Source organism: Aythya fuligula, chromosome 2 (genome assembly GCF_009819795.1).
Source record: "Aythya fuligula isolate bAytFul2 chromosome 2, bAytFul2.pri, whole genome shotgun sequence".
NCBI lineage: Eukaryota > Metazoa > Chordata > Aves > Anseriformes > Anatidae > Aythya > Aythya fuligula.
This window is the reverse complement of record NC_045560.1, coordinates 19509162-19797519: the sequence shown is the minus strand read 5'-3', so window position 1 is coordinate 19797519 and position 288358 is coordinate 19509162. Positions and strand designations below refer to the sequence as shown.

The following is a 288358-nucleotide window of genomic DNA, read 5'->3' as shown; positions in this document are numbered from 1 at the left end:
ATGCATTTCATATAAATATCTTGAAGAATTGCAGCTCTGCCTTGTTCTGTACCAACCAGAGTACTGCTTTCTTGGAGAGACTTCTGCTAAAATAATAGCAAACTAACATTTCTGTGCTTAGTGATAAATGGAGGAACCAAGGATGTGCTGCGTGTACTGAACAGATCCTTAGGGCATACAAAAGACTTAAAATCTGGCCAAGTCCTGAATATCCAAGAGTCACTCTAGACTTCCAGGACAGCATGAGCGAGGAAGACAGCAAGTAGGTGAGGCTTTAACCCCTTCCAGAGTAGTGTTTTCCCCAAGTTTCACAGAATCACAGAATCACAGAATTTCTAGGTTGGAAGAGACCTCAAGGTCATCGAGTCCAACCTCCAACCTAACGCTAACAGCCCTCCACTAAACCATATCCCTAAGCTCTACATCTAAGCGTCCTCGCTTTACAAACCGCTGAGGCTCGCTGCACACCTGCATCACCACGGGCTTGTGGTCCAAGAGGAAACTCAGAATCTGCGTTCCTGTACAAGCTCTGGCAAAATCCATGCCAGTAGTCATTCATCATTTACATTCATCACCTTAATTAAATACCTATTCGGATGCATGTGCTCTGATTAACATGGAACTGTGTTTTGCTGTGGAGCTGAGCCTTGATATGCAACAATCCTTTAGCAATGATTTTTCCTTGGTCTGGATGTGTTTCAGGATAGTGCTCAGCATGGAAGCTTGGAAATACAGCTATGGATATTCTGAAGCCCTAATATTTCATCCCACTTTCTCACAGTGTGCTCGTGTCTCTGAAGTGCTGTGGCGGCCATTGACACCACCCCACTATGGTCACTGCTTCAGGTAAAACAAAAATATCATTTCAAAAAAAAAAAAAACAAAACAAAACAAAACAAAACAAAACAAAACAAAACAAAGGAAAACAAAACAAAAAAAAGAAGAAGACTAAGCAGACAAAATTACTTAAAAACATACTCCTGGGTTTATGTTTCCAATAGTTTGTACTTTTCTATGACTCATTAGGCATATTGCTTTTTAATGTACAGAAATCCATTCCCCCTACAGAGAGTCTATTCCAAAGGTTTTTATTGTACGAATTCAACTTATAATAAAGGTAAATATATATCATTTCCGATGTAATCATTAAGTTTTCCCCATATGAGGCTTTTAAACACGCTGTACTTAACAAAATATATAGTTTTTGGATATTTACTCATTTCCACATTGGAAGGTTGCTTGACTGAAATGTAAAACCTTTTATTTTTTAAGAAAAACAATCAGTTTTACCTCTTAATACACCCTAACCTACATTGGATGCCATTTTGTAGCACAAAACATTGAATGGAGCTAAAAAGCAACGCATCCTTAACTACTCGCATCCTGAAGAAACAATAACAATGTTAAAATCAAAGGGGGGTTATTTTATACCTGTGCAAGGACCACATAGATGTCTAAGTGATTTTCAGTTATTGTTCATGGCAAAATAATAAATAATGAAGTGATAAGCTAATTTTCATGTCATTGGTACAAAACACCGAAACAACACTAGGTGCAAAGTGTAGACAAATTCTTTCTTTCTCTGGGTTTTACTTAATTCTTGGACCATATCTGCATTCAAACTCTTTTCATTAATTTTTCAGTTTTCTAAGTGATTTTATCAATGAGCAATTCAAGTTTGTTAAATTTCAATATTCATTTATACACAAGTAAAATAAAGGTCACAGAAGCTTCTAGTGTATTTTCCACAGTGTCCTGCAGAAACCCAATGTGAACCATGATAAGCAATGCAACTGATATTAATTCAGAGTTTCCCCTTTAAAAAAGGAAACAGGTCAAAGGATATACCCTCTAGGGTATGCACTGGGATTACACACCTGTGATTAATCTAACAAACTGCTGGAGATGTGATTGTTTCTTCATAGAACTGCAGCTGAAACAACAGTTCTTTGGCAGTAAAATAAATGTAACCCCTTGTGGTGCCCCTAGACATACAAGATAATTACAACAAAGTACCTTCATAGGAAGTTAGGACACTCCTGCTGCATCATTAAAATAAACGGACCTACGATAACTGATGCAGCCTTGGAAGTGCCACAGAGGAGCATGGTACTCAAGAGATGAAAGAGACCCGCACTCCTCCCAGAACGTGCATGTGCCTTCCATTAGCTCTAGTGCAAGCTGAGATCTCTAGCCCAGATCCAGCAAGAATAAGAGACAGCTTTTACCCCTGTGAAGTCATCTGCAGTTTTGCCGGGGAGTTCAGTGGGGCAAGACTTCTAACGTAAAACTTAATTATTCCGAGGATCTCCAAGGCCAGCCTGGTGCAGAGGCTGAAGCCAACCCCAGGCACGCTCTCTGCGAGTGCAGAAGCTCCCAAGCACTGCACCCAGCTCTGTGCTGAGCTCCCCAGTGCTCTACAGCCTTTCCCCAAGAGTTTTTCCAACATTAAATGCAGGCAAAGCATCTTGAAGGGGAAGCAGTGCTATCATGAGGCAATTCTGTCAGTTCAAGGATGGGAGCATGCGTTCATACCAAATAAACACGAAGTTGCACAGTTTTCAGTTTGGATGATGACTTGCACAACGACGTAAATGAAAGGTGGGAAGGTTTATCAATGATTTAGTGTGCCCAGCATCAATCCCCTTTTGATCTGTATGGAACATATCCACTATCGTTATAAACCTCTCAAACCACAGTCCTTCAGAAACTCTACATGTATTTTGGCAGTGCTTTCAAAGTCAAAAGACTTGTTTCTCTCCTATTAGGCCATGCTAAGTCGTCATGTACACTATTCTCCATCTACATCCAAAATGCTGTGAGTACCAGATGCCCACATGTGACAGTACAGACAGAGCCATTAGGAGAGGTAATTTATGTTATGTTTATCATAATTTAGTGGGAAATAAAGTATGTTGAAGTTGCTTTCCTTCATCTTTTTTTTTTCTTTTTTTTTTTTTTTTCTGAGCTGGTGAGCCTGGCAGTGTCCATTTGTTTGACTTCTGCCTTTTCATCCTTTCCAGCCAAATAGTTGCATATTTAATGCTGTAAACCTATAGCCTTTAGAGTAGACAATATTTTTTTTCTCTGGAAACCGGAAAAGGCAATGCAGTAGTATATATGTGAAAGTTGTCTTCACCACTTCAAGAATGAAAAATGTGATTTTTTTTTTAAGGCAAAAATGTACAGGCATAAATTCCACATGGGTAAATGTTTATGTAGGAAAGTTTACCATGTTACAGAATCCTGTTCTAAAACAACCAGGGCAGTATGATGCTTTAATGTAACTTCTGGCACAGTAAATTTGTCTGTATAAATGGGGCCCTGAACTGGGCAAACATACCAAGTTGTCTGTCTTGTGCCAGTGGAAAAAGAGTCTAATGACCAGGGTACAAGGAAACAAGTTCCAGGTTCAAACTTATTTAGAAACACAATGAGAGCAAGTGGGATTAATTTTTAGGGCAGAAGTAAAGGGACATTTCAGGAATATCACTGTACACACACACTAGGTTATCTCTGCTAAATGCATGTGTACCTCTCGGCTAGAAGCAGATTTGATTCACCATGACATGAATCTGATGTTGTGGATAAGAAGTAAAATGCAGATAAAATACAAGCTTTGTTCTTAGATATGTTCTTCCGCTCCCCACTGCTAACAAAATACACAGCATCTAAATACTCCCCTCCTCCTAAACTGGAAAAAAGCAGAATTTGAGACTGGTTTAGAGGTCCAATAAGATGAAGAAGATCTTAATTAGAGAAAGAAAATGAGATTTATTTTCTTTTGGATACATATCACACATCTAAACAAAAATAAACACTAAAAATCCTAAGGGAATAAAATAACCGAAAATAAAACAGAAAAAAATAATAATGTCATTAAGAATTTCTGCTTTATATGATATTTTAAATAATATAAGTGAAAATAATATTTTTTTACTTTGATGAAGTCCAGTGCTGGACTCAGATAGTTTCTGAATTTTACAGAAGAGATTGAAGAAAAATAATTTTGTATTTTTGTATGAGTAATTTATTTTTTATACATTTCATTTTTTCTTTAAATGATAGTCATTTTTGCCACAGTTCTTATAACGATATGCAATATAATCATTCCTAGCACAGGCAGTACAATCAACTGCATGATTATTATACCATCTCAGTCAACTCTTCGTTTGAAATAGATGCCAATTAACCTAAGGTAACATGATGCACAAATGAAATAACGGCATTTTAATAATCTTTATAAAATAATAATTCTCATACAACATGATTTTTAATGGCTACTTCAGCAAATTCCCTATTTACTGTAATTATATTAAAATAAGTTTTTTTACTTAATAATTTACAAGAATGCATCCATATGAAAGTTGGTGCTTTTTACTTTAATCACACTAACTAAAGCTTTCCTAACTATTTCTGTCTAAACAAAAACTTGTTACCCAGTTGATAGACTACATGACATGCCCTTTCGTACCCTTTCCTACCAGACTGTACAGATTAGCAGGACTCCACAAGCTCTATATTATAGCTACACTTTTGGTAAATACCTTGCAGATGTTTTCATCCAGAGACTATCTTCCTTCTTTCGACGTGTGCATCATTCCTTGGATCTCTGTCTGTCTGCTTCATTCAAAATTCACGTCAACCAAATCTTTATTAGCTTCTCCACAGCTCTCTGGGTCTTTAGCCCAGACCGAGTCACAGTCTGAGCTGCCCTCCTTGTTTTCACACAAGTTTATTTCTGCAATAATCAACAAAGGAAGATCTTTCCAGCCAGATCTTCCCTTCTGTTGGCTCATATCCATTTTCAGGACTGGATTCTCTGCTTTTAGCAGATGTCACACTGCTGTGGCTGGGGTAGTCATCCAGGCCAGACTCTCACCACCCCTGGCTGGAGAGCCTCAGGTAAAGTGTATTTATCTATAAAAACTTTAGAAAAAAGTATCTCCTTTGCATTTCTGTTCCTCAGCTGGGAGAAGCATTTTGGCAGGCATCACATCCCTTCCCAAGGCTATTTTAGGATTTTGCTTAGGAGTCTGGCTACCACACCACAGTAAGGAGCATTTGGTCCACCTGCACTGGACCCTGACCGAGGCTATGAATTTCAGCCAATTCACTTTTACTTATTCACATTTACAATTTCATTGCACATTAAAAAGCTGAACATAATATTTATTTTGAAGTCACGCATGAACTTTTAGTTATGGGATAGAAAATCTTAAGTAAACACTGCAGATTGCTTCATGGAGTGAGTCTCTCAACAGCTGCGGTCACCATCTAGTCCAAGCCTCCAGCCAGAACTGATACACCAAAATGCAAAGCTAAGCAGAAGACGGTAGGTACAGCCCCCAGTTCTGCCATGCCCAAGCAAATTCAGTTTGGCATTGAGGTCTTGCTACCAAAAAGTTGGTTTCACATGTAATATTTCACCCACCAAGATAAACGGCTGAGCACATATAAAGGAAAGGGAAAAGCAAATAATATACTTGTAATGTCAAATTTTAAATAATTTCTTCCTTCTTCTCTGTTTGTATGATTTTATTTGATACTGTCCATGAGTATCAAATGTCTCTTGTTGGTAAAAATATTTAAGTGATAGCTCCCAGCTTTCATGTGTAAATGGTTAAGGCTTATTTTTTTATTATTTTTTTTAGAGTCAAACAAGATAAGGTGAAGAAGGGGGTAAAAATGATACAAGATAGGAAACTGCAGTTCTACCTTCAATACTTACCATTCTGTTTATTGAAAACCTCAGACCTGTGCTGGCCATCCTGCAATCTGGCAAACCTGAGCTGCTCAGGCACGTGTTTTGTCTGACCACTCCAAGCACAGCAAGAGGAACAGAGGCAGATACATCTGGGACAGCAGCACCATATTCTTCATAAACAACAACACACACAGATACATGCACAAAATGTGGCTAATGGAGAGAGATGGGAGGCAACAGAAATTTTAGGCTTGTTTACTAGGAGAGGCTCACAGCAGAGCAGTGATGTCCTGTTTGTGCTCCCTGCCTGCTCTGGATGGAGAGCAGGAATAAGACCACTGAAGGGTGAAATGGGAAGCTCTCGAGCCTTGACACATTAAGGCACGGTGGCAGTCTTCAGGGTCATAATGCTGATACTGAGTGCAGTGAGATGATCGCTCTGAAGTGCTTGACACTGCCTGCCCAATGTCCTTCATGAAATGACAGCCTATCATGATAGGACTGTGCTTGTCCCACCAAGGTGTCCTGCTTGGGGATGGCACCACAATGCAAGACTGCCCCAGGCATATGTCCCTGAAGCAGGGGTTCATCCTTACTCCCCGCTGCTGTGAGAAACACAGTTTCTAATCACACACATGAGCTATCTGGGCTTGAGATGCCCTCCACACATGGGATTTCTCATTAGAAGTATAGAGAGTACAGTCTGTAATGTCTCCATGTGCAAACAGTGGCTTTGTTTCAGTTTCAGAATAAGAAAAAAAATCCTGATCTGAGACCCTTACTCCCCATCCCAATATTAGGAAGCCTGTTCCAAAGCAAGAAACTCATACACTATTAAAAAACACCACTAAGAAGTTGGTTCAGATGGTTAAAGATTTACATTTTCTCCTCAGCAGATGAGCCATTTTGGCTAGTTTTCCAAATAAATTCAGCACAACCCTAGTTCACAGACAGGGAAATCTCAGTCTAAGCAGGTAACAGATGGCAGCGTTTTAAACAATTGAGAACTGGATCTTTTAGCAGAAACTAATAGGAGACCTTAATAAGAGGTCGTGCTAACATGTCTGCTCATAAAACTTAACTTTTACATGGCATATTCTTATTTCAAAGCAGACATATGAATAGTTATCATACAATTGTGTACTTACTTAACTTTATAGTTTTCATCGCCTATTTCAATAGCTCTGAGACAGTCCATGTTACACATTCATACCATATGAACTTATGAAAATAATAATAGAATCTCATACTATAAATCATTTGGAAAGGAAAGAAAGGTGATGCTTTTTAGAAAGGAGTCTATGGACTGTACACTCATTTAGGTTATTTAAGCATATATAAATATTTACATTGGCCCTTGGTATTAAAATGTTTGAGCATTATTTAAGAAGTGAAAATACAAAGAGGGGGGAAGTTTGTGATCAGGAAAACATGTTTCAAGAGAGCACTGCCAAGGCCATGTTGGGGTTGGCTGGACAGGGTAATTGATCAGTGACGGCTATGGTTCCAAGCAGGTGAACACACAAAGCAACATGCAGGAGGCAAGCTCACCACTGCTTGTGAGCATGAGCTAAAGCTGCAGTTCCAACCATGGCCACTTGCCTTGAAAATACCCGAAAAGTCGCCTTTCATGTGCCTTTGATGTGATAGATCATTTTTGATCATATAACGCCTAGGACAGGTTGACAGGTCTCAGGAACCTCTTAACCTGGGGTGCCACAGCCAACCCAGATCAGGGGTGCACAGACCATTCCTTTGCTAGTAACACAACTGTACAACTGTACGAAATCCTACCATGGAAAAGAGCATAAGACTGAGAAGGTACAAGTTCCCAGTGCTCTGAAACATATTTAAAAAAAAAAAAAAAAAAAAGAAAGAAAAAAAAAGTCAGGATTCTGTTCAACATTTCTGAATTGTGGCTTATTGCCCACCAAACAAAATGTTAACAAGATAAACTTGTAATTTAAATTACTAGTACTTCCAGGATACTTAGAAATGTATATTCTTTTCATCTAGCCTGATGATTAAAAATGCCTTTGGGATTCTGCCTAGAATAATGTTTTACAGTATGGAGACCAATAAAGAGTCTTTTGCTAAAAACTTGGATCAGATACACTGTTACTGTTCCCACCTCTTAATCAATTAAAAATATATACCGTAACAGCATATGCCTTGTAAGAAGCAAAACACAGAAGTTATTCTCCTTTCCATGAACATGCGTAACTGCTACTCAATTTAATGGGACATATATATGTATAGTGAATGAAAAATATCTTCCAGAATATGAAGGATTCATAAGTATCTATAAATTATTACATGGTTAGGTGCAGATTGGCCTTTAGCCATGCAAGACTCAAAGCACCCAGTTTTGCCTTGTCTTGGAAGCTGAACAGTCACAGGCCTGGTGAACATTTCAATGCGGAGACCACATGGGAATTCAGTGTGCGTGGGCACAAGCCCAGCAGTCTCAGGGTGCTGAATATTAGACCACCGAAACTGAAAGAATGGAAGATTTCCCTCAGCTCCATCAGTACTGCCAAAGTGATGAGTGGGGAATCCCTGTTGCTCACCTGCATTTCCCTATCTTCCCAAATATTCAGATTCATTTTGAAGGGAAGTGTGCTGGAAGAATGGAAGGATACATACAAAGTGAAAGATGCAATGCAAAAAATTATCTATAAATGCAAAACAAAATTAGAAATGTAGTGAAGAAAATATCAATAATACAAGTGGTGTTTGAACACTTGAAGTCAAGTGAATGAAATCTCAGTTTGCAGAAATCTGCATGGTTTTTTAAGCACTCACCTGGGTCTGACGTGAGGCATTTTCTCTAACAAAGTAAACGAAAAGCCCTGTGGCTGCACACATCAAACCTGTGGTGCTTGCATGCACTGTGACTGGTACCAAACCAAATGGAAAAGTACTTCTGGTTTGCAAGTACATGTACACGTATGTTGGATTTCACTGGCGTATTATAAATGACAGGAATGCTTTTGACAGTCAAAACATTTAACACGATGCTATGCTTCTAACTGAGAGTTCTAACTAATGCCTGAGGCTATTTCACAAAGCATAGAAAAAATCTAAAAAACATTTAGAGCTTCAGCAGAAAGAAGGGATCAGGGAACTGCAATAACTCCATTTCTTTGCCTTAGGTTTGACCGTGACTTTGCCTTAAGTTTGACCAGACTTCTGTGAGGTATCACAGCTTTGACAATAGCCAGTCCATGGTCTTGGAAAATGAGATCTTTTAATTACTTGATTTTTTTCTGCTTTTCTATATCTTTATCCCACCAAGAAGTGCAGAACATTTAAACTGCAAACTGTTAATGAAATACAATTAGAGAATGGTTAATGACATTTACACACAAAGCATTTGATAGCTTAATTTTTCCTGGAATTTATTTTACTTATACTTGAACAAGCTTTCATATAGTCTTTATTTTTTAAGCAATATATATATACATATTTGTTAATTATTTTTTTTAATGTCATGGATTTAGGCACAATGAAAAAGGAAAATAAGAGGATTTATAACAAACAAGTTTTGTAAATAAAAGAAGCCATTGCTGGCAAATTACTAGTCATGATCATGTCAGTTATGCTTTCTTGGACTACCAGAATCTATAAAAACATTCCGGTACACATCTACCCAGAAATGGAAAATCTGTTGGGACTACTGACCTGGCGACACTGCTGGAATCAAAGGTCCAGTCCTCCTCCCAGCATTCTGCCATAACTATTTGGTTACAGCTACGCAAAATGAACACATGGATTACTAAACCAGAATAGCAGCATTTGACAACAATTTACAGGGGTGTAAAATTTCTGTGCTATGTTCTAGGCAACAAAGAACCACAGGAACTATAATCCGTTATCTGAAACTTCACTATCTGCACACACAGACAGATACAAGCCAATCCTTCACTGCAAACAGCAACGGGCTTGCTGTCATTAATCACTACAAGGAGGCTATTGAAGACAGACTCTGGGATGGATTTCAGCGGCAGGCTGCAACTTTATTAGCTTAACATATCCAAGCATTTAAGTGGATCCAGTGTAGGAGTTGCAGGACTCCCCCCATACGACTTATAATTCATGGCTGACTGTTCTCAGCCTACCTACAGAAACCAGCTTCTGCCATCTGACATCTTCTCACCTTAGCGAGAGAGAGAAGGGAGCACGGAGGGGGGCTCTCATGCTGCAGAGGCTCTGGGTCTCCTTTTTCATCAATCCACCAGCAAAACCCCGGCTCTTCATTTCTGGGAGATCGTCCTTCAGCCTCCTATCCATGCTGGATACCAGCTTCAAGTTTCAAAGTAATTACTACACTAAATATTACAAAGGTATAAAATGTACTTACTATTTATACCCATATCCTATACTAGATTTATTGCTATAATGATTCAGAAGTGGAAAAACAGACAAATGAGAAATAAAAGCACCTGTCCTTCCTCTGTTTTATCCCAACAGGAAAAGATGTTATTCTGACAACAAAACAGGCGGCCTATTAAATCTGAAAACTGCTGAAAATACAGTTCCTAGTTAATAACTACTGCTGAAAATACAGTTCCTAGTTAATAACTACAAGTCAGGAACAAAAACACAGTTTAAACCCACAATGGTAGTTCACAAAGGGAGTCCCCAGGTACTACACACACCATGCCACTTAACCTCAGGAAGCACCTTCAAGCCTCAAAAACTGTGCTTTTCTAGTAGCAGCAAACTTTCTCCTGATTTCCACCCTAAGTTTATTCTTTGGCAGCTTATAGCTCAATTGACCAAACACTGCCTGATGGTTTAAATAGCTTTTCTTCCTTCCTGGCATTTGCCTCATAACCTATTTGCAGATGTTAACCATGTTGATGAGAGAGGGAGTGCAAGGTCCTACCATCTTCCGTCCATCCAGTGGAAGAAGAAGCCCCCCTTGGAGAAGAAGAACCACTTTTTCTGTCCTCTCTGGTGCTCACTGCCCTCCCTGCTCCTTCTGCAAGCCGCTCACTACAAGCAGCTAACCAAGACTATGACCACATTTGTCATTGCTTCAGTGGAATAAAACATGGCCTAAGGTGTTTATTAGGCATGAAACAAAGAAACAATCTACCCCTAGAAGCTAAGATTTGACATTAAGCAAATCATGTTGAATGGACTTGAAGTGATAGTCAAGCCAAAGAATTTTGGAAAGCTGAAGAAAAATGGGAAAAGGAAAGAATGGTATTTTGGAAGACCTGATCTGTAAGGAAAGTATTAGAAAGCTTTTGTGATCTGGGTGAGGTCAAACCTACCCCCTCCCTGATATTGTTTAGTGGATTGGCTAGGTGCAGTTCAGCATAGTGATGTGATCTGTCGTAACATGGACTCTCAGCACATCCATCCGTCCTCCAGATACTCCACAGAAAGTTGGAAGTGAAGGGAATGACACAAAGTTCTCCACCGATTCACAGGCTGCATCTCCTCTCACCAAGAAAAGACAATAAGCAATGTTCTCTTTATTAGAAATCACACAAACTTGCGAAGAAATGGAATTTTAAAGTTATGTTATGTGGTTTGAAATAGTTGGCCAAAGACTCTGTCTGAGGGCACAAATGCCTCTGCCATGTCTATCTTCTCTTCAGAGATGGAAAAATGCAGATGAAAGAGATGCAGCCCTGGGTCTTGCTCCAGATTGTGGGTGGGGAATTGGAAGTGTAAAAATATAAAGGTGGTTTCTTTAGGAACTGCCAGAAGACTCCTTTGTCAGACCTTTACGCACTTGAAGAAATGGTGGGTAGTGGAGCAGTTACCCCATCAAAGAGGCTATGGGTCAGAAGCTCAGACCCACAGTTTTAAAAGAAATTTCCCCCCCCTGGTTCCCAAGCCAGGCATTGCCCACAGAACATGCTGGGCAGGCAAAGCCACTAAGTCCAGGGAGAAACCTTATGCAAGGGAATAAAAGTGCTGGCAGACAAGATCTACCACCAGCAACTCCATGCAGAAGTGCAGCATGAGATCCTTTGGGCCTGAAGACATCAGCAGCTGGCATACCACGGTAATGGCTCAGAAGTGAAATTACTCTAGTTCTTGGGGAAAAAAAAAAAAATATATATATATATATATATATATTTATATATACACGCTGGCAGGAAAGAAAGTGGGTACTACACAAATAGAAACAATGGCTGTCACCAAGCAGGTAACAGCAGAGGCCCAGCTCTTTCTGAAGTTGGTGAAATCAGTGTTCCTGTGCTACTGAAGCTTTAAGTAGGCAGGGTTGCCATTCAGCAGAAGCATCTTCCAGACTGAAGCAAGCACAAGAGCAGGAGGTGCAGATAGTGAAAAATCAGGCCCTGGAGACAGCACCTCAAAGCCTCTCACAGCACCAGAGGTGGAAAGTGCCAAGCAGCCTGGCCGGTGTGAGCTGGAGATTGACTTAACAGAAGCCTTGGTGGAAGGCAGTGAAAGGAAGCAATTAGCGCAGCTGCGGTAACACTGCCCCAGTGCATCCTCCCAGAATAAAAGGGAGCTTGTCAAGAGATGATCAAGTGCAACATCGAATTGCGCTTAAACTGGGGAGTACTCCTGGCAGGCAGTTCCCAGCTTGAATTCCCTGAATATCAGGTAACAGCGAAGCTAAGTGATATTCTGGAGGTTAGCCCAACTGGACAATGTGCCTGACCCTGGACATCCCCACCTGCAAACTCCCAAAAGCCCAGAAGAGATGTGAAAATGTTCACAGGCTGCATGAGGTGCAATGCACGGGCAGGTTGAGGTAATTCCCTGCTTATATATACAGGCAAACACATGGATAATATGTACTTCTGAGAGCTGAAGAAGCCTTTTGCGTATTTCATAAGACACATTGGGACTGCCAATGATTCTTAAACTTTTTAAAGGTTTAAACCTAAAGAAATAAATAGCAGCCTGAAAAGAGCTGCATCCTGAGCTGCTGGTGAGGACAGGCTAAGAGCTTCAGGCCCCCACCAGAAAGAACAGCAAGCATACAAGGTACTGGCAAAACCACAGGCACAGGAGACACTGACTCTATAAAACCATTGAACATGTTATCAGAATGAACAGCACCAGTTTGGCATTTAAGAAATAAATTATCCCGGCAAAGGAAGAACGCAGAGCTTAGGAATGAAACAAAGAAACGGTTTCTGAGCCACCCCTCAGCCTGTGGGAGCCTGCAGTGCCCCAGAATCTCCTGCTGACACTGGTAAAGTTGGTAGGAGATCTTTGATGAGTTTCTTACAGGTTAAACAAGGGTTGCTACAGAACTGGAGGGTTCAATTGTTGTGGAAGCCCTCAAATCCCCTCATTTACATTCCCTCAGTGAGGAATTCAGTGTACACAGACTCACAACAGCCTTTAACTCCTTATCAAGCACAGCCTAGCACGACATCCATGGAGATGGATTCACAAACTATCTGAATAAACATTCACAGCTGGACAGAAAACAAATGAAAAGTGTGACTGGTGTTTGCAGGGCACAGATGTGCACAGACTCACTCTGCTCTCTTGCTACATTGGATGAAACTGACCTAAGTATCCCAGTTATTTTTTTTTATTCTCACTAAAAGTCTATCAAAGGAGACCCTAGTACATTTCAGGAATATAGTACTGATAGGGCAATCGCCTGGAGTTCATACGGATTAATTTCAAGGACCGAAAAATACCATCTGGAAATCTCTGCTTTCTGGTTGTGTATGACACTTCTGAAAACACATACCAGCAGAGCCACTGAAGCACGAAAGGAAGCTTGAGACTGTTACAGACACATTGACGAAATGAGTAGTGCCGCAGTTCTGCCCATGGGGCTACATCTACGGTGAGACAGAGAGGGAACCTGGGGTAAGAGCACCAAAAGGTTAAGGTAATCATAAGATCACATCGTATATTGTATACTATATACAAACTGTGTTATAAGGTGGTTTAAGAAAGGAATGAAGAGTAATCACCTTACTGGTTTCTCACTCACAGTTCTCATCCAAGAACAGGACCTGATGAGGAAGAGACCTCCAAATAATTGCAGTTAATGAGCTCAGCTATCTGTCTGGCTCCCAGTGGGACTTTTTTTTTTAACCCCACAAACACCAGCTTGAATTTCAGAAAAGGTGTCTTGCCTCCCTACAGGTGTGGGAGATGAAAGGCACCAGTTTCAGTGACCCCAGGACAACACAGTGCCAAGAGTGGCAGAGAGCTCAAGGGTCTCAAGAGTGAGCACACCAGGAATGAGATGGCAGGGGAGAGAGGAGGTAGGTGCCCATCCTGCAGGGAGGGCAATGAATCTATACAACAGAAAAATTCTGGAGAAAAAAATCCAGACACACCTCTCCTTAAAAGGAATTTTACAAAGATATTGAGAGACTAAATAATCTATGTGTTTTGATAAAAACAGTCAGAGCATAATCCCATGTAATGTGTTAAGAAAAGTCTAGAACAGTATCTTCTATGGCATTCAGTTGATCTCTTGTTTTATAATAATTAATGAAACATTTATTACTAAGTTCCCAAAAGCCCACTGCTTTCTGTGAACTGTTTTGAAAAATTTTGTTTTTTAAATGCTAGAAGGCAAGTGTCAGGTCTGAGTTAGTATGAAAGTAGGAACTTCACTGCTGCTGGATCCTCCTTACTCAGACTTCTTTCCTTTTTGAAAAACAAATAAAAAATGTAACTTGGCAGTCTTGTATCTGACACAATTAGAGTCTATTTTGCCCAGATTTAATTTATATATTTGCAGGTAATAAAGGAGCACGAATACACACAATACCTACTTTTAATTTTAGACAAAACTTGCCAGGGATGTACAATAAGAAGATCTGGAAAGCAATTTGTCTCTGTAACCTGATTTGTGCAAGCTTCAGACAAGGACGTTTATCATTTTTCTTTCCACCTTATCCAGGAAACAGGCAGGGGAAGGCTCAGCAATAAGTAACGCCTTGCAGAGCACGCGGCGGTTAGGCAGGAAGAGGCATCCTTCCTTCCTCTTGGGGCAACACGAACTGTTCCACTTGAGCCAGCGTTTTTTGTTTTCCTGAATACCGACCTCCTTGCTACGATGTTAAGATAAGAACCCAGAATGGCCAAATTGACAAGACAGCAACAAACAAAAGACAAGAAAGAGAGACAACAGGTCTGACAGATACAATTCATTTGCAGACGTCTAGCTCCGTTAGGGTCATGGGACATTCACTTTCAACAGCATCAAAATTTGATTCAAAAAACACTTTTCTTGAGAAAAATAATACATTTTTACTCTGCAATATACGTGGCCATTGAGCTATTGCTGCTAAACAATTAAAATAAATTTCAACTACCACAGGAAAAGAAACACCTTTAAAGAGAAAACTGTAAAAATAGTTTTAGTTTGCATCATAACTGCTACACAAAAGGGGGACAGAGAAGGAAGATAGCACAGAAAACCTCTGTGTGGCATTTTCTAATCTCCAACCCCTGACTACACACCTTCTGCTCATTTTTGTATGCAGTTTCCTGATGGAAATTTCTTTCCTGGGATGGGTGGGAGCTTTGTCAGGTGAGACCCGGCCCAACTTGCAAGGAGGAGCACCCCACCACACAGCGCTGGTGCATCAGGCCTTGCCTTGGGCCCTGCCCCACACACCCATGCTCCCCAGCCCTGTGTCCCCTAACTGGCCACCCACACAGCTCTTTTCCTGTCCCTCGTCCCCTCCTAGTCACCCCAGCCCCACATCTGCCACTCCACGATTTCTCTTTTTCTCCCCTTGCCTGGGTGCTGCCCTGGCCTCACCAGAGAACTATGCTACAAGGCCAGGAGAAGCAAGAGCTCCAGCTGGGCCAAATCCTGGGGAGTCTTCTATGGAAAATAAATAAATAAATAAAATAAAAGATGTTCCAACTGTAACTTCCCCGAGGACCAAAACTCAACCAAACTCACACACATTTTTTTCAGGAGCAGATTAAAGTATCTTTCCAAACACTGTTGTTCGCTTAAATACTAGATCATGACACCATTTCAAAAAAACATTACACCTTTTCTGTAAGGCTTTGGGTTTTCTTGTTTGTTTTAGTTTTGTCAACATACGCCAAACAAAACAATTTTCTCACTCTTGTTTTTAGAGAAATCTGAACTCTTTTAGCTGAAACTTTCCATTGCAAGTTCTGCCTCAGGCTCAATATTTCTTTGGAAAGTTTCAATCTGAGCTGTTAAAGTTTGGCTAAGGTTATAAGCATGGCCACATAACAGAGTCAGAAAGCTTTAGTTATAGGCAATATTCCTAGCTCAACCACTACTATATGTGTAAATACAGGGACACTTGCTCAAATTACAGGAAGATACACACTCATTACACCTGGAAGTGTTCAAGGCCAGGCTGGATGGGGCTTTGGGCAACCTGGTCTGGTGGGAGGTGTCCCTGACCGTGGCAGGGGGTTGGAACTGGGTGATCTTTAAGGACTCTTCCAACCCAAACCATTCCATGATTCTGTGATTCTCTGTCTGTGTAGAGACAGTGTATCTAAGTAAAGAGAAAAGAATAAAAAAGTTTTTTTAAAAATTAAGCAAGGCTAACTGTTAGGAAAAAAAAAAAAAATGGATAAGTTATTCAGTATATGAGTATGCACAACACTGGTGGCACATTATAGCATGCCATCATTTCATTTTGAAAGGGGAAAGAATTTTTATCATTTTGCCACAATGAGGAAAAAAAATTGAAAGAAAAAAAAAAAAAAAAACTAACAAATGAAAACTAGCTTTTTTTCCTCTGAGGCATAAGTAGAGGATTTTTTGCTCTTTCCCTGTTCAACAGAAAAAGTCTATTGACACTTTTACCACATTCCTTCACATACCTTAATCCTCCCTCTTCGCTGGGATAATCCCCAGGCAATATGGCATACAAAGTCAGGGCAAGTGGGATGACAAATTATCACAATGAATTGCAGCTGATAACCTATGGGACACAACCACATGACTTTGCACGCAGCTCCGCATTTACTTAAACCAGCCTTTTCTGCCATCCTGACAGTGGAACAGTCCTACTGTGCAACAACCCCATTTCAGCTTTACGTGCTTATCATTCTTGTTGTTCTCAAATTGACCTAGACAGGTAAGTATTACAACTCAACTTGTAGATGGATTTTCATGCAGATCCTACTGTGATCAAGTATAGCCAGTTTGATTTTCAACAACCCTGACGGATAAAAACTTACAGCCCATCTTGAAACAAAGATGAATGGGATGATCTTTGATGTTACAAGCCCAGTAGGAGGGAAAGTAGATAAAAGGTGTTTATATGCCATCTTCTGCTGTTAAAATAGTGCACAATGCAAAGTAAAAGCAAGCATTTCAGTTTTAGTAAAATCAACAGTGGCCTGCAGAAATCTGACAGGGATAAGTAGACTTTTGCAAAGAGAGGAGAGAAACAGTCTTCTCTTTATGCTTCCCTAAAATAAATTGGCCTGGTGGTAAATTTTCATATGCAGACACAGACATCAGTAATAAAGCCAGTCCTTTGTAATGGCAGAAGCATTAATTTTAAAATGAGGTTAGAAACCACAAGCAATGAACACCTTGTCAATGGAGTACAGGAATTAACACAATTAAATTAAAATATTGGTAAACTGTGTAAGTGGTTACCTCAATACTTGTCATGCGAAACATTTCCCCTTATAAAACACTTTTGGAGCATATATGGGAATTTATAATACCTTCAACTTCCTTCCAAAATATTTTTTAAATTTAGCAAAAGGAAAGACCCAGAGCCAGAAAAGTGCCTTTCCTCCATCCCCCGACTCCATGTTATGATTTGGCCAAGATATAAAGCTACGAGCATTCCTCTCAGTCGCATTTTCAACAAAAGTGGTGGCGACACACCAAAAATAACTGAGCACGCACGTTTTATCCCAAAGCCAGGCCAAGCCACCACCGAGGGAGCAGCCAGAGGACCCACTGCAAGGGGGACTGGGGGTGGCTGGGGGGAGCAGAGGGGTGCACAGCCCACTCCAAGCATGACCCCGGGAACCCATTCTCCACACCCAAAATAACACCATTATCCTAGATGCAACTCGCGCACTTCGTCTTGTAACTCAAGCTGTGGTGCCCTGCTGAAGGTTCAGGTTTCAGACCCTGCTAACAAGGAATGCTGCAGCAGTTGCCGGGAATTCCACATTGAAGGAAAAAAAAAAAAAAAAAAGAAAGAGGGAGAGATTGTTTTCACCTTTAGAAAACCCACCCTACAAAGGAAGGTACTGAAAAGTTAGGACGCCAGAATGTAGGTTGCTTGTGTGGATTTAATTTAGTCCCTTTTGTGCACACATAAGACAGTCTTTAATTGCACAATCATGTGTTATTAGGATTTGGTGGTGTTTTGTTGTTTTTTTTTCCATGAGGCTTGATTCAGTAGTCAATAAACAGCTACAGACGTAAAGCATTAATCAGGTCTATGTAATGAATGAGGTTATTTTTAGGGAAATATTTATCTCATTGCGATTCAACGATGGATATATCTCACTGCCCTCAGCTCCAGATGAGGAATTTGTTCTGGACTGATAAATCCCAGTTTTGTATCATCCTCACTTTCCCAAAAGGGGGTTTGGAGCTCCTCGGGAACACTGGGATGGGATGGGATGGGATGGGATGGGATGGGATGGGATGGGATGGGATGGGATGGGATGGGAGGGGGTGGGGTGGAAGGGAAGGGAAGCCCCTGCTTACATGGTTTTGGGCTCAAACAGGCGTCCCGTGAGCCTTCCTGCAGCCACTTTTCCGCAGGAGCCGAGCGCAGGGCGCTGCGCGGCCGCGGGATGCGCAGCCCGACGCCGGGAGAGGAGAAGGGGCTGCGAGGGCAGGGGAAAGCCGGCCGTGCCCCTGTCCCCCAGCCCATCCCCGTGCTCCCCCTGCCCTCCCAGGAACCTCTTGCAGGGCCCTTCCCCTACCCGCTCCGACCCCCCCGCAGCAAGCAGCCCCCCTGCACCTCTCCCTCCCCGGCACAAGGACAGGCTCGGGGCTTAACTCTTCCCTGCCTCTCCACCCCGCCGGGAGGGTTATTAAAACCCCAATTAGAGGCCCGAAGCTGCCAAAGGAGGAGGGAGCAGGCGACGGTGCAGGGAATTAGGCACCAGGGGGGCTGCGCCCCATGGGGTCTCGGGGCTCTCTGGAGCTTGCCCGATGGAGCTGTGCTGCACGACCCCACCTTGATCCCCTTCCTAAGAGGCCACGTAGCATAACGGGGCTAATGCCTTGCTGTTATTTACAGCATCCTGAAAAAAAAAAAAAAAAAAAAAAAAAAAAAAAAAGGACATTTGGGAAGCCACATTTTCCCAGTTCCTCTTGGTTTCGCCCTGGGAACCAGGAGCAAAATGCAGTGACAGCCCCATTAGTTAAGCCCGTGGAATAAGCGGGTGAGTTTATAGCTCTCCCCCTCCGCAGATAATAGAGTTAGACGTTGGTGTAAACACTTGTGAATCTTTTCCCCCCAAAAAATAAAAAAAGGTTACCAGAAAGCGGCCAAAAAGCTGCCTAATGTAAACCAGAAGAGATGCACTTTTTTTTTTTTTCCACAGTGCTCATTCAAAGAGGAGAATGTATCATTTTGTTAAGATGGAGAAGACGTCTGCTGCTGTGTGCTGTGAGCCCACGATGTGAGCTCTGAGCTCTAGGGGAGCGTTTTAAAGCAGATGTCACTGAAATCTGTCTCTCTGCCTGGCACCGATAACTCACGTTTCGCAAGGTGATTTTCGCCTCAGCACAAAGTGTTATCAGCGGGTTTCCCTCCCTGTAAAATAACTGCTTTTTACCAGCTGGCAGAGGACTCCGGTTTTTGAAAGACTTGGTGGTGTTTAGACTGACCAAGCACTGCCTGCAGATGTTTTCATTAGCATTTTAGTTGGACCAGGCTGAAAAGGGGTTAAAAGTAACCGTAGCCTCACGGTCCAGAGAAAGCTATTGAAAAGTTTGATTATCCCTGCAGCAAAGGAAAGAGGATAGTAATACAACAGCAACCTCTCTTGGGGTGAAGTCAAGATTTAATAACCTAGGACCAAAGCAATTGTTCAAATCAAGCAAAAGGAAGTTCAAAATATTTTCACGTACAATCTATTTCCTGGTGTTTATTTTGATCAAGATGCCTTCAGATAAATAGCCCTCTTCCACGGGAGGCAATAGAAATGTCACCAGTGACTCCAGGGAGATCAGGATTGATGCCCGGACATCATGTGGGAACATTAATTTAATATTCCTCAAAAGAGTGTGGTTAAAGACTCAATATTGTCTCTCCGCTCTCTCCCTGTTTTGACAGATCTTTTTTTATTAATGCCATTTAATCAAATCACTGCCCTAGGACTCGGGGACGGAAGGGATCCAGCAGATCGAGTGATCTGTGCCTCCGGACACGAGGTTTCAGTGCTGCCTGGTGGGGTGAGTTTTTTTTTTTTTTCCATGTCCCAGGTGCTAAGGGCTCCTCAAAGAGCCTTGCTGCACGTTGTGATGGCTCTCGGACCCCGATCAAACCCTGCTGTTTCTTGCCAGGCAGGAAGGCTTCCCAAATTAGTCTAACACCACGGCCGAGCACTGTGACTAATAGGCATAACCGCGCCGCTCCTGCTATCTGCAGGGCAGGTTCAGCAGGGGAAGGAGCGGCACCAGGAATGTGCCTGCTCCTCCACAGCGAGGGGCAAAATCCCAGGGAAAAAGAGCAGGGAAATGATTTGGGAGGTTAAGCAGTCCCTAGCATGACTAATTATGCAACGCAGCTCTGCTCTGGAGGTACTTCTGCAGTTACAGCTCTAGATAAACTGAAGGAAAAATGAAAATCTGCTGGGAGCAGCCTCCAGGGAAGGTGCCTGGGCTGCAGGATCTTCTCGTGTTCCTTCAGCAGATCGCTGTGCTGGTCTAGAAGGGGTGACCGTGACCCTCGGCGCTAAATCTGTGAATCTACCAAAACATCACGGCCACGAGGAGCAGATACGGTTTTGTTTATCCTCGGTCATTAGATCTTATCCGCCTCTCCCACTGTTGTGTTCAATAATTTGTCTGACAAAAACATAATTTCCAGCAAGGCTTAGAAACAATAAATAACCCTGAATTAACCACTTCCCCGGGCAGCAGCTTACAAATGAGTGCTCTCCTTCACGTGTGAATTTGTCCAGTTTTATTTTGCAGGTATTTGTTCAGGCTGTGCCTTTCCCCTTTAGTTTCCACACCTCTCATTTACACCCCATAGGGTATCTCACCTTGCAATCCAGCCCCTTAAGCAGGGAGATGCTGCCAGAGGATCCTGTATGGCACTTTAGGGATTCAAAACACAAGGGGCGGAGGAGAGGGGTTCTTCTCCATGCTCTTCAAAATGTCAATATGAAAAAAAAAAAAAAAAAATTAAAAATGAAAGTGTGGCAAAGTATCATAGCCCTGCCTGGACCTGGAGATGAGGGAACGGCTTGTAAGGGAAAGGATGGGAGTAAAACTGTAAACAGGGCAGTTGTGGGAGGGAGATCCCAGAAGCCACATTTTGGTCTTGGCTGAAGATGAAATTTTATTTTGTTATGTGTTCCCACAGAATTTGCTATTACCTGTTTGAATAAGTATTTCTGGGAAGCCTTGCCTTTCTCTTCTTAATACTGGTTATTGGCCTTCAAGATAAAGAGAAAAATATATTAAAAAGAAGGAGAGAAAAAATCTGAGGCCCCTGTGCAAACAAGATAAGAATAATATTTATTTTTTATTTTTTTTTAAGGTCAGGATCACCCCTTTCTTCAATGAAACCCGGAGGAAACCTTCTGCAGTCCCTTCTCCATGGTGCCTCGTGGGGTGGGTGGGGAGCTGCACCCCGCAGCCCCGCCTGCCCGGGGGGGTCAGCGGAGTCCCAGGGGTTTGCGAGGTCCCCAGGGGCCTCCGTGAGGTCCTCGGGGGCCACCAGGTCGCGCAGCCAGGAGCTGGGGGCTTCTTGGTGCTCGAAGCCCCACGGATGGGTGCTCGGAGAGGGAGCAGCCTCCCTCCCAGTTTAAACCAGCCACTGGTGGGCAGCTCTCCTTCAGATTTCACCGCCGGGCAACCATCCATCTCTACAGTCTTGTCCATTTACTGTGACACTTGTTTTAGCCCGGGACAAAGAAGGTGTTTGATAAACCGAGGGCAATATCTTCTGCGTTTATAGAGGCAATTAGCTCCACACTCGGTGTTGTCAGAGCGCCACGGCATCAATCACGGGCAGGCACCGGCCTCTCTAAAAGTTACGTTCCCTGCTGCTGGCCCTGCCAGCGCTGGACTCGCCAGCACCGTGTTTATTTTGGGGGGGGAAAACGTGTTTCATTCGGGCAACGGGAACAGAATGCGCTGGATGAGGGCTCCTCTGTCAGAAGAAGACGGAATATTCCTCTGCTTGAGATAAAAAGGGGCGATAAGGCACCTGATTTGCTGCTGCTGCTTTAATCGCGGTTATTAGGGCTCATTGCGCCACGCTCCGCTGAAGTCTATCGGATTGTTGCTTTCTCAGGGCACAGCTCGCCCCCCCCCCAGGACCTCGCCGCCTTCCCCTCAGCGTTACACTCATCAATAAAGCCCCGTGCGCTGATTTTCATTCCCCCCCCCCCGCACCAGCTGCTGGAGCAGCATCGCCTCCCCTCCCCAGAACCGTGCCCTCGGGGGAATTTAACAGGGTGCACATCTCTCGCTCTGCTTTCCCTGCTTTTTGCTTTCCTCCCCCCCCCCCCCCCCGGCACGGCAGATCTGGAACAGCCAGGCTCGGACGGGACCCGGCGCTGGCTGCTCGGCACAAACTTCGGGGGAGCAATAAAGAAAGAAAGAATGGGATGGGGGAAAAAAAAAAAAATATATATATATATATATATATATAAATAAAAATAAGAAATATATAAATAAAATAAAATAAAATAAAATAAAATAAAATAAAATAAAATAAAATAAAATAAAATAAAATAAAATAAAATAAAATAAAATAAAATAAAATAAAATAAAATAAAATAAAATAAAATAAAATAAAATAAAATAAAACACCGAAGGGAACATCGCCCAGCCCTCACCCCTCGGGTGTGCTGCTCGGGAAGAGGGGTGGACACACCAAAGGGCCCCGGTTTTGGGATTATTTAACTGGAGTTATTTCGGCTCGGAGGGGCGCGGGGGCTGCCCCGCCAGGGGGCCGAAGCGCGGCGCTCGCAAATCGCCGATGAAAAAAAAAAACCTTGGAACCTTGGCGTGCCTAGCGGCCTGTGCGGGTTTAACTCCGTCATCTTCCAACAAAAAATATACAAAAATAAAATAAAATAAAATAAAATAAAAATCCCGGTGGCTGAACGTCAGAAATGTTGGCGCTGAATTTTCGGAGCAAGGACCGAGATCGGCTTTATTTTTGCGGGGAGAAGGGGTGGGAAGGCCGTGTGGTCACCGCCGCTGCTTTGCGCCCGGAAAATGCTGTAGAAGGGGGAAAAAAAAAAAATCTATTTTTTTTTTATTAATAATATTTATTTTTTTTAATTAACCTTATTTGCTGGGCTCCAGGGACGAGCAGCGGCACCCAACCGGGGGACCACCTCTCGAAGAAGGGCCGGTCCCCGGCCGGCTGGGGATGGCGGCGGTGTCGGGCAGGGTGGGCGCGGAGCCCCCGCGGAGCGCTGCGGAGGGGCGGGGGGGGGGGGGCGCGGAGGGGCCGCGCGTTCCACCTTAAGGGAGCGGCCCCTTTAAGGGGCGCGGCCGCCCGCGGGCGCTGCTCCGGCGCCGCCGCCGGCCTGCAGGGGGCGCTGCGGGACCGCGCTTGGCGGAGGCTGAGGCGGAGGAGGAGGAGGAGGAGGAGGAGGAGGGGGAGGAAGGCGGCGGAGGCCCCTCCGCGGCCTCGCCTCGCCTCGCCCGGCGCCCCCTTTGTTCCCCCGGGGGCGCTGCCCTCCCTCGGGGCAGCCTCACAGCCCCCCTGGGTGCCGGCCTCCGCCCTGCAGCACCCCAAAATTCACAGGGGGGTCTGGGGGGGCTCCGCTCCCTTCCACTGGATCCGGAGGGAAAATTTTTTGGGAAAAAATAGGGATCCCCTTCCCCTGCCCGGCATCCCCTATTGTAACGTGCCTTTGTTCCAACTCCCTAACGAGTTAAATTGCCTTGCCCGGGTAATTCCGACCGTAATTAGGGCTGATTTTTTTTATGTATTTATTTTTTAAGAGCCTAAATAAATTAAAATAATCTCAATTTCAACGCGACGCGACCTCTGCTTTTCTCGAGCGTAATAAGAAGAAAGCAAGCCATTAATTACAGCCAAGATGTCTCCACGTACAGACGATATCTGGGTGCGGGGAGCCTCAGTTTTAACCTGAAACACCGCATTTATTGGGCGAGATCGCCGAGGTCCTAATTATTTCTATTCCTGGTCGCCGAATAAATAATAATTATAATTTTTAAAAAGTCCCATTTTCCATTGTTCAAAGAGATGACTTCTGAGAAATGCTCGGAAGTGTTGGGAATATGCTCAGAAGCTTTGGGAAGCGACCCAAAAATCGCCAGCACGGCACCCTTCCCTTCCCTTCCCTCGCACCCCCTTGGTCGTGATGCTGGCTGGGGGCTTCACCAGCCCTGCCTGCATTTCTTTCCCTGAAGGTGACAGGGAAAAAGCACTCAAATATTGAGAACCTGCTGGCCCTGAGCGGTGTTTTCGGTTGCAGGACCCCGGGACATTTTTGGGGGAATGGGTAAATCCTGCCCGCCCCTGGCCCCGACCGGGCAGCTCCGCCGGGGACCTCTTGGCACCGGTTCTTCCCTGCCCTGCCGCACACCCTGCGATGTGGTTTGCTCCCAGTTTTGTGAAAAGCAGACTTTGTCCCTACCCGACGGGTCCTCCAGGCAGAATTCAACGTCCCCCCTCGCAATTCCCTCTCCTGTCTGTGTTTTTTACACTTTTCCTCACTTTTTTTTTGGATGTGTTTAACCTCTTTATTTCTTTCCCTCCCGTTTCTTTGCCCTTTTCCTGAAGGTTTTATATATGAAATGTTCATCATGGAAAAAAAAAGCAGTGATATCTAATCAGTAATTCGTATCAGCCTGCCAAATATCCCTCTTATTAAGTTATCCCCGCGCCATGCGCCTGTTCCCAGCCCAGCTCGCCGCACGCCCGCAGGTCCCAGAAATCCACATTTTGTCGTATTTAGCCTCCTGGTAGCGACAATATTTTTAGTTGGCAAAGTTCATTTTCTCCTCTTAAACGCTGCCTAAAATCTTAACGCCGTTTCTTCCTCTATTTTGGGGGCTTTGAGCAATTAAAGGAGCATAAAGGAGTAATTTCTTTCCTCTTTCTTTTATTTTTTTTTCTTAGAATTGGTATTTTCCCACTATAATTTAGACCGAAATAGGATTTTTAAAAGATCCAGAGTTCTAATCTCGGTTGATGTTTTGGTGTATTCACGGTAATGAGTCCTATTCCCTCGGGTCATGAAGCCCCCAAATGTCAATCAAACAAACTGATTCAGAAATGCCATTGTTCGGCTCCCACGTCACTCGCCTTCCTCTCATTTTACTTAACAATACCGGGGTTCTCTGATCACTCACTCGGAATATGGGCATTATCTGTGGAAAATGCACAAAGTGTCTTGATCTTTCGCTGGCAGATACTGTTATAGGGTTTCCGCAGAGCAGGCACTGCGTGTTTATACTTCTGCCCCCGGACTTTATTACAGCTCGCGAGAGCCAATGAATATCTTGAAAGCGAGCCGTGCCATAAATCCGTCAAAAATTAATTTGTCTGCGGAGATGTTACATTTCTATTTCCGCGGGCAGGGCTCCACGCAGCCCCCGCCGCAGCCGGCTCCGTGCCGGGGACACGCGTGGGAGCTGCCCCCGGGCAGGGGACACTGTGGGAAGCGACACCCTCTGCCAAAAAGGGGACAGGGGGTGCTCAGGGAGTGCCCCCCTCGGGGTGCCACCCCCGGGGGCAGTGCGTGGGGCACCCACGGGTGCCCCGTGGCGCGGCGGGCGGGTGCCGTGAGTGCCCCAGGCGGTCAGGGGGAGCTGGTCGAGGAGCGATCCCGGGGCTCGGCTCCAAAAAGCGCATCCCCGGGAGGGGAGGCAGCAGGACGGGGGCAGCCAGCCCTGCCCGCGGCCCCGCAGCGCCCGGCCGGGGGGATTTGCGCCGTCCCGCAGCCGGCCCCGCAGCGCTTGCGGGGCAGGAGAGGCGGCTGCACTTAAACTCCGCGGCGTGAGCTCCCCAGCAGCCCGTCCTCGGCGTTTAAAGCGCCTTTTGTCTCTTCATTTCACTTAAGCAAGGGTTTTGTTGCCGGTTGCCAAGTTCTATTACTGCAGAATTTAATCGGGAAATGCTTTTCCCCGGTCCGAGCAAGACGGGAACAGCAGAATCCGAGGCCTAAAACGGTACGGAACAGATCCCCGGGTGATTATTGCTAATACCCTACAATTTGGTGCCGTTTTTGGGAAAAAGCACTTCTGCGGCAGCAACTTTTTGCGCTCAAAGGAAAAATTAGCCTTTTATTTTTCCTCCCCAACATGCAGCAATCACGCCCGACGCTGGAATATGAAACCGAAAAAGGATTTCACTAAAGAGAAGGGCCTTAATTACTGGATTCCGTGTACAACTAATCCAAAGGCACACTTAAAAGGAAATTTAATAGCGCCAGTTTCTATTTCACCCCGGCTCGCATGTGTCTTGTGGCGTGATGCTCCCCGCCCGCCTCTCCCAGCGCCGCTGCAGGGCAGAGCCCGACAGCTTCCCTCCCTCTCCATTTTGGCCGGGATCAGCATCCCCTTCTCCCTGCAGCGGGAATAAATGGCAAACCCTCTTTGGGATTAAACCTTCAGATTTTCCCCTTTGCTAACCAGGAAAGAGAGAGCGAGGGGAGAGAGGAAATGAAATTGTTATGGAGATTACAGTGGATGTCACCGGGTCTTTGGCCAGTCCCTGGGTTTTGTCGCTGAACGGTTAAGTGCAAACTTGTATTTCCCTTCACAAGAATGGACAATTTTTCTCGCTTATTTGCAGTTTTCCAAAGTTCTACACACAAATCAGTGAACCTTAAGAGACCCTTTCACTCTTTTATTGTGAATATTTGTCAGTGCTCGGGGGCTGTGATTGCAGTGACAGGTGAATCCAGGGGCCCAGCGCTGGCATCCCAACCTCATAGGTTTGGGAATGCAGGGGACTACCGGCCCTTTCTCTCGGGACGTGGCACTCAACAGGTTCACGTTTCCAGGGCTGCAATTCCCCTGCCCTGCAGCCGAGCGGGAGCGGTGCAAACCCGGTGGGTGCCCGGCCACTGCCCGGCTGAGCCCCGGAGCCCCCCGTAGCGCCCACCCCGGCATCCCCGGAGGAGGAGGAAGAGGAGGAGGAAGAGGAGGAGGAGGAGCAGGGAGGTGGCTCGAAGGGCGCAGGGGGACCCCAGACCAGCTGCCCCGCACCTTTTCCCCCTACCCCCGGCACCCGGGCGGGCTCCCGCGGGGCTCGGAAACGCCTCGCCCCTCCTCTGCCCCCTCTTTAATTTCCATGCCGCCTTTTAATTATTAATTAAAGCCGAGAAGGGCCGTGGCTAAGGAGGGTCGGGGGGGTGCGGGGGGAGGGAAGAGAGGGCTGGGGGCAGAGCGGGAGCGGAGGGTGGCTGGGGGACAGCTTTGTGTGCCGTTTTAATTGGCCTGGCCACAAAGGGGCTGCCGGGGGGGCCGGGCCGGTGCCTCTCCCCCAAAGCTCCGTCCCGTCCCGTCCTGGGCTCTCGGCTGCGGGAAAACCCCGCTGCTACCCCAGGGCCCCCCCGGAGGGGCACCCCAGTGCGCGGCGCTGCGCGGAACCCAGCTGCGGGGTGCGGAACGGGCGCGCAGCCCCTCCGCGGGGCCGCGACCGGGGGGGCGACCCCTGCCCCAAGCAGGGCTCGGCACGACACGGCTCGGCACGGCTCGGCCGGGTGATGCCGAGTTTGGGCAAGCGACCAGAGCGCGGAAGATGCGCGGCCACAGGCGCACCCCCGGCTCCGGGAGCCCCCGCTCCGGGCACTGTTTAATCCTTAATTTTCAATCCGGACAAAGCCCCATCTTTATATCAGGGAGAAACGCCATTGAGTTGGGACTAACCTTTAGGGTTATAGCCCAAATCGGGAGCTGGGAGCTTAAAGATGCTTGCCCAGCCCTCTTCTAACCTGAACAAAAAGGATCCGCAGAAAAACGCGGTTTTTTCTTTTTTCTTTTTCCTTCCAACAAAGAATTCCTAATCATTTCATCTTGGGGGTGAATTTTTATTCCCGTGTCCACTCAGGGTATTGAAATCGATCGCTGCAATATTTAATATATTACTGTCTTAGAGTCCTCTCTCTGTATGGCAGAGTTTATTTCTTCTCAGACTACGTCCCTACCTCTAACAGCTCCTCTGCACCTCCTCTGCGGTGTGAAGTAATGACAGTCCTCGCCAAACACACAGTCATTAACTGCGGTCAGTTTTCTCATTATGTGAAAAATCAAACGCCGGGCAAATAAAGGTATATTAAGAGAATAAATTCCCAATAAACTCACGGGCACTCGATTAACAAACTCAACAAACGTCTGAGGGTATAACTACAGCATTGGAACTAACCATTTTTTAATTACGTGGGGTTTATATAATGTACCCTTCATTTTTTGTTTAACTTTCCTATAGTGACCTGTCCCATAACCTTGTAATCCACTGTGGGATATTTCTTTCTGGCCTCTTTCCTTTTGTTATGCCCCCACAGGTTTCCAGCTTAGATGCCTTTTTTTTCTCTCTCTCTTGGTAAATGCGTGTTTAAAAAATATTTGACCTGTTTGACTTAGAGACGTGCAAAGACATCTGTGGATCGGGGGAGCTGTAGTGTTTCTACGTGATTTCACGACCTTCCTAAAGCAGCACCTGAAAACTAAAAATGTTACTCCTAAAATGTTTGGGGGGCGATGAAAAACTGATGCATCGGCGGCGTTTGCACGCGTGGCTAACTCCCGCACCTCGGTTTTTAGGGTTAGAGCCGTGGTTTTCGGCTCTCCCTGGGAGCAGATCCTCGATGGTCGAAAAAGTCTCGGCACGACCGAGTTTTTGCCACCCCATCCTGGTACGACTGAGGGTGACTGAACATCCCTTAGGAAAGCCAGGGAGCACCCTAAGGTGCCTGCAGCACCCCGCTGCCGAGCGGGACCTGGCTCGTGGCACGATTTTCCTTCTACCCTCGGCTCGGGGCAGCCCCAAAAGCCGAGCAGGGGAGAGGCAGGACGCAGCCCTTTAGCACAGACCCGCTTCCCTTGCCGGGAAGAAGCCGGCTGTTTTTTCAAGCATGATCGTTGCAGGTATTCGGTAGGGAAAGCATTTGAAAAGAGCGCTGAAAGCAGAGCAAGGGCGCTGCTGCTGCTTTACACCGCTGAGCAGAGCCGGGGCGAGGGGTGCTGAGCTCGCCAGCAGCCCCCCAGCACCTATGCGGGCAGAGCCAGGCAACCTTCACTCGCAAATGCCTTTTCTTTCGGCAAAGCAGCATTTATCTTCGGGAACCTGAGGCTGGTGGGGATGCAGAAACGTTAATCGCTCTCATGTCTATGCAGAGCTATTAACGCTATTGATTCTTAACTTTCTTAGCGAAGACAAATTTACCATATGTCGATGTGTAAACACTTTGGGGATAAAATTAAAACCAGCTCCGCGCAATTGTCACCGCGCTTGATTCCCCTGCAAACTATCAGATGTTTATGGAGCTCGTCTCTCGAAATGATCAGACGCAATCAGCGTCGCTAAACCAAAGACAAGCAGTAAATTGCGTCTGAAAGGCGCCTCGCATCCGCAGGTTTGGTGAAGCCAAATTCCCTCGCAATCCGTGCTGGAGTCGAGCTGGGAGCCGCTGCGGCTCTCGGCTCCCCTCCGGAGCTTTCCTGAAGCCCGGTGTCATCGCTCTCCTGCGGAAAACGGGAGGAACAAATGCGGCCCCGCAGGCGCTGGCGGAGGAGCCGGGCTCCGCGCTGGAATTTTCACGGGCAGGCTCTGCGCATCTGTGCGCCCGTGTTTACAGAGGGAGGAGGAGGGAGGAAGGCCTCTGGAAAGGCAGCAGCCGCTTTTAAGTCTGCCGCCGCCGAAGGATTTGCTGTGCCGGGTATCCTGCTTGTGTGCCACGAGCAGTGCAAACACGTTGTAGAGAGGAGCTACCGAGATTCCCAACTTTCAGGTGTGTTCTCCAAAGTTGCCCCGCTTTCAAGCCCCCCCCCCTTTCCGGCACGGAACAAACACGGCCGAGTGCTCGGATGGAGCCCGAGAGGTAGCGGCGGTTATCTGGAGAGCCTCGCCGTTTATCGGCCTCCCCACGGCCAGATAGCGACGGACGTCCCCAGGCTTGATGAATGGCAGGGCTGGTGGAGAATTCATACCTTTTACAGGCCCCCCTTTTACGGGAGGAGGCTACAGAAATCATAATGGCACGAATGAGCTTTTACTAGCAAAATTTGTAAACCCCAGGTAACCGTTCATAAACTTCCCCTAAAATAAAAAGGAGGCTGCGAGATCACAGGCTCGGAGAGCTGACATTATTTTATAGCACGTATTAAAGGCCGCTCTCTCTTTCCTCCCACCACATCATTCAGCGCGAACATCTTTTTCCCTCCGGCGACCTCAGCCAGCTTTTGACGGGGGGCGATTATGTCATAGCAAGAAACAACCTGAAAATCCTTCTCCCGCTTATAATGCCCTGCTTCAAACACCCGCGGCAGGCACGGCAAAGTTTCCCAAATGGGCTGGAAAACCGGTCGCGGAATAGCACGTTATCGCTATTTACCCGTCCCCAAGCTGGCATGTCCGCCTCAATGGAAACGAGCATTTCCGAGGGCGAGCGGCCCTCTTTTTATTTTTTTTTTAATTTTTTCTTTTCCTTTCTTTTTTTTTTTTTTTTTTTTTTTTCCCTCCGCTTTTAATATTTCTCCTTTTGCTATTGTCTCGGCCGGTTTTACCCCGAAACCTTGGGGCATGCGAAAGCACCGTGGGTAAATCCAAACCACATGTTCGCACCCGTGCCGCGGCGCTTTTAGCGCTCGCAGCCCCTCTCTCCCTCCCGCACCAAAGCACAAAGAAGCCTGCGAAGGCCGGCCCGGGGGCTGCATCCCGCACAGCCCCGCACAGCCCCGCACCGAGGCGGCCAGGAGCCGGCAGCCGAGCCCCGGAGCCGCCCGGGAGGTGCCGCCCGCACCCGCATCGCCATCCAGCGCGTCTTTTGCAAGGCTCCGGTTGTTTGTTAGTTTATTTATTTTGCCCGGGAAGGCAGAGAAAGGGGAATGACAGGATGAAATATAATACAAAGATGTGAAGTGACCCGAGTGGCAGCTGAAGGCAAGGGTTTAGCCGGGACGTGTTTCCCAGCTAAACTCTCCGCTGCTCTTTGGGGAAAACCAAATGCAGGTTGATGGAAACATCCTGTTTGGAGGGAAATGGGCTGTACAGCCCTATCTGCCCGCTCCGACAGCACCGAGCAGCCTGGAGGAGAACTGCGGGAGCCAGCCCCGGGAAGGAGGGAGCCGAGCAGCCGACCCCTTCGCAATTCAAGCCCGGTCCCCGAAGGCACCGGGGGAAAATCGCCGGGCTCCGAGGGGCAGGGCTGGGGCTGGGGCTGCCCCGGGGAGGCTCGGCCTCGGCCCCGCAGGGAGAGCCGCGGAGGGGAAGCCAACAGATGTGGGCTGCACAACAACAGCAAAAAGGGGAAAAAAAAAAAAAAAAAAGTGAAACAAGTGCTCTAAACCCAGGGGGGATTTCTCCTAATAGCGAAATCAGAGGGAGGGAGATTTCGGGAAAGAGAATAGCCCGAGATAAGTTTCTGGGCTGGAATTTACATTTCATCGCGATTTGTATTTTATAAGGCGCCGCCACGTGCCGCCCCTACACGGCCCGGCGGCGGGGGGCTGCCCCCGCGCCCCGCTTTCCTCGGGGATCCCGGGGTTTAAGGGGGGGACGAAGTTTTGGGGAAGTCCCTTGCGGCTCCCCCTGCCCTCCCCCGGCGGCCGGCGGTGGGAGGCGGGGGCAGGGGCACCCCAGGCCGGGGAGCCGGGGGGATAACAAAGAGGAGCGGCCCCTGCACGGCCACCAAGGGGCCGGGGGGCTCGGCCCCGAGCTGGGGGAGCCCCCCGGGGCGGCGGGGTCCCGGGGTGAGGGTGGGCAGCGAGGGGAAGGGAGGTGCGGGGCTGGGCGCGGGGCGGCCGTGTGATGGCGGCCGCGGCGATGGGGCTCGGGCAGCCCGGCACAGCCCGGCCCCGGGGTCACCGCGGCCGGCCCCGGCTCCTCGCTCCGGGCCACATTAGCGGAGCGGCCATTTACTGCCCCTCGATTGCACCCGAGACCAGGTTAGCTCATAAAGCCATTCACACCCAACAATGGGGATTTTCTCAACAATTAACAAGAAACAACATAATAAAGCCATTTACAAAGCCCCGGCTATTTACTATAAATTAGCCACTCTTTAAGAGACCAGTGCGTAATTTCACACGCTTTACAGCCCCGGCTGCGTTTTTTAAACGCGACCAAGCCAGCCGCCCTGTTGCACTCCCCGCTCCGACCCCTCTCCCCCGTCCCCTCCCCGGCTCTGCCCGGGGGGCCGCGGCGGCGGCGAACCCCGCGGCCCCCCGCGCACAAAGCAGGCAGGGCGGAGGGGCTGGGGAAGATGGACGCCCTCCGGCCGCGGAGCCCCGGAGGGGGGCGCGGGGCGGGGGCCGAGAGGCCGCTTTGAAGTGCGGGGGCCCGCGGGGTGCCTCGCCGCGTCCCCCCGCACCCGCTCCCGGCCGCGGGGAGCAGCCCCGGGGGCGGCGGGGCCGCCGAGGGTGCCGGCGGGGCCGGGCCGTGTGGCGCCGGGCAAGATGGCGGCCCGAGGCGCGCTGTCCCCCGGGCCCGCCGCGCAGGGGCCGCCCCGAGAGCGGCTCAGCGCCGCCCGCGGCCTGCGGGAGCCCGGCCGCCGAGCGGGCAGGCCCGTGTCCGCCGCTCGAGGGCCCGCTTCTCCCGCTGGGCTCGTTGGGTTTCCTCCCTCTCCCTCCATGTTTGTTATATATATATATATATTTTTTTTTTTTTTTTAAAGGCGAGGAGGCAGCCTTTAAAAGGAGAGGGAGCGGCGGCTCCCGCCGAACTCTCCCCCCCTGTTTACAAACACAGCTGTTGCCGTGTATTTGCAATGCTAAGGGTAAAGCCACCAGCGGCGAGGAGCAAACGAGGGGATGGTGCGGGAGAGGGGTCCTCGGCATCTGGAAAGGACAGGGCGCCTTGTTTTTGAAACTGTCAATTCCCTCAACCCCTATTGTGAGCGCTTCATGCAAAACATCTAGGGCCTTTTAAAGCTGGGGCTTGTGAGGCCGCCTCGGAGTGAAAAGGAGAGAGGGAGAGAGAGGGGCCTAGGGCATGGCAAATAATTATATCAGAACGGTAAAAAAAATGCGACGTGGAAGGCCTAAAATCAGTTCACCCCACGTCCCCGTGTCCCTTCCCGAGAGCTCTGGGCAGCCCCCTGCATTGCTCGGAGCGCTCCTGGGCTGCCCCGCGCCCAGCCAAGGAGCTGTGACACCGAGCTGTCCTTAAACACGATGCTAGGGCTGAAATACCAGGGGAGGCTTGTGCATGGATAATGTCTGCGAGTGTGACTTTAGCGAGGTAGAGCCCAGCGCCTCGGCCCTGGTTTTTCTAGCTGTTAGTTTTCGCGTTCCTGTGACGGCCCTGCTTTTGTACCTAGGAGCTGGCCGAAGAGATCCGAGGATGAGCCATTACATATTCCTTCCAGCAATCATCTTAACCATAAAAACCACGATTAGCAACGTTATCTGTACGTCACGTTCTCTAACATGCTGCGTACAGGGGAAATTTTCCTCCGGCTCACCACCGTGTGTAGAAAATGCTGCTTTTTTTTTACACCTCCACGTCTTAACTACTCACACGTGTGAACAGTAACAAACAAAAACATGATAGCATTGTTCTCATTTCTGCAGAAACTTTAATTTATTGGCAACTAAATCTGTTATAGGAAAAAAGGATCAGAGACCATGTAAAAAATCACCGAGTGAATGATTGAACAGCAAACTTCATACAACAGCTACCACTATTTTGCATTATTGCTTGTAGTGGTGTTTTAAATAAACAACCAGTAAAGAGATTATCCCACTGTAGTCAAGTAAGTGTAGATTATAGAACAATCACTTCTTAAAAGTAAATTGTTGTAAACTGCAAGTTACATGTTTTAAGGCAATATACCTCGTTGCTGAAGGCATTACACGTGTTCCCTTTTTAATGCTCTAGAGAATTAAACATAGTCCAAAACTTTCTTTTGTCTTCAGTATGGTAACAGAAATCTTCCCAGAAAATATATCAATGAGCTCGACTCGTGGCAAATACCTATGGAGGCTGGCCCAGAAAGTACACGCACGTCCCTAGACTGCTTTTTCCTTTAGAAAATGCTGTTGGGTTTTGTGTACACCAGGAGCTGGAAAATGGTGGCAATTCATTACCAATACATTTTGCGTTTTCTCCCCTGTAAGCGTTACAACAACGTTGTGACCTGGCTCGCTGGAACACCGTTGTTTTTCCTCCTTCTGAGAACTTACCTTTCTAGGAGAAAAGGGGTTATTTATACATAACTCAGTGATACGACTTGATAGTATTAAGGCCGAAATGATAATGAATTCTGCTCGCAATAATAATCACAATGCCATCAGAAACAGCTACCAAACTACCAGAATTTTAAATAATACCATTTCTTTCTTTCCCTTTTTTTTTTTTTTTTTTTTTTTTTTTTTTTTTTTAAATCCCTGCTTGTTATTGTACCTGGCTAATTTCTCCAACGGCAGTAAAAAACGCGAAGGCTCCTGTTAGTGGCTTGCACTAAACTGAGGTGTACACGTGTGAAAATTATTTGGCTGTTTAACTTCTTGCCTTTTGATGTTGCCTGCGTGGAGGGGAGCCCAGCGGAGCAGCAGGGCCCTGGCCCCGGCCGGTGCCTGCCCCGGGTCCCCGGTCCCGGTCCCGGGGCTGGGTCTGGGCTCCGCTGAGGGCTCCGCAGCCCCTGGCAGGGCCGGGCGCCATATTTCACGTCCTCAACTCTGCAGAGCCTATTTGGTATAAATTTATGCTTATTCCTCCCCCTCCCCCCTCCAGGATTATTTAGGCAACCTGAAAAGGCACCTCTGTAATTTACAATTCCTGGCCAAATCAGCATATCTCTAATTGGAAGTAAACAGGGTCAGGGGACAGAGTTACTTTGAAAGTGATACGTTGTTTAACTGGCAAGGCGAAATTTTAGGTTTCGAGTTTGCATATTGCCCCTTTGTTGCTTTTGGGTTTGGTTGTTTTTTTTTTTTTTTCCTTTTTTTTTTTTCTTTCTTTCTTTCTTTTTTTTTTTTTTTTTTTTTTTCTTTTTGGTCAAGGGAAGACCTTTGTCAAGCAGACACGGCTTTCTACCAGAGCTGGGGGCTTTCCTGAGCAGTACGTTTGGTACGTCCTTACAGTTCTCTGGAAATAAGGCTGTAATCTGTGCGGCTCTAAACACACGAATGTAAACATTCATCTCAGAACAACTTCAGTAAGCAGATTTTTCACGACCATCGTAATTTCAGCAGAGCGGCTAAGTATGCAATGCACCTTTTGCAATTGGCAGTTTAAAGTGATGTGTGTGCGTGTGAGTGTGTGTGTGTGTGTGCGTGTGCATGCAGGGGGGAAGGGAAACTCCACTGAAAGGCAATTGTTTACTCTTTCTAAATATATTTGGCTGCAGGTATTCTTAGCCTGGGCCTTTTTACAAGGAGAGGAAAACTCCGGTGGATATAGTAAACAGAGCTGAAATCAGTCAGTGGCCGCTCGGAATATTTAGCGACACGAGGGGTTGGGAGAGGGCATCACAAAAGGCAGGAATTAAAAAACTGAAAACCAGGCAGCGGACTGCCATCAGAAATGTTGACTTTGAGTCACACAGTAAACATTACATTGTTGCTTTGTTTTCCTTTTTTTTTTTTTTTTTTTTTCTTTTTGATTTACGATAAATTATTCTCCCGGGATTGATCGATGAGTGGAATCCTTAAAATTTAATTTGGGGATGATCTAGTATAAATAAAATGCTAATCCAAAGAAAGAAACCAGCAATTATTCATCCTAAACTCTGCTGATTCAGCAACTCAATTAGAACTGCCTTTCTCAAGCTGCAAACTTTTCAGATTGTTTTCAGAGTTGCTGTGCCCGTCCTCCCCCCGAGACAGAGACCTTCCCCCGAGCAGCCCTGCCTCGACTCTCGGGCCTGCAGCCTTTTTTTTTTTTTTTTTTTTTTTTTTACCTTTGTTTGGGAGGGGCTGGGGGGGAGGGAGGGAAACAGTTAACCTCTTGAAGCGTATTTCCTCCAAATAAAACCAGTGAACTTACAAACGGAGAGGAAACCGTGGGTAACTCTGCAATAATTCAAAGTGTATGGAATCAGGAATTTTTAAACAGTGTTTTTAATTGAAAATAAAGCTAAAGCATGCTTTTCAACAGTGCAAATTTCCATAATTTTGATTTACTGCTTCCATCATCACAATATATTATACCAGCATGTCTCACCGAGGGCTAGACTCTAGAAGTCTGCCTGTTCGACTATTTCGATATTAAGTGCAAATATAGATAATTGCCTCTGATTGTCACGTGCAGTAGAAACGTTTCTGCTACATAGAGAGGATGGTATGGAAACAAAAAACAACAACAATCAAATCGCAAGAGATGAGGATAAAACCGGGCAGTGTGCTACGGTAGAAATGCCTGAGTTTTGGTGCCAGAGAGCTCTGAATAACATGGTATTCTCATTTTGGGTATTCTCGCCACTTATGGCCTCTCGTTTCACTTTCTGTGTTGTATTTACTGCTTTGCTATTTCCTCCAGCCAGCGTGAGGGGCTGGACCATAAATTGTACTGCTATCCGGGCAAATATTTTAGTTGCTTTGCAAGTTTGTAAGGGGCATGTTCAGACCACAACTTAAGTATGACATTAGTGGGTAACAGTAACCTTATTTAAGACCTCTGGGTGAAACAAAAAAGGCTTTCCAAATGCAAAGAGTGGCTGTACAAGTAAAAAGACACCCTTTACCAAAAATAGAATTCCACATTTATTTACTGGTTTCAGATGAGGCAGCTTTTCCCAGTCCTGGGGTCGCAGGCGGACCCCAGCCTTTGCAAACCGGAGAAAAACGAGTAAGTGCAACTGCTCTTAGAAAGAGACACCCCTACACCCGAAAACAAAGCTCCCGAAAAGTAGGCTGCTGCCACATTGAATTATAGTGAACCCTTACTGTGCAACCATGTAACTTAACAAACTTTAACTGAATTAACAGTTAGACTTCCATTTTCGAAATCTAGTGCATAAATTTAATGGCTCATTCTAATATTTATTATTCAACCTTTTGACATTTATTTGCAGCAGTTGAATTGAGGTACTGGTGCATTATTAGCATTTAAACAGTAAAGTGTTCCAGCTCTACCATAATAACTGAGTTTAACTTGAGTCTTTAGCCTGAAGTACTCTGTGGAATGTAACCCCAAAAAAAAAAAAAAAAGTAAAAAAAAAAAAAAGCACCAACCAACCAAAAACAAAAACAAATGAAACAGTAAAAAAAAAATAAAAAAATAAAAAAGACCCAAAACAAAACAAAAACCACGGTTGTAACGGTAAAGAAAATAGTAATCCGGTTTCTGTCTTCACAATGTGATAAAACAGGATTCCAAAAGCGTGTATAGCATTAATGGGCTGGTACAAACCATCCTGCAGAGTTTAAAAACGTAAGAAAGTTAAAGGTGGTTCAAGAAAATATTTTCCAAACTATTTTATTAATTAAATTTCCTGAATTTGTGGCTAGGTGGAAGAGGTATTGCAGAACCGCCCAGCTGCCATTTCCATACAGGATGGGCCTTGTGAGGTGGTTGGGAATCCTTAGTGGTGTTTAAGGAATAAGCTGGCAACAAATCCCCATCATTGCCAATAATTAGTGATGGTGGACAGGGAAAATTTGCCATGAAATTAAATGGCCTTTTCACTGCTGATGCTACATTGCTGGCTACCCTTTTGCGTCTATTGTTAACTGTAAAATCATCCAGTGTTCCTTCATGTGTCTCAATTTTACCTGTAGGACGTGGGCTTCGAGCTGATTTCAAATTTGGTTTGACTGGAGGAGTCTGCAGTACAGGTCGCTTTCCCAAAACCAGTGTCCTGTAATTTTTTCTCACCCTCGCTCCAAATTTATACTCCCCATCCTCAGGTTTTGGAGTACCTAAAGTGCATGAGAGGACCTGACTCTGAGTCAGCGGGTTTAAGGAAGTGGTTTCTTTCTCAGTGCATGCAGAATCTTCCTTGGCTGTTAATAAAGCGTCCTGGTTATTACTCTCAGTCACACCGTAAAACTCATCCTTAGTATCATTGCACTCACACTTTAGCTTATGTGTTGTAAGGTCAGGCTCATACTCGTCGTTCGCACTGCTGTCCTCTATTTTGATTTTAATGCTGTGCAGGAATGGCAATGCCTTATTGCCTGTATCAGTGCACTGGAGCTCAGCTGCTGCTGCCCCTGGAGAAGCAGCATCCTCCTCAGGATCAGTTTGTAAAGAGGGCAAATCCGTGGCAAATTCAATACAATGAGGGATTTTGGAATCTTTCTCTGAATTTGCAGCCGCTGATGAAGAATCATTATTTAAGAACCTAGCAGCTATTGTATTGTTATCTGCACAGTGTGTAGTAGTTGCTTGAAGGCATTTCCTTGCCTCTCTGAGTATTCTTTGTTGTGGAAATGCATTGTTTGTCTTTGGGCTAGGTGAAGAGGCCCCCTTTGCAACACAGTTAATTGTTAGGTCAGTACTCTTGGCATTATTGGAAAATTCAGAGTGTGGGAATGTGAGCTCAGATACCCTATCAGCTCTTATCTCCGCGAAGCAGCTCCCCAGGCCGCCGGAGCAGCACAGCAGCGCCGGGCCGGCGGGAGCCCAGCCGGGGCGGCCCCACTCCTCCGGCGGCTCGGGCTCGGCTCCGCCGGGAGCGGCGCGGAGGGCGGGCGGCCCGCCGGGCTCCGCCGGGGCCGGGGCCGGGGCCGGGGCCGGGACCGTGGCCGGGGCCGGGGGCCGGGGGGCGGCGGCGGCCAGATGGTACAAGAAGTTGGCGTGGACCACGCCGGGCGGGTTGCAGAAGCTGGTGCGCCTGAAGCGGATGCTCTGCACCGAGACCTGGCTGGAGACCGAGCTGGAGTCGGAGTCCGAGGTGCTGTCCTCCTCCTCCTCCTCCTCCTCTTCCTCCTCCTCCTCCTCCTCCTCTTCCTCCTCCTCCTCCTCCTCCTCCGAGCTGCCCTCGCTGGACTCCGAGCCGCCGCTGCCCTCCTCGTCCTCCTCCTCCTCCTCCTCGTCCTCCTCCTCCGAGCTGCCCTCGCTGGAGCTCGACAGGCTGGAGCCGCAGTCCGAGTCGTGGGCGGCGCGGCCGGAGCAGCAGCTGGACTCCGAGTCGCTGCTGCCGCTCTCGGCGAAGCCGGCGGCGCCCGGCGGCCCCGGCGGCCCCGGCGGCGGGGGCCCGAAGCCGGGCGGCAGCGGCAGCGGCAGCCGCGGGGCTCCGCGGGGCCGGCAGGGCCGCGGCGCTGCCAGGGGCCGCCGGGCGCCTCCGGGGGGGCCCAGCACGCCCGCGGCGGCGGCGGCGGCGGCGACGGCGGCGGCGACGGCGGCGGCCGCCCCGTGGTGGTGGTGGCGGCGGCGGCGGCGGCGGCAGCGGGCGGGCAGGGGCGGGGGCCCGGCGGCCGGGAGCCGCGGCCGAGCCGCGGAGGAGGCGGCGGCGGCGGCGGAGGGAGGGGGGCGGGCGCGGAGGGGCGCGCAGCCGCCCGCCGCCGGCGCCGTTTCATAGGGAGCGGGGGGTTTGCGAGGCGCCCGGGCGAGGTCTGGGTGGCTGTGGCCAGTGTATTTACTAAAAATGTGAGGTAGGTGAGAGGCCGGCAGCGAGGCGGCGGCCCCCGGCCGCAAGGCTTTCCTCCGGAGCGGCAGCAGGGGCCGGGGGGGGTCGCTGAGCCCCAGCCAAAGTTTGTTCTCCTTCCAGAAGCCGCAGAAGGGGTCGGCGGGAGCGGGCTCCGGCCGGAGGTCGCTGGAGGCCAGAGCCCGGCCGATTTTCCTCCGTTTCGTCTTGAGGACGCGCTCGGTTTTGCAGGATGTGTACAGGGCTTCCACGTCCTCTCTGGAGATCAGGGTGCATTTGGCGGCGTGGAAGGCGATGGAGTTGATGGCTTTGAGTTTCCTCAACTCCTCCAGGTCGCAGTGATGCTTTTTGACTTTTAAATGATCCATTCGCTTGTGCACGGTAGTTCTCGGGATGTTTTTGAGCAGGTCTGTAAAAACCTGGGAGAGTGCAAACATTTGCTTTCCTTTAATGATGAGGTAGCCGAGCCTCACGCCATCCACCTCTTCAAAACCCGACTTCAGGTCTCCCATTTCGTGAATTAAATTATTCCCAGCATTTGCAGAGAGAGAGAGAGAAGAAAAAAAAAAAATAAAAAGGAAAAAAAAAAAAAGAAAAAGCCACACACACACAATCCTCAGCCAGATGCTGTATTTGTCTCAAGGCATCCTGCTAATAAAATGTAACAAAGGCTGTTATTCCTGGTGAATGAAGTGCCAAACTTTAGACGAAATTAAAAAAGAAAAAAAAAATAAATTAAAAAAAAAAAAAGCCCGTGAGACTACAATCGGTGTATAATCTTAAAAATCAGGTTTGCCAAAGTGTTTCTCTAAGTTGCTGCTGAAGATCAGTACCTGTTCCCTTTCATTCCCTGCTTTTCCATTGGAAACTATGATAATGGAATGTGAAGGGAGGAAGAGAAAAGAAATGCAGCTGCTATTCCCGCCGCTGCTTTAGCTACAAATAAAATGACAGAGTGAAGTGAGCTCGTCCGGAGACACCTTCATCAATTAATTCCCCTAAAGCCAACGCTGATTGGACACTCCTGACAGGTGATGCAATAAAAATTGATATTCCACCCCTTCCCCCAAAAAATCTCCCACTAATTAGCATACCCTTATACTGCCACCTCCCCTCCCAAAGTAAATAATACAGTTAGTATATAAATCTTTCTATTAAACAATCTGAGCTCAAATACGCTCAGACCTCTCAGACTTCCTCCTCGCTAGCTCCAGACGAAGGATTTGCACGCTTTTTCCCGTGTCGTTTCGTGTATTTTCAGGCTCTTTTGGCCAAACGGTGCTCTTTTGTGCGCGCCGTGGTTTTAAAGGACATAAGTCTGATCGTGGCGATGGAAAATTCTTCGGTAACGTAACCGTTTTCAGCTGGTATTTTCTTCTGCATTGTGCGGAAAGCGAAGCTTAGCGAAAACGTGCAGAACAGCCTGGTATTTCCCTTCCTGGAGCTCCGAAGTTAAAGGCTCGGCTGTTAACGAGAGGGAATACTTACATTTTCGAGTTTCTCTTGATTTTCCTCTTCTGCTTAATTAGCTTTTTACAGCCGGGGACTAAGGTTATTTTGCTGCCTGGATATCGCGGGTCCCCGCACCGCGACACTGTACCACTTTTAACCGAAATCCTGCCTGTAGTATTGCGGGAGGGGGGAGGAGGAGGACGTGGGCTCACGTCAGACCCATAACAAAGCATAGATAAGCCAGAAATGTATACACTTTTCACAATTAACCGCGCCGGATCACGAGCTGGAATGCCCTATAGTCCCCGAGCCCACGTCAGGATTCCTGCGTGCTGATTGCTTCCAGCAGAGAAAGGAGAATGCGAAATATCCAAGGTGCTTCCAAGAGGCTTTACGTAATGACAAAAAAGTGCTGGCACACACAATGTACGGCTCTGCAACGGGCTAGGATGCTCCTGCCCTGCAGTTTGCATCTTCAGCTCGGGGTAGCCCTGCCGCAGCTTTTTGATGTTCCATTTACAGCAGCCCCCCTAAAATCAATTCGGAGAAGCAGCACGCAGGTTTAACCTCTTCGGAGAAACGTGAAATTATTCGAGCGTCAGCCACGACGGTTTCGAAAAATGTTGCGATAGCTGCGTGCCTCTTCCTTGTCACGTTAAAATGATGCTCCCGGTTTGCACGTTAGGCGCTGCAAAAGAAAAAGAAAAAGAAAAAGAAAAAAATCACCAAGCTCTGCCGTGCATCCAGCGCTCAACTGGCTGCAAACACGAGCACTTTTATGTATCGCTGCACATCCAGAATTAGACATATCCGTGAGATTAATGAGACATCTCAGATTTCTGGGACTTGGCAAAAAAAAAAAAAAAAAAAAAAAAAAAGAGGGTGGGGGAAGGAGGAAAAAAAAAAAAAAAAGGTTTCAATTCCAAATGTCAATATCCACTCCGTGTATTGGCAACATGGTGCGGGGAGTTCGCGTTACCCCGTCAGGTAGAGCTAAAATAAAGAGCGAGATCGCCCTGCCAAAGAGGCAGCCTCGCATGCCAAGGCGAAATGCAGGCGAGCCCCCAGTTTCGCAGGAATTCTAGAGAGACCTGGGAATTTCGAGGAGTGCATCCGGAAATTGAGGAAGTCTATTGAAAGGAGCCTCTAACTCGGAGGGCAGAGATTTAGGAAAGTCAGCCCTGGACTACTGTTGCTCTCTCCGTGCAGATGTAAAAAATCGCCGCTGTTCAACTTAATCCATGTGTGCGCGAAACCGCGGTGGCTACTTCTCCCCTCGGGAAGCTAAGGAGAGCCTTCCCGTCCGAGAAACCGGAGCTAGAGCGAATTACATTTCGTCCCTCGAATTAGCAAAGGCTTCACTGGGTGGATCTCGTGATATTTCAGCCTTGAAACGCGCCCGAGAGGCAGCGGGGAACAATGCCTCGTCGCAGCTAATGCCAGCCGCCGGGGCAGCCGGCGCTGCAGCTGGCTGGAGCAGCGTGCGCCTTTCGGGAGAGAGGCATCGAGCCGTGCTCGGGGGGCTGCGAGCGAAGTTGCGAGGGAAAACAGCTGCTCCCGTTAAAAAGGAACCACCGTGGTCTTTCTAGAGCGAGAGACAATAAGGGTCGTTTCAAAATTCCTCCTGATGTACTTATACGCCGCCAACACCCCCCCCCTCCCCGCACACACACACACACACCACCCCCCTCCCCGCTGCTCTCCTCCCCCTGCTTTAAGGTTAAGGCTAGGGAGTCAACAGTGAGGGAGCAGTAAAGTCCGGGAAAGCTTTTCAGCAGACGTAAAAAAAAAAAAAAAAAAAAAGGAAAAAAATAGAGAAAAAGAAAACAAGAAAAACACAAAACGCCCCCCCCCCCCCTTAAAAAAAATAAAAAGAACAAATAAAAAAAGAAAAAAGAAAAAAAAAGGGGGGAAAAAAGCCCCTCTGGGCTGCAAAGCCATTCGTTTGCAGGCATTTGGGGTGCTTTGGGCTCCTGTGCGGGGGCTCGCAGGCAGGGCCGCCCGCAGTCCCTGCAGCTGACAGGCTGGCAGCGGGCTCCGGCAACTATTTCAAAAATGCCTCCTTTTTGTCTGCTTCATTCCGGCGCTATCCAACGCCTCGGAGCAGGAGCGGCTATTTGGCCGAGCTCCGCTCCCGGCTAGGCACAGCCCTGAGCCTCCGGGTCGAAGGGGAGAGGGGCGGCGGGCGGTGCGAGCCGCCCCCCGTACTTACAGGCACCCGCACACCCTCTGAGCCGCATCCCTCTCCCCGGCTCCCCCGGAGCCCTCTGTTTCTCTACTTCTCCAGCGGGTTTTTGTGTGCGAGGCGAACCAGGCGGCTCTCCCCGGGCCAGCAGCACGCGTTGTGCATCCGGGGTCGTCTTGGAGCCCGCCGGGGGAGAGCCTGATAAAGGGCCGCCGGGGGCCCCTTGCACACGCACACGCGAGGCAGGGGACTTTCAGATGGATTTGCACGCACGCAGGGGAACGGCGATCAATAGCGAGCCACGTTTACGGCCGGGCTTGGGAACGCGCAAGGCGGCCGAAAGGATTAAAATAAAAAAAAAAATAAATAAAAAAATAATGAAAAAAAAATCGAGGTGTCTGGTAGCAATTAGGTGCAAAGTTAGGCACTAATTTACTCGCTCGCAGCCTGCGTGGACGCCTGCGTGGCGGTGTGCTGTGCATGTGTGCGCGCAGCCGGCCGGACGTGTGGCCCTCTCTGGAAAACGAGGGAGTTTCTTTGTTAATTCCGTGGCCGGTGTCCCCCTCAGTCGCGATCAAAGATGCACATGATTAAAGGCATGGAGGTTTGGCTCGCCTTTCTGCAGATAAGGAGGCCCGGAGATGCCCGCTTTTGCCAAATCCACATGCATGCAACTCCGCGGAGTTGTGAGCACAGGGCACACACACACACACACCCCGAGACTATCAATCAAACGTGCTCCTTTTCACGTTGAGTAGCGTGCAATCTGCAATCTCCACTCTATAGGCAGTAGCGTTTCAGTCTTGAAGCTGTCTGGCCGAAGGATAAACCTCATTAGGAAAGAAAGAGAAAAAATAATATTCATAATCGCTCGCCGTGGACCTATTCCCATTTATTGGGAATCGCATACTTTCATTTTGGTAAACTTGTGTTAAAATATACGTGCTCGCGGGGAAGCGCTTAACCACATTGTTCCAGAAAGAAAACGCACGTAGCGTTTGAAATGCTCCTTTTACGCGATGTTTTGATTTATTTTCATAGGATGATTATGTTTAAATACCAGCGCAATTCAGCCTGACCTCTTCCTTCTGCAATGAAGTAATGCACACACCATTTACAGTCTTTTAAACGTGGAGTTGGGAAATGCAACAGCGATGTCCACCAGCAGTTGTACTAATGGGGAGAAATCTTTTGAAAATCTTCAGGAAAACCTAAGAGGTCACGTGCATTTTCACACTAGGATTGCCACATTATTTGAGTCTTATTATTATTTATTATTATTTGTTAAGTGCTGGGCCACGTCTCCAGGTATTGACAAGCATTAAATAAACCTTTTGCTTTCCCGGCTCTGGGCAGAAATATAGATTGCAAATGAGAACTTCTTTTCTAGCCCTATACCATGCTTTTAGATATCGCTGTGCATATTTTGCTCAAGGAGGACACAGAAAGCAGCTAGAGGCTATCACAAAGAGTCCAGTAACGTAAATATAATAGGGTCAAAGAACAGTATAATGGGATCCTTCTGCTATTTTAAAGTCAGCCAAATGTGACTGTAGTACGTAAAATTTGCCGTAAATTCTGGTGTGACAACAAATGAGAACGTATAACTAAATCTCCTAAAAATGTAGGACAAAGAAATGCCAACCATCAGCCCGAACAAAAAATCATAATCTGGCCAACACCGCTATGCCTAGGAGTTTCTGTGGGTATTTTCTTTTCCCTTTTTTCCTTTTTTTTTTTTTTTTTTTTTTTTTTTTAATAAACAAAGCAGCAATGTCGAATTCTGCCGAGTGCTTTTTAAGTTGTAATTTATCCGTGGGGGCTGGGGCGTCCCTTGCGCCTTCGAATTTTGTGCAAATTTTAATGGTCGCGAGCTAAGGCTATTTCTTGAGCTTGCTACTCCCGGTAGTTTTAAAATACTTTTTTAGCAGGAGTTTCTGGACACATACTACATGCCATGTTGTTTACTGACCCATAATCAAAATGCAGTGACCTTCTACCCTTTTTTTGCCCCTTGACCCATGCTGAATTCAATGCAGCCTTTATAAATTTGCAAATCCTTGGACGTAAAGGGGATTTGGTGAGGCTTTGTTCTGAAAGGCTCCTAAAAGTTTGCATTTTTAATTAGACAAAGGTAAAGCAACAAACATTGGGAAATAAGATCCTCTCCTGCACATGGGTGATGGCTCGTAATTTCTCCGCCAGGGAGCTACATCCTAAAAATCGTACCCTGCAAAGGGACAAGGGGTTGCGAGCAAGGGAGATCAGGAGGTTATGAATTGCACCAAATTAGCAATGTGGTACAAATCACTTCCATGACGTAAGGGCCGGCCAGGCCGCAATCTTCCGGTGCTCCTCATCTCCAAGGACTGTGCGGATCCCGGTGACCCGGGGAGAGGCAGCGATTTGAGCTGGAGCTACAGGCGCATTCCCTTATCTCCTCCGCTATCAGTCAGCTTAAAGGACACCGTAATTATGATGGTGATAAAACAATGCCCGCTTATGTGTGCTGAATAAATAAAGGATGTTTACAGCCCTAGAATGTTTCAATTCCAATTAAACGCTATCAAAGAGAAGCCCCTCTCCCCCTTCACCCCCCTCTCTCCCCCCCACGAGTCCCTATTTACCTTGGGGGCTGTAATGCGGCCCTGTGAAAGGAACTGGCCTTCCACTTTGCCTGGGGAGGGGGCAGGGGAGACACCAGGGACCCTGGTGGGTCGTTTTCCAGCCGGGAAGGGGGTTCTGGGGAGGGGGGGGGTGGTCCCGGCCCCAGGATGGGCTCACCCAGCGCCCTTGGGTGCTGGGGGCCCTGGGGTCGCGCCCCCCCATGTGTGTGTGAGCCTTGGAGACGGGAGGCTGGAAATCCATCCCATTCACCGAGACACCGGGATCATTGCAAATATTCATTGTATCAGCAAATCTCATCATAATCAGATTAAAGCAAGGGTTGGTTCGGGGAGGGGGGGGGGGGGGGGGATTGCCCGTGCGGCTGGGTGCTAAACACCGATTGGGCTACAAAGGAATCGGAAAAAGGGATCCCCTCGGATCTGGTCGCAAGGGGAGGAAAAAAAAGGAAGAAGAAAAAAAAAAAAAAGGAAAAAAAATGCCAGTTATTTTTTGCAAGAAAGGAGACACTGAGATTCTGCATCCACCCCCCGGGGAGCGCATTCCTCTTGGAGGTTGTTCCCCCTCAACCTTCACGGGCAGCACCGGCCTGCTTTTCGCTCGCCTCGTCCGAGGGCAGAGCTCGTCTACATTTCAGCGTTAAAATGCCTGTTTTATTCGGCTGCCCCGGGTAGAAATGTTTATGTTTGGGAGCAGAACCCAGCCCCTGCTCTGCTCTGCTCTGCTGCCTGGGCTCAGGCCCAGGCCCCCGCTGCCCTCAGCTCCCTCGGAGGGTCCCAAACGCGGCCGTTCACCGAGGCGGGGGGCTCCAGCCTGCCACAACGTGCTCGGCAACTTAATCTCAGGCTAAAAAAAAAAAAAAAGGAGAGCGAGAGAGAGAGAGAGAGCAGGGAGCGAAAAAAGCGCGGCACACACAACTCTCCCGACGGCTGCGGTTCACTTCCGAGGTGGACCGGGCATTTTAAAGCCGAGGGGAAGGCGTGCGTGTGGGGGCAGCCGGCAAGGCACGGAGGTAAGCGGCTCGGCCTCGCCTCGCCTCGCCCCACCATGCGGTAACAAAGGCGGCCGGCACCGGGCCCTCCTCTCCCCCGGGCCCGGCGGAGCTCGGCCTCGGGGCGCCGGGGGGACGAGGCGAGGGAACGGGCACCGGGCGCAGCGGATGGGGCCCGGGTGGGTGCTTCGTGGGGTGCTTTTGACGTGTTTTGGGGTGGTTCTGAGGTGGTTTTGACGTCTTTTTGGGTGTTTTTGAGGTGTTCTGGTGTGTTTTTGAGGTGTTTTGGGGATGGCTTTGAGGTGTTTTTGACGTGTTTTGAGGTGTTTTTGTGGTGTTTCGAGCTGTTTCTCCGCCGCCACACGCTCCCCGGCTGCCGGGAAGGGGGAGGCCGGGACCGTGTGGAAATTGGCGATTTCTTGGCGAACGCCATAAATCGCGGCACGGAGCGGGTGGGGGCGGGGAGGCGCGCACCGCCACAAAGGGCGGCCGGGCAGAGCCGCGCCGCGCCGCGCCCGGTCCCCTCCACACATTTCTCCTCCGGGGCAGCCCCTTCGAGCCCCGTCACCCCTCTCCCCATCGTCCCGGGGCCGATCCCGGGTTGCCGCCCGCCGCCGGGTGCCGCCCGCCCCGCGGAGGCGCCGCCCGCCCTTGGCGCGGGGCCCGGCGGGCGCTGACCCCTCACCCCTCCCCCTCTCCCCCCCGGGCCGCTCTCCTACCCACAATTCCCCGCGCCGGCCGCGCTCGTGCCGCGCTCGAGCCTCCGGTGCCCGCCCCCTTCCCCCCCCCCTCCCGGTTCTCCTCAGCGCCCGCCCGGGAGCCGCGGCGCTGACGGGCGGCGGGGGCGGCCGCGCCTCGGGGCCCCGGAGGGGTTTTTTTATTTTTTTTGGGGGGGAACCGTGGCCGAGGAGGCCCCTGGAAGGGGTGCGTGGGGGTGCGGGGAGTCTCCGCCTGTTGAACATCGCGGGCGCGATCCCGTTGCACCGCACCTCTCGTCAGCGGCTTTCGGGAAATGAGACGTGACGCTAATCAAATCACGCGGGTGTAAACATTTATGAGTTAAATCCTAATATTATGCAATTATTTAAATCGAGGCGCCGTGGCGGTGCCTCTGTGTGTGCGTGTGGGTTTGTTATTTTTTTTTTCCCTCTCCTTTCCCGTTCCTCCCCCCCCCTCCCCGGCTGAGGGAAGGAAATGGCGGCGGGGGGACCCCCCTGAGGTGGGGGGGGGGGGTGCTGGGGACCGTCCCCGGCGCTTCCTCTCCCCTCTGGCGGCCCGCGGGGGTGAGGGAGGAGAACAATGCTGCTGCGCGGCCTTTTGTGTGTGCAGCACCGTCCCCTGAAGGGAGGAGGCGAGCACTGCAGCGCCCAGGTGCGGCGGCGGCGGCGTCTGTAGTGCTTCCTCCTCTCCTGCTGGTAGTGCTCACGGCATGCGGGCGGCCGGGGCCGGTGGTGGTGGTGGTGGCGGTGGGGTCAGGGCGGCGAGCAGGAGGCCCTCGGGCTGCCCCGGAGCCCGGGATAGGCTCGGCGGAGCTGCTGGATGCGGGCCAGCCCGGTCACCCCCCCCCCCCCCAACACCACCACCACCATAGGGAGCTGCGGGAGGGAGAGTGTGGAGGGTGAGTAACGCCGGGGGGGGGGATGCTGAGAGAGGGGCTCCGGGGGAAGCAGGGCGGGGAGGTGCTGCGGGCCCCCAGCCCCATTGTGGGCAGGCCGCTGCCTGCTGCAAGGAGCGGGGAGCTCCCGGCCCTGTGTCCCCCCCCCCACCCCCCCCCCCCACACACCCCGAGGCAGCCGCTCCGGGGGTTTTCCAGGCAGAAAAAGGGTGAACGAGGAGCTGCTGCGGGGCTGGGACTCGCCTGTGACAGCGGAGCCGGGCGTGGAGGAGGATCTGCGCCCGGGTGGATGGATGTAGGCGAGCGGGACTCCTCGCAGGAATGGAGAGGAACAGCTCCGAGCCGCAGGATTTGGAGTAGTCAATGTAGCCCAAGTTGGGAAGGAACTCGTCTTAATGGTCTGTTTATAAAAGTGAAGATTAATCTGATTCATTTAAACACCGTGAAGTCTGGATTTTTATTTTATTTTATTTTTTCCAAGTGATTGCTGTATGTCGGTTTTAAAAAATTGTTTTATAGGAAAAGTGTTTGTGTTTTTTTTTTTTTTTTTTTCCTAAAAAATAATTGCAAGTCAAATTGTTTCGGTGTGCCACTCAGACCTGCAGTTTCTCCTGTGTTTACCTAGAGAAGAGCCGACTAACTCCATTTTCAAGAAAATTTCCAACAAGTGCCCTTGATCTTCTAAGGGAAAAAAAATGTGTCTTTGCACGTTGTTTCTTGAAGCTTAAATTAAAACGGATAGGGGCTTGTGTTTGATGACGAAAGGATTTCTAGAGAACTTTTTTTTTTTTTTTTTTAAAAAAGAAAATCCTTTCTAGGAGAACCGTGCTTATTTTTAGCAAGTTATTTCAGAGTTTGTGAAATTGATTTGCAAAGGTTAGGATTGATGTCTAGCTATTTTTTTCTAAGCGTATCACCAAAAAAAATTTACCATGTTACGTATTCTACAAGTAAAAGAAGTTAACGGATGATGTTTACAGATAGCACCTAGCTGAAAATTATTCTCAAGTGACTTTCCCCCCACGCACACACTTGGGAAGTTGCATGCTTGCAGTCATTGTTTCAGATAATACAGTTTGGGACTTCTCTTTCACTCTTTGTAAACTTGCAGTCTTTTGTGGGATTCCTCCAAATAAAAGCCCGATTCAGTTCGGATGGTAAAAAGCAGCTATGTTACTCGAAAGCCGAAGATACAAGAAATAGTTAATAGGAAAGCACCGCTCTGGTAATATCTCAAGGCATTAACTTTAAAATCGAGGGGAAAAAAAAAAAAAAAAAAAAAAAGATTTTTTTGGTTTGCTTCTCCTGCTTGAGTATTCCGGAGATGCATTTACTCTTACTTGCTGCCTGGCAATTTTCAAAAGGTAATTGCAAATTTCGAAAGCGTCCTTCAAAAAGACATTTAATGCTGTTGTATTTCCTGAAACAATATATTACTGCTGGAAAACTATTTTATTGAAAAGGAAGATTAAAAAAATAGGGAGAGACCGTTTGGTGCCGTTATTCATTGCTCTTTATTTTGTTTTTGTGCGGAATGCGTTGACGTGTTTCGTATATTAGATATTTATTTTTTTTTTTTCACAAAGGAGCGTTGTTGTTACTTTTAATTGGGAAGTACCACGATATAAAAATTACCCACATTCCCGACTCTGAACTACCATAGTAAGATTGACAAAAAGTGATCCGAGGCTTGCGCGCTTAATTCGCCAGGAATGTTAAGCTTCCCAGATACACCCTATGTGGTCAAGTTAGACTTTCGCTCTTCGAGAGTTTTTAATGGTCAAAATGGTAGAAGAAACGTATGTATGTATGTATATATGTGGGGAATTGAAATTAGATGGTAACTAGCAGTGGGAACAGAGCTCACTGATCGAAAGACTTTTTTTTTTTTTTATTGCATTTGGCAACCTCTTTCTTTCAGAGACACAATACAATTAATTAACATATTCTGGGGCGTGTTTTTGAGATTGGGAAGTGGTGGCCCCTTGTTGAGAAGAAAACACTTTAAATAAAAAAGTAACATTGTTGTGTCCAAATGGTACTGGGAAAAGCAGAGTAGGATTGCTTATACAGCCCACGGATGCGGTTGATTTACTCCAATTTGCTTTAGCATATAACAAACCAGCTTTTCCTTTCCCACGCCTATATTAGTTATATGTGTTTTGTTTATACAAATCCATCTAAAATAGGTCTGTCTTTAAGGTATTTGATGGGAAATTCAGCATGTCGTTTCTCGTATTTATTGTGTAGTACAGATACGATTCCTGAATTGAAATCAAATAAATGTGACCTGTGACACGATACAGTATCACACTGCTGATCATAACACAACGAACACGAAAAAAGGCTATTAATTTATATGGAATGTTAATTTAGCAAATCCTACACGGAGGTACGCCTATGCAAGAAAAGTAATCTGAGGCTTGGTTTTGGTATGATGCGACGTAAATGTATTTAATAAAAATGCAATGAATTAATACATACCTCATAAAATCCAAACTTTGAAATGAATTATTCTTTAAAGAAAAGCCCTATGTTATGTTGAAGGCGGATATAATCTAAATTCCAGAGTTTACTAACCCAGCTTTTCAGGGCTTAATAAAACATTAATATTCAATATGGTTTGCTAGAAGTTTATTTCAGGTTCTTTTGTATCGTACTGTAATTATCATTACTTTGACTTGACTCACATAAAAATGTGGTTAACATTTAAATGCCTTTTTAATGTAGAGAATTATAAATTAACTGTCACATTTAAATCTTTTAACTTCTATCACTTAGGGAATGTTAAGTCTTTTAAAAGGAAATAATCACTGTGCTTAAAGATATCCCGTGCTAGGATCCCTTATTTAGAATTTTGGTTTGAGATTGTTCATTCAAAGAAAATCCCTTGTTTCGTGTTTACTGTAAACCCCAGTCTGAAATTAACATTTAAATGCCAACATTAGTAACAGAAGCAGTACTTGAAAACCACCAATTTTATCCATTGCTGCTAGTTAAGTGGAATTTACCAAAGTCTCCAAAGGTGATAATACAATTAAAAACAAGAAAATGAATACAATAGTTGGTGAAATTACTTCCCCCTTTCTTTGCACTCTAAGGAATTACAAAATTTGTAATTATGTTCGCACAAAAGAAAAGAGCACAACATATGAAGAGGCATGGTGTCCAGGAGATGCACTGACGTGACCTTTGATGCTACTACCTGTACTTGCATAGCGTGTAAATATATAACACGCAAACTCCCAGTGAAGAAGTGACTGCGTCTTAAATGTTAAAAACACTTTAATTATTCAGTAAATTGCACTTGGATAAGTATTAAATACAGATTTGGCCATGATATTAAAGAATAGAAGGGGAAAGAAAACTTTACTTAGTATAATTTAAGAGTAAGCCTGGAAAGATGCATTAACATTTTTAATATGGGTTCTGTAGACGTGCTATATCCTTCAAAATTGAACATGGATAGAAATAATTTGTTAGATCCAAGGCGGACTGTCATTTAAAACACACTACGTGCAAAGGTCAACACACAAGAGTCGCATTCTATTTTGTGTAAAGTGACCATTTTGCTACTGCCTTCCCGGGAATGAAGCAAATGCCCACGATTAGAATGTATTTCAGTGAAGACTGTTAATGATTTAAACCCACAGAAACAAAAGGCAGACCAACATCAATCTATTTTAAATAGATAAACAGGAGATATATTATTCTACATATTGAGAATTGCTCGGTTACTGCAATTTGCCCGGCCTCAGTTGCATGTTTAGCTGTGCAGCATGTATCCTTTTGCTCATAGGTAAAGATCAAAGCTTTCTCAACAAAGACCCAAACTGAAAAAGAAGTAAAAATGGCTGTGAGAAAATTGCTTTAAAGAACTTGCTGTAAAGAAGCAAGTTTTCTCACTCTGCAATTCCAACTCCAATGTCAGTGCATGTTTTCTAATATAGCATGCTTTTTTTGTAAAATCTGTGCTTTTCGCTGTTGTTGTTATTCCTGGAAGACTCCTCTGATGATTATACCCAACTGATAATGTGGTTTTGTAAATGAAAGACTTTTTCTTGTTCAGTGCTTTGTTTTATTCACCAAACTTACAGTGATTTTGCACGTTACAGATAAAAAATAGTGGAATTTAAAACAAGTATTTAAATCTTAGCATTATTGGTGGAACTGATCAGTTGGTAGTAAAAATTTAAGGTGAATACCTCTTTATTTTTGCTAATGAAGCTAAAGTGCTATGCAGTAAAGTATGTTAATATTTTCTTCAGGAATCCCTTAAACTTTTTAAAACTATTTGCATTTGGACAGTGTAATTTTCACTCACTCATGCTTTCATCCTACTTGGAAAAGTTATCTAAAAAATATGAATACATATAATCTTGTTGCATGTTTTTTATAATCAAACTTGTTTTGCTCCTAGGTTTTGTATATTTCTTTTAAGACAATTGGATTTTCTCCTTGCATTTAGATTAACAATGAAATTATTCATTCTTACTCACTGAATTATATTCCTCTCTAATTATTTTAATCTCTTATATATCACTATAAGAAGGACAGGCTTCTTTTTTTTCAAAAAGAAAATTGGCCTTCTGTGTCATGTCAATGCTTATTAAATACTACAATCATAAGAACATATATGCTACAAGATTTTATGTTCTGATTCCATAGCTGTTACAGGCTTAGCGTTTGCAGTATTTATTTAGTGGTAATGCAGTTCTTTTCCTATTTTGCATTTCAAAGGTCTCCTCTAAATGATTGTTTTACAGAACTATCAAGAGGTTATCTAAATTTTTCCATCAAATATTACACAGTACCATAAGGTGGTAGTCATGGAGTTTCTTTCAGTCCATGCACATTCTTTGTATTGAAATAATTAAACATAAATCCATAAAAAAAAATACAAAAAAAATGTTTTATTAAATAATTGAATGTATTAGGCTTGACTGAATTTTGACCAAAGCAAAATTTCAGGATCTTCACTACTGAGCTGGTGTTACATGGTGTGAGATTAGAGTATTTTTATTTGAAAACCACACAGTAGGTTTATCATGAGTATGTTCTTGTTGCCTCGGTGCGGCTTTAATCAAGTTGTTGCAAAGTGATTAATTTTTTCCTTAGTGATGTTTCTTTATAAAACTTAAAATTGAGATTCAGAATTGCTAACGTGAAAAAAAAAAAAAAGACCTGGGAATCGTACTAGTTGCTTTTCAAAGAAGATATTGCAGGAAGACCTTCTCAATGAATTAAAAAAAAAAAAAAAAGGTGTGAAAAAAAAAAATTACAATTGTTTGTTACAATACAAGCTTACTATATGTATAAATTTATCCAACAAATTAAAATATACTTAATATATTTTCATTTTAAAAGGATATTTATTTTAATTTACCTGTCAGGGAAATAAAGGACAGATTTGCTGCTGTACCATGATTTTTTTTTTTTTTTTCTTGTCAGGGTTAACAGAATCATTGAGAATGCTTTTTAAATTAGATGTCATTTTCTTGACAAGAATGAAGAAGGGCTGGGACACTGTATCTATCAGCTCCAAATAATTTGCGTTTTTTAAAACACTAGGATATTGCTTTATTTCCTTACAAAGTAATTACTTGCACCTGCAATTTTCAGGGTATTCTTAACAAGCTTTAAAAGTAGTAAAAAAAAAAAGTGTTGTAAGTATGTTTTATCACATAAGTAGTTTATGTTCAAATTTGTATTCTTCACTGTTGAGATAGAACATTCTAGTGTGGGGTATGGTTGTTTTGAGAGCAATATCTGAATTATTTTATACAAACTGAAACATACTAAGTTCCAATCCACCCCTATTTTTATTTTTTTTTACATGTGCCTTAAAAATTTCTAAACTGCCAGAGATATTAGAAAAACACATTTACAGAGAAATGTGTAGAATGCGTCTGAAATGGCTGTTATTCACGTATTTGGTTGGGCCCTTCATGTAGGAAGCTACCTCCCTCATTCCTTTTTCCCTTGCCCTCCATTCTTCTCCTAGCTATATAATTTCACTCAAAACTTTCAAGGAGAGAAAAGAGCTTGACCTAAGATACCCTGCATACAAACTTGCAGACTAAGATGTCTCTAGAGGGTAGAGAGTTGTGCACATCCCACCTCTCCCTTATACGTAGTTTTTCTTCGTACTCCTGTACGCAAGTGCAGATGTTTTATTAGTTAACACTGTAGAAAATACAACTAGCCCTGCGTGTATATAGAGAGTTCTAGGTAGCCACACGTCCAGGAACGTACATAATTCAGCAGTGATTTGCACAGATACTGCGTCAACTATGTCGGCCTTGCAAAATCACCACCACAAATGCACAGACCACGCGCAAATTCTGCTCGTCTGCCTTTTAGCATGGTAAGATAAATCACTTGCATCTTCCTCACCCAACACTAAATAAATAAATAAATAAAATAAATAAATAAATAAATAAAATACTGGCCCCGGGGCAAGCGAGTGAGCAGAATTTTGCAAGGCTGCATTTCATTTCTCCGTGCCCCTACCAATCGCCACAATTAGTTCCTTCTGCTATAGGCATACCTGCTCACAATGGCGAATTGAAATGAGAGATTGGCTTGAGATTTTCCTCCCTGCTGACCACCTCGGCTCTGCCAGGTTTAATTTTTTTTTTTTTCTTTAATTAAAAGAGACAACAGAATTAGAATTATTTTAGGTAAACTGAATGAATAACCAACCCACCCACCCCAAAACACACCCGAAATCCCCCCCCCGCGTGGGAGCGGGGCTGGGAGCTGGTGGCTTTTGTGTGTGCCTGCGGCCTCCCCGCTCGCCCCCTGCCCTAACCCCTCGCTGCCGCTGCCGGGGTGGCCACGCGTGGCTGCACCCACGCAGGCTGATTTTGGGAGCAGGAAGGTGTAATCGGCACCGCAGGATTTCGTTATCGGGCTGGCGGAGGGGAAGGGAGCGGAGGGCAAAGGAGGAGGGGGAGCGGGGCAGCGGCGAGGCCCGCCGAGGGGACATAAACAGGACAATAAAAGTTGGCAGCGGGGAGGCGTGAGCCACGTCGGGGGGAAAATAAACAAGATAGTAAAAAAAGAAGAAAAAAAAAGAAAAAAAAGAAAAAAAAAAACACAACCACGATTTCTGCCGGCTGCGGCGGAGGAGAGGAGAGGGGAGGGCGGGAATGGGGGCGAGTCCTCCAGTCCTCCTGAAGGGGGCATGAGCAGAGTGACATCGCGGGTGGGAGCGGGGCGCATGTCTGCCACCTCCCCCAGCCCACACGGCGGGGAGGGGGGCAGCAACAGGCCCGGGCTCGGCAGGGCAGGGCGGGCGGCTCCGCGCGGGCCGTCCCGAGCCGCGCCGAGGGCTTGCGGGGCCCGGCCCGGCGGCGCCGCCGCCATGGCTCGGCCGGGGGGGGACGCCGAGTGGCAGCACGCCGAGGTGGGTGGACGAGCCGAGCCGAGCCGAGCCGAGCCGAGCCGGGGCGGGCGGGGAGGGCTGCGGGGGACGCGGGCGGGCCGTGCCGGGCCGGGCCGGGCCATCAGGTGGCCGGGCGGGCCCCGCCGTGTGCGCGGCGCTCAGCGGGGAGGAGCGGGGGGGGGGGGGGAGCGCGGCCGTGCTGCGGGCGGCCCCGCAGCCATCGCTCGGCCGGGAGGAGGCCCCGCAGGCCCGGGCCTTCCCCGCAGGGCTCCGCACTGCGCCTGCGCCGCGGCCCTGCCCGCCCGCCCGCTCCGCTGCGCGCCGCCGCCGCCTCAGGGCTGCCCCTCGCCGCCCGCTGCCGCCTGACGCAGCCCGGCCGGGGGCGAGCGGAGGCCGTGAGGCGGCGGGCATGGGCCCCGCGCGCCCGCCGGGGAGGCGGCGGCGGTGGTTGAGCGGCTGAGGGGTTGTTGTTTTTTTTAATTTATTTTATTTTTTTATTTTTTTGTGAGGGGTTGGGGGCGAAGCGCGTGTGCGGGGGGGCTGACGGCGCTGTGTTGGCCCCGCAGATGGTGTCCAGCGAGCCCCTGCTGCTGCCCGTGTCGCTGGAGGGCGAGTTCTCCAGTAGCATGAAGGAGATGATCGGCGGGTGCTGCGTGTGCTCCGACGAGAGGGGCTGGGCCGAGAACCCGCTCGTCTACTGCGACGGGCACGGCTGCAATGTCGCAGTGCATCAAGGTGAGTGCGCGGGGCGGCTGCCCCCAGCCCCGCTCCTTCCTCAGCCTCCCAGCCCGCTCCCCTTGGGCCTAGATCCCCCCCCAGCCCCCCTTTCCCCTTCCTTCGCCCCCCTTTACACCCCCAGGTCCCGCTTGTCACCCACGGAGCCCGTTTGGCCCCCTCGAGGGCCGCGTGCTCCCTGGGCTAAGCCGGGCTGTCATCCCGTGGCCCTCCAGCCTGCCTGGCTTTTCCCCCATGGGAGACGTCCTACGCCGTGACTTCCTGTGTTATGACTGCTAGAAAGGAAGAGCAGGCCTTCCATTTTTCCCCCTCTTCCTCCTCTTTTACCTCTTCTGTGTTTATTATGCTTCCTCCTGTGCACCCTGTTAACAACCCCAGCTACGGCAGTCCAAAGACTCCAGGAAACTCCTTTCCTTTTTCACATGACTTCTCGCTAATCTCCATTCTGGCAGTTCTTGCTGTATTTCTTTCTTCCTGCGCTCAGTTCCTGCCCTCCCTGCCTTTCCCAAGTTAGAAAAAAAAAAACTACTCTAGGGGCAGCCAGTAGGTGAGGAGGGTGTAGGACCGGGAGGCAGCAGCGTGTAGAGAGGACTTAGCTGTCATGTGCTCGCTTCCCCTGCCTGCCTTTCCTTGAATGTCATTTGGCTGCTGGTGCCTGGCAGATGAGGAGACTTCCTGTTGTGGTTCTGCAGGAGGAGGGTGCCGCTCCGAAAGGGCTGATGCAGGATTTGTTTGGATTAGTAGAGCCTGGTTGGTTGGTTTCCAGCTCAGCTCAAGAGCTGGCATGTTCCCTGTATGTGTGATTGTTTTGTTTCTGTCAGTGGGTTGACCCTTCTTTAGAGAACAGAGGGAGGGACTGGATTCTGCTGCTTACATTGTGAGAGAGGAAGTTGTGATGACTTTTGCTTTATGCGTAGCAGAAACAAGGAATAAAATGGTAGCTTCTCTGTGTCAACTCCCAAGCAGTCATTTGAACTCCGTAGTTGGTTCTTAGACTCCTAGATGGAGGAAAGGTAAAATCCAAAATCCAGTTTATTAGTCTGAATGGCTACTGCATGTGAAAATCCTATTAATGTCTCTCTCATACTTGGTCTTAGAATGTAAGTTTTGGTGAACATGACGTGGCAGATGGTTTTTACATGTATATGCTCATTTGTAGACCAAGAAGTACTAATAATTTAAGGAGATGTGCATAAGTCAGTTATTGGTGATGCTGGAGTTAAGGCAGAGAGGAGCTGAGAGGATCTGTGAAATTAGCCTGGTTTTGAATTAGTATGGTGTTGTCTTAAAGGCTGAATAAGGTTAACCAGTAAGTTAACTCTGCTTTTGTGGAACCCTAGGATCATGGAAAAGAACATTAAACCATGAATACTTCTGGAAGTTGTACCTGAGCCACCTGTTATTTTTATGTTATTCTCGGCATCTTCCTTTGCTTCTAGAGCCTCGCTAATGGTTTCAGTGAACAAATTTGATGATAGCAGTTGGGTGCTCGCATACTTGTGGACCTGAAATAGGGGTAACACGAAAAGTCTGTTTTGGGAAGTATTCCTGATATAGGGAGGGAATTAAGCAAGCTGGATACAAGAATATTGCACTTCTATAAGTTCAGGTCCAAATCTGAACTTGAATATGGAAGTGTGCAAAGTACTGCTTCTAAATCCAGATGCAGTTGTAGAGGCCTTAAGAGAAGGAAAACTGTATGTTTTGTCTTACTGTGTCAGTAACGTTTTACATCTTGAATTTGATGTGTCACCGAAGGTGTTAGAAGAAACTCATCCACTCTAAATTTTCTTGTAGCCCTTCTGTATTCAAAGTAGTTATTGTCAAGATTAAAGCTGGTAGTCCTCCTTTGAAATTCAGGCGTAAGTATTCTCCACAAGACTTTCGAATCTGATTTTTCTTTTTAATTATTATTTTCAGTTAGTTCAGAGGAACAGCTTTTTCCAGCATTAAGTCATTGGCAAGTTGTGGAGTACAACGTTCCTTAATGTGTTTAAAGAAGCTTTGCGTAGTAGTACAAGTATTAAACCAAAGGAAGACACGGAACTCAGTAAATGATATCAGAGCACAAACCTTTGGTGGGTGTTTTTTTTAGGCTCTAGATAGTCTCTGTTCCATTTGCAGATAAAAAGAGTACCTCAGCCTCTGTCTTTGCCCAACTTGTGTTGCCTTTGGATCTGATTGCCAGCTCTGTCTCTGAGTCGCATTCTGAAATTAGTTTCTTATTCTGCCCTGTCTTCTGGTAATTTAAATGTGTGATTGCACATTTAAAGTCTCCCACTTAATTTCTGGAGGAATTCAGAGTTCCCCCTTTCCCATCTGTTGCTAATAGAAATGCAACTAAAACAAGATGTTTTCTCTCATGTTAAAGAACTTTATTGTACAGTGGAAAGGGGTTATCAAGATGGTTTGGTCTGTCAGTACTTGGATAACGTATTTGAAAATCTGACAACTGCTCTTAATATGACTACATGTATGCATATAATAGGAAATAATTTCATTGATGTTTCCTTGTAGAAGGAAAGGTGCATTGGCCAGATGTTTAAATACTACTACTGCATTGCTTGTTCTTCTTTTCTTTTCTTTTTTTTTGGTATAGGCTGGCACAAAACTGACAATACTTCGGGATATCTACTAGAAGATACTAATATAGCCTCAGATTTTCTCAGAACTACTAACTTACTAGATCTGTCTTTTTTTTAGTTACGCACCTTAACCAATTTTTTTATTTAAATAAAACATATTCATAGGTAATTGAGATACTAAAAACATAACGACAGATTCAGGATAATATTTGAGGAAAATTTTTGGCTTTGTTAATTGTTATTAGTCATTAAACCCATGAGGGTGTAAGAAGACAAGTGCTATGAGGAAATCTTAAAGTTTTTTACTCCATCAGCCGTTCTTAAAGTTTCAAATTGTGTTTCAAAGATAACCAGTATTGCCAAGTTGATAAACTCTGTTGAATTTCTTATCAAACTCCTGTTTTTATGTACTGTGAAGACATTGATGATAGTCTTGCAGAGAAATTTGCATATCTCAAAAAAATCTCTCTCCCAAGGGTTAATGCTGTAGCCTAGTTGTATGTAATCAGTGTTAGTCATGATGCTGAGTTTAGTTTTTGTTTAAAGCTTCATGTGAATTTTCAGGGCAAAACCCCCCAACTTTTTATCTTAGTTAAGTTTATTATGGATTCCCTACTTAAATATGAGTATGAAAACTTGATTGTAACTAAGCAGATGAATGAATGTATTATGACAAACATGAATGTGTTAGTTGCTTTTAGTTTTCTGTTAAAAAAAAACAACACACAAAACTTTACTACAAATGGCTGATGTTTGTTGCTGTAAAGCGTTTTACCTGTTTTACAGGTAAATAAATAGCAAAACATATTCATATAAAACATTACTGCTTTTGAATGATTATATTACTCTTCAACCAACCTAATATGATTTAATCATAACTAATATTTTGCATAAATTGAAGTGGAAGGTTGTACTTTATTTCTAGTACCATGATGGTAGGATTTCACGTGTGATGCATAGATGTGAATTTGACTTAATTGATGTGAGATCTATTAATATGAATGTTACAAAAAAGCTTAGTATTAGTTGTACTGTAGTGCTGCTTACATGTGCTGAAATATTGTATCTTGTTCAAAACAGCTTGCTATGGAATTGTTCAAGTACCCACTGGACCTTGGTTTTGCAGGAAGTGTGAATCTCAGGAAAGAGCAGCCAGAGTGGTATGTGCTTTGTTTTTTAAGTAATGCTGGTTATAATGACTGTGTGGATGTTTGCCCAAGTATCTCAGTAACAGTAGAAAACAGCTTAGTTTCCTGTCATAATTCCATCTAGGTGCTATTCAAAAAGACTTTTTTTGAGTGGAACTATTTATCTAAGTATTCTGACAGATATTTTTCTTCAAACAACTGTTTCAAAGATGATTTCCTTACCTGTGGTGTGGGTTCTGTGTATTTTTGTCTGTTTAATACTTTTAGAATTAGACACGGGGAGGAAATAGAATTCTTGTCCAATTTTCTTTTACAACAACTGTAGGTTGCTAACTGAAAGATTCAGTCTAGGAACACTTAATTGATAGGGGTGTTCTTAATTGCAGAATCTAATGCTTACTTTGAATTGACCGTTGTCATCTGATACTTCTAATCCAAGAAACATTTTCTTCCTGTTTTCCTATTTGCTTATTTATTTATGGTAAGTAACGGGGATTCAGATAATCCTTCTGAGCAAAAGAAACCCCACTTTTTTCTTGATTACATGCAGTTCTACTGTTTTTTTTTTGCTTGTATTTTATGAGCCCAAGCTGCATGGTATCAGGCATTTTTAGAAAAAGAGAATCATACTTCTCACTATTACTCTTTTTTGCTGTTTTTTTTTTTTTTTGTCTTCCAGCAAAAGATGAAATGAGTTTCTTTAGAAAGACTAAGCTGTTGTTTTACCTCTGAAAACAAAATTTTCATATAAAAATTAGAAAAGAAGATGGTGCAGCATCTTGGGGCAGTGTAAATTATTTTTAATTTTCATATCTATAGACAAATGAAGAGCCTAACACCAAATTTTTAGTTATATCAGTGACTGGCAGCATGTTTACATGAACTTTTTGCTGTACCTATTTCCATTTCTAATATAAAGTGCTATAAAAATTGTAGGATGACCTCCCAGGTTGTGAATTTTTGGCACAGGACTGAAGGATCTCTCTTGTTCCTTTACTTTTTCCAAACTCATGATTTATATTTTCATGATGCCCTAGAAACCTAGCTTTTTTTTACTCCTTCCAGAGCAGATCTGTTGTTGGGAGTAAGAGCAAATTGGAGTCAATGTGCTCTCCAAGTATTTGTCAACAGAAAATCAAAAGCACTTTCTAAGGAAAGGCCACTTCTTTCTTTTCCTGGGAAGATCATAAACAACGTAGAGATTGATGATAAATTGATAATATCGTGTTGATGATAAAGAGGAAGGATTTTTAATGTTGCTGAATTCGAGATATATATATAGTTTGACAACAAAGGAGAAAAATTGTAGAAGAAAAAAGATGTGGAAGGAGCATTTTTCTGGTTTGTGATAGGGAATTCTCATCGGGATTTAGGATATAGCTGTTCCTGGCTTCTCCTCACACAAGTTATGAAGGAGAACTGCACTGCCTTCTAAAATAAACAGTGTATCACTGCATTTCTGATAATTTATTGAGTTTACCAGAGAAAATAGCTTTGACAGGTGTTATACTGCTTCCCAAAATTAGTGAAGAATAGTGATCGACTTAACTGAATTCTCTGCCCAGTGTATTCTGTTCTTGGTTCCACCTATTAAGATATCTATTTATGGTATAGTTCAAGAACTTGATTACTGTTTTTTAAAGAAGTAAGTTTTTCCTTCCATTTGTAATATAGGATAGGCTTGGGTGGTTCTTAAATGACCATGTGAGGTAGAACAGATTGGTAGTAGCTGAAGTCTTAACAACTGCATGCATGTCAGTGAGTTACATGTGTGGTAACTGTCTCTGAGGTGTCTTGAAGAAGCCCTTAACATACAGAAACTGAACTGAAGATCTGATCCCAGTGGGAAAGCTGGAACTTTATTGTAATCAGTTTATCATAAGCAGAAGTTGTGCCACACTTAGACAAGCAACCCGTCAATCCAACCATCAGTACAGGAGGCTGAAGCTTAGTTTTTCTGGTGGCATTTTTGCCTAGAAACAAAACCAGAATTAAATTAACTAAATCACTTTGAACATGCACATGCTTCAACTTACTTTTAATCTTCAAAAAGACCTGCAAAGTCTTGCATTCAAAGTGTATTTTCCCATGTTGATGTGCTCAGAATGTTTTTGTTAGCTAGTTTGTTTTAAACTGCTGTGACTGGGCAAATAAGTCCCATTGGATGAGAGACAAAGGTTAGATGCTTGCACTGAAGTTAGCCTTGCTTTAGTCACTGAATGAAACAGGCTAGGACAGGAGGCTGAGGCTCAAGTAGGTGGATCACCAGAGAACTTCATGCATCAGCAGATCAGAAATCAGCCTCCCAGATACTTTGATTTGTTCCACGCTGCTGTCTGCCCTGTTCGCTTTCCTTGGTGTCCTGCTGCTAAGCTGGTGCACACAGCCCTGATCTGCATTCCGTGCAAACCTCCTGGCTGATTGACTTCTGCAGTTTTGGTAGTGAGGTAGCCAGCATGGGTTTTGAATGGTCAGCTACTAGTTGGAAAGCATAGGTCTGTGCCTGACAAGCTTGACTGTGTCGTACCTCTAGTGGGGTCATATTTTTGTGCGTGTGAGAGAAACTGTGATTTTGGTAAGCGTGAATTGTTTGGTTAATGGGTGCTTTAAGGTGTCTAGTTATTATTTGGCTTATAAATCATAGTCCTGCATATATAATGCATAACAAACAGAAGGATGTAATCCCAATATGCATTTTCTTAAGTTGCTGTATAAGTTTTTTTGTTTGTTTTTTAATTCTTGCTTAAAAAAATACTAATTTTTCCAAAGTTAACTAGTTTATCTTGGATGTCTCATGGTGAGCATGGAACATGAATCTCTTCAAAATGGGTGGGCATCAGCACTGAGCTCTGCTGCTGTCAGCATCAGCTGTTACAACACTGTGTAGTGGCGGCCTTTTGATGTCTTCAGATGTACCTGAACTTCTGAATCAAAAAATCAGGGGAGATATGTGTTGATGTAGGAAAAAATATTATTAGGGTCCATGTGAGGATGTATATGTATGAAATGATATGTTACAGGCTTTGGGCCCTGGTTTGGGAAGTTGAAAGTGGTGTGTATGTTGCTCAGACCTGACAGTACTGCTATGCAGTATCCTAAGGAAGCTAAATTGAGGAATTGTAGCACCGCTGTTGTTCAGGAAACCTTTTTTCCCCATCATCCTGTTTTGAGCAAAGCATTTTTTGATGATCTTCTAAGAATGATTTAATTATAGTATTCAGTGGACTATAAATAGACAGTGCGTTTGTTTTACTACGAGCTACTCTTCCTCATGCTTGTCATGAGGGAGCTGGAGTAATCCATGTGATGGAGATACCAGGCAGCACAGAGACATCTGACGCTCGCAGTTAGTTTCTGTCTGGTCAGGCTTATTAGCTGCAAGGATCCTTGTGAATCCAACGTGAACCAGGGAGACAAAGAGATCTCAGTAAAACTTCCGCAAAAGTCTGAAGGTCAGTACCACCTCAAGCACAGCTCAGCTGGTACGTGGGAGGTCAGATTGCTTATGGCATTGCATGTGAATTAACGTGATGTTGGTCTGGCTCACTGGAATATGCATATTACGAGCATGGCATTGGCTCTGGAAGAAAGGTTGGAGTTGGTTGGTAGAAATTGCTCAGACTTGGTAAAGATGCTGTTTTTTCCACTTGGCATCTCTGTGTTGTTCTTTTTTGATGTCTTGTGAAGTTGAGTGCAGTACTGGCCTAGAGCTGAATCCTCACGTTGCGTGACACTACAGCTGGCCTAACAAGCCACCTGGATTTTGGTCCTGGGAATGCGTTGTGGGAGCTGTGACTCCCTGCAGAGCTGGCCACGTTTGAGTATTGCTCATCTGGAGCTCAGATGCATTCAGGGTTACTGGAGTCCCTGCACTCACATGTGTATTTCTTAAAATTTGGTGCAGAGACAGAAAGGTTGTGTGCAGAGCCAGTGTAGGTCATACCATCTTTCATAGTTATGGAGTCTGAGCTGGGAGACCCAGCTATACTGGTTACCTCCAAAGCCAGTCCAGGTACGTTGTGCTGCTGTAGTCGTAGGTTTCTGCTACTAAATCCTGCCAGACCTGAGCTGTGCCTGCATCTGCTACACAGATGATCTGCAGTTGGAATGCTTGAGAATAAATTTTTGTAAATCTGTAATATAACAATGGTTGTAGTTCTCCTCTCCAGATCCCCCCTTATTTTTTTTTTTAAAGTTTTCATCACATGCATCCACAAGTTTGTTATTGAAGAACTGCTCGTATAAGAGCTGTTCGATGTATCCATAGTTTAGCCCCATTTCCCCCAGTGTTTATATAATATAAAATAACCATGCTTGCAGTATTGCGTGCACTTTGTCTAGGCAGGAAGAGGCAAAGGAGGAGGAAATAGGAATGCAGACTTTGGATTTGTAAATAGGCTTGTGATCAGAGCTCTGATAGCTCAGGCTCAACAGGTTGCCTCCAAGGGAATGGGATCTCTGTGTCTGCACTTAGAGTCAGTTTTGTTGTGGTTATTAAACCTCTATCTGAAAACTAGAGTGCACATTGGTAAATGTGGTCTCAGTAGAGGGGAACAAAATTTTGGAAGAAGAAAAAGGATGGTAATAACTTCCTTCTTTCTTTTTCCTTTACTTTCAAATATTGGCCAAATAGCTCGTTTCAGGATTAATTTACTCTGTGTTCTCTTTGAAGATACCCCTTGAAATAATTCTTAGAGAAATTCTGAAATGAATATGTATGTGTCCATAATTTTCTTTAGAGGACATCTTTTATAAGAACATTATTACAATAGCTTTCAAGAGTACTGTAGTAGTAGAAAAGTTGCTTTAAAAAAAATAATAAAATAATACATTTATTTGTATTAAATAGATTTATTTGAAATAATTTTATTTCTACACAACAGTAGAATAATAATCTTCTAAATAAGAGAAGTGACTGTAAAATACAAATTGCCAGGAGATTTTTTTTTATAATTACGGGAAACTGCTACTTACTAATGATATCCCCATGCTTCCCCTTCCTTCCTGCCACCCCAAAAGAAGAAAAACAGCCCTGCCTTGTCTTTTATGAATGGCTGTGCAGTCTAGAAGGCAGTGAATGTTTGTTCATAGTTGGCTAACTGGAATAAAAGGTCTGTCTGAAGATACGTAGGCATATCATGTGAAACTTCTGCTTCCAGTCTGAAATCCTGTGGACTGAGAGATGTGTGTTTCTCGTCTGGTAGACCAGTGACTGCTGTTTGCTTTGCATTTCCTGAGTAGGAGAAAATCATTTTTCACGTTCAGATGATTTTCCTGTAAGTAATGATGGTAGACCTTGAACTTCGCTGCACTGTGACTCAAAGGATGAGTGAATAGCTTGGGGTCGTGCAGTAGCTGGTCAGCAGCTGGTAGTACAGGTGGCAGAAGGTGCTACAGAAATGGGCTACAGGTTCTGTGCGCCTCCCTCTGTAACTGGTGCACTGAACCTTGTGCACTGCATTGTGTGCTGCGCATGTAGAAACGAGAACGTTACAGGGGTTTCTGTTTGTGCTGCTGTTCTCCTGCTCCATTTTTCTCTGCTTCTATGCATACTTGCTACCTGGTTACTAAATAGCTAAATTCATCAACTTATTTGAAAGAGAAATTCTGCTTTTTTTTTTTGGCTTTGGTTAGTTGTACCAAATGTTTACCAAAATGAACACCTTACTTCTATAGTAATTTGTACGTACGTTATGCTAAATGTGGATATATAGGTTGTTCAGGCTTTTTTTTTTTTTTTTTTTTTTTAAAAAAAAAAAAAAAAAAAAAGAAAAGCATAGTGTAAAGGCAGTATTACACCGGATTACAGCTGTATTATATTTCAGGAGAACACTCAAGCAAACCATATCATACTCTGTCCCTCAGCTCTTGATTTAGTTGGGGTGCTTTTTAGCTTGGGGTGACTGGTTGGAAATCCAGCCAAACATGATGGGTCTCTCTCCTGGCTTTCTGACACTTCCTATTTAAGATAAGTGCGTTAATTCTAAATTGTGTGTGCGCTTATAGTTGGATTCCTGTAACGTGTCAGGACTTGCTGGTCTTAAATCTGTGGTGGGAAGTTCATGGCTTTGCACTTGGGAGGTTGGAGCTGCGTGTCATCACGGCTGTTGGATTGCTCTGCATGTTACCACCTCTCTTCTCGTTAGCTTACGTGTGCTGAGTGAAAGTGTGCCTGCATGTCCCCTGCAGTACGTACTGCCTGGATGGCCTGGGAAGAATGCTGATTTGCATGTTGAGTGCCTCTAATCTTCTTGTCATATTCTGTAAATTTATTGCCTGTACTAGATGTTTTTGACAGAGCTAACTGAATCTGCATATATCTTTAGCTGATGCCTTGATAAAGAGAACTAGGTTGAGCCTCTGTAATTTATCCAGGTATAAAGCCCAAAATGCTTCAGGTAGTCACTCTGTTTTTCTTTTACCTGTCAACTGCCTGCTTAAAAAAAAAAAAAAAAGTTCCTCCTGGGACAGATGACTGAATAGAGATGGGGCAGAGATTTGGCAAATTTGTCAGCATCAAGAAATGATTATTTGAAGAGGGAGATGACTTAATTTCTTAAGTTGTCAAGTTGCAGAACATAGCACTTTGGAAGAGAAGTACTGACAGCACGCGTTCGTTTGCTCTATTAGTGGTGTCAGCCGGTTGGGGATTCGGGAATGCTCTCCCCATGGTGGCAGAACATCTTCTGATTCCTGTTGGTTCTCTACTGCGGCTTGTAAGCACTGGAGCCTAGCATAAATCTTAGGTTAGAAACGCTGCAACTTCAGTAGTTTGCTTTTTTTGGGGTTTCTTGTTTGGAAAAATTGCGTAGCAAAAGGCAGCAAGTAGCTAACTACAGATACTTATTGCAAGCTGTCATTTGTAGAGCCATTTGGATCAAAATACGGAAGGTGAGCATTTGGTGTATTTACGAATAAGGTCGTAGTTCTGAAATGCTGCAAGTTGAGGCTATTGATAAGGTATCTTGCTAGCAAGCTATAGTTTAGGAACTGATAAATAAGGAAATGTGGATTTGATAACATAGCAGTCAGATACATTACATGGATATTACAGATATTGTGTGTTATGTAGATAACACTGTAGGCTATCTGTTATCTCGATAGCAGTATTGGCTGGGCTCTATATTCCAACAGCTTTTAGAAAAGAAGTTATGTATAATTAATCCTTTTTGTTGTATTGAACAAGTGAAAATGGAAATTGACTTCGGTAAGTAATAATAGGCAAGGGCTTGAAAAATCAGAATTAAACTCTAATGGGAGGTTTGAAAGTATCTAGCTGGTTTTAGGGGAAAATCATCAAAGAAAGTATTAGTAAAATATCAGAGTAGAAGGGTTTGGTGTGAACAGGTAGCCTGAGTTTGGTGTGAGTGAAGGTTCAGTGATTTCAGTAGCACCTGGGATTTCTCGTGAGTTTCGAGGGGTTTTCTGGAGGTTTCAAGGGCCACAAGGTTGATCTTCTCTGGCTTGGCTTTCCATGTTGGCAGTATCAGTTCTGCTTCACACGAGATAGTTTGAGGAGGTGAATGGAAAAATGAAATGTCACTGGGTTCTGAGGGCTGGGGTAAGTTATTGCCAGCAGATGTAGACATGGTCAGTCTGGTGTACATCCTGTTGCTGGGTCTGTTTTTGTATGAACCGCCTGTGAATTCTCATCTGTTGATAGAATATATGCCAAGATCTAAATTTCCAGTATATTGGTATGCCCCACTCTGCAATTTTTTGTCGTTGTCTGTCGTTCAATGATTATATTTTTATGCAAGTCGTTTCAGAGTATTTTGTCTGTATATAGAGGAAGCCGTGTTTACGTTGGCTGTTCAGTCCCATGTCTGCCTGAATCTAACAACCTAGTCACTAAAAGTAACCCCAAACTTTTTTTTCTTTGTTCGGTGTTTTCATTTCAATGCATTTTTTTTCCTGTCAAAGAAATGGGCCAAAACATCAGGAAGAGGAGGGATGTAGAAATAAAAGCATAAAAGGATAATGAGAAAAAGTAAGGTTTCCTCCTTTGTTTGGAGAGGAAGGGATACTAATTTCATACCATTTAGGGGAGAAGGAAAACAGAGGAAAAATGTTTCTGGCTTAGAAGATAATTTTTCATCAAAAAAGGGAATGAAGGAATTCAACTTCAGTTACATGTGGGCAGGATTACTTTTAGCAGCATTGGCAAGTCTCAAACTTTAGGCATGATTTATCATCAACTTTGTATCCAGAAATGTTTTCTAGATACCCATTATTTTTTCAGAATTTTAAAATTTTGGACAGCAATGGGCATACATCTGTCAGCATCAAAACATTAACTGCAGGGACTACCCATGTGGATGTCTTTACCCTTCTAAACCAGTTTCTTAACTCGTATTAAGATGCTTTCTATTATCTGAAGTAGCAGTGTCTAATACTATCTGGCATATTCAAAGCCTATAGGATTGGGAAAGATCCTCTTACATGTGATAAAGAGCATCAGAGGTGACTTCAGTGTTTTTTCCTTCTAACACCCATGGGGTGAGACAAAATGGGATGGACTGCTGGTGGTGTTAGGTGAAGCTGCACCACAGAACTTAGGGGATGAGTACCTGGACACCATCAGCTGTGCTGAAGGCCCCCACAGCTACTGATAAATGAGAGGCTGAGGTTGCTGAGAGCATCAGGAGCTGCCAGTGAGGAAGGCCCTGATTAGAAACTAACTTTGGGATGGGCTGCTTTGGTTTACTTTTGTAAGTCCATCCCCGTGCTTTGGGGGAGTGTCCTGAGTTAGTGCAGTTAGATGCAGGTGGGAGTACTCAGCGATTCAAAATAGACGTATTTTGAAGCAGATTCAGAAGTAAAGCATAAAAATGATTTCTGCCTGGCAGCTGTCTCCTAGGCTAAGATAAAGAAAGTCCTGAGTTTGTGTGTGCAGGGTCTGTTTTCACTAAAAACGCGAACTAAAACTTGCATCAAAAGCAAACGGACTTAAAGTCAGCTGGGTAATGATTAACAGGAGCGGCAGAATAAAATGGTTTGTATGTCAAGTTTTAACTCCTGTCAAGGAAAGGATTGATGTGATTAAAGGCAAGGCTTCAAGAACTGTGATACTAATTTGGTGTAACGCTGTTTAGCAGTGTATTCTGTAAGGCATTGTGTTGTAACTTTAAGGGTCATGTGTTGTAGTGTCTTTAAGAGGTTTCCTTTCAGTTAAATCTTGTTTGTCATTGTCAAGCACTGTAAAACAGTAATTCTGTCATCAAAACATCCTAGGGATGAAAACTATCCTGGAAAAGTAGCTGTCGTGCTGGGTACAGGACCATTTGGGATGGAAAATAGGCTTGTAAGCAGTCTACACACATGGCTGATGCCTGTTCCAAAACTTGGAATATCTGAGTGTCAGGTTAAAAATGATAGCCTAAGAAATGTGTCCGTATTACTATGGGGTGGCTGCGTTCCTGTCCTGCTCCCTCTCGGTGTTCCTGTTAGGTCCTTTATCTGGTGGAGGTGGCTGTATGGAGGGATGGCTCAGAGGAGTGGTCTGGCTGAAAATTGGGAGGGGGGGAGAAGGGAGGAGTATTTTATTTTTAGCTTGCTGATCAGGATTTCCATATGGTCAAACGATTGCTCTTCCCAGAGCAAGGGAAGCAGTAGAAAGTACACAGCAGGAGATGGCCAGTGATCTTCTTTTGGCAGCAGTCAGCAATTATGTTAGCTTCCAGTGAGGCTGAATTAAAGTCAGCTGGAACTGCAGCCTCGTTTCTCAGCTAGCAGCTAGGAACCGTGGTCTGTTTGAGCTGCTGTAGGGTTAACAGGTCACATTGAGACACCCTGTTCATTGCATCACTGTAACACAGGGAGTCAGGCCTGCAGGACTTGGCTTGGCTGGACAGTCACTGCGCCAGGGAATGGCTCCGTTGGCCCAACTCAGGTCACAGCTTGCTAAAGAGCTTGCATAAGGATTTTTCAGGTTCTGTTTCCTTATGACAAGGTGCAGTCTAAAATGGATCTCTCCAAATTATGAAACTTGCTCCAAATGTAGAGAACCCCGAGGGGAGAACAAGGTTATATTCCTAAGACTCTTCTTGTCTTCCCTCCTGCTTGTATAGTCTTGTTCTTATTTACCTACCCTACCTACTACATAAGCGTCTCTTTCTCTTCATTTCAGCATGAATAATCTGGGCTGTTGGATTAAATCAGTTTCGCTGTCTTCTCTCATTTTCTAATTGAAAAATCAGTGCAGATAGATTAACCAAAAGGGCTTAATAAGAAAGGCCAATAATCCAGTAATTAGACTTGTGTAATATCTACTGCTGGTTTAGTTAGTTGTTAATCCTGGTTAAAGCGAAAAGGTGCATTTATCTAAAATGGGGAGAAAATTTGGGGCCCTGATGTGGTAGAGCCAAATTGTAATGTATATTGTAACTCAGTGTAGGAAGATGAGTTTATTTAACTCTTGCTTTGCTTGTCTTATTTTGCTCTTTCAGTCTGTAGTGGATGCCTTCATTCTTTACTCTTTTTATTTTACTGTGTTATTTTTTCTGGATTATTTTTACTTTTTTAACAATGGAAAAAAAAAAAAAGTTCCCCTTCTCCATGGGCCTTCCTTGATTGTCAGCACTTAAGGTTTCTGCTGGGTGACTTTTTGAGACTGAACCCCACAGGAGTCAGTGGGTTTTTCTTCAGACCCAGACAGCCCCGGTTCATCTGGGTGCTAAGGTTACAGGGCTGGGCTTCTCTCGCTCAATGAACTTGCTATTTATGTGGTTCTGAAGTGAGTTGTGACAGTTGCACTGTCAGACAGTTCCAGATACAGATCTTGGAGACTGGTTTCACTTTACTCCTCTACAGGAGACCTCGCAGTCCCAAGCGATTCCTGCTGTGAGTTCGCCTGAGTTATGCTTGGACGGAAGCTTTATCTGTGAATTTAGGCTGTTCTACCAAAGCCTTGCAGAAATGAGATGTCCACATTACGTTCTGAGAGCCAGTATTGGATTTTTTTCCACTCTCCTCCCTCAGATTTAATTCATTTGTCTGTGCCTACAGCACCACATGTGCTCATCACGTGCTCGTGCCCTTCCATGCTACAGGATTAGAGCCCTTCCACACGGCAAAGGATGTGGTTATTCCCTTGGATCACAGTCAGCCTTTTGGTATTTACACGTGCGCTGTCTCACCTGACGTTGTTTATCCAAGTAGTTGATCAGTCAGGAGTTTGCCCTGCTCTTGCTGGGCACGAACATGCCATATTCATTTTACGTGTCGTGTCGTCCCTCCCTTCCCCCGAGTTGATTCAGTAGTTTCACAGAACGTTTTTTGAATGCTTACACAATAAATCTCCAAATCCTCTGCCATGGCTAAGACCTATGGCCTACAGCTGGAGAAGAGAGCCCAGGCATCGTCTGCATGTGAATATTACAGATCATCCCCCAAACCCTACAGAACCCTTTGTTCAACTGGTGCGGAGATAGAAGCTTTGTTCCCCTGTGTGAGTTATATGGGGTATGGCATTTAGCAGAGATGTTCAGCTGTTGTTCACGTAAATGCTAAGGTTTGTCCATAAATTAACTGGGAGAAGGAGGCGCTGCTTGGATGTTCAAATAAGGAATTACAAGGAACTGGATTTGTGGGGTACGTCTATGTGGATGCTTTGTGTTTCTTTTCTCCTGCGGAGTCTTTTGTAAGAACATTTTGAAAATACATGAGTTTTTTTGTCACTTTACAAATTCTCAGCTGAAACGAATCACTTCTCTATAGTGGTACATTGCTGTCAGATTTTTAGAGCTAGTAATAAAACGTTAGTTCAAATATAATGCAAAAATCATCTGCGACCTTAGTTTCTTGTCTCAAATAGGCAGGGATGAGGCACATCACGGCCACGTGGCAAAACTGCTGGCTTTACTGCCTGGTGCCTGTTGAAAACAGGGAGAGCAGAACAGGTAGCAGGAGCTGAGTGTGTGTAGGCGGGGAACGAGTTAGATTCATAACCCAGAGGGAAAAGGGCCAAGGGTCACTGTGGTACCTTAGATTATGATGACATTACTCTGTTACAGGACGCAGCCAGGATTCACAGCACTTGAGCTGCTGCCTGTCTTCAGTTCCAGGCATCTCTGCAGGGGTCTCCAGCTCCCTGAAAGCAGGCATACAGCTCCGTGCCCGTGAGAGGATGCTCTGCAGAGCTCCCAGTGCTTGAGTTTCCTTCTGTTGTCAAAGCTCCCTCCTCCAATTCAGTTTTCTGTCTCCTATCTTAAATCTTCTCTGTGCAGCTGGGGCTGTACAGGAGTAATGAGGGGAGGCCTAATGGACCTGAGCCCTATGGGGATAGGAGACAAAAATAAATCAGCGTGAAACTGAGCTCTGAAGAGACTGAAGGGAGCAGGCTCAGCTCTTACACATAAAGGGTTGGTTCAGTTCCTTCTCACTTGGTGGCCTGGGATTATTTCTAAGTTTTCATTCTGCAGTTAAGTTTGCTCAAGCCGTTTGTTCCTTACTCATGAATGCTGCAGCTTCTTGCCTTCAGTTTTGCCAGCATAGCTGATTGTTGGGTTGGGTTGTGAACTCCGTCAGGGATAGGACCTGGATTAAAAGTGTTAAAGAGCAATGGGTTGCTTCACTGCATTGCGCTGGTTTAACTGGCAGCCTTACAGATGGTTGGGTTAGCAGCTGTGGGGGTGGTGGAAGGAGAAATTAATGAGGGAGTGGTGAAGTGAAGGAGACGAGAACCTCCTCGACTGGTTTTGCCACTAGTGAAAATGTATGACAAACTTCCACAGGCGTGCAGAGGTGGGGCAAGGCTGTGGTAAGAGTTTCCCTGTCTCTGTGCTAGATACATCATCGCAGCTCACTGCCCTTAAGCTGCCAGCTCACAGCTCCGAGGTGGGAGCAGACTACAGCACGGGCACTGTCACATACACCGGGCTGAGAATCTGATCCGGTGTATGGGGAATTCATTAAAGTTAACCTGCTGTTACCGAGTGTCTCTCAGCTGCTTGCATCTAGTGTTTGGAGAGCTGAAGTGTGAAGATACAGCTGAGTACTGGCTGTGTAAGGTGTTGTTTAAAATGAAGTGTTAGTTCATTGCAGTTTGCAAGAGAGTCCTGGCTTGGGTAAAAAGTCTTGACTTGAAGAAGTACTGATATAGTGCTCTGAGTCTGCAGGCAGTGACAAAATGGTTCAGAAGTTTTCAAACACTTCGACCTCTAAATTTCACTGTAGACTTAATACTGCCTTGTAATAAATTGCTCATCATTGTAGCAGGTCAGTGTGAGGAGATGATGAACGAAGCAAGAGACAAAAAGCAGGAATCGTGAAGATTCTCGTTTTCTCCTGTGCATATGTCTGTACAAATGTATTCAGCAAAAATAATTCACAAACTTTTCTATTCTACCCTTCGTGAAAGCCTCTTTGCTGCTAATACCAGTTTTCTTACAGGTTAAGGGGAGTAGGTAGTCCTGAAGGTATTCCTCATCCGTATGAGTTTCAGGAATGGGATTTCTCATTCCTCCAGTAAGTTGGGGCAGTCTGTTTCAGAGGGACTTAGAGCATCATAGGCTCTCTTACCTGCTGGCTTGCCAGTTGGCTGATAATGGAGACTTGTGCTGCTCAGGGAGCACAGAGATCTGTACTGATGCCCGATGTCCCTCCCTGTTTGAAGGATGTGGTATTAAGTTTGCATCTGAAGAGCTGACTGTTCCTCAGTTTCTTAAAAAACTTGTTAGATTGGTGTGCTTGGAGTTGTCTCTGATTAAGGAATACTTAAAGGCTGTAATGATGTCTGGGTGTAGGTTCTTGCGTAGCAGTGATCCTTTGCATGTCATTTAGACCAGTTGAATGTGTATCAAACCTGTTCCGTTTCTGTCATCTCCAAACTGATTTGGAATTGATTCACGCCGCTCTGGGACACTTAGAGATGAACTGGATATTAGGAAGTTGATATAAGCAGCTGTAGCAGAAAGATTGTGCTGTTGTCATCCTGGTATGTGTCAGAAGAATAGGATGTCAAGCTGCATCTTTCAAGGCATGCAGTCTTTGGGAATTTCAGGGATGAGTCAACTTTTGACCTCCTTTTCATGAAACAGAAAGCAAAATTGTTTTTACTTTGTCAGAATAAGTGAGAGTCAGCAGGGACTGCGAAGCCAGCTGTAGTATGTGCACTTGTACTAATTACATCCATGGCACAGCTCGGTGATTGACCATCTTGGTGAACAGGGAGATCCCAGGAGAGAGCAGTACAGTAGGGGGTCTTTGGGCTGCACCCAAGTTCCTATTTAGGGAGCCTACCCCATGCTGGTGTTCTTGGAGACTTGTCTCCAGGATGCCAGGGTGTGGAATCCAGGAATTAAAACTTGGGGGTAGAACCGTGAATAGCTTAAACATGTTGGGGTTTTAAGATCTGAAGGAGAAGGCTTTGTGACAGACTAATATTGATACCCGAGTAAGGGTTAAGGGAAAATTACCCATTCGCTTTTAAAGAATGGCTACTTTTTTAATGACACCTAACAGATTTGATTTGTGTGGTTTCTTTTGTAATGCTTCTATGATCATTCCATTTTTTTATTTTATTTTTGCTTTTTTTCCTAGAGATGTGAATTATGCCCTCATAAGGATGGTGCTTTAAAGAGAACAGATAATGGGGGTAAGTTTTATTCTTATTTTTTTTTGTGAACTCTTATTTTATGTGAGGGAAATAAGACTGTGCAAAGAATATGTAGGGATCCTAACAACGAATGAAAATGGGCAGCCGGTTTATCATGCTGGCTGCTTTGGAAAGAGGGAACTATTTTACAGTAACCTTTAGTTGTCCAGCTTAGGATGAATTTCTTTGAGAACATGAATCATTATTCTTAATTTTACTTTTAGATAAAAGTTACACAAAAGAGAAACTTCATTTTAACGCAAGATTTTGTGGGGGAAATGGATACATTTTGTGGATTTAGTTGGAGTTTCAACACTTAGAGAAGTTGTTGAAAGTGCATTGTTCATGGGGAAGTGGATTTTTGTCTAGCCCTGACTGAATGCACCAGTGCATTTTCAAAGGGTAGCTCTTTCATGCTTGGTTTACTAATAGGTTCTGTAAGAGAGGAGTTAGAGCTGAAAAGTTGCAGTAATGATTACCTGTCCCTTGCATCCTTCTAATTGTATTATTCAGCTTATCGTCATTTCTGCATCTGCTGAGTAGAAGTGCTTAAAAAGTCTCCATTGAATGTTCTGGCTTGGTTAGATTTTTGCTAATAGCTGGGTGGTGTAAATGAAATCTTTCAGTTAAGTTTCCAGTCACTTTGGGAATGCCCTCTTCTGTCTTAATGAGACGCTTCTAAATCGTTATGCATCACCTGTTTGTAAATCTAGTCACTTTGATACTGAGATCCTCCTCTTGTGAGAGGAGATAGGGTGATCAGGATCCTGTATTTCGTTTGGACAGGCTGTGTTAATTGTGTTCTGGAGATTTTATGCTGTATACATCGTATTCTACCTATTTTTTTTTTTAACCTTCAGCTTAGTGTGGATGCAGTTGAGTTGCCTGAGCACGGAGCCTGCTTGCATTTGGGCTGATCTACCCTTTCCCTTTTCTGTGCTTTGACTATAATGTGCAGTACGTGTTCTACTATTCAGCACTCTAGTATTTGCTTATCTAGGACATATTAGCAAACCTCGCATCATTTGTGAGTGTTGGGAGATTGTCTTAGTCTGGGTGTCAGTGAAAGTAAAAACTACCTCTGAAGTGGCAGCCCATACTTTAGCCTCAAAACTGTTCTTTCTCTCTCAGACAAATTGATACCTGGCAGTGTGGAATTAATTTCTTCAGAAATGGCGACTGGAGTGTTTTCTGGCTTTATACTTACAGTAGTGTTTGGGAATGTCTTGCTATTCTGTATGGCAATTTTTTCTTTTTCTTCAAAGAAGTCTTGAGAGCATATTTTGACAGTGTGCATCAAATATCCGAGCATCCTATTGATTCTCTCTTGCAGCTACGTTCTTTGCAATGATGAATTTGTCTGAAAGTGAATGACTATATATGATTGAAATTATTTTAATAGCAAAGATGTTACATTGTACAAGAGGATTGTCCGTACTCTAATTTTCATGGCCAGCTATTTTAATCAGTGCAAAGTTCATAGCAGAGAAATCTTGAGGATTTATGCTTTACTTCTTGGAAACAACTCTTCCTTAGTAATAGATGGTGTTGAATGCAGCAAATCCTACTTTATGGACCAAATGTCCTTTAAGTAACAGCTTTACAGGAGGATGTGAACCTTGGAAAAAATGAACTCCGAGCAGTGTTGTATTTCAGAAATCTACACTGTTAATCTGAAGCTTTCCCTTGGAAGTGTTGCCTAATAAAAGATTGTGCCAAAGCAGTTTAAGACTTAAGGTAATACTGTAGAAGGTCATATCATGGGCTTGTCAGGTCAAAATTATTTTTACAGTAGGTTAATTTTTTTTTTTTATGCTGTTGGCCAGAAAACCAAGGCAATTTTAGATTTGAATATGCCGGTAATGCATACATGGTCTGCTGCTCATGCGGGTGTATATACGTATTTTGCAGCAGTCTTCTGGTTACGTGCTTTTTACTAACATGAAGAAATGGTTTGTTTAGGTGTTCAAGATGCTGTATTTTGTGTTAGGAATCTTAATGTTTTTTGTCAAACAAGCTTTTACTGTAGAGGTCCATGATTTTCTTAACCTGCAGTAAGACGCTGTTACTGCAGGTAGGGTTGCTCCCTCATCCTATGCGTTGCTCCCTCATCCTTTGATTGCATTGGTATTCAAAACTCACTTTTTTTTTTCCCCTGGGTTCATTTTGGGCTTTTTCTGTTCCAGCTGACCATGCTTAATGCTGATACCAGGGGATGGCCAGGACTGTTCTTCCAGCAGCAGCCTAAAGCTGCCTTAATTCCGCTGTATCTGGAAGCAGCCTAACCTGCAGCTAACCAGCACTGCTTGTGTGCAGTGGTGTTACCTTGCCTTTCAGAGCTCCTGGGCACTATAACCTATATGGCAAAGATGGCAAAGTAGTCTAGGATTTAAACTTCTATTGTTTCCAGGTATTACCGACTAGGAAACAGTGACAGTGTTTGATTTTTTTATTTTTTCCTTCTTGTCCACTTTCCTTCCCTGTGTCATGTGAGGTTCTTTTGTGCATGTTCTTCCTCCCTCTCCCCCTCCTTTTACTCTTCTGTTACAGCTTATTTGACTTTTTGGAGATATATTGTCCTTTAAATTTGCTTTCTAGGTTTGATATTTCTGTTCGGAGACATCTCCTTTCCCTTAGTTATGCTTACTGGTACAGTTGCCGAGGGGGTAATGTTGGGTTTTCCAATGTCACAGTAATTAAGGCATTAGAGTTTTCAGTGATAGGATAAATGCAGCATTCTTGGAGCAGCTCTGTCACACAGCTCCTGCAGGACTTGAAAGTGTCAGTATGGGGTATAAAAAGAAGGGGATCCCGTTATTGAGGCCAGACTTTGTTTGGCCTGCTCTCTTTATCAGTATGAACCAGATTCTTGGGCAAGTTCTTGTATGCTTTCTCAGCATAAATTACCAGCCTATAGGTACATATGTTTTGGTACTTTTGGACTCAGTGATGTTGGTTTTGTGTTTTAATAGAACAAAAGCCCATCACACAGTTAACTTGTACACTTCTGTGCAAGGTTTTAGTGTCTGTAAGGCTGGTTGGATGGCAAGGCATCTGACAGCTGATCTGTACAATTTATAAAAGTTGTTTACCAGTTTGTTCTCAAACCGTTAAATCACACTGCTATTTGATGCCACTTGGCAGTTGCCAAGTCGAAGGAAATGACAAAAACTAGTTACTTTATGGTCACCTTTTCAGTACAGCTTGTGGTTTTATAGACCTTTGTCATATTCTTCTTTGGTCTTCTTTTCAAGATGGAGGGCCCCAGACTGATGGGGTGTGCCTTGTATGAAGTATGTTTGTTCTCATTCTGCTTCTCTGTATCTCTTCCAAATGATACGTAATCTTTACCAGAGCTGAATACGAAATTTTAGAGAAGCAAATCTGTATCTCTCTAGGCTGCAAAATGATTACAGTATGATTTAGTGTTCCCTAAATGTAATTACAGCTCAACATTTTTTTGGTATAATTTTTTCTCATTAATAATATTCATTATATAGTATGTATATAATATAATAATATATAATTTATTATATATATATAATAAATATATATATATTTAAATTTAAATATATATTTAAATTTATATATAATTTATATAATGTATATATAATTTATATTTAAATATATATAATTTATATATATATATAAAATATAAAAACATTTTCACTGGCCTAAAGATTGACACTACCTTGGAACTGGGATAGATCGTGAAATTGGAACAAAAATGTTAATTTCTACAAGGCTTTTTCCTGAAGGCTGTTCTTAAAATTGAGAACTCTTTCTTGAATCCCCTCTGAAAACAAAACACACAAACAATTTACATTTTTGAGGCATTAACTGTTTTTACAGCCATTGTGAACTCTTGACTGTTTGGGTCACTGGAGGTGGAGTGGGATAGGGGAATTCCAGTTATCCTAGGTAATCGTAACTATACGAGCTAAGTGGTTTCTCAGCAGTGCTGTGTGAGTGTTCATTTAGTCAGTGTCACAGGTTCATCCAGATGGTTCTGCACCAAGGTGCTGATGTGCCTGGTTCTGGAAGGACAAAAGAGTTGAGCTGCAGTGGTAGCACCAAGTGAATCTAGTGTTTTTTTGTTGATGATAAGCTTTTTTGGTACACTGAGGAGTGCACAGATGCCTGCCTGTTCTTGGCTTCATGATGGTGGCTGGGCTTGCTTGTAGTGAGCCCAAATTGAGAATTCAGTTTGAATTCGAGCTTCTTCCTTTTCCCTCCAGGGCTTTCCATTGTCAGAGACCTCTACTATCCCAGAACAGAAGCTGCTAAGATCTGGTTGCCCGTTTTTGTTCAGTTTCTTCACACCTTGTGAAATGGTCATTCTGCTTTGGCACTTGCACAGCCCTTGGAAACGACACAACTGTGTTTAGCAGAGTGCAGCCTGCACTAACATCCAGGATGTGTTTTATTTGCCTACACATTATCTGCGTTGAAGATTATTAAGAGTTGACTGTATTTAGCTACAATTTTGATTTAAATAATTTGTGCTGAGACACTGCATGATTATGATCAGGGTGATTGTCAGAAACTTTAGAAATATGCATAAATAATGCATTTTAATGTTTTGGCTGCTTATCATCTGCAGTTGTCTTTGGGGGAAAAAACCTCATTGGACCTTGTGGAACTAGGTTTTACATAGCATTAGAGCTCTTTCAGTGTTCATGGACTGCAGTTCTAGAAATTCTGCATTTTACTCTACTGTTTCTACTGAAAATAAAGTAGGGTTGAGATGAAAAAAGAGCTTTGGGCTTTGAAGATACTTATTAACAATTGCTTGCTAAATTGGGTATTCATGTCCATTTAGGGGCGTCACCGTGGTTAAGATACATGACTGAGTATAAAAGGTTTTGGAAACAAGGAAAAAGTGATGTTTCTGAGTTGTGCATTGATTGCCCTCTTATGTGTAAGAAGGCCACCTGAAAGAGCAATTGAAATATTTTTAGCAGTATCTGTACTTTGTTTGCGGGTTAGTAGTTCACAGTTTTTTAGAAAAACAGAAAAGCAACAAGTGAGAGGTTTTTTTGAAGATGTGAGAACTGGCTCTTCGCCAGTCTTGGTTGTTTTTGATACAGTGATGTTTTCTTAACTGTTGCAGTAATTTCTTCTGGGTTTTTGACACTCAGAAGGAAATAAAATCATGATCAGCTAAACTGATTATAGTCCTTTTGAATCCTAATTCTTTCATCCTTTGAAAATATTGTGTGCAGTCTGATGGCTTTTTCTTTATTTTTAATCAAATTGTTTGTTGGGATATTTTGTTGGGATATGTTGTTGGACCTCCCATTGAAATAGTTTTCTTACAGTAATCCTTATCCACATTTTTCTTTAAGCCTAAAAGGCTTCATTTTGGTGTACAAGTTGTTGCTTTGAAATCTGATGCCGCTGGATGATGATCAGGAATGCTGTGTAACAGCATTCTTTGTGTCGACTTTTCACCAAGACTTCTTTCATGCAGCTGCTTGGGAAAAGGCCAGCTAACAATGCCGTGGTTTTATGTCATCCTTCGGGCCCTCTTCCCATCCCCTGGGTCAGCGAAGGGATCTCCTAAGTCTATAAAAACATCGCATGCTAGCTTCTCTTACTCTTATTATTGGTGTCAGCAGCTCTCCCTGTCAGGTTTTATGGTCTGATGTTTTCCTGGTATTAATGTCTAAGAACATGGATGGCATAATGGTATATGTGCATATTTAGGAGTTTGCATTTTGCAAGAAGTGCTTATCTAAAAAAAGTCCAGGCCTGTTGTACAGATTCACAGGACATCGTGTATGTATTTTTTTTTTTTTTTTTTTTTTTTTTTTTTTTACTAAGAAAGGCAGGGAAAGCAGACAATTTTAAAAATATTTTGCCAACCTAAACATACATCTCACCGTATCATCTGTATTATATATTTACTATTTATTTCACTAGTAAATATAACATAGGAAACTACCTTACAAATGAGGAAAAATGTTTAGAGCAAGCTTTAAATAAATGTTTGACATTTCTTTCTCTTATTGTATGAAGTGACTCCTTCAGGGAGTGGGAAGAGACTCGCTAATACCATAGCATAAAGATAAAATTATTAAAGCTATCATCTTACTTAGCAGACCAGTGGAATGTAAGCTGTAGCTTCTTTGAAAGTAAACTACTTACTGTGCTTCCAAATGAAGACCCAAAGAGGATTTTTCATATGGACTAATTCTTTTGTTGGGGAGAAACTATTGGTAAATGCAGATTTTGGTGTATTTCTGTGGAGTGGAGCCTTTTCTTTGCAGATGAACTTTGTTTTAACAGCAGTTTTCCCTTCATTCTGCGCACAAATGACTGTCAGCCACAGTGGTGAGATGCCTAGCAGGTGGTGTGAGCATCCTGTTTTCGTCCATCTTTGAAGAGGGTAAATCAAATAATACAGTGAATAATACTGCATTATCTATAACAATCTCTAAAGCTGTTTGCTAGGTTAAGGAAAGTACAGTATCTCAAGCAGATGAGTCTTCTCTGCAAGTTTTATCATTTTGCCAGGAAAAGGAAGACCAGGGTCAAATCTGAAGCATATGGAATGCCTTACTGAGGAGACACGTAAAAAAAGGTCTAAAATAGTCTTACCCTCTGGCAAATAGGGACAATATTGGTCTTAAGTACATCTCTGCTGTCTGCTGGCTTCACCCTTCAGAATGGGACACAGATGAGTCTTGGGGCCAGACAGCAGATCTGCTGGTGGTGAGGGCTGTGGGTGCAGTTTCCTGTAACCTAGGCCAGCCACCAGCCTCTGCTGTGCTTTTCCCATGACTGCTTGTTTTTTTCACCTGTGGTTTTGCTTATGGTAATCAACCTCAGCGTCTCTTGCATCAACCTGCTGATCTGACTGGAAGGTAAACTTCAGTTTTCCCCCAGGTTTAGTAATGAGATGAATACAATTTTATCTGCCCTGGTACACAGCAATCATCTGCTTCAGGGAAAGTGAAGGGTAAGGTGGGACCTTGCCTTTTGGTGGCAGCTCACAGCTGAAACGGTTTGAGTTGTATCCTTAAAATACCTCCTGAGTGGCTGTAATAAGAAACTAATGTTTCACCAAAGGAAGGTTTTCCCTTGCAAGAAAAATACACTGTCTTGGTTTAGGTGTGAGCTATAGTTACAAACAAAATAAAAGTTCCTCAGTGAGATACAATGGATTCACCAGGAACTGGCACAGAATGTGTACACAATTCTTAGTTTGGAGCTGGTGCAGGCTTAGGAAATGGCCATGACAACCCAGAGCTTGGTTTTGGGGCTGGACTGGCACTGCAGCTCGACCTACGTGTCACTTTGTGGCTCTGGCTTCCAGTCTGCTATCGCTTTCCTGCACAGCTTCAACATGGATTGTGGGATGTGGCCTTACTATAGCGCCTACTCTGTGTGTTGGTTCACTACCTTCTCTATACTTGGGTGGTGGGATGGGTTATTACTGTTAAAGTCTCCTTTTGATACTTTATTGTGATGCAAAGATCATAAATCAAGGCTTTAAAATTTGCAGTGGAAGGTGGTTGAATTTCTTTGCAGTGAAAGTGCTTGTGAATCAAGCTTTGAACAGTTGAACAGTAATTGCAGTGGCAAAAAAAAATGGATGGATAATGCACTGTCTGCCATTTATCTTCTTGGGTTTTCTTTGTTAATTTTACATTACTTTGTGAAAGTTTGCTTCTAGTTAGCGGGTTCTCTGGTTGCAATAGTCTCTTATTTGCTGGTGGTAAAATTCAAGTTAGCTATTCCCTGTCACTAAGATAATACGCCAACCATTTTTAGTTAGGATTTTGGAGCCTGAAATTTGTCACTCCGAATGATAAGGAATATCAAATACTCAAATTATATTTAAGTCCGTAGTGTTAGAAGTGTTCAGTTACACACCTGAAATCAAAGTCTCACTGAAAAATGTGTAAAATGTGCATAGATTCTGTGCTGGTAATTAAACATTTGGCATGCCGGAGCAAAACCTAAAATTGGCAAAACTCAGTAGTGTGCCTTCCTGAGGAATAAGTCAAAATAAATTAGAAAAAAAAACCAACCAACCAAAAAAAAACTCAAGTGGGAGGCTGGAAGTTTTCATAAGACATACTTGAACTTTGAAGACGTTTTGGCATGCATTTCCAGTTTTTGATACTGGAGAAAACTGTTTCCAGTATTATTGTTATTGAAGTAGATCTTGGGGTTGTTTTATATGTGGTTTTGATGTTGTTTTAACGTTGGTTGAAGTTGTTCCCTGAGATCTCTTCAAAGGAAAGTGTTTTAGCTACACTTGTGCAATGTTATCTTAGAAAGCAAAGTGGATTTTATTTTTGAAAGGTAAGGAACATTTCCTAGAGTTACTGGACTAGAAAGTGCAATTGAAATAAATACAGGGAGTTTTAAATTGGCTGTCACCAGTAGGTTGTCTCTAATAAGCAATAGCCAAAAACTGTTGATATTTTAAAATTTCTGGATGCGGGCATTGGTTGTTGTAGAACAGTGGGATGGCTTAAAGGGAAAGAGGGAGTAAATCTGCTAGCCCTTAGCATCCTTTTGTGAGTATTTTTCTTCAGCAGTTTCCGAGAAAGCAGTTCTGATCAGAATGCACAGAAACAAGCAGAATCAGGTGCTGATTTGAATCCCGGTAACAACTTTCTTAATTTCTTAGTTTTAAGTTAAAGCCTAAGTTTATATTAAAACAAGAAAACGCGTGTTATCATCTGGTACAAATATTATTACTGGGAAATGTAAAATGGCCACCTTCTCTAGGATTGAAAAGCAGTAAGTTAAATAAGGGAAAAAACATACTGAGTTCAGAAAGCTTTAGGAATATTTTACACGATGCTAATACATGCAGTTGCAAAAATGTTTCCTCTTCCTCCCATTTCCAGTTAAAGCTCTCCTGAAGGGAGGTGAAAGTAAAAACAAATTGAGCATGAGCAATCCTATAGTAATAGTAAGACTTTGTTAGCAATTACTGTAAATTGAGATACAGAAAGTTTCGAAGTAAAATTAAAAGGAATGAAAAATAAAACTGTGGCCAGTTGCTTGTATGCAAGATGTGCACTACCAGAGTTGCAACCAAAGAAGCTTATTGATTTAAGTGAGAAAGGGTGAGGGCTATACAGATGATTTTAAAAGGCTTTTAGTAAGTTTTATGATAACAAAAATTATCTGAAAAAAATGGAATTAGGCCCTGGCTGAGATTGGGGAACAATTGGAAATCAGAGTATCCTGTTGGTATTTCTGTCCTGTTCTGGGTGAAGGGGAATGGTAATAACGTAACTTCAGATTCAGCACTAACTAGTAGAAAAAGTTACTGAATGTGTAGAATGGTGATACTAGAGTTTTTTTTAAATCTTAAAACTTGTGTATACAATAATATTTTCCACACTTAAATATTGGGAAAGCTCAAAAGGGCTGGATTTAATTATGTTGGGAGGGGAAGATGTATAGTTGCTGATGAAGTTGATAGCTTCCCTCAAAACGATGTAGTAAGTGATTTGAATGGGAAGTTTACAGTACAGTGTTTATAGCTTACATGAAGTTAATTGAAAAATGTGAATTTAATGGAGCTGTAAGGATTATACATCCAGATGTAAAGTGCTTGCTTCTCTTACTGGTTTGGGTGGGTGTCTCTTCAGAACGTTTTGTCATCGCAGCAGGCAAAGCATCCCTGTCATCCACTACGAAATGACAAACTCAGCTCTGAACATGGCAAGAGGTTCCCTGTTCTGCTGGAATACTGAGTGCTGGGCAGTGTGTGAGAGGAGCTGCCTGAAGAAGGACAAAGCAGCTTCTCTTGGCTGAACAGCAGAATGATGAACGTACCTGCCAAGGAAGAGGAAGGAGGAAAGCACGGGTTCTGGCCTCTCAGCTAGGGGAGGTTGAGCTTGCCAAGGAAAATGTCCTGTTATGCCTGGCTGAATAATCCCTTGGGGCTGTGTGTGTGGTTTAATCCTGCTTCCTAAACCTGGGCTAATACATAGCGAGGAATGCAAGATAGCTGGAGGTAGACTGTGTGTGAAGGATCATATGTAGCCTTACGGCTGTGTAGCCTTGAGATGTTTTCCTAGGGAGGATAGTCCTGGATTTCTGGTTTCTGCTTTCTCTCCTATTTATGCATGTTTGCAGAGTTTTGGATGCAAAAGTCATAAGCAGGAAGCAAAATCCTGGGCTCTCGTTTCTGAGGGGATGAGGGAGGCGTTTTCTCACTGTGTTGTTTAGTCAAGGGCCTTCTTGGTTGCAGAAGCCATTCCAAGTGAAGTCTGTCTGAATGCTGCTCATTCCTTCTTCCATCAGCAAGACAAGAGAACTGTCATGCTGGCCTTGTTGGCTGCAGGTGTCCTTGTTCCCATGCCTTACTTACTGATCGTAGCAACAGTGAGTAGTCTCATTTGACACTAATGAAAAAGGTGATGGTTGTTAGCTTCCTTTTTGGATGTCCTCTGCTACTATCTGGTCCTTGTATGGTGAAAAGGAATGTTTTCACCTCCCTTAAGCCTGTGAATTTTGTGGAGGAGTCTCCAGGCCTCGTGGAGTTCTCCAAGGATGGAGATTCCTCGGCCTCCTCAGGCAGCCAGTCCGTAACTGTTAGGGAACCATTTCTTCCTTATGCTTTCTTCAGGGAGAGCTGCTGAGTGTGTCTCTTACGGTTCACCCAGGTGAGCTGTGGGTTGCTTTCTCATACTTTAATTTTTCTTCAGCAGGGAAGCTTTGTCCAAAGTAACATTTAAGCTGTACTGTGTATGAGCCCTTCTTTTATCATGGGGGCTTTCGAGGCTGGTAGAGAGGGTCACGAGAGTGCTGCAACCTTCCTCATGGTTTAAATTTACATTGGACAGATTGTGACTTTTCAGCAAGGTCAGATCGTGTGGGATCTAGAGAAGATTCTGGAACCAAGTGGAGAAGGACCCTTGTGCTTATTTCCTTGAGCACTTCTGAACCCCTTGTTCAAACAGTGCGTTAGTGCTGTTGTACTCATTTCATTATACACATCCTGGTAATGTTCTGGTGAGGGATGAAAGTGCCCACAACTGTCCTGGGTATATGACACACGCTCTTTGAAATCAGAATGCATAGATCTTGTATGTTTTGGGACATATTGTTATATTTTTTTATAGTGACAGAGTAGTGGTCAGTTAAAGTTACTTTTGAAACCGGTTTCCTGTAGTGAAAGTTCTTCACTTGTGGCTTAAAATATGGAAAACTCAGTTGGCTTAGTAAGTGATTTTTTTCATGATTCTGGTATATTTTTTTGTATTTATGTCTTTTTAAGTTGGTGTAGCTGGAGAACAATCTTAGTTATGTTCAATGTAAAAGCTTTTGCCATTTGTTTGTGATGGTCTTCAACTAGCTGAAGAATAGGCTTTCAAAATTTTTATCTGTCACTTTTCTGTGGGTTTAATGGCCTTATTAGATGAGTGGTGTTTATATCTGAGTTATTGAGTGGAGAAATAAATATTCACAATTAACACCATATTAATATTTGTTTATCTGTCTGTAGTAAAATGGTTCTGGCGTAGGGCATTGTGCAAGTCTTAGGAAAGTCCTTTTAAATACTGATTCTCTGGAGATATTAAGAGCAGAGAACAAAAAAACTAAGTTTTTATATTTTTTTCCAGTCTGTTAATGATAATTTTAGAATGGTCTGTAGAAAAGTTTTTAAAAACAGCTCGAGCTGGCAGTTTCTGCTTATGTTTTCCTTACTCTCTTACTAGTTTAATACTTTTTCTGTGTGTTATAAAAGTCTACAAACTGTATATGAATAAAATGGAGAAGCAGCACGGATACTGTATTTAGTTACAGATGAGATTCTAGAATGGTATGTTTGCCAGTCTGTGAATGTTGACAGTAAGATTTATGCTTGTACTTTTTCATTTTCTTACACAAACTATGACTATCAATTTAGTAAACTGGAGCATGGGGGAGGATCAGTTGGAAACAGCTAGAAAGGATTTGTGACTTAATAGATAAAGAAAAAGCATGTACCCAATTCCAGACACTAGATACCATTCCAGAGTCTCAGCAGTGGTGTTGTTTTTTGCATTATATGATACATTCACATAAAGATAGTTTACTTGCTTTACCTAATCTAATAATCTGTTAGATTAATTATATAAATGTGAAATTTTATGCCCTTAATGTTCACATACACGTAAGACAGCCAGGGCAGGGGGACAGCACAGTTTCTTTTAAGGTGTACTGAAGGTCTTGTGATGAAAGATTTTCAGTTTTCTTCCTTGGAAAGAACAGAACTCGTGTTAAACGATTAGCAACATCAAACTCACTTTGAGATGGAGTAGCTCTTCACTATGTGATAGCACTCTTGTCATTCTGTTAGTAATGTTGGTATATTTGTCTGTTGGGTTAGCTTTTGTTGAATTTAGCCTAGGATAGGATATGGACAGTTTTTACACTTATGGCAAACTGTCCTCCACTGGAAAAAACTTGCAACTCAGGATCTTAGTATTCAAAGAAAGCCTGAAGGGGAATTTTCTCTCTGAATTAGCACTTTTTCCACTCCTTAAGTGAAATGCTGGAGAATTAGGTATATGTCTTTCTTGAAATGTTGTTAAAACACGGTATGGTAAGTAACTAAGCACTTACTGATGACCCTAAGTTAATTGCTTAGAACAGGACTGGATACAGGAGTTGATATGGTTATGAAAAAACAGATTGGCCACATCTTTAAATGAGGAAAAGAAGGGAGTTTGATAGGTGTGGAGCTTTGTGGAGGTGGTGGTGGTGTGGTGGGATTTCTTGCTATAGAAAGAATACATTGGTCTAGTCAAATTGAATGGCTTTGTTTAAATAATAAAAAAGTGTCTTTAAATAGAAAGAAGTCTTACATGATGGTAATGCTTGCACAAATACTAGTTTGTTCAGACAATATTTCCCTGTTGCAGAAATTTGCATCGTTTTTAAATGCTGACTATGTTAATCCAAGAAATTTTAAAGAACAACCTGTTTTTCCATTTGTGTGTCACTGTTTGTATAAATCATTACTATTTGCAGTCTGTGGGGTATTATTTGTAGGAATTGTCTACACAATAAACTTTAATGTGTTACAGCTCATCTTAACTTTGGCTAATATGAAATGAAATGTAAACATGGTTTAAGTAATTTATGTCTGTAACGTTCTAAATGGTTAAAGCAGTCTGTGGGGAAAAGCGCTGTAAAGGGTTCTTCATGCTATAATTGAAATGTCCTTTGAGCTTCTAGAAAATGTTAAAATTAAATACAATTATAACTTTTTGTAGGTTGGGCTCATGTGGTTTGTGCTCTGTACATTCCCGAGGTGCAGTTTGCAAATGTTTCTACAATGGAACCTATCGTGTTGCAGTCTGTTCCTCATGACCGTTATAATAAGGTATAATTATGTGTCTTTTTATCTATATATAACATATTTATATAACATATATATAACATATTTATCTTAAAATTTGTGAGCTTTAATAATCAAAAACTACACTTCATAAATGTAGTTTACATAAAACTCATGAATGTCTACTGTAAAGCTGTACGTTTCCTTCTGTGACTGATAAATTCAAGAATTAAGAAAGCTGTATTAGGCAATTAAGCTGCAAAGTTATCGGCAATGTCTCGTTGTTCCTTTACAGAGTAGAGACTATTTTGTTAATTACAAATATCATGATCTTTGAATAATAGTTTATTTTGAAAGCCATGTGAAATATTTCCCATATGTAAAAATGTTATTACAGCTTATTTGAAATGTTGTTATTAATTACCACTAAGTCCCACTGGTTTAAGTATTGATAAGATGTTCATAAACATTTCTCTTAGGAAGAACAGCAATGCTAATATGTTAAGGCACAAGCTTGCAGACTTTTGCTCTTGTAAACAGTGCTCACTCTAACAGGATTATTTGCTTGTAGAAGAACTGCTCCTAAATAAGCATCAGTGAGATGGAATGCTTTTGGAAGTGTGGCAAGACTTTATGTACAAGAAAAAAAAAAAAAGTAACTTATTAATGTTCTATCCTGAGAGCTACATTTTTCTGCTTGTTCTTCTGCTCATGCTACCTCTTCTCTAGACTTAACTATCTCTTCCTTCATGTTTTTGTATTTTATCATCCGTAGGCAGCAAACTGTCTGCATTTCTGATTAGTTTTATTACACATTTTTCTTGTGCTGTTCCTTTTACCACCAGTGTCTTTTTCTTTTATGGTGGCTTGTGGACACTGCAAAGAAAGAAGAATAGGCTTTATTACAGAAGAAATGAGGAAAAAAAAAAAAAAAAAGAGCATAATTTCTGGTATCCTTTCTACAGGGGAACCAGTCCTTTTCAAGTTGTTTCTGTAACCTCTCATTTTTGTTTCTTTTTTCTCAGCTTACGTCTCTTTTTTCTATTTTTTGTTATGTTGGTCTTTTCCTTGTTTGTTTCACATTCTCATAATTGCAGTTTCCTATGTTTTGCCCTTATATTTACCAGTATATGAGAAAAGCCAAGAGTCAAACTGTGGGTCCTTCTAATGCTTTCTCGTTACATACTACCTGAGTATCTGTATCAGCTTCTTGCTATTGGCTTCTTTCTGCATTGGCAAGAACATGCAACAGTGAGATTAGATGCAGAACTAATAAATCTTTTGTGTTTAGACATAAAGCTGTACAGATTTGCTGTTGCAGATAATTTTTTTTCTCTGCTCAACTTTGAGCCAACAGCGTATCTGTTTTCTCCTTTTTTCCCTATAGTGGTTTCTATATTTGTAGCAGTTCTTTCTTAATGCACTTCAAAAATTTCATTGAATGCTTTGGGTTTTGTATTATGTTGCATCTTTTCCATTGATACTAGTTGACATTAGATGAGTAATTACTTGTAACTTCAAAAAAATGTACTTTGTGTTGTTTAATATTACTTGTTCACAGCATCCGTTCTGTCCTTCTTTAATTCCTTTTTTTTTTTTTTTGAACTTAAGTTACTTCTTTCTTGAACTGTTTCTTCTAAATATATGATGGATAATTTTTCCCCGATGAAATTCTCATTTGCATTTGACTGGTCTGTACTTAACAGTCTTTTTTTTTTTTTTTTTTTTTTTTGCTAGATAAATATTAATGGCACACAGATCATGTGGAGTTCCTGCTGTTGTCTAGCTTTTCATTTTCTGCTTTTTTGGCTGATGTTCTGATTAGACTCTGGAAAATAGGCCCAAAAGCTACTTTCATACAAGCCAATAGAATATATCTTAAAATATACTAAGGTAATACACCAGAAATTGCAAGGCTTGGGACCAAACTCCTAGCCTACAAGTTGTTATTGTTAGTTATTTTTTGTTCTTTGTTTCAGAACACAGACTTTATGAATTTTATTTGGCCTTTTTGGTTCAGGGAGATAGTAATTGTGGATGTCAGGAGAATGAAATTACTAAAGTGCAGTCGATGCAGTGTACCTGATGAAATCCATCTGACTTCATTGCCTAGTCTAGTTATACAGGACAGAATGTGAGAGGGAGTCACTGATGGGGCAAGCCCAACTTTTTGAATAAATCTATAGCCAGTGCTGAGTTTAGTCCTGCTGTGGCTGTGCTGCCACCAGGTCCTGAGTAGTTTTGAGCAACACCACCAAAATCAATGCAACTCCTAATTTCCTTTTCAGATAGCCTGCAACAACTTCACCACCTTGTTACTTAGTATAAATTGTATTTATTTAAATGATGGATTTTTTTTTAGATCAGCAGTTTTGTAAAGCATTTAGCTCTGACTTTATCAACTTAACACATACTGTTTAGGAGGAAATGGGAAAGAAAAGTTTTTTTCTCTTTAAATTACATATGGCAAAAAGTTCTTAAGACATAACTTCTTAAGACATTTTGAACAAATGTTCGTATTTAATTAGGGGAAAAAAAACACACTAGAGCTGCTTGCCTTTTTAGAGAGGTATAGTGCCAATTTCATTCTGTCAGTCAACTCAGGTTGGAAAGAAATGATTTTAAAGAGGGATTTCATTTCCTGTGAAGTCTTAAGTAATTCTGTGTATGTGGTTGGGTAAGTGTGGGAAGCTAGCATATGGGATTGGGGGAAAACATGGATCAGTGAAAATTATCATATGGGAGAATTCATACCATGGTCTTCAAAATCAAGACAAGCTTCTTTGGAGCTTTGCCAGGAGTTAATACTTCATGTAGGATTCTCTGTGCAGTTGTTTCTTTAATGAATACTGCAAAATATGCAAGATGACAAAGTACAAGAATTTTGAATACAAGTAAAAACACAGCTGACACCAAAGCACGAGGCTTGTTAATATAAAGGCGTTTGGCCACTATTTCCATGATGTTTACCTATTTCTGGGATAAAAACCTTCACATTGTAGAGTGAATCCCTTGAGTGGCCTGATTAGTGAGGTAACTAAGAGATGTTCTTCTTACTCAGTTGCTTCCGAAAAGAAATGGACCAGTAGTTGCTTCATGAAGTAGGTGTTTTTTTTTAATTCTTGGATGCTTATGTATGGATAATCTCTTATTTTATGTGAGCTTTATTTGTCTCTTTTAGGTTCATTTGAAAGTAAGTGGTCATGGAAGAGGCTCCAAAAGCAATAATTATATTCAGAGTTGATTAAAAATAGGTGCATTTGAAGTTCCTTGATCCACCTAGTAGTAAAGGTAGCTGATAAACTTCCATGTCAGTATTTGCTACAGCAACGAGAAATTTCTGGACAAGTTCTAAGTTTGATTCTATAAGCTGAGAATGCTTTAGGGTAGCTGTTACAATTAGAGGAAAAAGCTTCCCAAATTCTTTTTTTTTTGGTAAGGCTTTCCTTGCCTCATCTTACCTTCTGTCTTTTTTTTCAGAGGAGGTTTACAGTTTGAAGAGTATTCATAGGAAAGGAAAGGCAGCTTTGCAAAATGTCTATTTTGCTGTTAAAGAAACAAGAATATTTGTCATGTTTTTCTAGTAAGATTTCCTTGTGGAGTGCAAAGCTCTGTGTAATGCCTTATTTTCTACTGAGCTTGGGAAAAGTTCAAGTACTCTTTTTCCCTTAAAACTTCTGAAGAGTAGTGCTGGGATATAGAGACGTTTTACACTTCTGAATTCAAGAGGCTTCAGGGAAGGTGTGGCAATTGCACGGCTTCGCAAATGGGTAAAAATCTTCACTTTTCTGCTTTCTGAAAGGAAGATAAAGCTTCTCGAGCTTCAGGAGCTGTTTGGGCATCCAAGAGAAGATAGAATTATGAGAGGCTGAGCTTTGGAGAGGACTCCCAGCCCATGTTGGGATGGGAACATGCATCATCTTTGGCCCTATTTCATGTATAGGATTAGGAAGTGGGCTTTATACTTCTGACTGTTGTAGGAAGCATGGAAGTTCATTGAGCTTCTTAAAATCTGTAGGCAGTCCACAACGTTGTTTAAATTTGTTTGTAGTGTAGCTAGTCAGTCATCTCTTTTTTTTTTTTTTTTTTTTTTTTTTTCAGTCATTTTACTGTAAATCAGTCTAAGGAGTCCTGAAGCTCACATCCTAAACACAGCGTATAGTATTGAAAAACAGGGCCTGTGTCCTTACTAAATGGAATGCTTATACCACTTCTTGTTCTGAGCTACAATGAGGAAAAATTTTAAGGCAAAACTCTAGGGAAAAAATACTGAACAGTAACGGGAGCTTGAGTTTTATGGGTCTGTTGAACTCTGCTTATAGAGGGTACCTTACTTTGAAGTGACTTAGGAATAGTTACTTAGATGCAGTTGATAGATTTTATGAACAAAATAGGTCATCATTTAAATATGTCAGGTATGATTTGGAAAGCCAGAGCGCAGCCAGTCTCAGCCCATGCCAAATGACTGACTTGCCTGTATGCACTACTGTGACGTACAGAGGGGGCAAGGCAAAGAATCAAGTCCCCCTTTCTGAGCCTTCAAATGTTTATGGTTGTTGGGCTGTATTATCTGTAGGGTATAATGCTTCCTAAAAGCCTAGTGAAAACAGTGCAAGAACGACTCATCTCTCCTGGAGCCTTGCGTAGTAACAAAACTGCTTTAACTGATGTTACGTGTTGTAGATAGCTCTGTCCCATTCTGTTCTGATTTCAGAATTTCACTCATTTTCACTTCTTTCTAAACAATACTTGTTTTGCATTACATCCTTTTCCATTTTTAATCTCAATGATGTTTTGGTGTATTTTTCTTACACTGTATTTTCTACCACCATTGTTGGTGTTCTTTTTATTTATTATTCTACTTGTTTTCTTTGCAATGCAATCACAGGAAGTCAGTTACAGCTTAAATGGTAGACAAAGGAGAAACCAAATAAAATTTGTTTCTCCTTCACTAACCACCAAAGATCTTCCAGTGCGATTTTTACACAGGTAGAAACTGTTGGTGCTTGTCCCTTCAGTACAGTTCTGTCTAATTTAGAAATAGACACTTGACTGTACTGATGCTGGAGGATATTTTCAGTAAGAATCAACTGTTAAATAGTTAAGTTTTACTTGGGCCATAGTTTGCAACTGATGATATAAATGTGACGTGATAAATCTCTCCAGATGGTACTTTGGTAATTAGAAGAGTAAATGGGAAGAAATGTAGGATCCTGGTAATACACACACACTGAGAGAAATTCTGTGAAAAGATTTTCAGGTAAAGAGCAGGTTGTTTTCATTTTAGCTTGTTTTTAAGCTTGAAATGGGCTTGTTGTATTAATTTAAACTTGGTTTAGAGAAGGTTCTTGCTTGATGAGTTTCTATGATGCCTATAATTAAGCAACATTTACAGGTAACTGAACAGCACGTGCTATGGGACTTCTGAAAACCTTTTTTACACCAAATGCACAAATAGAAAAACTTCAAGCTGAAAATTTTGTTGGTAGCTTTGTGTAGAGGTATGCAGATGTACTGTACGGTATGTACTGCATTAGGCACTCAGTCTAGTGAGATGTTTCTGAATGCCATCAGTACAGGTAACGTTAAATGATTGTGACCTAAAAGTACATGAACTCAAACTTGAAAGCAAGAAAAATCATGAAAGCTAATGGTATTAGCCTCTGGTTGTTTGAGCATTTTGGCTGAATAGGTAGCAGCATAGAATTTAAATAAGTATTCATATTGCGTTAGTATTGATGAAGTGTTACAGGTGATCTCCATTTACAAACAAATGTAACCAGACTTTTACAAAAAAAAATCTTATATAAAGTTACATGCAGAATTCAGCGGTTCTTACCGTAGAGTCTCCGTCGAGTAACGCAGAACTTATTTGTATGCTTTTTATCATGTTAAGTATTTTCTTTTTGGTAGACCTGCTATATTTGTGATGAGCAAGGCAGAGAAAGTAAAGCAGCCTCTGGTGCTTGCATGACGTGTAATAAACATGGATGCCGACAAGCTTTTCACGTAACGTGGTAAGTGTATTTTATTATTTAACATCTCTGAAAGAGTTTTCTAGAAAGAATCAATTGTATACTATGTAGTAAACTCTTTCTTTACTCAAAAACATTCTAAATAAATACAGTAAAGTGGCTTGTGTTGAAATACCTATCTCTGAGAATTTACTAACTATATGACAGTGGTAGCATATACATCTACGCATTGCTGTGAGCTGCAAAAGCTGTCTGATAAGACACCCTTGCGTTGGATTAAATACTCTGTGCTCTTGTGAACAAGGTTTAGTGTTTCTTGTTCTATGGTGGTTTTTTTCTGATGATGTTTTATAGGATACAGGAATGTGAAGACATTGCTTACCTGCTAGCTGATTTGATGTTTACTTTGGGTTAGGCAGTGGAAAGAATGTTGAAATATACATAAAAATGCAGTAAAGTGACTGCTGCTGGTATAGATTTCCAAGCATTTTAGGGTAATTCACTTCACTAGCTTTATCTAGATGGTACACATCCATCCTGAACTATTCATTTAGGTTTCATCTATAGCTGCTGGATAAAAACAGCCGTGTCCATCTGATTCATTCTCCTTCAAGATACTGTGGATGGCAAGCATTCAGGAGATGGTTGTCTCTATAGGTTTCTAAAAAGAGGATGGATAATAAGATGAAACCTCATGTAAAAGGAGACGAAGGGAATTCTACCCCAAGATTTCCAGGGGTTATTTGTTTTTTCAAATTCAGATGAAGCTATTTTATAATAGATAGCAGATTTACACAGGCTATCTGGGTACATTATCTATGAATTTACTCATCTGCTTTATGAGTGCCCCAGTATGCTTCATCATTTCTGTGTGCTAGCTCAATCAGGGAAATGGTATTTGCACACCTACTTCAATGTGTTTTCTTCAGTGTAATCAAGAGATACTTTGAATGCCATGTGCAGATGACGTTCTGATTTCTTTGTAACTCTGCACATCCTCATTTGCAGTCAGGGCCTCTCTGTGGTTGTGTTTTTTGATGTGTTCCCCCCTCAGTACTTGAGTATCTGGCAGGATGTTGAGGTCTTAATTCATAACCATCTAATCTCTCATTAAATGTCATCAATGTCAAGTTTGGTTTTATGGTGACAATGGATTTTTCTCCTGAAAACTTGTTTACCATGTAGAGAGGTTACATATGAATGTATCATCTACTGTATTTTTTCCAAAATGATGTTATCAGTGAGTGTAAAAAGAACATGAGAATTGTGTTCAAAATGAAAATACCATTCCTAATCTTAACATTTCTTAGGTTTTTATTTAGTTGTGAACAGGTATGTAACAAAATATCTAGCCAGAGAGTTTTATTACTGTGGATATTGAAAGGCTTCTGTAATGTTTATAACAGGGCAGGAAAATGTGAAAACTACAGAAAGGAGAGGTCCAGGGCAAGGTGTGTCAGTTTTGAGTTGACAAAACTAATGTCTGAAGAAGAATGAGCTTGAGCCCATCCATTTTTGTATGAGGAGCTTAGAATGGCAAATCATAGCTTAAAGAGATCCTGCTAAATGTTTTCTGTAGCTGGTATCTGCTGTAGGTGTGCATGTATTTAGTAGACAGGATCTCTGGCTTGCCCAAGAACGTAATGTGTAAATAAGGGGACAATGACTTTTAAAAGCAATGAAAATAAGCTTCTGTATATGTTGTTCTTTAGTTTAAATACTTGCTTGCATCATTCTGACTGTAACTTTGCATTATTATGCTAATTAAAGTGATGCAGAAAATGAAACTGAATACTTGTTTTTTCAATATCGAAGTTGGCTTTGGTACAGAAAATAAATCAACATTACAAATGGTGCAAAGCAAATTTGATTTGAAAAATGTAGTAGAATGAGGTAATATTAACCCAGGGAAAGTGATATTATAAGTCATTTTCTTTTAAAAAAAGAAATTAACCTGCCACAGTCTTTTAAACCAATAAAATAGGGTTTGATTTATTATGTCATTGAAGTTCTATTAAAAAAAAAAAAAAAGTAATTTTCCTGGTAGAGCGTAGAAGGATATATGCAACTTTAGAAAAAAAGTCTTCTTTGGATGCACCGTACAGGCTAGGTTTTTTTTAAACAAACACAAACAAAAACAGTAACAACAAAACCCTGTTCTTTCTTGACTTGAATTTGAGCTAATAAGCAGCAAACAGTTGACAAGGATTGGTTTATTTACTTGTGGGAGTAGCTGCATAATAAATGTAAATTCAAGCTATACATTTGTGTGAGTAGCTTATAGACTTAGGAAAAAAGTATCATGTCTAAATATAAACCACAACTTTTTCACTGGACTGCAAAATTGGGTAGGGTGCTGGCGTGCTGGTACAAGTCACTTAGGTTGAAATCTCTTCTATTAAATGCAGATGCAAGTATCTGTACGTTATCAGCTGTGATGCTTTGGTACAAGCTGATGTTGTTTGATTTATTTTACTTTTAGTGCACAGTTTGCAGGACTTCTTTGTGAAGAAGAAGGCAATGGTGCAGATAACGTCCAATACTGTGGCTACTGTAAATACCATTTTAGTAAGCTGGTAAGTATTGGTTATGTTCTGTTACTAAATGGCACTAACTTGTTGTTTCACTCTGAATTGCCATTAACACTAGCAATAATGTTTTCATGCATCTCAGAAAGTAGATTGGATTTTTCTACAACAATGTTTTAATTGCCATTATAGAAGTACTAGCTAGAAATGTTTTTGTAAGTGGTTACTTTTCTAAATAGGTGTTTTTTCCCCCCTCTGCAGAAGTAGCATGCACAGTAGTTTTTAGGGTGTTTTCTAATATATACTAGTAGTAGATTTTTATACTTTAAAAATATCTGATTTCCTTAAATTCCTGTAATGTTTTCCTTTGCTATTTTTTTCAGTTGGCTTCTAGCAATTTAGTCCATTTTAGAACAATCTAGAAAATATTTTTTTTCCTTGCTGTCCTGTATATTGAAATATAAAGAAGGCCTCAATTTCTTTTTCCTTCTGTCACTCTATTTTTACTGTTTTTCCTTTTGTGCTGTCTCCACTGTGTAGTCAGTGGATATTCCCTAACTAGTAGTTCTCCAAAACACAACCTCAAGGAAGTGACTTGAGGTTTATGTTTTTTTTGTATTTTTTTTTTTTTTTTAAAAAGAAGAAGAAAAAAAACAAACACCTTTGACATTCCTCAGTTATTTCAGTAGATTCTTGAGCTACTTAGACCTCTTGAGCTTTTCATTTCACTTCTTAACACCAATTTAACCGTTCCAGATGTGTGTGTGTGTGTATGTGAAGGATGTATATGTGAATATTGACCTATGAAAATTAAATATACATGTATAGACTTAAATTCATATGCAACTGTAAATATGGTTAAACATGTTGCTTACTTGTGGAAAGAGTGGAATATTTGAGACTTCTGAACAAGTTGCAGTGAGGTAAAAACAGGGTCAGTGAGTCGTTTTAGATTTCTAGAAGATAAGCTTGGTGAGGTTAGCTCTGTGCTCTTGTGAATATTGATGAGTTTGCTTCATAATGAAGATAAGTCAGGGCTTTCCAGATCCTATCTAAGCTAAGACTTTTTTTAAAAAATCTTGAGCGAGGTATATAAAAAGAACAAAAAAGGTGTTTATTACTTAGCAGTGAAGGCAAACTCTTATTACACTATTTCGTGTTTGATTTGAATGTGCCAGTGCAGCTGTGATCGAAAAACACGTATGATTATTCAAAATGTAAGATTAATGAGCAAGACGCAGCTTAATATTTGACATATAATTAGTTAACTTTCCATTATGAAACCGTAAGAGCAGTAAAGACTGGCAAGATCACGTTAGTGTTCTAGTGTTTCTTGAGGGATATTTTAACTGTTGATGCCTGGCAAATGCAGGTATTTATTATCTGTTACTGATGATGGTGGATGGGGTGTACCTACTGTACCACTGAAAACTTTGGAATAGCACTGACTTGAAATTCTTTATGCTACCTCAGTTATGATACAATAATTTACACGTTTTAGGCACTGGCTAACATGAAATATTTCTAGTCTCAGACTAAGCTCTCAAATGTTATGGAAATGCAGGCAATTATGTGCACTGCCTGTAAATGCATACATGACCATAGCACCCTGCGGTTTTTGTAAACAATTTAAATGAAAATATTGCAGAGAGGTCACTTGAATAATAAATTATGAAGCCATAAAACAACTCTCAGATTATATTTTAGGCATGTGGCAGTGTTAGCATTGTGGCTTCAGGTGATACTCGTTTGAGCAGCAACTTTTCTATTTTTGAAAACCTTTGAACTTTTGGAAGGTGGTATGTCTCATTTCTTTGTTGGAAGCATATTTTGCATAGGAGATCTAAAAGTCAGTATGAGGGTAGACTTAAGAATAGGATGTACAACGGGCAGTCCTGTTAATTGTACTCATGTTGGTTATTTCTTGGGTTTTCACTAACTGAGGTTTTTGTTTCTTCAAGCAGTAAGGCATTTTATCAGTTGAAATGCTTTATATTTTTTTATTTATTCAAATGATTCCTTTTTTATATCCATAAATATGTTTTCTCTTTTTAGAAAAAGAGCAAACGGGGATCTAATAGGTCATATGATCAAAGTTTAAGTGATTCTTCCTCTCACTCTCAGGATAAACATCATGAGAAGGAGAAAAAAGTAAGTGGATTTGTCGTTGCTAATTATGTGGCACATCTGCTTAATAGTAGCACTTTCTGATAAACATTTAAATAACTTTTGCTGAAAGGCATGAAGGAAATTTTGTTCCTGGAGCACTGAATAACACAGATGACAAGCTAGAGGTGCTAGGGTCCAATGAGGAAACATCTTCAGGCGCATTTGTACATGCTCCTTCATTTTCCTGTTTATTGTTTCAGTGTGCATCCCAAAACCAACATCTGTTGGGAAGGTTGTTTCCACATAGCTTCCTTTGATTTAGTTTTTCCCATAGAAATCTTTTTGTTTTAGTCTTTGTGACTAAGTGGGAAAGAAAAAAGGGAGTAGACATTTTAGGAAATGTATGGGCAGTGAGGTGCATCTAATTCATTACGTTTTTATCTGTTGCACCTCTTCTCGTATCAAAGAAGTGACATCTGTTGTTCACACATCTTAGTGGTACTGGTGGTCATGCCTGCTGTCACAGCAGAATACTTTGTCGGTCACCAGGGAATCTTCTGGTGAGGGTGCAAAGACCATAGCTAATCACTAACTTCTTGTCAGTGGCAGATTCTTTCAAGAATTTAAATTCATATTAAGAAAAAATAAATTGTGATGATTATTAGTTTAACACAAATTTGCATTGCATCTTTGTTTATCCTCCTTTCTGAGAATACATGCAAATCTGCTCACCTGCTTACATTCTTTACAGCTAACTTAATAACTTTTCTGAGTATGGGTGGTCTTAATTTTGTATTATTAAAAAGCATAACATGAAAATTTGAAATAAAAAATATACGTTGACCAAATATGTGCTGTATGGAGGAGCTATATTTATAGTCACAAGGAATTTAATAACATATATCCGTCTTTGGGCCCTTGGTCTCCTTAGAGACTTTTACAATTTACAACAAATTACATTTGTTTCCTCTGGATGTATGTTAATCTTCATTTTTCTATGATAACCTTCTAAAAAGTGTCTTTAGGTCTTTTTAATAGTTTAGGTGAATATTTCTATATTAATCTGTCAGTAAAGGAGTGTATGCATTGTGATGTAGTTGTACCTCTAAATGTAACTTCGTGACCAACAATAATAAAAGTATGTGGTTCTTGGCAATTTTTTCTTAGCAAAATGGAGTTAGAAGGAAACAGTTTTGAGTTACAGATGACAATTACCTGCAAGTTAAAAACTTACTAATATTTGCTTTACTTTTTTCTTCATTTGCTTAATCTTTCACCACTGTTGTATTGCTGGTCATGTTTTGTTAAAATACATTGCATGGGTTTTCACTCGCATTGGCAAAACCTTAAAGTTGAATTTGAAGAAACAAAGTTGGTGTTGAGTGGAAGTACTGTGCTTCTGATAACAAAATACCTGTAAAATTTTTCAGGAACGCCTGGGGGGGTCTTTCTTACAGAGTGTGTTTGGCCAATGCATCTGCATTCTGCTAACTGCTTGGCTTCTCCAGCACTGGGGTCTTCTAGAAATAGTTAATGGACTTTGCGTTGGCAAGTCCTGGCCTTTTGCTGCAGCTCTGAGAAGCTTTCCATAAATGAGATTAAATTTCTGGAGTATCTATGAAAGGTAGAAGATTGCATGATCTGCAAGATCAAGTGAAGCAGTGCAGTTGGCATTACCCTTGAATTGACATTCAGAGGTTCTTATGGCATGTTACAGCGTGTTCACTTAAGTTTAATTTGCTTTATATGTTGTGTAATGAGGCAGTGTTCTGTCACTAAGGCACCAATTGGTACAAGAAGTTGCAATTTGACTTATTCTATGGTTAAGGAATGATCTGTGCTTTGGAAAATACTGGTCTTCGCTCAGTGGAACTGCTATGGTATTGGGAGCTCATTCTCTTGGTAAAGTTGACTACCTTCTGCAAGTGATGTCTCATTTTGATGTACTGTGTATTTGATATACTGTATCTTGGAGGAGAAAAATCATTATTTAGGGTGACTTTTCTTATTTCCTCTTCTGCAAATCCATTTGGAATCTCAATTGTTGTCATATTGGAGTAAATGTGTGTATCTTTTATTTTGTATAGAAGTTTTAGGGAGGGTGTTTTTCTTCTCCCATTAAGAGCACACAGATTTATTTGTACTTTTTCTTTCATATTTGTAGTTTGGAAATTTTCTGAGAAACTATCCATTGGTTGCATATAAAATTGCCATAAGAATAGTTTGGTCTGAAAATATCTGTGTGGGTAGCTGTCATTTTTGTAAATAAACTCTGAGTTGAAAGGATGTGTTTTTTTCATAATACGTATGAGTCTCTTCTGGGCATTGCTTATAAGATCGATGGCAACTATATAAGGGTTATATACTCTAATAATAAGAGTAAAACCCCAAAAACTTGGATGTTATTTAATTGTTGTGAGGAATTTGAAATTATAAATTAATTAGCTTAGTTGCTGCCTGATTAGTCTGCTGCACTAAAAATGGATAGTTGCTATGGGAGAGAGGTTCTTCAGAAATGATTACAGATGAAACTTTTGGTAGTACATCGTTTGACATCCTGTTATAATATCCATTTTGTCAGTGCCCAGGTGTTTACCTCAATTTTTTTTTTGAGGAAAAACTTAGTCAACGTGAGGCTGTGGAAGAACACCTTATTCCTGGTGTTGCTGATAGCTTTATCTTTGGAAGGGAATGAAACAGGAATTTTAAATGTGTCTGGGATGCATCTCTGCATAAAAGAAATGCTTTATTAAAGTAACACATAAGAAGTGCCACATGAAAGTGGCAGAAGTGCCACTTACATGAAAATTAAACAAGTTTGCTGGCATTATACGTTTATGAATTCTAAAAAATGTTCTTTTTGCAGCTGAATTAAATAAAAGTCTGTTTGTACCAGGAGTGCTTTGGTCTGGGTGGATGAGGAAGGGAAAATTTAAAATTCTTTGCTGTGATAGGGTATTAGTCTTTGTAAACTATTAAAAAATAATAATCCACGGATGGCAAAATTCTGAAACACTTTTCTGAAGAAATTCTGCTTACAGGGATTTTCAATTTCTTTAAAGTAAAGACAAGCTTTGTGTATTAGTTCTGACATGGCTGAGTGATGCAGGGAAGGACTTGAGAGAAGAGCATTAGCTTCTAGTTGTTTGTTTCTTTTGTAAAGCTCTTTCACTGTGGCTTTTGTGGGAGTTCTGAGAGGAATACTCAGTGTCAGAATTTTGAATAGATCTCTACTATAGTTTGTTTGTTTGTTTGTTTGTTTTTCTCCACACGCAGTAAACAAGAGCTGTGGTTTTATAAAGAAAAACCACTTTGCTACTCCAGATCTCTTCGTGACCTTTCAGGGATCAACCAAAATACATTCAGTTAAAAATAGCCATTATATACTTCAGGTATTATTAGATGTTAATTTTATTTATTTTCTTCATTATGTGTGTTATTATGACATTATTTAATTTCATCAACAGCTTCAAAAACTTTGAAGTAGACTTTTTGAGAGATTGTGATTTTTGATCTTCAAGTTCAGTGTGTTGGAGCATCCTTTGCTTAACTCCCTACTGGTGGAACTCTGCCACGTTATAAGATAGAGGAGAGGTGCTTGGAACAACGGGGGTAAAAAGTAAGCTGAAATTGGATGCAACTTGGATATTTCTTGCTTGAGAAAATTATGCAATGTAGTTTGTCTTAATTGGAAAACTAAATGACACCTGAACATTAAAAATTGGTCATTATAGGTCATAGGTCTGCTTGATTTTGATTCTGTTTGTTCAATATGTCTTTGTCTAAATAACAAGAGAAAGATATTTTAAATATCAAAGGAAAAATAGCTTGTCTGAGCAAGATTTGTTGTATGTTAGCCTTGTAGGGAAGTTTTGGATGGCGTTTATATTGCCAAGTTTTGAATCTGTTAATGACTGACAGTTAAAATTCTGACCATTAGCACTGTATTGAAATGAGTTTTTGGAGTCTTTTAAGTAACTGTTTCAAGGACTGGTACTTGGTAACAAGTTTTATGCCTAGAGCTGAATCGGTAGCTACCTGAATAACGGCAGCAGTACTGTTCCACCTCTTCCTGGAAACCACCCTGTGTCTATATCCTTTCACTGCTGTGACCGTAGCAGCACTGCCACTGCATTTAATTTTCCTGCTGTGGTTTATTCCGTTTAAAATGATAGTTGAATGCCTTACCTAGGGCTGTTTGTGTCAGAACAAGATAAATTAGGATTTGGACATGGGACGTGTGGACCATGGGCATCTTTCATTCTGGAATTGTTGTGGCCGTATCACTAAAAGCTTCCAGTCACTAGTAAGAGCCAAATAGGTCTTGTATTGGGGATTTGCAAGAGCTATACACAGCTTTTTATTGAACATGCTAGTTGTGATGGTGACAGCCATGGATTTACAAGCTTCAGGGATGGAAAGATGGTGCAGAAAATCCCGGAATAACAGTAGTACCAATATGAATACTCTGTGATAACACAACATTCAGATACATTGAAGTTATTTGAGGGAGTCAAAAATAGTGGTGAAAGAATGGTGATTTAGACATTCAGATGGTGTTGCTTACAGGAATCGCTAAGGGAGTTAAATTTGAAAATGTTAACTCCATGGGAACTTGGGACAGCCAAAAGCAGTAGGGGTGGTGATTTCTGTGATGGAGAAGAGGGTAAAAATGGAATACTCCAAGGTCAGCCAAGCAGCTTTGTTTGAAGGGCCAAGCAGTGGTGCTTGCTGATAGCGTGCATGTGCTTTGGTAATTCCAGTGGTTAGTCTCCTGTTCTGCAGGCAGGTGAGCTGTATTCTGCGTCTGCTTCTTCATGTCCCTGTTACTGTCTTAGACTTATTCACCAAAATAACCTAACTTACTAAAACAGCAGAAAACTATCCACTTTGATTTTTTTTTCTTTTTGCTGCTATTGTAGAAGTTTGGGCTGGCACATAGAAGGTCTGAAAAACTACACAGCATGGGACAGGTGAGAGAGGGGCCAAGATTTTATTTTTATTTTTTTGTAATGGGAAACTGTTAAATGCCAAACTTCAAAACATACTTTCATGATACGAAGTACTGTTGAAACGTCTTCTGAGGAAATCGATGCATTCCAGAGACAAAAATGAATTGCAAATAAGTGTACTTACCTTTTAACAAATTAAATGATTCTTACATGTGGGAACGTTATAAATGTATGCTGTTAGGGAAAAGCTGAAGTCATCCATTCCATCTGAACTGAAAAAAGTGATCACTTGCTTAATTCAGTCTTCCTGGAGATTGAGGTCCAGCCTGGGAAACCTGGATGTGATAACACTTACTCTGTTGGTAGCAGATTAGAGCTAAATAAAATGATACAAATATATTAACTTGATATTTTGATGAGATACTTTCATTTGGTAATCTGGAAGTATGTTAAAGAAAATGAGTGGACAAGTGCTGGTCTTTGGAGTAATGTGGATACTCCAAGGTGTGAAAGAGCTTAACAGAACAAAAAATAAACAACGAAAAACCAAAGAGCTGGAACCAAACTGTATTTGTGAAATCATATTATTTAATTGTCTTGTATATCTGGTCTTTGTAGAAGAAATAGACACCATTGAGATGTGCCTTGTTGCTGTTTTTTCCCCCCCCCCCCCCCCCCCCCCCCCCAAAGAAGGCAACGAACAGGAGGTGCTGTAGAATTCCAGAACCCTTGGACCCCATTTGTTTTCTTACTTTGCAGCATGTAGTTATTTTAATTAAGAAGGTATTACATAGTTTTGTAGGTAAGAAACAAAAGCCCCAAATGAGCTGCCCCCTGGTAAATAGAGCTTTCTGATTAATCACGACGTATGAACTCTGGGTACTTTGTATTTTGTTTAGCTACATCATCAATCAGGGCTATTTGTCTTCTAGGACAAATAATACTACAGCTGCTTATGCAATGGCTGGCTGGCAATCAGACCTCATCTTTTTCTTACAGTAAGAAAGGGTTCAGGAGCTGCCTGAACCTGGTCTGATGAGCTGCCCATTTGTGAACCAGGACTGAAGGTTGCTTTGCCAGTTCTGTAGCTGGTCCCATATTTATTAATGTTCCTTACAATGTTTTTCTGCAAACTCTTGTTTTTTACAGGATGTATTCTGTTCGGAATAATTGAACTCATTCCTGTTTTTTTTTTTTTTTTTTTTTTTTAAAGAAGTTTTAGTATGTAAGGGGTATGCATGGTGTAAGGGGGTTCTGCGTGCCCTCAGTGCTCCACTTACTAGCAGCCCTATTTTCAGTCCTTTTAACGTATATTTTTTTTCCTTTTTTTTTTTTCCATCCAGTAGAGATTTGCTTTATGGTCAGACAGTTGCTGTTATTACTTTCTCTAGAATGGTGGCTTTCCATGTGGCTTTCAGGATAAATGTTTGTCTCAGGAGCTGTGGCTGACCAGAGGCCAGACAAAAAGCTCAGTGAATTGCCATGAAGGACCGGCTGTTCGTCTCTTTTTTTCTGATGGACGGAAAGATCATTGGTTTGTGTCCTTTGAGGCCAACTTGATTGAAAGCTTTCATGTTGATTAAATACTGTGGGAGTTCATATTCCTCTTGTTACTCTTCCTGTGGATCCAGAAGCGGATCTTGCTGTACTTTGTATGCGTCTTTAGGGTGAGACAAGGTGCAACTGCAAGGGCTCACCCTGTTGGGAGCTATGTCTCTTCCTCTCAGCAGGTTGCAGAAACATTTATTCTTATCTTTGTAAAATCTGGGCCTTCATTTCAAAGGTTTTCCTGCAGTGAAATTTGCCCTGCTTCTTTGATGTTATTTGCATCTGGAGTCAATTCCCATTCAGAAGTAGGGCATCTGAACTTTCGTAGAAAGAAAAAAAAAAAAAAAAAAAACAGGATGGGGGGAGAGATTATTTGTCAGAGGAGGTATAACATGAAAGGAGGAGGGAATATAGAGCTTAGGACATCAGACCTCCTGGGGTCGAGATCTTCCTATGCGAAAGGCCTGTGGGTGGGGTGCCCTGCCAGTGGCCCTCAGTGATGTCCGACTGTGCCATCTGCGAGCAGCTGGGTAACCTGTCCTAGCTCACTGCGTGTTGGTGTTTGGGTCTGGGGGAGACATTTGACGTGGTTACTCATGTTTTCTTTTATAAGATTTAAAGCATCTTCTTTACAGGTTCAAGTCTCTTCAAGCTAATGCTCCTGAACATCACCCTCCCCTTTTTTTCAATCCTTCCTTCCTCTCCCCTCTTTTTTGTATCCCTCTTTCCTTCTTCATGACAAATCCTTTTGTGTTGTGACTGCTATCAAAGTGATTTCAGTGCATTACAGAATATAATTCAGAATCTTTTTAACTGTTCTTTTGACCAGAATTCTACAGTCCTCTGCCTTTCAGACAAAAATAATGGTAGAAGTAAAACAAACAAAAACCCATGACAAAAAAAAACACACACACAAACAAAACGCTAGAAAGTCAACAGAAGAAATTGTAAAACATGTTCACTGAATTGTTTCCTGTTGTTTACTGATGGTGCTGCAATGTTTCATCTTAAAGCATTTGAAAATCTCTTTGCTCCAAAATTGTAAATGAAAAAAAATCCTTCAGGGTGATTCGAATTTCCTACTAAAGTGATGAAAATCAAATAGGAAGTGGCTTAGTTCTATTTCATAATTTCTTTCTTGAGGCTTGTTTTGGGGTTCAGTGAAATTGCTACTCAAGTTTATCTAAGCGTGTGCACTGATGGCATGGAAAGCTGGGTAACTAGCACCACTGAAATGCTTTTGAATCAACTGTGTTGTGCTTGAAACAGATTTGATGGTGACACAGGAAACTTGATGTAGTTGCTCTTGTTTTCTCCTGCTCCGTGCTTGTATTTTGGCAGGATGAGGTAGCACTTCTTGGACTGTTGCATTTAAGAAATGATTGAAATGACTGCGGTGCAGTTGAATCCTTCCTCTCTTTTTTTTTTTTTTTTTTTTTTTTCAAATTTTTACTTTCACTATCCAAAAAGCCTGAAACAAGTAATTAACTTAACACTGTCAATGCTTTATGTTGTGTTTAAAATAAATAAATAAATACATTATTTTTAGAAAGGATATGATTTTATAGCTTTTGGTATTTTGTTTGGTTCAACATAGAAAATTCATTTATAATAAAATTCATTTATTATATAAATTGTATGCACCTTTTTGGGAATGACATAGAAATAACATTTCACATTCTTATGCATGGAGGTGCCAATAGGGGAGCCAAAGCTAAAACTTTAATGTACTGTAATATCCCAACAAAAATACCGTGCAGGTGTGGAGATGCGTGAAGGCAGGAAAATTAGGTGTGGAAATACAGGAAGCAGAAAGCCATGTCTTTGTTTTTAATCTATTTTTTTTAGCTGCTTAATTGATTTATGGATATTAATGATGGTGGATTCATTAATACTGGTTATAACAGAAGAATTTCAATTTGTATAGTTTGAAAGTAAATAAAAGTATATAATTTGCTCTCATTAACACTTATCAAAATTCAAGAAAGATAAAGTGGATTACATTAAAGATGAAGCTGACCCCGGATTATGCTTTCTTTTGTAACTCACAGAAATACAAAGAGAAAGATAAACACAAGCAAAAATACAAGAAGCAGTCAGAGTCTTCGCCATCCTTGGTTCCATCTCTTACTGTAACTACAGAGAAAGTAAGTTGATGTGTTTTTCTTCTTCCACTTCAGTTACTTACGTTGAAATTTCATAATGTTATCATTCTAGTGTTTTAAAATGGCAAGGATGCTGTAGTTCTCAAGCACACTTGTTATATTTTCCTGTAATGCAAAGTCCAAAAACACTTTTAAGGTTTATACTAGGAAGAAAGCCTTAGATTTTTGTAGTTAAATTGGGAGTGATTTAGTGGCACCAATCAGGTGCCACTAATAATTCAGTAACTTTTATTTCAATGATTTTATGTTTAGTAGTTTGAGAAGTTTTATAAAATCTTTCCCTTGAAATTCAGTTTTGTGTGCTGAGCTGTTACTGAACCTGTAAGCATTTAAGCTGGGAATTAGGAAAATAATGGTACTTCATGTAAAAAGTACATGAAACTGTACTTCATGTACTTTTAATACCAATTTATCTTTTTTAGCCATCTGCTCTGTTAGTTTCTGTGGTCTTTTTTTCCTGTTAATCTTCTAGCAAATACTTAACTCAGAGGGCAATATAGAACATAAAATAACATAGACAGTTCTGATTATGCTTCTGTGTAATCTGACTGTTCTGGTTACTACAGTAATCAATTTTGCTATCCACAGAAAAAAAAGAAAAGATATTAATGATATTACAGAATGGGCAACAGTGTTAAGAAATGAGTTTTCTCACTTCAAAATTGGAAAAATGTTTGTACCATTCACGTGGGAATGTTTGATATCTGAGTCAGGGCTGAATTAATTAGCCATCAGTAGTAGAATACTTCGCTTTTTAGAAGGGATGCTGAAGCTTTTAACTGTGTGTAGTTTGGCTGATGAGATGATTCAACAGATGTGTCAATTTGCACGTGGTACACCAAGACCATACCAGGAAAGGGTAAAACAATTGAAATACCAGCTTTCTTTAATCCCTGTGAGTAGTACATCAGCTAATGGTATCAGCTTCAGGATTCATCACCAAGAAAGGAAACCTTTTATTATGTTTTGCATATTTTTCTGTTCTCAGTATTAAGTGCATTGACCTGAGGGTGTGTACCTGTTAACATTGTTATTTGTGACTCACGCTTCTGATAAACTGCTCTTGTTTCTGGTTCTTCTGTATTCTTGTTGATAATGATAAGTCAAGTGAGACTTACTAATCAGTGTTTTTCTGAATTTCGCGATAATTCTATCTTTATTTTTAAATAACAACTAGAGTCACTTTGCCACTTTGCTCTTTTGATGTGAGATACTGCAAATAGTGAATGTGACAGGTTTTTATTGAATGTTGACTAGTCCATGTGATTCTTCATTATTTTTTTTTTACTTCATTTTATTAATTTGTCCTGAAACAACTCTTTTAAGATACCCTGTAAAATAATTTTCTTACTTGGCAAGTTTCTTTAGCACAAGACCTAAACAAAAGTTGTATGGTTTATGTATGATCTTGTCTTTCCTGAATATATATCCCTTTTGTCCTTTGGTTACTTAATTATCATACAAAGTGTTACTAACAAGTGATGTTGCCATATATTTGTGTAAAAGTTAAAGAAAATCCATTCATACTGTTCTCAAAAATTTTTGATGATTAGACAAGCCTTGTTTCCTTCTGAGAATAATACTTAGTTCAGGATATTTTGCTAATATGGTAGTTTTGTGTGTGCTTTTACATAGAGTTGGCAGAATTGATTTGGGCTCGCTGTCTTTTTCACAGCAGTCTGTCTTTGCAGTGAATACTTCATTTTATGACTTCTGTAAATCACTTCTGCTATCACATTCTTCCTGTTGTGGGAACTGGAATTTGAAATGAAATGAATTTTTCTTTTCCTTTTTTAAAGAAGTGAAATCCTTTTTGGTAAGAGTGGTAATGACCTTTTATGTAAGTGGTGCCTTGGAGGATGTTTTTATCCGGATGAGTGATTTCTTAAGTTACATTCCTGAAAAGCTACAGAGTAAACTGAGGGTTTACATTGTATGTGTGGGTGTAGTTGGTTTGGTTAGTTCTGTAAAAGTGGATTTGAAGAAATTTAATGAAGTTCCAGTCCAAATGCTGTGTTCAGCTATGGGTGTGCCTCCCAACAGGCAGTTTTGTGCATTGCTGTGATGTCTCAGCAAACACTACCTCGCCTGGATCAGTCAAATTGGAAAATCTTTGAAATAAGAAATGAACTACTCTGATTAATATATACAAACATTTTTTTCACTTGTCTTTTGGGGCATAAATACTGAATGTTTTAAGGACTGGAGTAACTTCTGGAATATTTCTCTCTATTCAGATGAGGCTTTCCCTTAGCATTTCTGTTATTTGGATGGGAATATTCTGTTCCCTTATGATCACGGGATCTGTGTAAGAGCCACCAACCTTTTAGTTAGTCCTCATAAAAAAATTCTTTTTCAGGTTGTGAGCCAGGTTGGGCTTGGACTGAAAGTTTAAAAATGTGTTATCTGGTTTAACAGATCAGAAAAAAAACCTGACAGCCAGATTTTTCTGGGTATAGTTCTTTCTTTAAAGAAAGAAGACAAAAGCATGCCCCGATATGCAAAGCAGTAATCTGCTTTCAAATTGTAGCCAGTGACTAAATACTTTAAAAGGCCCTGGGAGCAGAAAGTGCAGCTAACTAAGCTGTATTTTTACCAGTAGAGATACTGGTGATAAATCCTTCTCAGCTCACCCTGGTATCAGCCCAGCGTGGCTCCCAAGGGAGGTGCTTGGCCTTTGCTGCAGTAGGGTAGAGGAGGGAAGGGAAGGAGCAGGGAAATCTCCATTAGCTGTGATTGAACGTTGCTATCCTACAGTAGTGAGGGGTTTGTGGGCTGTGGGGGGGTATGTGTGCATGGCTTTTTGTTTGTTTGTCTGCTTGGACCGCTCTCCTACCATCTGGCACATCTGTGGATGCTGCCTGCTGCGGTCCTCCCCTGCTCTGCAAGGGTTAGGGCTGAAGGCTTCCCAAGCGTTGGGATGCACTGTGTGCATTCAGAACGATGGTCATGCCTTTGCAGTGAAACTAAAGCTTTGCCAGAAGTTTTTAAGCCTTGCTGTACTCGCTTTCAATATTCGCTTCAGTGTGCACAGTGATAAATGTGAGGTATCAAAGTGACCATAGCTCTCTGTACCGAGTTGGCAACAGGAAAGTGAAGTTTAAGGAAAAAAACTGCAAACTGGTTTATGAGGAGTAATAAAGGCACTGTGATGTGCACAGAGTTAGCTTGGTACTTGCAGTAGCAAATACTGACTTTGAGAACAGGTTTAACGTTCATGAGCTGGTTATTTAATACCTCCCAAATAAACCGAGGAACGGATTTTGGGGCCAAGAGCTGAGTAATCTCTGTTTTTGGGGGATGTTTGTACTGAAGCAAAGGGAAATGACTGACTGCAGTGTGAGCAGCGAAGGGGGAAGCCTCCAGCTGCGTGTCCCATTTAAAAGGCATGTGCTGGGGGAAGTGGGGAAGGCAGGGGAAGCTCCAGAGGACTGCAGAGACCGAAGCCAGTTATTAAGTAACCAAAGAAGTTCTCACCCTCTTATGACCTCAGAAAAAAACCAAACCAATGTAGCTTTGCCATGGTGTAGTACTGTTTCTGTTGGTGGTGTTTTTTTCCTTCAGTGACATTTGTATTAGGTCTTCCTCTCCTAGAGTGTAGCATTTTAGAAAAAAAAAATAAAAATTTGGGAGTGGGTACATTATTTTATGAACCAGTTAGCGTAATAATCTAAAGTTTGTGCTGCACTTTGATCTCAGAAGCGGATCTGTTTTAAGGCATTTTGCTTTAATTAACTCCTTAAAGTGAACAACACAATCTGGAAAGAAAAGTTACTGACCAAATGATACCATTTTATTTTCCTTCATGTCTGTCGCATCGCAGTGGTGTGCAAGATATGCTGAAATCTAGATGTTTATTCAGAATATGTCACAGCACCTGCTGGAGCAAAACTTCCAAAAGCAGAACTGCTATGTGCATGCGTGTTCTCCGGTCTGCTGCGAGCAGGATTCAGACGTGCAGTCTTTGAATATTTCATTGGTGTTAATAGCTGAATCATATTATTCTTACCTTCGTAGTGACTACAAATGAAAAAATATCCCCCCCTCAGTAATGAAGAAGAGATGCTAGGTAACATCAAACTGTGATTGTTGATATCTCTATAGATTTCTTTTTGCAGTTAATATTGAACTGAGTGGGAAGGAGGTGAGGATTAGGAACGGAAGGAATTGGGTAAGAGGAGAAATCGAAGATCCTAGAAAAAGCTGACTTGGAGGGGGGTGGGTTGTAGCGTGTCTGGAAACCCTTTGTTCAAATGACCCAAATTTGAACCACTGCTTCTTAACACAGGTCAGGTGACACATCAGTTTCAGGAAAGTAGAGCATACTTGAGGACTTCGTAATAGTTCAGAAAGTTAACTGCTAAACTTACCTTAGAATTGGCTCCATGTTCATTAAGAACTGTTACCAATAGAGTAACATCAATGTGAGGTAAATTACTCTTAGTGTTGTACTTTAACAGACTTAAACTGATAATCCCTCTTTGCTGTTATTCAGAAAATCCCTAATATATTTTTATTGCAGTTCATAATAGGGCCATATTTGCAATTTTGAAGCGCTATGTTTTTCCTTTCTAGTTAGGTAAATGAAAATAACTTCTTTGCTAGCTTAAAAAGGAGTTGGATTTTAGTTGGGCTGCGCACAGCTTGTTTCATGCCAGCGGATACCTTACAGATCCTTTCCACATGTTCATAAAGATGTGTATTTTTCATTAAATTATTATATGGTGAGGTTCATTTTACTGGTTTGGCTTGCTATGGATACTAAAAATAACACTGACTGAACAGTATGACAACGTGAAACATCGTTTGGTAATTCTTGGTTTAATGGTAACACGGAGACCACTGTTACCTTTGCACCTTCAAGTCGGAAGGGTTCTCGGTGTTACTACTTTCTATTTAGGCTGCCCTCTGCTTCTTTTCACTCATGAATGAAGAGTTTGGAAGCGTCTTTGCATGGCTTTTTAATACACTAGGTCACATAGGTGTGATGCAGGGGGCTAGAGAGCCTCAGAGGGGGGAAAGTGCTTCAAGAGTGAGTTTTGTCATCTGTGTTGGCCTATTCTGGATGGAGATGGAGGCACCTCTAAAATGAAGCATGAAGTCCAACCAGTTTGAACCCCTCAGATTTGTCTGTTGTTGTGCTCCCTTTGGAGTAATTTGGGTTAACTTACCTGTTGAAGTTTGGAAAGTGGTTTACAGTGCTTGTATGAAACAAGTTGAAAACAAAACAACAAAAAACATAGACTAAAACAACAGACTAGCAGAATTCAGGTCAAGCAATTTCCATGTTTTAAAGAAGCTATTGTCTGAGGGAAGGCTGGTGTGATGATGGGAAGCAAAGATGTAAGTGGAGTCAGGGTTGTTACAGTTAATGTTGGTTTCATGATGAGACTATAAAGTTTTAAAAATACAAATTCTTATGTTCTGAAGTCTTCATCAGATCCACTGCAGGTTGAACAATGTTTCCAGTTTGACTGTGCTGCATACAGGTCTTTTTAAAGTATCTTTTTTCTTCTAGTTTTTAACATGAAGCAGTAAAAATAACAACATTATATTTGAATAACCATTTATACAAGATTAATCCATTGATCTCAGTAAAAATTTCCAACAAAGTTTATGCTGATTTGAGCATTTTTTTTTTTCACAAAAATTTTATGCACTTCAATCACGTGTGTTGACAAACTTAACAATTAATTGTATGTACCTTCTGCTATTGCCAGTTACCTGAGTATTTGAACATTGTTTGTTATTTGAAACAGTGGTTTCTTTTAAGCCTGTAAGTGTATAAGAACATATGTAAGATATTTCATATTTTCCAAAACATTAATAAGCTGTGTGAGTAGACATGGAAAAACTCACATGCAAGATGTGTGTGTATATATACACACACAAGTGCAGCATGTATGTAGTGTGCACTAAAATACATATCTGAGGATTAAGAATCTTGGCCTTATGGCAATGGCAATTCAAAGATTCTCTTCCTCAAATGGTAAAAATAATTTTGATACCATGCAACTTTTTCCAGCCCTTGGCATAGAAAAATATGTGCACGTTCTGAACTTGGTGTACCGTGAGTAGTTCTACTGACATAAATAGGATTATCAGATGAGTAAAATTGAATATACTAGCAAGTCTATAGAACTGTTTCTATGATTTTGTATAGTGTTAAAGTGCCATTACTGATTACTGATGTTTTGTATAGCAAAACTAATAGCTTTGTGTTAGCTGTGGTAGGTAAGTCATCAAGTAGGCTTCCACAGATTGCTCTAATTGGTAATAAATGATCTGGCGGTACTGTTACTGAGCTAAATAATTAGTAATTGACTATTCTTCGTATAAAATAATCTGTTTTAATTCTCGATTGAATTCTTAATTCTATTTTAATTCAGCAGAAACTACAGCTCCTGTAGCATTCTAGTTGTGTACATAGGTTGTTACAGGTGACCTTACTGTTTCTTTTCTTGAATTCTTTTCTTGTCACGATGCTAGACATACACAAGCACTAGCAACAACTCCATGTCAGGCTCCTTGAAGCGGTTGGAAGATACCACGGCTCGATTTACAAATGCAAATTTCCAGGAAGTTTCTACGCACGTTTCAAGTGGAAAAGATTCTTCAGAGGCTAGAGGGTCAGAGAGCAAAGGGAAGAAATCTGCAGGTCACAGCTCAGGTCAGAGGGGAAGAAAGCCTGGTGCTGGAAGAAATCCAGGAACAACTGTGACTGCAGCTAGCCCTTTTCAGCAAGGTATTAATCGTTCCACAGTAATACTTCTTTTGCTTTGACGTGAATTAGACAGAAATCTTACATATTTAAAACAGATTACATATTGAGAAGTAGCTCATCCTTTATCCTCAATAATGAGAATGTTGTTTCACTTGGGAAAACATAACTTTTTTTCAGGAAAAAGTGTTTATTGTCATAACATGAAAAAGAAGGTCGTGCATCTTTAAAGGGCAAAGGTGATACTTTTGTTTAGGTTGTTAGGGTATTTTCTTTAACTGCTAAAAACCAGAAGTTTCTTGTCTGCTGAAAAGTTGGTCTGGGGGTAACATTCAGCATATGAAATTGAGTAGAGCATTGTTTTAGCTCTTTAAGGGAATCATACAAATTTGTTTTAATTAGTCCATATTAGAGCAAAACTAGTAATGTATAGGATGTGATGACTGCTAAATAATTTTTCAAGATACAGGCATTTAAAATATACCACTTCAAAGTTAGGGATGTTGCTCTTTGAGTTTTAATTTTTACTATTGTGCAATGAGCACTTCCAAATTTGTCTAATTTTCAGTTTTTATTTTTTTTCATTTGAAATACTGAAGTGTTTTTTGTTTATATTTTCAAAACTTCTAAAATTGTATTCTAGAATCTCATGTCTAAAGAAAAATCATACCCACTGCAGGTAGCAAAATAGATCTTTATTACATGCATGAAATTTCTTTAAAGCCGCATTAAATTAAGTTACTTAAAATACAGAACAACACCTTTTATGATTTTTAAATTAGTGATGCAAATTTTATTTTTAAATTAAATTATAATTAATTTCATTTTTTAATATTTAGTGTCATATTTAGAAGTATTTTCTTGGCGGGATAGCGGTCACCAGTTAAAATTTTGGAAAACAGTACCCACATACGCTCACCCCTAATAAATTACTGAATGTCAATGAAAGTAAATTGGTGTTTGGATTTCCTAACTTGCTTCATTTTCTGCCTTGCATGTGCTAATGCAGCGTTGAAATGACTGCACTCCAAATATTACAGAAGCAATGCAATTCTATTACACAAAAGATCTGTATGATTCTCTGACAATGTAAAGAAGTCTTAAAATGCCAATTTTATACACTTTGCTCCACTTCCTTTCCTGTCCTTTTGAAAAATACCTCTTCTGTGGAACACCTCCTCAGCCAGGATAAATTAAGTGCAATTGCTGTTCCCCTGACCTGTGTCAGACCCCTTATTTAGGTAGAATGGCAAGGAAGATTGCAGGCACAGTGTAGATGTGATCACAGCACGTTTTATCAGCTGCCTTCTTTTTATTTGAAAGTGTTTAAAAAGAGAAATCTTGCTGTGACTTATACTAGATGTTTGTTATGGTTTCAAAACAAGGGATATCAAAGGTGGTTTTTCTATTAAAAAAAAAAAAAAAAGTTGTTATTCTCCTTTTATTCACTTTTGCCTGGCTTGTGCCCTCAAACTTAATAATGAAAATCTGAGATTCAGATCTTGCAGAGGGAAGATCAACAGTAGAAACAGTGAGTCATTTTAAGAACAGATTTTTTAGCTGTTGGTGACGCTTTCCATGAAGTCCTTTTACTTGAGAGTTTTTGTGTTCTATGATATTAATATTTTCTGCTAGTTTAAGAATAATTTTTGTATTTTTTCTTTTTCTTTAGGAAGCTTTTTGGGCACTCCTAGCAGCATAAAGTCATCTTCTGGAAGTTCAGTTCAGTCTCCCCAGGATTTTTTGAGTTTTACAGAAACAGATCTGCGAAATGATAGTTTCACTCATTCTCAACAGACTTCGTCAACCAAAGATGTACATAAAGGAGAGACTGGGAGTCAAGAGGGGGCTGTCAATTGTTTCACATCCTTAATTGGTCTCCCTTCATCATCAGCTGTTTCCCAATCTAAAAACTTTGACAGCTCACCTGGAGACATAGGTAATTCAAGCCTTACTTCTACAGCATACAAACGAGCTCAAACTTCTGGAATAGAAGAAGAAACTGTAACGGAGAAGAAACGGAAAGGAAATAAGCAAAGTAAACATGGGCCTGGTAGACCCAAAGGAAATAAAAGTCAAGAAAGTATTTCCCATCTTTCAGTTTCTTCTGCTTCCCCAACTTCGTCTGTGGCTTCTGCTGCAGGAAGTGTGACGAGCTCTGGTCTTCAAAAATCTCCAACTTTGCTCAGGAATGGAAGTTTACAAAGTCTTAGTGTTGGCTCATCTCCAGTGGGTTCAGGTAGGCATTTGTTGGACTTATTTTCTTATCTCAGAAGACATCTTTGTTATTTTAGCCTTAATTCTGAGTATGCTTTTCAACAACAGAGTAACATTAGGGGAAAAAAAGGTCAAAATTAAGAGTGTAATGGTTGGAAGAGTTAAGTTTTGTTCCATAGATAGATGGCAATACATAGTAGGTGGCTGTACCAGGTTGACCTGTGTATTGACCTATATATGAGATGAATGCAGCTTTTGAGGCTGTGGGGGGGAAAAATTAAGTTGTATGAAAACAGGTGCTGTGGAAACCGAGTGACAGGCTTAACTAAATTAAGAGATGGTATATGCAGACTACATATAGCCTGTATGTTTTTTTTTTTTTTTTTTTTTTTTTTACTTAGAGAAAACAAAATCAGTACTCAAGCATATCAGCTGTGCTGACTGTCCCGAAATCTTTTTTCTTTTTCAACTTAGCTCAATTAATTAAAAAACCAAAAGGTGTGTATGGAGTCATTAGTTTAAACACATAAGAGGATATTTCTGAATCTGGACTCCTGTGTAGCCAGATGATGATTTCATGCCCTTGTGTACTTTTTTCCAATTGAAATTGGCCGGTTTGTTCTTCCTCTATTCTAAATGTATATATGATTTGGGCTGTGAGAGGCTTTCTGTTTCCAGTAAATCTGTGTGTGGAATGATGTTGCAGAATACTGTATTTACTGAAGTCTGTCTTGCTTTGAAGTTTCCCTTGAGGTCTTTATATTTGGTTGAAAACAATAGCAAACAAAGTATCTGATACTCATAACTTGAAAATTTTATCATTTTTTATTGTTCTAGTTCTTTTTTTTTGGGTTCATTTTCTTTTTTTGAGGGCAAAGGAGAAATGAAACTTCAATATTTGGTTATGGGCAGGTTTTTATTCTTTTACATGGTTTTCACTGTATGCAATATGTAAGTTTAAAAATATATATGCTTTAAAAAGCAAAGCCTTCATATTTGCTTCAGAACAAGGAAGATACGTAAGAACTGCACCTTGATCTCAAAAATACTTAAGTCCTTGTTAGTTGTAGGCAAATAATGATTTTTATTGAGGGTAATAATAGCAGTAGCAATAGAAAGTATTAAAAAAATATTTTCTCTGCATAGAAATTGATAGGGTGAAATGGTATGTGGCAAAACTTCCTAGCTCACTGTCTATCTTGATTGAAGTGCAGTTTTAGAAACACGTAAACCTCGTGTTTGTTATGGTCAGAGATCACCCAACACAGTATCCTGTGTTGTGATACTCATAAGTATCCTGATGAGTCTAAACTTTCTTATTCCTCTATAATCCATTTGAGGTGTGTTTTATCTGAGGTAACAGATGGAAGTACAAGCTCTTATTTTGAAGAAAATGACCTGTATTTCCTGCTTTATAATGGTCCCAGAATATTCTGGTCTTGTCAGCTCCTACAGCAGGCCTTTTTCTGGCCAGGTCCATCCTTGCTTCCTTTGTCCTCTTTATTAGATCTCGTTCCTCCATCTGTTTATAATGTTAAACACATTGTGTGAAAAGCTTTGAAATACATGGATGGGAACACCATGTAAGTTTTATTAAAGTTATCATGATATGGAGCGTCGAATTTCACCTCGGTTAAGCAAACTTAGATTCTTGCTCCCCACCATTAGCCCTGCCCTCCAAGCCAGCGCTATTTAAAAAGGTGCTGAAGAACATATGTATAAACAAGCAACCTCCCCCTCCCCAAAACAAAACAAAAAAAGCCCACAAAACCCAAAGAAGCAAAACCAGATGGGAAATCTGCCTTTGAGCTCCAAATTCATCCACAAGCTTATGTTTGAGTCTGGGCATATTGTTTTAATGTATTCTTCTCGCTGTTTTCCTCTCTTTCTTTTGGTTGTAGTGCTGCTTTCCTCACTTCATCATAAGCATTTTCTGGGTTTAGCAGTCCATTTACAATTTTGTTACAATGAGGAAGGGCACGTGAGTGTTATTAGTATTATCAGAAGCATACATCTTCTCATGTACGATACGCTGATTTTTCCCTTCCTTTGAGATGTCTGTGTATTGTCCGGTAACAAAATAGGACAAGTGAATCTAAACTATTTGAGCCAAGTATCATGTAAATGTAGTGAGAAGAAATGTAGAGGAAGTCGAGCCAAAAAGTTCATACCGAATCATACTGAATCCTTAATGTATTATTTTAAAGAAGCAGAATCAGGGATTAGTGAGACCATGCTAAGTGGAGCATTTGAGGCACTTTGTCAACAATTTCCTCTTTTTTTTTTAAATTTCCTTATGAGTTATAGTTACCTTAAACTATCATTCTTTCTCCATTCTGTTAAGTCTGTTTGTCAAGATCCATAAAAATTACAAAAATCATTCCAAATGCATGATAATCCTATTCACAGTTGATGTTGAAATTAGATGATAGATGAAGGAAAGCACATTTAAAAAAGTAATGCCAATTCATCATGTGTTATTTATGCATGTTCCATAAAACTGTCATTCAGAATAAGTGCATTCAGCTCATTTTCTGGAAACATTTGTCAGCTCCAAACTTCGTTCAGGTCCACAGAACTTCTGGTTTACTGCTTGGTAAGATGAGAGATGTACCGTTAGCAGTGTAAGGCCATGCAATTAAAAGCTGGTACAATGCTTGGATTTAGTACGGTTGCCACGCCACTGATCTGATATTTCTGAAATTTTGAGCACTTGAGTTTTTCACTCCTAATGCTCTGTACAACCTTAAATGAGACACAGGATGCATTAGTTTGACAGTTTACTTACAGAAAGGAATGTAATTTAAAAAATGAAGTAAAATTTAAATGGTAGGGTAATAAAGAATTTTTATATCCAATTAACATTTCAATAATACCTCTCCCTGTTAAAAAATATAGCTACTTTAGCCAATAGCAGCTAATTTGCAATCCATACCTATTTTCCTGGTGGAAATTCACAGTCAGTATAAGTTTGTCTAATAAGACATCAATCAGTTGTCAGTGGGAGTTACATATGGCTGATAATGCTTTTCCCCAAAGTGGATTTTGCCTGTGTGCTGTGTACTGTAAATTAGGACTGTTCTTCGGAGTGATTTCAGGATCTGTTCTTGGTTTTCTTTCAACTTTGATTCATTTTAGTTGTATTCACAGGATTAGGTTCTGTCTGAGCATCCTTCTAGGGAATAATCCTTAAAGATTTCTAGTCCTTCTAGATTTTCTAGTCGGATAACTGGATGTAGAACAGGCAGCCGTTCTGCTGAAGATTTTTCTTTTTGCAACAACGGTGATTAAAGAACAGAGAGCTTTCATCCCAATGACTGGCATCTTGTCCCATTGCTTACCTGTGCTAATAGTAACAAAATGGATCAAATAGGTTTCTCTTACCATATTTGCATTTTAATTCAGTGGCAGTGCGTTTAGTAATACTGTGGTTCAGGAGAAGAAACGTGCACTTATGGTAAATAATTTTCACACAGTCTTTATTTTTCATTTAAGCAGCTCGGATAGGCTTTGGCCCCTCTGTTCGGAATGCACTCCAGTGAGTGGAAAACTTAGGGGAACTTGCATCCCAAAGCAATAGGAAAAAAAATCCACTTTGTGACATACAGTGCCTTCTGACTTGTGGGGTAATGCCACAGGGTAAAATGAAAAGCAATCAAGTGTCAGAAGTAAATTGAGCTTTGCCTTTTATGGTAGGTGAAGTTCTTGCAGTTGTTGTGCACGAATACTTACTGCTAGAGGAACGGCAGTGCTTGTAGCAAATAGGGACCCCTCTTCATTTCCTCCAGTTCGGTTCTTGATTTCAAGTGCACAGCCAATTGTATAGTGCCAGCTGTTGCTGAGGGCCTTCAAAGGATCATTTGTTTCAATATTTGAATTTTTGCATAATATTTTTATGCCTTTCTGAGTACTTCAAATCCTAAAAGAACCTATAGAGCCCCGTTCCCCTTCCAAATTGGTCTTCAAAATGCTGAGACCATGCTTTCTGGAATTTCCTTGTCACAGTTGAAGCAACCTTGTAATTTGTTCCTGTGTTATTATTTATGTAGCAGATGTGTTCTCCTCTAGACCAGTGTTCAGAATGCCCTGGTTGGTCATACAAGACAGTTTTTACAATAAAGGACGTATCCAAACCCAGTATTGTATTTCAATATAGCAATATTTCAAACTCTGGTTTAGAAGCAATAGATGTTTTTGGCACAGGCCCCTCTGGTTTTATCTTAAGCTTCACCCAGTCTAATTTTCAGCTTTATATAGGAGTTTACTAACCACTTCAGAATAGCCAATGTATTTTAGTCGTCTTTCTCATGTGGTTCCAGCCGTGATGATTCCTCAGCTGTTTGCTAGGCTGCTATGCAAGGAGATGATCTTACCATTAAGCTCATTGCTGTGCTGATGATAGAAGAGAAAGCTGAGCTTCTAAGCAGATCAGTAATTTAGTAATTTCTCACGGAGTTCGAGTCCCTCAGAACTCATGCTCAGTCTTTGTGATGTTATGTTTAAATTCCCTTGTAGCCTTTGACTTACAAGCTAAGTCTATTGGGGGAAAGAGTTTAGATAAAAATATTCTGGAACAGTTTGTGCTGTTGTTAATCAGCTAGGTGCCCCAGAAGCCAAAGCAGAAAAAGAAATTTTGCTGTGTTAAAAAGCCTGTTTGTATTGCAGATGGGGGAGGATGGGAGGGACAAAGAGATGGTAGTAGATATTAATGACCTGTAGGACTTAGCAGGCTGCATAGGAAACACACAAAGCAGAATTCTTGTCCAAAGTTCTTCCTGAGATGTTTTGGGCATACTGCTGTTGTCATCCCTGTGGTACTCATTTCAAGAAGTGATAGTGAAGTTCTCTTACTATAAATTATTTCAGATAGTACAACTAGTAGAGTACTTAGTTAAAACTTTTTGGAAAAAAACAAAACAAAACAACAACAAAATACCAAACTGAGCAGAAAGATGCAATAATTTGTAGATTACTGTATTTAATTGTAATACTTAATTCCTCCTAAAATACAAATATAGAACAATTGAGAAGAGACATAAAATGTTCAAGTTTTGACCTTTTCAGAGAGTCTTAAGCTCTTTGATAGACTGAAAAGTCTTGGAGAGCATTTACAAAATGGTTACAGATCAGTGTGATTGTAATTGTTACGCGGGAAGAACTAATATTTTGATCAAGAATTTTCCATTGGTAGTTGCACCATGACAAGAGCAAAAATGCAGACCTGTAGATGGGCTACTGTGAGCAAGAAGTATTCAGCCTTTCCAGCAAAAAAAAGTACACATTTTTCTTCTCCCAGAGAACTTTAGATTTTTTTTTTTCTGAGTGAAAACAGGTACAAGGGCTTTCTGAAGTGATTATGTTTCCCAGGAAGGGGAAGGTAAGTTAGACAACTAAAGTGTGGATTGCAGGTGCTTAGGTCTGCTTACAGCAGAGAAATTCTTGGCATGAGTAGAAGTGATTTCACCTGACTAGTTAACTGTTGTATGAGAACTGAGTGTCTGTCAGGTTAAAATGTATATTTTGAAGATTACTTACTTGAAACTAGATTCCCAAATTATAGTGTCACTTTGGACATTAGTTTCTAGTTATATTTCAAAATCCATCATACCTATGTATATTATTTAAAGCTGTTGATATACTTATGGTGCTCTGGTAATCAAAAGCAAACAGTATGTTTAAATTACTGTGTACTTCTAATACATTTTGGATTTAAAAAAGAAGTACATGGGAAAGTGGGTATTTTCCTGAGTTCCCTCATGTCTTCCATTTAAAAACAAAATGCAGAAGTTTTTGGTAGTTCTTCATTTCTGCAGAAAGTAGTAATCTTTTTTAAACAACTGAGCAGAAAGATGCAATAATTTGTAAATTATTGTTTGAAGTTGTTTTTATTCAAGCTTTGCCAATCTTCTACCCAAATACGAATTTCACAATTATTAAAATAAATTCTGTAGGTCTAGATTTTTGTCCATAAAGAATTATTTGCAAAGTTAGCATCTAAATATGATATATGTGCAACATAACAAGTACCTGCATGAATACTTTGTTCATTCTTGGCTATGTCTGTACTAGCAGAGAAGAAAATGGACTGGGCTTAAAGGTTAGTTAAGGCGCTGTGCTTACTGCTTTTCACACTCACCTACAAATCTGTACTGTTTGGTGGGGGGAGGTTTTCTAAGAAGTCTATTAGTTTTTTGTGAACTGTGCTTTTAGGTTATTTTTGACCTGTTGTAAGTCTACCGTATGCTGTGTATTTGTTAGGGTTTAGGCTTAAATTCTTAATAAAAATTGTGTATTTGAGGTGTGGGTAGTGTGGGCAAACCTGCACTACATGGATGATAACTAGCTGGCAGCTTTGCTCTTACTTTTGCCTGCATAGTGAATAAAATACTCTGGTCAGTTTTCCCGAAGTTGATTATCTTTACAGATGCATCCAGCAAAAGTAGGTAGTGTTATTATATTAAAAAAATAAAAGGGGAATTTTAAAAAATTATTCTATAAAAAAAAGGGGAAAAAATGTACTGAAATTTCTAATTTTGAGCTTGGATTATGCCAAATTTTTTGTCTCTTTTTATAAAACTAAAAATTAAATTTTAAAATAAGAGAGGGGAATATGGAGATGCTCTGAAACAACAAAGATTTCTCTCATATCAGATGCCGTTGTTGAACGTAGTATTTGTTTTGAAGGTGTGGAGGTCTTTTGTGGAAGATCAAGTAAATCTTCAGTGAAATTCTCTTGTTGTGTGGAAAAGAAGTGAGATACAGGCCTTGTTTCCTTACTTGTAACTGCTTGGATCCCAGGATCTCCTTTAAAAATTACACTTTTGAAAACCTCTTCATTTTTTACCTTATTTTGTACGTGCGTGTATATTTTTAAATTAAAATGTACATCCTTGAGTGTGAACATTTTCCAGCATCTGGAGCCAATTTACCGGAGCACAGCATTCCTTGTAAGTCAAATGCAAGATAGGCATCAGTCTTTTACCTCCATAAAGTCTGCTGAAGGTGACAGGAGAGCATAAAGTGTGTGGGCGGGAGGAGGGAGAGAAGGGGCTTGACTGTAAAAGTGTTTCAGTTGCTTTGGGTTTGTTTCTTGACTTCCCCTCCTTGAAAACTGTACTTTTCAGATCGTATGGGCTTTCAGGTCTGTCAAAAATCAAGTTTAGCTGAAAACCTGTAAGGGATGTGTGTGTGCTGATAGTATTTGCAGCGTTTTTGTACGTCTGGACTGGCCAGTTGCTGTGGTAAAATTGTTCTTTTTGTTGTTGTTCTCAATCAGAGAGGAATTGTACTTAGCGGTTAAATATTATATCCATTTGATGTGAGGAGAAGAGCCGCAGTATCAGAAGTTAAACTGTGACTGGAAGCTGTTTCAGGATTAAGATCAGAATGAGTAACTTGCGTGGAAGAGGCTCTGATGTCCAGAGCCTGTGGTAGATTATCATAATCCTTTCTGAGACTGGGAAGTTTTAAAAAGAAAATACAAAGGCAAACACCACCACAAAACAAGCAAAAAAACTAATGTAATATAGTGGTATAAGGAAGGTTAGATACCTTAAAATAATTGAGGTTTTAACTGAAAGAATGGGGACAAATCCATTAAGACCTAAAATTACGGATTCCAGTTCTGATGCACAGCAACTCTCAGGAGCTCTACATCGTTTTTAAACAGATAGACCAAGCTTCTGATTATCAGCTGCTCCTTTCCTTATGCTTTCTTGTTGCTCAAATAATTTATTTTCGTCTCTTACACAGGTTAAGTAGGGGTGATAGGAGTAAGGATCTCAGGCTTTCGAAGCTCCTCATAGCCTGCGCTGCTGTGTGGTACGGTGTGTGTGGCTTGGTACCACCTTAGGGCACGTGTACTGCAGAAATTCCTGCTCTGTAGTGCAATATTGGGATATTTGAAACCAGGCAGTGTGGATGCTGACAAACTGAATACCTAGCTCTAGTTAAAATGTGAGGAACCACATTTTTATTGGCATAGTTTTTACAGACAGGATTGAAGATTCAATATCTTTTGTATTTCAGAACACTTTAAAATGGAAAACTGTAGAATCCAGCATCTGTTGCTATGTAATGATTTGGCTTAGCTACACTAACTGACAATATATCCACTACCTTTTAACTGTATGTCAGTTCCTGATGCTTCATAACTGGTACCTCTCCTAGTTGCTTAAAACCTGCAGGATCTTTGAGTTGATTCAATTGGATGCAAGCCCATTTTCAATAAATTTCCCCAGCATAAATAAAATGCAGAAAGTTGGCACAGATAAGCCAACAGCATATTTCCAGAAGATTATTCAAGTAACCCTCTCTTTCAGGAGTATCAGGCATAATTTAAAAAATACTGTAGGAGTTTTATATGCAGGTATGCTGTACATAAGAAGTGTACTGTCAAAATACATAGCAAAGTAGTTTTATAAGAGCTTGTGTGGTGGTAACTCAAGAAATAGTAAGTGAAACTATTTTCTACTGATAGAAAAGCTGCTTCATTTCTAATCCTGATCTGGACTTTAAAATGGAATTTTTGAACTGAGCTGGGATTTAACAACTACTTTAGATGTAAACTCACTACTTCATATTGGTCTTATACTTCTAATTTTTATTCAGCTTTAAGAGTAAATTTCTTTTTCAAAGTCAGAGCTGGTAGATAACTTAAGGTGATTGCAAGAAGACCATCGGGATAACATAAACAAATGTGAATTCTGAATGTGATCTGGCTTGCTGCATGTTTTTGAGCGAGAGTTATATGCAGAGGTTAAAAAAATAAAATGCTGGGGGTTCTCATTAGACTAAATAACTTGAAATACTGTTCCCCCCAAAAAACAAACAGACAAACAAGAAACGAGTATCCTCTCTGGTCTTTAGAACTGCATAGTTCTAGGAACTTTGATTGAGAAGAGATTCATGAAAGCAGTGAACAGAGCTGAAGAACAGTAGCGTGGGTCTGGGGATTTTGCATGAGTAATCCTATAATTTCACTTGTTCTTGACTTATTTAATGCTTATTTTCCTTTTTTTTTTTTTTTTTTTTTACACACTCAGGAGAAGGATTTCCTGACAAGAATGACTAGAAGTTGCAAGTAATTTTTTAAACCAAAAAGCAACCGATAAGCCATTAATGAAGTTTCTTTCATGTAAAAATTTCAAATGCAGATTTAGAAAAAAAAAGAAAAAAAAAAGAAAAAAAAAAAGTGTGCAATAACTATTACAGGCTGATTCCTAATCTGAAGAATTTAGTGGTTGATTAGAGCAAATAATGTCCTATTGGGATAGAAAATCAGTAGACCTTTTTTCTGTTCCAGGATTAGTGGCAAGCTTGGAATTTACTTTATGTATGCATAAGCAATTCTCTTAAAAACAGGTAATGAGCAGGAAAAGGGTGGTGACTCAGATGTAGGTGGTGATACACAGTTCTGATATATATTGAAATTGAAATTAATAAACTGGAAGCAACAAAGTCTTCCTGACGCTGTGAACAGCATTGGTTCTAAGGAATAATAATTGTGAGGTTTTAAAGCCAGCAGTAGCAGCTACCATAAAGACTAGACGAGGCTTTCAAAGGAAGGATTCAACCATGACTGGGAATAAGGTTCATAAGGCAAGCAGAGATGGAAAATAAAGGAAAACAGTGTGAAATACAATATTAAAACATATATTTTTTTTGACATACGTGATCACTGTTCACCATCCCTAACCTTTCCTGACATTTCAGCTTGCTGGAGTTCAGTGGTTTGGCTGTACACTGCAGGAGAAGTCTGGGTGGCTGGGATGGCTCCTCAATCAGAAGTCAGGAAAAGGCAGCTGCCAGGAGAGGCACTTGTACCAGGAACCCGGACAGTAGCTCTTCTTTCCTTCCAGAATAAAACACCTTTTTCTTCTTCTACCTTCTACTTGTGTGTGGTTTGGGGGTGGGAACCGTACTTTTTCTGTTCTGTGTTGAGGCTTGGGGAGAGTCTAGGATGAGCTTCGTTAGTCATCTTGATTAGGAGGCACAAGGAGGGCTGACCTGGTGTTGGCCCTTTGTGTAACTGTATGCAGTCAGCATTAGGATGGTTTGTTCCAAAGGAGTCAGGTTAAGCAGGATGTTTGCTTGCTCTAGGATTCCTTACATCTCCTCTCTAGGTTGAATATCAGTGACTTGTTCTGTGAGTCCACCTCTTCCATGAATTGGTCTAAATTTTTTTGAAACCATTCATGCTGTTAATACCTGAAACGTGGTAGGTGAATTTCATGTTTATGTGTGGTATAAGGAGGTACAGGATCTTCATTCTTTGTATCAGCAATCTTAAGGATTTAAAAAACAAAACTTTTGAAGTGAAGATCAAAACTGTCATGACATATTTGTGTAGCACATGCTTACTGAGAAAAGTTCATTCTGATAAACACGGTAGCAGATACTTAATGTCTAATACGTGTCCAGGAATCGGTACTGTTCTTCTAAGGATTTAGTAGACCGGGGATGCTTAAAATGACTTTCTGTACATGTGTAATAGTTGCAGTCAGAAGGAGTTAGACTGCAGCTTGTTCCTCTCACTTGTCTTTAGCTCTGCTCTTGAGTTGCCAGACAACTACCCCATATCTCCGACAAGGGCTACGGAATTGTTTTGTCAGCTCTTTAACCGTATCTCTTCCTAATTTGTGTCTAAAGTACGTGTCCTGTGGTAGTAAATTATTCACTGGGGTATATCTGGTGTATTCTGCTTGCAGACTCTCTGAAAGATCTGAGTGATGTTTGGGAACACGATGCGTGTGATGGTTCAGGTTAGCGGCTGTCCCTGTGTTGCGTAATTTTAAAGAAACAAAATCAGAAATTACAGCTTCAGGCAATCCAGAGTGTGCTCGTTTAAGGGAAGGAAGATGATGATAAAACTAAAGGCTCCTTAAATTTGAAAGGGGCTTTCCTCAGTACCGACAGCAATGGTGGATCAAAATGGCCGCTGTTCCTTCTGTGGAAAAATTGAGCATAGCTGGAACGAATTGATATTATAATCAAATAATGGCTGGCAGAGCAAGTGTGGGTGAAATGCTTCAGCTCTTAAGGGTGGCAGACATCAGTTGCAGCCTGTCCTCTACACCTGGGTCAGAATTAGTCCCGATAGTTTAATTTACATGAACACAGTAAAGCCGTATTATCTCCACATTTTAGCGACATTATATATATATAACCATGTAAAGTAGTACTTTTGATTTTTTTTAAGTGAATTTTCGTACAATGTTATTAATTCACTAAAAACTGTTGAGGAGTTTAAAATTACTCATTTCTTTTTTATTAGATTTGTGAGTTTTCATCAATACTCATTCAGGATTTTGTATGTTGTGACTTTTTTCTCTTAATACAAAATTTCAAAAAAATTTTATTTTATTTTATTTTATTTTTACATTATGGACTTGGTCTGTAGTGATGTGGCAATTATAGTCAGTACTGCTGTTTTCTTCTGGTACTACTTTTTTTTTTTCCCATGGAAGTATCTTAGGCTAGTTATTAAAACCTAGGCAGTAGGTAAAAGGCAATGATTTTAAAAAATGGTTTCTAAATTAATTTTGTGATTTTCTTATATCAATGGCAAAAGTTAAAGTTGTCTTTATTTTAATTCTTTTTTTTTTTTTTTTGGATTTCTGATGTTCAGAAAAATCTGGCAGTTTAAAGAGGGAAAAAAAACAGGCTATCAGGTAGCTGCCAGTTGGGAGACTAAAGAAAAAAAAAAGGCATAAATGACAGTCGTCCTGTTAGAATATGAACATTAATAGACCTCTTACATTACATCAGATGTCGGAGGCTGATGCTGTTTAAAAAAAAAAAAAAATCACCCGTGGAAGTATTGCAGGGGTGTTCGCTATATGCTGGCACTCAAAATCATTCATTCTATCATCTTGTCAAAACAGACATACATGCTGAGGGCTTCATTCGTTGTTAGTGTGCAAAAATGAAGTGGTAAATTGAAAATAACATGTAGTTGTGAGTTCATCATCATAAGTACGAATAAAGGGGTGATGCAAGTGGAGGAGGTGTGCCATCAGTCTGAGTGCCGTCACCTCGGGACTGGGCATCAGAGCGCTGGGTTACTGTGGAGGCTGAGCCCCGGAGATTTCCAGCTGCCCAGCAGAGGAGGAGAGTATTCACGGTCACTTGGGGCAGAGATCTGTGCTCTCAAGGTGCCAAAAAAAAAAAAGAAAAAAAAAAAAAAGAAAAAAAAAAAAGCTTGAAGAAAAGGAGGTTCATGTGAGCATCTCATGCTGGAAGTTCTTTCTGGGCGTCCGAGTCCCTCCTCAGCTGGTCACCCTAATGCCCGGGAGAGACGATCTGCTCTGTGTTCACCTATGGATCTAGCGGTGAAGCAGGAGGGATGCCTCATGATTAAAATTGGTGAGGCAGCTTCAGTTGAAGTTTCTAAATTTGTTGCGGACAATGAAATTAAAATCGCTCTTTTGTTGGGGAGACTGATTGTCCCGGGGAAGGCTGTGACTTTTTATTTGCAGCGGGAGCACACAATGCAGCTAATTGGTGTGTGCTGGCATGTTCTCATTGTACCGGGCGTTTAAAAGCTAACAAACACTGACAAAAGAAATATAAGTAAAAAATTACAGCAGATAGAAATAAATCCATTTTTACAATTTGAGCTCCTGTAAATGATCAGAGCTCTAATACAAGAAAGATGTATTCAGGTATATTATTGTTCACTGAAATTCCTGTCTATACATATATTCTTTTGTGCGTCTGTTAAACATGATCTTAACATGAAGCCCTTTTTCTCCTAACTCAAAAGCTCTCTCGAAGTTGATGAATACCATACATAATGGTAAGTTATATTAGAATCTTTTTCAGAGGTTCATTTATCACAAAGGGTAGCCTTTTGTGGAAAATCCTGATTGAAGGTCTGCATATTCTATTGATTGGGTGAAATACGGGTCTGCAGCGAGTCAATTGTTCAGTACTTGAGTGAAAACTTTGTAGATTGTCTGCAGGAGCCTGATAGGTCAATAGTTCCTCAGTTCTCCTTTGATGATCTTTTTGTGTGTGTGCAGTAAAATGATAACAGTTTTATTCTAGTTCTGAGATTCTTTTCTTTAATTTTGTGAATAGTGTTTCTAGTTCTTCTTCTGTGCTCCATTCATAGGTGTGTTACAGTGGTATCTACCTCAGGAATTCTCCCACTTACTTTCCTGACTACTTAAATTACTACGAGTAATGCATGTGAAGGTATCCGTGTGTTGTCCCTTCTTTGTTCCGACAGCCCAGTGCTGCCCGTTTGTGCCATTGCTAACGGTACTATCAGTTTCACAGGGAGCAATATTGAATCTTTAATGTATCTGATTGCAGCTTCCCTCTAGTATTCGGTGCTAGCTTTGTACCCCTAGTTCTGTATTCACTCATACTGAGTGGAAATGAAATAGAGCTTATTAAATTAGGGCTTGGTTTACTTTTTCAGGGCTTTTGTTCATTTATAGGAAACAATCGTAGCTATATTCACAAGTTACTGAAAGATTTTGGAGGGCGTATTTACAGTTAAAACACTCATGAAGATAATTTTGAAGATGTTCAACCTTATTTCTCAATGTTGTATTTAACTGGCATCAGGAAATCTAGTAGTAAAAACTGGAATTTTTTAGTTGGTGTCAATCAAATAGAATTATTTTTCTTGTATGTGTATGTTGGAGGGGCAGTGCGATATGCATTGTAAATTGTACTGACATGGAGTTCAGCATATGCAAAAGAAATCGAATGTTTAATCTTTGCACGATGAAGTTCTTCACATTTGAAGCTAGCGATCATTAAGATTTTATAGGACTTCTGCTTTTCACTCTATTGGAGCCACAAATTACGTGTTAGGCAGATGTCTGTAGTGGTGGGTCTCTTTTATTAAAAAAAAAGTTTATATTTCATAGTCTACATGTGATGAGAAATACTGAAATTTCTCTAGATTTGCTTTGCTTTAGTAAAACAGGTTTAGCTTTTTTCCTTTTGATATAGGGTTTCCCTCTCACTCTCCCAGGTGTACAGTGCTCTGAACCAGCTTTGAGATGAAGGAAAGCAAGCTCACCATTTTTCTGAACAAAAATAAAACAGCTGAAGGGTATCTGACAAAGTGGGCTGAATTTGGACTTGGTGAGTTTCTGCTGTTTTATAAGCAGAGCATTTTTGCTGTTTGATGTCATGGAGGTACAGATTCACAAGGGAATGCAGAACAGAAATTGATGGGACACCATTTGTCATTACTACTTTCCACATCGCAATTTTTTCAGAACTGATAGCGTATTTGTAACTCCAGCACAGAACTTGGGAGGGCATAGATGGACGTGGTTACTTAATATTGTGTGCTTTCTTGTTAAGCTTTGTAGGAACTTGTTCTTGTGGGCCAGTATAATTGTTACCTATATGTTCATTCCAGAACAGTGTTTGGACAAGGTTTATCATCTAATCTGCCCTTTTTTTGGTGTGTGTGTGCACACATGCATGTGTGTTTGTGTGTTCTAGCTGCCTTCCCATGTTTCTTTAAATAAAATTTTAAAGTTGGTTTCTTTCCCTCCTCCCCAAACCCTGTCTTGCAGTTTTTTTAAACATCAAGGAAAAATTGTGCAGTGTGTGTAGGACGGAAAGAAGATATTAAAACTTGAGATGGTATTTAGGTATTTAGCATTTAGGTTACTCCAACAACATAATCATCTGACTCATAAGCTGAGTCTGAGGGGTTTGTGTTGTCTATAAGAGTTTTAATGGAGACGGTGTATCTAGAGCTCATTTTTCATTGCACTGAGTTTGTTGGCTGCCTATCAGCAAGAAAGTACCAAAAAGGGAAAGAAAAAAAAAAAAAAAAGAGTTCTGGCTTGAGTGGAGACAACTACGAGTTTGAAACAGTTTTGCTTGATAGCTCTGGTTAGTATTAAGGTGAGGGTTGAAACCAGTGAGTTGATTTTTGTGCTGACAAAGTGCAAAGGAGGAAGAATGACACCTGAAGGCTTGAATACGTTTGAAAGAGTTGGTTGAAAAGGAGGGCTAGAAAATGGAGTCATGCAAGCGGCATCTTTCAATAAAATTATCTGCCTTAATAGAAGAGAGCCAGGACACTTGAAGACAGAAGTGGTACACTGCAGTTTTGTCAGTAAGCGACAGTACTCGGTTCTTTGGTTCTTGATTTTGGTAAATATTACAGTCAATTTCTTCTATTTTGCATACTTTTTGTGTTTTAAAAAATGCAGTTGAGAGATCTGAAATGTTCACTTTTATTTATGGTGTGACAACTTTGTGCTTTGTGCTTCTTAGTCTTACTCTGGACCTTCCAGTCACACTTGCTGTATTTGACCTTGAAGTCTCATCTCTTTTGCGCCATCTTTTAGCACTGGAAAGCAGGAGGAGGGGATGCAGGCTTACATGTCTGCTGGGGGATTTTAGGGCATACTTAAAAAACCACCACCACAAAAAAACACCCGCAGCTATGGGGACTAATGACCTGAAGGTTGTAATTTCATGTTAAGAGCTAGCTGTAAACTGTGATGGCTGGTTGTAGCCTTTCTCTGGCTACTTCTGTTCTTACTTGTTCTGTCTGCTCTCAGTTTTATTTCTTACTCCTGTGTCTATTTTTGGGTCTACTTTCACCGTTTGTCTTACGCTATTTTTGAGTCACAATGTTGAGAGCTGTAGCACAGCACAGACAGCCATCGTGTCAGTTCCAGTACTGTGGTCATCTTTGGAAGATAGCGTCTCTGCACTAGCAACTTTACAGCTCTACGCGACTGGTCTCAGCATCAATGTGGGCAAAATTTGGTATATATGTGATGATTTTTTTTTTTTTTAGCATGATAACTTAAACTAGGGAAAGTGTCTACTGAGCATGGATATAAAAGTTTTTTGAACCTAGCTAAATTTGGGCAGACTTTACAGTATAGATAAAAATTACATCTGCCTGTGGTGAAGCATGGGGATAGCAGTGCTCAGCTAACCTGTATATATGCTTTTTTTTTTTTTTTTTTTTTTTTTTTTTTTAAAGGTAGAGAAGGGCAATTTACAAAGGCGATTGAAATAGTTCCTTTCCGCTTATTTTAATTCCTGGCATTTTTTCAGAGTATTGACTAAAGGGCTCTCATTGTTCAGTTGTCAAATATTGCAACCTTAAATGTAACTGCTTGCCCACGAGTTTCTAAAATACCATTTTAAAGCTTTATTTATGGGTAATGACACCTATGTAGTCTATCAGCAGTTAAAGCAAGCCAGCTGTTTGCCACAACCAGAAATAACTAATCACAACAGAATTAATTCCCTTGTTACACGTGTTAGCCTCTCTAATGTCCCTGCTTTCCCAATTCTGTCTCAGTCAAGCATCCTGCAGCATACCTGCAAAGACACTATCTTCAGATCATTGGAATACAAAAGGAGAAAACTTTTAGAAGAAACTCCTTTAAATACTACATTCCTCTTCACTGCTAACAGAACATAGTGCTTCCAATGACTCCTCATTTCAGCACTGAGATAGATTGCTGTCAGACTGATTTGAAGTAATGGTAGGTTTTCTGAGATCTGAAGTTGTTTTTAAAATTTTCAGTGAGAACTTAATGTTTTGGCTTATCACACGTCATGTTCCTACTTGGGAATACTTGTTTAATGAGCCTAATATGGTTTTATTTTTAGTGTAAGTCATATTACAGCTACTTAAATGTGTATGTCTTGGATCATCAAGACAGAAGTGAATTTGTAGAAGCCATAGTCTTTATTTATCAGTTACTCTTCCATATCTGTCTAACTTCCTCTCGGAAAGATCTTTCCCTGCTTTTACATATTGGACCTTCGGGTTTTTCCTGTACTTTTGAACATATTGTGCGTATCTCAGATCTGACCACGTAGTTCTGGATCTTACTGATCTTCTTCTACAAGAGATCTTCAGAACTTATTTAATCATTCTAGAATAAGCATGTAATTCTTAACGTGCCTCATTTTATAAAGCTACATTATTTATAGATGTAAACCTTACGCAGGCTGTTACAAAGCATCTCAAAGATACAGTCTGTGAAGTCAGAACTTCTGAAGGCTCGGTTATAAAGCAAGTAACGAATTAGGAAACTTTTCTTCACAGTGATCTCTACTGATGCTTTCATCAGGGTGATTTTTAGCATAGTTATGATAGCACGGAAGTCAATAGGGAAAGAAAATTAAGATATGCAGGCTTTTCTCCTGTAAAATTAAGCATGTAGTTATGCTGTTGAGGACAACAGTGGGTCCTATTTCCCTATTAAAGATGTTTCTGTAGAAGAATAAAAGCAAGACCAACAGTTCCCTTAAATCAGTAGTCACATTATCATCTCAGCCTTTTGTACTTCCTTTTAGTATGTGATGCTGTAATATAATACATTGAATAGACCTAGATACCACCTGGAGCAAGCTTATAAACATCAGTATAGGTATCAGTGGTGCCAACTTTGGACCAATACATTGTTCCTAAGTTACTTTCAGCTTGGCTATGAATTATATTTTTGGAGGCATTGTAAGGGTGCAATGAAAATCTGTCATAGGATCAGCATGATGGGATAAACCTTGGTATCCCAGTCCATATGAGCAGTCACGGTGGTGAGAAGACTGTACGCCTCTAGTACAAGTATGAGGGAGCAGTCTGCATGGTAAGAAACAAGCTGGAAGTGAGAAGGCAAAGTTACAGGGATTGAAAACTTAGGAGAATCCTTTCAGCTAGTGGTTTTGAGTGCTGTGGTGGGACAAGGCAGGAATGATGTGCTTCGTGACTTGGCACTGATGTTTGTTGGACGTGTCCCAGAGGTGTATATGGTACCTGCTGGAAGCACAGTTTAGAGCGACATATTTTCCTCTAACCTGTTCTTAGAAGAAAAAGGAGAAATGACCTTGGAATTTCTGGAAGGTTTCCAAACTTTCTCTGCAAAGATGATTGTAACTCATACACCAACCGGCGTGCTTCTCCAGGCTTTCTGTTGTGACACACAGGTTCTCCCCATTCCTCACAAACCCCTTTCTGTGCTGGGATCCCCCTTCCTCCCGAATTACCTTAGGATCTTGCAACTCCGCCATCAATATCGACCTCTTTCTCATCTAAGAATCGTCCTGCCAAAATGGCTGCCGCTGTCACAGGAACTGATAGCGCCGTGTCCTGTCATGCGCCGGGCCTCCGCCCAAGCGCAGCCCCACAAAAAAAGCCCCACAGCTTTGTCCTAGGGCGTGCTGTGGAAATCTACATCGGTTCAGAAAGGCTTGCAGGAAATCCACAGGGGCAAAGTTGGAAGCAGATCCAAGGCTATTAAGTACAAAGGCCATGCCTGAAGCTCAAAACCTGTAAGTCATAGATTTCTGGAGGCTGGGGGTGTATTTGAGGGAGGTCTTACCTTGTACATACCCCCTGCTTGTGCTTTTCCTTGTGCAGCTGCTACTGGGCGCAATAACCTGGTATTTATTTATTTGTTTGTGCTTAGCATTAGATTCACTTTAGCTTATATTTTGTCTATATGGCAAAATAATGAGTTGTGGCATAGTTTTCTTCAGTTAACATTCCATTAGAGTAGAACATGTTCTTGTTTAAAAACAAAACAAAACAACCAAAACAACACTAAACCAGCTGGTTGCTTACCAACAGCTGACTGCATTAAAAGGCACTTTTTCATTTTGCTCTGTATAGAAAATTGTTGTGGTTTTAGGGTGGATTTCCTGGCAATCGTCACAGGAAGTGGAGGTGCTGGGAATGTGTATATAGTTATTTTTTTTTTCTCAAGAAGCTCCTTGTTCTTAAAACTTCGATTTATGTGGGCTTCACTTCAAGACTGATTTTTTTTTTTTTTTTTCCCTACCTCTTCTTCCCCCCAAGTGGGAAGGCAAATCTTAGGTTCTGTGGTCCTGTGCAAGTTTACATTTAAAAAAAAAACCTCATTGACTAGATCGTTATTTCTTAAGCTTTGGCAAAATATGAGGGGCAGCAACCTGTGGTAGATACTCCGGATGAATAGAATAGAATAGCTGAGTTGGATGATTGCTGAAGTTCCCTCATAGCCCAACTGCAACTGCAGGGATCGTTGCGTAGCTTAGTGTATTGATGTCAACTGTGAGGTGCACCAGTGTTGAAAGCGAGAAGTTCAGCTCTTTTGTTAATTCTTCAGCTTGTGGGACTACTTAGTTTGGGAGGCTTTTAATGAAACCATTTCAGTTGCTCTGTGTGCCACTTCTGTGTTGCTGTGTATGTCGCTGCACAGCTAGTTATCGCTGTTCTTGAGTCTGTATAATCGGTGTGTTCCCTGCTCTATACTAACGCACTTCTTTGCTAAGCAGGCAGTTATTTCTTGTCCAGATAAGCTTTTTTTTTTTTTTTTTTTTTTTTTTTTTTTTTTTTTTTTTTTTTTTCCTCTTCTCTCCAGTTGCCCTTCTGGTAAGCATTTGACTCCAGCAGTGCAGGCTATACATGCCTCTTATCTCTCAAGACCTGAAATGACGTTTCGCGTGTCTTAGTGGTGTTAGGTGCAGTCAGACTTCACCCTGGCAGCCCTTTGTCCACCTGCAGTACTATTTAGCACAAGTTCTTGTTGTTTAGCTTTTCAATCATATGGGAAGGACTTGAAGGAGATTGGTTTGTGTGGCACAACTTTGGTATGTAGTGCTGTGTTCAGTTCTTACTTCTTGCTGATTCTGAGAACGATTTATCTCCTCTCAGAAAACAAAAGGACAATTTGATATACTTTAGACATTTTAAATACGTACTTTCCTGACTTTCCGGTATGATGAGCATGTAATTTTTATACAGGTATTTTTGAAATGATGTGAAAATCAAGGATTTATTTGTATGTTACACATAGAGCTCTTGAGTGCTTGCATGAAGTCTTGGTTGTATGATTAATTCCAGAAAGTGCACGGACTTGATGTGTTAAGTAAAGTTACATGGTTACATGCTACATGGAAGTATGTAGCCCAAGCAGAGTATTTGGATAGGTCATGTTTTCTTGTATTTTGCAACAGCAACAAACAGTGTTTAAAAACAAACAGACCAAAACAAACAAAAAACTACAACAGTAATAAAGGAAAAAAAAAAAAAGCCTACCTCATTCCACCAGCAAATTAGTTTATTACTTGTCTGTCTTCTGAAGTAGTTTTATACCTGTGATTTTTATAACTTACTGCTTGTTTTCCACAATTTTATTGTAAAGAGGAAGAATAAACCTTACAATTGAAATAGAAGCAGCAGAAGTTCTGCAGTCATTAAATATGTAAGGATCTGAAAACGAAGGAAAATTTTAAAATATAATGCTTTAAATTGTGGAGTTGTTTTATCTTCCTGACAATCTTTTTTTTAACTTTCACAAAAATTTTTGACTTTAACAAAATTTTTTTTTCCACTCTTGATTGTTGACATTTTATGAGAGCAGTAGTGTTTGTGGTGACTAGCTCTTGTGACTTTTTAGAAGTGTTATGATATTTCTTTATTTTTTACCATTAAAACTCAGAGCCAGATAGTTCTGAGTCTCATCATTCTCAAGAAATGTTGTGGCTTTTATTGTTTTAAGTACACAAATAAAATGCTAGGGGGTGGGAGGGGACAGGGACACAAAAATCTCCTTTTTATTAATTTCAAATCTGATTTAAAACATACTTTTTTTTGAGGACCTATATCATACTTTAGCTTCTGTGGTTTCTAATATTGCATTTAAGAATAGACTCAATAGCAAGGCTGTTTGTTAACCATGTGCATTTCGGTAGCGTGTAGGAAAAATCTAGAGCAGAATCCACAAAATTTACTCTGAGTTAGATAAGGCAGATGGAATTGGAGACAGGTCCCAATAATGTGAACGGTTTAAGGATCCTAACTGCTTGCAATGCCATAATTATAGATTTTTGGGATGCTGATGAAATAAAGGGGAGGGGATGAGATGACCATAGAAGGTGTGCTAAATGGAAGGAGAGAAGAACAGAAGCTCAGTAGAAGCAAAGCAAGTATGGAATTGTGCTATGATGAAGAGACTGGGGAGGAGATTGCAAGTGCCTAACCTAGCATATAGGCAGGGGAAAAAGTGTTGTCAGAATGAGTCTTTGGCTTTTTTCATCTCCTTTCTCTGTTGGGTCTGGCTGGCTTTCTCTTCAGTTTTTCTTGACTGTTAACACAGGCAGGGAATTGAAGATGCATCACTGTTTGCATATTCTGGGTGGTTTTGGGTGATTTCCCTTGCCTGGGCTCAGAAGGAATGCTGGGTGGCACATGGTATTTCGATATTGCATATCTTCCTGTTGCTGCCTTCTTCAAATCATTATTTGTACAAGTGACAAACTAGCTCCACCCTTTGCCTTCTAACTGGCATTTCAGTTCTGTTGCTTTTTTTGATCTAACCATGTTCATTCTACTTCTGTTTGCTCCCTGTGGCACTCTTCCTCTAACTGCAGTTCAGTGCTACCATGCTTGATATTCCTTGGCCAGCTGACAGCTCACTTTTCTAATGCACGTGGAGCCTAACAGTTTCATAGACAGGTACTACTTCTCGTCCTGGGCTTCTGGTCAGTAGGGCTTTTTCCCCATCCTATGTTATGAACGTTACCCTGCATGTAGATGAACAGAAGTAATGGCTTCACAGAGGGGTGTGAACTCTTCCCGTTTAAATCGCTAACACGCGAGTCTGACTAATGTTAATGTGTTCAGTCACTTACTTGTTGGCTGCTCTAGCAGAAATATTAGTCAAGCATTCTTTGATCACAAACAGCTTTAGTTTGTGGATAAATGAAATGTCACCAGTTCTACCAGCAAATCTGAGAACCTTATCCTCAGACTTGCTGTCACTTTTTCCTCAAAATGTACAAGAAATCCGTAGTTGCCAAAATTACAATTTTAAACAAATGTATGTTGTTCAGAAACATGTTACCTTAAAGTCAAAAAGTATTTTTCCAGTTGTATCTTGTATGTTCTGTTATACAGCCCAATACTTCATTCTTTATCTACTTTAGCTTTTACAATAATTCTCTGAAACAGTATGCTTGGATAGCAGATTCAGTTGAAGGCAGGTATTTTAACCCAAAATACTGCTACTCTTAATATTTGAGCATAGTTTGTAATGCACATAAATACTTGATCTATCACGTTTTAGTAGAACTTAGACCTGAGTCAGTCTGTGTTCCCTGAGTTGTAGAATGTCAAATGACAAGAGCACTTTTCTCAATCAGCGCGGTTAGAAATTCAACACAGGAACTTTCTGCATTATGTCTAAAATAATCTTGTTTGCTTTGATTAATTTTCTACTGCATATTTACATGGTTACTAGAAAATGGGGAGGGGGAAGAGAGAGATGCATGTAATCATTTTTGTAATTTTTTTCAGGTATTTTTAGCAGCAATGATGTAGCAGTATCATTTCCAAATGCAGTATCTGGCTCAGGATCTAGCACTCCCGTTTCCAGTTCTCATTTACCTCAGCAGGCTTCAGGCCACTTGCAGCAAGTGGGAGCTCTGTCACCTTCAACTGCGCCTTCTATAACTACTGTTGTTGCTGCAACTCAGGTAAACTATCACAAGAGTTTAAGTTAGCAAACAATGTTATTGACCCGCTTATTTTCAGTGTTACGAGAAGACATCATTTATTTGGGAAACAGGTTAATAAACGTATTTGTTGTGAAAATGTCATAGTGGCTAGAGTTTCCCCACAATATTACATATTTCTGTATCTGTAGAATACATAGATTAAAAAAAAAAAAAAAAAAAAAAAAAAAAAAAAAAAAAAGAAGACCGTGGAAGTATGTAATAATAATGATTATATCATGTAACCCTAAATGCTGGTTACAGTTTGTCAGTGCTCCAGACAATGTCTGTTATCAGAACAGTGTTTTGAGAAGGGATTTAAAAGAGGAAATCAGGTAAAGTTTTTGAATGTTTCATGTAAATAAAATATGGTGGTATCAATTAAAGGATGAATGGATTTATGTGGGAGAATTGAAAAATGGACAACTAATGCTAGCCTTGGCAAAGAGGAGGCCAAGGTTGGCATCTTGATAGCAAATGGAAGTTGACAGACATATCATAGTTTCGTATTCAAGGTCATACAAATAAAGGTACGTAGGTTGTGCTTGCTGAAGGGGGTAAGGGAGGAAGAGTGCAGAAGGAAGTACGACATGGTCAAAGTAATGAAATGGAACAATTATCTTGATGGTAGTATTTTGTGTGAATTTAAATTGGACAAGATTACATTTGGGAAGGCCATGGAGTATGAAGCTGTATCTGTAGAGAGCCAACGTGGTTAGTGAATATGAAGGAATACTGTATTGGGCATAATGGTTCTTGTACTTTGTGTTACTTGTATTTTGTTTTTTATTGGGAATCTGTTTTACAACTAATATATCAAATGTATCTTTTGGTGTGTGCATACAAGTCATCAGTTTTTAACTTAGAGAAACTACAGTTCTATAGACTTAAAATAGTGTATATAAACCTGAAACTTGTGTGTGTAATAGCTGTATAGCGGAAGTACTGTATGTAGACAAGTGTAGAATGCATTTCAATATCAAATGACGCTGGTAGCAGGTAGTACATACTTTAAAGTAATTCTTCTGGATTCATTTCCAAAACAAATAAGCCTTGTGTTATCCTAATGTGCTTGTGTCTGATTTCTGTATCATAACGTTGGAAACAGCTGTCTAGTTTCACCCCAAACTGGGTGACATCTCCACAGAAATTGATAAAAACCATTTTAAGGAAATAAATTAAACAAACACAAAAAAAAAAAACACGGTGCTTTTGGGAAGAGCTAATGTAGCATTGAGCTGTCGTGAGGTCAATTCAAACTCAAAACTGCTGAATGACCTCACCAGCCTGTGTTGACAATATGGTAAGAGGGCAAATGAAATTGGTGTTAGAAGGAAAACAGTTTCTATTCAAAACAGATACAGTAGACTTGAAAGAGGTAAAAGAGCAAACAATGGCAAGGACCAGCAACTTTGTAAGGAATGAGTAAATGGTGTAGGACTCCTGGCCTGAAAAGGAGTCTCTGTGATTGAATAAGCCAAAGGAATGTAAAATCAGAATTAACATGGAATAGGTAAATAAGCAAGAGCTGTACACAGTTGCTTTTTGTTTGTTAAACTCTGGAGGATAAATGGATTAAAAAAGCAATGGGACAGAACCCATATGCTGTTTCCCAACTTTTAGGACTCGCAAACCTAAATCTAGAATACCTCTGCCATAAAGAGAGGCTGAGGGAGCTGGGGTTGTTCAGCCTGGAGAGGAGAAGGCCCCAAGGAGACCTTACAGTGGCCTGCCAGTACCTAAAGGGGGCTACAGGAAAGCTGGGGAGGGACTCTTGGTCGGGGGTGTGGTGATAGGACAAGGGGGAATGGCTTGAAGAGAAAAGAGATTAGATGAGATATTAGGAAGAAATTTTTTATGATGAAGGTGGTGAGGCCCTGGCCCAGGCTGCCCAGAGAAGCTGTGGCTGCCCCATCCCTGGAGGTGTTGAAGGCCAGGCTGGATGGGGCTTTGGGCAACCTGGGCTGGTGGGAGGTGTCCCTGACCATGGCAGGGGGTTGGAACTGGGTGATCCTTAAGGTCCCTTCCAACACAAGCAATTCTGTGATAATGATTGTGTGATGATTTAAAAAAAAAAAAAAAAAAAAAAAAAAAAAAAGAAAAGAAAAAAAAAAGAAAAAAGGCAGTTGTCTGCACTGTGAAAGTGTCTTTTTTTCATGCTAAATCATGATGACCACCTGTAACTTTGTTTTTCCTGGACTCTGGGAATTTTAGTTCATGAGGTCCTTACTGGTATTTGAACAGACTTGGTCAAGAGAACCTATTTTACCACGCAGTTGTTCCTAAGTCAAGAGAACCGTTTCACCATGCAGCTGTGGACATGAATGAATATGCTTCAAGGGTGAGGGTTTACCTACTTAGTTCTGCGAGGTTTCATAAGAATGCTGCATCAGCTGTCTGGGCTCTTGTGGGTGTATTATCAGTGTTTACCCACCTCTTGACCATGAAAGTCTTCAAATAATGGTGTGCTAATGTGTTTTTTGTGTAGTGCTCTAATTAAAAGAAAATCAGCCAAGATGCTAGGCGTACCTACAATGATTACTAGTTAAGGTATAAGCTTGTGCCCCTATAGAAGGTAAAAGGTAATGGTTTAAAAGGTTGGGTTTATTTGAACTATTATTTAAGAAAGTAACTATGCTCAAAATTTGATTGCTGAGCTGTTCGGTCAGCATGACTGATGTGCAGTTGGAATAATACTAAAAATGGGAGTAGCCTCAAATATATGCAGTTAAATCACACTCCTCTAAGACTTCATTTAAGTTTTCTTTTTCTATTAGGCAACTATAAATTATGATTTTGGAGAGATCATAAATTGACAAATCTTGATGTATTTTGTATCCTTTTTTTTTTTTTTAAATTTTGGGGTGTTAGGAAATTCCAAAGAGAACGTCTTAGGGAAAAATCTACTTCTATAGATTGAGTCTCAAAATTGGCTGAACTGTTTTGACAAGGAGGCTGTGGTAGACATCTAATACAGAAAATTTTACTTGTAGCATTAGGAAAACTTGAAAGCAATACTACCCTGCCTGTATTGTTGAATAACTGCTGTGTCCATATAAAACTGAAGTGATGAAAACCCAAAAAAGTAGTACACCCCCCAGTACTGCTTTTTCCTCCAGCAACTAAACAACACTAATTTTAAAGCTTAATTTTTTTTTTTTTTTTTTTGAATCCTGGAATTCTGGTTTTTAATTCTTTGATTCTCTTGACTGGTAGGATGGGATGGCTCCCCCAGTGCTTTTTGTTTGTTTTTAAGACTGGCCTCATTGTAATCGCCTTTTCTTAGGTATCTATCTCACTTTCTGTCTTCATCCCACCCATGATTTTTATTCCAATGTAATAAATTCAGAAGAGATGATTAGCTTGTGTTCCATGCTGTGCCATAACTGAATTTAACTGATGGTGTTTCTCACCAGCTGGGAATCAGTGGTCCACTAGCTGGAAATGCGCATATATATATATACATGTATATATATACATATATGACTGATGGATTACACAGTGCAATTAAGTAGGACTTTATTAGCATGACAATGCATTTAACAATTGCAAGAGCATAAGCAAAAGACATCTTCTCTGAGAAGTATGTCTTTAACTTTTTCATGAAAATTAATGTGTGCTTTGTTAAGAAAAATCGCTTTCTTGCATTTTTGTTTTGAATATTGTCTTAATTTTTCCTTGTTAAGCCAACTCACAGTTTGGACCAACACAAGGTTCTGTTCTCAGCTTTTATTTGAAGATTTCCTTGTGTTTCATACTTGATTGTATCAAAGCTGGTGGTTACGCTGTTCTGCAACAGCCTGCTATATTGCACTTTCTGATAAGCTATTCTTAGTGACTAATACATGTTTATAACGAAAGTAGTGACCTAGGTGCCTCAGCATCTTTTGGTATTGTCCATCAGTGTTTGTTTTCTGCTTGTCAGGAAATGCTGGTCATTAGAATAATAGAATAGTTTTTTTATTTTAAATTAGTTTTAGTAAATTACCTGTTTTGTAGTGAAGGAGATGGTTGCTGCTTCGGTTAAGATTGAGATTGGTCGAGCTGTCTATTCCTTTTGGTTCCCTAAATGAGTGAAACTACCCAAGTAGTGCTCCATGCCCGTTTGTTTCTGGGCTCTCTGTGCATGCAGAATACAGCATCAGACTGCAGAAATAGAAGTAAAGGTTTTTGGCTGGGTTTTCTCTAGTCATTGGTTAATTTCTCAGACTTCATTCTTTTAATAAAAAATCATTAATAATATTTTTAGTGCAAGTAGAATATACATGTAGTGGTTTCTTTACAATAGAACCTTTTATTTTCTAGATTTGTAGCTAATCTGCTCTTTGGTGCTGGTATTGTATGAGTCAGTAATGAATGATCTTTAGGTTATAGTAATCACGGTTTATGCAGAAATTATTTTCAGAATTTCATTTTGGAAACTGTGCTCAAGTTGCAACTTTGGATTTATTTTGCCTCCCATGTGGCGGTATCTAAGGTTCTAGTGGTTGTAAGAAACAGAACCACGGGGCAGTTTGAAGCAGTATTGCACATCCCTGACACTAACCTGTCTTACAGCTACAATCCAAAGGGTTGCTTTGTGTTTCTTAGGACAGAGAGAAAAATGTTGCTAGTAGATTCTTTCTTTTCTCAAGCTTTTTCTTCCTCCATGGTTTCTATGTTGTTTTCTCCCTAAGTATCCATCTCTTAGTTTGTGCAGCGTGTTTCCTTGACCACAGAAGCAGCTAATAGAGGGAAGAAGCAGCATCTGTAACAGCAGTCCTTGTGACTTGCACAGGGACAGGGAGACTGAATAGCTGCTGTTCGTGACTTTAGTCCAGGATTTAATTGTGGTGGTGTGAGAGGTCCACTTCAACACAGTGTAATAAACTACTGCCTCGGTGGTGGAGATGTGATAATTGGGAAGGTAGGTGCTGCTACTCAGTTGCAATTCTAAGTGAAATAAGTTTGCTTTAATCACTTCCATTATCCCTGAAGTCTGTTTGGCTTTGCTCCCCTTAGGAGCAGTAGGAAAACAGCAGGGTTTTCTTTAGCATTCATATAGTGGTGGTTATCCTCTTTTGTGTGATCCAGCCTTTAGAGAGAGATAAGGCTTAATTTTTTCAATAGGTTTGGAGTTATTTGTTAACAATAGAGGAATGTGAAAGCTCAGGAATCCTAAGATCTTTTCAGATGCTGAATGTATGGCAACTGATGTTTCAGATGTTGCTGTCCTGTGGTTTTTATTTTCTCACTTTCTGAATTACTCTAGTCCCTAGTTTTGGATCTGTGTAGCCCCCTGCTCTTTCTCTACACCATTAGTTTACACTGTTTTTGTATTTTCCTATTTTAGTATTTTTTCTTCTGTCACAGCTCATCATTTGGCATTTTCTCAAGGCAACCTTCTCCTCCTTTTTCTTTTTTTTTCTTTCAAAAGAAAACCACAACACAGTAACTGTCAAAAAGCAATGCTGTTCTTAATTCTTGTGCCAGCCAGCAGAGGTTAGGAGTGACTTCGAGAGCAATGCTAACGATGCCTTCCAAAATAGGGGTGGAACGTTCTCTGTAGCTGAAATGATGATTACAAAAATACAGCTTCAACAAGTAGTCCTTACTGAAAAAGCACGTTTAGTGGGCAAGTCTTCAGAAGGCAGATTTGGCATTTTTGTAGGAAAGCATAATGCACCTGATTGATAGTGCTACTGAGTTTCCAATTGTAACAACAAATGATGGATATTATATTCTCAAATTCAGTATGGCCAATGAAGATGCTCCTCCACCCATTTCTGTATCCCAGTCTTCTTCAGAGAAACATACCCTCTTTCCTATTCTTCTCTGCTTATTTTTTTAATGTTCAGCTTGAAGTAAATGTGAGGAAGGGAAGAAAGTTTCAGGATAACTGATGTGTGCTAGAGCTGGGCAGGTAAAAATGTAAGTCTGTTTAAATGAAGTTTCTGGGCCATCCTTTCTGTGGGTGCTCTAGAAAATGGTAGGTCTTGTTAGCTGTCAGTGCTTTAATGAGCTTTTCTTCAGGGGGTAGAAAAAAAAAAAAACATGAAAAAGGACAAACTGTCCTCAGTTGTAGGATGCTGTGACATGACAGACGTGATAATCTCGGACTTCAAGTAACCTGCACTAGATGGTTGGTTGCTTAAGTGGGCATCCTGCTTCAGTCCCAAAGGTACACATCACAACCACATGTGATGGCTGAAGTTAAGGATTTAGTATAATGCACATGTGGACGGCTTTGGGTCAGAACATCTTAAGACTTAGAACTAGAGGTGTTAAAATCATCTCAACAGACTTATTTAAATAGAATAACCCTTCCTTGCTGTGCAAAAGAATTTATCCTAATTATGGTAAATTTAGCTGTGCAATCAAGGATAATTTCCATAACTTGGGAAGACCCTTATGTTGTTTTTATATTTCTTCAGGTCAATTTCTGAAGTCTGTTTCCTAATACAGAAATAACAGCTGTTGAATGCTTGAATAGATGTTATGATGTCCAGAGTGCAGTTAAAGAGCAGAAATCTGTACAGCCAAGCCTAGTGACTTGGCTGGGTCCTTTATATTGTATAACAGTTATTATGCCTTATAATGAAACCTCTTAACCCCTAGGAATCAGTCATTTATATAAGCATTGATAGTGCTTATGGTAATACGTTATTTTTTCTCAAATTTTTCCAAAATATATTACCTCTGGTGATCATGACATCAGGTCATACCAGGGTTTTCCTTTCTTTGATAGTAAATCAAATATATGATCTTTCTTGCAGATAAGCACTTTGTTCTGGTTTCTGTTTTTTTAAATTCTTTCTTAAGATGATTTGCTTTAAATTTGAATGGTAATTAAAAATAGAATAATAAATCATCTCGCAATTATGATACTGCGTGGTTTTAAGCAGCATGCTTCCAGAAAAAGGAAATGATATCCTTACAGTGATACTGTAATTCTCTAATAAATAGACGTGGTGGATACATGGAAACCACTTAACATATTTTATGTGACTATCAAAACACCTCTTGGTGATAAGATCTCTCAGAAGAGGCTCCTAGCTGTGGGGTCAAAGGTAAAATATCAACATGTATCACGGAGTGTTTGGATGTGGAGATTATTCTGTTCTCTTTATCCCTAAACTTAAGGAAAAAGGGAAAAGCAGCAGCAGCACATTCAACAAAAAGAAATCATTCTTAAAAAAGTACGCTGCTCATCCTTGGAGCTCTGCCAGAGGAAGCTGCCAATGCTGGTAGATTTAGGAAGTGTTCTAAACGCATCCCTCAGTGTGCTTCAGACAGAAAGGGGTTTGGTATTGTGGTGTAAGTTTTCAATGCAAAACAGTGATTTTCCTTCCCAAACCACTAGACCATGTTTGTGTCACAGCCACTTAAATTTAAGAGACACAGAGAAACAAAAAACGTAAAAAAGAAGGATGCTGGTAAAGATTTTGTCATCTCAATTTTGTCTGTCACTTAAAAGCTGTTTTAATTCTTTGTTACTTCTAGGCAAAATGGGTAAAAATCCAATTTTCCTTTCATTCGATCTGACTGGGGATTTTTGGGGTGGGGGTGGAGGAGAGTAGCAAGGAGGAAGAATTTACAGCCAGAGGGAAAATTCCTTCTAACATGTGACCCAACTAGAAGAACAAAGGGATCATAGTTGCAAGTAATCTAGTATTTAGCCCAATTAAAATCCTTACTTTTTATTTTCCCCTTGCTTCAGTTAGATTGCATGAGTGTACGCGAAGGCAATACCCAGGTAGCCTGAGAGGCAGTTGCAGGATCTTGCGCAGCGCTGCATGCTGAGACAACTGCATCAACGTTTCGGGCTAGCAATAAATGTTTTCTGCCTTTGAGCTGAAGCTTATTTAGCTTGGCTTATCTGGTGCTGCTGTAGCAACCATCAGTCTCCAGGCAACTGAGGCACATTGACCTCTTCGTTGAACTGAGTGTAGCACTACTTCAATTTAGCTGCCTGAGACAATAGTAATGGTGGTGAATGTGAAAAATGTGAAATTTTCTAGTCCGCATGCAATGGGAAGAATGATGATTGTAAAAAAATATTAGATGAGACCAGTTGTTTAGCTTTGACTTGAAATAGATTGCAAGTTTATGTAGCATCTATCCTTTGTTACAGGCTGCAAAGTTCATTGCTGAGGCTGCGTCCTTACAGGCCTTGTGTAAAACGTTGAGTGTCTTGCAAATGTTTCTACACAGCAGCAATTCTGCTGCTATGGGTGTCCATTTCATCACTTAAACTGCAAAGACTGTTGAGCTTTATTTAGAAATTTTCAATGTCAAGATGTGTGAATAAAGAGCTGATTTATTATTACTATTTTTGAAAATACAGACATTCTTGAAGGTAGTTACTTCTCTCAGATTCATTATTTACCATATTATGAGTGTATCTCACTAAGAGGGATTTCTTTGGGATACTTGTGAAGAAAACAGATTACCCTGTGGGTATGCGGGTCGGTTTCCTAATCGAGTCGTTCTCTCTGCTAGTCAATACGAAACTGAAATTGGGATTCCTGACGCACAGGTTGGTGCTCTTAAGGAAAACAGGTTAGTGGGCAGAATGCTGCTTCCGTTGTCTGTGTAGAGCGCGTCCAGGTTAAGTGCTGTGGAGACAGAGGCGGATGGAAAGGATGGAGGAACAAACTTGAGGTAAAGGGGATTTGTGTTGAAATGGTAGCTCTGGTGGCATTTAGTTTGTGCAGGGGGTGGAGGGATCCCAGAGTTTTATCGTTGTAAAACCTCCTTTTGAAATAAAAGGGGGGAGGGGAAGGGAGGAGGGAGAAAAAAAGTTTGACTTTTAGTGAGGTAGCTTTCTAGTAAATTTTTGTTCAGGCCTATTTTTTAGTGTTTAATTCTTAAATAATTTGCAATGGCCTAAAATTTTACAGTATCCAGTTTAGTTAATGTACAAGAGACCAGTAAACTGGTTCTACCATTGAGGTTATAGCTTTTTCCCATTATTGGAAGAGAGGCCTTCTACCCATGTGGTTTTTAATGACTTGATGTGCCCTTGTTGTACAGTGGGCAGAGGTATAAATTAGTTTCTGTAGGTGTGCCATTAATTTTTCATTTTGCCTTTCAAATCCCACTGAGTTTCCCAGTTGCATTCATTCATGCCTTTCTTGGCAAATATTTGAGTGCTCTTGTTTGAAGGTTAGATGATTTCATTTAATTGAAGGATTTATTTGTACATTTAATCAAAACAATTGATTCTCAAAGACAGTATTTGATTATTTGCTTGCTCATAAGCAAGAGTCTTCATCACAGTTAAAAGTTCAAAGTATTTATTTGTGCTAGTAACATAAAAAGTAATAATGATGTGAATAATATATCCATAGGATGATTTACAAGTCACATATACAGTTTTCCTAACAGATTTTAATTATAGTCATTTACACATTTGTAATTGAATGCTTTTTAATTGAAAAGTTGCTTTTTATTCAAAGATATCACAAAACTATTTTCTGATTTCCTTTTAATTTTTCCAGCATCTTAATCAAGCTTTTCTATTAATTATTTTATTTTAGCCAGTTAGTGAATTCTTTTTGTGTATGGTCCAATTAATTTCAGAAAATTGCACCCTTATTGCACTTGTTAAAAACAAAACAAAAACCCACCAAACTTCAAGGCCTTTAATGTTCTTGATGGTAATGGAGGCAGTATGGGATGGGTTATCTTTTCAATCCCAGTATTCCTTTTGGGGAATGAATGAGTAACAGGTCATAGTAAATGTTGGGGGTTGATTCGTATTGTTGATGAATGCGTGATGGCAAATGAGGGGAGATCAGCTGAAAAAAGTTGTGTGCAGTTTCTGCTTTCAGTTATCACTCTGTAGGCTGTTTTGGTCAAGAGGTCAGTATGATAGTTTGCTTAAAAGTTATGTTCAACCAATAAATAAGGAAACGAATACAAAAATTCAAAAGGTATAAAGGAAGGCATTGGTTCAGTTGAAATAAATCACTGGTATTTATCATGATGCATTTTAAAATTATTCTTTTGTGTTATTCGTTTTGAAAAGTCATATGATGGTTTAAAAAAAACCCACAAAGCAAAGCAGAAATCCTTCAGGTATTTTTTTTTTTCCAATGGAAGCAAGGTCTAGATAAAATTTTGAAGCATATTCCATATTTGTGGTGAGTTGATGCAAGAGTTGAATTGCAGCAGTTGATTTAGCAGAACTCTCTCTTGGGGCTCCTAGAAATTTTGGTCTGTTGTTGCAGTTAACTGTGGTCTGACAACCCTTATGGTGGTGTGTTTGCCATCCCATATGAAGACTTAACAGAAATCAGAGAAGGCAAGTAATGATGTGGAGGGTTCCCCTCCACATCTCTTAAATGAAGTTAAAGAAGATACCAAAGGTACTGAAAAAGGACTTGATAGCAAGGCAATTCTTCCATTGCCTTGGATATCCAAGAAAAGCCAACTTCTACGTGCTCTGCACAGTGTGATTGGCTTAAAAAAATCTAGGGATAAAATCACCTTTCTTTGTCCAAATTAAGCTAGGAGACACAAAAGGCCACGTTGCTTTTAGAGGTATCACTTGATAGGCAAGCTCTTTCCACTTCTCAAGAAAAGCAGCTGATTTGTATGTATGTATATTATCAATTTTTATTTAGCATCATGTATATAGCATGAATATGTTTCAATATCTAAGCTCTTTCTTATTTCAATGTAGGCTATAATTCTGCTGTTATTTTTCAGATAAATGTTACTTGCCATTGACCAAAATACATTAGTCCGAAGTGACTTACAGAAAAAGCATGCTGACCTTAATATTTGGTCAAGACCTTGAATTTCCTTCCATCTTTCGTGAAGCCAATCAGTTGCATGCACTAGTAACTAGTAATCTTCCCGAAGTGTAGCAGAACACCCTAAAATATTTAGCTTGCAATTTCAACTGCACTGATTATTTTATACTCTTCTCAGAAGTAGTTACCAATACAGCTTGTCGAAGTTTGCTTGGTTTTGGTGATATCTTGTGCTCTTGATCTCTTCAGCTTATGTTAATAGGAATTGTGGGTTGTTCTGTGCTTTCTATCACAGCATCATGCTGTGGTTTAAAAACAAAAACAAAAAAACCCGTATGATTAGTAAATGTTATGACCCCAAGCATGTAAATCAAAAGGGTATAGTCAGTGCAAGAGCAATGATATGTTTTTATTATAAATGGGAAATAAAAATGTCCTTTCAAGTTACTCTTGTTCAATATGTATTGGCTGGAGTAGGTAATTGAGTGATGTCACGAATTTGAAAGCCTCATCGTACTATAATGCAAAACTACAATTTAGCAATGACTGTTTTAAAGCGGAAGGGCAAAGGTATGTTGATTGGATGGAAGCTGATTAAGAAGCTGTCTCGGAATTGGTTGTGGAGGCCATCCTTGTTGTCCTATGGTGAAAGGAGGAGAGTTCAGTAATGGTTTAACTACAATTAAATCCCTCCCCTTTCTTTCTGGAAGCTCAACTGTAGGCATTTCAGCATTAGGCTAAACAATGGTTTTGAATATGTTAAGCCCCTAACAATTAGGGTGCAGTTTGGGGCATTGAATAATGTGGAGTGATGCAATTGAACCTGACAGCTTCAACAGTCAGCCTACTCATGGGACCTGAAAGTTGTTCACACTTGGTTTCATCTCTCATCACACGCTGAGTATTAAAACCTTACTGGTGTGGAGCTGAGACAGAAATGAGGCCTGTTATCAGAAAATATTTTATAGCATAGAACTTGAAAGGAACAGGGGAATTGGTGTACTCCAGGGTTCTCCAGTTTTTGGGACCTGATGCAACTGTGTGTAACCTAAGCATTGATGCATTCTCCCCTCCCGTTTGCTTTTTGGCTTAAAAAATATTTAACTTTTTACATAAGGCAATTGTATTCCCTGGAAAATTAAAGAAATGTCCAGAATGCTAATGCAAAACTTCATATTCACGGTGTTATATACTAAAATACAATTTCGAAGTCATGTAAACGTTAGAGGAATCCAAAAGTATTTTAAATATTCCACAGGATATTGATACGTACTAGTTAAATCCAGCTAACTTGGAAATGCAGTCCTTTGATTAGAGGAATACCCTCTCCTTCCTGCAGCAGAGGAAGTGTTTTTAGGCATCCATCAAATATTGGGCATTTATTCCTATTGCAGTCGGGCACTCTGTGAATTACAACGTATCTTCTTTCTGTGCTGTTCTGCTGCTTATTGCTTTACTGATTTATTGAACATGCCATAAATGAAAGCAGTGTATTATATACCTCTTGATGGGCTTAAATCCTTCTGCAAAAATCTTTTGGAGAAAATTTGCAGCCTTTTCAAAATACCTACTTAGCAGCCTCTTTATTAGTTCGTCCATTTTGATCGTGCGTTGTGTTGACTGTTTAAATGGACTCGGTTGGAACAAAGACTCCTATGCCTTTAAAAGTTCTGGATTTTAGAGCTTGTTTTAGTCCTGTGACCTTAATATGTATTGACAGGATGATTGCGCATTTTTAATAAATGCTTGCTACAGCTTGTTTCAACTGTGAGTGAAACATGAAGCTCCTATTTCACCTTTAAATAATGTAGTACTCCTCCACCTCCTCTACTCTCCTGTCAGATGAAGTCGTCACATACATAATAAAGCTTCACAAATCGTTATTCTTGTCATTTTACATTGCCATTTAAAAAAGTATTTCCATTTTTTTTATTTACCTCCAGCTTACTTGAACAATTTTTTTTCTAACGTGACTTTCTGCTTGGAGAGCTGCACGGGACCCGTGATGTCACCACAACTTCCGTACTTCCAGCGTGTTGTGGGACACCTTGGCTATTATTTTAAAGTATAAACAGGGGTTAAGTTTAGGGTGAACCACCACTTGTGAAAAAGATCAAGTTCTTAGATATTGTTTAAATCATGCTAAGTCTTTTGATCTGTTATATCAGCCCACTTGGCAAACATTGTTTAATTCCTTTGATGTCTTCTGTTTTGTGATGTGATAGTTACTCAACAGACTTCAGTGACTCCTTTCAAGATACTGAGATACTTTTTAGAAAGTTCTTAAAGCTATTCGGGCATGTTTCAGTCAAATAAATGTCTGTTCTCCTTGCTGATTATAGCTGCCCTGCCATTATGAATTAATATATATAGTTGTTACTGTACAGTTTTAAGCAGCCTTACAGTGAACTACACAGGAGGAGAGTAACAATACAGCAGCTTCTGTGTAACACATGAGCAGTAAAGTTACTAGAATTAAGAAAAATCTTTTATAGAAATATGCTAAAACTAGACACCAATAACATTATGCTTGTAGTGTAAGAACTAGCAAGCTATTTTAGAATTCATAATCACAACCCATTTATTTATATTAATAAGAGTGTGTAGATTTTTAATTTGCTAGCCTTGTCTCTTAGATATGGAAGCAAATTATGGCTGTATCTTAACATGTTGTTCTCTAAGATTTCTTCAGCGAAAGAGGCTTTTTTTTTTTTTTTTTTTTGGAGAGGAAAACAAGGAAAATTTACTAATGAGCAATAGTAGTTGATTTGAAATCACTCTGTGTGCTTATGTTGAAGAAAACAGCAGGAGTTGTGCACTCTTGCCTTCTGCATCAGTGTCACAGTCCTAATACATATTGTATTACTGGGAGCTGTTGTGTCCAGGTAGGTGGAAATGCCCATGTTATTTTAAGGCTTAAAATGAATTGAGATTAATTCTACTGGAGACAGGCAGTTCTGTTTTTTTTAAAAAAAAAAAAAAAAAAAAGAGCCAGATTTGAAGTGAAACTGCAGTTCTGTGTCTAGCAATCTCGCACATACCTTTAAAATGAGAAGTGAAAAAAGCCTCATCATTGTAAGTAATTACTTGTGGCTTTTCCGAACTTCGTGACAGTAGAAGAATGCAAGTATCAAGCGCAATTTCTCACCAGTATATAGTAAATAAAGCATCATTGAAAACAGTTGTGTGAATTCATAAAAGTCCATTCATCAAGTTTAATATGTTGGCTGAAAGCCAAAACTTAATGGTAGTGTGTGATTCTTTCCAGAGACATAGTTTATACTCTGTAATATTTTGCTGTAATAACCAGTATGTTTCCCTCGTCTCTTGTGTGCAGTTAGACATGTCAAAATGTCCCACAAATTGAGTTCCTTACTGTTCACCTTTTTTTTTTCCATTTCTCAAAAAAAAAGTTTCCTTTGTAAAGGTTGTTTACTTGCTCTTAAAATGTTCGTTCTAAAATGTAAGATCACACAGTTGTGTATCTGTGGATCCCCCCCCTCTGAATATTGCAATCTTTTTTGTTTGTTCTGAAATAAGTCCTTTTGTCAGGTAGGAAAATGCCTTTTTAATAAGCAGCACTGCCTTTTTTTTTTTTTCTTTTCTTTGATTGCTTGTCTCTGAAACTCAGCGTTTGACACAAATCTTTTCTTCGAAAGGGGAAAAAGCATAAGCGGCCAAGGAGGAAGGTATTTTTATTGCGTTGGATTATGCAAGATTTTGGCCAGCCTCCTTAGCTTCATCTGTTTAAGGGTTCATTTTCGCTTGTTTGGCACAAGTCCCAGCAGAGACCTTCAGAATTGTGGTTAGCAACATGAATGAACACAAACTTTGGGAGCTCTTCAATAAGTAGAGCTGGCCCGCGGCCAAAAATACAGTCCCTTATATGGGGTCAGGGCAAAGCTGGGATTCGTTGAGCCCCCTATTGTATAGAAAACATACTTGTAATGGTGTTTGCGTTCTTGAAAATAAAAACAAAACACAACAAAAAAACACCAGGCTTCCGAAGTCTATCAAAATAGGAAGTAACAAAATAGTGTGCAGGTTTTACTAATGACGGAGCAGAGCAAAGGAAATATGGCTCGGTGTAGTTAAACTATAGAGCTGAAAGTTGGACCTTTTGACCTCCACAGCCGGCTTGTGATGTAAGGAACCCGAGCATTTGTGAGACATCTGTTGTCTACCTGCCCTTATTTTGTAAATGGTTTAATAAGATTAAATAATTAGTAGGATAACCACATGGTCGCCATGCCACTAAGTCCTAGCACTGAGTGCATACTTGGGGATTGCAAGGGGGTCTGCCCACCCTGTTCCGTGGTGGGTGTTTTAAAATGCAATTTAGGTCTTGTAATATTTGCTACAATAAACATTTACTAGAAGTTTTTAAAATGAACATATATACCAAAGGCTGTACTTTAATACTGGATGTGTTTTGAAAATACTGCAATTCTATTTCCGCACTCACATATGGAAAATACATTTTTCTGTTGAATGCATTCCATTTTTTTTTAAAGTTAACGTTAAAAAAAAATATACAAATTACTGTGCAGTAGGAAGACTTCTTGAAAAATATATTCAGTATTCCTCCCCATTTTCAAACAGCGATTCAAGTTTTAATTGGTTTCTTGCAGGCAAACACACTACCTGGATCTTCTCTCAGTCTGCCTCCATCCCACATGTATGGCAATAGGCTGAATCCCAATTCAGCCATGGCAACACTTATAGCTCAGACTGAAAACAGCCAAGCAGGTAAGCTTCCCGGTGGTGCTGGAAAAACGGTGATACTTTATGGACTTCAGTATTTTTAAAAAGATTGTTTATTTTTGAACTCTGCCCAGCATTTGGTTATTAAATGTCTGTATAAAGTTACACGTGCTGGAAGTAAATTCTTGGTTGTGCAGAACCGCTTTTTTCTTTTTCTTTTTTTCTTTTTTCTTTTTTTTTTTTTTTTTTTTTTTTACTGTCTGAAATGTAAATGTTTAAGCAGAGCCATCAGCAGGCAGGAATGCAACAATGTCTCCTGTGACTTCTGTGATTGATGTGTTCAGTTCTTAGCTCTTTGCAACGAGAGTAACACAGCTCTGGGTTTTGTCGTGAATAGTTTAAACCTTTATTTGCATAATTCATGAAATTGCATTACATACAACTTGGGGTGAAAGAGATCCGTTAGCGAACTTCTGCAGCATTCAGTAATCTTGTGAATATTTACCGATTGACATTTGGTAACATTCGCTCTCCTCTCCAGTTTTAATGAGCCACTGGATTTGCTTTGTTTCATTCCATCCGTTCGGATTTGTTGACATGTCGTAGTAGTCATGCCTGTTTGGGGGAAGGGAATGAGTTTAGCAGTTTACCAAGAATGGATCAGTCATGTCTTTGCCCTCCGAGAGGTCGGGGGTCACTTGACTCAGAATAGGGGGAGGGCAACCTTGAAGGGGGCAGATAGGGTTATTTTATTGAGAGGCCATAGGGAAAATAACCCTTTTGAGTCCTTCCAAGCAAAACGTTTTTGTATATTTAATGAGGCCTTTTTTGTTTGTTTTACTACCTTTTTAGCAAGGGACTTTCCTATACTTCTGCTTATAAATAGGAATTTGTGAATTACACGCTTTCATAAAGTTTTCAGTAAATTTGCAGAATAACACGTGCTTGTTAGGCGGTAGTGGTAAGTTTAATGTGTTACGTATTTTATGAGTTGTTTTGGGATGCAAAGTGTTAAAAAAAAAAAAAAAAAAAAAAATACGGAGCATCAGGATTTGCTGTGATAAGCATACAGATTAGCTGTCCACAGCTGTGATTCATTACTTTCACCGTAGAAATTAAAAGTGGCTGAGGGGAGGGTACTGCAAATGCAAACCACGCTTCTGTGCTGTAAAACTGAAAGGAATGAAAGAAGGGAACATAATCCATGGCCTGGTACAGCCTCAGAAATGTGTAAGGACAACACCTTACATGCTACAGTTCAGCAATCTTAAACTAGTTATGGATTCGCTCTTCAGCGCTAACTGCGGAGCGAAGTTAAGATTTAAGATATTTTAAAAATATCTACATCAGCTTTAAAACCCTTATCTAAGAAGAGGCGATTTATCAGCTGTGAAATATTTACACTGCAGATCAAGATCTTGGAGATAATAGCCGCAGCCTCGTTGGCAGAGGAGGTTCGCCCAGAGGAAGTCTCTCACCACGGTAAGCGTTATTTACATTGGGGAGTGCAGGCAGAGGAAATGTTTTAAGATTTGGAAACTTCACTGTCTTTTTAGTAGTAATACGTAAGCGTTTTAAAAGCCTGTATGTATAAATATATATATCAAAAACCCTAACATGTCCAGATAGCTGAAAATGGTCTGAAATTTACTTTTATGTTGCTGAAATCAGGTTTACAAAGGAAGGCCTTACGAAACGGAGATTTGCTTTAAAGGGATTTATTTATCATTTAATCCACACATACTACCTCCTCACAATACAATTACCTCCTCAGATTTATTATTGTAATTACATTTTATTCAAATTTGCAAAAGTCCAAAAACCCATAGACTTGAAGACTACAAAGATCACAGTTAAAAGACTGTCTGAGAAATTAACTATTAGTAAACAGTTTGAAACAAATTTCCCTCACCACGTCAAATATGCGGGGATTCTTAGCAGGGGAAAAAACAACACTTTTTGTTCTGCAATTCACCTCTACTGCAGGAGGCTGATATAAGAGTTCTGGTGCTGGAATTCTATCAAATTACTTTGATTTAAAATATTTACTGTTAAAATTTCAAATTTGCGTATTAAATACTTCAGTAATATTTTCCATTTATATATATATATATATATATATATAGAGAGAGAGAGAGAGAGAGAGAGTGTACATCTTTTTGTTTTTAAGGGTTTCATTTTCCATTTTGGATCTTATGTTGATTAGCTTATGTATTGATATTAGATTTTTTTTTTTTAACCGAGGGACTAAGCGTAGGAATTTTATCTTAAGTAATTTTAGTACGGCTAAAAAAATGTAGTTACACAGATACAGCATTGTGACAATGAATTTTATTGTTACACCCTGTGTTCATTGTAGTAATTGATAATGAATATCTCAAATTAGGTAATTTAATGTACATGTCTTGTTGATCTTGTGTTAGATTCCTTAATTAATCAAAAGACTTCTTGTTGAATTGGGTGAGAATGTCCATTATAATACTTAAGTGGTGTTACCTATTCATGAACTGGCTTTTAAGATTTCAAATGCATGTTCCTTCTAAAGCAATAAATAGAGAATTTACAAATTAGGTTAGACTCTGTTCTTTGTATAAAAATGTGTATTTATATTACCATATAATGACTTATATAAATAAGAAACATGCCTATATATATCTGCAGAAGTAGGTTAGAGATTTTTGCACAGGGAAATGCCCCACAATTAGGAAATTCCAGACCCTTGATATTATGTAATCATTAAGTAGTCTTCGTATGCACATGTGTTGTGGTAATTAGAAGTTTTAGTGCTTATTCAGTTGTTTTGCAGAGGCCTGGGTGTCGTATGATCCGAGGTGGCCAGAGTTGTTATTCGGGCTGGCTCTAGACAGAAAATTTCAAAAGCTAAACTCCTTAAATATGTTTTTAACTCATATTTAAAACACTTTTATTGGCTGTATGCTCAGGGTATGTGTAGTCCAGTGTTTATAATATAATTAGATTTCAGCTGATTTTCATTAGCATCGTAAAGGAGAACTACACGATTCAAAAGCCATCTCAGAGCAGACTTCCATCCAGATCTACCTTAAATCTGGGGGGGGAATCGCTACTGTATTTCTGAAATTGAAAGATGAAAAAAATCAGCCTGAAATATCTAGCATGAAAAAAAAAAAAAGAAAATGTACCTGTGTAAGTTCACTAGCCAGGAAATTTTACTGCTGGTCTGCAGTGTGTTTCTAGCTATTTAACATAGCCAGCGCCTAGCGATCTGCTGCTGTTGCACACAGCATGCAGTCGCTTCTGAATTGTTTAGGTAATTCCTCACTGTCCTGAGTTAAATAAATAATTAACTTTGGATAGTTAAAATACGGTTTATGGTGAATAAAAAGCTAACTCTGAAAATCTGCTATCTGAAAACTTTGCGATGTTACTTGCACTATGTATTATAAGTATTTTTCCTACAAGTTATGATTTGTCCCTTTGAAGCTTATGAGATTCATAAATACCACTTCTCCAAAAGAATAGTGATTTCAAAATAGCTGTTAAAAATACAAACATTCGAGGAAAGAAGTGTTTGCTGTTGATGACAGCTGATTGCTCCCTTCTCAGAAGATGCGTGTGACTCATGAGCTGTGTGGTCATTTCAATTTCATATTGCTGTATCTTTGTACCCCCACGTAATCAGAGTTTGATATTTAAGCTCTCATGGTTAAAATTGTTATATAGAGAATATGAAATATGTGTGAAATACAAATATACAGGGGATATGTGAGCAGTTTTTATTTTGTAAAGGAATTGCTGCTTTTCCCAAGGTAGCGCTTAAACTCTTTTCACCCAACGCTTCACCTTAAATTTAAGAATGTGTTTCGTAATACCTGCGTTGTTATACGTATATATGCCTATATCTAAATGCAGATCACTTGTGATACTACTTAAAATTAATACTGTAAGAGTATGGATAGTATACCCCAAACAAAAAACAGTTGTGAAAGTAAGCAAGATGTGAAACACGAAACAGAGAAGGGATTGCCATGTCAGTGACTGCATCAAAGCTTCGCATACAGCACATTTATAATACAACTGGAAAAGAAAATCAAATACTGTTTGGAATAAGGATTCAAACCTAGTGTGCAGAAATGATCATATATAAGGGGTGAAGTAGATGATCATCTCTAAGAGGATTGATTGACTAATGTTGATAGAGAAGTCTAGATTTTTTTTCCCCCTCTCTAAAAGCTTCCAAGGAAGGGTTGGGAGTTTATGTAGTTGTATGTTGCTTTATTTTATGCTTTTATGAAGTCGACAGGAAACGGTCCTAAGCCCAACAAGACTTTTTGTCTTTTTTTGTTGTTGATTTTTGCTTCATGTGGAATAATCTGTTAGGGCAGTGTTACGTGCCTGTAAAAGTGCATGCAGAGAAGTTGCTGGGGTGTGTGTGTATGCTTTTTGCTTGTTTGTTTAATTTGAATCGGTTGTTTGTGCAGAGTGTAGTACATCTGTTCAGAATGTTTCTGCATAAACTTCCATTCTTATCACTTCAGCATGTCATGTAAACAACTAGTTTTAAGGCTGTGTTTTTCGTGTCTGTGCTGACCTGTTAAATGCTGTGGAGTTGTCATCTCTTGTCAAAAAGCACTGCCTTGGTTACCCATTCATCAGACTTCTTTTAACAAGTGTTGCTTCTCTTTCATCCTGTATGCAAAAGAGGAATATTTACAAATACCTACAGAGCTCTTAAGTCACCTACTTAAAACCTTTTCTCATAAAAATCACTTTGCTCTGGTGCCTACACAATGCTTGACAGTCATTAGGTAGCTAATGTGCTGTGACCACCGCTTATTACACTAATCATAATTAACACACTGATTTCCTGAGTGCTCTGTGTTGGCCTGTACTGGGACCGCGGTGGTCTTGTTGGTAAGTTTGCGCTGTGTTGAGCAGTACAGCTGCGATCCTCTGTTGGGGCAAATATTTATTACTACAGTAATAGCAGATACATAAGAACCTGGATTTCAGCTCACTCGAGTTTAAAAACAAACAAATAAGAAAACCCAACAACTTTTAGTGGGCCTTGGTGTTGATTCTGTATGAGGGGTATGCGTACAGGAGGCCAGAATTACAGAAATACACTGAGGGTCAGCTCACAGGTTAGATTTTGCCCTATGCAATGAAAAAGAAGACTTTTTGTAGGACTTGAGGTTATCTTATAGTGGCTGTATGCTGAATATTTGATTTTCTCCTGGACAAGAAGAGGCATGTTGCAAAGGGATTATTCTTTAAACTATGTGTGATTGTAAGCAAAAAAGAAAAAATGTACTTGAAGTGTGCGCAGGACAAGCAGAGGACAGCTTCCATTGTGTTCCTTATGAAATAATATTTTCCTGTAGTCCTTCAAAAATCTGTTTTTACGTTACTTTTTTTTAAGAACAAGTTAGGCAGCGCATTTATATGACCTTTCTGTGTGGAAGTGCTATTCTGTGCTAGTCTGTACGCAAGAAGTTATGTGTTTTCCTGGTATAAATTCTCATGCTATGAAATATTATCATTATTATTTAAATCCAAGCCTTAGTACTGAGAGCCAGGAGTTCTGGCTGATTTTGGTGAACTAGCTTAGTCTTTGAGGTGTGTAGATGCTAAGGGCAGATACAAGGTAAGAAAAAACTCAGCAGGTTTTTGCTAATACATTTCCTTAAATCATTTTATTTTAAACAATACATTGCAATATTTTCAACAGATCCCCTGTAAGCAGCTTGCAGATTCGCTATGATCAATCAGGGAACAACTGCGGGGAAAACTTGCCCCCAGTAGCAGCCAGCATAGAACAGCTTCTGGAGAGGCAATGGAGTGAAGGACAGCAGTTTTTACTCGAACAAGGCACCCCTAGTGACAGTAAGTACTTGCGTTCTGTTCCGGCACTGTTTTGTTACCTGTGTTGCTCTTAATTGCCGCTCAGGTGTTGTCCAAGATTTTTTTAAAGGCTTATTTTCTGTTGTGAAAAGAATTATAACTGTGGTGTTGCTTTGCAACCTAGTTCTTAGTGTGGCAGTTGGCTTCAGTAGATTACAGAAGAGTTTTCTATCTAAATTTTTATGGATGGGGAAATTGTGTCATGCAAGAGGAAGTGACTTGTAGATCCAGCTGGTCGACTGCAGAGCTTGAAAACAAGTTCTGGACTCTTAAATTCCATACTCTTAGATCCCCTGCTGCAAATCTGCACAACTTTCACAAACTGTGCATGAGTAAAACCCAGTTGCTCAGTTTGCTTTATTGGTACAGTGACTTTTTCATTTTTAAAATCTTAACTGCCTACTTCTGTTGCTGTTTCAAAATACATGTATTTATAAATGTCAGGCAAGCGTCCTAGTAGGCTTTCGTATCTTTATTAAGTTCTGTGTTTATCATGAAATTCTCAAAGTAAGCAAATCATTTTTTTTCAAGTTACATTTAATAGGATGGAATAGTCCAAGACCGAGTACGCTAAATGTGGAACTGATGAGTAGATCACTTACATCTCTGTACTCCAGAAAATAGCAGCGTCTAAGGAAATGATTGAATACATTTAAAAGAAAATTAATACCAGCTTGGGTTTTGTGTTATATTTTATTGAACGTGTTATTCTTTTTGGTAGTGTAAAGTGGTATCTAGTTGGTGTTTTTATGAATGGTATCCTGACAAAAATGCTAATTGTCAGGAAATTCATGCAGGGATAATCCTTTAAACATGATAGCTGGAGGACAGGTTTAGCTAAGTCTTATTGCATCTCATTTGGGCTCACTGAGGGTTCCTTTGTATGTTCTTGAAGAGGAGGGATAAAAGCTAAATCCTTGGGAAATGACCAGATGTGCCTATACCAGTAGACTTATGTCTGTAGTAGGCCCAGAGGTCATGTTAAACAAATACAATTTAGAATTTAAAAAAAAAAAAAAAAAGGCTATCCCTGTGGCTTTACAGTCACACTCTAGCACTAGTTGGGAAATCCAAGTTCTGAAACAAAGTCGGAGTTTGAAAAAACTGAGCTCGGTAAAGAAAATCATGTTAGGACAGAAGATGATGCCCTTTTTCTGGGGGCCGAGGGGGGGAAGAGGGTGGTAACTGCAGTGCTCACACAGTGCTCCCTGCTGGGTGATTTGTAGATCGACGCTCACAGCAAATGAGAGTGCTCCCAGCAAGGTGTGTCCTGGTAACTTAACAATGGGTGAAATTCTGCCATTGTGTAACTTTGGGATTCCTTCTGCAGGAGATTAAAACCGAATAATGCTCTTTTCACAAGCTTTTGTTTATTTTTACATGAAGTTGTTGGTTGGATGTACTGTTAGTTGAATGCATACGTATCAAACCCTTTCTGTTTTCATGATGTTTAAAATTTCTAATAGGTTTTTCCCAGCTACGCTGCCAACCTGTGCTGCTAAAATAATACTGTTCTTGTGTTCCGCTTTTTGGAGCGAGTTATCATGTACTCAATTTTTCTTAAAATGACTGTCACCCCTGATGATGAGACATTATCCCATTAATGTTTTTGTTTTTATTTTCACATATAAATGCATTTGCTAGTCTTGATTTATAATATATAAATTAAAGTCAAGGTGTTACTTATTTTATTTAAATTTAGCAACAATGGTGTCGTTGAATGATTTTTTTTTTTAACAAAAGAGTAAAACTTTGAATCTGGTTGTAAAAGATAACATGCATTTTTATCTTAGTTTTAGGAATGCTTAAATCATTACACCAACTTCAGGTTGAAAATAGGAGATTAGAAGAACAGATAAAGAACCTGACTGCTAAAAAGGAACGGCTCCAGCTACTCAATGCGCAGCTTTCAGTGCCCTTTCCAACGATAACTTCAAATCCTAGCCCTTCTCATCAAGTACATGCCTTTCCAGTGCAAGCAGGTAAATAGTGTGAAAGTGTGGAAGAAATTTGAATGATTTATATGAAATACCCGTTTCATCTACAAATGCCATCAGTGGGAGATGCATGTACCTATATTATCAGAATAAATATTTTTGTGGGGATTAAAACAAACAAACAAACCCACAAAACCCCAAACCTCTAATGTTTAAAATCTAGTGGAAGACTTGTATAAACCGTTACTACTTGTTTCAATGTGGGTTTTTTCTTCAGTCTGGAGGACATCTGTTTGAATCTATTGATTCACTAATCATTTAGTTAATATTTTACTATTCAGCAGTGATTCTACGGTTGACTTTACATTTTGTATGTTTACCTTTGACATTATTTTAAAATAATTGCTCTGAATCTTCTTACATGTTGCAGAAATTTAATCACTGTTTTTTGAACTAATTGCTTTAGCACCTAGCACCGATTCCTTGAACAGCAGTAAAAGCCCTCATCTGGGAAACAGTTTTTTACCAGACAATTCTCTTCCTGTATTAAATCAGGTAATATTTATTTGTTCCTTCTAAACTTAAACTTGTTACAAGTTAACTCATCATAGCCGTTGTATTTTGCTGCTATGCGAAACTTTATGCAGCTGAGGGGGTTTTGTTGTTTGTTTTTACACCAGGAGATAACCTCCAGCGGACAAAGCACCAGCAGTTCATCAGCCCTTTCCACTCCACCACCTGCTGGGCAGAGTCCAGCTCAGCAAGGCTCAGGAGTCACAGGAGTTCAACAGGTCAATGGTGTGACAGTGGGGGCACTAGCTAGTGGTATGCAGACTGTAACCTCCACCATTCCTGCAGTGCCTGGTGTGGGTGGAATAATTGGAGCACTGCCAGCCAGCCAGCTGGCAATCAATGGAATTGTAGGGGCTTTAAATGGGGTAATTCAGACCCCGGCAACAATATCACAGAACCCTTCTCCTCTCACTCATGCAACCGTGCCACCCAATGCAACGCATCCTCTGCCAACTACGTTAAATAACAGGTAAGAATTTGCTGATTTATGTTTTTCTCGATAGTGTCTGTCTTCGGTTTAGCTGTATTTTTAGCTGCCTTATTCAAATGGTACATTTTCTGCCTTAGCCTTTAATTGTCAAACTAGGTTCTGCTCCTGATCTGTGAAAGAAAATAACAGCATTTAATGGAAGCATGAAGGTTAAAGAAGAAAGGTTTTCTGTTTAGCTTTTGTGAATCGTAGTTTGTATCCATTTATTCTTGTTTTTTTTTAATCGAGTCACATTCCAAAACAAATGTAATTATGCAAATGTGCTTCAGATCTTTTTTTAGTTCAGAAAACAATATTCTTTGTCCTGCCAATTGTTCTTCCAGGATTAAAGCAGCACTGGAAAAGCTACCATTTGTTGCAGTTGTGGGGGTGGAGGGGAAGCAGAAGGGGAACAGTATACGGTCATGTAGTTAAAGAGGTAATAGGCATAACTAACAAGAGTAGTGATGCAGCTGTGTGGTGTTTTCAGTTCTCTGCATCTGACTCCAAAGCAAGAAAACTATTTTTTGAAGTCATATTCCTAAAGGTTTTTAAGTGCATAAAAAGATCCATGTTTGAGTACAACAACCCTTTCCCCAAAACCAGGTATCCTAAGTAGCCTAAACTGCTGCTGCTGCTTGAGATACAAGGTAAATGGGTAACAAAAGGAGACAGCTGCGTTCCAGGAGGGGTTTGAACTGCTTGGTCTGGAAGTATTTTGGGATAGAGCAGAGCCAGGGATAACTAATTCACTTAACTCCTGATAACTCCAAGGATAACTCCCACTTCCCTTCCCCCTACCCTCTCGTATTGCCCTGCACTTAGGAAGAACAACCACTTTTCTGTGTAGAAAGAAATGCCTGCAAACAGGGAGTGGACTGCTTGTCTTTGAGTCTATTTTTGGAGATTATGCTGGATTACCCAACAAAAATGCATATGTGATTGGCATGTGATGGAAGGGATCCCTGGTTTTGTAGCTTTCTTCCATTTTTTCCCCTCATTGTTAATTGGCACTATCTGAATGTTCCTGTACAGTATCACTGGTACTGCTTCGTTAGGCTCACAAACCTGATACTTTCAAATGTGTCCTGGTTTGTTTTCATGTGCTAGGATATTTTTACTGAGCAGATTGTTTTTCTTAGCTTGTATATGAATGTAATATTTCATAGGTTAAACAAAAGACATTTCCTTAACAAGAAGATATTCTCTTTTCTTGTGTAGCAGAGGTCTGCAGAGAACACAAGAATTTTGATTTACTCTCCCCCAAAATCTGAGGAGTTGTTTGTAGTGAGAAAAACTAGACAAAATCAGTTATATTGACAGGTTGTACAATAATTCCTGGTACAGGAATTGTACAACAATTTCTGGTCATGCCAAGGTATCACTGGCCATGCTGTTCTTTTCTTATTCTTTTTTGTTAATCCACAGATTATTTACTTCTGCTTCTCTGTAGTGCAGAAGATCTTTTGTTTCTCTTTGATATCAATCTTAATTGCTGTCACTCTTGAGTGTGTAGCCTAGAAATAGACTACTCCAGTTCATGCAGAGTATGGAAACTCGTGTACTGCTGGTTAGCTCTCATTCTAGCTTAGATCAGACTCTAGAGTATTCCTGGCATTTTTCTGTTCTCTCCTACAAAAAGCTTGAGATGGCCTATAACTGTCAGAATTTCCATTTCCTTATCTTGTATGATCTCAATCTGCATTGCTCCCTTAATAACATTATTTTTATTGTGGTTTTTACACAGTTTTCTACTTTTTCTGAGCTCATGTCCCCCCCCCCCCCCCCCCCCCCCCCCCCCCCCCCCCCTTTTTTTTTTTTTCTGGGCCCCCTTCCTTTTGAGATGTTTCCCCGTTACTCACAAATTGGTGCTAATTGGATTTTAGTAGTGGTACATACGTTCCTTATCCCCGTTTTTTCCATCAAAAAGATTCTTGTGAAAAAACTTTCAAACAAAACAAAATTCACCTGTTGTTACAAAAAAAAAAAAAAAAGCTATGTTGTGCAGAGACTCTGGTTTGATTTTGGCTAAAGAAAATTGGGGAAAAAAATATGAAAGTCTTTTCCATTGGCTGGGATCATTGTTTCTGAAACTCCAGGGTACGCCGTTTGTTCCTGTCACCCTCGAGGTCAGCGCTGACTCAGTGGCAAGTAGCTGGCTGTTCCTGTAGTGTTAAATTCCTCTGGCTATCACTACTCTTTGAACTGCGTCAGTGGGAGGGTGAGCTTGTGAAAAGCACGGGCAGGCGTGGAGCTTTGCTGCTGCGCTGGTAGCAGCTCTCCGACCCTGGTTAGATGACGTGGTGGTGAACCAGGTTGGAGCTGGGTTAAATCACTGTTCCCAAGATGATGGCAAGTCATGCGAGAACCCAGCTCCACTTTTTAACTTTTTTTTTAATATTGTTTTATAATGAAAAGGCCTCCCAGATACTCCTGTAAGTTGCTGTTGATGGTAACTTCCCCAGTTTCAGAATCTGTCCTGTTTGATGTGAAAAGTAGCTGGGTTATTTATTGATACCTGAAAAGTGGTGTATACAACTGTTGGGTATAGTCCTTGTTCCCATGAGCTCTCTGTTAACCTTGGGACATGGGGAAGCAAGAAAACACTGGTTTTGCACGCTCTTCTTTGGGAAAGTTTCAAATGCTAGGTAAAAGCCTGCCTTCATTCAGTAGAGAAAAATACGAGGTCTTTTGGGGGGGCAGGGAGGGAAAGTTTAATGCAGATTGCGTCCTACCTTCAGAGCAACAAGGAGATCAAGTGATTGAAGGGAGAAGATAGGATTGTTTCTTCCACAGTCTAGCAACTGGAGAAGGCTGCAGGATGGAGAGGTTCAGACCAATTGTACCTTTTACTGAGAAGCTAAAAAGGATTAAATTTACATGCCAAACTGGTCTGATTTAGAGGAAGGTCCGTGGTGAAATCCAGTGAGCTGCCTTTTCCAGCAGGCTCAGGAGCCGCAGGGTTGTGTCTTCTACAGTTTGCCTTTGTTTCTAGGTGCATCTCAGCTGCTGGCTGTGGGTATTTTCCTTCAAGTGCCTTTGTAGAGCAGGAGAGGAAAACAGAGTGGGGAAAACAGCAACAGAAAAAATAAGGGCAAAGGTGAAACGTGATGTAGGAAAAAAGAGATAATGAGATTTTAATAAGTGAAAAAAAAAAACACAACACAGTGGAGAAGATTCATTCCAGTACAGAAAAACACACAATAAGTGAGCTAAAAGAGAAAAAGGAAGTAATAGTATTAGTCAAGTTGAGCATGCTTATTTTTTGCAGTTTTTACAAAAAAAAAAAAAGCTACATTTATTTAAAGCTGACTGAAAGAATTTCAAATAATTGAAAATTGTTTGAAAGAGCCACATGTAGAGCAAACAGTTCTGAGTTACTCGTATGTGATGTCAGGCCTTGCTTTTCATGTCATAGCTCAGGATGGAAATGTGGGAGTTTCTTTGGATGGGTGAAATGTCATCTCAGTGCTCATCAACAACCAAACAAACATAGCTGGAATTATTGGGGATTAAACGGATCGTGCAGTGGACACCCCGCTTTGTCACCTTAAATCCCTGCTGTGTCAGTGCCTTGAATATCAGGTGTACTTCTGATTACGCAGTTTCTAAAAATTCACGTAAGAAAAAAGCCAAAGAATACAGCGAGATTAACCAGAGGCAAAAGGGTTTGCACAGGACAGGGTTAGGAGAATTGATTTATTGGCTTGGGCAAAAGAGCACGTTGCACGAGAGCTTGGAGAGCCAGGAGAGTGCCAGACATGGGAGGAAGCGAATGGTGTGAAGCAGATGATAGGGAGTAAGTGTAGCCCAGCACGTGTTTCCCTGGCTCTGAAGCCATGCAGTGAGGTATGAAGCAGTTGGTTTGTCACCTGCCCTGTCCCAGCGATAGAGAATGGCCATGCTATGGGTGTTGTCACACCGGCTGGGTAATACCGAGTAAGTGTCCACGTGGAGCAGTGTGATGGACGCTGCAGGAAGACAAGGGAAATACCGTGCCCTGAAGAGCTGCTGATGGTAACCTGGCTGATTTGATTTAATTCCTTCCTACTGCTTGCAACTAGGAGTCCTGGTGGTCATCCTGCACACAGCTCCATGCTGCTGCCAGTGCTGGTGCCTTCGTACAATAGCCTCCTCTGCAGTAATGGACAATCTTCTGGCGTTTTTTGTGCTGGCTTTGGTTTCAGCTTGGTTCCCGTGAGATGCAGCTCATTGTGCAAGAGCTAGGGCAAGGGGAGGGGACAAAAATGCACAGCCGAAAGGGAAATACTTAACCTTTCAACAGCGGGATAAGCTTATATTAGCTTAAACCTATTGCAAAACTGCACCTAGTAATTTGCTGGGTGTTTTAAACTAATAAAAGCTAACAATGCTACCAAAAGAATAAATCCCGCCACCATCCTGATTCTGTTCCAGAACCATCCTTGAGTGTGCTGTTGGTATCGCAGTGAGCTGGCACAGCTGAAGAAACCCTTTATTCACAGAGCAGTTGTCAGCTGGATCGGTTCCCTGCCCCGTTTCGTAAAGAGCTGCAGAAAGGCTTGTGTGGGCACAGAAAGTGGGGCTGGGAGCGAAGTTGTAGCCAGCCTCCTGTCTGTGACAGCATCAGCTGAGCTGCTTCAAGGCTGAATTGTTTGCTAAATAACAGACAAGGTGTAGGCAGTAGTGATAGATCTGAATGTAACCGAAGATCAGAGTTGGAAGGAAACCAGGGCAGAGGAACTGCCGGTGAACTTGGTGTGTGCCTTTAAAATCCAAACAAACCAAGCACACACGTGCACACAGCTTTATGAACTGTTTTGTAGGTACATGATAAGAGAAAGATTCGGAAGATGATGAATTTGATCAGCGTGTGCTCATATGAGGATCCTTTAAGTAGAACAGAGCCAGATTTACCCTAACTGAAACTCCTGTGCATTCACTTCAGCCAAACTGGTGTAACCCCAGGCTTGAGGAACAATTGCTTGGCTTGCAGTTCTGCACCAGGGCAGTAACTGCTGAGTGGAGACTCCTACATGCTGGCACGAGTTGGCTCTTACACTTTTAATGTAGTTCAAGGCATTGCCCTGCCCAGCTGCCTGCTCTGTCTCTGCCTCAGCAACAGAAACAGGAGAAGGAGCAGGATAACTGCTCTGTCTGCGTGTGTTTTAAAGCCATCAAGACTAGCATATGAACTTCAATTGCCACATTTCTAACTTAATCTGTCAGGCTGTCATTTGCAGTAATTGAGGAGTCAGCACATACTCATTTCTGTCCTCTTCCATTATGGGAGCATTACCTCCGGGTAGGGCTGGGAGTGCTGTCCACTGCAGCGCGCTCAGAGCAGTCAGATCAGCTCACGTGGTGAAGTTCTCGTGGCAAAATGGTGATGGGGGTAAGAATCTGCATGCTGCACAGAGCAGCCAGTGCTTCATAATTTGGAGTGCTCATCAGGTTGCTGGTACAGCTTGCCCTGTGGTGGGTGGCGTTTTTAGAAGAAGCTGAAAATTGCATCTAAAAAAGACCGAGAAGCAACTTGAGTGATTTGAGTTGATGAGAGTAGGTCCAAGAACTGGGGTAGGACCGTGGTCCTTGCTCCAGTATTACACATGAATATGAGTCTGGTGAGATTGTGTCTGTTCAGCTGAGAAGCAAATACAGTTCCAGTAGCAGGCGTACCAGGTTTGGTAACAGACATGTAAGTAGTATTAAAGGCTGGTAGGGGCTTCCATAGAAAGGCCGTGTTTTAGATTATGTGAAATCTAAACTGGGATGGCAGTGGTAACGTCTAGCTATGGATCAAAAATGCCAGTTGACAAATTTTAATATTTGATGATATGCGATCAAAATACTGAACAGGAACTCTCTGTTTACATAATTTTTTTTTTGTTTCAATGGAATGCTGAAGTAAAAAGTTCTCGTACTTCCATGTAAACTGCAGTATTACCTGTCACACCCCACAGTGCCTCGGGACTAGGATTGCTTCCTGACCAACAGAGACAACTTCTCCTCCATCAGCAGCACCAGCAATTCCAGCAGTTACTGAGTACCCAGCAGCTCACGTCGGTAAGTCTTCCAGTTATAATTCACTTATTCGTCTGGTATAGTCTTAGGCATGGATAGATTCTCCAGCCTAATGCAAATACCAGAAATGTGTTTAATTTATGTTACAGCTTTTGAAAATCATTCAGTTTGGCGGTTGCTTCAGCCTTTTTGGATGACAGTCATGGGCTGCATCTGTGTGTATTGCTGTCAGAATTGCTGCTTAATGCCTTCAGTCCCATTTCATCCCTTGTGGAGTTGGTGGCTTGTCTCTCTAAGCATTAGCTGTGGGCAGTAGAGTCTGGAGCCATATTTGGGCTCTAGCAATATCCTAAACAAATTCCTGATACCACTGGGACTCTACCACAAAAGATTTTTGGAAATATCTTGTGAGCTGTCTTCACTCTGCCTTTCAGTATTCGTGTATGCCATAGGTAACTGGTTTAACTATTCGTACTGCCAGTTGTGTAGCTTTAGTGCTGTGGTAGAAACCTAGTTTGATATTCTCAGAGAGGCTTCTTTTGATAGAGACCTGGGAGGAGCCAGCAGGCTTTGCTGAACATGAGCTACTGATTTTGGGAAGTTTTATAGGCACTTCCTTCCCTTTCCCACAGACTTGTGGAGCTTCGTTAGTGTAACCTAAATTAGCTGGGATTAGGTTAAGGGTTGCACTGGCTGAAGATTTGGATAAGCAAGAACCCAGGGAGCAGCTATTATTCTGTAACTAACCCTTGATTATTTCCCCCCTGTCCCATCTTATTGCTGCAGGAACAACATCAGGCCCTTTTGTATCAGTTAGTGCAGCAGCAGCACCACCACCAACACCACCACCAGTCCGAAGTACAGCAACTGCAGATTACTGGAGGAGCACAGATACCCATCAACAACTTACTTTCAGGCACCCAGGCGTCACCACTAAATGCAGCTTCTACCAACCCATTCCTTACAATCCATGGAGATAACGCGGCTCAGAAGGTGACAGTAAGTATATTTCTCACCTCGTTTTCAAGGAAGTAGCTCCGTGAGGTAACTGAACGATAAGCATGTTACGTGCATGTATTTACAACTCAAGGATTGTGGAATTTTTTCTTTTCTTTCTATTTTTGAAGCCTTGGTCCACATTTAATGAGGTTCACAACTCATTGTATAAGTGACTATCTTGCAGTCACTAATACCCAGCCTCTTTGCTGCATGCTCCTGCTTCCGTGGATCAGGACTCATCCAGTGATTCCTGTCTTCCTCTTGTAAAACCATGAGCATAGCCCTTCTCACCCCACCATATTCCCCAGCTTTGTGTCTCCCATGTTGTCAGTCATTTGTCTCATCACCTTACTTGAAGAGCTTCACCTCAGCAGGCCTCAGGTAGCTGCAGAGGTTGGTTGATGACTTGAGAGATGAGGAGCCCATTGTTTGGATGGTGAAATAGGCATTAAGAGAATGGCTGTGGGTGTCTTGGTTCTGGCATGGGGAGATGAGGCTGTACACTAGGAGACTGAGCAACTCCTCCTGCGCCTGTTATACTAATGAAACCTTTCCTGGACAGACTAAAAAGTAAGATGTTTTTCCAGCAAAGATGTTCCATTTTTCTTAAACAGTGCCCTGTAACCTCCACCCCCAAGAGGCAAATTCTTCATTGCTCCTCAAGGAGTCAGAGAATAGACTTCATTCTCTCAGGGTCATGCAATTAAGATAGGTGAAACACAGAAGATAATGTGATGAATTTTCAAGACAGTTTTCCTAGAAACAGCTCCTTTCTGCTCAGAAATGTGAGCATTTACTTTTTGTGTGTGTGGTAGTTGTCACTTTCCAGCTTGGTCCATTACTGTGATGGAAACCATGCTGCACACTGCAGTACTGCAGCAAGACCATGTTCTTTGCTGGTCACCAAATAGAAGAGCACAAAGGCTGTATCAGGAGTTTGCTCAGTGCTTCGTCTCCTTTTAGAAATGCAAGCGATTTGTTCTGTTATGCTTAAAATTATCTCCCCTTCGTTTTCTGAAAATTAATAGGGAATGGGATTGAGACCATCTACTTTTTTATGTACATTGGAACAACCTGTTTTATACGTGATGTGCTTGCTTTGAGTTTTTTGAAATGGCTATTACTGGCTTTAGAGAACATGACCAGGCAGCAGTCGTTTTACAAATATGATGTTACAACTGTATTTAGTATTTTTGTAACAGTTACCTGTAAACAATTCAAGGAAATCTCAGAACATCTCCCAAATATAAAACCCTTAGAAATAATTATTTTTTAAAATTGCTTTCTTTTTAAGGTTATAGCTGAGTTTGCATTGGATTGTTGAATTATTTTAATCCAAAAATAATTTTTAACTAATTCTTGATTAGCAAAAGTTTTGAATGTTTTAACCTCACTTTGAATTGGAACAGGGTTTTCGAGCATTTCTGAAGCTCAGTGAATGAAGTGAGGCTCGGTTCTGTTCAGTACTCGCAGGAAATAGCAGCTTTGTCACAATTTATGAAAGAAACATATCAGTGACAGGGACAAAATGGGAACTGTATTTCTTTTCTGTTGGCAAAGGACAGATTTTACCCCTCTCCAGGGAGTAAAACTTAGCAAAGGTCACCTTGTATTATTCTTGACCATCATGTGGGATCCAAGGGCAGAGCAGCAGCCAGGAACAGAAAGGCCTGTTAGAAGGGAAGGTACAAGCAGTTCGTGTTTTGTTACGGCAGCTGGGAGGGACTTAGTCTGAGGTCCTTCAGAGGTGGTACTGCTCCTTTAACTGTTCTGTCCTTTCCCGTCTTTATTCTATGACATTTGATTATTCTTTACAATGCAAAAGTAAATTGCTTATTATTTAGATAGCTCTATTCAATTTACCTCATCTGCTTTGTGTAACATCCATCTCGGCTTTGTTATCTGCATGAATTTGATTGTATCTACCTCTGTATTTTATAATCTGATTTTTAGAAGTATTTTCTCTTACACAGAGGCTCAGTGATAAAACTGGACCAGTTGCGTCAGAGAAGAGTTGACATTTGAGTGATACTTGAGAACTGCATGTCCTGCTGTTATAGCACTTCATCTGGCTGCAAACTGCAGTTTTCCTTTCTGCAGATGTGAAGAAATGCAACAAGGAACTCTTACTGCACAGGAAAAGGTTAATAATTTTCAAAAGGATATTTTTGGTAGGCTTTGATTTGCTTTCTTGTTGCACTAAAGTGGATGTACTTTTTCATGTTTCAGACTGTGAAGTAGATAAAATTCTGCAAACTATAGTTATTTTGTCAATTTGATGGTACTAAGTACAAATTCAACCACGGAGAAACACATACTTGACTTTTCAGTACTAATCTCATAAAGGCTGGTAAACTGTTCGCGGTTAGGCATTACATCGATTTCAGAGCAGTAGTTTCAAAAAACAAAAAGAAAAAAGAACATCAAAAAAACAAAAAATGAAGCAAAACCCAAACCTAGCCAGTCTGAACCTCTGCTGCAGTTGCAATCCTTTTAGACTATGCTTGTGATGGCAGTCTGGACTTGCTACTTGTTTGTTTTTACACACACACATTTTGAAATCTGACTCATAAGGGAATCTACTTCTGAACTTTTTATTCCTTTAAATCCCGATTGTTATATAGGAGGAGTTTTTCCTGATTAAGAGTTTAAGAATTACAGTATGGAATCCAAAGTTTGTTAATTTTGGTGTAGTTTTTAGAGTTCTGAGGTTTTTAAAGGAACTGGTTTGGTTCCAGTGAGAAAATTTTTTTTTCTTACCAGATGAGAAGGCCACACTGGAAGAAGTATGTGCAGTGTTTGGCCTAAACCAAGTGCCTGTTGCTACCTCTGTTTTGTTGAAATGGCTGCAAACAGCTGATCATGCACTAGACGTGTCCTTGTTAGCAGCAGGAATATTCAGTGTTGCACCAGCAGCCTTGTTGTTCTGCCTTTATTAGAAGTGTTTATACCACTGTAGAGAGCTCAGGCAGATTGTTACCTGGGTCGCTTTTCACTAAGAAACTACCAAAAAAGTGAGTTGATATTTCCCACTAGGATTTAGCAGTGGTTGAAACGGGTGAACTCGTGTTAGGGCACTTCCACCAACAGCAGCTGATTTCCTGGCGTGACTCTATGCAGTACGGTGAAGTAAATTAAATTGGGGTAATGACCACTAATCAATAGTACGGTGGGAAATATTAGAGGAAAAGACCCAGCTGTAATTAGACCTCCACTGTGTACTTATTTGGAAGAACATGTTAATTCTGCAATATGTTTCTTAGTTGAACATTGCACAGTTCTTACCTCATTTCTGTAAATAAAGTTTTGTGAATCTGTTTTGTATTGTGAAGAATTCATAAGAAAACATTGATATTTTGATTTGTAATATTTCTAATTAGTAGATTTAATTGAAAAAGTAAAAATAATTTATTTTTATATGTTCTGGGGAATTTTTTAAAAATGTCACAAATCACTTTTGTAGATACTTTACAAAAGGAAACCAGTGGTTTATTTTACCTTCTCAACCCACTGGTGAATATTCTGTAACAATTTGTACAAAAGGTAAGATGGAAATGTGCTGTTATTTTGCCTAGATGTAAAATTCCAAGTGTATGAAAAGATATGTACAAAGCTTTTGTTAATAAACTTTAATAATGTTTATAGTTGCATATGGCTTGTGTGAACGTGAGTCTTGTAGAAAACCTGAGCATTTGTTTACATTATACAACGAGCAGGATTTTAATTGCACGTGACTGCTAAGCTTCATTACAATAACTTTTTAAAAGATGTTTTTCATCCTTAGTTTGTGCTTTCAGGAGACACTGATGCAGCTGTAACACTGTCCTGAGACATCTGTGCTTCCTGGACTTGGATGTCCAGTTGCAGTCCCATGCTGTGGTCTGATGTCAGAGGTTTCTTTTTCATGCTTTCAGGAGCAGTTGCTGTGAGATTGCTGGAGCAGTGAGCTGTGGTACTTAGTAATGCCCCAAACTCATATTCAAATAACTTGATGAGAGCTCTGTGGAGATGGGACATGTTCTTCATCTATGGTGGTGCCTATGCTGACATGATCAAGATCTTTGGGTTTTGTTGTGATTTTCGTACTGTATTTCTGTAAAATTAGTTCATTTTTCTTCAGGAATTTTGCTTGCTGTCCATGAAGGTGGTGGTGAACACCAACAAAGCTGCTGGTCTTTTATTTGCCAGATAGCAAGGAGGAAACGCAACCCTTCCCTTACTGTCACTGAGTCTGAGCTTTGTGATAGCGCAGCTTTTGGCAGACGAGGGATGCTTGGTGCTGCCTTCGTGACTTCATTCCTTGCTAGTCAGGTGCAGGCTGTGGGCTGAGAACAGCTTTGGAACAAGCAGCAAGGTGGTGCTGCTACAGGCCTGTGGCATTTGTACGTCATCTCCTTTGCTCAAGTTCTAAGGATCAAATATTTGTTCTGTTTCTGAAGGGGAAAACTGAAGTCTGGAAAGACTGATAAATGAGCAAGCTCAGAATTAACGATAGGGAGATGTGAAACATCCTTTGCCAGAGCCAGGGCCATCACTAATTCCCCCCTCCTACTGTGTAAACAAATACCAAACCAGTGGAAGGGGTAAGCCTTGCTTTTCGTTGCCCATTCCTCTTCTCCAAGTTACCTGGTTCCTGGTAAGATGTAGAGAAGCAAGAAGGGGCCAGAGTTGGAAGGACCGGTGAGACTGCCAGCCTCGGGACCTTCTTACCATCTTCATTTGTCAGACCTTGGTGCCAGCAGCCTGAGATAGCGATGGCTGTTGTACGGTGCTCCTATTCCTGACGGACCAACAATCAACAGCAGGGAAGTAATGAAAAGGACAGTTCTGACATCTAAACAAAACTCCAATTCGCTGGTCTTTAAAGAAAGAGACCACATCAAAGCCAAGTTCACGAGGGCCAGATGCAGTCAAAACCAACCTCAATGATTTTGCAGATCCCGACATCAAAGATCCTGCTCTGTGGCTGACTTGGCACCAGTTCAGCAGGCGCTGAGGCTGCCGTCCCTGTGGAATGTCTCTGCTGCCGAAGCAGCACAAGCCCTGATGCAGGTCCCTGTCAGCCGAGGCCCAGGTTACTGACACCCCTCAAAATGCAGCAGGAACTGCTCCGGATTCAGTGCCATGGGAGCAGCCAGCTTGCTGCTGCTCCTGCACCTCCCTGGGCCTGTGCTTCAGGTAGGTTGGCTCTTCCAGCCCACTGCCTCCATCCAGGCAGGCCCAGCACCACATTTCAGCAGTCACACACAGAACAACGTCACCAAGATCGTGTGTGCCTCTGCTGCTTCAGGCATGCAACCGGAGCAGGGTGCCCTAATGGCCTGCACAATCATTGTGCAGCCTTAAGGCTTTGCTGTCAGATAACCTGCATTGGTCAAGCAGCTTGGTTTGCCTGGCCTTACAAACTAAAAAGGAGACAGCGCTTCTTACCTGTGGCGCTCCTCCTTGGGGCCTCTGCTTGGAGCTTCTAGGGCTAGGAGGAGCTGAAGGTGCGGGGCATGCAGCATGTGATTTGTGCCAAACACGCAGTACTAACACAGGCAAATCATAAGCAAAGCTCTTAAGTGGTTTTTAAAGATTTCCAATGATAAATGCAGTCAAAGTCCTTATTTGTTCCCCATTCTCTGCCTTAACTAAGCCCACTTGGACTCTTCAGAGCCACAACCGTGGAACGTTTTTGTATTGAGTGCATCAAGGAGATGACAGAAGCTCCTTTCTCCACAGTTGCAGATTTCTCTCTCTCTAGTGTGCAGCATACACCACCACCACCTTCTGTGCTTCCTGGCAACTCTGGTTTGTAGCCCCTGGATTGTGCTGAGTTCTCTTTTTTTTTTTTTTTTTTTTTTTTTTTTTTTTTTTGTTTTTGTTGTTTTTTTTTTTCCTTTTTCTTCTGCTTGGTCTACACCTTCCCTGCAGTGTGCTGTATAACGCTGGGCACTCCATTCCAGGTGAAGTCTTCTAGTAAATACTCAGTGAGTACAAAGGAAAGATGACTTTTTTTTTTTCCCTCACAGGCTGTATTCTGTTACTTGCTTTGAACCTGCAGGGCATTGCCAGCTTAATGTGAGTGGATTACAAATCCACCACGGATCCTGTTCTTGGAAGAGCTATTACCTCACCAGTTACTTGCCAGCTACTGTTACAGCACTTGAGCTGTTTTGAAGAAGACAATGTTCTTACCCTGAGGCCTGGGTTATTCCAAATTTGGATTCTAATTTGAAAGAAGTAACTTGTAAGAAGATGGTTTTGCAGTAAAATTGTGTAAACTCAGTGCAGCTAAGCAGCACGGGGCTGAGTTTTTCCATTTCAGTGGCCACCCCAAGCCCAGCCCCTCCTGTTACAAGTACCCAGAGGCTGGAGCTCCCTCTTCCCGTTCATTATACTTCTGGTTGCCACCTGGTTGTAGAAGGCTGTTCACAGCCTTGCTACTCACAGCAGAAACATTTCCATTACCTGGCTAATTTTTTTCATGAACAATACACCTCCGGTCCTACCTCATCCTTGTCAGTGCTGCCAAGTTAATTTTCACCGATTCACCTAACCACTTTAGTAGGCTTTTCTTCGTAGCCATTTCAATTACCTTGCTACAGTCAGCTTACAGTGACTGGATGACTTTAAAGTTAAGCTTTCCTGATTGCTTTTGAAAATACATCACTTGATTTCAGCAAAGACTCCTTTCATAGGAGCCCTAGTAGCACACAACTACTGCTTGATCAATTAGCACACAGATTTTAGTACACCTACTAAATGTTTGTTTTCCTATGTAGTAAACATTTACGTTTTGTTTCACAAAGAAATTTAAATGCATTACCGTGTCTAGTAAGCCTTCTATATTTTCTTTTTTTTGACAGCCTAAGATTAGTGTTTTTAACAAGACCGAACAAATCAGTATGTTCCACTTGGTAAAGAACCACTACAGAACCCTCTCATCTTCCCTAAATCGTTGTCCCTTGAAGTTTTATGGAAATGGGATCAAATTTTGTGAAATGCTGATGTGACAAAAGCAACACAATTGGCAAGTAATTACTGGAAGAAATCTTCAGAATAAATCTCAGAAAATTAACCGATTTTTGGGCCATCAAGCTCTGCGTTTGAGCCTTCCAATTTTGAGTTTTCCAAATACGTGGTATTCTGATTTTTCATTTTAATTTTCAATTGAGGTTCAAAAGCTTATTAAAATCCTACTATTAAATCAGAATCTGGGTGGTAAATCTTGTTTTTGTTTTTTAAAAAAGCAAGTCTTTAAATGTTTTTTGCAAAAGACAATAATCACTGCTCTGATTTATTGATACTGTTTACAGCCCATTAAGTACCCATTATTCAGCACTTTAAGCTTTGTATAACTTTTCCAGAAATATGAAAAATAATATTGCAAATAACGAACAATAACTCTTATTACCCACTCTTCAAATATGAAATCAAACTCTATTGAATCCAGCATATATGAAAAACAAGATATAAGAAATCTTAGCATAATAACGTTGGCTTTTAAGTGCAATTCTGTACTTAAAAACTGGTCATGAAGATTATGCTTTAAATATCTTAAAGACCTTTAACCTTCTTACTCATTTCAACTTTACCAAATAACAGCACTACTGAAAATCGCTGTGTATGAGGCTGCAGGTTTAGAGAAGAGAAATTATATAGCAAGTGCATGTACATGTACAGGGAAGTTAAGACTAGAAATACTCCTATTTCTAAATAGGAGAAGGGACATTTTATGTAGCAGCAGACATGCTTTATAAGCATCTTGTCTTGTATTTATAGCTGGAAAAAATTAAAACACAAAAACCCTTGAGTGCAGAATTCCATTATTCTCATGCTTGCTTAACATTTTCAGATCAATTCTGTCTTTCAAAGCACCACTTGAAATTCCTCATATTCTGTATGTTTTTAACTGTAAACCTACCCGTTCCAGTATGCAGTTATCGCTGGGAGTTTTCCTTAAGATCCACAGATTTTTAAGACATTCTCACGTATGTGCACAAGCAGCTCTCCTGCACAAAAATACACCTTCATTCTTCAACACACAAACTAGATGATGGCAGATTTATTGATATTTTCTTTTACTAAGGCACATGACATATAGAAATACTGAGGTACAAAAATGCAGTTTCCTGCATATGAGTTTTAAAACCCCATTTTGACAAAGACAACCTAAATCTCTTCTGCTCTGAACGTTCAGTTTTTAGCCATTTTTTTCTTTTGTACCAGTTCCACAAGCAGTTTGTATCTTGCTATACACTCCTCCTGAAAGGAAAAACAAAAGTATTAATTAAAATTTGGTATTTTAGTATTGCTTTACCTCTATACATGCTACCTCGTTATAAGAGAGCTGTTCTGTGTTTTTTTTTTTCTCCCCCAAAGTTAGTCATGCGATGAATTTCAGAAGAACATACATCTCCTGAAAAGTGGATTCGATAAATGAACTTCGTTTACCTTTCTTAGCAGGTAATTTCTCTCTTCAAAGAGCACACAAAGCCAAGAAAACATTTGTTCAGTGTTTCTTGACAATGGCTGTAAAAGCAATTGTTGAGCAGTTGCATTGTGCTGCCTATTCCAGAACAGGTACTCGGGTACGAGCCGCACCGCAGGTAAAGATGAGCCTTTACGCTCACTCTAACAGCTCCTACTGACAGCCACATCAGCTTCATAGCCAGAGAACTACTTGGAGCCTGTATTTCCTGCTCTCTCACCCTGTTTTTGGCACAAATAAAATAAGGATTTTCTGCAGCTACCATGACTGAAGCAAGCACACTAAGCTAGCACAACTATTACGGAATCTACCACAGACCAGCTATACCAATGACAGCAAATGCTATTTTAAGAAGGTTGTACTTACTAAGAGAATATTAGATAAGTTACCGAGCATTTAACACTTGCAGCTGGGTTACTTGTTTTGTTTGTTCATTGAGGTGGGTTGAGAAGGGTATTGTAAAAATGTAAACAAAGCAGGTCACTGACATTTGGTTACTAACTTTGAATCAAAATTTGTTTTAAAATCTAGTTTGTTCTGCAACTGAAGATCTGAAAGGCAGAGGAGAGGAAGGTATTTTAAATGGAACAGGAGCTACTTCAACATTTTCTGTAATATAGTAAACAAAGTGATTTAAATGAAAATATCTTTATGAAAGCAACCATGACAGTAATGATCTTTAGGTCAAACACGTCCTGCCTGGTAGTTACAAGTTAAGTAAAGACCTCGCTTTCCTGCGTGGACCTTCAGTTCTTAGGGTAATCATAAACTGGTAGACAATCATTTTCCTCTTGATTTACACTACAATTCAAACAACACTGACTGTACCTTGCTTTTTCCAGGAACACACTTTGCTATTTTATCCCAACGATCTGTTGTTCCCTTTGGATACTGCTGCAAGGCCATTTCGAGAAGTTTCTGTTGATTTTGAGTCCACAAGTCTTCTAAGGCACGGCTTTTCTCCCTTTTTCTGCTCTCATCATCACTCTCCTCCTCTTGCTCTGCGTTATCAAAATCTTTCTGGCGTCTTCCTCTGCCCTTCTCTTCTGGTACCTCTTTCGTTGCTGTCAGACCCGTTTCAGGAGCTTTGACAAGTTTTCGTTTGCGATGCCTGGTTTCGCTCACAGCGGTCTCCTTGAGATCCATTTGGCTGTCTGTCTGCTCCGGGATTTGACTGAAGTTCCCTTCCTCCGCCTCCTCCTCTTCCTCCTCTCTTTCTCTCTGGGTGATTATGTGGTCTGGTAAATTCACGTTGACTTTGACATTCTTGGAATTCTGGGCCAAGGTTTTAAGCTCGGAGAGCCTGATGACACCTGTTGAGGTACCGATATTACACGTCTAAACAAATAAACCACCACCAAGAGGGAACTGCCAGATAGAAGGGACCCGAAATTGTGCAGACAGCAGATGAAGCTCTTATGGATTAAGAGCTCAATTCCTTACGTTTATCCTGAAATCAAGGTTTTTATTGTAATAAAAGCAATATAATATAAAGAAATGGACTTTGCCAATTATAGCTTAGCTGGTATATGTGAAGTGACTAATAAATTACCACACGGATATAAACAAACAGAACAGCATAAACAAATGAACAAAACCCACAAAAAACTGGCTAAGAAAGGCTGGGAAGAGGTGGCTTAAAAAGGAAACATTCCCTCAGAACACCCGTGGGTTCTCTTTGTTGCTCAGAGTAAGGCAAGGCTGCAAAAGCCTGGCTGCAAAGTGACAAGGTTTACCTGGAAGTTACAAAAGGCACTCATCTGCATAGCAATTATCTAACTGCAGTGCTTGTTGTAAGCATCAGTGAGGATCTAGAGGCACACACCTGGTGTATATGTAACAGAATCCTTCAGTTGCTTGGCTTTCATGGTAACCTGCAGGAAAGAAAGAAAGACTAATAAAAATCACATTATTTGTGCTTTTGAAGATTTCATAGTGAGCATACATTAAATACTGCAAGGCTAATGTTTGGATGGTGTTTTTCACAAATGGATCCCAAATTGGCAATTAATAACTTTGTCCTTTAAAACAATTCTTACCTCGTTATATCTATTCTTATCTTGTTGAAATAAATGTAAGCAATGCTATACACTTCTATCACCATAACACATTATTGCAGCTAATACTCAAATTTCTTCTTTCACTGGTAAGCCCTTTATCTATAACCTGAAATTGCTACGAGGAGAGGGGGAAAAGGAAACAAGTTGTCTTCTAGGTATTAGTTTCTCAACACTGAACGGAAGAACAAAATAACCCACATAGGTCTAGATGCTGAAGCATGCTAATGGACAGGCATTCAGTCCCAAAAATACATACCGTGCGATAGTCTGACTGCCAAAGATACACAAAGATACCTCTTACATCATGGTCACTCAGGAAAAAAGTCTAGTACATGAGTATCTTCTGCTTCTCGTCTAAGTCTGCGTGGTTCCTCCCACCACATTTCTGCCCATGAAACTGTGAGACTTTGCTTTAAGGACAGACAAGTGCGGGACCTCTTTAATGAAATGACAGCGACACTTAACAAGGCAAAGTGGTCTATTTTCCCCACAAATTAAACCTCATTTTCTGGGATGATTAGATTTAAATGAGACCTCCGTGGGCAAAAAAATCCCAGCTCCCATTAACCAAAGCCTTTGTCCAGAGGTAGACAGCTGGCAAAAAAGGTCCAGTTCCTACTGTCACAGTATGGCAAAATTTTAATCATTCAAGGAGAAAAAACGTAGAATGCTGAGGTGAACAGGAAATGTTAACCAGCACTTACAGTTCTGTCTGTGAACTACATGGTCCTGATTTAGAAAAAACAGGATGGATCCCCCTTACCGGAGGTAAACCACTAATGGAAATCACCTTCCTTGAAAAGCTTAAGAGTCTAAATTCATTCAAATCAGAATGTTTAAGTCCCATTACTAGCAGAGCATCCCTGTAGGCCCAATACTATAAAAGACTAAACAGAGGAATGCATCCTTGACCGCTGAACAGAATGGATCCTAAGCTGAGACCTGCTATGCAGCTCTTAAATAGAAATTACCGTAATCTAAACTAGATGATAATAAATTATTTTGAAAAGAATGAGGAGAACTTGTCACACAGTTGCTGATCCTGCTGAGCTTCCTGCAATGACGCAGTGGATTCGTTGTGAGTATGACAAGGTATCGCCTATGTTCACGGATTCCAGAAAGCTGTTCCTAAACCACTGTTCTACTTTTGAAGTACTTCTTTCAAAGATTTCCAAACTACTCAAAAGGGAAAAGTGAGGAGAAGAGACAAGAAGAGACCCACAAGCTGAACAGAGCAGAATAAACGGCAAGCAATTCCTATACCACCCTTCTGTTTTCTCTATGTTGAGCCACTGTCATTTTAGGAGGTTGGCAATTATCGCTTCATCTTTGACACTGGGCCTACACGTGCAGCATAAACTGCGTTGGAAGTGGTGCGAATCAATATCCTGTACTCACGTTTCCTTTACAAGATGGATGTTCCCAAATTAGGTCAATACAGGTAGCCCATACCAGACATAAATTTTGCTGCATGTTACACCTAATTGAATTAGAACCTGAAACGGCCGTCTCCTACAACAGTGAAGGACTTAGATTTATGCCTAGATCCTAATGGCATTTCACATTCCCCCCTACATGTAAGCAGAAGTAACAGTCTTATCTTAGGTTATCTTTTCTTGGATGCCTTCAGCACTAGGAACTTGGTAAACCCAGATTTAGCATTTGTAGTCAGTTACTCCATTTATTACACTTTCTCTTCTGAGGGCATTACGATACCTTTTCACATTTTTGGTGGATTTTCCATTTGAATATCCATCAGGTAATCCCAAAATAAAAACCGTGTGTATGGTTCAGATATTGGGAATCTACAATATCAAACACTGAACAAGCTTGGTCAAGCACCTTCAGCTGACTTAACTCATCAAGCTTCTTACTAACAGCTTTACTACCATCCTTCACAGGTTATGTAAGAAGATGAAATATCTATTATTCTTTTTCCTTTTTTTTTTTCATCTTTCTCCTTTTTGGATGATTTGGATGAATCATAACCTGTCAGTACTGACCTATGAGGGATCATTAGGAATCCGTCCTATGGCATGTAGGAAATCTGTATTGCAGTTTGATCTGTTTTGAGTTTAATCATTGCTCATGCCACTCACATTTACGGATTCCTCTGGTGCCAGTTCCTCCACACTTTCTGACATCCCTAATATTAATTTAAAGTTGTGGTGAGCTGTGTTATCTACTAGGTATTTCTGATCAGTTAGTTTGAAAAGCGTTAAGTTGCTCTGCTGCTTTCTCTACTCCATTTCTTCCTATAACTTGCTTCGATTTATTACTCCTTCATTAGATGACAGATAACTTACTCAGAAGTACAGTTACTCAAAGTACGGAGCGGTTATAGAACTATGCTTCTAATTATTATTGCTGATTTCAAGTACACAAAGCTGTAAAACTATAGTTTTAATCTGTACTGAATTATGAGTTTTATCATTGCTGTGAAAAGTTGGACTAAAATCCTGTTATTGACAACAGCTTTCACAAAAGTCTTAGTCAGCTCTTAAGGAAACCTGGGTCTGGGGACACTTTAAATAATCAGGATCAAGACTGTGAAATTGATTTAAAACAGAAGAGGGCAGATCTTGTATTCCTGCAAGGATTTTTACGGCTGCACAGCCATACTGCATTATTCCATAGGAACCAACTGCATCTTTTCCATGCCCAAATCACCTAGGCATCCTCGTAGTCCGCCAGGGATAACAGAAGTCACAATGTCAGGTAATCACATGCACAATGAAATGTTTTCTTAGACAAAAGAAGACGACAAAAAAATGTTGGCTGCAAGCAATCAAACTGAGATAGAAATTGAAGCATCTTACTCTGGGATGTATAGAAAGGGACCACAGGAATAGTTTGCTTCTACATGACCTCCTTTCTGAATGCTGGCATAAAAAAGCACAGAATTGTGACAGATGTAGGGCGAAAACCCTGTGAAGTCTGGCACAGTGATCCTTCTGACACCAAACAGACAGAAGGAGCCCGCTCACAGAAGATGAAGCTCCATTCCCCCGCAGCCACCACCACGCTGTCGCGTTAGCTGGCCCTGCTGGCTCCCTGGCTTCACGGGGCTCTGGCACCACTCTGCTCTCTCCAGGCAATCCTCTCCAGGCAGTCTACCTTCCTGCTCTGAATACGATGCTGTTCTGATCAGTTCTGATCACCAGCTAATTACAGAAGCACAGCCCTCTCGTCATTCTGAGAAAACATCAGTGGGCAAACAGACAACCCATGTCACTTGGCTTCCCAGATGCAAAGAAGGGTGACAGGTTGTGTTGCTGGACATACTAGTACAATTGTTTACTACTACTATCATCTTCCTAAGCAAAAGCTCTCTAAATATACAAAAAATATGAACATTATATAATAGAAGTTCACCGCTAAAGCTGCCAGAGTTTCTCATCCTCTATCCTCAGCTTGCTGTCTCTGTAGCAGCGTTCTGTTCACCCAGTTGTTCGTTGCCTTTCTGATGCTCTCCTCTCCATCTATTTCTGTTGTGTGAAAAAGTCAAAATCTAAGGAATAATGGAAAAAAGTGGATACAGCCTTTCAAGTAGTTCAACCTAGCATGCAGCAATGAGAAAGTTCTTGAATCTGTGAGTCTAATTTGAGTTAAAATCACATTTTTCTCATACAGGAAAACCAGACACGGAAGGATTTTTAGTTCTTTCCTGGCTTTGTCAAAGAAATAGGCCTTGTTGATCTTACTTTTTAGAACAGCACAGGATAAATTGCCAGATTTGAAGTTCCTTCCCCACAGCCAAAACACCACTTGCTGCACTGAGCTGTTCTGGATCTAAGCAGCTTTTTCACAACAACCACAACTACCTGAAGAGCTGTTTGACCCACGTCAGCCAACAATAATGACCCATTCCTTTACTTTCACGTGGTAGACTCAAAACTTGTTGCTTTATAAACTGCCTTCCTGTAAATTTATTAAAAGACTGCTAAAACTGTCTTCCAGTTTTAACAGATTGGTGAAACTTGATCAAGCCCAATCATTCTGCCTTTTTTTTAAACAAATGTCCTTATTTACAACTTTCTGGATCTCCAGAAATGAAGCACTGCCAATGAGAAGATGCACCTTTGCGTTGACACTGCTCCCACCAGTATGCTCAGCAGGCTGGTAGTGACTGTCCCAGAGGTGTGAACCACAACCAGTCTTTATCCGCTGTGTAAATTACACCTTGAATTTAATACTAACACAGCGTATGAGAATTTAAAGCCAACACGCTTTTATTCTTGAAAGAACCAAGAGACGTGTTACAAATTTTACCTCAATTTCCTTAGACCCACCACTGACAGCCCCCAACAGTTTGGTTTTCTTACGCGTACAGGCTTTGAAGCTGTGTGACTCCAAACCTTGCCACGGCAGACGGAGCGGAGGTAGCTACAGCAGAAATCCCAACAGCTGTGTGTGCAATTACGGGGCCGTCAAAGATGTGGCCTGTGAAACTGGCAAACTTGGCCTAAATCACTGGATTCAGAGCACCAGTTGCTCTCCATTTGAAGTGCCCAAATAGTTAATTTGCAACAGCAGAAGAATTGCTCCTCCTTTCAGGACACAAAGAACTCAGCAACTACAATTGGGATGATGTTGGATACTTCGAACCATGTTTGTTTTGGTTTTGTCATTTGAAATCCATGTTTGTGAGTCTTTAGCTCAGTACTATTAATACTCAGGTAACAGAGGGGTTAGGCTCCAATGCCCTTTGCAACAACTGCTTGGACATCCTATTTTATCACTGCTGATGCAAACTGCATTACCTTTCCTGAGAGCCAGAAGATTTGAATTCTGCAGTGGAATTCAAACCCAACTCACCAGGATGTATGTGGGCCATTAGATTATTCAAGCCACACTCAAAAGTTATAGCAGCACGGGCCTGACCTTCCATACGACATCTATTTGAATTAAAGCTGGTGTCCCACTGGCTTCTGTAAAAAGCTTTCTCCTTTCAGTGGCAGGAATGCTCTGGCCATGCTTCACAAGGAGGAAATCAATCTGTTTTGCATTTGGGTATGAAACGTACCATGCTGCCCAGTTCTGCAAAAACAGGGCCACCTGTACAGAAGAGCTTGTAAAAAATAAGAAAATAAAATAAAAATTGTGCAATGAGGGAATTGTAAACAGCAACTCCTTTTTCCTTCCCACCAAGTATCAACAGACACTCTGGTGTGTCTGTGGGATTAGACAGGTGTTTTGAAGATTTCACTCTCAGATTGAGGGATCTACATGACCTACATACCATCTAAATCCCATCTTAGATATTCATAACCTCTTTTGGACCTTGATCCCGAGGTAGATCTTTATACTTCAATAAGCATCTGAAAGGACTATTGATTACATAAATATATGCAAGCTGAGCGACGGTTTCAGAATAGCCACCACTGGAGATCACAGTCACTGAGGTACCACATGCATAGGATATAAAATGAAATATAAAACAGACTTAGGAAAACACTTAATCTCCAGGAGCAAAGAAAAACCCTAATAAATTCATTAACTTTTACATATGGATCTTTTCTCATGTAGGTGTTTTCTTGCTGGCAGTGTAATGAGCTTGCATTTGCCAAAAATAAGAGATCTCTTTTATAATGACATGTAAAAGCACCGTGCGTATGAACTCACGCACTTAGACTTAAAGGCTGAAACTGCTGTCTGGAGAGATGGGAAATAATCAGAAAATAAGCACTCCCTCCAAACCTTGTGCTTTCAGGTCTCCTGAAAACTCCGAATGCCTGCTCACATATCTACACCTGCCTATTGTTTTTGCTGTCTACCTCAGTCCTTTTCCATACAAGCAGCAAATCCCTATCAGCCTGTTTTTGCAACACAAGTGCACGAGATTAGTGACTGCAGGAGCAAACAGAATCAGTTTAAATCCTGTAAGACAAGTGAATGATATTACTTCACAAGTATGAAATCTGAGATCTCTTTGCCTTTAATTTAAAAAACCTGTACCTAATAATCACATTAAAGTCTGTTTGGCATGCCAGACAGCTTTTACTTCCTCTGTTATTTTTACAATTTGAATGTCCTTTGTAGTTACTGAAATTAATTTATGCCTTTCAGCAAATATTTTTTTAAACTCTTTTTTTTTTAATCTATAAGGAGGCATTGTCAAGTAAAATATACTGTTACAATTTCACATCTAAGTGCCTTTTCTCAATCTCTGAATTCGGCAAAAGCTAACAATCCTTATAAATCTTCATAAGGCTCAGCGTTTGTCAAATCAAACAATGTAATTTTTGTAGAAATAGTAGTCTTGAAATTCTATTCATAATTTATACCATAGAGTGTTCCCAGTGCTTAGGAAATTCAAGCACAACTTTTTATTTTGTTTTAAGAGGCCAATTATTTCCTTAAGTATTGGAGGACAGGAATGAGAACTAACCCTGGAGCAACAAATTCAGCAAGGAAAATGGGTCAAAGAACAGATGTTCAGGGGATGGCAGGGAGCAGCGGTACAGGTAACCAGGTCAGCCGGCAGGAACTCTGATTAGAGTTAACTGAACTCCATTTCCCTTTCATAATCAAAATACTTGAAAATCTAATTTATACCACCAGCCAATTGCAATAAAAATGATTTAAAAAGCAGTAGAAGCTTTCAGTTGTGAAAGCAATACGATTTCATTACACTAAGGCAGTTGAAAATTATCTTTATGGGAGAAGATTGATAAATCCCCAATATCCACATATTAAAATGAAAATTAGCAATTTAAATCATTAAACTAACTGAGCACAACTTCATCGGTTTTGGGCTGCCTACTCATTGGCTGTTAAAGGGTGTTTTCCTGAGAGAGATAAGATAACAGATAGCCTGTACTCAACATGACAGAAGTTGGAGTAACAAGTCTTCGCACAGTATGTCTATGCCACAGTTGCAAGCTTAACTGAGCTGAAGATCACAGGAATACGTTGCAAAGATATTCATGCTGGTATCAGATGAGACAGCATGAATAGAAACGGTAGAGTTGCATGGGCTCAGATGCACTACAGCATGGACACAGCTGCTTATTGTCAGATTTTGGCTGGCACTTTGCCACTGTCCTGCATCAGGTTGTGTGGATGTGTCTGTTTGGACAGGGAAGCTGGGGGACATACCAGGATAACAGATCTTATAGCAATTCTTATTTGTGAAGTACTTCGAGAAATCCCACAATGAACAGACTTAGATGTCCAGAAAAAAAAAACACAATTGATTTTGATAATAGTAGAAAAGAAAAAGCATCTGAAAGATTACTTGTTAGGAATTACTGAATTTACGCACCGTCAAGCTAAGGCATACGCAGTGATTACTAACCAGCTATATATAGTCACTATCTGGCTTTAATTTTACATTTTTTAAAGAGAGTTCACACATGCTTCCAATTGTAGGAAGGTTTTGTTTCCTCCCCCTTTCCTCCTAGATAGCTTGCACTTGCTAGTCTAATCACAGCCTGCATGAAGAGAAGGACCTAACCTCAGGCAGAATCACTGTATCGATGTCGTTTCTTGCAGATGTTTGTCTAACCTGGCTTTTAAAGGCCTTCAGAGCTGGATACTCTACAGCAGCTTATTCCACTGCTTTACTATCCATTTTAATTCTTTGCCCCTCAGTGTCTAACTCTGCAGTCTATGATAAAATTTCAGGTAATTACTTCTTGCCCTATAAAACTGAGTCAGAGCATATAGCCCCTTCCTTCTTAACAGTTCTCTTTTTACATAGTCAAATACTTATATTCTCAGGTCATATTTTATTTCAGTTCAACCACATGAATTCCCTCACAGGCTTTTCTTGTAGGTAACACTTTAGAGACTTGCTATGGTTATTCTTTTCTGGTCACTGTATGGAATCACACATTTAAGTGCAATACTGAAAAACTGGACCCAAACAAGGATGTATATATGTAGGTTTACCATCCTCCTATTTGTCTTTTCTCAGTAAGATGATTGCCCATTTCCAAAAAAAAAAAAAAAAGGCCATTTGCTGACCCATATCTAGCTAATTATCTCTTGCAATCCCTGCATCCCTCCTGCTTTTCACAAGCTATCCCTAGCTGTTTGGCATCTTTTATTTGTGAACCTGATCACCATTTTGCTGTGCATACTAGCACATATTGCCTGTTTCATTTGCCTATCGCAAACTCTAACCCTGTTTTTTGCATATTGTTTCTCATTTTGTCCTGACCTTTTTGAATTCTACTCATCTTCCACTATATATGCAGTTCCTCTTAGCTTTGTAAGAGGTACAAACAGTGAACAAGTTCAAGAAGTAGTTATGCTATTCCATCATCTTTCTTCAGACAGGTCAGGTGAAAAACACCACCACCACGTCCAGAACACAGCCTGTTGAATTATTTGATGAGCTCCTTCATTTGGACAGTGAACAACTAATGACTTTTGCAAAACTGGTGGGATGGATGCATCCCTCATGCAGTGGGGGGGGTCCATAAAACACACTATTACACCCTCTGCTCCAGGAGAGAAAGAGATGAGCAACCGAAAAGCACAACTTCTGTTGGCATTGCACTGTTGTCTTTAATTAATGTCTATTTAACTTTGAATGACAAAGATCTTGGGGAAGTTGTGCCAATATGAAAGATTCAATGGGCAGTACTTCCTACATAGATGAGGCTACTGTTTGGACATGTGCAAACTGGGTTCTAAGGTGTCACAGAAATGTTCTAGCAAAATCATGGAAGATTTTTCCAAGAAGAACAAATCTCTGGAAATAAGCAAGAAACACAAACTTTTCAGGCCTTCTTTACATGTGAAAGAAGCAGTGCTAAAACTCTGGGCATTACAAATTTGCTTCATACTGTTTAAAGAGTCATTAACAAAGTGCAGACTGCAGATTGCAATGCAATAATAAAAGGAGCAGAAACACTAATACGTAGTCTACATTAGGAAAGCTGACCTAGCATCAACAGTGGGAAATTTTTAGAGAAATTAAAAATTGTGTGGAGAACACTTGCATTAATCATATAGTTTCATTACTGGCAGTAAAGAAGGATCACACTCAGACCTTTCTCCACAAACGAAAATCCCTGAAAACTCCTTTGTTCATACCAGAAGACAGCTCTTAGAGCACAGACCTTTCTTTCATTTCTCTATCCAATTCACTGAAAAGAAGAGCATGCCATTGAAAACTTTGCACCTCATGGAAGAAGCGAGCTTCATTTTTCTTTCCAGCACTGGATATGTGCAAGTATGGTGTCCAAATATATCATATTATGCAAAGGACTCTTGGTAAAGAACATTTTCATATCTGCCTTGAGGAAGAAAGCAGAAAATTGGTGCAAGAGGAAGTCTCAAGATGACGTTAGCTTTGTGATGGGCATAATGTGGAAATATTCCGCATGTCTGTACTGTCATTAACCAGTGAATTCACCCTTTTGGAAGGCAATCTCAAAGATCTATCCCATGCACACTGCATGCTATCAAGTCATGTGAAATATTTTGCTATTAAAATCTGCTTAGGAAAATATAGCAGCTTTTTACAGTCACTCCACTTCAGTATTATGATGAATAACACTAAACAAAAACAAAAAAAGGAATCAATTCCATTTGCATAGTGGGTTAGTAACTTATTGCTTACTTTCATTTATTACTTGCAAATAATCTGTCTTGTTCTAAAATGATAGGAATGCAAATGGCTCGTTTTCCAGTATAAACGAGTAATGAAACTCTACAGATGCATTAAATCTTTAAAAATAACGTCTAAAAACATATTTTTGTGATTGTATCAATAAGAAAAAAACCAAACACTTAAGCATTCAAATTGCCCAGAAGGTTATAGTGGGTTACGTTTCACTCTAGCTTGAGGCTTTGTTTCACATTATTTAAGATAATTCCTGAAATATAATAAATGAAGAATATCTAATCTCAAAACGTACATCAACGGATTTAAACATTATTCTCATTAACCCCTCCAAAGCCTATAAAATAGGGTCAGCTGAAAAGGCTTTCAAATGGTCCTCAGCAGACACTACATCATGTTCTAGTGATCTATTGCTTGAAAAGGAAAAGTCTTTTACAGCCTAGCCCCTAAGGGTTTTAAGATCATAACACTTAAAATCCATAAGTACAAGCTTTCTTTGATATGTGGTACAATACTATAAAATATGAATTAACAAGGATATTAATCATTTTACACAGTATTATTGCCCATGCTATAATCTAGAAAAACGGACTGAAACAGTATCATATGTATAACTTGTTTTACAGTTCGCACAGATATTTCAGTTTAATTAATGGAAACCACCTGTCTAAACACCATGAGCTCATCTACGCTTTTTAAGGACTGGCTTGAAACAGCAATGTAATCTTTAACCAAGACCCACAAATATTTGCTTGCAGTCAAAGGGGGTTCCTACAAACCCCGAAGTGGCATTGTTTGGCTGTTACTGGGTTACAGTAGCTCGAGTCTCCAAGCACCAGAATCCCCCATACAGCTGATCAGTTACAGCTGTTAATTGCGGAGCGAGAAACTGGCTGACATCTGCTTCTTGCATAGTTAGTTAATGGTTCACTTCCAGGTCCTAAAAGGATTGTAGCCTCTCTCAAAAGACAATGTCAGCCCCCATATATGTCTGCCTTCTACACTGCCTGTCTTGTTCTGGTTTGTCACTCTCTCTACAATGCAAATCTGAGTGAACTCACATCTGCCACTGATCGACCCAATTCGTGAGCAATCTTTTCCCATCGACCTGGGGTCCCCCCTGGGAACTTAACCATACTTCTTGTCAGCTGGCTGAGGTCCTCTTCTGTCCATTCAGGTGCCTGTAAAACATTTGTAAAACATTCATTACACTGGGATATTGGACATATTTCTGTGAGGTAATATACTGGAAAAAATCCACACGAATTAATCAAATCTTGTAAAAAAAATTACAATGTAATAGTTTCAAATATCTAGGTACTATCTCCCTGTTTTATTGCCGAAAATACATAAGAACATCAGACCAACAGTAAGGTATTAAAAATGCTTACCATGCAAAAAATGCATTTTGTATATTACATACATTAATTCATTCAATCTATATTAGCATATTTATACAATGGATAAACACTATAAAACTGCAGTAAAGTAAAAGCAACAATACTTTCATAAACGATTAAATCACAGTTTATGATAAAAAAAATTGTAATTTCTGTAATTTCACATGCAAGATTTTACCAGCAAAGACAAAGAAAAAAATCCTCATTTTTATATTTCAAGAAGCTTCTTAACAGAACAGTTATTTTAGCTTTTAGTCACTGTAATCATCATATGTTTAATCATTCTTGTATGATTCAGGAATGAAATCTGTTGATTCCAATATTCACTAACACTATTAAACAACCCCCACGCACCCAGCAACAAAACCCCAGTCACACCACAAACAGGATGCTTCTACCATCCAACAAGCAAAACATACTGAAATGTTGCACTCTAACTACAATAAGACTATCTGTTGGAAAAAAAAACGTGCTCATAATGGCCAAATGAAAGTGAACAAAGCAAGGGAGCACACAATTACAGCAGCTTAAGCCATGAAATCTTGCTTGCCTCAGAAGGCAGGACACAGTAACCATCTTTGACATTTGCAGCATCTTCGGCGACATCTGCAGAGCTGAATCTTTGTTACAATCCGTAGTTTGCCGTTTTATTTATTTTTAAGGAATTCCTTATGACATACCTCTTCTAATCACCATTTCCGATAATGACCAGCACATATCAAGCAGTTTGCATTACAGAGCCATCAGCACAGAACAACAGTCAGAGGTGAGTGACCCCAGGGACCATCTCCACAACTACAGCAAAGCTTCTCCCTGACACTAATCCTGCCTGTCATTCTCCCACTGTGCTCTAACCACACTGACATCCGCCTGCCGCACTGCGAGCTTAACTGGGCCCTTCCTGACTTTTTACTGTCTCCCCCAATCAATGGTTCAAGCGTGCTCTTTTCACCATGTCCAAATGGCAGCTTCACTCATAATCAAAGTGCATTGCTCCTGTTAAAGGGCTTCCCGAAAGGCTCCACCATTTGCATTCATTTGCAAAGCAAACTACTTTTATTCACTTTGTTCTGCTATCAAGAGTGTTCCCTGAAGCAGATAAATTGGCATAAATACAACCTGCCACTTAAAAGACAGTAAATAATAGCCAATAGTAGCAAGGATTTCATCAATCGTCCTGGTTTGGATCCATGTAGTCCTTTCTTCAATGCTGAAAGCCTCAGACATTCATATTTGGATAGTTTTTAATACAAGTCTAGCATATATTTGAGTCATTGCAGATAATTCAAGATGCTTAAATAATGTGTGTAACGTGCGCCATAGATCTCTCATTCGTTACAGGCATAATGATACAATTACACGATGGCCTATCGAAGAAATGGGAAATACATGGCACATCTCCACATGGCTCAATAATCTTCTTTCTTGTATTGTATTAAGCAAGGTGATATTTTATTCTAAGACATCTCCCTGAGATTTTTTTGAAGGGAAGTTTTGGGGTAACGTTCTACTTGATGAAAATTTCATCACTGTCATTTGAATAATGAATTCTTATTGCGTTTTGGTTAAAAGCATTTTGTTCAAAAATTTAGTCAAACTTCATATCTCAAAATTAGCCTTAATAAACAACTTACTGTAATTTTCTATTTAATCTGTATTAAAACTGTTTTTTTTTTTTTTTTTTTTTTTAGGTAAATTCAGAGCTATTCTTTCTTACCACATCCAAAGCATATCTAAGCAATTACACATGGAAATCAGGATGATCTTTTCAGAGATGTGCACACTTCAGAAGCTTTCTGATAAGTTGCATTTTCAGACTTCTTGATAAGCTTTTTTCTCCATGCTCAAAAACTTTACTAACCACTTGTAAATATTACAGAAGTAATTTTATCTTCCTAAATAACAGACTATACTGTAATCATTCTGTAGATCTGAAACTGATTATATAGCCAACTCACAGCACAAGAATTCATTAGCTAAATTAAAATATCAACTGATTAATCTTATTTGAAGCTGACAATTCCAGAATGTAAAGATCTGAAACATCTATAAATTTGGAAAATCTTTGAAAAAGCTTTTAGGAAATCCTCCCGTAACCGCTAAAGCTGTAAAGAGCTTTTGTGAATTTGCAATTCCTCAGCAACAGTTAATTGTGCCTTTAGATGCAACAGCGCCTACTGTGATCCAACTACTAAAAGCAGCTATGAGGGTGGTCATGGTGTGAATGTATTCTCCCTGTTCTAATCTGTAGCCAACTGTAACTGCGAGAGTCAAATAAATGCATAAACATCCTGCTTTGTCACCTAAAACCATGTGTGTCCAATATTACTGAAACACTGGGCCAAAATTCATCTCTACAGTAAAGCAATGGAAGACACCACATGGTGAGGGGACAGCTGTTGTTACTACACAAGCATTCAGATTTTGCATCAAAAAAGCCCCGTTCTGGGATTAACTTCCCATACTGAATACAAAATAAAAAGTACAGAGTTACGCTCTACCGTCTTGAAAATGAAAATATACTACAAGTGGACACACAAAAAAAATCATAGCACTCCCTTAAATAATAATCCCTTAACATGGTTTAGCACACATAACTGGCAATACTGGAGGATTAGTTCATCCAAACCACTCTGGACCTTTTACAGCAAAAATAAGAATGCAGTTTATTGTTTAGCACCACACTTACGCATGCATCAGCACTTAGCAAGTTCATACCATCTCTTTCAGCATAACAGAGTTTACACTATTAGGATTTTTTTTTTTTTTTTTCAAAAAATAAGAGAAGCTATATTTTCAATGACATGAAAAGCCGATTTTTAGACAACAAAGCATTTGTTAGCAAGAAAGCAGAGTGATATGTTTAGACCTGTTAATGTTAAATATAAAAACTTCACACTATTTTATTGATAGAATTGGGAAGTGGTTAGTATTAGAGTTTATAAAGAAGTTTAAAAGGTATTTACATTGACTTGACAACAAGAAGTAATTGGATTTGTTAGATTAAATTTTAGCTTTAGACTGTCATCAAGACACTGTTAAATTCTTCGATTAAAATGAAAGTTATACGGAAGTTTGGAAAATGTTTTAAATTTGCCCAGAACTTTGTGCTATATATCATTGATGATCTTGAGGTCTCTTCCAACCTAGACAATTCTGTGATTCTGTGATCTAAATTTGGTAATTTACTGATTTGAGCATATCTAGATAAAGATCTTGCAAATGAACCCTAAGGCAGTGTGTACTTAAAAATATCTGTGGATACATTTGTAATACAAGGGTTCTAGTGAACTCCCAAAGTTTTGCAATTCAGCATACATTTAACCTACAAGTAGGTGGTGCTTCTACCCAGTAACCATCAGAACAGGATGAAAAAGGATTGTTGATTTAATTTCTTACCCGTATTGTCTTATTCTTATATTATTATTTTGTATTCTTAAAATTTATTGCTTTACCTGTATTAAATCTGAAGTTGTTCTTTTATCTCATACACATCTGATACTGTGATCCAGCTGTTTGCTGCACACTTAAGATCTGCTAAAACTCTAAAGATCTGCTAAATTATTAATGATCTGAATTCATATTCAAAGCCACAACATGTTCGCATAACCCTTTGGTCCTTCAAAGCTCTTAGTCAAATCCAACTTCTACTAGGACAATTGTTATTACGTGAGCCAACAAAAAAAAAGACAGCTACTGTTTCAGACCAATGGCCAAACTAGGCCAGCAAGCTCATAATTAGTGCTCAGGGAGTGCAACTGCAGAAAACTTTAACATATACTTTGTGATAACAAGGAGGACTCCGTTTTATCATTTATCCTTTCCAGTCCCCCTCTCTTTGAAAAAAGAGGGGCCATATGCAGATACCAACAGTCAGAGGGAAGCAAGCATGTATGTTAACCATAATTTCCCTAACAATTTCCCTACCTCCAATTATTTTCAGATTAAGGAATCTCTTTAGCCTGATTCATTTTTTCTATTTAGTAACCCTCAATGAATCTCTCTTTCAATGGTTTGTCCACTCTTTCCCGAACTATCTAAAATTTCTGCATTTGTGAAACAGCCTTCATGAGAAGCTGCACAGATCTACTAGCCATTACGCAAAGAATTGCCTCATTTTTTGTTTTGAACCTGGCTCCTGCTAGCTTTGAAAACATCTGTCTCCTGGTTTTGAGTCCCTGTCTACTCACCTCCGCATCACAACATTCAAAATACCCCTCTAAAATATTTCCCTGTAAGTTGTTTCTTCTAGGCTAAAGAGTCCAAGCCTATTGAGCTGATTTCTCATGTAAAAGCCATCTCGTGCACGATACTTTCTTCATGCCTTTTTCAAAACCTTCTCCAATTCCAATATAACCTCTGTGAAATTATGTGCCAAACTGCACACAGCAGTCAAGGGAGGATTAATCATAAATTTACACAGTGGAACTCTGCTTGTTTTTACTACTGTTTTTAAATCGGCGCACATACTGATACCATTCATTTTGTAATTTCAAAAAATCACCCGGCATAGAACTTATCTCACCAGTCTGTACTACCCAGAATCCAAAATGAAGTCCAAAAATCAGTATCCTGTTTCCATCTCTCATTGCAACACTCCTTTAAGTAATTGCTAAAATATTAACAGCAGTGTTAGATAGCTTTAGAGTTCTTTTTAGTGATAATAGTGATACTATTTATTTAGTGATACTGATAGTGAAGGAGCATTTTTTTTTTATTTATCAACTTCAGATGAATGCTTCAACCTTAAAATATTTCCTCCTCATTTGCCTCCTATATCTGATGTTTTCAGCTCCCTAAGATGCTTTGTAGTAAACATGGGTGAAAAGGACTTCTAGCCCTAGCATTCTTGAAATTGCTTCTTACTTTGATAATCCCCTAGTTCAATAAAATCCTTCGCAGTGCTCCCGCATCTATTTTGTTTGAAAAAAAGTAATAATTTTTCACACGTTTAACAAGATGTTCCTCAGAGTTCTTGGGCATGCCTTATTATGGATTTGCATTTGTGTTTCAAATCTTACACTCTTCCGCATAAGCCTTCCCCTTTCTGAAGCTTTTTTCCCCACTCAAGCAGCTATCTTCAGTTTTTAGTTGGAGACATGAATAATAATTCCAGTAAAGTAGGTATATCTGAGATTCTTTCACTGACTACCACGTTGATGATACAGAAGTTTGACATTTTTTGAAAACCTTCAAGCACTCTGTTCATTCATCCTAACTGTAGTAGATTATTTTTAAATCAAATAATAATTTTAAATAATCTTGTTAGTAGACTATTTTTAAACACTGAAAAATAGAAAGTTATAAATTTACGATGAGAATTTAAACAACTTATAAACCCAAATTCAAATATCTTCATAAATTTATACTGTCAATGTTACAGCTCTCCTGTGTTTTTAGGAAAGCAAATTCCATCTATTCAGAAACTTCATAGTTAATATGGGTCAAAATAGTATTATTGTTCAGCTCATTCCTAAGCTGTGTACCTATATGGGGTACATATATGTACCTATATATAGGTATAATCACAGAATCATTCAGGTTGGAAGAGACCTCTAAGATTATCTAGTCCAATCTTTAACCTAGTACTAAAGCCCACCAATAAACCGTTCTACGAAGTTCTAGATCTACAAGTTGCCTGAAGACCTCCAGGGATGGTGACTCGACCACCTCTCTGGGCAGCCTGTTTCAATGCCACACAACCCTTGCAGTAAAGTGTCTCCTAATATCCAACCTAGACCTCCCCTGGCACAACTTGAGGCCATTTCCCCTCCTCTTGTCACTTGGTGCTTGGGAGACAAGCCCGATCCCCACCCCTCTACAACCTCCTTTAAGGTAGCTGTAAAGTACAACGAGGTCTCCCCTGAGCCTTCTTTTCTCCAGGCTAAACAACCCCAGAGCCCTCAGCCGCTCCTCATAAGACTTGTTGTTCTCTAGACCCTTCACCAGCTTCGTTTCCCTTCTCTGGACATGCTCCAGCACCTCGATGTCCTTGTTGTAGTGAGGGGTCCAAATCTGAGCACGTTATTTGAGGTTTGGCCTCACCAGAGCCAAGTAATATATAAGCTTACATATATATAAATATATATGTAATTTTATAATTATATTTATTGTTTCCTTAACCTCTTGAAGGCAGGCAACCACTGATAGTATTATGTGGTGCTGCCACACTATTCATATAATAAGCTGTATCTTAACACAGAAAAATGTGTTTTGATAGACAAAAAGGAGGGGAAGAGGATGAGAAGTCAATACAAATCAAGCTAAGCGGCTGCTACGTGAAGCAGTAAGGCAGTTTTTAATGTTATGACTACATTCAGAAAGTTGCAAATATTCCAAAAATGTAGTGATCAGTCATCTGACAGAAAAAGTGGCAAACAGTGACTTAAAAATGAAACAGCTCTATACTCACAAGATGATTACTATTACACTAGATCCATTTTACTGTCTCTGGCTTGCACTCCTAGCCACTGGCCCTCTATTTCTTCCTCTTAGACTGAACAGCCCTTTAGCACCACGAATTTCCTACCATGAAGGTACCTGCTAAAGCTAAAAAACAGTAAATCCACATTGCTAGAGAGGGATCCCTTACAGCAATATACTGCTGTAAGGGCAGCTGCTCTACAAGTCATTTTGTGTGTTCATACTTGGGGTTCTACCAGGCTTCGATTCTAGATTTAATATGGAGCACTCCAACACACAGCAGTTAACGTGACCAGACATATGCAGGAATGTTTCAAATACTTGCCTACATTTCCATAATGCAACCTGAATATTCTTCCTAGACAGTAGAGAGTTTTCAAAAACATGAAAAATAATTCAAATTATGACATTTTCATGGCTTTTGAAATGAAAATTTTCTGTAGCATTTATACAAAACCCAGATTAGTTGTGTGTGTGTGGTGTTTTGTTGTTATTTATTTTTTTTTCTTCCCTGTTTGTCATTATAGCAAACCATGGGGGAAAAAGACAGGTTATTTCCTGCTGCATTCTCAAAATCAAATCTACTTTTCCATCAAGCAAGCCAAAGGAAAAATGTCACAATTAAATGGTTCATAAATATAACACTAAAATTACTATTTAAGTCAATGTAATTGAACAGAAATTAAAATGTAGTTTTTAATTGCATATTACAACTTAAATGGTTGCACTTAGCAGAAAGTGTTAACTCATTTATTTTTTAATTGTTAGCTGCTTCAAGGCAATGCAGAAAAAAGTGAGAAGCTCTTCAGTAAATTTGATTGTAGGACACTCAGGCATGCAGATCAAATAAACTATCGGTTGAATAGGTAATTAGGTTTGGCCTGTGATACATTAATGTGGAGACAAATTCCCAAAGAAAGGGAATAACTGTTTAGTTTAATTCTCTCTCAAAACACCACTCTATTTGGATATTTAAAAGCAGTTTCAAAAGTATTTCCATTTGATATAGAATATGATATTGCAAACCTTCTAGAATGTATGTCAGTTAATTCTTCAGGAAAATAATTTTGTAGCTTTCAGAAACTTCAATAAATAAGTGCATAGGGTATAAGTAAACAATAGACTGCAGGTGGCAACTTTTTTTTTTCATAATTATTTGGTACATTTTAAATCTTTGGCCATGCTGTTCAATTTGCTAGGTGAGATGAACCCAGAGACATTTAGATACATTAAAGCATATGATTAGTCTTTATTATTACAGTGTTTGTGCTTGCAGGCTTATTTTGTCTCACACAATACTAAGCAGACTAAGCAAGTCTCAAACACTTAACAGCTTTGGACAGTGTAAAACACTCTCTTCCTTGGCCCACATCAGGATAATGTAGCATGTTATGGGTATTTTGAAACTATTAATATATGACATTAAAAATATATATCCAATATTCTAAACCATATTCAATCTCAAAGACTGTTATAACAAGCACAATATTATTACCCTGCTAATCCTGTTGATGACACTCTCTGTGCTGCTCACTTCTGTTCGTTGTCCAGCTTTTTCCTGTCTTCCTTCCTGGCATACTTTATCATAACATAGATCTTAATCTCACTAACATCTAGATTTTTTTTTTTTTTTAACCTTGGTCTGTTACTGGCAACTTGTTTCTCCTACCTTCATCCACCTTAAATAGCTTATCCAAAAATCAGTGTCCGTTACGTTGACCCATGCCTTTCTTCATAATGCAGCTTGAAGTGTTTCCATCAGAACTACTTCAACACCACAACTAATGTCTGGATAACATTCTTCCTTCCGTTATTCCCTAAAATAGCTCAGATATTCTGATCTCTTGATTTTTTTACCTTGAATGCAGGAGGTACTGTGGATCACAAACATGCATGAGCATGACACACAACTACAAAGCAGTTAGTGACATCAGTAATATTCAAATATTTCTTCTATGTTAAGTATGGCTCATCGAGTTAGCTCAATCAATATATTAAACTCAAAGGAGATCTCCTGCACCCTTCTCCGGATGTACAAGATGAGCAAAGATGATAACAGTCTGCTATGCAGAATACCAGTATTTAAAGATTTGGTTTCAATACACTAGTTCTCTTCAGCAAAGACCCAAACTTCAGAATGTTATCTAGCCTACTGCCTAACGTTTTTTGTACATGGTTCAAAACAACTGGTTGTGAAGAATATATAAAATATATAAAAAGAAAAATAATCTACTGACCCAATGGAATACGTCTGCGAGAATCAGAAACGATACACACTTAGGACCCAAACAAACTACCCCGAAAACATCATGAACATGGACTGTACTAAACTAAGCTTTTTCTTCCACTTTGCAACAGGCCAAGTTGTCATGTAATAACACAGGAAAGAAAAAATCTGACAAGTTTTCACAAATTCATAAAACACATCTGTGATGGCAACTTCAAGTATCTGCACCTCCAAGGGAAACCTAAATTTCAAAATTGTTTTAATTATCATGAAAGTGTTTGTATAACTGAGAATAAGGGCAACTCTACTTCAACTACTTAACATATAGACATTGAATCTGCCTGTCAAATTACCAAACATAACCATGAAGGCTGGGCTACTTTTTCCGCTGTGAAAGTCTGAGGGCTGCAGCCAAACGCAGGTTTTCCTTTCACAGCACAGCACTCAATGGCAAACGATGCGTGAACCTCCCCTCCTTCACAGGGTGCACCTTCAGCACAGTCACCCTATTTCTGAAGTGCTGCCTCCTGGAAATAGTGGGAAGTGCTGTAACCACCATGAAAACACCCCTTGACTGCAATATGCAGATTCTCATAACGTGTCATCAATTAATAGTGCTCTCCCCTTTTGCGGGTTTGGGTAAGTAATATGTAATCCAGCTACATTTTATAAAGGATTCGTCAGGCCAAATAATTTGCATCCCAACTCCAAGGGTACTTAACTTCAAACATGGACACAATTCCTGTTCACTTAAACAGAATGTAACTGCATGCTTAACTGTGCTCAGCTGAGGGTTTGAAGACTAAAGGTGGTATTTTCAAGACCGCTTCCTGCCTGTCAAAAACTATACAGAAAATGGCTAATAACCAGATCGAGGTTCTCTGAAAAGTCCTAAGTGGCAAAATGCTTATGACAATAGTATCAAATCATTCCTCGGCAAAGGCAGGATTACATATTTATCTTTACTGGTGAAACAAAAGCCAAGTATCTCACATTGCTCAGTGTATTTTTAGTTGCTGGAGTCTACCCTAGATTATAATTTCTAGGCAATTTCTATAAATAAATGTGACCAGAAGCCATTATAGTCATGGACTCAGGAAGAGAAGAAGCAGCATTGTGCATTATGCAAGAAAGTCAGACGTTGAATTGAACCAGATTTTTTTTTCCCCAACTGATTTATCTGAAAAAGATGATACAGAAATACTGAAAAATCAGTATTTATTTACATTTATAAACTAAAACTAGATTTATTTGATACTAGCTTCATTCTCCAATTTAAAAATAGCTGGACTTATACTGAGAAAAGTAACTATTTTGCCACAGTCTAAACATTTCAAATTTAGATTCAAAAAGCTGGAAGAAGAATGAGCGAAATGCACTACAGATGCTAACACCATGAACTGCAAACTCTTCCTGATCCCCAAGTTGTGGATCCTGTGAAAATCCCATTTCAGGGATATTTATAGTCCCTGCCTCTGGTTTATTGGAGAAACTCCACGGATACATGTCAAAGCTGGACTGTTCCCTCTCCTTTTTGCTGGATGGGCAGCAGCAAGTGGGGCAAGGTCACAGTGAGTGACTAGCTTCTACCTCTTTCTCCAGCTTCCACCCCTTACACAACTGTAGTCTCCTCTTTGCTTCTTTGCTCTTCTTTTCTGCATTAGAGACAGGAGCCACTACACATTTTGTGAGGTGACAGGCAAGAAGAATACTGCCGAGGGAAACTGGGATTTCCAGTGCCTCTTGGGCCCACCTGGGCCCCCACTGAAGCAGCCTCCCCCACGTTGAGAGGAAGACAAGACCTGTGCAATGAAGACTAGTATTTACAAGTGATAATCTTGCAAATTTATGTAAAATGGATATAAGAGTCAAGTCAGAAGAGACACTCAGGCCAGAGTCAGATTGTCAAGGGCTGCTTGGGAAAGTTCACATCCCCGTTTCTCCTCACATGTACCAGGCTTCCTTATGTCAACTACCGTGTCTCCCTGTGACAGACAGCCATCACGTCAGCCTCAGAAATGAAACAAGGCTTAGGACATGAGGTAAATGAAGAAGTTCAGCCTGACTTCTAAAAGTTAACATAACAGGATTTACATTAGCCCTGGAAGTGATGCAGCCCGAGCCTGGGCCCAGGCAGGTGTCTAACTAGAGGTTATAGTGCTGCCCAGTGAGAAAAGAGAGCTGTGACTGGAAAGCCCTGCAGGTTTGTACACTTCGAACAATTAACCTGAGCTTTTGGTGGTTTTCAGCTGTCAGGCTCCAAAAATTGTGGACTAGGTATGGAAAATACACGTGTAAAATTGTGTGGTCAGACAACTACGGTGATGGTTGGACCAGATGATCTCGAAGGTCTCTTCCAACCTTAACGATTCTATGATTCTATGAACAATGGCTGCAGGTCACAGAAATCACATCTTCAGGAACACAGATTCAGTTGGAAAACCGCTGAAAGCTGTACCTGGACATGGACACCACAGCATCGGCAGCAAGGAGCTGAAATCAGGCTGCACGAGTCTGCTCTGCCCAGGACAAGAACCTACCCTGCTATATTTAATTAGACAGAAAGTTTAAAAACTCATTCAAGATAAGGAAATATCAGACAAATATCAACTGCATGGCCTTAATTCAGTACATCTGCATTGCTGTTTTTGTATTTTTTTTTTGAACTAGCATAAGAGTGTTTATACAACATATTGTAACTATGCATTGGAAACGCCCTTAGGGGAATATATATTTTGCCTGTTTGTTTTCTTTGCAAACTAGACAATTCTGGTAGTCCTGTGAAACATGCACTGTTAACAAAAACTTTCTCCCTAAATGTCATATCAAATAATTTATACGATATTTAGATTCTTTTCTATAATCTCCTTAAAGGTTCCTAGCATAGCTTTCCTGCTTGCATGGATTACGACACCTCTCCACCCAGACTAATTCTGGCCAGCCACAGTACAGCTGAGAGCAGAATATTACTGAATTACATATTTATAAACATTCCATTGCTTTCTATAAATAAAATAAATAAAGAAATAAAGTTTCCTATGCTTTGTCAACCTATCCAACCTAAATAATAGGTCAAAGAGAGAAAGACATAAAAGGAAATATATAAATTCCACATTCTTACATAGCAGTGGCTCAGTTGGGATTTATTCCCAGTCTTTTTCTATTCCTGACCAATTTGGGGCAGAACTCCACAATTCTTGGTGCAATGTTTATCACTTCTAGCATTTACACATTCTGGCATTTACACCAGTCACAAAAACTCTATTTTATTCTGAACCCATCACTATGATAATTTATTTTCTTCATTTTGTATTTATAAATACAATTTGTTCATTGATGGGTATCTGTCATACCACTGAAGACACCAACTTGAGATGTTAGTCAAAGAATTTATTGCAATCATCCTTCAACTTAATTCTTCCTTAGGAAAAGCTGAGGAAGTTAAAGGCATTGCATGTTAAATACTGCAAATGAAATTAGATTTTTACCCTAATGATTTGATATTCATGGCTGAACAGCAGAAAGGTCTTATTCCTGATTTAAAGACGTGGGTCATCCTCCCCAAGGAAAACTAAAAATAGTATTTGAGAAAAAAATAAAATAAATCACACTTAGTTTCTTCTTGAAAGCTATTCAAGTCCAAAGTAAAGTCCATAGGGGTGTAAATATTTCAGGCACAAGTCTGAAAGAAACACTATTTTCTGCATTCAGGGAAAAAGGATTCAAAAAGCAAATAATTACATTGTTTCTAAAGAAAATTAAAAATACATTAGCTGTATTTTTAATTGAAGAGTTATTTTAAAATATAAAAACCAACATTTTACTCATGCTAAGTCTGCAACATCTGCAGTGACACAAACCATAATAAACCACAGGAAAGCCTGGAGTCTTCTGACTTAACACTTTCAGTACCATGGTAATGCAGATTTTTATGTTTTTTTAAATGAAGTTATCTTTTCAGTGACACTACATTGCTTAAGAGATTGGTAATAGAATACTGAGATTTTCACCTCAGGGTCACTAAATTCAATATGGCCCAGATCAATAGTGACTCCAAGTCATCACCATTTGATGAGAGTTTGGAGCTCAGGTTAAAATGTATTATGAGCTTAGACTAGCTCCTAGTGAATAGCATCATAACTGACACTAACAGGTATGGTTGCTGGCAGTCTCAATATAGAAGCTTAAACTCAATGGGCATACAGAGTGATTTACTTTCTCAACCTACAGCAATCCCTCTGGGTCAGGGTCGAGGCACACTAGCAGGACACCATGTGCAACCTCAGACTGCTAGTTACTCACGTGTCTCTGTCCCAAGAATAAAAGAGAGTTAGAATACAAACACACTTTTCAGATACTGCATTTCTTTCACTGCTTAGAGTAAGAAAATTGAGTATTTCAAAACTAGGTGACCTCAGGTAGCACACTAAAACAGTATAATCCTTTCCCTCAAAGACCAATTTATTAAAACATCTGGTTTACGCAGCACCTTAATCCTGCTAAGATACAAACTGCTTGCTTGAAGAATTAACATTTTTTAAAAGCCTGGAAACTGTATTCAGGTAATCTGTCATATGATGTCTGATTAGAACAAGCACCATGTTATTTGCTACTAAAGAGAAAGCATACTCAGATTTCAAAGCAGCACAGATGTGGGAAGATTCAAGGCAGAAGAGAGCAGGTGGCAGGCTAGCTGGCAATTATGAAATGTGCAAGATTATAAAATGACTAAGATTTAATTGTCCAAACCATACTTTTTAAGCTAACAAAATAATAATTTAGTATTTGTATAGCATTTTGCCTTATAGTGTTATAAAGTGGAGAGACCTCTGTTGTTTGGTTACAGCTTAGTTATTTTATACCATTGCTCCACAGTCAGCTTTCAAATAAAACCTTCATGATTACATATCTGACTCAGTTATCAATATCCCATCTATGACGTATAGTACTTTGAAGGCTCAGGCTGAGAAAAATAAAAAATACAATCAGCATTTTAACCACAAAGAGTCCAGTACAAGATCACTACAGCCTACAGTTCAACAATTGGAAAAAAAAAGGTAATTACTATGTTTCCAGCATCTATTAATAAACTGTAAATCAATGCTTACATATTCTTTTGTAGTATTTTTAATTTTCCTAATTTAAGGCCAAAAACTAAAATGTAGAAAATGCAGGAGATTCAAGTTATCTAAGCTTCCCATCTCTGTGCACAAAAGTAGTTTTTACTACTCCTGCTTTAGTAAAATCAAGCCAGGTGCTCCAGCAATATCAAAAACACCCAAATGCCAAGAAGTGCTGCAGGATGACATGAAAAACAAAAATAATGAGAAACATGATTTTTTATCCATACATCTGGTCCAGCTGGAAGGGATCAGGCACTGTCTTTCTCCACCTTTATTTCCCCTTAACAGAGCAAGCAAATATCAAAAGGTCAAAAGTATTCATCCCTCATTGAGGTAGAACTTGGAATCCTATCTTCAGAGATGAATGAAGTCAAATAATGATATGGAATGAATAGGAGATTCCAGTGGGAGAAAATGAAGAATCTGTAAACCAAAAGGAATTATAATCCTGCTCCCACTGAAGACCGTGATAAATCTCCCATTGATTTCTCAAGGGCCACGATTTTCCTACAACAACAACATTATTCACATAAACAAAGAACTCTCGTGAAAACGTTTGGTACAAATCACGTAAAATCAAATCAGAACAAAGATTATGAGAGAAATCCCTCTGGTAGAGAAATTACTTGGAAATGATTTATCAATAGAGTGACTCCAGAAATGTTAAGTACATACATTCTTTGCATGAATATTTGCAGAAAGGACAGAACAAGTTCAGATGCAACTTAGCATGTCCCTTAACAAGCTGCTCTTTTTTCATCCAGTTCTACATAACAGGTTGCCTTACAGGAAAGTGAAGGGTTAAATGGCTACAAAGCAATGAAATACTTAAATAACACTTACAGGGCAACAAAATAGTGTAACCTAGAAGGAAGCCTACAGTAACACTGCACTCCTTAAATCTTAACAAGCATACACAGAACACTTATTCTGGTCAATTTTTGGTGGCAGGTAAGTGAAAATTGGAAGCTCAAGCTAAGTAAATTTATCTACTTATCTGCTCTTAACAACTTTAAAGAAGTTATAATCTGGCAGCATAAACATTTAATGACCAAACAAAGATAGTTTTAGAAATTCTTTCAAACAAGTACAGAAAAAGTTTGTCAACTGGCATGAGAATGAGCTTTTAGTAATTCCTCTCAGCTTTGTAATCATATGCAGTTCATATGAATACTGTAGACAGTGTTACATGAATATGCAATTTAGGGCTAGCTAAGTACGTATTTCCTATACTGAAAAAAATCTCAAGAGTCTCATTACTTCATTTCCATGCTCTCAAATACAATCGAGTCTGTTCACACTATCTTTTACAGATGGAGTTCAAGAACAGGATAGACAACTGAAGAAGGTTTCATAAATGGTCTGTGTAACATGCTCTAGTCATGTGTCTCCACATACACATACACATTTCAATTTAAACTTCCTTGTTGCAAATTAAATTCAATATTTCTTTCTCTCTGTATTTATGAATGGTTGTATTTATTATTTTACCTAGAACAGCCTGGAATGGACTGGAAAAACAATGCATCCAGTTATTCCCAACAGCTTCCCTTTTCTGGACTAAAACTCAACCTATTCAACTTTTCCTCATAAATAAAGATTTTCTATGTTTCTTTTACTGCTGATCTATTCTTCCTGTTATTTTTTTTTTTTCCTTTCTGAAAAGTGTAACAATGAAAACTATACAAAATCCTAAATGGGGGTGGACCACTGCTGCTGAGAATTGCAGGAAAATTACTTCTTAGTTCTGTTATACCGAACATTATCTGAGTATCTCCCAAAGGAGATTTGCCATAGTTTCTTTTAACATCCAGTTTCAAGCAGAGTAACAACCTGGTGAGACAAACTCCCTTGAGAACATGGTAAGCTTAGGTCCCTAAGTAAGAGAGGAGAATAACGTTACTGCACTAGGAGCGTGTTTTCAGTGAGCTATGTACCCTTATGAGTTGTATATATTTTTCCATTATTTTGTAGACCATTTTAACTTGCCTAAGAAGCAAGTTTTCATCTCTATAGCCTGTTCCTTATCTACTTCAGTGTTTAAACCCTGTGGAAACAGTAATTAATTAATAGCTTTAATAGCTTCCACACCATATACAGACAACATACAGGGAAAAAAAAGGTTTCTGAACTACCAATAAAAATTAGTAGAACAATCTGAAACACACGTTGGTACTCCCCAATCTATTTTATATTATTTTTCATGTATATTTGCATTACTACTATTCCTTTCTTAACTGACAGGTTACTTGGTAGTTTGACAGGTTTTTCCTTCTTAAAACAAAGAAGAACTATATTTGCTCTTCTGTATCATCAACTTGCATCATCTAGACTTGGGATACTGACATCAGAGAGAGCAACTCCAATACCTTAGTTCTAGATGGATGATGTAGTAACATACTGTTTTATTGAGCCACTTTGATCTTTTCACATGGATAACCACTCTCAAGTCTGGCTTACTGCATGTAGTGCACATCCCTAAGCTATTGTAAGAAGGAGGAAAAAAAAACACAACTTAACAACCTTTCAAATGAGTGAAGCATGACAATCGCAAGAAAAAGTCTGATGGCAAAATGATTTGTGAAAGAGTAACTTTTCCCTCAGACAAACAGAAATGAACGTTACACATCACTTTATTGTATGTCCATGCAAGAAGCAGAAGAGGGAGACAGATGCCATCCAGGTTCACATCAATGATGTGTTATGGAGGAAAATACAACTTTCCAAAATGGAAAATGAGTTGAATGACAGTCAGAAACAATTCACTCATGGTACAAGCATTTTCCCTGTGAGCTTATTACAAATCATATGACACAAACATCCGTATATAGACATACAAATTTGTCTTAGAAGCTACTACAGCCAGCAACATATATTCTCAATTTCTTTGCACAGTTTATGAATCTGTTGCTCTTTACTACTGTATTAAATGTTTATTTTACATTGCAGCTACATACTAGATGTCATGGGGAGGAAGCATACCTCATCACAGCTTGTTCAGGTCAAACACCTTACCCAGACAGTATACCTGCAAACTGCCTGTCAGTCCCTAAAATGTTAACCCCATTTGTAGCAGAATAGAATTCAAAAAATTAGCTTATGGACCAATGAGATGAGATTCAGCAATACTGAACCTCCAAGTATAAGCGTAGAAAAACAAATTACTTACCTTTTAAGAACAGTTCTTCAAGATGTTTTCATTTCTGTGATTCTTATTTCTGAAAGGATGTACATACAGCTTTTGTTCCCTTAGCAGTGTCTCCGAGGACACAGCTTCTACATAACGTTATGTAGCAGGTACAAAAGCATAGATGGAATAGGCCTAGTCTCATTCAGTGGAAATCTGAAGGAAGACTTTCATGGAAAGTCAAAGAAAGACGCAGCTTCCATCAGAGGGGTAGCTGAATTTGGGGATCCATACAGTCCAACAAACATACAACCAATTCAAACTATAGTAAACAAACACACATCATACGTATTTCTTCTTTAATAATTTGCCAACACAGACTGGTAGAAAAAGCTGGTTTACAGAAATCAAACTAGCAGGAATCCACAAGGACTTCTTGTGTTAAGGTACACAAAGCAATCAATGACTGTAAACATGTGCTCTTAACTCCCAGGCAACTCATCCACAGAACTAAGGATTGGAGTTCCTACTTAGAGAAAGGGGGTGAAAATATGCTCCAGTGTGTAAGGAAGAATTCAGAGTTTCAATTCCTTACACAGAAGCGAAAAGCTGAGCATATTTGCAGAAGAGATCTGTTACAGAAATATAAAAGTAAACATAATGCAGATGTACTAAATAATAGAGAAAGAGAGAATCAATAGGCATAAAAACATACAGCAAGAGAAACTTGGCAACTGGGAAGTCATGAAGCTTAGGAATCCAGTACTGGCAGATGAATAAATCTGACATACAAGATGCAAATTACTTCTGTAAAAATTTTAGGTCTGTATGAAAAAGGAGAGGGAGTATTCTCTACAGGCTTTCAACCAACTAATGGAGTGAGAAAATCTGCAGCACAGAATAAACAAACAAATGACAGAAGGAACTTTTTTCACTATTTTGACACTAATGTCAATGTGTTGCCCTAACTTCACCCGGAACACAATCCTTCTCATCTCAGTCTGCCAGGCAAGGCAGATTTTCAAGTACAGAGTCCAATTTACAACATTTCTTCTGTCAACTCAGTTCTAAGATGAAAACTATACATTTTCAAGCCACTGTTTTTTAATAAACTTTACCAGAACTTAATTACACTAACTGCTACTAAGAACCCTGACCTCTAAGTAGCAGGAATCTTAACAATAGACATATGTCATATTGTTAGGACTTCTTCACGTACAGTTAGGACACTTCAAATGTACGAAGTACATAAGCAGTTCCATAATCAAAAGGTACTACTCCTGGATATTATGAAGGCTTATTCTTTTTTTTTTTTTTTTTTTTTTTTTTTTTTTTTTTCCCCCAATAGAGAAGCTATTCTGACAAGCAAAATGTTATTAACTGCAATTAAGAGAAAGAACCAAACCTCATGTAACTTGACGGCACTATGTTCCAATAATTTCTAGTGACCAAGAATAGTATTTATATTAGAAATCATAGAGAGCTTTCATATGTTTTAATTAACTACATCCCATTATAACAACATTTCCAGTATCATTACACAAATTATATTGAACATCGATACAGTCTTTTCCATTATGTCTCTGCTTGAAAATTGAAACTTCTCTAGACTTCAGTGGTATACAAATATTGTAGTGGTATTCATACACCATGCCTCTTAAGAGGCAAGGAAATGAATCAATATTTAAAATAGATAACTACATTAAAGATTTTGAACTTGCCTTCTTTTTGTGTGCTCTGTTCCTGTTTCCCAACCAGTCATCCATCTGTTCCTCAATCTCTTCAATAGAAGCTCCATGGTCATATGATGGTATGTATGCATTCGATTCCTGAACTGTGTATACAGGGAATTCAGATTTTGGTTTCTTGACTTTAGGCTTCTTCTCCTCTGCACAAAAACAAAAAAGAAAAAAGAAAACCAATGCTAAAAATACTGCAGAGAAGTATACGTCAGAAGCAGGCTTATCTCCCCAACTTCTAATGCTATATTCAATTTTCATTTTGGAAGAGGCTTAAATTTCTTTGTTAAAAAGGCAGCTTAGTAATTTGCATAACCATTTTATTTTTATGAAAAGTAAATAGCAACGTATATACTTAGCCCCTCTTCTACCTGCAACTATGACTTAAAGTGCCAAATGAGGAGCACCTCAAAAAACGCAGTTAGCTCTTGTCATCTGACAATTAAAATTAGTAGAGGCGAAAGCATAGGCAGCTGTTACAAGATTTCCAAAGTCCTGCTGGCTTCAAAGAAAAACAAAAAGAAACAGCAACGGCAGAAAAGTGAGTTTTAGATAATTCTGTACTGCTTTATGGTTAGATGTGTTGAGTAAAAGCTTCTGAACCAACAGACAGCTTTGCTGTTATTGGATTCCTCTAAGTACAGATAGCTCTGTTCTATCACTTAAACTTAAAGGACTTTTTAAATACTGCACCTCATTTCCCATAGTGACCACTGTTTTCTGCTCTCACTGTCCTTCAAATGATATTAAAAGGGATTGGCAAACTTAGGGACAATAGGGAAGGAGGAACAACAACAACCTAAATCCCAGTAACTGAACACAGCTCCACCATACAAGTGGATCTCAAAAGAAAGCTTTACGACTGACTGAAGACTGCCGTAACTTTAGGAAAGACAGGAAGAGGATTGGAAAAGAGAAGCATAAAGACCCAGAAAGCATTCAGAAGCCTCAGGTATACCTTTTTTTTTGTTTGTTTGTTTAAATATGCTGTACTCACAATACCTGGATGTTCCTAAAGATGCAATCAACAAACTGAAAGAGCTGATCTAATGGCTGGCTGCAGCCAAAAGAGGAAAGTTGTACACTGCTTTCACCTTTCTACTCCCTACTGTGTGCCTGTGTGCTCCTCTCTTCTCTTTCTGCTTTGACAGTCATTCAACCACTTCATAAACATATTCCATTCACTAATCTAGTAGAAAATTACCCCTTTACACTCAACAAAAAGAAAATATCTAAGTCAGTTAAAGGTGGTAGGAATGGAAGAGGAGGGACAGCAACACTCAGCTATGAGATCAGCTTTTATCTGCCTTTTTTTTTCTCTCATGAAAATCTTCTTTTACAAATTCCTAAAGAGGACAGGGAAACTGCTCCCTACAGAGTGTAATGCAGAATTCCTTTTCCTAACATTATAGGTACAAGGAGAGCCTGGTGATTATATCCCATGTACCTGGCAAGCTCCTAGGAATTGAACACTTAAGAAAAAAACTACTGGAGTGAGAATAGTTCCATGGCACCTTCCAGAGGTCGTAAGAAACAGATCACAAAAGTCATGACCTTTTAAATTTATTTTGTTCTGAGAACTTCTGTGAAAATCTCTAACTTTGCCTGTAACTGTTGTCAAATTACTCTCAATAAATATTAAGTAAAGACCTCATCCCTAGATTGTTTTGGCATCTTTCTTTAGGAATTCATAGTAAATATAATTAAATTACGTACAATCAGAAAAAAAAAAAAAGATAACAAAAAAACAGAACTAAAAAAAGCCCCAAAATGTTAACCAGCATTCCTGTCATTGTCCAGATGAGAGAAATTTTCATTAAAGACAATACCTGTGCAAAATTCTTTTTGTCTATTGCAAAAGGTAATTTTCACAACCAAGCCATAGACATCAACTGTTATCTCATTTTTCTCCAAAGCAGCCACATGTAATAACTTCTGGAGTCAGCACTAAGATTTACAGGGACAAGTAACAACAACTTCGCTAACTATTTACTACAAACACATCAACTGACAAAAATGTTCTAGAAAGTTGCCTGAAGTGACAATTTTTACCAATGTATTTCAATCCTGCAAAATAATCAAGTATACAGCGAGTGGTCATTTGGGATTACTGAACAGTGAACACATACTCAGACAGTTGGTTTTCCTGTATTTTGTACCTCATCAGTTACTGTTTGCTGATTTTCCCTCTCAAAGGACACAAATAGATAAAGCCTGGGTAGTTACAGCTTTAACTTCTAAAAATGTAGAGTCTAGGCTCTTTTATATTTCCAGAAGTAATTCTGCAACGGTATTTCCAGAGGGCACTGCACCCCAATTTAAAATCTAGTATCGAAGACAGTATCTAGGCTTTCTTCAGGCAGATAAGCAAGGAAGACCTAATACAGATAAGACATCCTTCTGATTGTTAACTACTAAAGGAAAGAGAAATCCTGCCTAAAGATGGCTGTACATTCTCAAACAAGCACTCAACTAGAATTAAGAAACCTGTCTCCACTATCTCCCATGCAGATACTAAAAGATGAAAGAGTTTTGGCCTACCCCCTACATACCACAATGGCTGTCAGACACAATGAATTTTTTTAAAAAATAAATAAAACTGAAGTCGCAGCACCTTTGACACAGGGCTCTTCGTAACTCACTGAAAACAGCTTCACCTCCTAATTTCAAAAGCCACATTTCAGAACAGGAAAGCACACAGTTTGAATGGCAACACCATACAGGATTTCAGATAGGGGAATATTTACTATTTTAAAATAATGGCACATTAAGAGTTTTGGTGAAACGCTAACGGCCTTCAAGTACTGCCAGTAAACACTTGGTCGGTGTGAGTTACGAAGAATGCTGTTCAGAAGCAATGACGTGTAATGTTTCTAAAGCTCCCACTTAGGGCAGTGGAGCACTGTTCTTTCAGGTGAAGACGGAGGAAGCAAACCAGATCGCTGAAATTTCATTTAGCTGAGCATCAGAAGTCCACAGCAGACACCTTGGATGAAAACCTATCGGTTTCTACGTTATCTTTTCATTATCAGCACTTTAACTGGCAGGCCAAAAGACACTTCTGACCTTACTTGCTGCTTTCCTCTGAAGAGAATAAGGATCAGGTTTTCTATACAGCAAATGATGCCTATAGAGCTGAATCCTACAACTGCTGAGGTCTGGCAGACAACCAGGAAGCTGGTGCTGCTGCCACCACCACAACCTAAGCCAAGGATGTGTTTGATGGTGCTGACAGTAGCAACAATTGCAGCCATGATTCGAAGTTTGAAAATGCAGGTCTTCCCTTAATATTAATTATATTAATTATAAACCTAACTGAAAGGTAGGAAAAACATACAAAGAAGGATTTGAAAGATTCCTCCCAGTTTTGTGACAGCCTGCCCACTATCCACTGGAGACCTAATTAGAGCACTATGTCCCACACGGGCACCAACATCCAGTGGGCCTTAATTAAGACCAGAGTTACTGGTGCTCATACAACTATGATGTAGAGAGAAACAGCCTTGGTGAAACCAGGGCCAGACGTCAGGCTCAACAGGATAATTCCCACTCTCACTACTATTTTCTGAGAACATTATGTATTTTAATTCCCAAATTACAGTGTACTAACTCTTCTAGTTTATTAGGTAGAATAAAAAAGAAACAGGCAACAACAGAAAGTAAATGGATAATGCAATAGCATAAGCACCACGCTAATCGTTTAATACCTACTACTACTATTTAAAATGATCAGCATTTTCCATGAGTTTCCATGAGTTGGCTTTTCTGTACTTCTAGTCTTTGTAGCAGGAGAAATTTTGATCTATCATTTGCTGAATTCATACTGCAAGGATACTAATTTTCTGTATTTTCCACCTTTAGAACTATGGAGTTCTTCACCAGAAGACTAAATCTGCCTGTGTATTTAACATCTTAGAGTAAAAAAAATAAAAATAATAAAAAAATGCTCCCTATGTTTAAACAGCATATAAGATACTTGACGCTGAGATCCCCAGACCTAAACCATAGCAATTAGCTAACTCTCTTACCTGTATAGTACTTAATGCTTCTAAAGGCCTCCAGTACTGGCTATATGCTTTGCTGATTTATAATGATTCACATATGGAAGTCTGATGAATGACTTACACATAATCGGATACTTTGGACTTCCTTGCTAGTCCTTTTACCTTGTTATCATGTTAATTTTACCTCATCAGTGGAAGAGTTAACTGGGGCTAAGGGCTATTTACTTTAAGATCCACCAGCTGCCATTTTCAGAAGATAAGGAATCAGCCAGCATTTTGGATCAAGAGTGCCATGTAATAAAACAATAGTGCTTTTTTCATAAAAACAAAACAAAACAGGGATACGTATTTCAAAGTTTTCTGAAAACTATATCCTGATTTTACCTGCCAGCTGATATAACCCTAAAGAATTCAAAGAGCATTTACCAGTTCCACAGAAAAAAGACTACTTCATATAGGAAAGAAGGAAAAAGAAAAAGAAAAAAAAAAAAAAAAAAAAGCAATCCACACAAGTGCTGAGCCTCTACAATGAAGTATGACATGTTAAGCCGGAGTTCTCTCTCTCAGCAAGACTTAAAAGCCTTATATTTCAGCATCAGTAAGAACTCACGGAAGAAATAGTCAAAAAAAGACAATGATGTCTTGAAAGTCACAGAAAGAGGACACTGACTGCTATGTTGTATGTTGATAAGCAAAAAATGTGACCACAATCACAGGTAGACAGCAAGCATCTTTCCGGCAAGTCACTGAGATACTGCATTGAGATCTCTCTTTCTTTCAATACTGTTCTCTTACCTATGTAACTACTAAAGACAAGCAAAGCAGTTACAGCATTAAAATTTGCTTAAAACATGTCAGAAAAATTCACTTGCATGTAGATATATATCCAATATATATCTATTTTGGATCCAATAGATCCAAAAGTCTGGAAAAAATGTTGTCCCCAAGTTTTTGCTGTCTATTGAAAAAATGGACCACACTAATTTAAAACTAAAGCAATTATGGAGCAAACAATCACGTGTTAAAAAAAATACACATATCAGTATTCGTAATAAAATCAACGGGATCACATGAATGCATCACCAGTAACAGCCATATATACATGCGCCACATGAAGACCTAGAACTTAGTTTTTTGAGCAAACTGATTAAAAACGTAGTAATTAATGCATCCTCAACTACAAAAAAAGGCCCACAAGCTAAAAGACTTGATGTCTTTCATCTTTTCTGTAAATATCTATCCTTCCCCCAACTTTCTGTTCCCTCTAAATACCTCACTCAATACCTCAATACGAAAGGGTTAGAAGTAGACATCTAAATATTTAAGAATTAATCTGCCTTGCAGCAAACATAAAAGGAGACACGTCTCTTTCAAATGAACCTCATAACACTGTCTGTTAGCTGAATATTTATTTTCTGTAAAATCTGAAGGAAGTTTTGCAGGGAGAGGTATCGTAGAGACTAGCTGATCCAACTGGAAAAAGCACATGAGCCACAAGTTCAGAATTCCTTCAGCAGGCCTGCCAAAACAATCAGTGAAACAGATGATACTTAGTTTGCCATAATTAGGCTTCAGAGGTAACAATTAAGTGATCAGAACATTCACACCCACGCTAACCAAAAAAGCATGCATTATATGAATTAATTTTCTCTGAACCTGTCTGTCAGCAAATCATTGCTGAGCAGGCATGTGAACACTGCATTTTGGCAGGGATTAATACTAAACACAATTATCCAAGATACTTGTCAATTATTTGGAAATAAATGAAAAGTCATCTTCAGCATATTTTTGGATTACATAAATTTGGGCAAAACAATTTAAAATGAATAGGAACATACTGCAAGATGTAGGGACGTGGACTGGCTGGCAGTCTGGGATTATTCAAACCAAAAGTATTTTGGATCACACTGCTTAGGACCTTAGGCCATATCTGCACTTAAGAGGGACTGTGTGCAAAGAAGCTTTGATGTAAAAGCTCACAGTTATTTCAAGTGATCTGAAATGTGCTATCAGAGCTGGGGAAATAATGCGATCTGTGACTCTGTAAACACAACACTGATAACAGCAGAAATATGATTTTATAATCAGATGGAAAATGTTAGAATGCTATACACAAAAGCCAGTGTCCAATACCTACAGCTACACTAGAAAACAACTCAGTACAGAAAAGCCACAGAAATTAAGGGCTAAAGAAATGCTTTTCATAAAGAAAACCTGCAGATATATACAAGTTATTTTTTCAAGCAGAGACAATTGCTGCTGATGAAAACCTGAAAGCTATAGCTAGAGAAATCCATACTGCAATTAAGATATACCTATGTAACAGTAAAATTATGTAAACTAGCCACGAGGAATGGAAGCCTTCTCAAAGTCTTCTGATCAATGTTGTATCTTGCATAACAACATGCCAAAAGCTAAAACACATCACTGATACCTGGTTATCTCCAGACAACTGCAAGATAATGATAATCAGTATTTTTCACTGATTTGTACCTGTAAGGGCCTGAAAAAAACCCACATTAGACTAAATGATCTAGTGATGTCTTTAACACCTAAGTTTTATGAAACAATGTAAAAAGCTACCCAAACAACTTGCTATATTCTAAAATGTCTTGAAAGGGAGAACCACCCAAACTTTACTAAACTTAATGAAATCAAGGTTTCAGTACTGCTCAGGAATTTTCATGGCAGTAAGGCAGTCACATCTTACTATAAAGCCCCATACAGAGAGATAAATACCATTATCAATACCATTCTAAAACCAGAACACAGAAAGAAGGCTGGTCACACACCTACAGGTGTATACATGTAACTTTATTTTAGTTCAAGCTTGAATTATAAGAGTGAATAAAATACAAAAACAAACAAAAAAAACATACTACTCAATGTGGCTTATAACTAGAAAGAAGCTCATTTCTTGCCATGGATTATTACAGATGCCTCATACATCTGGGCAAGAATTCTGGATTTAAAGGGTTTTCAAATATGTCTGGTAAATGAGAAGTTCACCTACAATATCTAGCAGCAGCTTTTTATTTAAAAAGTTGTATTAAAATCCAAGTTTAAGCCCTCCTATTGGAGGGCAGGGAAAACAAGCGTAAACAAGAACAGAGAGTAAGAGAACTACCAAAGTTAAGCAGTTAAGCATAAAAAAATAAAATAGATGGGTTTTCCCTCAAAACTGATGCAGCTGAAAGAAGCACTCTGTATTCCATGAGGAGCCAGTACAACTGCTGGAATCAGTCTTGATAAATACTGAAACTTTGCAATTTAAGTTTAAACACTGGCTGAGTCTACTGTCCTGACAATGTATGCTTACATCTCCACAGCTTAATGACTATCCAGATCAGTTAATATATATTCTATTTTACATCCCATGACTACAAAGAACAAGACTATTGTAACAGAATCATTGCCTGATGCAGGGATTATATGCAAGTGTGACAGTACTGGAAAAGGAAAAGTTAACAGCAAGTTGTATTAATTGCTATAATTGCTTAATAATTTGTATTAATTGCTATAATTGCTTAATAATTTGTATTAAGTGCTTTCTTTTAAAAAAGGAATTTTGTGTTCTGGTACCTGAATGTGAAAAGGACACCAAAACTGTAAGGTAAACCATTTCTATTTTTGTAGATGAAACTCACAGTTATCTCTAATTGCACACAAAATATATTTCCTACAAATACAGCCTGTATTGTAAGTTGCTGTATTTTCTGAGGTAAACTTCTACAGTTGCTCTATTTTCCTTAGGTAGTAACAAGTGTTTTGAATTGACTGAGAAGTGATAACATAAACAGTGCAAAAGTGCCAAAAAATAAGTCAGTATTATGCACGCTTTTGATTTACCAAGAAATTACTTTTTCCCCACTCCTTACCAAATATAGCACTTCAATGACATCTCAGAACTGTCCTCTCTCTCTCTCCTACTTTGCAAATTGTATTTTCCTCCTCTGATATCCTTCTCTGGTTTTAGTTCAAGGCGCCTACAGAAGACTGCACAATTTCAGCAGGAAAAGCAGACAGACGTGGGGGTAAACTAGCAATTAGGTCATGAAAAAACAATCACTGTAAAACAGCTATTGCTAATCTGCATGAGATGCATTTACTCAATTAGATAGATGGATCTGTTATTATGAACTCACACTCTACGGATTGTCTCTAAAATTAAAAATGGGAACAAGCGATCACCAAACGCTCATTTGGTGATTTACAACCTCGCCATGCTATTCTGAAGTGTACAATACAGAGCAATATAATGAAATAAGCAAATTTAGCAGATGCTTTGCATGCAAGTTTCAGAGAAAAAAAGGTATTTATTTATTTATATATTTTTTAATTTTTTGTCTACAGATATATCTTCTTGTTCCTCTGGAAGTCCCATTTCTTTTAAAAAATGAGAAATAATGGCTTGTTCTTTTGCCCTGCAAAAGCACTGTGCTGGTTAACCAAATTAATGCTATGCTAAATTTCAAACTCCACTAAGTACAGGTGGTGACTACCAGTCCCTCCTCTTGCTCCATGTGTGTGCCACTGGTTCACCTGACAGGCAGGGGGGTCAGGTGCCAGCTCTCATTCTCGTGTGACAGCAGACAGTGATGCTACTGTCACAAGTCACGAGAGGCCTGGGGGGGTTAAGGGCACCAAACCTGCACCTCTCGATGTGGGCACTGCTACTGGCAGGGGCCCACAGAAGAGGAGATGAAACCAGCAAATCCCACGTGACACCTGGCAGATCTGCACAGAGGGGAAACACCAAAAGGTGTTGACTGAAAGTGAAACTCAGCAATTCAGTGAAATGTAGGACCACACACACGATGGTTTTAATGACCTCCTACTTTCACTTGCACTTCTGTTTTCAGAAACTAGTCTTTTTAAAACAATATATACAAAGTACGTAGTAGTTCAAAGATTTCATCTATGCCAAACAATCAAAACATTGCTATCTGACAACAAATTTTTAATAACTGGAGTCAAGACCTATTGCGAGGGCCCATTTTGCGGTAGGTATTTCCTGCGTGATAGCAGGTCTCCCTAACAAGCATTACATGCACTCGTCTGCTAGATTTTGCCTGGGTCCACAGTGCTCACTGAGGTGCTGAACATTAGCCATTTTCTCAAAATAGATTTAGTTACGGATAAGTTAGGAATTATTGCTCAAGCTTCATCATGTTGCTGATTTTACAAAATTAAGCTATTTTGTAAATATAAATAATGCAGCTGTATTTTAAGTGCCTAAAGGCTTATGCATACTCAAAGCTAGGAAATTATTATAGGGCACTCAATGCACTTGTCAGAATAAAGGAACTTAAAAGCATGCACTTAAGTACAGTAAATAAAGCAAGCACGCACACAAACAAAAATCTTTTAAAATTGTCTTCAGAAGAGGGTAGGTTTAATCATTGTCAAAAGGAAATAGCTGAGAGAAGAAAAGGAAGTCACCTATAATTATTCTGAATACTTTATTACATGAAATGCTAATTGCCTTCTCTGGTCTTTTATAAGAGTATAAAGACTTTAAAGACATTTATTTCAACAATAGCATGAATCCATCTCCAAAGTCTGAATCCATGCTTTTGGAAATTCGAGTTATTTTCAATTTCTATTTGTACAAACTCGATTTATATAAAATAGCACAAAATATATCATTTTTAAAAGTTATTTACAGAAAAAAAGTATTACAGGAATACTCAAAACCGAGAGGTCACTTCTGAATATGTATACTTCAAGATCTATGCTTTTGAAATTCCCCTCTCCTGTAAAGCAACATCTCTAGCAAAGTATGCTTTTCTTGCTATATAGTTACAAGTATATAGTTACTATATAGTTATAGTTTTCTTGCTATACATAGTTACTATATAACTATAACCTGAGTTTTATGCTTCTGCAGAAAACAGCCAGCAGAGTACTGCAAAATTAGTCACCAAATTAAAAGCTCATTTAAATTCAACAGCAGTATAGAAATAAATAAAGCACATATTTTAGAAGATTACAAACATAATTTGTTCACATTCATGTCGTGGAGTAGGTACGTTATATTACATCTTGGTTTATTAAGACAGTGATAAAAACTCACTCTGAAGTGTTTCAAGTTCAGCCTTAGCCAGGGCATCTTCTTTCTCCTTCATTTTTGTTTCTTTATATTCTACATATAATTGTCTGGCATCCTTTAAGAAAATGTTGCAATGACATTAGCATCCTTATACAAACAAGTTATTCAACGGCTCTGCTTTAATTTCTCATTTAACCTCACAAAAAGATAAAAAGAAAATTCAAGATACATTTGTTTCTTGAAATACAGAATTTGTCAGTATAGAAATTATTTGCTTAGACTGTAGAACTTTTGTAGAATAAATGTTCTAATAGTGTAATAGTGTTGACATTATAGGTTATGATGCTTATTGACAACCTGAAAAGCAAAACGGTTAGAAAAACATTTCTCATCACTATTTACAACTTTTTAAGAGTCCATGCACCCACTTTGCTCACATCAGCAATCTGGAAGTTCAAAGAAGAAACAAAAGCTTTTAATTAGAGTACTATGTGCAGGGACAAAGGCAATTGCTAGGCAGTGATCTTACCACAAACTCATTAAGTATCACTAACTGCACGTTATGAGAACCAATGTATTTTTTTTTTTTTAGTAACTTCTACATTGCTATTATAGCGTTAAAAAGTGTTTTTTTTTTTTTTTTTTTTTTTTTTTTTTTTCCCTCCAGGGATTAGATTAGATTCTAATGTGAAATCTATTTAGTATATTTACACATAAAATTGGAAGTCCTGTCAAAAATCTCGTAAGATACAAATTTCCAAAATTTGATGAATTAGCAATTATAGATTTGTGTTGAAAGCTTTCCAAACGTGAGCAACCAGATTGCTGAATTAGGAGATATGGAGAGTTTTCTTACTCTCACTTACCAGTTTAAGAGATTTATATACTTATTCAAAATCAAAGAAACTATAATAGAAATACTGAAACAGGCAAACTATTACTTATTATTTCCAAACATGCAGAACATTTCTTGTATTATACCAAAAATAATTACATGATTAGGTTAACCTATTTTTTACTTCTTCACAGTCAAAAATAATTTTTCTCTTGTTATTGCATCACGGTCCCGCTTTTTACACATAATGTATGATTTAAATGTTAATGTAGAAGGTATTGTAAAACCTTGGTAAATACTTTTAGAATTTCAACTAGAATCCCATAAACCTGAAAATAAACTAGTCTTATTAAAAATGAAAAAAATAAAATCTTAATAAATTTTGGAAATAAAAGCTGAGTTAAGCAGACATGACTGCTGCATCTAATGGTGGAAGCCATATAGAAACGTGGCCTCCTGCAAAGGAGGATAACATGACCCAACAATTGTTCTTTGCATTACACTGTGTTATTTATCTACCTCTTCAAAGACACGTGAGGGAGATGGGACAACACGGAGGACAGAATTGTGTCCTAGCTCTGAGCAGAACGCCGTAATGTTTCGGAGAAAGCCCACCAATGTAAGTCAGCACTCCTGAACAATTCTGACAATAACATTACCTCTCCTTCCAAACTACTTTTTCTTACTCTGTCTCTTTACGCTTGGGCACAGTAAACAAGAATATACATTTCTCTGTCAGGATTACATAGGTCACTCTGAGCACAGAAGAAATTTCAAGGAGTTTACGTAACTTTTCACTACTGGCATACAACAGATGAGGGCATCTCATTTGCTTATGGTTTTGTTTTAGGGAATTAGGAAGAGGTGCTGGTTTTTAGTAAAACCAGGGCTAAAACCATTTAAAAGGGTACACCATGCAGGAGGATTACCATTTACAGCAGATATAAAGGCTTCAAAGAAATATATTCAGTTTATATGTTAAAACATACAATTACAAAATTCGGGTTAGCACTGGTTCTCTCTTCAGTTTACCTGAAATATGAAATCCCTACCACATATGGAAACTTTCCTTGCAGTCTCCAGGTCTGGACTATTTGCATTAGAAACAGAATTAAGAAACAGAAAGAGGCACAGCTGTAATGGTTAACTTCTGCTGCAAGTTGGAGACGTTTGGGTTGTGTGGCCTACACAAGCCTTAGATGTACTGATACGCTAAAAATGCTTTTGTTTAAGGCTATGACTTCAAAATGGCTACAATTAACCGGCATTTAAATTTAACCCATTTGACACTGAAAGCCAATATTTGATGCTAAATTCCGGTGTAAAATCCATTATTGCTTGTGGGATCTCCAGACAGCAGGCACTAGGGGGTAACTGTCAATCTCTCCAGCATGTCAATCACAGAACAATTGGAAATGTGGCTCAGATGAAAATGAGACACAATAGCTGAACAACAAAGAAAACTAGTCAGAAGCACGTAAATGAAATTTAGTGGCATTGTTGCTTTATAGATATCAAATGGATTATCGCTGCAAATGAAGTAATATGCAGGTAACAAATGCAGCACTGATCTTTTATCTTATTAATCACAGGTTATTATTGCTGATACCATAATCACAAAAAACAGGCGTACTGAGCATTTTGAAGAGCCTGTGAAAATGTATACATATAAAGCAAAGCAAAAAATAAATAAGAATTGAATCAAAGTGGATTTTAAAGATTTGAGAACTGAAACCTTTCCACCAAAGCAGAAGAAATAGCTCTACAGGTTGTGAACAGGAATTAAAAGACATACCTGAATAAAGATTTTAGCCACAGACACAGACTATATGGATAAAATACCTGGGAAGTTACAATGAAAGAAACACTGGGAAACAGTTAAAAATAGGAGGTTCTTTAAAGAAAACTTCTGCCTCAGCATAAATCAGACCATTTCATTTTTTTCTCATTATTTTTCAATTGTATCAGTCTAAAAAATTAGTTTTCAAGCATATTCAGTTTCAGTAGTAAATTTCAAAATAAATTTATGTTTAGATTTTTTACTTTTCCAACCTGATAAACAATCACTTTGCCTCAATGCAAGTATTTTGGAGCCAAAATAATCTGAGAATTACCCTAAAACCAACAAAAAACATGGATACAGCCTCTTCCAACCTACTGCTCCTTCTCCAAGGTTCAGTAATTTTTTCTTTAAGAGCATCTTTTGCCCCCAGCAGTACAAAATATGCACAACCCCAAAATTTTATACTTGATGTGCACTTCAATAGTTAACAAACAAGTGACATTTTGAACCTTCTGGGGGTGGAAAGGGACAGAGAAAAGGCACGGGCAAATACAAAGCTTGGAATTATTCTAACTATTCCAGCTTACCTAACCAGAACAGAAATATTTTGTTCTCATTTGCAACGGGTTGAGAAGTTTTCAAAAAGAACACAAATACACTACTTTACTGCCAAAGCAGCAATATACGTGTAGTCAAGTAAGAATAATAATGAAGTGGGCAAAGACATGCTGGTTTATTATACTGTGATTCAAATATCCACTTTCCAATAGGAAACAGAATGAGAAGGGAGTGTATTAGAAACTCAGAATTGTGCTACTGGTATTTCTAAATTATATTTCATCTACCAGGTACAGGAAGTTCCTGTGATTACCCTTATAGCTAATTAAAATTTTCAAAAAGTGCTGCAGAAGAAAAATAAAATTGACAGATAAACACTTCATTAATGTATTTTCAATATTTCAACCACAAATAAGAATGAAGAATATTGTGGAATTCTTGTATTTCAGTCCTTCTCAATATGTGAGTTGTCTCCTGTTAATAAACTTGAGACTGCCAGGACAAAACTGCACTCATTATTGAGGTATGTACAAATACAGAAATTCTTGATACTGGACTTTTAAGTTTGTTTGTTTTTGTTTTGTTTTATTTTGTTTTTAATGATAGATACACTTTTTATTTAAACTGTGCTAATCCTGGAACTAAAATCTTCAGTTCTGAATAAGGCTCAGTCACTCCAACCTCTCCTTGACTTCTGGGAGGGTTACAAGGTTTTGTTGGTCTATTTGCTTTCTGAGTTTTTTTCCTTTCCTTTCTTTTTTTTTTCCTCCAGTTAATCTTCCTGGTCTACTTTAGAAAGACTGCAGATTAGAGAAATAAGTGAAACATTGGAAACAACTTGCATTATTGACCATATCTGAATCTTCATTACAGATTTTGTGATAGAACAAGCCTCACATTCTACATCTCAGGAGTGAGGGGCTAATACAAACAAAATGCACCCCCCTCTTACAGTTAACTGGAAGCTTTCCTACAAGCATATTTAAAATCAGTATAATGAAACCATTTTCTTTGCATTAATCTTAAGTCAATCTACCAATTTAAATATTCACATGAAGTTCTTGAACTGGTTTTTGTCTTTGAGTACAGTGTTCTTGTACAATTTGTACGCGAGTGACATCAGTCACAGAAGAGAGCACATTTGTATATGATTGTTGATGATAAAGGAGTAAAATTAAAATGATTGCAACATCCAACCTTCAATTTGCTATTTGTTTGCAATAAAATTGCCAGGCATTACACCACAGGAAAACCACTTTTTTTGATGGGCTTACACATCAGTATTATCAACGTGTTATGGCAAGAAATAATGTAAAAAAAGTTAAAACACTGATTTGAATGGTTGTTATTTTTACATGTTTACTCAAAGACAAACCAGTAAATAAATAGGAATTGCATTACTTCCTTCCTTTTAATCAGGAAATTATTTCCTTTGACCTTGGAATAATACTAGGTGTGGCCAGGCAGTTGGGGAGTGGTTCCCAAGCCTCAGATGCAGCAAGTGACCAGCAGCAGGCTGTGCTAATGCAGAATCTGCTGGGTATTCCAGATCCACAGTGGGAAAACAAAGGCAACCAGAAGGAGGAACTGTAGCCAGTGCTGCAAGGCCTCCCTGGGAACCTCATTCATACCCAGCGAAGCCTCACACCCCAAGAGAATGGTTCAATTCATTCAGAGCCAGTATCACCTTGTACTCACAGGCTACACTTGGAGCTACACTCCTTTAAAATGCTGAGATATTCAGACATATTGTGAGTAATTATTTGAGGGAGCAGAACAAACCTGGCTACCACAGAACAACACGCAATTAAAGGCAAATTTGTTTTGTGTCTTATGCTCACTTGAAACTTTTACTAAGCAACAAAGCACGTTTTTTCTCCAGAAAACCCTGTTAGAAGTAAATTATTTTTGTTCACTGGCATACATGCAGGATACTTGTTTTACCATCTACTCTCCTCTGACCTTTATCTTATCTTCTAACTGACCTTAGGGTCAAGAGCTTCATCCCTACTTTGGTTCTTGAAATAGCTGTGAAATAGCAAGAAACAGAGCAAATGGGCAATCACTTGTGCCACACATCTTGCATCTGCTCACCCTCCACAACTTTTATCAGCACTGGTGCTGTACAGTGCATTGGAATACCTCAAAACCCTGTAACCTCGGAATTGCTGAGATATTTAACCTTTGTGACTTGAACAAATCCCTCTGAAAATATATATTTTAAAGCAGACATTACTAAATGCAGTATTTTTTTTGAATCTCATATTGTGATTTTACATAAAGTCATATGTGAAGACAAAATCAACCACATAATTGTTGGCTGACCTAATCAAATCTCGTCTAAAAGCTAACTTTGCCAAAAGAGATGCCCTGCTGGCAAAGCCTCTAGAGTTTAATGACACATTGCCAATCCGTTTAAGGCCAGGGCTGAACCATCTCTAAGCAGGTGTTGAAATGTAATCATGGATTAAAAGAAAACCTGAGGAAAAAATGCCAAGAAATTAAACACCTCTGGGTCACTAGTTTGAATCTATTCCAGGCTACTAAATCAGCTTCAGTAATTACCATCTGGTAGTCTACATAAAACTAAATTACTGGCCTTTTTGTTTTAATTCACTTCATACTACACAAAGGTCTTTGTAAACAAAAGTTTCAATCATAATTGAAAGCTTTGTTCATAATCTCACTAGGTTATACCCAGTGCAGTTGCACATCTTGAGCTTGGACTGCCTTCTCATCGCTGCAGAGCCACCAGAAGTTCTTCTAGCAGCTCACTGATAGGGTATGCAACACACCTACATTATCACAGACAGGAGATAATAGGGAAATTTATTTTCTTAATAAGAATCCACATTTCCGTATGAAACAAACAAAAAATGCTTTCTGCTTCATTACTCTCAGAACAACAGTAGGATCATAATTCAACTAATAAAAAACATTTCCTAGCATTGAAGTTGGTGAAAAAAAATAAATACATTCCTAACTAAGCTTCACCACATAAAGCTGGATGAAAAATATTTGTCAGGAATATGAAGAAATGCTCTTCTCTTCAGTCTTCCAAATGAAATATTTTGTGAAGACTAAGGAAGAGCATTTTTAAGAAATACCACTTTTCTTAAACTGTCTGCACAACCCAATTAAAAACTGGTCAGCTATTTTGGGAATAAAATCCATTTTACATGACTTTTCTGCCACAAAAAAAAAGGATAATCACCAACACCACCTATTTATTTTACATGGACTATTTGAACTGAAATACTTGCACACTGTATTTAGCTGTTTAGCTGACTTTGTGAGAACAGTTTTCACTTCCAACAAGCATTTTTACTGAGTTTCTTGGTTTTTCAGTAGATAGCCTTCTTCCAGGTCATTCTGATGACCCTAGAAAAAACTTGCATTCTTTGTTCTATCTTTTTCTTGTGTCTTCATTAGAAGAATTAAAATTGGTAATAGTCCATGTAATTTACACTCCACTTAATGTTTCTTTCACATCACAGATATTTGATTTATGATACATTTTATGGATTCTTTTCTCTTCACTTCTTCAAACGAGCTTTAAGATGTTGTTTTCACCCTGACATTTAACTACACTAAATGCAGGGATATAAAAACCTATGTAGTCCCCCTCAAAATACAATTGTCAACAGTTAAAAAAACAATCATTTTTGAGTTTCTCTCATCCTCCTCTCACCCATTTTTCTTCCAATTTCTTGACATAAAATGCAGACTACAATAAAATGGCATAGGCCATCATGAGGGCATGCAAACAAAGCATTTTTCTTCAGTAAAGGCCCACCTTAATTATTTTAAGTGCCTCCTTCTGAAATCTGACATTTTGAAGGACGAGGGGAAGTAGGAGAAAGACACTCAATTGGATAAATGGGACTCAAGCATGGGCAGAAGCTCAGAAACCTGAATCCTCAGACAGAGCTGTTGTAAAAATAATATTCACTTTACTAATGGGTGGGATGCTAGGTAAAGGGAATCATCAATATGAGAAGTGGCAAAAAGTTTAAATTGACTTCATCCTCACTTTAAAAAGAGGTTTCCTTTGAGGAAGATCTTGTATGCACAGGCAGGTACTTTTGTTTCCTTCATTTGAAGAAACAGTTCAGCTATTTCATGACAGTCCTGAGGGATTTGAAACTCTGTAGCAGAAGCCACACTTAATTATAAGCATTGCTAAAACTCTTAATGTTTTCTGTCCCAATCATGGTTTATTTAAATATGGATGACATTTTTAGAACTTAGTCTACGATTGCATTAGCTGCAGATGAATGCCAGTCAACTTTGAAAATAATTTGTTGGCTCTTAAGTGACTGAAAATATCATGGAGATTAACTCAATAAACATCTAAAATCTCTAACAGCTATCCCTATGTCAACCCTTGTAACACCTTGTAACTAGCACACACAACAAGACTGAGTTACTCAGTACCTCAGATGTTGGCATCTCATCTTGTAGATAAGCTGCCCTAGGGATTGTACTTACTGAAAGCCTGAAATACTCTGAAACCTCAAACCTATGTCAGTGTATTATTGAAGTGAACAGCGTGTATATTCAATAGAGGATCTCTGTACCAGGGTAGAACCGCATGAGCACAACTACTCTTTTGCTAGATATTGATAACTGGAATTAAGATAGAACTTGCTGAAACCTTAAATACAACTAAAGGGCCCAGAAGTCCCTCTGTCCTGCTAGCTAAAACATACAAAGAATGTTTTGCACTGTTCTTTCAAGGAGCAGGCCCATCATGAGGTCACTGCTGCTCTCATGCTCTTCAGAAGAGGTCACACTACCTGTTTTAATTAATAAACTACAGTAATTCAGTTATCTAAAGTTCTGGATATTGTTAACATTGAAGCCTACTTATAATTTATTGCATTTTCACTTAAATAATTGGCAGGTCATCTTAAACAACAACAAAACGTACCCCACCATTAAGAACTAGAATAATTTATGTATGGGGTGATTCACTCTAGAATCCCATCTCTTTGCTTCGTCCAAAGCTTTTCTGCATTGAATTCCTCTAAATCCTGCTTCCCCTGCCACCATATCCCTGCTTGATGGTCTCCAATGGGACAGTTTGTTTTACCCTATCATTAATTTTATGGATTATGATACACAGCAACAGTTATTGATCTATAAAGCTCAAAACATCATTTTGGTTATATTAATCTGTTTCTGGGCAGTCTAGCAGAGATAGGACCTGCTGTCTGAACAGAAATCTGAAACACTTTATAATGACTTCTTAATAGACTCTCTCAAAATGAAGAAACAGAGAATATGACAACTTAAAAAGATTATTAGAAGTCCCATTTTAAATTTCTTGATGAATTTTACTATATCCTGTAAGATTTTTTAATATTTTTCAATTAAGGCAAAAGGGAAAGTACTGTAATTATAAAGAAAGTTTCAAAAGTACAGCAGCAGCAATTGGTGAAATTAATTCTTTTCCATCTGACTCACCTCAATCAAGGAGGTACATCAAAGCTTACTCTGGACACTTTAACAGTTGATTTAATTATGCATTGTCATTTTTACTTTAAGATCATGCAAAAAGATTAAGAAAGATTGCTTTAATAAAATAACCACACGGTCCTGATGAAACATTTAAAAGATGAAAGGGTATTAACTTTTGCATCTCTTTGTAGGAAAAGTTATAGGCTATAAAAATAGAAGCTGAAACACCAGAATTTTCTTTATTGCATTTATAACTTTTACAAGCCTTTTGGCTAACAGATTAGGAATTATGAATTATACACTTCTTTTAGGCTTGCACACAGAGAGAAAATGAACATTTATGCCATTTATACTTCAGAATTAACACTTACTACTTCTATAAACCAAAGTAAAATCCACCTTAAATTCCCTGATCTCTATTCATTACTCAGCAGTGATTACAGTACTAAAAACAAATAGATGTGGTCAAGGGAAACGAAAAGAAAAAGTATCTGATATTTGAAGTTATTCTGATAACTGACCTTCTGACAATAATTATGCTGACTGAATATCAGCTAAATTTTAAAATTTATAGTATTCACATTAAAAAAAAGAAAAAAAAGAAAAAACACAACTATGGCCAACTTTGCCATGTTTAAGTATCTAAATGACAACAATCTTTGGTACTTTATTAATTTCAGATATAAATTTAAATATACGATTTAAAACAGGTAAAAATAAAAGATTGTTAAGATAGATATAAAGGTAAATGTATGATTATCCTGTGACTCAATTGAAAGCTCACTTATTCAGAAGTAATTTCACTGTTCTCTCAAATATAAATATATAGCATTTGCCTATTTGAGATAAAAATATTTTTGTTAACAGATTTTTTAAAAGACATTGTTATTTCTAATATAGGCGTGTATATATTTTAACCTTCTCCTACCATTCATTCCTGTACTTCTGCTCAGCAGGAACTGCTGCTGAATTACCTAAGCATGTTAAGATTAATAACCATTTTTAATATATTCATGTTTAGATGAACTTACGATACTAAATTGTCCTCAAAGAGTAATTTTATATAAATATATATAAATATAAAAATAAATAACATGTGCTTGAGCCTGAAAATTCATATAAACGTGCAACACACATGATTATTTATAACACCATCAAGAAAGATAATGTAACTTAAAAATATTAGTATTACCTGGAATAGCTGAGGTAAAGCTTTCACAGTGAGACAGAACCATATTCCCAGCTTGCACGGAAGTAAATCATGCCACTGTGGTTTGTCCAGTACTCTGCAGCCAAATAAAATTTAAAATATTTCAATATTGCCACAAAATCTCAACGTCAGAACTCTCCCATTATCCTTTAAAATGATTAGCACTTGTCAATTCATATAAAAAATATGTTTGGAATATTTAATTCAAAATATATAGCACAACAGCTAACTTCTAATCATCTCTGTATTTTAATCTCTTAAAAAGGGCTTTTCTTCAAGAAAATAAATTCATAAGGCACATAATCACTCAGTTTAAAAAAAAAGCTCAAGCCTCAATCAAGTGTTCACAAGTGCTGACAACCAGATATGAAGACTGTAGCATAAACAAAACAATACATAAAAATTAATGTCATTTGCAGTTCACTGAAGCATTACTCACTGATGTCATCAGGAAAGACGACAGGCAGAATGGTCTCTGATCTCCATCCTGCATTGATCCAGTTCATGCCCCTGCTGTGTGAACTATTTAAACCCTTTATTTCTTTCTATGAATCAATAGAAGAAATGGTGGTATCTTTTGGAGTGTCCTGAAAGTCACCATTTCCCTATGTATTTCTTAACTAAACAATAGTGTTAGAAGCCTTTACCAACACGCTCGTTTTTAAGTTAATCAGACAAAAGCATTAATTCAGACAAGCATTAAGAAAACATAAAAACTCCTCACATGGTATGGTAATAAATTACAGCTTAAATAAAGTGAAATTTCTTAATCAAAAGCAAATCTTCAAGGACAGGAAAAGTTGTAACATCTTATCAAAAACAAAAACAAACAACAACTTGTAGAAATAGCAGCCTTCTACAAGCAAGACACCTTTAATTTAGCCTTAATATTTCACTTATTGTTCATCTGCTGAATAAATACCACACATTTATTTACAAAATCTAAAACTGAAAACACATCTACACTGGCACTTTATATCAGCAATGACCGTTACAGATATTTTTCTTGTTAAAATATTTCGAAAACACGAGGAGAAAATTACAGACCTAAACCAGTAGCTCGTGAAATGCTTTAAAATGCAGAAAACAAAAGAGTTTCTTCCCACCTTTCATTTTTGTCAAGAGCAGCAAGTTTGGCTTCATCTGTACCCCTGCCTCCTGCTTTTTTCTTCTTCTCCCTCTTTTTTCTGGTAAGCAGTTCATCCTTGATGTAGAAAGAACTACGGTTACAGGTTATCATTAACATGTAAACCACAAATGTTACTGGGACTCTTCTGTGAAGGGTAAACATTAGAGTAGCATTTATGCAAATGTAGCTAGGGGTCCTACATGATTAAGTAAAATGATCTATCTTAACAATAACTGTTGCCATGGCACCCAGTCTTTAAACACACATGAAGTCCAGTTCTGTCACTCATGTGTATCTCCATAGCAATCAAAGTTTTCTAAGAGGAGAAAGCATTCAACTTGCCTTTCTCATTCATCAACTTCAATAATGCAGTAGAAAATAAAAAAGTAAACAAATGCTAACGGTTGAATATTTTTCAAGTTATGCTTAGTTTTTGTTTGTTTGTTTGTTTTTCCTAGTCTAGCAATAGACTTTTACATGAGGAAAAAAAAAAAAAACAACAAAAATGGTTTATACTGCTTACCAATGCTTATCCTGTTAACAAAAAGCCAAAGCAAAACAAAACAAAAAAAAAGCATTTAGCTAAGAACAAAGGCAAAGCAAGTATGACTTCTAAATGAATAAAAACTGATTATTTTTAAATAACATTAGGAAAACCATAAACATGACTACAGCAGCATGTGATTCTGCATCAATAGATGATAGAAGAGTTTTTATTCCTCTTCTTTCCTCCAGTTAGAAACCACAGAAGCATCTCTCTCTATTTATTAATGATTCTTGATAAAATAAGCAGGATTTAGATTACTATTTGTGATGTTGAGTATCTCATTCTGTATTTATCACCATTTTAAATGTTATCATTCTAAAATACGAAAAATCCAAATCTGAAGCAGGAAAACTGGTAGAGATCCCTATAATATGCAAACTTTTGCAGGGAATTCAATACTAATAATTGAAGCGAGTTTGATTTATTACCAATACTTACCAGCTGTTTTTCCAGGTAGATTGACCAAACCACAGCATAATGACCCACTGTGAGTATAATGAACAAGAGTAATGCCAGCTCAGCATTGCTCATTTTTCTCACCCGCCTGTAGTAGAATACAGGCTGTCGCCAATCTGGTAGTCCATTGATCAGAATATCATCATACCTACAGTAGCAAATATAACAGGCTTTCATGGAGAGCTAAAAATAAAATAAGCCAAACCATCCAATTATAAAAACAAAACAAATGACGGTCCACAGACTGCTTGAATAGAAGGCACACAAAAGATCATTTAGTAATTTCTTTTTTTTTTTTTTTTTTAACACAGCAGCGTCTTGTTTTGTCAACTGCTAGGCCGGGACCTGGAAACAAACAAAATCCAGAACTAAACGCTGTGGAAATCTGTCCAGGCTTTGTTCAGAAAACCCAGTAACCCAACCGCTCCTGAGATGCGACTGATGAGCAAGGGGGCTGTGCTCTACCTGCCTACCGAGCAGCGGCCGGGCCTTCGTGAAGGAAGCAAACACCAGGCCACGAAGTACTAAATGCAAGGTAGCGAGGAACAAACGTCTCCGGCACTGTAACCCCTTTTCCCTTTTCCAAATTAAAAGCACGAGTGCTGGGGGGAGGGGGGAAGTATCTGTGCTTTTGTTTTGTTCTCCGGTGGCACCACGGCCATGAGGTGCTGGCAGAGCGAGTATCCCTTCTGGAGTCAGATATGAAATTGCGTTAAGGGCTTGATTATGTTGTTAGAAAACAAAGTTCACCACAGCTAGACGATTTTGATTTTCTATTTGAAAAGCTGTCTCCAGAATCAATCTATTCTAATACTGCTTAATTTTACTAATGCCACTGTCTCTATAGGAACCGTTTTTATGACAATTTGTCAGTTTTTCTCCACAGAAAAATCTTGAAGTATCTTACCATGTCTGCAGTGTCTTTTAATTACAGAACGTTAACATAATCAAATTTAAAAAATTAAACACAGAGGTGAGAAACTTACATTTTTTTCTATTAGCTACCTTTTCAGAGTGAAGTTTCAAACAGATCTATACAGAGAACTCCAAAACCTGTGTGCTCAAGACGCACAACCTGTTAATCTTAAATTGCACCCCACTCATTACATATTCCAATCACACCATTTCCAGAATTAAATCTGCACTGAAAGGCCTAATTTGGTGCAACACATTGACCAAAATATTTTAATTAAAAATATTCTGAGTTAGTCGCAGGCCTAATTACAGGAATAGAAATAGGGCCTATATTGTCATGCAGGTCAGTAGAACTCAGTAGTAGGTTTTTCTCAAGTAAATTGACCGATCCAGGAATAATAGCGCAGCTGCTAAACTGCCAGTCTTGACATGTAAATCAATTTAAATGCAACAACTGCACTAGCTACTTTGATAGTTATTAAATTGATACCTTGGAGATGTACTAAAAAAAAAAAATTTCCACAAGCAAAATCATTTTTTTTTAAGCGGGAAAAAGAGGCAGTGGTTTTAAATTAAAAAAAAAAAAAATCCTTTAATTCAGCACATCTAAACCTGACTTCTGATTAAACATTTGTTCAAGTTGCCAAGTGTTGCTAGGCTGTGTCTGTGCAAAAGCTTCAGCACCTCAAGGTTCTGCAGTGTTCTGAATGGCACCCCAAGTAAAACTGGGATTGCAGAATTTTATCTTCCGTGACAATTATGAGGATACGAAGATTAATATCCGTTAACAGGAATTTTGATGTAATTTTCCCTTTCCCAGTAAGTCTGAAGGAGGTTAACTACTGATGCTTTAACACAAATTCCTTGTTCAGAAAAAAAAAAATAGCACGTTGTTTCAAAACTAAATCTCTCTTAACTTTTTCTTTAAGAATCACAGAGAGGTTTTAGCATTTATAAAAATATAACAATGTATTTGCAACATTTTATAGTTAAAATAAAAGCTAGAAATATCTTGAATATCTTAGAAACAAAACCACTTTTTAAAAATGGGTTGATAAAAAGCCTTCACAAATTCTGGTGAAAGCTTCAGGGAAATAAATATGTAGAATCCAAAAAGAACAAATTGTTTTCATACTACTATACATTTAATAAGCATTTGCTTTCTTATACAATAAGAAATGTTAATTGAGGCACCGAAAATTTGTCTACAAATTGAATAGGGTCCATATATGCTAATGGCAACAATACAGGAATACTCAAAAAAGCACTGGGAAAAAATGTTTGACAACCACATTCTATTATAAATTATCTGTTCAGAAAAAATAAATTAAGACAGCAGAGTCTCTTGCATTAAACACTTTAAACAGCACTCTGTATTTACTAGGCTATGTCCGCTGTTCAGAACAACAGTCTCCAAGGATTAAGTCTCAGAATCAATGCTCTATTGATTTTACTATCAATGAGCATTATGGCTCACACGACTGGCCATTTTAAGGGAAGATAGCTTCTATTATAACCCACTTTTTAGAATATATACTGTTAAAAGATAAATCACTGCTTTCAATACTAATTAAGCTCTGTATTTGAAAAATAAAAATATCAATGATTTTTAGGTTTTCAACTGGAAAACGATCCTACTGAAACTGAGAAGCTTCCCATAATTTTTAAATCTTACTTTCCAAATTTAGGATGTGGTTTAATTAAAAGTAGATTTCTCATTAAATAATTTCTTTATAGAAACCTGTATTAAGGACGAAGGATAGTCATGTGTAGAACTGCATTCAAAACTGAATTACAAAGCATTCTTTTGGTGACCTGTATTAATTGCTACCCTACGTAAGAAAAATCAAACTGAAAGGGAAATATATATCTGCAGTATTTTTTCTCAGACCTAAGTACACAGAATGCAGCAAATATTTTGCATGGGAGTATGCTTACCAGGTACCTCTGAAATGTAGAAGTCAGCAAACTAAAAACCCCCAAAGCACCAGTTCATAAACAAAAGGACGAATATATATAAATGTATAACTTAAATTGAATCTCTCTTTAAAAACTGGGGATTCTATACAAGACTTGGTTGTCTGCTGTAGAATGTAACCAATTGCATGACTATTAAAATTTCATTCTTCTGTAAAGTTTCATAAAATAGTTTTTAGAGCTCTTTGTAGAATCAATTATACTGCAAGAAAAATCCATTAACTGTGGTAGCTAATTACAGTATCATCTATTTAAATATAATTATAATTTACTCCTCCCTTTAATCAAGCCACTGCATTTCATATTTCAAATTATTTCAGAAATCTGATATAGTTTATATACTATAAGCTTGAATTAATGAGATCTATTCTGATCTATGGGAATAATCCACCAGTGTTTTTTATTCTAGGGGCTTTTTCTCCTCGAGCTGTCAAAGACATCCAGTTCAACGTCAGCCAGAACAATTTATTCCTATGAATATACACATGTAATTATAATGAGAGCTAAGATAAACACCTTTCTTACTCTAAACAAGTATATCTTGATTCCTTTACAAATGCTTCCTGTAATCAAGTCCATATTGTTAAAGAGGATAAGCCTTGTAGGTAAAGAGAAAGCTCCTTAAAATGGCAACAATGAAATTAACATCTAAGATTCTTGCCTAATTACAATTAATAGAACTGTGTAAACTTTTTCATAAATTAAAAATAATCAAAAAATAATAAAATACATCGACTTTATTTACCCTCAAATGACTTAGGTTCGTTTCCTGAAATACATAAGACTATCTCTGCATACCCTCCTAAAGAAACTTTTCTGTAGAATTTCATACACTCTGCAATGTTTACAGAGCATGAAGTATTAAACCAAGCTGCACGCATGCTTAATGTTAATGCTGTATTAAACAATGCTGCATGTACGTTTCATGTTAGAATATTACAATGTTATGATTACACAGCAGTTAAAATGTGTAAGTGAAAAGTACCACCATGGTGGGATTACTACAGAATATAGCACTAAAGAGTGTTCATGTATTTAGTATTCTTACTTATACAAGCAACTATGTACCTTTCTCAAATAAGCAAGCCACATTTTAATTATAAAGCCTTGTATTAAATTTTTCAGTAGAACTATAATATTTTAAGAAAGGCTTCTGTCATCAGATAAAAATTCAGTGCTACATACAAAAAATAAAAGAAAAAAAGAAGAAAGGCTTTAAAAAAAATGATTACATTCAGCTAGCCAACAGATCTGCCTTTCAGAACGCTTTCTGTATACACACAAACAATTAACACCTCTGACATTCACCAAGACATGGAGGAAGGGTTTAATTAGACAGAGTTTTATTGTTTCAAAATGAGTTTGTCACTCACTTATACAGGGCAGGTCCTTATTCCTGCTTTAACTGTTTCTACCCTCTGTGCAAGCACCAAAATCAATGCCAGATTACATCACCTGAGATGAACAGGTCCAGCTGACTTCCCTGTATGAAGTGTCTAAAACCCGCTCTTCCCAAGGTGATGTAATCCCGTGCCCCAAACCATTCACATGTCCTTTTCCAAAGGGATTCCCTGCTAAACTGCCAGGATGTGCCACCAACTAATTTGCAAGAACTGGGACCGATTTCCCTCTCACCCCTGCAGGACTTTGAGTTACTTTAGAAATAAAAACTACCACACTGCCAAGGGAAAACAAAACAAAACAAAACAAAACACAAAAAACAACAAACTGGCAGAAAGCCTCGTTAAAGCAGACCCAGAGAGCTGTCTCTGGAATTAGGATAAAAGTAAATCAGTAAGCCCTGAGGTAGACAAAGGGTGCAGCATAGCTTTGCCCCTGTGCACGGGGATGATGGTAAACTTCGAGCCTCTTCCCCTAGGTCCAACACCTCCCACAACAAATATCCAGAGTAGGAAAATCCCCAGAAGCAACCACACTCTCCCCTTTCATTTGCCATATGGTTCCAAGAAACGCATGAGTTACCTTACAACAGAAACATTAGAGGGGGGCAGTCCCTAGCACATTTACTTAAGACTTGTTTTAAGGACATGAGGCAACAACGCCTTACAGGATAAAGGAGAAAAGACTCCATTCACCAGCTCAACCGTGTTTACTGTTAGACAGTGTAATAAATCCGATGAATAAAGGTTTCCATACAGTAAAGAGAACTTACACTGTTATTCTAAATTCTGCGTATTATTTCCAGAAAATTCTCTGAATGCTGTTTATTCAGCTATATTTATACTTAATCAGTGACAGAAGAAATATCAACTACGTATCTACACGGTGCAAGAAAAATACAACAGCTGTTGCCTACATACAAAAGAAGTTAGCGACAATGAAATCCCCATAAGCTGGAGCAATCTACCACTGCTTTGACTCCTCATTTGCAATTACTGTGTTATACTAATTAACAATATTTTCTCAAACAAGCTGGGTAAATTAGGAAGTGTCATATATACAAGGCTTAAAATATAATGCTCACAAGCTACTGCATCACAGCTCCATGAAAAAAGCCACTGTACAGCTGCAAGGTAATTCTGGGCAGTTTCATGCTAGAAAGAAATCCCACAGAGGCAGTATCACAAAGTATATGTAAACAATGTTATAAACAAATAGGTGAAAAAAATTGGGGGATAACTAACTTTTCAAGTGGTCTGCAGCCTCTTAACTAATCATTTTATTATTATTATTATTTAAAGCTTTCCTTGATTAGGACTTCACAAGGAACTTATCTGGTAAGAATGAAATAAAAAAAAAACAACTATAAATTTCCAAAAGTACTTCTGTGAAGTACATTTTCATGACACTTAAAGAGAGGATTATCAAAACGTAGATTGTCTGTACTATAAAACCTGGACTCATGCCAAGATATCTAGAAAGCCAAAACCCCTTCAAGAAATGTCTTGTAAAGCCCAGCTTAAAGACTTGTAAGCTGAAAGATGATTTACTAAAACTCCAAGCTAAAAGCAAAACTTTTTCAATAGCTCTGTTGTCCAGATAATCGTTAGTTTAAATGGACAGCCTCTTAAAAAGAAAAGTCTTCCAGAAAACCACAGATTTTCAGACTTATCCCCTTCATGTACTGCTGGACCTACTCCTATGGCAATTATCAATTATCAAAACATATAATGGTATCCACATCAAAGTTTACAATATTATAGACAACACATTTGAAAGAAAAGCTATGAAACAAGCAGCAGAAAACAATGCTACATAAGGTATACACTGGAAATAATCCCTAAATACTGTGAAAATAAATTCTTATTGATATAGTGAGATATAACTGGCAGTTGAATCAATGGACTATATATTCAACCACAGCTTTAATAAAACAAGCAATTATAATTAACACAACTCATAAAAAGTGAGTGTTAAGTGTTAAAAAATAAGTTTGCTCCAAAGAACAAACAGCTTTTAAAATTCTTTCATATTAATTTTAAGGGAGAAAAATCAGTATATCACAAAAAATACATAACCAGCTTCCCCTTTAAGCCCACACAATATCCAATTAAACAGCTACAGAAGAATTACAAACTAAATTATACAAAAATCACCCAAATACTTACAATTAAATTAAATAGGGCTTCAATTTATCACTGGCATAAACGAATAGTTTATTTAAGATTAACTCACCTCTGCCTCCTTTCTTCATCCTTTAAAATTTCATAGATAGCCACCAGCTAAAACAAATCAAACAAACAAAAAGACAAAAAAAAGGAGTTGACTTTAGAATTGAGTTTATATAAATGTAAATAGTAGCACTGTATTTACATTTGCCAGAAAATGCTCTTTGATAGTTTTCACTTTTCTCCCCACAACACTAGGAATTAAACTCAGCATGAAAAAAACAAACAAACAAACAAAAAAAACCCACAACAAACCACAGTGACATAACCATATCAGATAACACATATCAGATACACAAACAAGCAACTTCTGACAAAAGCAACGTCTGGCAAAGGGCTTTTTCCTCCTCCAATCTCTGAACAAAACACAATACTACAACAACAGTAACAAAAAAACTATGTATCATTTGTTTCATCCAAAAGATTTTATTGAAATTAAGTAGCTGATCTTTAGTCATCTGGAGTATATTTTTAAAGGCAGAACTAATGACAACACTCTCATGGTTTCATACTGTAAAGATTCGAAAGAAGAAAACATTCAGAAACAAAAATACAATCTTAGAATCATAGAATGAGTTATATAAGGCATTATTTTCATAGAATGGTAGAATTATTTAGATTGGAAGGGACCTTAAAGATCACCTAAGTCCAACCCCCCTGCCATTTAATTTTCATTAAATTATTCCCACATATGATTTGCATTGAGAACTGATCAGAAATTTTAGTCATTGCTGTTGAAAAGGATGGTTATAAGCAGTCTTCAGATAAAGAACAAAACATACATATTCCTCTTAGGAGTAAATGTCCAAGTATTATGTTTGAATTATTTTTAATATTCAGGTAAATATTAAAGGTGACTTATTTAACAAGATAATTCAAAATCTGTGTATTTTTTAAAATCTGGCTACCGTGGAAAAAATGTAATGTTCAATGTAATAATTTCAAAGACATATCCTTGTTCTTACTAAAATAATTATGAAAAACTTCTGATCCTATTTTCCATAAAACCTTTATTACCACATGTTGCACTTACTTGCCTAAACTGTGTTTCTGCATTTTCATCTTTATTCTTGTCTGGGTGCAAAATAAGCGAAAGCTTTCGATACGCTTTCCGAATATCTGCAGATGAAGCATCCTGAAAAATGGAAACGAAACGTCAGAAACAAATTCCCAGACCTTTGTTAGGATGTGATGACAGTCATGCAAGTGCTTAACTAAGGCGTAACATTTGACAAATCTAAGCACCAAATCATGCAACCAGACTAGCCCAAACAACTGAATAATCACTCAGCCCAGTTCATCTTTCATATTAACTTCCTTCATTACCAGACATTCGTTACAAAAATATTTGCCAAAACTTTCTTGCTTAAAAATTAACCAGTGCACCTTCTGCACCCCTTGAAAGTTCCAGTAAAAACTGAAAATTATTGCAGCTGCGTACCTTCACGTCATCGTTTCTGCAAATTATCATGCTCAATTTCCCAAACTCGGGACTTGCCACAAACACTTCCCTTATTAACATTTACGTGAAATTCAGCACTAATAGGACTTCCATTCAACTTCAGCTTCACCACATCTAAAGAACTGTATTTTTCTAAAGTAGCTTCAAATTACACTTTTAAAGCTGTTTTGTAGCACTGACATCAACCTATATCTGGATGATGATAAAAATAGCACACATTGGGAGAAAAAATAAAATTCAGAAATGAAAAATGCATCCATGAGACAATGATTTGCAACAATATGAATTAGCTGCACAATGCCCAAACTTCAGAAGTAATGTCTGCCATGCAGTACATGCTACGAAGATATCCAGAAAAGGAAGATTTCAGGAATCGGATATATCGGGGTTACACTCGTCAAAATATCTGCAAAGCTCTAAATTTAAACAGAAGTACTTGCATTCCTTAACAAACATGGCCAAGGAGACGTTTTAGAAATAAAGTATTCCTCTGACAACTTTGATTTCATAGTTTTAGATACGTATTGCTCCCAGTATAGTCTCTTTATCAAAATTATAGTGTCAATAGGGATTTAAACACACCCAAAGAACAGATCTGAACTAGCTGTGAGAGAAACGGGGCTGAAATAAGATAATAATTAACGCAATACTGTAATTAGTCTGTCAAGCTTTTTTATTATAAATCATTATTTTCATTTTTAAAATTTCAGTTTTATAACAAAAGGCTGGGTACCAGTTGGGCCAGGAGGGAACAACAGAGAAAGATTTGGGAGAGGGGAAGGGGAAAAGGAGAAAGTGGGAAAAGTGAATGACACACCGTAAGGAAATTGGTGTTATCCCCTAATGCAACACCAAAATTTCCATAGTCTATTGTTTGTCCAAAGAGGATGCTTTGATTTCTCACACAGAAAATTCATCCTAGAAGACTGCATATTTTTTTCATTTTTAAATTTTCCAACAGCTACTCCTATGGCACACACAAGCAAATTTGACTAAGTACCTGCTCGTTTCCATCTTGCTTACTGCAAGGGAGGTATTTCAGATTAACATCGTTTGATATGTTTATTTCTAACACTTAGTTAAGGGGAAAGAAGAGACAGTTTGACTAAATATCTCTTCTAAACCCTACAAAACATGACATTCCTGAGATGCAGGCTTAGTAGAATTACATGAAATAAGAGGGAAAACACAATATAAACAAATCTTTTAAAAATGAGGGATTGAGACCATGATAACCTCAAGAAATGAGTCTCTCCAGGCTTTGTGCTTGGGATAGACCACAGCTTATTCCTTCTCTACTACACATTTAGAAGTGCTTGGCATAATTTTTTGAACACTCCCAATGAACAGTTTAAAACCTGAGAAAGCCATAGTTTTAGGAGCCGTCTGGCAGAAATCTTCCAACTACTTCAAACAACAAACACGCAAAAAAGTTACGGTGTTTTCAGTTTTATCTGGACGATTTAAGCTAAAGTTTCATACAGGGGCAACATATTTTTTTTTGTGTAGAAGACCAGGAAAAATGTTTTTCTGTTTCATACTTAATCAAAGCATGAGATCCCAAGTCAACTTTGAAAAAGAAAAAATTGCTTAAACTTATATGTTGCTTCATCTTGAGAATTTGAAACAAAAATTTACAGAAATAGGTTATTCACCTTAGTTAACAGAAATAATTGGTAGATGAAGGCAAAACAATCTTTCAACCCAGTCAGCCACTTCATACACAACATGGGCTTGTCCTTAATACAAAATACAGTATTTCAATGCTACCATAGCAAATAAAAATCAAGAATAAGCTTACTGGCCATGGTTTTAGCTAAATAATCTAAGTGATCTTTATTAACATACCAGCTAATTGTAATTAAACCCCACGAAGGTCAAAGATGGGACAATAACAACAAGAAATGATTCAATATTTGCTATGATGTTGCTGTAAATGATTTCATCACTACTGATTCACATACATTTCCGAAATGACAGTAAGCCTGCCAGCTAACTGATTGATTCTTCACAGCATAACACAGAAAAATATCATGTGTGTTGAAAATCAAGTTCCAAACATGTTAATTAGTGCTACCTGTGGGTAACGTTACACATCTAGGAAAGGTTCCAGATCCTTCAGGAGCTGTCCTGAATGGCTTTAGGGGTGCAAACTGAAGGCATTTTAACAAAAACCTCTCATCTCCACAGAACTTACTAGTACTGTATGGCCCAAAAAAGGCTACAAGAATAATTATTTTTGAACTAATAAAGAAATATCTACCATATTGAAGCCAGCTGTTCCAAGAGACTTTCATTTATAGCTAGATGACTGTTGGCCACCCTCAGTAAGATTTCCATGAAGGCTGAGGAGCAAAACACCAAGTTGAAGAATCAGTGCTTTCTACAGTGAGCTATGATTTTACCTACTAGGGAAAAAGTCCAAAGACTAGGGAGAAAAGACCAGGACTCTCGTTTTGTTCGTTTTAAAGACAGAGCTCAGAGGAGAAGCTGGATGGCGTCGTTTACTTTTCAGAACTATTCACTGCAGTGGCAGCTACGCTTCTGTGCCTAATTCTGCTTTCATGAGAGCCTTCCAATGTTTGTCAGTAGGAAAAAGTCAATTCTCCGTCATGCATATTTTGTGAGAAAAATAATTTAAAAAAGCATAATGTAAGCACTTACATTAAAAGGCAATGCAAAATGAACTCTCTAAGCTAAACCAAAAACTGCTCAGTTGCCAGCTGTGTAGCTGGGAAGAAGGCACACAGTAGACAAGTCAAGGGAGGAAAAGGTGTTTTATGCTAGAATTAGTTCTCAGAAATACCAAACAAGCCTATATGTTGTCAGGCCACAGCCTGGCCTCTTTTGTATGCAAATGTATGCAAGTATTCTTGAGGGAATTTTTTAATTACTAACACTTTATTGAACAAGTAGAGTTCCGTGTATTTAGTTACAAGATTTCCAAGTAGAAGTTCATCTTTTACATCTTTCAGCAAAGGCCTTTGCACTGCAAACAAGTTTTTTAACATACAAACAAGCTTACCATTTGAAGGAATCAACCATATGACAAAGAAGTTAACCACATACATAAGGTACTCTGTTTTAATTATTTTCATTTTTTTTCTGAAGGACAATACCTATCAGATTCCCAGGGTAGGCAAGAAAAAGAAACATTCTTCTCTTTATTTATGCCATTTATTTTTTGCAGCTTGTTTAATTCAGATGATGAAAAACGTATTACTAAATATTATTTTACTCAGCATCTTTTTTTTTTGCATTACTCAGTATTGTAAAGAAAAGTTACATCATTAGACTACAACCACATCAGGAGAAACAAAGAATGGATTTTTTGTCACAAACAATAACAGACAAAAATAATGTACATTTGCTTTCTGTTTTAAAAAATTAAACTCTTGCTGAAAATCCATAAGAGCTGACAGATTTAAATCTAGTCTTGTCATCTGCCTATACAAATTCAGAGTCCCACCCACAGAGTCCACTTCCACCTTTATAATAAACAGAAAAACTGGTGTAGAGCAGTGCAACTCTATTACTCTGTTGCCTGCTATGCCTAATGTAACTATGATTACTAATGAAGCTTCAAAAAAAGCCTCATTGTGGTCCCAAGACAATTCTTGGTGAACACATAACATATCAGATATTGCCATAGGCAAACAATGATTAGGTCAAGGGGAAAAAAATAATCAATGTCTACATAGTTTTCACTTACCAACATATACAATTCAAAACCTAAATTGTTCCCCTGAGTGCAATGCAGTTATAGAACAAGACTTAGTTACTTACAATTTAGCAACTGCTTCCAACGCAGGAAATGTGCTCAATTCATCTTGGGTTTTAAATATGCCTGCCGATGTCTTCAAAGAGGTGGCGTTATCTTTATTAGCAAGGGGAAGGCACGTGGTCCAAAGGACCGGGTAGCTGACACAAGTCCCATTTCTATTCACTTGCCGCTTGTCCAATCACTTGTCAATGGGCTAAAAGAGGATGGCATCGGTGTGTCTGTACCACTGCAGCGCTGCTGTGCAGGATTTGCCACAGGCTGTACTGCTGGAGCTGTATGGCAACCAGAAGTGATGCCTGCACACAGCCCCAGCGAGCTGCACTGCGGTGTGTGAAATCTTAGACCTGTCAATGACCCCAGCACAGGCAGGCCTTCACGAGCCATGAAATGTAAAAACCTTTTCACATGTTGTGTTGGAGCACGTGGGGATAGAAGAGCAACCACACTTGCTCCAGAACCCTTCTTAGGTAATTCTCACCAAATTCCTACAAAACCGTACAATTCAATGGCTTGCATTCACTCTAAACCTTGTATCCTTTTTTTCTCTTTTTAATAAAGTGAAAAGAGCCCCTCAGTAAATCAAACACACACACAAAATTCCCACCATCAGTACTAACAGCCTTACATTTCACATGTATTTTGTGCACAAACACCGCTGTTTCCCCTAACATCTTCAAGTAATTTCCCTAAAGGAAAAAAAAAAATCACGCCCACACGGTATTTCTGCACTGACAAATTGTTCAATAACACCAGGAGGAAAAGCAACAGCAAGAGGCAGCAGGCAGAGCCACGTACTCCTCTACCACCAGCACACGGCTAGGAAATAAATGAAGGCTCAGCCATACCAAACCTGACTGAAATACCACTCCCCTATGTGCTTCCCTACATGCATTCACCGCAACCCGGTCTCAATTTCAGCTCTGATGAACACATCAGGTCCACGAAGTACACCTGGGTTTGCCAAGTCGATACTTGGAAATGCATCTAGGATGGAAATAGTCTTGTAGCAAATTCCAGAGGAGGGGAGGACATGCTGGCAATCCTGAAGGCCATCCCTCTCCCAGAAGACCCCGCGGTATCTACGAACCTTTATAGCTAACAGATGCGAGCCGAGTTTTGGCTTTCTTGCTGCATAACCTTTGTTCAACTCCCCCTTTATTTTTACAGAGCTTCTTCCTAAGGCACTCCTCTTTCTCAAGGACGGAGCACGAGCTTAACCCCCACTTGGTGCTTCTCTGCAGATGACAGCTCCCAGCGCGCCCAGGACGGTGCTGAGCGCTGCTCTGCCGCAGACGGAGCCATGCACCTCTCCACATTCCCTTGATTTACACAGAATAACAGCACAGCAGGGAAATATGCAGGGACCAAAAATAATGCTAAAAAGGTGTTTTAATGCTTTTTGATGCCGCTAAGTTTTAAAGCAATTCATGAAATGAAAATGAACACAAACCAGCACAATGTATTCCTGTAGGCTTCTGGTAACTGGCACAATCCCTTGGCTGGCATGTTTGTTTACAGGGGAGTGTGTCAAATGAAAGAAGACTCTGCTTCCAGCCTCGCGTGCCAAATGAATGAAAATTCTGCTGCCTCATGCTTGAGAAACCTAAAAAAGTGTGTTCTCCTCGGCACATGTGCACAATTACACCAGCTCCAGTTTTCTTGGCCAATCTGAACAACAGTATTTGTATGTATTTTGTTTTTCTGCTGAAACTGTTTTAGCATTTTACCTTTTTTTACTTAGATTTTCAGCAATTCATTAGTTTCATATGAAAAATTAGATTGCCCAAGAGAACATCAACATGTATAGCCACAAATTATGATTTAACACGAGCTTCGTATCTGAGATGCAAAGAACACTCACTAATTCTGTCACGACGATTTTAGAATTATTCCCTCAAATTCAAAACGAGGAAAAGCTATCAAACAATCACTAAGGACATAATTCAAGCCAATACAGACTAATCTAAAATCCTGCCCTACTGTTACGGTTTATTTTCATTTAGTTTTTCATTCTAGTAGTTCAAAAGGAAGGAATAAGTAGGTATCCTTTATTTATTTCACACAATTTTCCAGGAATGCTGTCATATATTTATTATTTTATGTATTGCATTTATTGCTTAGATTTTTATAAAATGTTATCTACATTTTTTAGTATAGATAGTTGTGTATACGTATTTACAAAATGTGTGTGTGTGTGTGTATTCCCTTGCAGACTAAGAAAAGTTATTTCTCAGGGGTTCTCCTGAAAATCTGCGTATTGCTGCACAGATTTCCAGTCTACAGCTCTCAGATAAATGCATCACCTAGAAGACTCCTGATCCTGCAACGTAATCCCAGGAACAAAAAACGCGACAGCCCCTGGTTCACACAGGAGGGAACACTGCTATAACCATGGATGGCTGATGCTGCACTCAACAGCTGTGGAGCACCAGTACAAGGCAGTTTTTGGGTGTTGGATCTGACAAGTTCCAACCCTTCCTTCTATGTAATGCCCCAAATATGCCGCCACTTCATTGGTAATATATTTTTCTTGCTACATTTCAGCTTTAGTATGTTCCTAAGTATGTAAGGAATTAAAGGAAATAAGAATCAGCAAGGCTACACCCATCCAAGGCTCTTATCTCCTCCTCCTCTGGCTTATCCTGTTCCCATTACATCCTGCCACCAGAACTGACGTTACGGACCCACTCTCCCACGTACCTAGCCTGTCCTTCCAAGTAACAGCTTCCCAGACCTCAATGTAAGCAGAAATTTTGGAGGGAGATCACTGATGACCACAGACTTAATTATGAAGGTGTTCAAGAAAATCAAAGACCAAAGTAAATAAAAAATAACACACAAACACACACACAAAAAAAGCTTTGGCTACTTTCTAATTACTGACTCCCATGGTACCTGAATTGTTTCTGTGACTTTTGTGACTACATCTTTAATTGACTTGTAAGCTCTAAAAGTACGTAAAACTTTTTAGTTCTGAAAGGTATTTATAACCCTCAGTTCTGATGTTCCAAAAATGAGAAGAAAAAGGACATATGAGAAAACAGGATATAGGATGTATGGCTGAAAAGATTAGAAAGCCATGCAAGAAGCCAAGAGAGAACAACTATCTCTAACACAGCTGTTAAAATCTGCCCACTAGCTTATGCATCAGCACAGCATTTACATGGTGAGTAATCCCCACAGACATTTACTTTCAAAATAAATGTTAACTACTTAGTTGCAACTTCCTCAGTCCCATCAGCTGTGAAGGACACTAATTTATATGCCCCGCTACACACATCCATCAAATATGTATTTTCACACACAGATGCTGATATAAAAACTCATGTAAACAAGTTTAATTCTCCAGCAGTTCTTCACGTTTATACAGTGCTTTAATTTATATTTTTATATTTAATTTATATTTTTAATTGTTGCTCGACTTCACAAGCATTTTAAGGCCATTTAAATAAAAGCTGTTACCTAAGCTTGGAATGAATGCACAGTGAACATTTTCCTACCTTCGGTAATGCTTTTAATGAACAAAAATCTTTAAACAAATGAAAAAAACATGGGTAACATGGAACTTCTACTGCAGGTGCAAAACCAATAGGAAAGAAAAAAAAACATACCTTGAATAGTTATAGGATCTATCAAAAACAAAAAGATGTATCAAATAGGATTTTATCAGCTCTGTCTCAGGTCCAGTGATACTCAGTATTTTTACTGTCAGGTTGAGTTACAGGATCACCATTATGCTGGTAGCTACCACTAACCTCGGAAAGCCCACAGAGATGCTGTAGAACAGAATTCAAATCCTACAAGATCCCAACAAACAGCACAACTGCTCTAAAGATGCATTATTTTGTAAGGGAAGGACTAATGGTCCGCATCTGGACAGAAATCATTGACTGTGCGACCACGGGATGGAAAAAAGCAGTCAGGCAGCAAGGAGGGGTGAATCCCAAGCTGAGCGAGAGGCAGTGTCACGCTGCTGCCTCTCTGTGACACCAGCGGCACGGCTGCGAGCAGCCACGCCACGCCACGCCGCAGCTGCAAGAGCTCAGCAGATTGCTGCCTCCGCTCCAGCAACGCTCCCGAAGACAGCTCTGAGCCCATCTGGAAGAAATGCAGAGGGAAGCAACAGATTGGAGTAGTAAGAGGTGTGGGAGAAACAAAAAGTGACTTGTTCAGGGAAACTGAAAGAACAGGAGTGACTTTAGCCTGAAGGAAAGGCAGATGACTAGGAACACATCACCTTCACATAGACAGAAGGTAGCTGCAAAGAGAAATGGAGTAATTGTCCTGTCCGTATCAAGGCTAAGCAGTAACAGTTAAATAACTCTCAAGAAGATTCAAGTTAGAAATGATGAAAGTTTCCAGAAGCACCATTAGCATCGGATGGGCTGACGAAGCCTCTGTTTCCAGCAGATCTTGCATGGGTTCATCAGGCGGGACTCAGCCTTAATCGGTTCTGCCACAGTCGGATATAGCGAATTACTAACAGTCCTGTGCTTCAGGATCCAAATATCCCTTTGAAGACCAATTTAGTACTTACACTGACAATATTCCAACAGGATTTATTGCAACTGTGCCGGTAGTTTAGAAGTTCCTAGCTGGAGGACAGTACTCCTGTCACAGTGACGATGGCAGCTCTGCCTGCCAAAACAGAGTCCGTGAGGTTTTCACAGAACCTAAGCGGTCCTCAGAAGGAGCAGCAAATACCAGGAGGAGGCAGGAGCTCTTCTTTTCTAGGAATCTGAAGCCCAGAAGGGGCCTGCTCCATGACCTGCACTGCTAGACATTGGGCTTATTTTTCCTGCTACAGATCAGTTAATCTGAATCATTGAGAAAATCATCCTGCAGTAGATGTTCATGAATAAGTTATCCATATTATCTGAGTTGAGAAGACTCCACCAGATTTATCAGCTTTAAGCCTAGGAAGATACCATAAACAGACAGGATCAGCGAGGTTTCCTTGGGAATGTCAGATGAAAAGAAGAAAATCGGATGAGAAAAAAAGCAGGCAGGAGTTTCAACAATGATCATAAAAACTTGAAAACGAATGAAAGTATTTCATTAATATTTGGTTTATTTCGTAATATTTGGTTTATTATAAATGCACATTTAATTCCTGCAACAAAAACACCTCTTTGAGGATACGGTAGAGACACTGTATTAAGCCATATCCAGGCATGGCAGTCATAATACCTTCATTTACGACAGCAAGAAGGAGCACCTCTCTCAAAACTCTGTATTTCTTAATGTCATATTTGTTTCCACCCTCCTTTCCCCACTATTTACCTAGTTTCTGTACCGTACTGTAATATTTCTGAGGCGGTCATTTTTCAGCAGCAATGTTATTTTTCTTAGCTTAGTGATGCCTAAAAATAGTCCTGGCCACCGAACCTGACTCCTGGGCTCTAGATGTACCTCAGCCTGCAGTCTTTTACTGGTTTCTTTGTCCTTACAGAGCCTGGAAGAAGACAGGAAGAGCTGAATGAATTCAAAAAGGTTTTCATCAATCTGCTACAAAATCTAGGTAAATCTTTAAAACCTTTCTCCAGAAAATAACATCAGCTAAATGCAACCCACAGAAAAGTGACCAGGCCATGAAGATCTCATGGATCAGGTAGTTACATTTTCCATGAACAACATAATACTATGTTTCTCCCCTCCTCCCTTGGAAAAAAAAAATAGAATTGTTTCACCATTTTTTTTTGCTATACAGAACAGAAAATGCCTATGGATCTTGAGATGTTAAATAAATAAATAACAGGGATTTTTCCCCATAGTCAACTAATCAAGATTGGCAAAATGCTGCAGATTTTTAACTAAAGATTTTTCATCACAAACTATACTAAAGTAACTCTGATTCCTCTGAAAGCCCTGAATTACATTCAGAAACAGGTATTAATTTATTCAAAATGTATTTGAGTGTTGTTTTTTTTTTTTTTTCCAAACGCATTGCTGTAAATAGCTAGGTTTATAAAGAACTACCAGCAGCATTTATCAAATTCCTTCCGTCTTTATTTAGACCACTTTCTACAGAACTAGTTAGGATTTAGCCCTACCCACCACGTAAAGGAGTTGCATAATGACCCCTTTATACTCATTAACTACCATTTTAATGAGCTATTACTACCTCGGGACTCAGAAGACCTCAGGGAGGTTGTAACATGCCACTACCCATATAGTAATTCACTGCTGAGTTAGTACATAGCCTCCTTGAAAGAATATAGGAATGCCCTCCATCACTCTCTGTAGTACAGATGCCAGTGTCAGCAAAATTTCTGTAAGACACAACCCAGCCTAAACCCTAATAAAAAAACATCTCAGTTAAACTCTGATAAGCTTAACAGATTTCCTATTACTACGGCCCACCACTTTGCTAAAAGTTGCCACCCTCCTAACAGGGTGAGCTGAAAGCAGGAGCACTGCCTGCCTGCAGCTCACAGTTTGATGGCATACAGCAAGGCACATCTGATAAAGGGACACGGCAGAAAGCAGAGGACATCCCAAACGACCATTCACAAAAGCTGACAGGTCTTTATGGGCCATAAACTAGCCAAGGGATGTTCAAAGGAACCTGCATAAAGAAATCAAGCTTATCATTAGGAACCGTCAATTAAAACTCTCTCACACACATTGAATTTATACATCACTGAAAGCTGAAGTAAAACAAAACTAAATTATTTTTCATTAAAAAATCTTGCCCTTATTTGAAAAATCATATATATGCCATGACTTGTGATGGAACTGAACTGAACACAGCCCTTCCTATTCACTAGTGACTTTGTATGGAAATCGGTATTACAGTTGCTAAAAATGCCTATCTGACATTATTTCCAGTGTGAACAAGCCAAGTACACCTGAAGAAAGATACTCACCTCTCAAAATTTATGGCAGCTGTAGGCAGACGCTGTTACACACAGTGGCACACTGTTCCCTGAATTGCCCTCTATGTTTTTTAAATTCAAGTGTTTGCACTGAACCCAAGTGAGAGGCAGAAAGTTGCACATGCCCAAGTGGGAGGCAGAAAGATCACTTTCCTGCTTTTCATAAAACCATTCCCTGCAAGGAGTTACTGTTCTTTTCCAGTACTACTTTGGAGGCACCCCGTTTGTGCCAGGAAAGGAGGGAATTCATTCATTCAGATCCATAAACTGCAAACCTCCTGGTCTGCAAGAGGCAGAAGACCAGAGCAAGACCTCCAGGCACTACTCACATGTGGAGGGCACAGAAGGCAGCGGGTACCAAACACATGTATGAGCACACACATGCCTGCTCCTCTCCTCACCCAGACTTTAAGATAATTCAGTGCAAACGAGCCTTTTTTGCTGGGAAGCTAAGTAGCCTGTCAGCACTGTCACAGGGCTGAGAGAGACAAAATAATAGTTCTCACCCTCTGAAGTCAAAGTAATGGAGCAAATGTACGGCCATTTTTCAGTCACTGATAGGAAAAGGCAGCATTTGGAGGGACCGTAGTTGCCTCCTCTCATCTCTCATTCACCCATAGAGCCCCATTCTCGTCATAAGGAATGTATCTGTTTGCTCCCTCTCCGTTTTCATTTCCTCACCATCACGAGCCCAAGCAACAAGCAGATAAGAGGCATTTTCTCCTGGCACTGGAAGGAGAGCTCCTCAATCTGGAGGCAGCAGCCGACTGCAGGAAGCAGAGAGTTGGCTGAGCAGAGCTGGTAGCAAGACAAACTGCAAAAGGAGGAAAGATCAAAATAAAGGGGAAGAGCGTGCATTTTTCTACGCCTATGGAAAAGAAGAATTAGCAGTTGAGTGAACAGCAATAAAAACTTGGCACAGGTTACATGCCATTAACTACGCTACGAGAAATCTGTTTCAGCCAACTGACCGCAGAAGATAGTGACTATTACTAATTCATTTACTTGCCTCTCAACGTAGGATTACGGGATTATCAGCATTAAAGATAACAGTGAAAGTCAGCAGATAAAACTCTGATACCACGGTCTCTAGAAGAAGCACTGACAAACGTAGGCTGTTTCAAAACCAAAAGCCATAGCAAAAGTTTTGTGACCACGGGACGTAAGTGAATCAAAGATAAATTACCATACAATATTTTAAAATGGGTTCTTCCCCAGAAGTTATAAACAGAAAGTCAGGACTTGATGAAAGATCAACAGGCAGGCGAGAATATTTAGTAACTTTTGCCACAGGTAGAGAAGAAAGGAATAAAGCTGCAAGCCTGCAAGCTACTATGTGGAAAAAGCATTCCGTTACTGACAACCCCACAAGCACAAACCGCAGGCCAAAGCCACGTTTCCTTCTATCTCATAACCTCAGCTGTGGAATCGAATCCAAGAAATTGCATCAGCCAGATGCAATTTCTTCCTCTCGTAACTTGTTAGGGGCGGGGGAAGGCTCTTTGTCAGAACAAACAAAACAAAAACCAAATAGCGGTGGCAGAAATACTGCAAAATTATTTCTGGAAGAGTAAGTCACAGCAAGTGTCACTGGCCAAAATAAAAGAAATACTTGCTGCGGGGCAAAGAAACTGAGTAAGCAGGCAGAAACGGGACTGGAATGAGCGTTTCCTTGTCGAGCTTCCCTCTCCCAATTAGTCCCACACAAACCCCGAGCAGTCCGGCAGATGCCAGCAGTGGGAGCCGAATACCCCGTGGCAATGTCAACAAAGAGCACGCTGTTGGCAAACAGACACCGAAAGGATAAAAAGTTTTGGTCGAGCTCTATTTCTGTTCTCTTTTGTTATCAGGAGAAAAGTTGGTACCTTATTTTTTGGGTGTTGGTTTGGTTTGTTTTTTTAGTAAGCATCAAGAGAAATGACTGTTTAAAAGAGTGGGATTGTTAAAAGATTGATTTCTTTAAATTCTAAACTTCCAGTTTAAAAATTAAGGGGTAACAGAAACATGACAATGATTATTCTGAACAGGTAAAGGAGATTTGGGGAGAGCTTGGTGTTTCCATGGAAAGGGACTCCAGCCTTTCCCCACTGCTCCGCCGCCCTGCCTTTATGCGTCGCACAGAGGACGGCTGCTTCCCCAGCCAGCAGCTATTCAGGATTTCTCTCCACACGTTTGTTCATGTGTGGCCTCATCCACTCGTAGCTGCATGCTATTCAAACACGCTTCCAAGACGTGGTTATTTGTTTTGAAGCCCATCACAATGGCATCGGAGTTCATCAATAACATTATTCACCTTTGTAACATCATTAAGATAAGTGTGCAGTACTTTCCTTTTTTTAATGCATTGCAATGTTTTTATATACTTTTTTTTTTTAAATGCATTGCAAAATGAGGCACAGACTAAGGTAAAATCTTCAGTCATCTCAGGTGCTAATTTTTATCTCAGATAGGATTTTGCTGAGCGCTTGGTATCAAACACCATTCCATACAGCCTGGGCACAGACTTTAATCGACTTCAGCTGCAGCTGCAAGCCCTCAGTTTTTCTGCATATCAGCCCCTAGTACCTCAAATTATGCAACCAGAATTGCAGAGCACTCAAATCAATTAGTCACCACTTGGGAAAAGTTTCATTTAAACGACTTGCCTAGCATCACATAGGAATTCTGTGGCAGAGAGAGGCACAGAATCCAATCCTCAAGGGCACTTTCCGTCTGACTAGCTTACCCATGAAACCACTTTTTTTCCCCCTGCAATCTTCTCCCCCCACCCTCTACATCCCCTCAACATCTACAGGTTAAACAGTTTTTACAGACAACAGTCTCTTTCAATACATAAGCCTGAAGCTGCACTGGGGCCAGATCTCTCCCTGAGCCTGAATAAGTAAAGACCCTGTAGGATATAATGTAGTGAATTAAAAATCATCACAATGAACAAGCACAAAGAAACCAAATTAAGATTTGAGACATTCTAAAAACTGACATTGCCTAATTTTACAGCATGCATCCCCAGAAATTTGTTAGCAGCCTTCAGATGTGGTATTCTGGTACGTGAGTGTATAATGCTGGCGGAGGAAAAGGCAGGAACGAGTGGATTCAAAACATAAATTGCACAAGCAGCGCAGAGCTGCTTTATAATACTAACTTACATGCAACGGTGATTTTTCCCCTACAAATAAGCGCAGGCTCTCTGAAGGATCTGAAGCCCAATCTGGCTAATTAGCAGCTATTTCAAATTGCAGAGCTGAAGGCAAACCTAACCCAGGACGGCTCGTTCCTTAAAACACTGAGGGTGCAGCATTTCCGAGGCGGGCAGCAGCAGGCTGTGTGCAGGCAGCTGAAAACCAGCACACCCATCTCAGGGCGGCGGGGAGCAAGCAGCAAACGCAGCCCAGCGCTGAAGGAGGGGAGGGAGAGGCAGAGCCCGGATTAAAATCAGATGAGCCCGGGTGTGCACGGACAATTGGGAAGCACGCAGCGTCCAGGCGAGCGGCGGTTCTCCTGCGGGGACGTGCACCTTTTGTCTCCCCAGCCCCTGAAGTATTTCCCAAGCGTTTTCTCTGCCAGGCGTGTGTATTTCCATCGCCTGAGACAAAGAAGGATGAGACCCAGCACCTTGTAAAATCTCTCAAGTATAATGAAAGTAATGAGATTCTAAAAATAATGGCGGCCGCACGAGAAACAGGCTAAGCTTGTTAATTACTAATTTTGTTAAGGTGCAGTAGAGTTCTTCGTTAATAATTCAGCATTATTTCTCTACACGTGAGAGTACTCCAGAAGCACAAATGAAGATGTCTACTTTCAGACTGCAAGTGACTGAAACTATTTTTTTATCAAAATTACTGGGAATCTTGTCAAAATGTAAATTGAGGCACATTTCCAGAGGTTATAAATAATCCTGAAGTGTTGTGCTTATGTGAATGGTATTGTCAGCATTCAGCAATACAAGACATACTTGCAATACTTTTGTACCTCTGCCTCATTTCATCACCGCATTTAATGTAAATCATTTGTATAGGAATTAAAAAACCTTATGCGCTCTGGAAGATGAACTCCGAGAAGCTGAATAAACATGAGTAACCTACATCTTTTCTTTTTTTTTTTTTTTAAAAAAAAAAAAAGTAAAAAAGAATTAAGAATGTATTTGTACTTGTGCTTTTGAAACAATATTTCATGTGGTTTGTGTTGGATGGAGTTTTCCTGCGCTATTTAATAATAAAATAATGTAAAATAAAGAACTGTATTATTCCCATGTGGATCAATCAAAATTTGCATACAATTTCAACAAGATTATTTTTAAATTTAAAATTGCAATTCTGCAAGCTTCTGGGAAATGCTAGGACTCATAAGTGAGTCCAATCCGACAGCTGCCTAAACACTTGTAGAGTTGCACCCCCAAATAAACTGTCAGGCACTAAGCTTTCACCCACCAATATTTACGGATCTTGACTCAGACTTCAACATCCATGAACTGAAAAATTAAGGGCACCTTTATCAGCAAGACAATTTTCCATACGGAGAACAGTTTGTTTTACCCAAGAAAACTTTGCTTTTTGTATTGAGCTCAAGCTGGAAGAAAGAGTCCTGCTTACAAAGGATTCTTAACACAGCAAGGACCCTTTGAAAAACTGAAATGGGAACAATTTCCATAATCATTTCAGAAAGACTCTACACACACAGATTATAATCTGTATACATACACTCTATAATGTTCTTCACCTGAAAGACATTATATTAACAATTTTTTGAAACAACTACGTTACCACTAATCTCTTTTCAACTAGTAATCTTGAAAACACCAAGTGGGAAACTGGGGGAGAGAAGCAACTCTCAGAAATGAGGAAATGACAAAAGGAAATTGGGATGTGGTCCATCAGGATACATTACAGCTATAATTAGTTTCCACATTTCTGTGTCAGCATTTGTACCAAAAGAGTGACAATGAAAATATTTTTTAGAAGACAACTAGACAACTACTCAAGGCTATTTGTTCAGTTAATCTTTATGATGGAGGTACAAGGAAAACCAGACAGAAAAAAAAATAATAGCTTTAGTGCTTAAAAAAAAAGTAATATATATTTTTATTTTTTTGTGTTCTCTACTGAAATAAGTCTACTGAATTTTTTAATTGGGTCTGAAATTTAGGCAAATATCAAATAAAGGCACACAAACAAAAAGTGCCTGCTCACTGCATTGATGTGTTGCAACACAATGAAATTAAAATTCTGAAGTGCTCTCGTATGGTAAAACAAAACAAAAACCTGAAGAGTTAATTCTCCAAGCAATTTTAAGTTCTTCGTGTTTATTTATTCTGCTCTCCTTAAACATTAGGACAGTTTTATAGGATCACTTTTTCATAAAGTAAAATAAAACTGTTTAGACGATCTCATCACAGAAGGGAAACTTCTGATTATTTTCACTAATTCATGATTAGCATTAATTAGTGTAGCTTTTCCATCACTGGAAAAGTAAACTAGGGCTTGAAAAATGAACTCCACAACAATACCGAGTCTTCAGTTCTGGCAGGGCATTTTTACTTGCAAACAACAAAAGTGAAGTGTTGTCTACAGATGTGGGATTCATTCTTTGCAAATCCAGTAACGTTCAAGGAAATTTTGTCTATCCATCGGTTGGTAGTTTTTGCGATTTTATGCTTTTTCCAAGAACTCACTTGTTCCCTCAACCAAAGCAGGAAGTAACCGTTTGAGCTCTGCTCAGCAGACAAAGAAAAATAAAAATGCCATCACCGTTTTGTTTTGTTTTTAAACGCCAAACAACCTCAGAGTTTTAATGATAAATTAATACACAGATGCAACAAAGACAATTGCAGAGCAAAAATGACCCCAAGATTTAGTACAATAAAAGAAAAAAGCCAAAGGACTTTTAAAAGATCAATATGAATTCGTTGGCTTTAACAAAACCTAGAAGCTGAGACGTCTAGCATTACCAACAACTCTCAATCAGATACGGAGAAATAAAAATAACACATTGCTGCTGGGGAATTGCTACTACGGCTCTGATTAATACAGAAACTCTCTAGTACAAACTAGTTAGCCTTCAGGAAGTGTGAGCTGCATTACGCCCACGGTCTTTTTTTCCCTTTTGTAAAGAAAAGAGATTTCTTGAACGTAAGATTTAGCAGTTGTATGTAGTCATAAAATAAATACCCGAATGAATAAATTGCCCGTCGGCCAAGATAAGTTTACCTCTAGGTAAAATTCGTGCCTCCGGGGGGGGAAAGAAAAAAAGACTACTTCTTGAGTTACATTTGCTACATTTCTTGACAATCACCTAGAAGAACAAAGTTTATTTTGCACATACATATCTATTCTGTCCGTATCTGATTCTTGGCAATTATGCTATTCAACCTGGCATGCAGACGAAGCAAGATTAACACTAACTTCCTAAAACAAATTGATTTCATGTTCCAAATGCTGTGATAATTTTGTTAGTACCTTTCAAATTTCAGATTCCCCTAAATCAAATAGTAGCAGCTGGCAAAGCTTGCACCAGCTTCTTTTAAAATCATATTGCACCACAGTAGCTAAAATTTTCCACTGACATTAAAATAAATACAACCAACTTATACCACACGATGAAGTGAAACTTCATAAAACATTATTTTCTAACAAATCCTACTCAAAACAGCACTGATAAGGAACTCATTACAATACCACTGATGAAGAAGTGCCACAGTATGACAAGGACATTTCAGTCGGGCAAACAGACGCCAGCTAATACTAGAAATAGTGAGTTTAAATGCTTTATTAAAATAAGAATGCTTTTTAAAAATACCAACAGCAACTGCAACCAAAGTAAATATGTGATAACTGCCGCGAATTTTTATTTATTTTCATCCAAGAGTTTACATCGTATTGCCTTTCACAGAATTAGAACAATCCTACTAATGATTAAGATATTTAATAGCTATGCAGAGTCATCATTTGCTTTTTTGGTATTTTCTAAAATTAATAACAGGCTGTACTTTTCACAAAACTCAACAAGCCGATGTCTTTCTTCAGTATTCAATCAAAAAAACTTAACTGTAAAATATTAGGTGTGTGTATTTTAAATGAACAAGTTCAATCAAGTTGCTTGCTATTATCTGTATGGATGGTTTTGATACTCATTCAAAATCACTTACATGTCAAAGACACTGCATGAAATTGAAACCTTTACTAATGCCAAGGTTTGACCCAGGATCCAAAATAAATCTGCATGTACAGACCCTTGTACCTACACAAAGCACCAATTACTTCAAATAAGGTTTTGTCTGTGCGCTAGAGTCCACCCATGTGGAGCCAATTACTATAGCAGGGCCATTATATGGTTCATTTCCCCATACCAGCTTGGCAAGAGGTGTACATGGGTGTAGGGAGTGCAAAAGAGCCTAAAGAGCCTTCGCTAATAAAGTGCCTCAGACGCACGGATGTGCACTGTGATATTTAATGCTACAACAAACGCTGCTGCGCCACGGCTTGGCCACGCAAAACAATAAATACCACAGGACACTCGACAATTTCAACCCCATGTTTCTGTTCTTGGTCCACCACTAAAATCAACCTAACCTTATTAAAAAAATCTTGAATAATTACGCCGATACTCAACCTACATAGCATATTTTTACCAATATCTGAGAATTCCTAAGAGCGTTTAGAGGCAGTAGGATTTGAAGAGAAGAGTGAGAAAAATGTCAGAATTTCATGCTCTTCAAGAGGGATAGTATGTTTGTAATAGCAGAAGCACCGATATTACTTATTGATTATGTCTGGTATCATTCCATTCCTAAATGGGGAAGTTGCTGCTTGAAATAATTATTATAAATAGGAGCAAACCACTCGTCCCCATTGGAAGTACTGAAGCTCCATCTAGAGGCTTTCCTTCCTCTGCTGTCATTTGTGGTATATGTAATATCACCTAGAAATGTGAACAATATTAAATGTCAGAGGCTTCCTTTGTACCTCCTCTTTTGTTATTCATAATGGTTCTTGCCCTGAACCTTTGCCTGGCAACACTAGCTCCTTCACTGCCATCAAGTGGTAAGAAACCAAAACTGAACTTAAAGATGTAAAATCTCAATAATCAGATTAAATGATCACCATAGTGCAGAGACAACTACGAATACAGAGTACCGACAACCTTCACGGCTCTTATCACTGAAGTTCTTGCACATCTGCTCTGGAGTGCTCAGAAGCCTCACGCAAAAAATTCTGCAATGGTTGCAAAATCCACGTTTCGTTTTTACTTCAAATTGCACAGAATAAAGGTCTACATCCATATTCCCCAACATCATATTGAGAACAACAAGGTCTCACAATAAAAACACTTTTTTTAGCAATAATGGAAGCAAGACATTACGGTTGAAATGCACTTGAATACACTTGAAAAATACTGAATTTGGCGATGAGAAGGAAAACCACAACGTTAATTAGAGGGAAGAGCACAAGCATCTCCTCAGCCTTAGCGTTGCCTACTGGCAGTCCCTCAAAAGCAGGGGCTGCAGTGACTTTGGCAGCACCAAAAAAAAAAAAGCATGCAGCTATGGCAGCCTCTGCCTTTGTGCGCCCAGCTGTGAGAAGTGGGGACATTCGCTGTGTCAGAAGGCTCTGCTATCAACACCAACCTATGGGACACAAACACAGACCGCACCAAAACCTGGGAGGGTTTGTCTAGGTGGAATAAATAGGAAACCCAGCTAATGAGGAGCAGCAGAATAAAGCCACACTGCAAGCCCTTGGTTACTTTGATTTAAACACCTTGACTTAGGGTTCAACCTTCTCGTGGCCGCTCATCACAGTTACAGAAACCTCACAAGGTCTTCACCACGACTTGAAATACCTCTACCTTAGTACAGAAACAACCACTGAATACCTTCTACCAGATCCCATACAGACCAGCCCACAGATTAAATCTGTGCTGCCAAAGAACCGGGTGGCTGCTCACCTACTTCCACTGAGCAGCGAGCTCTGCCAAGAAGCTCTTGGCTCACACAAAGGCATCCGTGTCATTGGGAAAGCAACCTCCAGAGACCCATGCTACCCATGTGCCAAAAGGCAGTCTGAGAGATCTGACTTCTCTGATTGCTTGGCCCCAAAACCCAGCCTGCACGTCCAACGATGCTGAAATGCTGAAATTCGCAAACACCGTTGTGGAAAATTCTCCTTCATAACAACCACTGGTGTAACACCTATATACCAAAATTGAGACCACATCAAATATTTGCTCAAGGATGACTAGAGAAAGCCACAAATGATCAGGAATACGTATTATGAAACTCAGGACAATGATTTCTTCTGCACTGTTGAGGGAGGGAGAACAGGATTTGCATTGACATGCAGAAATGCAAATGGACCTTCAGAAACAACATGAGTACAAAGATACCAAAAAATGAAAAATATGAGATTTTTTTTTTTTAAAGCAAGAAAGTAAGAGAATAAAAAAGAAACACAGAGAAGAATTATAACTTGCAGCCTAAAATCACTAGCAGCTTTAAGCTCGAGGCAGCTCTAACCGCCTGTTGCTTGGCAATCCAATCTCGAGGTCCAACTGAAAAGCCAACACCAATTTTAGACAGTCATTTTAGTTACAGAAAGCACAGGGATTAGACAAAAAGGCTCTTCCTGAAGCAATTAAAATGTAAGTTAACCAGGGTGCACACAAGCACTTCAGCTCCTGAGCTAAAAGAAAGGACTGAATTTATGATGAGCAGTGAAAGCCACAGTAAAACACGACGGCAGCAGGAATACATTTAAAAACCAACAAACCAACCACAGAATAAAGAGAAAAGATGACCTCCAAGATTAAGAGTGACAAACAGAAGTAGAAGACATTGGAGATTTAAAAAATGAAATAAAATCCTTAGTTATTCTTCCTGAACATGACTACTTGTAACCCAAGCTAATCGCAGATCTCTCAGAAGGCTGTATTGAATGCGCTGATAGGGAAATGTAACCAGAGACAGCGTGTTTTAAAAGTTACGGTATCTCTGACTGATAAATGTAGTTCTTAATAAGAGGATTAAAAAAAAAAAAAAAAAAAAGAGGAATGAGAAGACAAAGTATAGTATATGCTTGAGCAGGACAGAGCACTGTCAGACTGCTCACTCCTTCTATTTCTGAAAGTTAGAACAGAAGGAAGAAAACCAACAGCACAAAAGCCATGGAAAACATCATCAAAAAAGACAGAATAATTATTAGCTCCAGGGGTTGCGTGGACAATCACCATGAACTGCAACACAGAGGGTTCCTAAGAGGTATTTACACAGCCTTTGCACTCGAGCATCGGTGTCAGCTCAGCGATTCTCAGCTGCGGCCACCAGGGACCCCATATACCGCCCTCGATAAAGAAAAACCCTCAGTGCAGCCCCAGAAACAATGCTGTCTTGGTGGAAAATAAAGCCCGTGGCACGGCAAAGAAAAACAAGCATTATATTTAGGTAACTATCTTGTTCCCTATCATTATTCTGGGATTGATAATTTGAAGAGAATGGAAACGGCAAAATGAAAATAAAAATTCTGTGATGCCCAGTGAAAACTGCAGACCTTTTCCCAAATATTAGATTAACCTAGGAAACACAACCCTAGTGGGCAGGTCTAAGCAGATCTGCCATGAAGTCTAGAGAGGAACAGAGAGAAATTCACTCATTTCAGGGATTTGTTTGGATCTTTTCTGGGCGAAGGGTGTCTCACTCCTAGAAGGAACGCTATGGCCTAGAAATTTAAGATCAACTCATCCAAAACATTGTCCGGACACTGCTTTGGCAGAAAACAAGCTTCCACACTTCATCTAAGTAAAACTACCAAGGTTCAACTTAACCAGAAATCAAAGAGCGTCCTGATAAGCAAGATGTAACTCTACATGACACCAAAAGATCAGCGTTTCATTTGAAGACTGGCTTCTTTCCTTGGTTTGCATTAGCAACTACAAGACTTCCTCCAGATTACTGATGCTTAAAATCAAACAGTTTTAAAGCATTTGTACCGGAGCATATGCAATCATTCTTGCTAAGATCACCAATTCAACATGTACCTTAAAAATTTAATGCAGAAGAGCTCGAGGCTGTGAAGTAATCTGCAAAGCAGTGGTAAGAAACATCCCGGCAGCGGCTGCTCCAAGTACCCGCTGGAATTCTCCGGCTTCCCTTCCTCTCACCAGCGTGTTAAGACCCAGCAAAGTGCTATCCCACACTGTATCACACTTGGCTAGGTGATAGATTTTACACTAGTATAACTCACCTCGAGGTTTTTTTTCTTCACCTCTTGTAATGATACTTTTCACTAATCAAGTCGTTACAAGACAGATCTTCGTGAGAATGAGTCCTGTTCTCAAGGTGCCTGCTGCCAGTACGCGGATCTGTTATTCCTGACGTTCCAGGGATGCCAAAGCACGGGCACGTGACAGGGTCAGAACTGCATTTTCTAAAGCCTGTACGATTATCTCAAGTACTCCTACCATAAAACAGCATTTTTCTGCATGCAAATTAACATTCATTTAGTATTAATGTAGTTACTCAAAGACACCATTAAATACTGGGGGGAAAAGTTCAGTTAATTCCCATTTTGCAGCCCACCAGTTTTCTTTCGTTTTTCATTCTTAGGGCTATCTGAGTGATCAATGTCCTTCAAGGAGCCTTTCCTCCTCCTACGTTGGTGTATAAAACAGAGCCATTTTACAATGAAGGTTAACACGGTTTTCTAATCAGATCTAGATAAAGTTCAGCTTTAAGGGAGATTTGGAGGCACATCTGATGCTATTTTAATTTTAGGATGCAATACTTGGCAATACTGAAAAAAAATAAATCTGTTTTTAAAAATGTTTTTTGGTTGATGATCCTTATGCTCTCAGCAGAGCCAGCAACAAAGAGCATGTGGTGCTGCTGAACAGCTGAGCCAGAAGGAATGAGAGCATAAGCAATAACAAAGGGGTTTTCATCTGTAAGAATAGCTCTGATATTAAAAAGAATAAAAGGAGAAAATTAATGTATACCTGGAATGTTGTTTCAGTTTTCCACAATATCTTAGCGGACTAAGAAGTTAACGCAGCATTTGAAAGCCTGCAGTTTTGTTTTTGGCTTGCTTCTTGGTGTTCTTGCTTTTGCTTAGTATGTTGTGTCTGGTAAAAGTTTGTTTTGCTCAATTTTGGGTTATGAAACAGTAGTGTGTGTACATATTTTTTTTCTGAAGCTTTTTTTCATAAAATACGAAGAGATTGTTGGGCTTTTTAGCAGCTTGTGAGACTGTCAACCTTGTTTGGGTATTATAGTTTTGTATAAAAGTGGTTATTTGTAAACAATTCGAATGCACGCGGCAGCCTATGTTGTACATGTGGTGTGCGTTACTGTTCTATAAACAAGAACACAGTTTGAATGTAACCCTTGAAAACCGGGTTGAAACCCCTGGCAGAGTTTGTGCCAAGATGCTGGGTATTACTGGGCTCCCATCTGATGGATGGCTTAGGTGCAAATTTCTTAAACGACCTGGCTCCTGGGCCTTCCAAGTGTTCTTCTTGGTGTCAAGCAAACAAGCAGTGGAATCAGACCACGAGACAGTTAATATGCAGTCCCTCATCTTTGCTACATCTGAAATTCTTCTCAGTGCTGATCTGGAAAACTTTTGGAGAAAATCTGAAGATGCACTGGAAATTTTGAAATAATGTCACTCCAGTCATTCCCTGACTACAGAGGAAAGGCAGAACTAGTGTAGTTGTGCTTTGTACATGGCTATAGCTCTGAAATGTTGCTGTCTCAACACAAAGCGTGTCTGCTTGTTGAAGGAGCCTCACTGCACTGATACAGATAAGTAGCTTCTTCCTTAAGGGGCAGTAATTATCATTACCAGAGAATCACTGTGGTTGGAAGACCCGTAAGATCATCAAGTCCAACCATCACGTAACAGGACCAAGTCCACCCCTAAACCATGTCCCTAAATACCCCATCCACACATCTGTCTCACCCAACATATTTTGTGATCGATTCTGCAATGATTCTGATTAAATTTCAAACTGATTTAGATTGGTTTTTACAGTTAATGTAGTTAATAATCACCATTGCATAGTCACTGATTAATTCACCCGGCGTTATCTTATGGAATATAAATGCTGTGATGGTAAGGTAGAAAAGCTGAATGCCACGTAGAGTTTTATGACAGTTTATAACTATATTAGTCATTGCTTTTACTGGATCTTGTGTCTAACCATGGCTGCTACAATAAAACAGTAGGTATTATATTTTTTAAAATATCTGAAATGGAAGCCTCTTCTCATTTCCTATTAGGAATTATTTAAAAGCTTACTCAATGGAAAGATAAAAATCTCAAGTACTTCTTTCAATTGATCAAAAATTCTGAATAGACTTGTTTTCCAACACAAGTTTCCCAGCTAACAAGTACGAAATACTGCTGTGAGTTTGTAACATGTAGTTTGTAGTTTCACTTCCACCGATTTTTTTTTTTCCTGCTCCAATACTTTTTCAACACTACAAGCTTAACCCAGCAATGATCAAAACAAAACTGTGGATTCAAATGTTGGACTCTATCTACCGAAATACAGATGGAAGGTGTCAGGCAGTCAGTTGCATTTTGCAGTTTACAACGGTGAAAGAACAAACCTCTCCTGTACCTAAGTTACGTGCTGTACTTAAAGATGAAATATAACTGATGTACTTTCATGTTCAGTTCTGTAGTGAGAGTTCCCAAGCTGGTGCACACCAGTAATCCATTCAGTAAATCTTCTTGGTCTTTGTGTTTTCTGGTTAATATGAGGAATTTAACCAGAAAGCTCTGTTAATTTTGCAAAGAAAAGCTGCTTCTCTACTGGTCAGGTAGAGCCTAGCCTGTCCATGAGTTACTGATTTGCTAATTATCTGGATCATGGGGATTTTTGCCTTTTATACCTTTACACTTAACTTTCTTACTAATAAATGACTACAATGTGTAGACACCTTAATTTTCTGGCAGAAGTGCTGACCATTGGTTAGTAAACTTAAATTTAAGCACAAGGGATAGAGCAGGTAGCTGACAGACTACCAGGGCCCTGTGACTGAGTGGTTGAAGATCACAACCTCCATGCACTTACACGTTCCTCTGATCACTGAAGATATCAATTTAAAAAGGAAATACGCATCTTTTCCTCAGTGGTGCCATTCAGGCATGGCTTCCAAAGAGGATTTATAGTTGGATAAATATGTACCAGTTTAGAAATCATGGATTTTTTCGTGTTATTAGCAACTGAGAAAGCTGAATAGCTTTACCTTGTTTTGGATGCCTTCCAGGAAGGCTGGATGCTGTGTGCACTGCCTGGTTTCCTATGTATACGCTCCTGACCAGGTGACCCTTAAATTTACTTCTTAAGCAAAAATAATACAGCCAAGAGCAATGGATGGTGTTACCTGAGGAGAACATGTGAACCTAGTCATGTTTTGCAACCCAGTTTTTCCCTGCACCTCTCAGATTCCCCGGTTTTTGATCAGCAATGTTAGGGGGTGCATTCCGGACGGCACCATTCAACCAGCTGCTGCTGCACTGGGTTTGGAGAGCTGTCAGCAGCATCTAAGGTCGCTTCATGGTTTGTAATTGCCAGCTTCAAGTTCTGCTCTGTAACTATGGCTTTATATATTTTTGCCTGTCACCTTACCTACAGTGAAGTTAATCTCACAGTACCACGAGATGTCACCAGGTGTTTTGTTCTTCAGCTTGTCACTGGAAGTGTTGCATCCAGCCAGTCCCCACACCAATCCCCCAGCAGGACACTTCTCAGCTTCCTAGTCTCAGCCCTGAAAACTGGCCATTAAATCTTGCTTTTTGTGTCCTGACCATCAATCTTGTGCTTTTAAGACTCCCTCGTCCCATCCTGTGGCAAGTTAGTTTCCTGGATAACCCCTGGTGTGGAACCCTGTCAAAACCTTTTGCCAAACCAGACAGCCCCGTGCCTGCTGGATCCTCTCTCCATGCCCTCACTAGAGCACACCAGGACTCTGGTGGGTCAGTGAGGCAGGGTTTCTCCTTGCAGAAGCCATGCTGTGTCTTTCCAACAGACCAAGCACATCCTGGCTCCAGGGACTTCACTTTTATAGACCCTACTGCCTTCAGCAAGGATGGATGTCAGACTTCCTGGGCTGTATCTCTCGGGATCTCTTCTCATTTATTTACTGGTACGGATGGGAACCAGCTCCCTGGCAGCACAGTTTGTGGTGTCCTCACCCCAGTACTGAGGTCCTCCTTCACCTGCAGGTCTGCAGCTTTGTACAGAAATTTCCTTCAACAATGATCTCAAGTGGAAGCCATCATCCTGGCAATATCTTCACATTTGATTTTCCTGTATGCATATATATATACATAAACGTGCCTGTATATTTACTTCAAATTGAATTAGCTAATTAGCTTCTCTTGATCTGTTTACTGCAAAGAATGCATTGGTGTTGGAATCTCCTGAACACCTCCAACAGGAAAGACTCACGAAATGAGTTAACCAATTGCAGGGCTGTAGCTTTATTCCCAAATGAAACTTTTTATATTTTTGTCATCAAGCACTCCATAGCCAGCACCCTGCTTTTGATTACATTTAAAGAAATACAGAGGTTTTGAAAAGACAAGCAGTTTGATATTTTAGTTTGCTCTGGCAAACTAAATAAGAAGTCTATAATAACAAATTAGAAGTAGTCCACACATTTTTTAGCTGCATATTTAAACAATTCTATGGAAACTGGCCCAGAAACGACCAAATTGCCATTTTATTCATCAATTACTTAAAAGAATAGCTGCTATTAATGCAGCTTTGTTGTTCTACTGTTATCCATGTATGATTACACACATTTTCTTGGGAGCCCGGGCCTCTGAGATATTCTGAAGGATTTTGAGACTGTATCACCTGCTTCTGTTAACTTTGCACCTAGCAGTAACTGTGTACCATCTCAGACTTGGACAGGAGTTGTCTTTTCAGAAGGTCCTGGGGAGGCTTTGGGTTTGTATTGTTGCTTGAGGTAAGGTTAATGCAGAGTTGTTCCCCACCCCCTTTTGACTAATGGTACCTTCATACCCTACTAATTCTGTGGATTTATCAACTCCTAAGCAAGCTTCTTATTGTGATGTTCTGAAGTTCATCATCTTGGAAGCAATGAGATTACTTATTTTACTCAAGATCTCCTAATTCTGATGCTGCCACTTATTAGTAAGGTCACTGATCATTCCTGTTGGCTAAGTAAGATTTTGTTGTTTGTTTTTTTTTTTTTGGTTATACACCATGAAAACTTCAATTTTCATTTTCTATCAAATGCTAGCCTTGAATCATTGAGGAAAAAGACATGAAGTGGTTTTATGATACACCATCACTTCTCCAAGTTTCTAAAACTTACTAAAATAAATCTCACACCAGGGAACCTGGTTGAAATGTGGGAACTGTAAGTTGGCATATGAAAGTTAAAAGTTGTATTGAATCAAGTATTTCAAGGGTTTAGCATAGTTCTTTAGTGTACAATCGATTTTCTTTTTCTGCTAAACAGAGTTTCTTGAGATACTCATACTTCTAGGTATTACCTAAAGTAATTAAACCCTGGATCCAATCCTACCCTCTGCTTCCATGCTGTGCATGCACCTTGACTAATGCCAAGGTATGTGAATTTGGGGTAGACTTGGCTCTTTGCTGTCATCTGCACTGCTGAAGAGTGAGAGATTGTTTGAGAAGCCAAAAGAACAATAATTAGCATGAGGCAATGAAAGACTAAATTGATCTGCACCTTCCAGGAAGTCTAGCTTTGTAGGTACAAGGTATTTGGTGCAGCATTTGGATGGTCTTAAGATCAGACAGTTTCATAGGAGAGGTGTTGGTGAATGATTTCTAGTTTGAGCTACCTTAACAGTTGGACCTAAGAGTGTCCTGAGTAGGCTGCAATTTGTCATAGCGTGACAGCAAACTGAGATACATTAGTGCAATTATTTAGTAGCGTAGCTGATCTTTATCACACATGCCTAAGCTTTATCTCAGCTTTGTGGTAAAACCACAATGTTTAATTTTGAGCCTTTTTTTAAGCCTTTGAAGTTGTAAGTTTGTCATATTACCTGAACATTTTGTATTCAAATACACGCTACTCATTCTCCCTGTAAAAGGGATAGAGTTAGAGAGAAATACACTTGAAGTACAAATTCTACCTTAATAATAGAGAACTTTAATCCTGATGTTGTGTGTCATATTTTAAACTGAGATGTTTTAAAGATTTCAGTACAAAATAGTTCTTTGTATTCATTTGAATTTGTATTTGAAGTCTAGAAAAAAATGGGACACTTATTTAAGTGCCCTTGCACAGGTTGCTGTTTTACCCTGCAACACACCAACTTCTCATGCAAATACATCTGAGAATATAAACAGCACTTAACACTGACTACAGATGTCTTTTCTTCCTAAGATATAATTTCGTTTGTTGTCTTTGTGTTTGCTTCCCTCAGAGTTCAGGACTTTAACAAAGAAGAACTTTTAAAGAAAACCTGTGTGATATTTAGAGAACTATCAGCAGGGGCATGGTATCTTCTAAAATTTCTGTCCTAAAGCAAGCAGAAAACTGTAAAATTTGAGCTTCTTCACTTCTGGAATATGTAAGATGCATTCCCATGGCTTCCATATTTTTTTCTAACAAATTCAATGGCAGTGTCTTAATTAACAGGATTCCATCATCATCAGGGAACTAGTTATCCTGCCTGCTATCAGGAAGTATGAGGGCCTTTGATGACAGTTGGCTAAACCTAATTAAATTAATACCGTGGCCAGAAAAGACAATACTGGACTGGGTTGGTCTCTGAAATTGATTTCTCAGTCAAGATAGAACTGTATCTTGAGCAGGTATTCGATATTTTGCAGTCCAGATAGGACAAATATGCAGTGTTTCCCATTCCAGCTGCACGAGCAGAACTTGCTATTAGCAACCAACCCACCCACGGCTCGCACAAGGGTCGCTTGTAGAGTCCCAGGTGGTTTGGCTGCAAGCCGTGAAGCAGTGAAGATATTGCACTCATTTCCAGTCTTCACCCCAGTATCACATTCATGGGACATTTTAGGAAGATAATTATTTTTGACGGGGTAGCTTGCTCAAACAGCCACGCTTTTTGGATATTCCACTGGAACACAGCTGCCTCCCCTCCCATGTATGCCACATAAGGGGGAGATGGCACGAGTCCTGATGTGGTGGTCAACATCATCCCATACAGAACTGCAGCAAAGGACATGAATTCAAGACAAGCATAAAAACACACCCATGTTCAAGCAGCAGAGGCCACCGGTACAGGTCACCTACCATTCTCCCCCCCCCCCCCCCCCCCCCCCCCCAACAAACTGGTCACTCAACCAATTGCAAATCAAATGCAGAACTTCTAGGAGCTAAAATAGCACGTTGTTTATTTCTGTGATTTGAAGACCAAGCTATTATGGGCACATCCTTAACGGATTAGCAAAGTGGAAAGCACAGAGAGCAAGAGAAGAACAGCTAAAACATTATTGTTGCTGCAGACAAAACAAATAAATCATCACTCCTTATTTTATCCCTTCCACAGCCCTTTGCATGCTGTTAGCTCCCTTGGGTTCCCTGCTGCACATCCCTCTGCACAGCAAGAAAAAAAGAAAAATAATCTGAAATAAAGCAGAAAAGTATGACATGACTGAGTTGTCAAGGAAAGCTATCAGTAAGTGTCTGAAACTACCTCTAATGGCAAATTCCACAACGCTTTCATGTCTTTAAAACAGGAGCCAACAACAATCAAAGCAAAAAAACAAAGTAATAAAAACAACATAAGAAACAAAAATAGATTTCCTTGGACAATGTCCAAGCAAAAAGTCAGTAGAAGACAATACAGAAAACACATTTTACTGGAAAATGTAAGTTTTTCAAGCCTAGACTTCTCAATCATTTTAAAATAATGCAACCATGAACAAAAGCATCAGGGACTGTTATTCACACACGATACCTGTCGGTGCACCTACACAACACATTACATAAAGTAGCAGCAGCTTACCTGAGAGATCAGCACTGTTAAAAACAATAAATACAAAATCCAGCAGCCTGCTCCATTCTCAGTTACAAATCTGAGCACAGGTATCACAAGTGGTTCTCTATGGCGTTTCTTCCAAGCAAACCATCCCGTAGGTCAAAACAAGTTGGCTCGATATGATCCAAGTGAATAATCTCAACAACGACTTTGCACAACTTGCATTGATTTACATTTCTGATGAAAAACAGTTTCCAGAGCTGCTGGAAATCTCACTTCCATGTATAACTTCAACATGGCAGATTTAAATAGAAAGCTAAAAAGCATGAAGGGATGCAGAGTTATGTCTAAATAACATACTGAGAAAAAACACACAATTACTTTTGTGGAATAAACCAAAATTACAGCAAAAGCCACTAGCAAGAAATCTGTTGGGATTTTTTTATTGCTATTTTTGTTTGGAGTACTGCAATGAAGTCTACTACAGCTTCAGTGTCGATGAGTGGGTTTGGTGGTCTTCCTGGCTGTAACTGGCATCAGCTGTAATTGCCGTAACAGGAACCAAAGTCAAAAAAAAGATTCTGAAGAACCCTTCCTTTCATCCACCACCCAAAAGAAACATGCAGATTCGAGAAATAACTGTGATCTCTCACCATCCAAAGAAAAGTCTGCTACTACTATGCACAGTTGGATGTTACAGAAGTTAATTATTTTTGACAGACTGGAGCATTGAAGTTGATGCAACATTTCATTTTCTGGCCATGGAATTCAGATTCTGTGGCCAACTGTGCATTAAAGTCTAACCCTTCCAAAACTACTAGACCCCCTTAATATGTATTTTGAACATGAAGCAGAAAATCTGAAACAGGTTTCTGAATCTAGAATCTGAATCATTAGACGCGACGCTTCATCCCCATCCCAGCAACTTTGATTCCTCCCATGCGAGTAGTGAGCCATCAAACTGCTACGTGGTGCTTCGTGGCACAAGGCTTTCAAAAGTCGGAGTGAATATCCGAATTGTCATGCAAAGACAAAGTAATCTTACAAAACAAAGTAAGAAAAGCCTAAAGCTCACAGCTTTGTCACAATCATCTCAGCAAGTCGTCGTAATTGCGCGAGTGTGAAGCTCTATCTCACTGAATCAAATACTTACAAAGCTTGGGAGACTAAACCAGTGTTACCAACCGAGGGTTTTTTTCTCCCTAAAACATTTGCAGATGACTTTAGTAACACTGCGCCCACATACGTTACCCTTCGAAAGCATCAGGGAAGAGAACAGCCTTGAGTGTTAGAAGGAGCAACCAAAATAAGCCTTTAGAGCACGATACAATTTGTCACTAGGAAGATGAAACAGACTGCTCAATTTCTGGGCATCTCTCCTATTTCTCCTACCTCATCCTGCTTACACACACTTCGCCAGCCCCAGGAGAGTGAAAACCTCCACAGGTAGGCTGTTTTTGCTGAGGACTCGAGAGCATTCCTTGAATAGATACGGCTCTCCCTTACACACCTCCTCCCACTTGAGGGGACCACTCTGTGTACTCAAGTTCCCCAAAAGCTCTACAGCAAAAATCTTTTTGTCTAGTTGGTTGGGTTTTGTTTTGGTTGATGCTTTTTTTTTTTGGACAGTGACCACTCAAAGCAAGAACCGAGGCAGCACCAGACGATGTAACACTGACAGGTTCAGAGGTGTCCAGAATGAATGGCTAAGAAATGACCAGCTCTGTGCCCAGGAACTTTTCTTACACACGTGAATCTGCAGCTTTAGAACTGCGGTGATGAGTATCAGCAGCCAACACACTTGCAGCATGCAAGAACTTATTAGAGAAAGTTTTCTTCGACTGACATCATGCCTGGGAATATCGTAAGAGCCAGGTAATTTGTCACGGGGCTCATTTCTGGCAAGGTTCTGCCTTACTAGGCAACGCCAAGAGGTAAAATCCAGCATAAGCCATTTCCCATAAAGCACATCTACCTCAGTTTCTCAGCACAGATGTGCTAAGGAGCATACCAAGGACATACCAAGCAAGCTTCCTTACTTTTCCCACTGACAGCGTGCCATGAAGCAGCCCTGCAGGGGCCGAACTGGGCTCCTTTCAGGCAGGACCGAGCTGTAATACACACACCAGGAGCTTCAACACAAGCGGGCACCGAGCCCACGTGGCCAGCCTGGAATGAGTTCAGCAACAAAATCCCCTGAAAGGCAAACAGTGTGGGCATCAGCTCCTCGGCACCAAGCGCTGCACTCTGCAGACAGGGCCCTGCCAGGCTGCGCCGCTTGCGAGGGCACACACAGCCTCTCTGTTCCTGCGGCCTTTGAAGGGGCCCGTTGGCCCAACACCTCCAGCTGGCCGTGGCTTCTCGCAGCCAAGGAAACCCGATGCCTGGGTTTTCACGTCTTGCAGTTTCTGGGAACTGCTAACACACCAGGAGCTGCAGGCTGCAGCTCTGACCTGGCACTGCACCGTCACCGAGCAAATCTGCTGCCTAGTAGTGACACCAATGCAGCATTCAGCTTTTCCAAAATAAAACTCATGTGCCACAAGGAAGGTACAAACCGCTACTAAAGAAGGCACTCAATATTTTTGGAGGCTATATATTCACCCACAGTGTCGGCCAGCAAGTCGCACCCCCACATTAAGTTTTCCTCGGGAATACAAGGTCCCAGGGCCTCTTCTACCGCGTCAAAGGATGCTTGGAGAAACTTTGTGTTTGCTTTCATACACAGCCCGGGCCCAGCAGAACTTACAATACAAACCTGTTCCCTTATCTGACGGCCAGCAGAAACCAAAGGTTCATTCAGAAATTCCTTGGTCCCCACTGATTCGAGGCACGCTGCCCTGCCCTGGTTGATTCTCACAGTACAGCTCGTGCACTTGAGCACTTCTTCATGTGACCGGCATGCTGCCGAGTGTTGGTAACACCAACAAACATGCAACATTTCCTAAAAACCTCTCCATCAAACCTCTCGTATTCTATAGCAAATCCTAAAGCTTCACAAGACATCAGAGGCCTGCGGTGCCTTCCTTCCAGCGAGCCAAAAATAGTAAAGCAGCGGGCAGTCCCCCTGAAGCCACATACACACAGTTATAATCAACAGCATACCTTGGCAAGAAGTTGCACGGGTGCAGCTGATGCCAGCTCGATTCATCCAGAGCATGCCACATTCATGCAGGTATTGGCTAGTAAAAGCTGTAACAGATACAGTTAACTCCACCGGGGCATGTGTTGCCCTACAAGCTCACAGTTCCCCAGATCCTCCTGGATTTTTTCCAAGAAGTTGACATCGCTTCTGCACATTCACATTCTCAGGTAACAAGGTAATTTTATGACCAGGTCTGCACAGTCTCTGGTTTAATTCAGCAACTTCATCTGAGTTTTGAGAGGAGTGCTATCTGGTCCTGATCCCTTTGGCAGTCTGAAGCTCTCCATATTGAAGTGATTATGGGAGCGATTATTACAGCTGATCTGTCAAGAGTTTATGATTCTAATTTGCCTCATTTGGACACAACTTCGGTAAAGAAGTGGAAGACATGGAAATGTAATCTTTTATCAAGCCAAAGGTTATCTTAATCTCTCCATTTTGCTAGGTCAAACTTCTTTAGAACCGTAATATTTTAAGTGAGCCATTCGAGTTAATCACATCATCAATTTAAGCACAACCAAAGAAATATGAAGGTAGAGCAATTTAGGAATTGCTCAAAATGGCAGTAGAAAAAAAATATCTAAGTTTAATTCTCCTTTATAAATGGTATGTTATTATGGATCCAATGGCTTAACAGATTGTGTCCTTGCATCCCATTCAGATACTTCTTCCTCTAGGTACTCGACTTGGATGCTGGCTAAGATGACCTCCAGAGGCCCCTTCCGTCCTCAAACCCTTGTAGATTTCTCAGCCAACTCTTCCTTGAATTCAAGCGCTAACCACAGTTATTAGAATAACTAAGTCACAATCTTACTCTTTGTCGTTCCATTTTCACAACAAAACTCGTTTTCATTATAACATCCTCCAACATCCCTGCCACTGATGCCAGAAAGCACAACAGCTGTAGCATTTGAACCTAACGCTCTGCGAGTGCAATGCCAGAAGGTCACCAAAAAGGCAAAACACAAACCCCTTAGTCCAGTAAATATGGACTAGCAACCAAAGTCATAATTTCTTTCCAATTCCAGGGGAAAATCCAGCAGCCAGAGGCTTCATCAAAGCACGCGAGAGAGTTAGAGGACTTCCCACAGTCACCTTGCCATTTGAGGGCAATAGCAGCCTCTGACAGTGCATGCGAGGTTCAGCAAAACACCAGTACCACAATTCTCCTACCAAGATCTAATGCTGTAATGCCTTTAGAAAGTACTGTACTCATTCCCTGTATTTTTTTATTTTATTTTTTTTAAATACAAGGTGACATGTCTGGAGAAATATGGCAGCCTGATATGCTGCCATTCATAAGCGTGGTTGAGCATCTGCATTTTAGACATGGAACTTACATCCTGCTTCCAATCTCCCTCTCCCATAAATACATGGGGGAAGGGATTATCAAGACACAATACAAGGCAATGAATACCAATGAACACCAGAGGAATACGGAGACAGGGGAAAAAAAAAAAAACAACCAGCTTTGATGAATGAGAGATTGTGAAACAGTCCAAAGGCACAGCCACAAAGGCTATATTCACACAGTCTCTGTCCCTCTTATGTGAAAACCCCAAGAAAAACACCTGAGCATCTGGGCACACAACCACCAGCGCCAGAACTACGAGATAATCACAGCACTGTAGTCAAAGGCATGCCAACTAAAACAATAGTGACGTACAAAATAACCAGTAAATTATCTCCATTGAGTCATAGCTCTAGAAAATAGCAGAAAACCTGAAGAAATGTGCAAACAGAACACAGAGACATTATGGTAAAAGGCAGCTTTGTGTTAAGGCATCCAAGGCAGAGTACAAAATACCTGACATTTGTGCGCTTCCTTGACCCCATTACAAGACCAGTCACCTTCTGGCCACGGTAACCCAAACCACAGCTGTGACCTTACGAGTCAGCCCAAGTCAGAGCCCTACTTCAGTGCCGTGTCTGAAAGGCAGGGACAGGCCAGAGCTGGAGAAGCAAGCAGCAGGAGAAGACGCCACGTGGAAGAACCTGTGAACCCGTACAGCTTTTTCAACTTTTTCTCTGCTTGCACATTGCAGGAGATTCAAGTTCTCCATTGTGATCTTCTAGTCATGTAATGCCCAAGTTGAAGTACGACATCAGTAAGGAAGTACTCTGTTAGTTCACGTTATATTTTGTTAGTCTGATTGTGCAAGGTACAGGTTCAGCCCTAAACAAAAGGTCTGTGGAGGGTACGAACAAAAAGATGAGCATCTGATTTGAACATCAGTAATCAAAACATGAAGTATTGTATCCCTAAATTACCTAAACACTAAAATTGCCTTTCAGGAATTAAAAAGGCAATCTTTAGGCTCATGAACATGAGATTTGTGCAGCAGAGGTTTCTGGGGTGTACGTAGGATGACATCCCATAGTATTTCACACCAGAAGCTTAAGAAGTAAAACAAAAAGAGATGAAAGGCTCGGAATCCCCCAGCTACCATCTTGCAACTGGTAATTTCCAAAAACCAGGACCCTTCCAGGTGCAGACACCTCCCTTTTTTTTTGCAGAGGCCCTAACGAGATGCACCTGAATATAGCCTTATTCCCAACAACTACAAGGACCACACAGGACAGGCTTTAAAGTAAAGGGAGTTATTACAACAGCAGGGTCACCCACCACAACATAGGGGTGCTAGGAGAGAAACCTAAAAGGAAGGGTCTTTTGGGGACAGCGTTAAAGATATAAAGGATTAGACAGTCAGGAGAGGAACGCTGCCTGGAGACAGCGTCAAGAAGATGGCAGAGGTGTGCGAGAGGTGCAGCCAGGCTGTGCACGGAGCACAGAGCAGCAGGCCACCAGGTGGGCACCAGCACAGCCCAGGTGAAGGTGCAGAGTGGCAGCGAAGCCAGCAACGAGGAACCCGGGGGCGAGCTGCAGGGGGCAGGGTCCGGGTGCCCGGGGGGGGTCCGTGGGGTTCCCCCGCTCACCTGCTGCACCCCGAGGAAGTCGTAGAAGTTCCGCGGCACCTCCTCCACCAGGTCGAACAGCTCCAGGTCGCCGCTGTCCCACGCGCGGCCGCGGGGCAGGAGCAGCGCCAGCAGCGCCAGCAGCAGCAGCGGCCGGCGGCCCATGGCGAGGGCGAGGACGTGGCCGGGCGGGCGCAGCAGCAGCGGCGGCAGCGGCCGGGCGCGGAGGGAAGGCGCCAGGCCCGGCCCCGCCGGCTGCCGGCCCCAGCGGGGGCGGGCGGCGGGGAGGGAGGGAGGGAGGGCAGCGCGGAATTTCCCCGCGGCCAATCGCAGCCGCTGCGCGCCGTGACGTCAGCTGCCCCGGCAACCGGCGGCGCTGGCGCAGTGGAGGCGGTGGAGGGGGGGGGGAAGGGTGGTGCTGCCCCCTCCCCTTCCTGCCTCGGCCTTCTTCGTCCTCCTCCTCCTCCTCCTCCTCCTCCTCTCGCCGTATCCCCTTCCCCTCCAGGCCCAGCTGTCGCCCTGAGGAAGGCCGTTGTCAGTCACCGCCAAAATACCCGTGGTTTTCTGAAGCTAACCTCAGAAAGCATTTTTATTTTTTTTTCCACTTCACCAAAATCCTTTCCTGACAGTATCTTACCAAAATCCCAGCTGCTAACCTGACGTCCTAGCAGGAGTGAGGCACTGCGTACACCAGCCTTGGGTGCGTGCTGGGGGCAGTGAGACGTGGCTCCCTGCTGCATTCAGATCGGGCTGGAAACAACCCCCATCAGTTCATATTGTATCACAATTTCATAGAAGTTATATCATACATACATAATTCATCTATCACACACATCATCACCTTTATCATGTTCTATGATTCTATAATTTTCCAACTCGGAGGAGTCTCAGGCATTCTCTTCTATTGAAGCTGTTCCCCCTTGAGTAAACTACTTAAATATTAATCAGATTGACATTTAAACTTATGTTTCCACATCCCATATGCATGCCCTCTGGGCTGTTAGGACCACAATTCTGCCTCTGGCTCTGTTTCCTGAAAAGACACCTAAACCCATTTGCCAGGAAATGATAATTTAACCAACATCTGATGTTGACTTTTTTTTTTTTTTTTAATTCACACCTCTCAAAAAGGAGCGCTTAACTGTTAATTCTGATCATCTTAAAAAGTGCTTCTTTCACTTCATCACAGAGCCATAAAAATAATCCTTTCCTAGAGAATTGCAAAGTCATGAGGAAGTCTTGGGCTAGCTGTTTTATCAGCTGCTTTGTTTTGCTGGAGTAACTGAATCTGTTACAAATTGGTTTCTTCCCTCTTAATTATTTTCTTCATCTATTCTTTTTTGTAGAGCAGTACTCATAGCATAAATTCCCTTTGTTGCCTAGTCTGTCTGATTCTCCTTGCTTTCAAGCCTCAAGCTTTATTGCACAAAAATACCAGCTTTCAATTCAAAAAGTTACCAACCCACAAGGCTGTAGTACAAAGTCTAAAGATGCAAAGTACCATCAGAAACCACAGGCAAATGAAGAGCTCAACAAGGCAGTATGTTTTTTAAACCAGCTTAAAGAGTTTTTTTAAATGTCAGACTAACAATACTCCAGTCCCCTTAGTATATGCTTTCCAAACTCGCCTTCCTTTCTGCCTTGTTTTGTATCTTCAATATGTACTTCATTTTGCCTCATTAGCTCCTAAGCCTCTTTAGTTAAGCTGATCTAGTACAATGATCATCCTTTGAAAAGAAGCCTTTTTAATTTTGATCTTATTTTTTATCATTCAGAATTTGTAACAGAGGATGACCGCTTTCAAAATCTGTCTCTGGTTGCTCTTGCTGAAACTGAAGTTAAAACCTTGAAAAAAATGATAAAAGTAGCTGATCAGTTCTGTTGAGACTAGGAAAAACTGTCCTAATGCTGACCACCAATTTCAGGTAGATTGTGGCTTCAATCCTTTATAGAGCAACAGAAGATGATAGTTACTTTGAAAGAAACATCTCAGAATTCTTCAGCTAAATTATGCTGCCTTTCACTCGAGAGGAATGGGAATTTAGAAAGAATAACAGGAAAAAAAAAAACACTGATGATAATAGGATTATGATTCTTATATTTAAGAGATATCTTACATTTAAGTCAGCATACTTCAATTATTCCAATCAGTTTTAACAATGTGGAAAATTTGAATACCCATTTTTTTACACTGTTTTGTAAACTATTAGAAGAGAAGGCCTGATACTGCATGTAACATTTCTAAATTTTTATTTATATATATATTTTTAATGCTAGACAATGAGATTGGTTTAAAAGTTTCCATTAAAATCATTCTGTACCCCAAGAATAAATACTGATATTTTTTGGAAGAAAATGCTAAAAATGCTATTAAAAGACTTGAAGTACCACCATAATAATGTCAGTTTCTTCCATTTTTCTGTTTTCCTGTTTCAGTCATAAGCAGTTATTTTTTCTTGGTGAGTCATTAGAGTCCTTCCCCCTTCTCCAACACTTCAATTAATTCAAGTCACATTAGACTTCCACAGCACAAAATAGAGCAACTAAATTAGAAGTCAGTTCTCTCTCTCGGATTCAGAAAAATACTTAAAATACAAAGCAAACATAAACCAATTCAGCAATGCTTGCTGAAAGAGTATATGTGAGAAATCTGCAGTGACAGGGGCAGTGACGGCTGAGTGAGATGAGCAGTGATGACAGTTTAAGTCTTGGTATTGCTAACTCTGACACAAACACAGAGAAGGTAGAAAATTCCACACAACTTTGTCATCGTGGTCTAAAGTTACTCATGTTGGGAGGTATTACTATTTGTTTCTAACACGTATACATGACATTTGAATGGCTAGAGGATCAGAGGAGTGTTTTTAATTGAGCACCATATTCTGTACGCAGCCTCCCCAGCTGGGCAGCACCTTTATTTTAAGAACATTGGGAGCTGCAAAGGCAAGTATGGCATTTCCTTTCCCTGCCTTGAAGTTTCTCTGCCTGCACACACAGGCAGGTATCACCGAACCAGGTACACTCAGCCACTAAGCTCTCCTTTGCAAACCGTAAGGGCAAGAAACATATGCAGGAATATATCTTGTTTAAATAAATCTATGTTCTGATGCTAATTGACAGTAGCACCCGAGGCCCGAGGCATGAACCGGTTATTATTACTGTTTTAACACCACTGAAAGACCAACATACTTTAAAGCCCAGTAGGATTCACACAATCATATTCTGAATAGCTAAAGAGTGAGCCTGCTATTTTGGTGTCTCAAATAGAAGAAGACCAGTGGAAAGAGCTTATTAAAGGACCACTTTTTTTTTTTTTTTTTTTTTTTTCTCCCTAAAGGTAAACCTTCTCTCTTAGCAATTCACGAGTTTGACTGCTCCGCAGTCTATTCTGATTTTCCCTTCTGGCTGCTCAGTTTGGGTGCTTCTGCATGGGTTTGGATAGTAACAGTAGTTTTCTGTGCTAACAAAGCTGGCTTAAGAGTTTCTTGCGCCCTCCCCCAGCCCAGACGCTTGTTCCCACCTCTGCGCCGCTGTTCGCTGCCTCCTCGGCTGTGCTAATTCACCTCTTTGTGGGCCACGTTATAAATCAAATGACTGAAATGATCCAGGTTTTTCCAAAAAAGAAAAAAAAAAAAGCTGTTCGCACACACATACATACACATACGCACACAAAAACTCGGATTTATTTCAGTGATCCAATTTACAGCGCGGCCCAGAAACAGCTGCATCGGCACAATCAAGGGGACAGCGAACTGCGATGAAGGAGCAAAACAAGAGGGCATAGCAGGCAGGAAACTGCCTGGCTTAGACCGGCTTTCCCATCGGAAAAAAATAAAAATACAACCTTTGTATAAGTATACCCTGAGAGCTCAAAGCAAGCTGTTCCCCAGGCAGTGAGGCTAAACGCAGTGGAGGGAGGCATTCTCCTTGGCAGCTGGCAGGGAATTTCGGAGGGCTCTGCTGCCTTCCCACAGAGGGTGAGAAGGCAGGCACCTTGCTCAGAGATGTTCCCTAGCGCTCTGTCCTGCCAGCCAACTGATCTGGCTTTTTAAAGGTTTTTTTTGTTACAGCCAGATCATTTTCCAGATCCACACAGATGGATGTAACCACACAGATGGATGAGTCAGAATGGAGCAGAGAAGGAGGGAAGGTAGCATCCAGCATGGCAGTGGAAAAATAAGGGGGAACAGGATCCCTGCCCCCTGAAAGGTATAGCAACCCTGCCCCCTGAAAGATTTGTAAGGAATATGCCATTTGTGTAGACCAGCTGTTACCTTAGGCCAGACATAAGTCAAAGTAATGAGAAAGAAATGTGGGAATGGAAAGAGAAGCAAAAGCAACAGAGCTAAAAACAGAAAGCTGACTCTATTACAGTCCATCAGACATGAAAGAATATTATTTAGGAAATAGCTATTTCATGCCTGGTCTGGGCAGCTCAGTCCTCTCTTTTAGCTATGTTAATTTTTTTTTTTCTTTCCCCTCATGTTACATCATTAGTACCAAAACCAAAACAAGCCCTGCCTTGAGTATGCCATACCTGGTGATGTTATTTTCCAAACTGAAAAGCTACCTGAAGCCACATTAACATCATACAGGATAACTCACACACCATGGGACAGAGAAAAAGGTTTCATCTTCAGAATGCCAACCACTTCCCAACAGTATAAGGCCAACAAGTGAAAGGCTTGATCATCATAAGTGGCCTTTTCCCAGCATAAATGCATAATGTTTTGCTCCATGACATGACAGTAGTTTGTCATTATATTTGAATATGTATTTTCCTGTAGCAGAACATCAACATAGGGAAGCACAGAATTCAGGCAGAATTCAGGAGGCACAAGAATTAAAAGACAAGACAAAATCAGCGATTTGAAGGCTTATACCATCTTCTTAAATAATGTATTCTTAACACCTTTCAAAATGATCTGTGGTTTAAACTGAAAGTGGATGACTTCCATGCCAGTTTTATTATTGCTATTCCAAGAACGATATCCTGGTACTCCACCTACCTCCTCACTCCATATACTCAGGCTGAAAACCTCAAGTCAACCTTTAGAAATAGGTACAGGTCTTTTAATATTGTACCAGGGAATATTGTACTGGTCTCCAAGAATGAGAGCTCTGAGTGTGTAGATGATACTAGTAGTCTCCAGAGTGGGGTCTATCTAAAGATACTGTGCATGAATATAATTTCTTCAGTCTGTAATATAAGAACACTGGAAATGAGTTATTCTCAAGATTACAACATGTTCTCAAGACATTTGTGTTAAACCCAGAGACCAGGCAAAATGAGAAACATGACTTAGAAATGCAGAAGTTCTCGTAGAGTTTTTGAATGGTGATGTTGATTCATTTTGTTCTGTTCTGTAGTGGCTATCAAAGACCGATGAAGCTTGTTCATTACAGGATTTTCCTTAATTATGTTTGACACATTAAGTGTTGTTTAGCAGTTTACTTTTACTGGTATTCGCTGAAGCAACTAGTATCCCTTTTTAATTTCAAGTAAACTTTCCTAAAAGTGTTTTGTAATATTTTTAAAAATTAATTCACCACCAGGGGGCAAAGAACTATTTCTCTGGAGAGAACGTTTTATACCAGTTTCATGGATGCATGACCCTTCCAAGGTCCTTTTCTACTTCACAGTAATTACAGACTTGATAAATATATATATATATTTAAAAAAAAAAAAAAAAAGAAAAAAAAAAAAGTGTGCAGACCTAGTAATACACCAGAGGGACATCTTTACCATTTTTTTTTCCAATCTTGACTACTCTGATTTTAAGACAAAAGCTGGGAAAGCAATCTGAAGGACCATGAAGAAGTGGAACAAGATGGCTGCTATGTGAGAGCAGCTTCGGTCCTCTTTGTACACGTAGTGGTTTTACCACTCCTCTGCCAGGTCCCACACTATGTTTACAAGAAAAAAACATGTAGGTGCTAAGGACGGTGACAATACCTTCCTTATAATAACTCAATGATACCTATAACCAGTGTCCTAACATTTGTATTCCAGTTGGTTTTAATTGCCTGCACTGGTCCCTCCTTGTATTCTTCATTGCCTTACCACAGTAAACCTGGTGTTAGGGATAAGAAAAAAACAAATTTGATTTGGCAAATGAAAAAGGATGAGTTTAACATTGCATATTATCAAAGAATTTGCTTATTGCTATGAAGAGGTACCAAATCCCAGATGATACAATTCTGTTTGTGACACTATGTAACACTTACCTCCCAATTATTAAAATGGAGGTACCTATGTTTGTGAGATTTGCAAAAATCTCTCTCCCAAGAAGGGAAGATATTAGCACCAAAAAATGCTGGAGAAGAGAATAACAGTAAATTAAAGCCAAAGATAAAAATACATCATCACAAAATATATTAGTGCACAGAACTGTGACCATGCACAGAAAGGCTGACCAGCCGCAAGCACAACCTGACAAAAATACGAGGGAAGGGCTTGTTACAGCAAACGTATATAGGAGTTAATCATGGACAGTGCTTGTTTTTAACAACATATCACAGCATCTTGCTGCTGGTAGTTTATATTTGATTTTTCCTCAAATTGTAACAAAAATAGCCCAAATCCTTCCTCTCTGTCTGTACAGTTTGGCTTCCATTTGCTCTCAAGGAGTCAATTTCAGAAAATAGAGAGAGATAATACTTTCATTACAACTGCAAACCATTATTTTCAGAAAAACAAAATGCCATCCAGAGCACTTTGCCAAAATTCTGCAATACAATTTCTCACAAAAACCTATTGCCCAGTACAATTTCTCCAGATCTATACTCTCCAGTAGGTAGTCCTGAGAGCTTTAACAGCTCTCAACAATGTGGACATTTTGTTGTTGCTGTTATTAGATTTTGCTGGAGTATGAATTTCACTCATTACAACTACATGACAGAAAAACAACAGAAACGTAAAAATAAAGATTTCTCTTACTAAGAACCTGCCGCTGAAGATAAAAGGTGCCCCAAACATGAAGAACCTTAATGGTCCAGATCTTAGAGAAGTAAGTCACCTCTGGAGACGCCCTGAAACACCATTTTCAGATAAATCATGTCTGCTGTGAATAGTCATTCATGGCCCTTCTCAAGTATTGTTTGTTATTTAAAATATTTAATTTAAAAAACCTAAATTCAAAATATCTGAGCTTGTCGTGCTGCTTGTTTTTCTCAGAACCACTGTTGTCATACAGAAATACTTTGTGTTCTGTCCATGCCCTTTAATCACTTTTTTCTTCCTCCTGTATTTGCATTCTCTCTCACCTCCCCCATATCTACTGCGTTGTGTTACCAAATAAATATTAAATATGGTGCACTCATTTAGTCCTTCTTAACAGGCATTCAATTCACATAACAAATACTTCCTCCTTATGCAAATATTAGACAAGGAATATGTAATATAGGGTGTTATTTAGCAAAATATATTTAATGAATTCTATCAAGTATGACGTATAAATATTGACTTCTCCATGTGGCATGTACAGAAAGAAATCACTTAAGTTTGTGGATGCTCCTGTTAGGTGTTCCCAGGCATTGGCGTGCTGAGAAGGCAGCTTCGAGGGCATGGAGCAGGACCTTGCACAGAGGCATTGCCTGGATCCACTTTTGTGTCCATCATACCAATTAATCATCCTTTGAGCACAAAGTATCCAAAAGTTGCAACACAAAAATTGCTATATTTAATAGATCATCAATAGCATGGCAATCTTCCCAAAATGAAGACTGTGAAAGCTGGGAAAAGGAACCACATTTTAATAGATGTTTTAATGGATGCAATAGCTAAATTATAGATCCACAAATGTGTTTGACTTGGGTTGCCACACAAGTATTCTCTTCTTTTTTAGCCCACAATGCGAGCTCAGAAAACTCATAGCCTGCAAATATTAAGGAATTTGATGACCCTTTGTCTATAAATATTAAAGCTTAAGAACAGCCCTATAGTCCTTATCCCATTTATCCCAGATTTGATTGCATAGTCAAATTCTATTTTTGGCTTTATTTTTGTAGCAACATATTTATTTTGAAACAGTAAACAAGCATCAGACCAACAGTTTTAATCAGCACTAGATCAAAGTGCTGTTATCTGTGTCTACAGGCCAGTGAAGGACTCCATTATATCACTTAAGCACCATTTAGAGCTGAGTAGGTGATTTATTCTTGCGGCGTGTTAGAGGGAAGGGCAGAAGGAATTCTCTCTGCAGTACCTCCTGCTGGGTGAAGGCTGCCCTCCCACAACTCCTGTGTCACTGACGGATAATTTATGTGCCACCAGCCATCAGTGACTGCGGGCGTACCGACGACAGGGCAAGAGATTGTGCCTAGAAAGCCGTGAGGGTCCTGGGCAGCCGCACTGCACGCGTGCAGATTTGTGCACGTGCAGGAAATCACGCACCTGGCAGGTGAAGCAGACAGACTGAGCATGTCCAACCATGCAGTTTTGAAGCTAACTGCTGTCAAAAAACAGGCACGTTTGTTTCCTGCATGATGGCCACACAAAGGGGCACAACTTCCATACGGGACGCTGTGTCACAAGGGACCTCTGCCATCCACCAGCAGCTCAAGCGCCACAGCAGCGCTGCCCCTTCCAAACTTTGTGCAGCCTCCTCTCCCTCTGCTCCATCCACCCCAGCCCCTCTGAGCTCCCTGGCTGTTCCCCCAGCCTGGCAGTGGCTGAGGAGCTGGGACCAAGGCGTATTTGTCCCCTCTTGGCACAGCAGGATTCTCCATCCAGAGGCAAAGCTGACCCAGGCTTGGGAACACACCTGGTAACCTTCCAGGTCTCCTCATAGCGGACAAATTTTTCACAAAAGACCTAAGCAACCACCCAGCTCTCCTTTAACAGGGTAGCTTTTCCTTTCACAAAACAGGGCTTTGGGGCAAAACAGGCCTGTTCTGTCACCAGGTCCAGCTGGGAACAGGTCAAGTACTCTGGCCATAACAGCCAAGCAGAAGAAGGTCAGAGGAGCATGAAGCATGTCCCTGTGACCACCAGCCCCTGAAGAATTGACGGAGAGAAGGACGAGCCCTCTAGATGGTGCAGCTCCTAGTTAGTGTAGAAATATTCCTAGCATTTTGCTAAATCTTTCTGTTAAAGAATGCAGTGCATTCAAACACAAGAGGTAAAAAATAATGAGGCTTGCTGCTGAAAAGATTAACTGTGTTTTTTCTTGGTCTCTGTTTTGATTTTGAATGATTTTTACTTATCCCTTGGGCACACGTGTGACTGTTAGTGGTGCCTGGTTTCCCAGCAGTATTAAAAAATGTAACCTAGGCCTTTCTGCAATTAAAAGAGAGCTAACTTACACACCTGCTCCCCATGTTCAGGCCCAGTAACAGATCCTACCCCCACTCCCCACACTACGTCTCCTGTTCCCACCAGTCACAACAATTTTGCCTCCCCACCACCCGCTCCTCCTTTGTCATCCCCAGATGGGTTGTCGCTTCTGCGCGACAGTCCCAAGAGCTGGCAGGTTTAATCCCAGCACACCTCCACCCAGCCGCCTCTGCTCCCCTTCCTCTTCCTCCATTCCCCTGTCTCCAGGAGTTTTGTCCTGGGAGAACAGGGAGGGGGAAAGCTGCTCTGGGTCTCTGCATCCCCATGTCTAAACTCCGTGTTCTTTCTCCCCAGCTCTTCATGCTCCTGCGTAGAAGGTGGGCAAATGGATAAGGCTCCTACTTAGCAGTCATCCCTCAGCCAGGGCTAAAATTCATCAGAATGATGGCACTTTCATAATGACAGTGCTTGCAGTCTGTGCCAAAATCTCATCATCTGTGCAGTGTTTTTACAGTACAGAAATACTGAAAAAAAAAAGAAAGAAAAAAAAGATCTGGAAAGAGGCATGGGTGCAGGAATGAGTCCCTCCTGAGCTGGAATGCCTATTTGTCTTTATAGAAAATTTTAAATACTGCTGCAGTCAGCTTTCTAAAACCGTAATTTCACTCCATGGCTCACTGCTGAAGATAATCATCTGTTAATTTACATGAAAAATATATTTGCCTCATGGAAAAGAATATTCAGCAAGTGTTTTGCAAAAGGATATGTAGGGAAACTAGAGACACTGTCTCGTCCATACTAAGAACTGTACAAAATAGCAATGGCACTCAAAGTAAACTCAAATGGTGGTCATGATAGTCTTCTGGCTATCATTTAAATATACATTTTCTTACGCACAAGGTTGTCTTACAAATCATTCTGTCACGCTTTTATCAGTATTTTTTGAAAGCTGTCTCCTGAAACTGCACCTCGCTCTGCAAAACCTAGCACACAACATCAATCTACATGCCTGTTAATAGAGAGATCTGGATCTAAAATCAAACTGGTCAGTTTAAACATCTAAATTGCCTTTAGCTATCAGCTTTCTAAGACAAAGAGCTATAATTACCATGAAGTACTTACTGTTGTTGCTTTCTGTTTGTACTTCTCTGTTATATTTGGAGTTATTGCAGATTATACTACAGTTACTATAAAGTAATATTTCCCATGAGAAAAGACCCTTCACAAACTGTTGTCTTACTTCCTGTCTTCATTTTCACCAGCAAGTTACCAAAACATCTGTTAGAAGGACAGAGAAGCAACGTAAAGGTTTATTTTGGAGAAAAAAAGAAAAAAGAAAAAAAAAAGAGCTTATGCAGTCGAGGAATGAGCAAATTGGATCTTGTTGCTTTCTGTTTCCATTTTGTTTTCTTCCTGAACAATAAGTGAGACAAAATGGTGGTTTCTCAGCTACGTTGATTTTAGAAATACAGTAATAAAATCTTTTTTATATTAAAGTATTGTACCTGTATCCTGTGCTTGTTGTAGGTCTGAGGCTTGCCAAGTTTCATTCAATTAGAAAGAGACCGGTGATTTCAGAACTGAAAGCAGTTTTCTGGAATACCTCCATAAAAACAACATTGAATAATTCAACTGAACATTAGAACTCCTAAACTGTAAGGCATTACAAGCCAATTTTTAACCTCACTCTTTTAAATTTGGTGTGTAAATATTCCACTTAGCTCCTTCCTCATTTAACTTCAGAGACAGTTTTAAGTACATAACACCTATGAATAACACTCATGGTAAAAGGCACTTTAAGCATTCTAGTTTGAAGCAGTTCTTGTTACACTCAGCCAGCGCTACCCACCTGATTGAGTAGGACATGCAGATCTTTCCCCAACATCAGCTTATCTTTAGTTATAATAATGATTTGTTGTACTTACAAATCACAATTTGGAGTTGTGTTTCATTGCCACCTCAGAAAAACATGTGCTAGCAGCAATGGCATAGATACACAAGTAGAAGAAAAGACAGCAAGCATAAGGTACCTTAGAGAAATCATTAATGACTACAAGATACCTCTAACTTTTAAGAAATGCACTAGAAAACTGAAGCAAAGTGGGTGAAGTATTTTTTCTATTCCTGAGAAAATTATAATTAGCCTAAAAATACTGCTGGTCAGGAATACCAGATTTAATCAATAGCCTACATGCAGGTGAAAAAAGAACAAGACAACTATTTCACAGTGCTAAAGAAATGAACAATATTCTTCAGTTACAGAAAGGCAAAGTTGAGGAGGTATCACTTTCATATAAGAAATCAAAAAGGAGACGTGCTGCTTTATATGTATTAAACTGTAAATCCACAAAAAGATGCAACTGCAAAACAAACCAGAAGGCTCTATAGAGAAGTCTACAAAATACAATCAGAGTGGATTTGCAAGAAGTCACATAAAGATTGCACAAAGATTTGAAATAAAATATAGACCAAAGCAGCCTTTGGGCAAATCCATTATATTTGGAAGGAACAAAACTATTCTGCAAAAGTCTGCAGACCAGAGCAGAAGAGAAACAAAGAGCTAGAAAGGATAAATCATTAGCAAAAATTATTCAAGAGATGAACATGCAAAGACTGGATAATAGCTTTGAATATGAAAAGACTGCATGCTATTTAGTTGGACACAGCACACAAGTAATATTATATTTGAAGTTACAGCAAGACTTTTGAAATTAAAATCTAGTTGTGTTGAATACAAACAAAAATTCAGCTCATAGGAGGCTAATTGTGCTGTGGTGAGTGTGAACTGCAAGCAAAGGCAAGACAAAATTAGGAAAGGTTAACATTTGCAATTGTTTCAGAAATGAAGTACTGTTTCTATTCTAGTACTGCAAAAGTCAGATATTAGATGAAAAAAAAAACAACACATTGAAGAAAAACAGAACTTCAAGGAAACAGAAAACAAAAATATAAAAAGAAAGTAGAACCTAATGAAATGGATAATTGTATAGAGAAGTAGCATAGGAAAGGTAGCTTGTCTGTAACTCTTTTGCTTTG

General features: G+C 39.9%; 3 protein-coding genes across 5 annotated transcripts; 1 reads left to right on the top strand and 2 right to left on the bottom strand.

Moving 5' to 3' along the window:
- Positions 1-37250: 37250 nt before the first annotated feature.
- Positions 37251-40064, bottom strand: SKIDA1 (SKI/DACH domain containing 1). The gene is made up of 2 exons (XM_032182344.1): positions 39305-40064; positions 37251-39169 (listed from the first exon to the last, which is right to left on the bottom strand). The coding sequence occupies exons 1-2, from the start codon at positions 40054-40056 to the stop codon at positions 37435-37437; spliced, it is 2487 nt and encodes an 828-aa protein (XP_032038235.1). The 5' UTR covers positions 40057-40064; the 3' UTR covers positions 37251-37434.
- Positions 40065-56319: 16255 nt separating this feature from the next.
- Positions 56320-173828, top strand: MLLT10 (MLLT10 histone lysine methyltransferase DOT1L cofactor). Of its 3 annotated transcripts, XM_032181513.1 has the most exons (21): positions 56320-56537; positions 60203-60282; positions 74812-74866; positions 88108-88217; positions 94086-94189; positions 96630-96723; positions 98731-98826; positions 103707-103757; positions 107336-107431; positions 113939-114194; positions 115843-116409; positions 138682-138860; positions 154252-154369; positions 155734-155806; positions 160035-160189; positions 162001-162189; positions 162611-162699; positions 162825-163186; positions 169129-169231; positions 169976-170188; positions 172162-173828. In XM_032181513.1, exons 1-21 carry the CDS (start codon positions 56369-56371, stop codon positions 172204-172206), a joined length of 3204 nt encoding a protein of 1067 aa, XP_032037404.1. In that variant the 5' UTR covers positions 56320-56368; the 3' UTR covers positions 172207-173828. The 3 variants fall into 3 exon arrangements, with proteins under 3 accessions (XP_032037404.1, XP_032037406.1, XP_032037407.1); XM_032181515.1 differs by lacking the exon at positions 103707-103757; XM_032181516.1 differs by lacking the exon at positions 103707-103757 and having other exon boundaries at positions 172145-172213.
- A 3609-nt stretch (positions 173829-177437) lies between these two features.
- On the bottom strand, positions 177438-276219 carry DNAJC1 (DnaJ heat shock protein family (Hsp40) member C1). The gene is made up of 12 exons (XM_032181576.1): positions 276067-276219; positions 239935-240036; positions 238909-238955; positions 232363-232528; positions 231355-231452; positions 230231-230324; positions 220424-220514; positions 210326-210492; positions 191366-191485; positions 180490-180538; positions 179493-179977; positions 177438-178438 (listed from the first exon to the last, which is right to left on the bottom strand). Exons 1-12 carry the CDS (start codon positions 276208-276210, stop codon positions 178370-178372), a joined length of 1632 nt encoding a protein of 543 aa, XP_032037467.1. The 5' UTR covers positions 276211-276219; the 3' UTR covers positions 177438-178369.
- Positions 276220-288358: the final 12139 nt, after the last annotated feature.

What these genes read in the sequence shown, in the direction of transcription:
- SKIDA1 (XM_032182344.1), bottom strand. Translation starts at nt 40,056, where the DNA reads ATGGGAGACCTGAAGTCGGGTTTTGAAGAGGTGGATGGCGTGAGGCTC. An exon ending in CACCACCACCACGGGGCGGC is followed by an intron (nt 39,170 to 39,304) that starts CGCCGCCGTCGC and finishes GCCGCTGCCGCT; the next exon opens with GCCGCCCGGCTTCGGGCCCC.
- DNAJC1 (XM_032181576.1), bottom strand. Translation starts at nt 276,210, where the DNA reads ATGGGCCGCCGGCCGCTGCTGCTGCTGGCGCTGCTGGCGCTGCTCCTG. An exon ending in TGGGTCGATCAGTGGCAGAT is followed by an intron (nt 180,539 to 191,365) that starts GTGAGTTCACTC and finishes TCTTTCCTGCAG; the next exon opens with GTTACCATGAAAGCCAAGCA. An exon ending in TTCTGTTACATATACACCAG is followed by an intron (nt 179,978 to 180,489) that starts GTGTGTGCCTCT and finishes GTACCTCAACAG; the next exon opens with GTGTCATCAGGCTCTCCGAG.
- MLLT10 (XM_032181513.1), top strand. Translation starts at nt 56,369, where the DNA reads ATGGTGTCCAGCGAGCCCCTGCTGCTGCCCGTGTCGCTGGAGGGCGAG. An exon ending in TGCCTTTCCAGTGCAAGCAG is followed by an intron (nt 162,190 to 162,610) that starts GTAAATAGTGTG and finishes TAATTGCTTTAG; the next exon opens with CACCTAGCACCGATTCCTTG. An exon ending in CTCTTCCTGTATTAAATCAG is followed by an intron (nt 162,700 to 162,824) that starts GTAATATTTATT and finishes TTTTTACACCAG; the next exon opens with GAGATAACCTCCAGCGGACA.